We start from the raw sequence: 288358 nt of genomic DNA, 5'->3' as shown, positions 1-288358 counted from the left end.
CGCGCTACGAGCTTGTAGATCTGCTATTTTTCAATAGCTAAATTATAACAATGCTTAAAACACCAAAAGGGGTTCCCGCCCAAAATGGGTTAAGGTTATTGTAGCATTTATATTGGGGGTCGGAAGGGTGCGGGGCGGGGGTCCCGAGACATTGCCAAAGCATTTCCGGGGGTCCCCGGCCAAAAACGTTGAGAACCCCTGGTATAGAGCACATTGGTTGGCTATTAAAAAAATAGCAGATCTACAAGCTCATAACGCGCCACAAGTTGTCCACTATGAGCTTGTAGATCTGTTATTTTAGGAAAATCGTGAAACCATGTGTAACTCTTTGAATACCATATTACTGTATATATTTTTTAAAGAAAAACTAAAAACTTTGCTTCTGGGGTCCCTGGCACAAAATATATTGTAATGGCGGTTCATTTACTGTATATTTATAGGGAATTGACAGATTATAGTTATTATTGTGATGTTATTGTCCTTTAAATTATTTCATTATTCCATATTTCAGGTTATATGTTATTTGTATATCAGTAATGTTTTGGTCTGGTTATTGTCATTATTCTGAACATGATTATGTTTTGTCTCTATGAAATATGAACGGGAATGTGAACTAGACTGTGAGTATTACAACTATTCTACTTCATGTCCTCCAATGTGTTCAGATTGATCAATGTATTCAGATTTACCAAGGTCTCACACGTCAAAGTGAATTATTACATTGCGATTGAGTTTACTTCTGTATTGCATTGCATTCTAACAACAAATCTCACCTTTTCTGCTAAATTTGTGAAGTAAACAACTAACTTTGAGTTAATCTGAAGATGAACTCAAAGTATTCACTGATCATACTGTATACAATGTAAATGGTAATCTAATTTGTGTTTTCTGGTATTGAGTCAAACATACAGCAATCATGTGTTTTCTAAATATGTTTATGTTTTCTCTTTTCATGAATTGTCAAATTTGTCCATGTGTACGCCAACTAGCCAGTAAGTAATATCAAATATATTCTACTTCATGGCATCCAATATGTTTTCCAAATTTACATTCAAGTTCTTGCAAGAGAAAAACACAAACTTAATGGAAATTCAAACACAAACTGAATGGAAATTCACAGTGAATGTATTGTCTTTTTGTCTGTAAGAATCGGTGTTCTAAACATTTCTCTTTTTTATGAATTAAAGGTGAACCTAAACAGTAGTTTAAGGTCTTCATCAGGGTGAAACGTTTTCGCCCAGATGAAGACCTTCTGAGGTCGAAACAGTTGCCGGTTGCCTTTTTAATAAATAAAAGCTTTTGCACTTGTTTTGATCCCGTTTGATCCGTGAACACCATTGACACGTTTTACTAGATATTTTTCTCCTTTGAGCACCTGGTTTAAGTAGCTTCACATATCTTAAAAAACTGTAAAACTAGGTGTTTTACATTTACAGAAATTAGTCAAACTGAATCTTACGCCCAGCTATTTTAATGTATTTGATAATTGCCTTATTCAATCCATATTATTTAATACATTATTTCTAAATGATCAATCATATTTCTGCCTCCAACAACCCATATGTATTGATTATTCAACTTTATGCTGAGGGAATAAGGTACTAATAGGCTATTAGTGTATTATTACTGTTATACTGTTGAGTTAACGTCAGATGTATTGTCCCGTCAGTATAACAATCATTTTGAAGGGTTGTTATTCAAACTCTCTTTATGTGGTTATAGCTGCAGGATGTGTAAACAAAGAGCAAGGATACTTCAGCACGGAGCAGGAGCAGAATAAGGGAATGTTGAAATCAGTTAGCCAGCCTGGTATGTATGATTGAGGCTTACAAATAGACAAAATGATACAATATTAAACTGTCTTTATTTATCAACGAAACAGTCGGAAAAGGTGTCACGCAGCAAACATAGCATGATCTATAAGCTAACAACGCGCCACGGTGCAACAGATTGTGAGCTTGTAGATCTGTAATTTCTTTAAATGTTTGCCTACAATGATGTGCCCGCATTGAAATTTTTTCTCCCTCTCCGCCACAGGCAACAAGGTGACTCTGACCGCCCCTCCTGGTTTCACTGCAGTTTCTACAAAAACCTTTTTCACCGGAATAAAAGTTGTTCGTCTATCCGCGTCACCTTCGCAGCTGCCGCAATTAAGTTTGTGTGTGTCGGGAAAAATGGTTCGGTTTCTGGTAGACACGGGAGCAACCATTTCATGTTTACGGCAAAAAGACCTGAAATGCACTTTGAGTAAGCACTTCGTCCGACATGACGGCATCAGCGGAGTCCGACAAGTTGAGCCACTGTCACTCCCGTTAGTAATTGATATGGACGGGATAACGATCGAGCATACGTTCATTGTGAGCCCCACAGTTCCAATGTCCATGCTTGGACGAGATTTGTTGAATACTTTCAATGCAACTGTTTGAGGCAAGTGTTAATGTTGTCCAACCAAAACCATGATGAAAAATGTTCTTCGACTACCTCTTTTCACTGACGAAAATAAAATAAAAACAGAATAAAAACAAAGCTACGGTGGCTAAAACTATGACAAAATATATATACAATTTTGTCAACAAATAAAAACTACCAAAAAAAAGTAGTGCAGAAGAGATCCAGTAGAACTAAGACGAGTCATTTTATGCTTTGCTGCACTTGTGGGTGTCAAGCTCCGAAAATAGCTGATCTACAAGCAAGCTTGTAGGTCGACTATTTTCGTCACACATTTATGTATAAATCAGGCGCCTGCCAAAATACATTTTAGTTGACTAAATGAAAAGTCGATTTTGTTGACCAAAATCTTATAATATTTAGTCAACTAAATCATTTCAGATGACTCATTATGACTAAAACAAAATGGCATTGTGGCTATTAAAAAAAACTAAATCAAAATTTGCTGTAAAAGTAAGACAGGTGTTGCTCAACTGATTTTCATTCTGATGTCTATTATTCAGGGTACGATTTGTTTAAAAAAGAAAAACGGGGAACTGGAGGTTTCTTAACCACAAATGTACTTGAACTTTGTTGTATGATAAACAATGCAAAATTAGACGATCTACAAGCTCATGTAGCATATCATGTGACATGTATATCTGCTATTTTCTAAAACATTGAATTGAGTGTATGGGGACACATGCTGGCATATTTTGTCAATATGCCCAAATATTTTTTTATTAAATGTGACCAAATCTAATTTGTTATTTGAAACGCACCAGTTTTGTAAATACGGGTTATAGAATCATGTGTTGTGGAAAATGTCATTCTGTGTAAACAAAAACTTCTCACACTCAAGACCACACTTCGGTCATTCAGTGATTTTGTAGTTCAAATAATTATTTTCACCAAATGCAAAAAATTATAACAATAGTAGTAATAATAGGGGGCACGGTGGCACAGTCGGTAGTGCTGTCGCCTCACAGCTAGAAGATCCTGGGTTCGATTCCCGATGGGGACGCTGGGGGTGTGTTCTCTCCTCCGCGTCATCAGTGCCCATATCACGAAGACTGTATGTTAATTCCAGGCTCGTATGTTGAAGCAGTTTGTGCCCTTCAAAATTATACACTATATTGTTGCTACAAGCTGTACAATTTCCTTCTTTTAACGTCAAATGATCTGCAACGGACAGAATCAAGAAGCTGGCTCCTTGCCTGGCAGGCTAGGCAGCAAATACATGAAACCTGTGTGGATTTATCATATTCAGTTAACTGATTTAGGAGAAAATGTATGCCGTCTCTCAATGTTGCACTGTATTACAACATGGATTTGCGCTTTTATGAAGAAAATAATTTGGATTATTGCCTTTTGTGAGAACTGATTTTTATGAATATTGAGGCATGGTAGTCATGTTATATCTCAATGAAGAATAGCACAACGTGTAAAATATGTGTTGTCACTTTTTTAATTAAAGGTTTACAAAATTGCACCATGTTTGCCTATTATGTCCAGAATAGGGACACCAAGGGTTCATGTGGTTAAAATGATTTCTGCTTCATACATTTTTAAATTGTCCATACTTAACGAGATACTTTGCATATTTGAATATTTATTAACAGTTTAAAACCATAATGAGCACACATTGCACACGATATAAACTTTTATTTATACACAACTGTTCCAAACAGAGGATAGACTAGAAAAAGTGCCCCTCGGGACACAGGTCTCCACCAGGATATGATCGAAAGAAAGGGTTACCGACTATAATTACTGGATTTATTCCAACATTTAGTCCAAACTATGAGTAGGCCTATATGACCTAGCTCTGGTCCATAACTCTGGTCCGATCTCTTTCTTTCTTTCTTTCTTTCTTTTAATAAGACAACATGTAGTTCCTACTGTTACTGTATCCATTAAATTAATACCATTTTGCATGGACATTTGTATTTGTGTGCATAAACTTAATAGGCCTTTTTATTTGGCTACATTATTATTATTATTTCTTTTTTTACCCACACTGCGTCACCCCGGGCTATGGGATGTGCGCCACCTCCTCCACACCAGAGCCATAGAGTAAGACATTGAGGGGGCAGAAAACAGCCTGGTTCGTGTAGCCTTGCGAGCCCATAGACTCCAATGCATTCCGTAAACTTCCGGTTGTCCCCATTCAATAGAAGTCTATGTAGAAGAGCCTGGCCCCATGAAGTGAACGGAGTTGTCGTAACTCTGTCTTACTCTATGGCTCTCCACACCAGAGCCATAGAGTAAGACAGAGTTACGACAACTCTGTTCACTTCATGGGGCCAGTCCAATGGCGGCTCTTCTACATAGACTATTGGTGTTGAAGGTTTCCCAAAACAAACTGGTCAGGTTACTACTTGACCTCACTCCCCGAACCCACCTCACCCCTGCCCATTTTGACAAAACAATACTACAACATGACAATGATGACGTAACGATATCATCCGTTCCAGACTGGTTCACACGGCACTTTTGGAACAGAGACCAGGCTTTCCTCCGAGGTGGAAAGCCTGGTGAGGCGAGGTTAGGCCCCACTCACCCTTTTTCCCCTCACGTTTTTGAGTGGTGCAACCACTCCCTTACGGAGCTATGTGTGTGTGTGGGTGGCTGGCTGGCTGGCTGGCTGGCTGGGTATGAGCACGAAAACAACATGGTTGTTTTTCACCACCTGTGCGCAACCTAACACACACACAAACACACACGCACATGTTAACTGTATATATGATGCTTTCGGGTGTGCCAGTACAGTACAGTGACAGTACAGTGAGTACAGTACAGTAGAGGGTACAGTAGAGGGACTGCCGCACGGTAACTCATTTCTCAACCATTTCGGACGTGGGGCGGCACGCCGGAACTGGCCCGCCCCCCTGGGCGTGTTCCTGGGGGTCTGGAACTCCCCCCCCCCTCCCACACCCCTGGGGACCCCCACATGGTAAATTTCTCTACCGTTTCGGACGCGGGCGCCTCGCTGGAACCGGGCCGGCACCCTGGGTGCGGTGATTTTTTTTAAAAATGATTCCCTGTTTATGGCTATATAGAAGTGTTTATATTTGTACTTCTCTAAATGTTATGATGAATTGAACACAGTTAATAGTTTTTTATTGAGTTGTGCTTGAAATGTACTGTAATTCTCCAATACATTCTTCAATCAATCAATCAATCAATTAAAATGGTGACAACCGGAAGTTACGGAATGCATTGGAGTCTATGGGCTCGCGCGAATACATGAACCACGTGACCTGGCTGTTTTCTGCCCCCTCAATGTCGTAACTCTGTCTTACTCTGGCTCTGCTCCTCGCCGTGACGACGTCACTCTCAGCAGCGCCAGCGTGCCGTCGGGGGGAACAGGCAGCTAGGCAGGCAGGCAGCCCCACCGTCCCCACGCAGGCAGACAGTCGCTCCTCTTTTCTCCACTCTCTCCAGAACAAAACACCGGGCCGAGGAGCGCCCCCGTCCCCCTCGCCGCTTGCTTGCAGCTAGCTGTCGTCTCGTCCGCCGGGGCGTTTTTGGACTTCGTTCACCAACGACACCCCCGAAATCATGGCCTCCGACGGCATGGACGAGCGGTCCCCGCTGTTGTCGGCACCCAACTCGGGGAACGTCACCCCGACCACCGCGGCCCCGCCGCCGTCCTACCTGCAGGACCCCAGCAGCCCCCGAGGTAAACACACACACACTAAAGACCACCTCAGCTCCTTCATGCACTGCAAGGCATGCTGAATCACGGAGCTATGCTTTATCATGTCAATGGGAAACGGGCGTCGGTATTGGATCGATGACGAGAACTAGAGCCCTATTTCACAAAAAGTGCAAATTGTTTATCTGTATTTATATCCCTCCCCTATAATGGCATGCCCAGATATCGACCATATAAAGTGGTTAAAGGAGAAAGGCCTCCTAGTCCTACAGTTAAAATCCTGTAACAGCTCTGCTGCATGTGTGTTTTTGCAGCATAAATGCTTGCATCACAGTATTATGCAGTCGCTGGTTCTCCTCAACCAGAATGTGATGGTGTTGTTGCCAGTCAGATGTTGCAAATAAGTGATTGATGTGATGGGGAGGAGGCTGGAACAGAAATATCCATGGCCATTGCATTATGTTACTGTAGCCACAGTTGTGTCCAGCTGCTGCAAACTAGGGAATCTACATATCTACAGGCTTAAAGAATCATATTGTATCATTGTTTTTGCAATGCCATTATTAAGATGGTTATTATCGTTATTTTGCCATTTCCCTTATCAAGGGGGGTGGGGCCATATCACTGGATTGATGATAGCCCAAGCACCAAAGTCGACCTGGTCTCGTTTTTAGAGGACAATGTTTTGCCTGGCTGCATGTTCTAGTGTGATTTCAAACATTCTTATAATCCAACCGTGAGACAGGCTGCGATGCTGCATGAACAATTGTTTCTAGAATATCACAGTCTCAAACAAAACATCTCAAATGTAGGCTACTGTGCCAATGCTTATAGATCATGAGTGACCTCAGCACATCTTCAGCTCTCCCACCCAGTCAGTCAGTGGGAGGATGTATGTCTTTGTCACGAGCGAGCAAGGCCTTTTCCACTGAGTTACTCTCATCAGATTCTCTGGCTGCGTAGCAGAACAATAAATGCTGGCCGAGGCTGTAAGCTGCCCGAGGGATAAATACATCATGTGCATAACCCTGTATGCTATGCTGGGCTCAGAAAGCAAGCTAAGAGAACAAGGAGGGTGGAATAATTTTAACTTAGTGGGAATTTGAGATGGATAAGCTTGGTGGTGCAGGCTGCCCTAAAAAGCTTTCATAACCACTAAACCTTATATCGTTGTTGTCAGCTGTGGCGTTTATGAAGTCTACTACTAGCAAATTAATGGATTCATTGACCATATAATACTCTTAAAGGTATATTCCAGGACAAACGGCTAAATGGCAACGAAAAAGAACATTCTCAACAATTCATATTTCACCCCCGGAGTACTGTAATACTCAAGACTTAAAACACTGACTGTACGAACTTGTTATGTGACCACTTCTGTTCTAACTGGTGGTGGCACTGAATAAAAACGCAAATGAATGCTGATATTTCTTGACCTAGTTTCCCTTTCCCCCTCAAAACCCGATGACTAATTCTCTGTGTCTGTCTTGGGTGTGTTGAAATCCAGTCAGTTCTCTATCAAACAATGAGTAAACAGGTTTATTGGCAATCAAAGAGAGCAAAACAGCAGAGCTGTTTTCTCTATCAAGTCATGGAAGTAACAGTTGTTGCGTGATGTATTTATTTACTGTGCAGAATGTGATGTCATCACAAATATCGACTCCATTTGCCAAGTGGACAGGACACTTTGTGAGCGGAGAAGTACAGTATATTTTAATAGAGTAGACTTGATAATTAGATATCATTCCTGTAAGTAGTTTCAGGCTACAAGAATTAATATTTAAGTAGTACTAATAGTTTCAGGCTACTGGAATTTATAATCAAGTACTGAGCATGTCCCTGCCATTGATTTTATTTATTTTTTATTTTGAAGGACTCCATGGACCCCCATTTTAAGATAATAAGATATATGATTTGTAATCTCTGGGACGCCAATCTAACAACCTTTTTGTTGTTCGACAGTTGGTCTACTGGCTGTGTTACATAAAATACTTTACTGTAAGTACTGAGGTCACAGTGAAACTCTGATCAAAAGAGACATACTTGTACAATCTGTAGTTGTATTTACTTATTTACTATCAGTCACTCATACATGTATAGCTGGGTACCCACTGGAATCTCCTCAATGTCCCAGGGCGTCCCCAGGTCCCACATTGAGAGCCACTTCTCTACATAGTGTCAAGATTCACTCAGAACTAATTTGCAATGGGCTAATGCAATGATGGACTCGGAGTGCCTTTCGTTCTTGAAGGGAGCCATTGATGACAACACGATGACTGTCACCAGTAACCATTACTCAAGAATCATTAACACAGATTAACTACCAAGAACAAAATACACTGTTTCAGTTCATCCCTGAAGTGAGCAGGGCTGTTGCCATCCATCAACTTATGTCTGGTGGTATAGGTCCTGCACAATTAGGTAATGCAAAATACTAGTAGTGCTTTTTTTCTCCCCACAAACAAATATGTGAAACTTGGCAATTCATTCAAACATCTTATTTGGTCAGCTGTTGCACCTTGGCCTCGTCTCGTCATGTTACACAAGTGTTGATAACCAGAACAATGTGCAACCCATGTAGACAACACAGGGAGAGGAATAAAATCCCAACTCTTGTGTGAAAATGAAAAAGCCCTTATTGTGCTGGCAAATGCATGGCAAAGAAAGTAAATAAAGGTGCTGCACACTGCCTTCCTCGGGGACATAAGACATAATTGGCATCAATAAAGGTTTTGCTTTTAAAAATTTCCCACAAGGGGGCCTTTGTTGCTTGTCATTTTTGTTCATTGTGCAAACCTATCTCCACAACATTACATGCAATTTGACCAAAGATATGATATATCAGTAATTCAGTGACTCAGTGATCAGTGACTGTCAGCATTCTGATAAGGCTGCATTCATCATAACAATATTTCATAGACTGTTGCATTATCATCGTCATTAATAGCCAGTATTCCGCAGCCCACTGACACAGACAAAGAAAGGGAAGTCTTTTATTGAACTAATTTATATCTTAAAGCAGCAGATTAAGGTCATTCTAGGCGTATGGGCATGTCCATGTCAAGGTTTCAGTAACAAGGACCCACAGTCATCCCACAGTTCACTTCAAGGAGGTATAAGAGATATGTTTTTGTTAAAATAAATGTTGGATAGCTCTATATTCCCAATTCCCATAGTAATTATTTGTATAGCCTAGAGTGTTTGTTCTGTAACAGGGGTCGCCCTTGTCTCTCCAGCTTTAGTAAACGGAAAATAAATGTTCAGTGTGGGAAAGATAATTCATACAGGACAAAGAATAAATAAATGCTTTGGAAGTGATGAAACAAAGAAATTGTATCTCCCTGTTTGACAGGGAGACCCCTCTTACTAAACAAGCACGCTATGGCAACTATTGTTATAGAATTATTATCGGAATATAGAGATTGAATTTTAAACAAATATATCACTTACACAACCTTTAATTAAGCCCTATTTTACACTTTGGCATACGTTGTGTGATGGACATAGCTGATCTACAAGCTCACTGCGATGTGCGGTGAGCTTGTAGATCTTTTTGTAGATGTTTGCCTATATACAGTATGAGGACATAGCCAAAATAGGGATGCCAATGTGGTAGTGAAAGACACATGGTGTAAAATGAGGAAACATGAACAGCTAGCTACTGTACTAGCTAGTCTGATATTCAGCAGCCTGCTGGGTGGCTAATCTGGCACCAAGTGAACCAGTGCAGTAGTCAGCCAGCCACCAGGTTGTGATAATGGTTGTTGTGGTCTTGTTGATGGTAGTAAAGCTCCTTCTCATCTTACCCTACCCGGCGCAGAGTGCTTCCAGTGAAACCATATAGGTCCTATATACTATTTCACCAGTGCATTAGGACGCTGGCAAGCCACAGAGGAGGAAAACAAGAAGGGAAAGTAGACTGCTGTGCTGAAAGTGGCTGTTGGTAGATGGTGCAGAATTTGTATTCATGTTCTTGAGCGTTATGTTATAGTGGTATATATCATGTTTAAACTTGAATAGAATGCAGTAGAATAGAAAAAGGAAAACCTACCACCCAACTTATAAGGAACTTGATATCAAATAGATGGAACGTCACATACAATATAATACACACTATAATGATATGGCAAGTCATAACAAATAATTCTGCATTGAGTGCGGCCTCAATAATTCATCATCGTACCATAATAACAGAAGCTGGCTGAGTTGACCATGCAGCTCAATAAAAGAGCACAGAGAAAGAGGGCCCAGTCTTTAGACATGGCAATATTGTATTTCTAATGTGCTAGCACAGGTCACCCACCCATCTGTCCCTGTGTTTGATTGTCACCCAACCTCAGTGACAAGGCCACTTACTGTACGTGATCTCAATCTAAGTATTGTCACTGTCAAGAAGTCCTTAAAAGGAAAGAAAGGATATAGGAAGGAATAACATGGTTTCACTTTAACTTAATCGGAATCCGTTTTTATTGTCACTTCTACAATATACACTAGACACACGGGGGCAAAATACCGTTCTCCACAACTCATGGTGCTTCACATTTAAAAACAATAGACACATTAAAAAAGAGGCAAAGCCTTTTAAAAACATTAAAATGTAAATAGAGCAGACATTGGCAGAGTGCTGATGCATTAAAAGTGCAATAAAGTGCTATTCATCTGGATGTTGGCCTTGGGGGTAGTATATGGCGAGCATTCAGTGCTCTGATGGTGTGAGGGAAGAAACTGTTTGAAGACCTGCTCGTGCTTCCCCCTAAGCTCTTGAACCTCCTACCAGATGGAAGGAGTTGAAAGAGAGGGTGGGAAGGGGTCAGTCATTATGCTCATGGCCTTCCTGACACATCGGTCTGTGCATATGGGGCGGAGGGTGACACCTGTGATTTTCTCCGCTGCTCTCACTATCCTCTGTAGGGACTTGTGGTCGGCATCTGTACAGTTCCCATACCAGACAGTGATGCAGTATGCTATCTGTACAGTTCCCATACCAGACAGTGATGCAGTATGCTATCTGTACAGTTCCCATACCAGACAGTGATGCAGTATGCTATCTGTACAGTTCCCATACCAGACAGTGATGCAGTATGCTGGCCAGTGTGCTCTCAATGGTTCCTCTGTAGAATGATGATGTCATAACTCATAATAGAGGAAGGGGAGTTCACCTTTTTCAGTCTCTGCAGGAAGTATACGCGTTTCTGGGCTTCCTTGGTGAGAGCTGAGGTGTTACTGGACCACTTGAGGTCATCAGCAATATGCGCCACCTGGAACTTAGTGCTTTGAACTACTCTTTCTATAGCAGCGTCGTTGATGGTAAGTGGGGTGTGCACTGCACACTAGGGCCTCTAAAGACCATCTCCTTGGTTATATCCACATTTTAGGATAAGTTGTTGTTATTGCACCATATGGTCAGTTTCTAAGGTGAAATTGTGTCATTCCTACAGTTTCATGTACAGTTGCTTATGTTTGAGAAAAATATAATTTAATAAAAAGCTATGACGATGTGAGAGGATGATATTATTGGAAGTATTATTTGTTTTTAAATTAGGAACTTGTTTGTTTTTCATCAGGAAGTCAAGGGATAAAACCGATACACCAGTTTGTATCATTGTTGTAAATCTTCTAGAATTTGGAGATATTAGTTTCAGTTTGTGTCTGATTTACCCTGCCTAGACTACAGGAACAACAGATGATATGAATACGTAAATGGAGTGGCGTCCTCATTTGTAATCACTTTCCACCTTGGAGTCCCTATTTTGGGCATGTCATAAAATTCATTCCTAACTCTTCACAAATTCGCAAAAATAGCCAGTTTACAAGCTAACAACAACACGTCACAATGTTTGTTGTGAGCTTGCAGATCGGCTATTTTCGTACGTTAAAGTAATATGAAATGGTTAAGATGGCGAAGTCTGGGAGTTGGCTCTGCAGGCAGCCTGGCACAAACTCAGACACACATCAGGAAGACCAGTTTCAGGTTTCTTTGAGGAGACACGCTGGTCAGTGATGTTGACAGCATTTGACTCGTTTGTGGGGAAGAGAAAGTTGGCTTCTCTGCTGGAAATGTTTGACGATTACACATCAATCTTTGAGCAGTTACCATTAACTGTGTGCTGTGTCTGAGACATGTCCATAGTTCCCTTGAGAGTTAAAACTACACATTACTTTTTGCAATATATACACAACTATAGAAACGGTTATGAATTATTATTTCATTTATTATACCAGTTGTTTACACTTATTTCCCAATAGGGTGGCAAATTCTATACCTTTTTGTTTTTACTTAAAATACATTTTCAAAACTAACAGCCTGTATTTTCACTAGTATGAATACAGGTAAGGGGATTTGGACTTAGCTACTGTACACTTCTAGCCGTTCACTGGCCCAAACTGACATGATGTGTGTGTTTCATTCGTATGAAATTAGAGGCACTTTGTCTTTTCAGTATGTTTTGTATTGAACGGTTTTGTTTTTTGTGGCTTGGTACCTATGTAGGCTAGGAGCTGAGCTGTATTGAAGAAGATTGAGTGTGTGTACGTACTTGTTTCAGAGAGAGTGAGAGACTTGAGTCATGATTGAAGTATTAATAGTATGATAGTATCCAGTGCATCTGCATCATCAAGTGACGATTGCAACCGCACCCCACAAAATCAAGTGGTCTAACTCCACAATTCAGTAAAATGAGGAGACCCCTGTTACTGGACATGTATAATGTTTTTAGAAACCAATCATAGAATTTCCTTTACAAAGCCCTCTTGTTAATCTTTGGGGTGGAAAAAGAAGACTGTTGGCCTACAATGACATTGCCGAAAATTGTGGAAGTGGTTGTACACTTTCAGTGAATGAAGTGAAAGCCTGAGTGAGGTGACGTAGTAAAGGACTGGTCGAGTTAAAAGAGAGCAGACTTGAGTCCCATTGAGAACATGTAAGGAAATAGTAGTAGTACTAGTAGAGTCTAGTAGTGACTGGTGCAGACGTATGGATTAAGCTGATTAGAAAACAGAAACCTGGAGGAATGCGTACTCTAATGACACAAGGATAATATGGGATTAAAGGGACATAGTACATACTGTAGCCACCACGGTAGTCGTTTCATACATTTACTGTTCTTCCAAAAGATTTTTAAAGGGCAGGATTTTTTAAAGGTCAGTTTGGGCCTAAAACAACATTTACGTTCATTAGAGACAGCCCATTATTTCATCCATGCATCCAAGTTCCTTATACACCACACACAATTTGACACAAATGACAGATTTGTTTTTATTTGTATTGTTTTTATACAGTTATAACACAAGAGGTATGATTTACTGTATATGATGGTGATTCAGTGCTATCAAAGCACATTCAGACTCTGAGAATACCAGGTGTCTGTACTCCTACTAAAGGAATGAATATCATAGTAAAATCATGTTTTTGATCTTGTCTCAAACCACCCCTTAATTATTGACGGTTATCCTGAAGGCAGGGTGCAGGCCACTTGGGAATGGGATGGTTCCCGTTTCAATCCCTGGCTGCCCCTGGGTTAGTGTTGAAGTGTCCTTGAGCAAGACACTTGGCTCAACGCCTAACTGCTCCGGGGGAGAAGGTTGGTGCCTTGCATGGTATGCCCCGCCGTATGTGAATGAGCAATGGGTGTGTCTCATTACCAGAGAAGGAGATGCAGTCTACTGTCTGCACACTGTTTTGTAGCTCCCACAGGAATTTTATTTAGAAGGATGACAGCGTTTCGACCCCCTATGGGTCTACGTCAGGTATTGACGTCGGGTTGATACCTGACGAAGACCCATAGGCGGTCGAACGTTTTGAAACGTTGTCATCCTTCTAAATAAAATTCCTGTGGGAGCTACAAAACAGTGTGCAGACTACATCTCCTTCTCCTGTACGTATCTTTTTGTTCAGTACCTGAAAGTTTTTTTTAGATTCTTTTGGATTCTGTGTCTCATTACTCTCATATCATGACTCTGATATCATGAGACTCTCATATCATGACTCTCATATCATGACTCTCATATCATGACTCTCATATCATGACTCTCATATGACTCTCATATCATGACTCTCATATCATGAGACTCTCATATCATGACTCTCATATCATGACTCTCATATCATGACTCTCATATCATGACTCTCATATGACTCTCATATCATGACTCTCATATCATGACTCTCATATCATGACTCTCATATGACTCTCATATCATGACTCTCATATCATGACTCTCATATCATGACTCTCATATGACTCTCATATCATGACTCTCATATCATGAGACTCTCATATCATGAGACTCTCATATCATGACTCTCATATCATGAGACTCTCATATCATGAGACTTTCTTTTGGATTCTGTGTCTCATTACTCTCATATCATGAGCCCGTTTAAAGTTATAATCAGTAGCTATTTGGCTCATTTTCTAAAAATGTAAAATACAAAAATTAAAACTGTGTAAATAGCATATCGACAAGACAAGTGTAAAAAGAATGTGCTTTTTGATGATTTGATTAATCGAAAAAAGTAATCAATAGAATATTTGCAAAGAAAATAATCAATAATTGCAGCCGTACTTAAAACTACACTATATAATCTCTGCACGTCTGAATGACGGCAAAGGCAGAGAAGCGTCGTGTTGTGTTCATAATGACATATCCTGCTCTCCCACAGAACTGGAAACAGTATTCATAGACCGCATGTGACGTGGAATGAATATATTATTTACCGAAGTGATGAAATTAGACACCAGAATAGCACAGCATTATGTAAATATTGTGACGTGACGGTAGGCTGACAGTAACGTATACAATGCTAGAGGGTGTGACCGTGACGTGACCAGACAGCCTGCTCAACATCAGTAGCAGAAGAAAATTGTACTGTACAGCAGTGGTTCTCATACATCCTGAAGGCAGGGTGCAGGCCACTTGGGAATGGGATGGTTCCCGTTTCAATCCCTGGCTGCCCCTGGGTTAGTGTTGAAGTGTCCTTGAGCAAGACACTTGGCTCAACGCCTAACTGCTCCGGGGGAGAAGGTTGGTGCCTTGCATGGTATGCCCCGCCGTATGTGAATGAGCAATGGGTGTGTCTCATTACCAGAGAAGGAGATGCAGTCTACTGTCTGCACACTGTTTTGTAGCTCCCACAGGAATTTTATTTAGAAGGATGACAGCGTTTCGACCCCCTATGGGTCTACGTCAGGTATTGACGTCGGGTTGATACCTGACGAAGACCCATAGGCGGTCGAACGTTTTGAAACGTTGTCATCCTTCTAAATAAAATTCCTGTGGGAGCTACAAAACAGTGTGCAGACTACATCTCCTTCTCCTGTACGTATCTTTTTGTTCAGTACCTGAAAGTTTTTTTTAGATTCTTTTGGATTCTGTGTCTCATTACTCTCATATCATGACTCTGATATCATGAGACTCTCATATCATGACTCTCATATCATGACTCTCATATCATGACTCTCATATCATGACTCTCATATGACTCTCATATCATGACTCTCATATCATGAGACTCTCATATCATGACTCTCATATCATGACTCTCATATCATGACTCTCATATCATGACTCTCATATGACTCTCATATCATGACTCTCATATCATGACTCTCATATCATGACTCTCATATGACTCTCATATCATGACTCTCATATCATGACTCTCATATCATGACTCTCATATGACTCTCATATCATGACTCTCATATCATGAGACTCTCATATCATGAGACTCTCATATCATGACTCTCATATCATGAGACTCTCATATCATGAGACTTTCTTTTGGATTCTGTGTCTCATTACTCTCATATCATGAGCCCGTTTAAAGTTATAATCAGTAGCTATTTGGCTCATTTTCTAAAAATGTAAAATACAAAAATTAAAACTGTGTAAATAGCATATCGACAAGACAAGTGTAAAAAGAATGTGCTTTTTGATGATTTGATTAATCGAAAAAAGTAATCAATAGAATATTTGCAAAGAAAATAATCAATAATTGCAGCCGTACTTAAAACTACACTATATAATCTCTGCACGTCTGAATGACGGCAAAGGCAGAGAAGCGTCGTGTTGTGTTCATAATGACATATCCTGCTCTCCCACAGAACTGGAAACAGTATTCATAGACCGCATGTGACGTGGAATGAATATATTATTTACCGAAGTGATGAAATTAGACACCAGAATAGCACAGCATTATGTAAATATTGTGACGTGACGGTAGGCTGACAGTAACGTATACAATGCTAGAGGGTGTGACCGTGACGTGACCAGACAGCCTGCTCAACATCAGTAGCAGAAGAAAATTGTACTGTACAGCAGTGGTTCTCATACATGTTTCAGCTTCAGTATCCTCTATCCTCGTTTTTTCCTCCTTTCTTTCTTTCTTTTTTGTGCTTTACCCGACTACAATAATTTACTTAGAAAACGGCAAAGGAAACTCATCGCTAGCATTAAGTTGCTGTCTTATCTCCATATTTAAATAGTTTTTTTTTGTAAATTAACGCCCTGGTTGATCATAGTACAGCGTCACACAAACCATCAAAAGTAGCAGATTCACAAGCTGGAAGCGCGGCGCTAAGCTACTTTTTCTGTTTTGTTTTTGTTTTTAATCCTGAAAAGCAACAGTTTTGGACACATGAGGTTTCCACCCAACAGAGACGATATGATGGTATGAATAAATGGAGTGAACAAAATAGATCTTGTAGATCCTCTCAGCGTATCACTAGTACTGTATTGTGGCGTGTTATGAGCTTGTAGATCTGGGATGTCAGGGTGAAAGGGGATACAACTCTTATAGGGCAAATGGCCCTGCAGCACACCCTTCCTTTAAATTCCAGGAGACCCATCCTTTAAAATGAAATATATATAGTTGCCATTGCCAAGTGTAACAATAGCAGCATGTTTAATTTATCAGCGAGCGATGTTATTACTTGTAGAGGGACCGGTATTGAGGAACAAGGCGATAAATACTTAAAACAATGTTTGTTTACAAAAACATATCCAAGTACAAGTTGCATTGCCAAAGTAAGCTTATCAGCAAAGCAATGTGCCAATCAGGCCACATAAAAAAGAAGGGGGTTGTAATAGACCTATTATATTTCTCCGCCATCGCTAGTATGCAGTGTTCACTGTTCATTATATATTTTTTTTTGTTCATTAGCCGAAAATGAGCTCTATTTTGGGCCCTATTTTGGGCCTGTATTCTTGATCTTTCTTTGTTCCAACCTCCAACCAATTTAAAATTTCTCTTAAATGAAAATGGCAAGGCAATTAGAGGTGTACATTTGAGCAGCTTCAGCACCCTCTCATTGATGTACAGTAAACAGGTTTGCAATGTAATGGGTCCCAGAACCCAGGGGTGGTCTTTTAGATGGGTCCCAGGACCCAGGGGTGGTCTTTTAGATGGGTCCCAGAACCCAGGGGTGGTCTTTTAGATGGGTCCCAGGACCCAGGGGTGGTCTTTTAGATGGGTCCCAGGACCCAGGGGTGGTATTTTAGATGGGTCCCAGGACCCAGGGGTGGTCTTTTAGATGGGTCCCAGGACCCAGAGGTGGTCTTTTAGATGGGTCCCAGGACCCAGGGGTGGTCTTTTAGATGGGTCCCAGGACCCAGGGGTGGTCTTTTAGATGGGTCCCAGGACCCAGGGGTGGTCTTTTAGATGGGTCCCAGGACCCAGGGGTGGTCTTTTAGATGGGTCCCAGGGACATTTTATGATTCCTTACTTCAACGACGTTAGAGTACAGTATTGCATCCCAGGACCCCCGGAGGGTGACATGATTGCGTCGTTTCTCAATTTCGTGAGTCTTAAGGATGCAGGATGCAGGCTATTTGCACCACTGCCCTCTGGGGGACAGATTACTGCACAGACCTGACAGATCAGCTGTTTTCGGTGCACGGTATCGCGGTTCAGCTAATATAGGCTAATTGCTTCCTTCTCAGTTAATTTTATTTACTTAATTGACTTTGGCAGTTTCATTCCAACATACAAATTCAGCATATACATACCCCATTAACGCCAGGCAATGAATATATATTGAAATTGTATTTCTTTAGAGGATAGCCCCTTGAGTTGTATCAACTCGTTTTAGAGGGGGTCCTCGGGCACAACACAATGAATACAGTACATACAGGTAGACAAAACAATACATTAAACATGTCGACACAGCACAATACACTTACAACAAAACATAGATGCTCACCAAACCACTCACACACTACATCAAGACCAGAAACAACTGCACTGAAACACCTAACAAAATACTAATAATAGTGATACTAATAATGAAATAATAAATAAAATAAAATAATAAAATAATCTTACTGGACTCATGGATTCATGTCTGTTCTGTTAAAAAGGACCCATTGTTCCTTAATGCACACGTACAGACGGATCAACAGTATATAGCTAACCCTACACACGGAAAAGAGTCACATGTTCAGTATTCACAGAAGGTCATGGGTTTGTGGATGTTTTCTAGCCAGGAGGCTAGCTTCCAGTGTTGCCATGTCCCGCTTATTAGAAGCGACTTTGGGCTTTTCCCCCCTGTAAAGTCGCTTGTAAATAAACTATTGGTGGTCGCGGGTTGCGTTTTTTTTGGGCTTGTTTTTAAAGTGTAGTTGCTTACCGGTATTTGGGCTTGCTTATTATTTAAACTAGTATAAAAATGTAATTTCCGCTGACTCTAATCTTGAACATGTTTTGTGCTAGGGAGCCCCGTACCAGTTTTGTTTTCCCAAATATTCCACTTTTTTTTTTAAATAGCCGATCTACAAGTTCACAACACATTGCGATGCGACGCATTGTGTGAGCTTGTAGATCATTTATTCATAGCATTATTCAAGAGCTCATGTGGCTTATAGTCGCTTCTTTTGAACTTTTTTCATAGACCTTTTTGCTTATTTCTCTCGCAAAATATGGCAAAACTGCTAGCTTCAGATCAGTAACTGAGAGCTCACGTATTGAGCATTATATCCAGTGAGGTGATTCAAGACAATTCTTAAATTGGCTCTGTTGTTTTCACATGTAATGTATGAATGACTAGTTTGATGTGTTATTATGTGTATAATTTCACATATCTTTTGTCAAGCTTTTGATAATCTGCACATTTTCCGAGAGAGTTCTTAATTAATTAGCAAATCAAATCAAGTCTCTGTGCGAGGCTTGATATTATGAAAGTACTTTTATCTTGTCAGAGGCAATTATACTCAAGGAGCAATGTAAGAGATTGTTGATTTATTCTGTAATCACAGATTATCAACAACAATGCACTTTTTGTGTGCATGCACACAAGCGGCCTGCCGGTGGCAGAGCAACATGGAAAGCATAAATTACTCAAAACTAAAGCGTTCTTACTTCTGTAATAATTGTGCTAGCGGCCGAAACATATATCTTTCATATCCTCATAAAAGAGCAGAATGGATTTGAACTTAAAAGCTTGAGTCAGTGAACCAGGTGTGTGAAGCCAAACACGGAGAGAGATGGCATTGGCATGTTGTCTGCATGTGTTTTATTTTAACAGCTCGCTGTGTGCTGTCCCCCCCCTCCCTCTTCCTGTACCCTAAAAGCGGAACTACCTCCCCCTTACACAGCCATCGCCAGTCCGGATGCGGGCGGTGTGCCCGTCATCAATTGCCGTGTGTGCCAGTCGCTCATCACCTTGGACGGCAAGCTGCACCAACACGTGGTCAAGTGCACCGTCTGCAACGAGGCTACGGTAAGGGAGTGCAAAACACACCTTTTTCCTCTCCTTTTTTGTTTTCTTTCTCTTATCCATATTTTAACAATATTTTAGTTTTTTCGTAAATTAACGGCCTACTTGATCAATGATCATACTACAGAGCGTCACACAAACCATCAAAAGTAGCAGATCCACAAGCTCCAAACGCGGTGTGGAGCAACGCACTTTGATCTGCTACGTTGGCTGTTTTTGAATTTGAATCCTGAAAAGCAAAGTTTTGGACATATGAGGTTTCCACCCGACAGAGAGCTATGAATAATAAGGGAGTGAACGTTGCTTGTATATATCGGTGCTCACAGATTCTGCCAATATGTAGCATTACAAATCCTGACATAGCTGCGGTAGATTACATTTTTATAAAAGTTCCTTTCACAGTTTCACAATTATGAACACTGTCAGGATTGGATCCGTGGATATGGCTCCCGATTCCAGTTAGTAAAATAGGAAGTTTACATTGTAATTTTGCTGTGTCGATTTTTGTAACACGCATATTGTCAGAACCTGCTTTGTTCACGTTTGATTATGTTCTAAAGGACATTGAGAGCTGAGAGCACAGTAATACCATGGTCAGTACACGGTTACTAGTAGTTTTGGCACTGTGGGCAGGTGCCAAATCGAGCTGGAAAGGAAAATTAGCATCTCCATGAAGCTTGTCAACAACAACATACTGAAGCACAATGTTTCAACACAAGATGGCTGTGTTGAAACCATTGTTAATTCCGCCAGCATTAATTAATCCCTCGATAGCGTATTGCCAAGGTTTTATCGCGCGTAACACTTACTTTGAAGAGCCAAATATCCTAACCGCATGTTACAATGACAAAATGCTGTGTTGTGGTGTCTTGACCGGTTGTTGTTGTCTCGGTTGGTAGTGAAAAATCCAGACCGCGAGTATCACAGCACCTGCTACAGGCCGTTGAAAAACCTTGTCTTGCCCCAGAAACGGCACAATGAATGTCGTTTCTGACATAGAGGGCTTTGAATGCAGCTCATAGAATGCAAGTGGATGCGCGCGCATCTTCAAAATGGCCGTGGCCACTGTCCCACTTTGAGTGTTATGCTAACGAACGGTAGCTAACGATTCAATCGGATAAAAACATGGATTAAAGAATATAAACCCTGGAAAACGTAGGTTCCGGGTCTGGCAGGCTAGGGTACTAATTTAACCCTGCGGTTTCGCCGGGTTTGGCGGACTCCATGTTAAGTTTTCACTGTCAGTGGATCAACAGTTCAACACCACCAGATAACATGGCCAAAATCATCACTTTGTTTTCTCAAGTCCAGAGTCTCAACATGAATTAGAATATTGTGTAAAATTATGATATTTTACAGCACTGTGTGCCTCCGTACATTGACGAGCTTTATGTTGATGCTGATCTTCCTTTTCAGGCAGCACTTGGCACCTGCCCACAGAGCCAAAACTACTAGTAATTGGTGTACTGACCATGGTATTACTGTGCTTAACTGACCAGCCAACTGGCCTGACCTGAACCCCACAGAGAATCTAGGTTGTATTGTCAAGAGGAAGGTGTGAGTCATGAGACTCAACAATACAAATGTGTTTACGGCTGTTATCAAACAAAACTGGGCTTCCATAACACCTCAACAGTGCCATATCACCTCCATGCCACGCCACATTGATGAGATAATTTGTTCAAAAGTAGCCCAGACCATGTATTGACTGCATACATTAATGTACTTTTCAGATGGTCGACATTTAAAAAAACATTATTTTTAGTGGTCTCGTAAAATATTCTAATTTGTTGAGATAGGATTTTTAGATTTTCATGAGCTGTACGCCATAATCATCAAGATTAAAACAAAAAAAAGTTTTAAATACTTCACTTTATGTACAATGAATTTAGAATATATGAAAGTTTCACTTTTTGAATTATATTACGGAAGAAAATTGAACTTTTACACAATATTCTAATTCATTGAGATGGACCTGTAGAACCAATAGGATAGGCACTGGAAATGTCACGTTCTAGGTACTGGAAATGTCACGTTCTAGGCACTGGAAATGTCACGTTCTAGGCACTGGAAATGTCACGTTCTAGGCACTGGAAATGTCACGTTCTAGGCACTGGAAATGTCACGTTCTAGGCACTGCAAATGTCACGTTCTAGGCACTGGGAGGCAAAAAAGTTTGATAGAATCAAGTCAGTGAGAGCTGGACAAGCTTATCAATGAACAATAACGTACTCTTAGTCATATTGGTTCAGGAAGATAAAGGCATTTCTGACGAACGGTAGTCCTGTAATTAGGGATTATGGTTAATTTGACAGACACATACTGTTATGGGTTTAGCTTGCTTCCCATGACAGCTTCCATCGGTTCTATTGAGTTCACAGATAACTGACAGTCATGGACAGCTGTCTGTATGTGTCTGATCTGAAACAGCTGTATATTAAGCCTGAGCAGCGGACACGTTCATAGTTAAGGTCATGCATCAGTATATCCACTAGGTCAGCTTAATGTATATATATATACAGTATATCTCGTCACTGTCGGACAGAAACCTCCTATCTCCATATATTAGCTTTTGTGTTTTTCCGTAAATTAATGCCCTGCTACTACTTGATCATACCACAGCATCACACACAAGTGGCAGATTTACGTGGTGTTTTGAGCTTGTAGATCTGCTACTTTTGCTCTTTTAGTATTCTTTTTTTGTAATCCTGAAAGGTAACAGTTCGACAATTGTGTGTGTGTGTGTGTGTGTGTGTGTGTGTGTGTGTGTGTGTGTGTGTGTGTGTGTGTGTGTATGCGTGTGCGAGAACGGGGACAGTGATCAGAGAAGAAGGACAGAACTGAACTCGGGTGACAAGTTAAGATGCTTCTAAGACCCCATGGCAAACAGGTGTCCTCAAGGATGCCAGTGTCTATTTATGGCCGGTTGAGCTTGTGACTTGAGTAATATGTCGCGGCAGGGAACTGAATTCCATAAAAACTCTTGCTTTTGCATATTGTGATTTATGATCATCACATTGTTGGTCAATGGTCGTCATCCGTGAATGGTAAGCACTTTGGGTCAGCTCATGTTGTGATGTGCAACATACATAAAGATGATCCACATTTTACGGTAGTTTTCACTTGCTGCATGGTTGGCCACATGCCACCATCGTGTTCTTCTGTGCAGCTTGTGACGAATGAGCCCCATACAACCACAACCCTTCTCCACCCCATCAAACCAGTTCCTAAGCAGCCACAGTCGGGTGTGTTGACAGAACCAGTACTGACATGGCCTGACAGACAACCACGGCTGTATGTAACAAGCATTACTTTAACTGCATAGATGTGATGATGACAGAGCCTTGTTTACCTGTCACTCTTCATCAAATTGAAGATAATGCACCCCCGTCTAGACTCCGTGCATGTTAGACCTATTGCTCATCTAGTCCGATATACCCACACAAAGTGGACAGTTTGATCAAAAAGGTGGGTCCTTCTGGGGAGTTCCGTATAGATCTGTATAGCCTTCGAACAGGCATGAGCGGCATCAGTCCAAGACAAGAGGGACCGCAGGAAACTTCACCTCCTCCATCTGTGGAAGCCTGTGTGCCCCAGGGATAGGGCTACGCTCCCACACGAGGAGCCACGCTAAGAGATAACTGCGTGTCTGTCTACTCATCCGACGGGAGACTCCACCGTTTAGATCTGTGATCATTATTTTATGATGGTGTTGATTTTGACAAAAAAAATTGCAAAATGTTTGTCGACTACCTTTTTATTCACTGACGAAAACTAAATAAAAACTAAGCTATGACAACTAATACTAGAACTAGACTAAACTGCTAGGGAGGGACTAGTGGAGATTCAGTAGAACTAAAACTAGTCATTTTATGTTTCGTTACGCTCAGGTGTTGTGCTCTGAAAATTGCAGATCTTGAGCTTGTAGATCGGCTATTTTCAGCATGCAACAAAGTGTAAAATCAGTAGACTAAAACATTTCAGATGACTAAAATATGACCAATCCTACATTAAATTGTATTCACAAAAGACTTTGACTAAACTAAATCAAAATTTGCTCTCAAATTAACACTGTTTTATGATTAGCTGCATTGTCATCAGACATTGTCAGTAAAAGTTCTGATCTTGTGTGTTCCAGCCCATCAAGAACCCCCCGACAGGGAAGAAGTACGTGAGGTGTCCCTGCAACTGCCTGCTGATCTGTAAAGACACATCCAGGAGGATAGGATGTCCTCGACCCAACTGGTACTACAGCGCCATCACACAAAGACAACATTGTCATTGTGTCTGAATGTTGAATCATAAATAAATATTGGAACCACCTGAGAAAACATTTCACTTGAATATAATTTGAACCACACTTATCCTGGCATCCGCGTGTGTGTGTGTGTGTGTTAATCGCAATTATTTAATCGTCAACTTAAATGTTGTAAATGTGACAGCCTCTAAACATGCCTCGCTTCTTTCAAAGTGCATCATCAGAATGTGCCCCCAAAAGGCCTGTTCATACTCCAGTTTTCGGTGATGAAAAAGCCTTGCCTGTCTCTGCCCCTCCCACAGCAGACGCATCATCAACCTGAGCCCGGTGATGGTGATCCCAGAGGAGCAGCCGGCCCAGCCAGCGCTGCCCGTCCAGCCAGAGGGCATGAGGGTCGTCTGTGGACACTGTGGAAACACCTTCCTAGTACGTTCATCCCATCTAGTCTGTCTGGCCAATCACCTACTTACTTGATCCTGTATTGATTATTGTTCTTTTCTTTGAGGGGCACTATGCCCAGCTTTCCGGGTTTGTGTGAACACAAACATTGGCTTGTGATTGGCTGATCACCCCATAACGATGATTTGATTGGCTGCGCAAAGTAATTAGTTAAGATAAAAGTGAGGGCAGAAAAGTGAAGACGACAAAAAGTGATTGGCCGGAATGACTTTTGTGATGATTTGATTGGCTGAGCACGGAATGTGATGTATGATGACAAGAGCGCCCCTCACTTCACACGAGTGTGATTATTTTATTACACAGATCCCCATTAGCTGCTGCCTTAACGTGGGGTCAAGACATTAATTTACATTAATCACAAAATAAAACATCTCACATAAATCAAGTATCGCATACAAAATACATACATTTAAAAATGATAAAGACAAACTAATGTGAATTAATCAGATTCAAAATGGCACAGTCAATCCACTATGTAAGTTGTGCAATTGACCTGTCCTATACAATTACAGCCCTCTTCATTGAATTGGGTGAAGTTATCAATCCACCACTTGCCTGTAGAATGGAGTTGTGTTTATAGTGGGTATATGCATCATGCAATATACATCCTATCCTCTGTCACATGACTGTAGGAGCTTTATTGCAGAGTCATAGTGCATAGTAGTAGTTCTGGTTAACAGAGCTTGTCATGTTTGCACAAGGCTGTTGATGGAAAGATGATAGCGGTTTGGATGGGTGGGTGGCTGGGTGAGTGATGGATGGAGACAGACAGACAGACAGATGAATGTTTGTTGGTAACACTGACTGAGATTGGATGGGGGAAAAAAGGCAACATTAGGTATAGATCAAACAACAAACTGAGGGATTGAGACCCTGATGGAGTAGGATGACAACTGGTAGAATAGGGACTTGGTCCCTGTTGGGACTAGCGCAATCTGAGAACCCATCGTCAAAAAATAAAGGAAAAACAGCGCCCTCTTTTCTTTGACGTTAGTCAACAGTCTGTCTAGAGAGAGACAGAGAGACTAGGACTATAGCAAGAAACAAGAAATATATAAAGAAGGGCAAGGTCCCCACCCAAATTGTTAGAAATCATCTTTTCTCTGCAAGTCTCTACTCTTGAGAGTCTGAGGTAACAACATGGGATGGGACCCGTCCCGAGCTGTGGTTATAGAACCCTGGTCTTTCGACGTGTGGGGTTGGGAACCACGTCTCTTAACAACACTGTGCTCGTTGTTGCTTGTGGCGTCCGTAGGGCAGCGAGGATGCCCGCTCATCCCAGCCCCTTACCGAGCTGCCCACTGACGGCTCTCCCCCAGCACAGCAACAGGTTGAGAAAGCTGGCCTTTCTGCTCGCTTGGGGGGCTCCGATGGGTGGACATTAACTATAGCCTAACCCAGATCCAAATCTCTGTCTTTATTTACACTGGTGCAAAAGTGGCTTTTTTCCTATTTAGTTTTAAAGAGAGTTTTAGCCAATGGGATATCAAACTACAGCCTACAGTTTTACTGCCCTTTTTAAAGGAGTAGTTCACTGAAGAAATGACTTATATTCTATCAATTACACACCCCATGAAGCCTTGAATTCATGGTCATCAAATTATTGTTTTAGTATTGTGACAAAAAAACTCCATTAATTACATTCATTGGGGTGTGTTATTGGTAGAAAACAAGTCATTGTAATTTCATGCGGTGTGTAATTGGTAGAAAACTTTTTTTTCTTTTTTCCCCTGTGAACTACTCCTTTTATGTGGTTAAATAATGGTTAGTTAACTTCTAGCAGTGCTCCAACTTCTCTTGTCTGGGACTTTTTTCATTTCTACCTTGACAGCCAGATCTGGCCAGCTTGTTCTGCAGTAATCCCTCTTTTCAGAGAGAACCATCTTTAGAGACGGGTGTATGAAAGCCACATTTTCACTCGTGTGAAAAGGACCTGTTTGATTAAGGTCACCCATGGTAGGGGAAAAAATATATACTTTCATTAACCCTACTTTAACAACAGACGACTTCATAGAATAAACAATGACACCGCCAGCTAACATCTTTTTAAATAGTTTTAGGTGCTAAATAAACTCTTGAACTGTCCTCACTTCTTTCCTTGACACGGGAGATTCCAATGTTACCACGACTAGTTATTTCAAATCAATACCAATGAGGCTATTGTTGATTCTCCTCACGCCTACACTAGAGTAGACTGTGTGTGTGTGTGTGTGTGTGTGTGTGTGTGTGTGTGTGTGTGTGTGTGTGTGTGTGTGTGTGTGTGTGTGTGTGTGTGTGTGTGTGTGTGTGTGTGTGTGTGTGTGTGTGTGTGTGTGTGTGTGCGTGTGCGAACAGAGGGATCTACATGAAGAGTTAATTAACATGACTTTTCATTGTGTGTTCTCTTGCAGTGGATGGAGTTACGGTTTAACACGCTAGCCAAGTGTCCACACTGCAAAAAAATGTGAGTCCACCCCGACTTCCACTGAACATACACTCAACACAATCGACTGGATTGCTATTTTCACCACACACTTTTACTTTACCCTGAACCAGACCTCTCTTTCCCTGTAGACAACCAGCCCAGACAAGCGATAAGAGGGGTGAATTATACTTAGTCAATCTGGGGAACCCAGTCGGGGAAAAATTTACAAATTGGAGGATCTGTCCTCAGAGATTAATACTCAGTTGCCTGCCACTGGCATGTACCAAAGGTTGCAGACAAGGCAAGCTCATAGAATGTTGCTATGTAATGCTTGGTGAGCTTGTCAATCCGCATTTCTTTTGTCTTCGGTAAGGTTGCTTCGGGAAGGCGCGCAACCAAGTAAAAGATCTGGTATAATAACACCTGGATGCGCCCTATACAAATTCCTATGCTCCTGTGCTTATATTCATGCTGCTGGCTGGCTCTTTTTAAAAATTGTGTAGGAATTTGTACTGGGCGTGTCTCACGTAGATTCACGTCATGCCAGATTAAAGATGCTACAATTCTACAATAATTCTACGACTTATTGCCTCATTATGATTGGTATTGTATTATCCAGTTGATGGTCTGACTGATTTATCTATTGCAAGATTCAAAATTGTTATTGTTACATTTATAGTCAAATACATATAAGACTAAAAATAAATCTACAGAATAATCTAGGTTTAGGAAATCACTCTTTTCTGGTTCAGTGGATCAATACAATGTGGACAAAGGTACAGTAGTGGGAATGTGGACATGTGATAATATGTGTAGGAGGTGCTGCCAGAGGTACAGTAGTGGGAATGTGGACATGTGATACTGTATGTGTAGGAGGTGCTGCCAGAGGCTAATCTCAACATGTGACAGGCATTAGTGCTCCTGGATGCGGAATTGGACCAAGCACTCGACACAGGGATGGTGATGGCAAAGGTGTCTGTATGTCAGAGCACTGCGGGATAGTGGGAGATACATCATGCTACAAGCTGCAGTACAGCTAGCACTTATTGTATTGATTTACTTCTATCTCCCATTCACCTCTCTCTGTGTCTTTGTCTATCATTTTCTCTCTTTATCTAGAGTATGTAGTTGTACTGTATGTATCTGGCTGTCTTATCTCTTAAGGCAGACAGCAGATTAGATTTGGAGAGAGAGTAGAGGGAACGGACGGGGCTCAAAAGTAGGGGCAACACCTTTTTATTTTTTAAATGTATGTTTTTTTCAATTTCTAATTAGAAAAACAGGATACTTAAAGATTATGCTCTGTAAGAAAGTTAGGGCAAGATTACATTTTGTGAGGGAAGGCGGTGGCGAGCTATGATTGAATAATCACTTATATTGACTTATTGAGCTATTAATGGGCTATTACATGTTTGGCGGCTCAGAAGTCATTAATATCTTTGTAGAATTAGTTTGAACTCTGGACACAATTTATTTATGACACAAATCAAAAGCCACACTTGGATTTATCTGCCCAAGTGGCAAATCTGAGTAATCTTGACAAATGCAGCATTATATATAATTATAAATGACTGAATATTCATTGTATTGTAAGGTGCTTTGGGTAAAAAAATACATACTGTATTCATATTTGTGCTGATGGGCTGACAAAATAGTGTGCCATAGATCAGTTTACCCCCTGCTAATCCTTAAAGGAAAGAAAAGCCTAATGATGATGATGCCCAAAAATATGCATGCCAGGTTGAAGGTGGTCCAGTGTGTCTGTGTTTATGACTATTCACCCCATGAAAAGTATACAAAAAAAGCTTTTGACTAAATAATAACTATATCACATCCATTGGAACACAGGTTCCTGAAATGTAAATGTAAGGGATTTGGACATTAGACACTGTGACCCGACAGTGACAGTGTGAGAGATACACTCAGATGGAGGCTTGGGTCTGACGCAGCAACACTCAAGAGAGAACCATAAAATAGGAAGCGAAACACAGAGGACGTGAGGGAGAAAACTTAGTAAAGATTAGTCAGAAGAACCCTTAAGCCATCTGAAAAAAATCCCAACGCTTCCTGAAGAATGCTTTAGCACAGTCACATGTAAAGCATGTGAGAGAGAGTGGACTCAGTGGAGTGCGCCCACCCTCTCCCTTCCTCCCGAAAAATACTGATCTCAAGTCAGTTAGGCGCATTTCAAGCTAACTCTTTATGACGGCCTCTGTGGAGTAAAATAAAATATTAAATTCAGGACTACAGGATCAGGGCATGTAGCCCAAAAGTTGGTGCTTTTCATCTGTGATTGGGAAAAGTCACCGCGGGAGGCTGATGCCTCACGGCAATGGAAGGACATCATTGGCATAGTGTAAACAAATGTTAAATACACTAATTTTAAATAAAGTGTTTTGTGAATGAATGTGAGTGTTTTGTGAATGCAAGTCAAGGCAACCGACTACCCTGGTGGCTTTTCGTACATGTTTTGTTTTTGTTTTTTTGTAAATTAACGCACTACTACAGTTGTGTCACACAGAAGCATCAATAGCAGCAGATCTACAAGCTTGTCAATCTGCTACTTTTGCTATTTTTGAATTTGAATCCTGAAAAATAACTGTTTTGGACAGAGGTTTATGATGGAGCTTATGAGGTTTCCACACGACAGTATGGAAACCTGTATATATTTATCTCATTTGGTCACTTCTCATAGACTGACCTGTTGTTTTCCTCTTCTTTTCGCTGTCCGTCACCCATCCAAAGATCATCTGTTGGCAGTGCGCTGCCTAGGAGGCGATGTTGTGCTTACATCACTGTAGGAATGATCTGCATCTTTATCGGCGTGGGCTTAACGGTAAGTCCTGTGTTCCTCTGTAGACGTTAAGTCTCTCTGTGTATACTGTATATTATATTACTCTGTCTTCAAAATCTGTCCACCAGAGGGCGCTGACAACATGACAGCACACACCTGTTTTTATGTATTCCATGCATTTGCTGGTTGAGTAAGTAAGTAAGTGTGACAGAGAGGTGTCATGAGAATATTGAATTGATACCCAATCTCTTCTGCTCTTGCACATTTCTAAACCGCTGTATAAAGATATATCGTACACCTGTCTTAAGACGTTTATCATATGCCGTTCTACATTTACTTCAACTTTATTTATTATCTTACATATAATTTACTTCATAAAAAAGTGTGTTGTAATGATGTATGTCCCACCAACATTTCACTGCTTGTAAGTTGTAGATGTAGGAGTTAAGTGACAAACGAATCCCTCTTGGGGTGACACGTGTTTTCCTCTCTCTCTCTCTCTCTCTCTCTCTCTCTCTGTGTGTTGACAGGTGGGAACCCGGGATTTCGCCAGTCGCTACAACGCCACCTATGTGTCGTGGGCGTTGGCCTACCTGCTGGGGCTCATCTGTCTGATACGGGCCTGTTACTGGGGCGCCATCAAAGTCAGCTACCCTGAAAACAGCTTCGCCTAGAACGGGACATCACAACGCCACTCTGACCCAGTCTGGCAGCAACATCCCACTTAGTTTATTTTTCTTTTTTTTTATTACATTTTTTTGTTGTGATTTGGTTGCTCGAGCGGAGTGGATCATAAAAAGGCCTGGACAGGAACCATGCACCGAAGACTGGGTTCTCTGTTTTGGCATGTCTCCAGTCCAGAGTTCTGATTCGCTGAGCAAACCCCTTTTCGTGTCGGTAAACGGTCTCTGATGGGTCCAGAAGGAATGAAATCCAAAAGCCCTGTGTGGGGTTGAGTACTTAAACCACTTGAACACTAGCGTACCTGTGCTGGGGGGGGGGGTTAGTGAAAATAGTGGATATCCAAGCTCACAAACATGTTGCAACCCAACACATTTTGAGCTTGTAGATCAGCTATTTTCAGTAAAGGTATTTTGTGGCTAGAGAAAACGGGAGGCGGCTTAGTATAGGGTTTAAGTGGTTGAAATGATTTTTATTCTGAATCTATAACACGTGCATATTAATATAATAATTATATATTAATGAATTGGTTTGCTAAATGATTAAATGTGATTTTATTTCTCTCTCTCAAAGGAAAACGAATGCCATAAAATCCTAAAATGGATTAGTTATTCCAAGTGGATAGATTTGGATCATTTGGGACTACTTTTAGTTTTTCAGCAGCCTGGTGGATATACTGATGATGGTACCGCTTGTTATCGACCAGACAGAAGCCAGACAAACTCCTACGAACAATGCACCCATTGCACTGCAATTTATGCAATTGTACGTGTTTTTTTGCTGCTAGTTTGAAGCCAGTTACAGAAAGCTGCATATTCATACTGTATTGTAACCATTTACCTTGCCTGTGTGTACACTGACAACATAGTATTAACTCTATGATTTTTAAGTCTTGAAATGATCGACTTAAAAAGTTAGAATTATTTAAAAAAAAGAGCGATAGAGAATAAAAGCAAAATTAGTCTTTGGTTAAGGTTTGGGTTTTGTAGTTACTTTACCAGGATGATATCGAATAGTTGCTTAGTTTATTACAAATTGGTATAAAAAAGAATGATTGACATACATTGCACAGTGAAAGAGATTATTGTCACTAGCGCATAAACGAATGTAAAGCAGTCTGCCGAAACTTAAGACAACACATTTTTTTCTTTTCTTCTTCTTTTTTTACTTCATGTTGATTTTCATATATGACAATCCAGATTATTCAGTCTGGATCTTCTTCCTTATTTAAATAGTAAAATCTACAAGATGTTGCCATTTTTATAAAAAAAATATACGTATTATTAATACAAATTCTGTGTGGATTTAGCAGAATCCGTTTTGTTTGCGAGTTTGAGTGCCGCTTAGCTGTGTCAAAGAGGAGACTAATATTGTGAAATAGAGAGCAACTATTGAACATACCATACCCAAACCTCTACTGAAGTGTGATTTTGCAAAAAAATAAGAAAATCTGTTCGTGCAATGTCACAGCCCAGTATTAACGCTTAATTTAAGCTCCATCGCAGGTTGATGTTGCTCGCCAAAAAGAACAGATTGACGTTTTATTATTTTGTTGCCAATCGACACCATCGTGATACAGAGTATACATTTGAGCTTCAGTCAGAGAGAGCGTCCAGTCAGGAGGAGCTCTTGTGAAAGCTGTTGGACTGTGTGCCATGCTGCTTTTCGTTTTTAATCCAGCAATAACCTTTGTGTTCGTCAGACCTTCTAACCATCTCTGCTTTAATTCCTTCCATGCCCTAGAGCAGTGGTTCTCAAAGTGGGGGCACTGCCAGGGTCCAATTGGAAGAGAGAGGATTTTTGTCTTTCTTTTTTAAATTCAAATTCCACTCATGAGATTGTTGGCGCTCATGTTTTTGGGGTGTCATTATTGACAAGTTCTAAAATCTTTTAAAAAAGCAGAAATAGCTGACCTACAAGCTCACAACGCTTCACATTGCAAGTGCGCCGTGAGCATATACCGCAGATCAGCTATTCTTTCTTTTAGTTTTAAGGCATTTTGCAATAGGGGCCCCAGCCAGAGGCAATGTCTATTTAGGGGTCCCTGACTCCCTGGCAAGGCAGAGTTTGGGGACCCCTGCCTTGGAGCAGTGATTTTAATTTTCAACCCAATTTTTAAGGACCCCCAGTTTGATATACCTAATGCATATCAAACTGGGGTTCACAGACTGGTACCCAATCTACTCCTCAGTGTTAATCTCACTCTTGAGAGTTTACAAAACTGCACCATTTTTACACTCCATTTAGTTCCTAACTATCAAACATTTACAGTATCTAGAGACCCCCTGGAATCACCCCAAGGGCCCCTGGGGGTCCCTAGATCCCACATTAAGAACAGGTGCCCTAGACTCGCTTTGCGTTCCTCATTGCCTTTAAGTTGCCTTCCTGCAAGGTAGTATAGTACGAGCCATCGCAAAACATGGATCTCCGCACATGTTTGCATGGAAGCCAAATCTTCCTTAACCCAGGTGTGTCCGTCCCCTTTTCTGTTACAGAAACGATAGTCAAAGCTTAAATAGTTCTCCTTCCCACCTGTGCTTTAGAATGTATCTCCCTCGCTTGCCGCCCATTTTGGAACTTCCTGTGAACTCTGTGCTAGCTAGAGTAGCAACGCTATAGGCTAACTCTGCATCCCTCTCTTGACCAATGGGCACAGTTCGAACCTCTTAATATTTGTTCTGAATGTGATGATGATGAAACAGAAAATGATATTAATAAAAAATAAAAAACTCTTTGTACAGTTAAATCATTAGGTGGAAAACGGTAGTGGCAGTTGGAAGGAAAAAGATGGCTCTTAGGTCTTTTTAAAGATGATAATTTATCAATAAAATGGACAAAACCTCTCCTGGTATAGCGTTGTCATTGATTCTTGGTTTGGCATGTCGAATGTGCAATTGTGCATTGAACAGGATTCTGCTGCTTGCGGATGACTTAACCACAGAAACGCATCCGCTATAATCTTCATCTCGTTTTTTTCCATATGCATACTCCAGTACTCCAGGACTATAGCAATGATTATCAGAAAATAGAGCTATATTAACACTTTTTAAAAAATCACTTGTTTTTTATCTCATGTCCTTTTCTTTTTTGTATCTGTACCCAACACTAGATATCCCAATATATCAGGATAACATTCAATCTGTCACTCCTGACACCTACTGTGTCCTTGATGTGCACACTAACAGCAGTGAAGGACAACATCCTTCCCTGGGGCTGTTGATGGGTGTCCAACCAAGAGGGTTGTTTCAACTGCCGATGTCACCTGGGCAGAGAAATCTACCTTAATATTGATCCTGTGTGGAGATTACTTGTGTGTGACAGACAGAGGGTTTGGCATGCCTGGCAGGAGGTGATATGGGTAATATTGTTTGATCATACATGGCTATGAAGAGACTAACCCTTGCCACAGAACTATACATTGAAAGATGTTTTATCGAAGTGATTTTCAAAGAAATCTTGTCAAGGAATTGTTTTAGGAAAGAGGCACTCAACATTTCTCAGCCTGCTGTATTGGCGGTAGTACCCATCTATGTCCATGAGGGGGAGACATTTGCAATGTTTTGAACAAAGACAACACTTGGAGAGGCAACATACATAAGGCTTTGTGATCGGGCTGATATGACTTCAAATCAAAATCATGATTATTTTTCAACTATTGCCTAGCAACGAGGTGACACAGGAACTTGGCCTACAACGGCTATTTTCACAATTTATACTCCACGTAAGTGATTAACAAGACTAATCCATGTAGTTGATTTTTTTATTACTAATATAGGCTTATATATATATATATATATATATATATATATAAAATCTGCAACTCAATTATTAACTACATCTCTTTTATTATCCTGCATGAGCAAGATTAAATCGGTTTATTCGTTCTAAATGTGGACTTATTTCCGCACAAGAGTGGGAGGAAATAAATTAATAAACACACACGCACAGTATGTGGAATTTCTCCAAAAATACATCTGACTTATTTCACTGCTAGAGATAAACAGCATCTATTTCCCCATGACCATATACGCATGAAATACAACAACAATATTATATTTATTTATCGACTGTGATTGAAACAGCGAATAGATTTACACACATTACAGACACATTGAATATGAAAATGATAGAATACCGGTATAGTGAACACTCAAGAAGAGCTCTCTCCTCTTCCATTGTCTCTCTCACACCCTTTCAAACACACGCACGTTTAAATTACCTGTTAAGGAAATGTTATGCCATTTTACCATTTCACTGCTGCCGGGCAAAAACCACTCCATATTTTCCCTTTTTTATGTTTTTTGTAAATTAACGATCATACTGATCATACTACAGTGTCACACAAAAGCATCAAAAGTTGATGCTTTTGAATTTGAATCCTGAAAAGTAACGGTTTAGGACATCGGCTATGAGGTTTCCACCCGACAGAGACGATTTGCTCATTGTCATTTTTAACCCTAAACCCTGAAGCCAAAATTGACGATCTGCAAGCTCACAATGCATCGCAGCGTGACATGTTGTGGTGCTTGTAGATCTGCTATTTTTGGTGCACACCTCTGAGGCAAGTAAGTATAAATCAAACATAACTTCAACCCTAGCCCCTAAATCAATATAACCTCTAAATCAGTGGTTTTTCAACCCTTTTCATATCAAGAGCCATTAATCATGCAGAATCTGAGCCGCATGGACCACCCTTTGATGACATTTAAGCCTCTCAGATCCAAAGAGAAGGTTTTGTTGACGTTGGATACGATTTTGTCCACAATTCCATGCTGTATTGATGTTGGTACCATTAGGAGAGAGAACAGGCAAACGTTGATCCAAATAACAATTCTTCTTCTACATTCTCTAATTGTGTAGACTTCTTTAAATTTAACAATAATTTAACTCTTGAGAGTGTAAAATGAAACCAAATGGACCCATATAGTTTCATGCTGGTTTTACGCTCTCAAGAGTTAAAGATCTCAACTCTCCATCATTTAGCTGGGCACCACCTGGAGTCCCAACTCTCCATCATTTAGCTGGGCACCACCAGCTAAATGACCACCACCTGGAGACAAGGACCACTGGTTGAAAACCACTGCTCTAAATGTCTAATCATAACCCCAACCTTCTCCTAATTGTAAAGCAAATCTTATTTTTGTAACCATAAAACAACCAGGTGTACGTGTGGGCAGTGGTGGAAACTGGAAAGTAACTAAGTGCATTTACGTGAGTACTGTACTTAAAGGACCACTTCATCACTTTTCAACCTATCTTCATATAATAGGTCCTCACTAATAATCATGAAAAATCTACTCGGTCCGTGTCTCATAGGAGGGCTGTGGGCAGTTCAGAAACCGTCTTCCAGTGACATCATCGATGGTGAATACAAGCTAATAAAAACTGCAGGCTTTCTAGTCCTGAAAAGTTGCAATGCGAAAATGGAAGCCATCGTTCTCACGATAATGAAAATCTAAACATTTTTGTAATGCCTAATGCCTAATGATGATGTCACTGGAAGACGGTTTCTAAACTGCCCACAGCCCTCCTATGAGACAAAAATCGTGCCATTTTATCATGATTATTAGTGAGGACCAATTATATGAAGATAGGTTGAAAAGTGGTGAAGTGGTCCTTTAAGTAAAATTTTGAGGTATATAGACTTTATTTTAGTATTTCCAATTTCCAGTACTTTCACTTCTACTCCACTACATCTCAGAGGCAAATATTTTACTCCACTACATTTATTTGAAAACTTTAGTTACTTTGTACATTTTGATTATTATTACAAAACAAACAGCCATTTGAAAATAGCCCATCTTGTGAGCTTGTAGATCGGCTATTTTCAAAATATGTGTATACATTTGAAAACGTGAAATGAGACGACATACAGTAACACTATAGAAACACAGTGACGCTGTCACCGTCTGATCATCGCATTGGAAACAGCAACTTGTACGAGTGTAAACTAAACAGACACACGTTAGCAGCACAACTACCACCCAATACATAACGGAGAACAGAGCTCATTAAAATGTGTGTGTGGGTGTGTGTGTGTGCATGTGTGTGTGTGTGTGTGTGTGTGTGTGCGCTGTTGTCCTGTACATCCTGACGTCATAACTGGACCCGTTTTCTCTGTGACCACGCTGTGCTGATGGAGGAGGTGATGATCCAGGGCGCGGGGGGTCCGTCCGCGCTCAGTTGTTGTTGAGCACCCACCACGAGGCTGTGTGGGAGACAGGAGACAAGCGGGGATGGACCACCTAGAATGTTGTCTCCGACTCCTATTGCCTCATCGATGGGCTATATGCACACAGAATAACGCTTACTATTTGCGGGCCGCTTCCATACTTCCTTCACAGGTGTTACCGATGATACTAATTAAGGCTCTGTTCCATTTAGTGTAGTGTAGTGTAGTGTAGTGTAGTGTAGTGTACAGTGGTTTTCAAACTTTTTTAATTTCAAGTACCCCCATAACTCTGAGATTGTACAAATGGAACCCAATGAACCCATAAGCGTCCATTGGGTTCAATTTGTACACTCACAGACTTTCAGACACGTGCAGGGCCATTTGGAACCCATTCAAGGACTCATTGAGACCCACTGGTGTAGCAGAGTGTGAGCAAATTATGCACAATAGCAGCACCCTGACTCTGTTTGACCAGAATGGAACATAGCCTTCATTAGTATCATCGGTAACACCTGTGAGGGAAGTAGGGAAGGGGCCCCAAGTTCTTTCCAAAATGGCGTGTGTGCATGGAGCTCATTACTGATTGATCCAGATTACGACAAACCCTCACCCTAACCCTTACATAAACCTAACATAAACTGCAATCTTGCCATATCCCACATCCCATGAGAGGACTAAAGGCCTATTCATAGTCCAGTTTTCGGTGAAGAGGTGACCAAAACAGAGAGATGTGTTGTGTGAGCGGTGACCACTGCGGCCTGACGTCATGTTGTAATTTTCGGTGGTCACCTCTTCACCGAAAACTGGACTATGAATATGCCTTTACCCACACATGTACAGTAGGCCGACCATGCAGGAAGGCGAGAATAAAGGTGTGACTGTCCTGGTTTGAGTAAGCATTTCGATCACATTTCAGGAGAAACGTCCTACCAGGAAGCAACATGGTGACGATGATCTCCGGGGTCTCCAGGAAGTCCACATTCCCCCTCTGGAAGGTCTTGCTGTAGTTGCTCTGCAGGTGACTGCACGCACGGGGCACACACACACAAACAGCTTTATTCAACCACACTCTGCAGGTGACTGCACGCACAAGGCACACACACACAAACAGCTTTATTCAACCACACTCTGCAGGTGACTGCACGCACAGGACACACACACAAACAGCTTTATTCAACCACACTCTGCAGGTGACTGCACGCACGGGGCACACACACACAAACAGCTTTATTCAACCACACTCTGCAGGTGACTGCACGCACGGGGCACACACACACAAACAGCTTTATTCAACCACACTCTGCAGGTGACTGCACGCACAGGGCACACACACACACAGCTTTATTGAACCACACAAATACATTGTCGCTGTCTGGCTGTAACTCCCTACTTGATCATATGCGTCACACAAAAGCATCAAAAGTAGCAGATCCACAAGCTCGAGACGCATGTAGATCTGCTACTTTTGTTGTTTTCTAAAATGGAATCCTGAAAAGTAACAGTTTTGGACATGAGCACTGTATGAGCACCCCCCCCCCCCCCCCCCCCCCTGTAGTTTAATTGAAAGAGCGTGCAAAGGCTGTGGCTAATAGGCCTACAGAAGCTAATGTGGTTGGGTCGCACAGACGCAGTGCAGACGAGACCCTAGTAACCGTGCCTAGCAACCGGAGCAAAAGTGGAAAATAGCGAGGCATTCTTATATCGATCTTAAGACGAGTATACTTGTCTAGAGCACCTCACGTATTCATTTAATTGGACGAGTATACCCGTCCTTAGCATCAAATGTGTTAAAACTATGAATAAAAACCACGTCATAACCTAAACACATCACCATCATCATCATCATCATCATCATCATCATCATCATGGCAGCCTAGAAAACGAAAATCTGTTCTCCTCATCCATGTGCAAATGTCAGATGCTGTGACACTTTGTGGTACTTGTATAAATGTTTCATACCATATGTCGTAATAATTCTGACCTTTAGTGCATTTATTTTTAGTCTTGTCCATTTTTGGTAACATTTTTGATAGATTTTCAGCCATTTTGGGCCAAGCTGCCCTGCTTTTCTTTTCTATCTTTCATTACACAGTAGGTTGTGACATTTTCTAAGTATGAAACATAAGCTTTTGGCTACATTTTCTATGTGTATGTTTCATTGTGCTAGGTGCCAATCACTTTAGTTGCTTTAGTTTGCTACATTTCATGATCTAAATGCACATAGTAAACTAAGGCACCAATACTTGTTGCAGATGTTAGGTATATGTATTTATGAGATTTGAGAAAGATTTTGTGTTGCCAAAATCAATATAACACATTTTACAAGCAAAAACAGCAGCACAAGATTTTCGTTTTTTGGTTATACAATTTTATATACATTTCTGGCTTGTGACAAAATACTGCAGGATGTAATGCGGAGAACTTTTAACCCAAACGAAACGGCACCTCGCAGCACGGCCTATCATTGGTCTCATTAGTCACGGAGTACAACGGTTCATTCCAGCAAGGTCTGAACTTGGCGAGGCCGAGCTGTGATGATGTATGTACGTGAGCTACAGTATAGGAGCTGTACTGTGTAGATATACTTACTTCTTCCACACGTTGTTGTGCTGCCAGAACTCATAGAGAATGAAGTGTGATTCATTTGGCAGCCGCTGAACTGCAATACTGCCAGGAATGAAATATGAATGACAGATAGACAGACAGACAGAGAGAAAGAGCACAAGTGAAGCCGTTAGGGCAAATATATCACGTTGCAGTCACTGACAATTTTATTTGAGTTGTTTTCCATCCAGTGCTAATTGTACATTTTGTGAAGCACAGGTGATAACTATAGCTATAGCTAACTGCTGCAGCGTATATTTTACACATTTAATAAACAAAAGCAAAAGTAGTTTTGTCATGGTGTTTCACTCTGAGCATTTAAATGAACGCAAATAAACAAACTACTAGTTGTTTTTGAGAACTGGTCTCTGTGGAGATGCTTCTTTAGAGAAATGATCACATGACAGAATGTTTGGTTCTCGATGTTCATTTGAGCTTTGTGCTAATTGCTCATCTGCAGTGCAGCTTCGAGGCTGATAATTATGGCAGCTGACAAAATAGGACAAACTAATCACCCTCTCTCTGTGTTTTTATCACCCCATTACCCCTGGAAGCCTACATCATTGATGTACTGAATACCGAGCGACTTCATGTGCACGTTGCTTACATACACTGTGATGTAAGATACACAGCTTTAGCTAATCAGGTGTGTCAGTGCAATACTGGTGACGATTGTCTGTGTTTGCACATTGCCATGGCACAGCAATAGACCATAATTCACATGGTGGCCATGTTGGCATTTTGCAATCGAAAAAGCGGGGTGGAATTTCATTAACTTAACGTCAAGATGCCCGCCGTGTGAATATGGTGAATGCTGCTGGACACACCTAATTCATTTGATTAGATGCAGCTGTGTTGCCGACTAGCCTACCATGTTTTTAATCTGCTGTGGTTTATAATTTGAACCAGAAAAAACAAACTACAAAATCAGTTTGTCATGCTCCTTTATTATTACAAAGACACTATGTCACCTATTTTATTGAATATATATATGGTTAAATAAGGCCTACTACTAAACATTATGCAAAAACGACGCAATACAAAACACAACACGGAGTGAGAGGAGGTGAAGGTGAACTGACTGTAAGCAGCCGGTCTGGGTGCAGGCACTCTCTATGTACTGTCTGAGAGCCGAGCGGAACTCCTCCAGCTCATCCTCCAGCACCGACAGCTGCCGCTGCACTAGCAGGATGTGCTGGAGAACGCACGCACGCACGCACGCACGCACGCACGCACGCACGCACGCACGCACGCACGCACGCACACACACACACACACACACACACACACAGTCATTTGGCTATCGAAGCATGTGATGGCACCGGAAATGGGCCATCTACAGTACAACACGTCGCTCGGTCATTGGTTATTTTAAGACATTTGAAGTGGTCAAACTAGCGATAGGCCTATAATACATGTACTGCCATTCTCACTCCTCTCCTAAAAAAAAACCCTAAACCCGGACATACTTTGAAACTAAACTAAACCGTTTCCTCTCCAAAATATTGGAAAAAGTAGTGGCCACACAGCTCCAATAACCTCTGTGAAAACTTTCAATCTGGCTATCGCTGCGCCCACAGCACGGAAACCGCCCTGGTTAGGGTCTGCATTTGACCTTCACCTTTTCCGGACATGACCTCCCCCTCTCACCAACCTGGGAGTAAAAATTTACCCTCACCTCAATTTTGAGCCCCACATCAGATATCTTTGCAAAACTTTCCACCTCAGAAACATCTCGAAACTCCGCCCAACACTCACGCTAGCTGATTCAGAGAAACTTGTCCATGCTGTCCACACAGTGCTAGTGTGTTTGTGTGTCTACATTTTTCAGTCGTGAGGTTTCATTTTGCTTTAATCCATGCACACGCACACACAATATAAAATCAGGATTTTCTGTCGAAAAGGAAACAGAGCCAGGGATAGTCAAGGGGGTTTCCAAAAGCCTTCTGGGGACGTTCACTTGGACATTTAAGCCTAATTAAATAAGGCTTAATGGGCTTTAGATAGGTAATTAAAATGTGTCCATCATAAAACGGCACGACGCGCATCGACACTCTGCAGGAGTGGCCGTCAATAAGAGGGTTGCCAGGTTGGTCTGTGTGATCATCAGCACCACATGTCTTGTGCACACTGCCAGTATTCCACAGATGAACCTCCACTCATTTTATTTTATTTTATAAAGCCTAGAAACATAGCGGTTAGTTCTGTGTCTTGTTTGGTCCCCTCATAAACGCATAGAGCTCGCCACATTATGTGCCCTGAGGCCATCTCTCCAGGTCATCCGTCCTTTAATTAAATGTGTGTAATTGTGCCTGTGAAACGCTACAGGTGACAAAGTGCCAACATCCCCGTGAGAAAAATGAGTTTAATATAGGTGACAACAAAATGCCAACGTCGGGAAAAGTAATGGCGATAATGATGTACATAGCAGTAACACTTCCTGAGAGGAGGCAGAGGATGATGGGTACAAGTCAATGCTCCGTGATGCTCGGGGGACATTCGGTTGGCCAATCAGACAGGCAATGTAAATGTTTGTTTTGTAGGCCATCTAGGGCGTTAATTTAAGGACGCCTACTGTATCCGGTAATTTGCACACACACATACGCGCGCGCAAAGACAGTTTCTGTATCCGTTGAGGACCGAATCTGCAATCTACAGTCCAGTGGAGTGTAGTAGTAGAATACATGCAGCGATGGCAAAGTGCGGACATTGACGTCAGCAGCCGCAAGTGTTGACTTGGACACATGTGTGGAGTAATTGAACATTATGTTTACACAAACATATTGGGACGATGTAGAAGCTAGCACTGTATGCGTTTGCTCTGACTGCGTAGCAAGTGAAGAAATAAGGTAAAATGAGAAAAAGGAGTTTGCTGCTGCTGTTGCTGCAGGGCGAGATGGGCGAAATCTGTTGGCAGTGTGTGTGCGATGGCCAAAGGAAGTGTTGTTTTGCATGGTGCCATCGTTGCTGTGTGCGCGGTGTGGAAATTGTCTGTTGATTGTCTTCCAAGAAAAGGCGATGTGAAAGTCTGTGTCGTTGTGGAGGTGATTGTGGTGGACACAGCTTGTGGTGTGCGCTGTGTGAAGTTGTTACCGCAGAGGTGTAGTGAGTGTCTTCAGAGCACAGCAGAGCACAGAAGTAGACGGCAGTTCCGCATACTGCGCATAGGTCACGGTCTATGACTTGGCGACGCGATCGTGAACAGAGAAGACAGGCGGAGAGCGCAGAGGTGAAGTGAGTGACGTCAGAGCAGAGGCACAGGAGTAAATGGCACTTCTGCATGCTGCGCATACATGACAGACTCTGACTTAGTGGATTGTGGAAAGTGGAGTGTGGAAAGTGGCAGAATCCTCAAATGTATATAGGCTATAGATATACACCCTGATATGTTACAGTACGACTCAGTATGTAAAGCTACAATTCACTCACACACGCATGCACACATTTCAGAACAGCAAATTTATGAATGCCACTTTTTAACCATAACACTCAAGCTGAAAATAGCTCACAACAACACAGATGTGTTGAGCATGTAGATCTGCTATTTGTCGGTATCCAACGAGGTGTGCAAGTATGAAACAGACATAACAGTAAGCATAACCTCAAAACGTCTAATCCTAAAACACTGACCCCAAACCGAATCTTTTCCTAATTGTAAGCATAATCAATCAGAGCCTAAGATGAATAACTCTACTAACCAGCAAACATCATTTCTCTTGTGAGGACCAGAGAAATTGTCATCAGTCTATTTACAGTATGTAAATACCAAAGTTATTTACAGTATTTAAATAGACAAACAATTTATCTGTGGAGACATTTTCGTATAGTATACTGACACGCACGCACGCACGCACGCACGCGCACACGCACACACACACACACACACACACACACACACACACACACACACACACACACACACACAAGCACATACAGATGCACGCACGCACACACCCGCCATGCGCACAATGCACCCACACACAGTGTATGCTTTTGCACACTTCATTCAGATTGTCAGGTTATTGTTGTATTATTCAAGACGGTTCTAATAAGGATCTAGGATGTAGTCTATCTGATCATTGTCGTTGAGGAACTGCTCTTTCCATCGACATACAGTTCAAGAGGTCCCTGCATGGAAGCCAGCACTCAGTTTCACAGAGAGAACAGCTGGTGTAACGTTAACCTGTAGCTGTCTAATTTGTGTGATTGGTGCCTGAAGATCTGATGGAGGTGTGCCTGTTAATCCTGTTAGCTGATTGATGAGAACATGGGGAGCATCTTTGGGTGGATTGCTATTCTACTGTGGTTGGTTGATTGGAAATGGAAGGGTGGAGTCTGCAGAGTATAAGAGAAACAGCTCAGTAGGCCTATAAAGTAAGCTGCCATGGGGAGAGGTTGTCACTCTGCCTCTCCTCTCCATTATTGTGTTTTTGGTTTTTGATTTGTATTTTTGCAGTTGTACATTTTGGTATTTCTTGTTGTCTAGTGGGCTGGATCAAAGTTTCCCCTGCAAGCTCGCCTCCTGTTCCAATGTTTTTTTTACTGACTTTGTGCCCAGTCACACACCCACTTAGTGACACTCGATATGCTGTAGAACCCTGCAATGACCCCTCTGAAACACCAAAACACAAGGAAAAAAGCCCCCCACACATTTCCAGTCATCACTAATCTGCATAGACACACTGTCGTCCAGTGTCATGTGGCACGTCCGAACAGGGGGGTTATAGGGGCCTCGGGGAAGAAGATTCAGAGATGGCACGCTGTGCAGGCGGACGGTGATGGGTCTGTGCCATCGACCACGACATAGCGGCTCAGCAAAGACGTGGTCTTGTGCATGCGAGAGGCAGCCGAGGTCTTGTGCATGCGAGAGGCAGCTGAGGTCTGTGCATGCGAGAGGCAGCCGAGGTCTGTGCATGCGAGAGGCAGCCGAGGTCTTGTGCATGCGAGAGGCAGCCGAGGTCTGTGCATGCGAGAGGCAGCCGAGGTCTGTGCATGCGAGAGGCAGCCGAGGTCTGTGCATGCGAGAGGCAGCCGAGGTCTGTACACCTCTCCTCCCTGGCTCTGTCAGTGTAAAGAGGCAGTGTAAAGAGGCAGCCGAGGTCTGTACACCTCTCCTCCCTGGCTCTGTCAGTGTAAAGAAAGGGCTGTGATGGGAGAGAAAGATGGCAGCCTCTAATCTTCTCAGCTGAGTCGAGAACACGCCGCAGCCTCGCAGCTACAGGGGGGGGCAGAGGAAGCCATGCCGCTATATGAACGTGTGTCGAATTATTCAGCTTCCATCAGTGGAAGAACACTGTGTTCTCAGCTCTGTTTGTATAGTTTCCATGTACATACTATGATACTATTATGTACATTTGACATTATAATACTTGATGATGAGACTTTCTTGGTTTACCTATAATCCTGATTATGAGGCACTACACTGTCTATGCCTTTCATGTATTACCTTGTGTTTACATTGCTTCTACTGTAAATCACTCTAGATTAAGTGCATTTTATGTATTGCCTTGTGTTTAGCGCACATACATTATGTATATGCTACAGTGTATATGTGTCACTGTGTACCTTATTGTCATGTATTGTAATGTATTGTATTGTATGTTTGCTGCAGTGCAGGTCTTTGTGTCCAAGACAAATTTCTCCCCTGGCAAACAAAATAAAGTAAAGCCCCACAAGTCTCTTCTTTTTTGTCTTCTCTGTCTCCTGGTTCGTTCCCCAGGCAGTTCAGTCAAGTCCAACAGAAAGGCTTTGAGAGCATACAAATGGAAGCAAATGGACCAGTAAAGGTCAATTTGGTTCCATTTGTACAAGTTACAGTAAGGGTCCGACTCCACTTATATCAATAATTTATACTCCTGGAACCCTCTCAAGGACCCTTGGGTATCTCTGGACTCTGCGTTGAGAACCAGTGAGACGAGAGGGAACGCATATCTCCGCCAGAGAATCCCTGATGTCATGTGGATCATTATGACGTATTGAGAAGATAAGAGTGATATATTTAACACACAAAATATTCATGACAGACATACAGACAGACAGACAGACAGACTGACTGACTGACTGACTGACTGACTGACTGACTAGCCTACACACAGGGGCGAGAACAGAATCTCCCTCCCTGCCTTGGGCCTGGTGGTGATGATAAGGGAATAATGTGAAAATAAATTCACAAATTGTTTCAACCCATGCGCTGTTGCTGTGACAACGGGTGAACAGTAAGAACCTAAGAGGGGAGGAAGGAGCAGAGACAGAAGGTATGAGCGGAGGAAGGAGCAGAGACAGAAGGTATGAGGGGAGGAGAAGAACAAACCGGTTTGATGTTGCTCTCCAAGACCTCGTCTTCAAAGGGCTCCAGACGAATGTCCTGTGGGACCCACAGAGTCTGTTACAACACTACACACACACACACACACACACACACACACACACACACACACACACACACACACACACACACACACACACACACCACAAACCTATACATGTATAGGGCTATATTCACATCATGAAAAAGAGAATGTTTGTGTAATTTCTCACCCTATCACACGTTTTACACCATTTGCCAACTTTACCAACGTAAACAAACCCGTTACAGCATACGGTAGATATAAAAAAAATAGATGCCTCATTGGCCGCTGCAGTTCGTTGGAGCGATGTGTGTTGAAGGAGGGGCGGAAGAATTTACACTGGGAGAGGAAGTATGCCGGAAGTGTGGAAGGCACGTTACGTCACGCTGCCACTCAAGTGATTACTGGCCAATCACAGCGCATCTTTTCTGGGACTTACAGACCCGAACATGTGCTCTGTGACGTACGCTCATGCTTCCGCGGGGCTTCGCACGGAATCTCCGGAAAATGTTGCCCTCCCTTGAGCACATACGCTCCGCCCCGCCACCCCTCTTTCTTCAGGTCAATCAGGACACAATTGCCGTCCATGTGTGAGAGCATACATCTCTTCTTAGGTCTTATTAATCTCTTCACAATAAGCAACCATGTACAGAACTTGGAACCAGTAAGCTACGATCAGTGTTTTGGAGTCACCTTCTTTTCCAGTCGGTCTATGAGCTTCTGCAGTCTGTTGACCTGGACCATCCACTGGCTGTCCTCATCATACACACCTACAGACAGCAAGACACAGAGAGAGAGACCACCTTTACACGAGAACTGTTTTGCCTGTTTACATGGAGATGGGAAGAAACTGCGTTTTCAAAGATTTTCACTCTGGAAGGTGTTTTCACTTTGTTGCGTTTTCACCAAAACGCTGTTCTCGTCTAAAGGGACTTCAGGAAACGATGCTTTATTTTACCATTTTCTATGAACACCGTTCTTGTCTAAAAGTGGCCGGGGGCTGCCCTAAGGTTCAACCTTAGTTCGACCTGATTAAGGTTGGTGAGGGATGCGTTAAAACGTCCGGATTAAGGTTGGTGAGGGATGCGTTAAAACGACCGGATTAAGGTTGGTGAGGGATGCGTTAAAACGACCGGATTAAGGTTGGTGAGGGATGCGCTAAAGCGACCGGATTAAGGTTGGTGAGGGATGCGTTGCTCCCGTGCTTGTGGTTATGTTTTGTCCTCATCACACACACCTACAGACAGCAAGACATAGAGAGGGAGACGCTATATGATGTCACATGGAAAGCACATTTTTGATCACTTCGAACAACAGTGGCTTAGAACACTATTTTCCAAACAGTGTGTTGGGACCCAACTTTGGGTCGCGAACCAATTTTTATGGGTAAATATCATTTTTTTCTGTTTTCTACATCTAAGAAAACACAATATTATTGTGAAAGTATTTAATAAATGAATGAAAAGATCTAAAAGCTCAGTACTGTAGGTGGCACGATACGATGTAGATCAAAACAAGGGGAAAAACACAGAAACCAAGACAAAAACAAGTGATAATAAATTAATGACCAAGATACAATTAGTTCAGAGAAAGTTACTTTTGAAAAGTGATGACAAACATTGGTACGACACATTTTCAGTTACATCACCTTTAGAGGCTCAACCTCTTGCATCATATTGTTGTCACAATTATTTATTATTTTCTCTCCTGAAACTGCAGCTCGCTCTAACACTCCACCATACTTTCGCCTAAGATGAGTTAATTAGCAAATTGTATTGACTGTCGCAACGACGCCAGTAAACGTTTTAATGACTTTGGGAGAAATTCTATGAAAAATAAAGGCATTCATTGGGGGAAAGGGTCTTGTTCAGGCACGATATGGACAAAGCTGTAGGTAAACAATGACAGGTATTGATGGCGCTGAGTCCTTTCTAAGGCTTTGATGTGATGGCACGTGCATTGATGACAGTGGGAGCTTCTCCGGCCTGCTGGGGTCTGATCAAAGACTAGTGTTGGATCGGCACCGCTTTCATGTGAGAGCTTTAATGGGAAGCTTTTCAAGTTGGCTTGGTGTGTGGCTACTGTGATGAAGACATTAGGCCTACAGAACATGCACATGGGCATGGTGCCCAGAACGCGTAGCTGACTAATGAGAGATAAAAACGATCTATTATTAATCCACACATTAACAATCTTTCTGCACTCTCCCCTCTCTCTCTTTCTTACACACACACACACACACACACACACACACACACACACACACACACAGATGAAAGTGCGCGGATGAAAGTGCGCAATGAAAGTACACGATGAAAGTGCATGATGAAAGTGCACGGATGAAAGTGCGCGATGAAAGTACACAATGAAAGTACGCGATGAGAGTATGCGATGTAAAAATTGCAAAATACGCAATGAAAAAATACGCAATGAAAAAATACACAATGAAAAAGTATGCGATGAAAAAGCACGCGCTGACAGTACGCGATGAAAGTATGCAATGAAAGTATGCAATGAAAGTACGCGATGAAAGAAAAAATACGCAATGAAAGTACGCAATGAAAAAATACGCGATGAAAGTACGCGTGCGATGAAAAAATACGCGGATGAAAGTACGCGTGCGATGAAAAAATACGCGGATGAAAGTACGCGCGCGATGAAAGTACGCGTACGATGAAAGTACATGCGTGATGAAAAAGTACATGCGTGATGGAATTCATGGAAATCCATGGAAAATGGAATTGGTAGGGGTTTTTTACATTGTGGGTTTGAGCTGACGGGCCCCTTTTGAAGTCAATCAATCAAATCACCTTAATTCAAGTGGCAAATGCCAAAAATAGTTATATTTAAATTACATATTTTTGTAGGCCATGTCATGTGGTCTACCTTAGTGATCTACTGGTAGATCGCCATCTACCTTTTGGGCACCCCTGCCCTAAACCTAACCTTTAAATGGCGTAATCCTCACATTGTCTATTTCTCAAATTATACTACCTTGGCTGTGGGGACATTTGGCCCTCACAAGTATAGTAATACAAGCATGCACACACACACTTGCGCAAACTCATAAACACACGTCGCACACCGAAGATTAGGGACTCCATGCGATGCCTGCTCTCCGCCCTGGAGACAGAGCGTGGGAGACATCACAAATTAGCATCACGTACGACACAAGACAACGCAGCACACTGCAGCAGCACAAAGTACTGTACGCACAATACAGTACAGTAGCAATAGCACAACATCACTACACAAACAGACAAAATGGTATTTAAAGAATTACCTTTTTTATGGTCTCTGTCAGGTGGAAACCTCATACTGTATGTCCAAAACAGCAAAATGTAGCAGATCTACATGTTCGAAACGTGTTTCTTGTGGATCTGCTGCTTTTTATACTTTTGTGTGATGATGTATAGTATGATCATTTATTTACAAAAAAACCCACACAAAGTTAGAACATGGTTTCTGACTGGTCATCAACTGTCATAATAATCACTGATTATGTTTTACAACCGAAAAGCTGCCATTTTCTTCAATAAAGTAAAAACCATAACATCACAATGTCCTTATAAGGGGGCTTAACGACTTCTATACTTAGCAAACTTGATCTGATTTGGCTCTGTACTGGTCAGCTCTTTTGTTCCCTCTAGGCGCAAATAGCCGATCTACAATCTCCCACATTGTCGCATTGTGATGTGTTGTGCGCTTGCAGATCAGCATTTTTATGTGAATGTCCACCTCATATGGCAAAAACTGTTTACTTTTCACGATTCAAATTCAAAAATAACTTAAAGGATAACTTTTTTATGTTTTAGGTTATTAGAGATTGTAAAACATCAGTGTTAATTTTTTTGGTCCCGTGAAAATCACTAAAACTAAAGAAAGCAATAAAAAAAAGATATAAATAAATGTGCCTAAATAAATAAAGTCTTCATTTGGACATAAGAGGTTTCTGCCCGACAGCAACTATGCAATACACAACAAACAGGCACGACAAGACACGACGTGAGTCACACAGCACGACACTTCACGACACAGCGAGGCACGAGGCACGACATGCTGATCACAGCACGCCAACATGTGGAGGCTTTGCCCCGCCCACCTGCGTTGAGGAAGTTGAGGAGAGGGTTGTTGGGAGACAGGCTGCTGTTCCTCTGGAGTCTGCGGTTGGAGCGATGACCCGACGACCACTTGATGGACAACGCCTCCGGCTTCACCGGACCCTGTCTGTAAACACACACACATGCACGGCGAATGCACGCACGCACGCACGCACGCGCACACGCACACACGCGCACACACACGCACACACACACACACACACACACACACACACACACACACACACACACACACACACACACACACACACACACACACACACACACACACACACACACACATTGTTGCTGTTGGGTGGAAACCAAACAAAACCTTTTTTATTATTAAAACAGAAAACTATTTAAAATAGTTAAGATAGCAGATCTACAAGCGCACAACGCCTCGCAATGTGAGCTTGCACGCCACACACAGACACACGCCCACATCTGCACACAAACACACACACACACACACACACACACACGCACACACACACAGATAGAACACTTAGGGCCCTATTATGCGTGTCTTAAGTACCAGGTCTTATGACTTAACTTAAGACCTGGAGGCGTGGTCAATGCTGTTTGGCCACTCAGAATAGCCAAATGGCATTGATCACGCCTCCAGGTCTTAAGTTAAGTAATAAGACCTGGTACTTAAGACATGCATAATAGGGCCCTTACTGTCTGAAGTGCCTGTGTTCTATTCTGAGTAGCAGCCATTATCTGTGTGACTGTGTCGTGCGTGCCGTGCACGTCAGTGATTTAGAAAGTACGTGTGATAATAATGCTGAGGAAATAGAGTAGTTCATATATATTTCATCAATGTTATTCAGTGATCATAGCTTTTACATTAGACCCTGCTTTGTATTTAATTGTATGTTTAGTCATATAAGTTGAGTTTGTCTGGAGCTAAACCAATGGGACCAGGTGTGTTTATGTGGAGTAAACCAGTTACATCCTTGTGAGAGGGAGGATGACTGAGTTAAGCAGTCACACCTGTCCTGAGTCAAACTAGAACTGGACTCAGAGCTGGGTGTGGCTGCGCACCTGTTGTGCATGGACTTGATCAAGGCACAACAGGATAAATCAGTCATCTCCACAAACACTCAAGAAAGAGCTTCTGTCCGGACAGTGGGGAGCTATCTGCTTTCCTGTGTAAAGTGTCATATGTTGTGTTATTCCTTGCACATGGAGGAATAAAAAGGTCAACTTAAGGAAGCTGCCCTGTGTTGTGTCCTTCCTTGCCCTGGGTAGTGACTAGTCGGTCACAATCCTATAATATGCGCCTGAGCAATAGAGCAAGAGGCAGCACTGGCTCCTGAGCAATAGAGCAAGAGGCAGCACTGGCTCCTGCTGCCAACTATTGCTTGAGAACTATACTGATCTAGAAGGCATTTGTAGCCTTAATTATTATTATTTTTTTTAATGTGGGTTTTTCCGGCTTTCGCCTTTATTTTATATTTTTTTTATAGAGGGACAGACAGTAGGCTGACAGGAAATGGGGGACAGAGATGGGGGAGTGACATGCAGTAAAGGCCGTCGGGATCGGGAGTCGAGCCCGCGGCACACTGCCAGGCTCTTGGGCTACCGGCCAGGGTGCCTGGACCGCTGAGCCACGGCCCAGGCCCCGGTCTTAATTCTTCAAAACTATGCATACCGACTGCATAACCCCAAGGTTTGCATAGCCATAGGCCTATGGTTTGCCTGCGCACAATACATCGGCAGGACTAGTTAGCATTCATTTATGAAAAAAACACCAAAACAGATGCAATATGGAGACATGCTGCCCAACAGAGGCGGTACGTTATCAGTGGAACACAGAGGACTGGATGGTGTCAATGCTTCTGTTACAGCCCAGCTCATTTATTCCTTGTGGAACAGACGGCCATGAATAAACCATGCCACCCTGTCACCATCAGCACGCTTCCTGTTCCTCACCGCCAGGCCGTACGTCTACTGTAGGGCGAGATACAGTAGATAGATAGGCCACATGAGCATTGGCTGTTTACATCGTTATCGTCCTATACATCTGCTATTGTAAAATAGCAGATCTACACGTTCACAAACCTTTTGCGATGCAACACGCTGTGAGCTTGTACTGTTAGATCTGCTATTTTCAAAAAGATGTTAAATGTTAAAGTTGTGGAGCACAAATATTGTATGGGGGTGTAACAGACGTACTTGTAACCCTGATTGATTTAATTGCACAGCATATTGGACAGTCATAATTGTATCGTTGTTTCCAAGTTTAGCTGAGTTCCACCTGAGGAGACAAAAATGTTTGGGGTGCGGTAATCATGATGGCTGTGCAATGTGGGTGATAGGTGCAATAATATGTTTGAGAAATGAAATAATGTGATGTTTAACTGTTGAGTTTTCAGGGCCGGTTCTGGGGGGTGTCAGGGGTGGGCAGAGCCCACCCAAACGTGCGTCCTGCTGCCCACCCAATCAAAAGTTAAGGGAATATTTATTTTTAGCACGAGCGCGAGCGCGTTTTTCTGATCCATCGGTTTTCCGAAAAACGCGTCCAGTGTGCAACCACCTTTACTGTTGGTCAAAGAAGATCGATAGATGAATAGATAAACTGATATGATGATAGTTTTAGAAAAACGAATCCAATGAATCCATCCATTTGTGACTGCGTTTATCTTGCCAGCGCCAACTAGGAGCTAACAAAGAACATTCTTTCTTCTCCGTCAGTGCAATTACCTAGGCTGTGTCTAATGAGAGAAAGAGACTGTTAATGGTAATGGATTCACACATGGGAAAGTGGGACTAATTTAATGACTTGGACAACTTGGCAAAAATATTGCAGATCTAAAAGCTCTAAGGTACCTTCTTTGTCCTTTATTTCGGGTTGACTGGTCTCAAAAACAAAGAAAACTAGAAAAAGTGCCCTTCTGGGCACAGGTCTCCACCAGGAGGATGTTTTGTGTGTGTGTGTGTGTGTGTGTGTGTGTGTGTGTGTGTGTGTGTGTGTGTGTGTGTGTGTGTGTGTGTGTGTGTGTGTGTGTGTGTGTGTGTGTGTGTGTGTGTGCATGACGCGAGTTGGCTTGTTGTAGCGCCACCATGAGGCTGATTTGAAAACTGTCAAGTGGCATTTCTTCCTCAGCCTAGTGGGAATATGCGTGCACAGTTTCACCGCAATCGAATGCTGCGTTAAGGAGTTGTGGCGATTTGTACAAAACGGGCTACTCCTGAAAACTGTAGGAGCCAATTGTGGCCAATCAGGATGGAATATGAGAAATCAAACAAATCTGTCTTGATCACATGACTATGGAGATCATGTGTACCGATTTGCGTGAAATTTGGATAAAATCTGAAGGAGTAATATTCAAAAATGTCTTTTACACATGTCGGCCTCCTGGTGGCGCTATAAAGAGCAGATGTGAAAATGTCCATGCAAAGGTTTTTCCTTGGCCTCTAAGGAGTGTGCATACAAGGTTTTACACAGATCGGTGCAGTTATAGGTAAAAACACTAATTGGCCAGTTATAGCGCCACCATGAGGCTGAGTTGAAAATTTTCAAGTGGCATTTCTTCCTCGGCCTAGTGGGAATGTGCATGCAAAATTTCACGGAACTCACACAATGTGTTCATGATTTGCTCCATTTTGTTTGAAACGGAGCACTCCTGCAAACTTTGGAAGCCAATCTTAGCCAATCAGGATGGAGTCTAAAAAATCTGAAAGACCCTTTTCGTTGAATGGCTCTAGAGAGACTGTGTACCAATTTGCGTGATGTTTGGACTAAATCTGTAGGTGTACTGTCAAAAGATTTGTTTTGCACAAAGCGGCCTCCTGGTGGCGCTATAACAGGTCAATGTGCAAACTTTGGGGCAGAGGTTCAGCTCTGGCATTCAGGGAGTGTGTGTGCAGAGTGTGGCTGGGATCAAGCCAACGGTGCCAGAGATTAGCTGTTCACAGACGGACACACGGACACACGGACGGACGGACGGACACACGGACGGACGGACGGAGTGCAAAACATACTCTCTCCCCATGCCTTCGGCCTGGTGGAGACAAACATCCAGAAAAAGACTTGCTCGCTGCATAAATAGTTAAGGAAGACTCCTTAGGCAGGGACTTAAACTTAAAGGACCGTCCCTTCACCACTTGTCAACCTATCTTCATATAATTGGTCCTTACTAATTTCATGATAAAATGCCACTCTTTTATCATGTGTCTCACAGTCCTCCCATGTGTCTCATGGGAGGACTGTGGGCAGTAATGCAGAACCATGTGTTTCTGTGCTGGGTTTGACAGAACAGAACATGTATGTCGATTCGAAGCAAGTATGCCCTGAGCACAACAAGGAAATGGGTTCACTGATGCATGCATGCACAGCGATTGTCTGTCAGTTAGTCAACGACACTATTTTGTTTTCTTATACTGTCTGTAAAATGTTAATTTCATATCCCCCTGAAATCTTGATATTATGCTGAAATAAATATTATACTTTACACAAATAATGTGAATGACAGTTGCTCTCTCTCTTGCAAAGCACGCACGTACACGTACGGTACATGTACACGTACACACACACACACACACACACACACACACACACACACACACACACACACACACACACACACACACACACACACACACACACAGACACAGACACACTGAGGCTAGGCACATGGTGACTTGATTGAACCCTTGCTGCCTACACACACAGGTCTTCAGACAAAGCAGTAATAGGTGAGTCCAGCCCACAGGTGCGTGTTGCTGCCGGCTGTCACATGTGTTAGCATCATCATGCTAATGTGTCAGACTGTGACTCTAGTGCTGTAGGGCGCGAGGAGGATAATGAGGCCGGTGCAGCGAAGCAGCCAGTGACATTTGGGAGCTCCTTCCTGGGGGTATGCTGTACGCTTTGATGTGCATGACAACCCCGTCATGTGGAAACTTTGCCTTACGCGCCACTTTTGGCTCACTGCACACTCCATGACCTCTTTCAACCTGGCCATCCTATTTCGGACATGTCATTATTCCCCCTCCAATGTTTTTAAGCATTTAAAAGAAACTGTGATTTATTTATTTTTCCTATGCCCAGATTTCCGGGTTTGTGTAAACCCAAACATTGAAGACAAAAGTGAGGACACCGATAGCAGAGGAAACCATGCAAGGCACCAACCTGCACATCAGGATCAATTAGGGGTTCAGTGTCTTGCCCAAGGACACTTCGACACTAACTCTGGGGGAGCCCAGGATCGGGGAACCTTGCGGTTCTACCTACCGTACCTACCAGCTAAGTCAAAATTGAAATGGAGCACACCATTGCTGTTGACAACATCATCACCTAGCAACCCAATGTAAGTAGCATTATGACTTGATCGATCATATAAAAAATAAAATAATATTTACTTGTGACCCATACAAATCAGTCCGCCACAGTGACCCACAAATGAGTCCCGACCCACTGTTTGGGAAACAGTGTTCGACTGTAACACACCAGGATGCATATGCTTGTCAACTCCATTCTCCCTCTATATATTTAGATACATACACATATGAAAGCATTTATCGTAGTCCATTAGTCAGAACAGGGAATGGACAATAATTCATTTAACCGTCAACTTGGAATTGTAATTTTCCATGTACACATATCGTTGTACAGTACAACTGTAGCCTATGTACAGTATAGGCAGTATAAGTACCGTGCATAGACTACTGTACCTCCTCCAATGCTGTGCAATTGTCAAGATAATTATGCCATTTCATTCCAAGTCAAAGTTATTTTGACAGCTCAGCTATGCCTTAATAGTCAGGGTGAACCGTTAACCCTTGTTAAGCCAGGATCAATCCTATCCGATTAAGGCAGTTTAGCTGTTGAAACAATTGTCTTTCTTTTCTTAAAGTTGTAGTTCGCCTCAATTTCCTGAGACAATCATTTGATGACTGGGTCATCAGTTAATGAGACTCCGCCAGTCATCAAATTACCGGTTTAGGAATGCGACAAAAAAAGAACACAAAAAAACAAAAAACAAAAACAAAACAAACAACACAGATTTGCCGTTTGCCTTTTGTGTATAGAGCGTCGCAGTCCCGCCCCCTACCATGGACCAGGAAATGATTCTCTGTTCATTTTCCTCATAGACATTTCAGAAAGTATTTATTTAAAGATGTTTACGCCGCGGACAAAGCCAACTCAAGTCGTGACAAATCATGACAACAAACACAATTTATTGGGCCGAACAAATAATTAGAAAGAAGAAAAAAACGGCAGGTTACAACACTTTTTTTGTTGTTTTTCTTCTTTGTAATTCTTTGTTTGGTCCAAAATATTGTTTGTGTTGTCATGAGTTGTCACGACTCGAGTTGGCTTTGTCCGCGGCGTAACCGTCTTTAAATAAATACTTTTCTAAATGTCTATGGGAAAAATGCATTGGGATTAATTTCCTGGTCCATGGTAGGGGGCGGGACTGCGACGCTCTATATAGGCAGTCATCTTTGTTGTCAGTGTTTTAAATTGCTTGGCACACTGTTGATCTTAAGTGCATTTTAATCATAATCTTTACTCACAGAAAGACAAAGGAGGAAGACTATCCAAGAACATTACAGCTAGTAGCAGCCAGAAACATGTTCCTCACGCTATAGAGACTTCCGCTCTCACCATGGCAAGACGTGTTTTTTCTAGCTCCTGCGCGTCTGACTCAAAGTCACGGTTATTTCCACATTTTTTCTTTCTCCTCCTATGGTGTACGGATTCCTATCTTAATATACCAAGGGGATTACATCGAGGTGAAATGGAGAAAAACAAAACCGTAAAAGAGGATTTTAAACCGGATTCTCACAGCGACTTTTACCTGGTCAATGACGAAGTCAACGGGATCATTGGAAAGCGGCCTGGATACGGTTTAGCAGCTATTCAATCCCTACTAGCACAAAGAGACAAACTCCAGATTAACAAAGGGAAGAGATCTTTCTTTCTCATTATTTTGTTACTGTCTGGCGACATCGAGAGTAACCCTGGTCCCGTGAACACACGACAAATGGCAAGACGGCTCCGGAGTGGACAAGTAACCGGAGAGAACAAAGGAATCGACACAACAACACCAATGCCGACCAGCCAGGCGACGACCAACAACAACAACACCGCTGGCATCCTTCATCACCACCAGCCAACCTGCACACCCATGCTGGATATACACGCTGATGTCCCGGCTGTGGATGCTACATTCGCAAGAGCCGAGCGCGTCCCAGACAACAGCAGGCGGAGTGATCTTACATCGACGGCAGTCGAGGCAAAAGACACGGACAACACCACCATCTACAGGCATGAAGAGTCTCCACATCCAACCAAGGGGGACAACGCGGCTGGAGACAGACACCGTGATACTTTACCTGCTATTTCTGCTGTTTCTCCGGTCGACACCATGGCTCAATCGGCCCCACCAGAGCCCTCAACAAACCTGGACGAGGGACCCCATCCCCCACTCCCGCCACCCCACGACGACCCCCACGCACCCCCCACCCTCCCCCCACGGCAACCCGCGGCTTCCACAGACATCAACAATGGCCCTCCGCTTCCCTACTTCACCACGGAGGAAATAAGCACCATAGTCAGAGCCAACGGACTTCATATCTTTCACCTGAACGTCAACAGCCTTGGACCCAAAATGGCTGAAATCAGGCATATGTTTCAATGCGGTAAGGCGAACATCATTAGCTTCTCTGAAACCAAACTTGATGAGTCAACCAAAGACCCAGAAGTTGAAATAGAGAACTATTCTTTGATCAGAAACGACAGAAACAGGCATGGTGGCGGCGTGTGTATGTATATTCACAAAGACACTGAATATGTTACTCGTACTGACTTACAGCATGATGAAATTGAAACTGTGTGGGTTGAATTAATTTTCAAAAAGGCTAAATCAGTATTAGTGGGCACCGTCTACAGACCGCCTGACCAACATGGGTTCTATGATATACTTGAGGGGTGCTTAGCTGAGGAGGAATGTGTAGAGAAAATCCTGATTGGCGACTACAATACAGACATGCAACGTAAGGAAGCACCTGTGTTTAAGTCATTCAGTAAGTTCTGTGATCTACATAGTGTCAGTCAGCTAATTACCCAACCCACTAGAGTGTGTGATTCTACTCAAACTGTCATTGATCTCATTCTGTCCTCGGACAAATCCAGAATCTCCAAGAAAGGGGTTATTGTATGTGGGCTTAGTGATCATTTTATGATATTCTGTACCCGCAAAATACAAAAACTTAAGACCGGCTGCCACAAAACAGTCATATCAAGGGACCTCAAAACTCTAGTGAGGTCTTTAACCAAGTATTGGAGAGTCTGGATTGGTCCGATGAGCTTAAAAGCACACTTGTCGAAGAAGCTTGGCTTGGCTTCAAAACCAAATTTACATCAGTACTGAACAACATGGCTCCTTTGAGAACCACCAGGGGCAAAACCCGCTCGGAACCATGGATGAATTCGGACATACTGGCTGCAATGAAAGCCAGAGACAAAAAATGCTCTGAAGTTCTAAAATGCAAGTCAAAGCTAGCCAAGCGCTTCGACAGTGTTCGCCAAGCTCGTTTGAACAACCTAAATACACAACGAATCAAACTACGAAACAGTGTAACTGCCATGACCAAATCAGCTAAAAGTAACTTCATTAATGATAAAGCTCAGGAAAACAAAAACAATCCTCATGAGCTCTGGAAGCTACTAAACAATCAACTAAGCTATGGTCAGAAACTAAAAACCAGATTTTCGAACATAAACATCAAATCTGACAACACTCTCATCACTGACAACCTTGATGTGGCCAACTACTTGAATATCTTCTTTACAAACATAGCAACAACTCTGGTTAACAAACTGCCCTCCCACTCTGGGCTCTTTGGTGTAGAGCACATTACAACCTTCTACAAAAACCTAGGTGTTTGTAAAGACGATTTTAAACTAGTTATGGTAACAACTGATGAGATAATTAAGAAACTGAGTGCCCTCCAACCCCACAAGGCCACAGGCCATGACAACATTCCCTCCAAATTTCTCAGAGACTCAGCCATCTCTATAGCTCCAATCATCACCCACATAGTAAACCTCTCCATCAAACAGGGACAGGTCCCCCAAGATTTCAAACTGGCCAAAGTAACCCCCTTGCACAAGAAAGGGAGTAAATTAGACCCCGGCAACTACCGCCCTATTTCTATTCTTAGTTCCATCTCGAAAGTGATGGAAAAAATAGTCTATGAACAGGTTGAAAAGTATCTTGCCACTAATAAATTATTGTACGAGTTCCAATCTGGCTTCAGAACATCCCACTCCACTGACACATGCCTTCTCTATTTGAGCGACCACATCAAACAAGAGGTGGACGCTGGCAAATACTGCGGCATGGTCATGCTGGACCTCCAAAAGGCTTTTGACACCGTGAACCACTCCATACTGGTTAACAAGCTAAAAGCAATTGGTTTCGATAGCACATCAGTGAGCTGGATGCAATCCTACCTGGAGGGGAGAGAACAGATGGTGGAAGTGAACGGAACACTGTCCCCCCCCCTCCCAGTGAGCTGTGGCGTTCCACAAGGAAGCATACTAGGGCCTCTACTGTTCCTAATATATGTAAACGACATGACTTCAGCCTGTGACTGCAACTTGTTCCTGTTCGCAGATGACTCAGCACTGCTGGTCTCGGACAGGGACAAACTGCAGGTTGAAAATGCCCTCAGCTCTGAACTCGGTAGAATCTGCACCTGGCTCGCTGATAACAAACTATCTTTACACCTGGGAAAAACTGAATCCATTCTCTTTGGCTCTATTAGTAATCTCAGCAAGGCAAATGGCTTCTTGGTTAGAGTGGGTGACAATGTTATCACACGTAAAGATGAAATTACCTACCTAGGTTCTATCCTGGAGGCTAATCTTTCCGGTGATAAAATGGCCACCAACGTAATCAAAAAAGTCAACCATAGAACAAGATTCCTCTACAGGATCTCCTCACTGGTCAACAAAAACACCTTGAAGACCTTAACAGGAGCCCTTGTACAGGGTTTCTTTGACTATGCATGCACCTCCTGGTACCACAGCACCTCAAAGGCCCTTAAAACCAGGCTCCAGACTTCCCAAAACAAACTGGTCAGGCTCCTACTTGATCTAGCCCCCCGAACCCACCTCACCCCTGCCCACTTCGACAGGCTGGAATGGCTTAGGGTCGACGACAGAGTACAGCAACTTGCAATGGGTCTGGTCCACAAGATTCGATACACCACCAAGATACCCATGTACCTGTCTAGATACTTCCTTAATGTTAACGAAGTCCACACCCACAACACCAGAGGGAGTGCAACGAACCATGTACAACCCAGATTCGGCACAAACAAGGGACTAAATTATTTTCGCTCCTATGCCACCAAAATGTGGAACGCCCTACCAACTGTCATTAAGACATGCGAATCCCTTGACTCCTTCAAAACCGCTCTCAAAGGGCACCTACGGATGGCTGCAATTCGAAACTGGCCCCCGTAAAATCTGAATCCCCCCCCCCGCCCCCCCCTTTTTTCCCCTCACTGTATATATTTCTTTTCCCTTTTTACCTCCTTTTTGATGAATTCCTGTTCTGTCTATAGAAGTGTCTATTTGTACGTCTCTAAATGTTTTGATGATTTGAACATGGTGGACCCTGTTGGAAACAAGTGTAATGCTTAATTGGGTCGTCCACTCACAGTTAACAGCCTTTGTATTGAGTTTGTGCTTGAAATGTACTGTAATTCTGCAAACTGTTAATAAATTCTTCAATCAATCAATCAATCAATCTGTAGTCGCATGTTAGAGCTGCTGTATTCAGTTATATAGGAGCTATCTCAATGGCTTTGATGTAGACAGCTGTCGGTGATGAAGGAGCGATTTGGGGCCTTAGGGACTTATCACACTCGTAAATCACTTCAACACAGAGGAGAGGAGAATCATCTAAGCTCATCATTGGGTCTCTGTGGACCTCTGGTTACAATATAGGCTTAAGAATAAGTGGAGACATGAAACACTTTCTCACGGCCGGCCGGGCCGGGACAGACACCCGCATTTCTCAACGTCACATTGTCAACGCCACTTTGTCAACGCCACTTTGTCAACGCCACTTTGTTCCACTGTATGCATTAGTAGCTAAACTGTAATTGATGCAAACTTTGCACTTTGTGCGAACTGTGAACTTGAAGCAGGGAGTTCTGGGAGGGCACGTGCACCCACCGTGCATTATGCATTAGTAGCTAAACTGTAATTGATGCAAACTTTGCACTTTGTGCGAACTGTGAACTTGAAGCAGGGAGTTCTGGGAGGGCGCGTGCACCCACCGTGCATGACGGAAATAACCTTTTATTACCTATTTGAAACGTATACCTACACCTGTGAATGTGTAAAATAAAAAATAAAAAATTGAAAATAAATTAATAAAATGTAATTCAAATGTATTATTATTTCTATAAATTAGATCCCTACCTCTCTTGGCGAGTCTGTTCAGCTGTGGTTTCCATGGCGCACTCCAAGGAACCTTGGAGGGAATGGAGCTGATTGGTCGTCTCCTTCAACAGGAAGCGTGTGACAAACTGCTCCAGGTGAGAGGAATCTTGGTATTCCTGTCAATCAGAGGAGAGGAGAGGATTTTTTCCCCCCACATTATTTGTTTTGAAAAGTTACATTCTGAAAAGTATAATGAAAAGTGAATGTCAGAAAGTCAGTTTGGGCTGAAGCCTTCCCTAATATGGAGTCATAATTACATCATACGTCATAGATGGATGACTGACTTCCTAAGTGGCCACGTGTAGTGAGCTCCACATGAGATACACTCTGTTTAGATCCTTTTATCATTAGACCATATCCATGTAAAACTAGGAAATCATATGGATCTCAGGATCACATGGAAATAGCAAGGCTCTGACTTTGAGTTCCCGGTTCGATCCTAGGCTCTCCCAGAGGTAGTGTCGAAGTGTCCTTGAGCAAGACGCTGAGAAGCTTGGTGCCTTGCATGGTTTCCCCTGCCATCGGTGTATGAGTATGAATGTGTGTGTGAATGGGTGGTTGTAATGCACATCTATGTAAAGCGCTTTGGATGCGCTATATAAATTTACCGCTTATATGGTCTTTTTCACCAGCCTATGATATCAGTTGTCATACTGTGGATACATGTTTGACGATATGATACATAATTATGGACGATATTGGTTCATTCATGGTGGTACGATACGATTCAGTTATTTAAAATCGATACAGTAACTATTTAGCAATAAATTAAATATGTGTGAAAGGTGTGGATAGTGCAGGTTTTTTAAGGGAAATATCAATAAGAACACATAGGCCTACAGACAAACCCGCACCTTGACATGAACACAGAGAATACACACATTTATCGAAAGACCAAGTGTAGCTATACGGAATGGAAAAGTGATTAAACCCCTCTTTTTATTTTTTCTTCTTAAAAAAGACATACAAGTACTTATATCATCATGCGTATTGATACAATTAATTATTTGCATAGCAAAATTATTCGATGGTGATTATTTCCATTGCAAAACGATACGATATTATATGTTGCTGTTTACTGTTGAAATTCAAATTAATATTTCAATGCAGTTACTACATTGTTACACCCTATTGCCTAGTTGTCTATGACATATGACTCCATATTTGGGTATGGTTTTGGCACAATCACTGCCCCATTGACTCCCATTATAAAAAGGTGAATTGAAATATTTAAAAAATAATTAAACATACGTGGGGGAAAGTGGGAAACAGAATGGTACTGCTATGGCCTACTGGCATCGTGCATACAATGTTTAGTGCTGATTGGTCCAGTTGGTGAGATTTGTTGTTGTTACATAACCAACAACAGCCAATTAGCTAGTTACTACAAACGTTATGCAAAGCCCGGCCAATCACAGCGGAAATTAGATTACTCCGGAATAGCCAATTAGCTACTACAAACGTTATGCAAAGCTCGGCCAATCACAGCGGAAGTTAGATTACTCCGGAATATTTGGTTACATAACCAACAACAGCCAATTAGCTGCTACAAACGTTATGCAAAGCTCGGCCAATCACAACGGAAGTTCGATTCGATTACTCGATTTGATTATTCGATTACTCCGGAGGAAAAAGAAAGTGTCACAATAACAATAGTGTGTTTGCCCTTTGGGCAACCACACTAATAATAACTAGAACTGCACTCTGTTGAGTGCCTACTTGCTTGTTGCACACAAGTACTAGTGGTACATATCTTCATCACGTCATGGGACATATGCTTAGTAGCATGACAAAAACACACCTGCACGGTCAGCTTGGGGCCAGCATATGACGTCATAACATGTGCTGGCCCCAAACACGCGCATCGTAGCACCTGACTGGAAACATGACTTGCACGCTCTGCTTGCGCAAGTAATAACAAAACTTTATTTGTATAGTACCTTGACATGACATGAAATGCAGCTCAAAGTGCTTTACAGAGCAATAAAGAAAAAAGAAAAGGCATAAAACAACATTAAAATAACAATGACAATACAGTGAGGACATGAATAAACAACACAGAACAAATCAACTAAAAGCAAGTGTGACGAAATAGGTATTGAGCTGTGCTTTAAAGCTATCTACAGAGGCTGCCTGTCTTAGGTGTAATGGGAGTTTATTCGAATTCCAAGCCATCGGGCCGTAGAAGCAGAATGCTGCTTCACCGTGTTTTTTATAAGCTATTGTAGGCACATCGAGGGGGGGGGGGGGGGCACTACTCTTATAGTTAGTAGGACAGTAGAGGACAAATTTTACTGTACAGTGACAGAAATACCCCAACACACACATGATACATATTGACTATATATGGTTACCTATTGTCTATATATGGTTATGTCTATCATCTAAATCTATTTCTATTTATATGATGAGCTTAGCTGGGAACAGATAAACACGTACATACAGGAACAAATATATAGAGGGGTGAGAACATAATCTCCCCATGGCGGAGATAACAAGGTGATGCCACTAATTCAGCCACCCCTCTGAAAGAAAAACACCATGGCTGTCTCAAGACTTGACCGTCTGTTCATCCTGCTCGACACCGGAACCACTCCGGTAACTCGGAAGGCCGCAGCCCAGCAGCTTGGAGATGTGGTCAGACTCCACCCACATGAGCTCAACAATCTTCTAACCAAGGTCTTGACCTATCTAAGGAGTCCCAACTGGGACACGCGCATTGCAGCGGGCCAGGCTGTAGAGGCCATTGTGAAGAATATCCCTGCGTGGGACCCGTCCCCAAAACCTAAAGAAGAGTCTTGCACGGACTCTTCACCCGAGGGCTCCTCGTGCAGCCGGTTGAGCTTCGACCACTTTGACGTTACCCGCCTGCTCAAGCACGGGGCTTCCCTGCTGGGATCTACAGGGGCCGAGTTTGAGCTGCAGGATGACACGTCTAGGGAGGTGGATCCTAGGGAGCGCCTGGCCCGCCAGAAGATGCTCCTTCAGAGGCAGTTGGGCCTGGACATGGGTGCTGCTATTGGCATGGACACAGAGGAACTGTTCAACGATGACGACCTGGATTACAGCTGCCAAGCCAGCAGGCCTAGATCCCAGGGAGGAAAGATCACAGCCGCTTCCGGTTCCCACAACCATGTGCCCATGCAGGCTGCCGAGTTGATAGATTCTGAATTCCGGCCAGGTATGAGCAATCGGCAGAGGAATAAGGCAAAGAGGATGTCCAAGCTTGTGGCAAAGCAACGAGCCAGAGACATGGATCATAATGAGAAAAACAATGGTAGTCTTGAGGGAGAGCCCGAGGAGAAACGTAGGAAAACCGCCAATGTCGTCATTGAACAACCAGCGGCAGAGTCTAAGGTCTTAATCGAAAATGTTCCAGACGGCTCCGGCCACTTGGAGGAGACAAACGAATGGCCTCTGGAGACCTTCTGTGAAGAGCTCTGCAACGACCTTTTCAACCCTTCGTGGGAGGTCCGTCACGGCGCAGGCACGGGTCTCAGGGAAATCCTCAAATCTCATCTCAGAGCTGGTGGAGGGAAGCTGCCGGGAAGCACGGGCGAACAGATGTCGCGGCAGCATCAGGAGTGGCTCGAAGACCTGGTCATCAGACTGCTCTGCGTCTTTGCCCTTGACCGCTTTGGAGACTTTGTATCGGATGAGGTGGTGGCCCCCGTAAGGGAGACCTGTGCCCAGACACTGGGCGTGGCCCTTTGCCACATGCCTGACAGTGGTATTTCCATGACGGTGGACGTCCTCCTGAAGCTGCTGACGGAGGACCAGTGGGAGGTTCGTCACGGAGGTTTGTTAGGGATCAAGTACGCCCTGGCTGTCCGACAGGACCTCATCTCGGTGTTGCTCCCTCTGGTGCTCCCGGCCATCACGGAAGGTCTGCAGGACCTCGATGACGACGTGCGAGCGGTGGCAGCCGCGGCTCTCATCCCAGTGGTCCAAGGCTTGGTTCAGCTACTGCCCAGCAAGGTTCCCTTCATAGTGAACACGCTGTGGGACGCTCTGCTGGAGTTGGACGACCTCACAGCCTCCACCAACAGCATCATGACTCTGCTGTCCTCGCTGCTCACCTACCCTCAGGTCCGACAGTGCAGCATGCAGCAGTCATTGACAGTGCTTGTTCCCCGCGTTTGGCCGTTCTTACGACACACCATATCGTCTGTCAGACGGGCAGCGCTGGAGACCCTCATCACGTTGCTGTCGAAGGCTGACCAGAGCTGTGCTCTGTGGCTCAACCCCATCCTCCAGGACATGCTCCGGCACATTTTCCAGTCCTGCATACTGGAGAGCAACCAGGAAATACTGGACCTCATCCAAAAGGTGTGGATGGAGCTGCTTTGTCGGGTACCCCACCAGTACGTGGTAGCAGCCAGCTGTCCGTGGATGGGCACCTGGCTGTGTCTCATGATGCAGGCCTCCAACATTCCCATAGACCGCAACATGCTGTTAGAAGTCAAGGCTAAAGCAGGTGCAAGACCCCGCCAAGGGTCCGGTCAGGTGGAAGAGACTGTGCAGGAGTATATAGCAGGAGCAGAGACGGTGATGGACGACCCTATGACGAGGGACTATGTGGTGGTACGGGCTCGCCTCATGGCTGCCAAGTTGCTAGGGGCTCTGTGTAGGTGCATCTGTGACCCCCAGCTCAACACCGTGTCCCAGGGGGTCCGGCCGGCCGAGTCTCTGAGTCGGCTGCTGCTGTTCCACCTCAACTCCAAATCTGCCTTGAAGCGCATCGCAGTGTCCCTTGTGCTGTGTGAGTGGGCTGCGCTGCAGAAGGAGTGTCAGGTGGTGCCCTCCATGGTTCAGCCCCGTCTTTTGGCCATCCTCTCAGAGCAGCTGTACTATGATGAGATCGCGATTCCTTTCACGCGCATGCAGAACGAGTGTAAGCAGCTCATCTCCCTTCTGGCCGATGCTGAAATAAATCTCAGTGACCGCCTCAACTGTAGCATCTTCCCCATTGACCAAGCCAATAATTTGGTAACCACCATCTTCACAGAATCCACGGCGGGTCTAAATATGAGGTCGAGGCAGTGGCAGCTGTTGGACAGCAAGCGGCAGCAGGTCCAGGCGACAGTAGCGGAGACTGATGCAGAGTGGCAGAAGCTTCATATGCGGGTCCACATGTTCACGGCCTGTGCCTTGATCAACCTGCAGGTTCTGCCTGACAAGCTCAACCCGCTGGTGAGGCCTCTAATGGAGTCTGTAAGGCGGGAAGAGAACACCTTAATCCAGGGCTATGCTGCATCTTTCATTGCCAAGCTTCTGCAGCAGTGTAGCACCCGCACACCCTGCCCCAACCCCAAGATTGTCAAAAACCTCTGTGCTTCGATATGCATAGACCCCACGCTCGAAACTGTTAAAGATGGCGGTTTGGAGAAAGACTGCACGCAGCACATGGTCAACAAAACCCAAGGTATCATCACCCTGTACCGCCACCAGAGGGCTGCCTTTGCCATCACCAGCAAGAGGGGTCCTGTCGCCAAAACCCCCAAGACCTCCACCACAGAACTGCCCCCTGGCAGCACCATCAACATAGAACACGATGAGAGTAAGAAGTCGTGTCTTGTTCAGAGACGCGGCGCAGAGTTCTCATTGACAACCATCGCCAGGCACTTTGGTCGAGAGCTCACCAGCTCTCTGCCGTACCTGTGGGAGAATATGGTTGGGCCGCTGGCGACTGTGATCAACGATAACCTAACGATCGATGTGCATGCCCAACTAGAGAGGGGCGACACCGGCACTCAGGAACTGGTCAACTCTCTACAAATCATCGAGGTCATGGCAGGGGCCATGGCTCCAGAACTCAAACATTTGCTGCTGCAGCACCTGCCCCACCTTTGCGCCTGCCTCCAGCACCCGTACACGGCCGTACGTCACATGGCAGCACGCTGCCTGGGAGTGCTCAGCAAGATCGCCACGCTGGAGACTATGAATCACCTCCTGGAGCATGTGCTGCCCTGGCTGGCTGCAATCGACGACTGCACCAAGCAGGAGGGTGCCATCGAGGCCATGGCCTGTGTTATGGAACAGTTGGACATAGCCATCGTACCCTACATTGTGCTGCTGGTGGTCCCAGTGCTGGGTCGCATGAGTGACCCCAGTGATAGCATTCGCTTTATGGCCACACAGTGCTTTGCTACACTCATCCGCCTGATACCCCTGGAGGCAGGCATACCAGACCCGCCGGCCATGTCTGCTGAGCTGATTCACCAGAAGGCCAGAGAACGCCACTTTCTGGAGCAACTGCTTGATGGCAGGAAGTTGGAAAACTACATAATCCCTGTTCCCATTAAGGCTGAACTCAGGAAGTACCAGCAGGATGGAGTCAACTGGCTGTCCTTCCTAAACAAGTACAAACTGCATGGGATCCTGTGTGATGACATGGGTCTGGGCAAGACCCTGCAAACCATCTGCATCCTGGCAGGGGACCACTTCCTCAGAGACCAGGAGTATGCCAGGACCAATGCAGCAGACTGTAGCCCCCTGCCTTCCCTCGTAGTGTGCCCTCCCACACTGACAGGCCACTGGGTGGACGAGGTGGGTAAGTTCTGCACTACAGAGTACCTCAACCCTTTGCACTACACTGGGCCACCTACGGACAGAGTGAGGTTACAACAACAAGTGAAAAAGCACAATCTTGTAGTTGCCTCTTATGATGTTGTAAGAAACGACATTGACTTTTTCCGAAATGTTAAATTCAATTACTGTATCCTCGACGAGGGCCACGTCATCAAAAACGGGAAGACCAAACTCTCCAAGGCCATCAAGCAGTTAGCTGCCAACTTCAGAGTAATTTTGTCAGGAACGCCCATCCAGAATAACGTTCTGGAGCTGTGGTCCCTGTTCGATTTCCTGATGCCTGGCTTCCTGGGCACGGAGCGCCAGTTCGCCGCTCGCTACGGCAAACCCATCCTGGCCAGCCGGGACGCCAAGAGCTCCTCGCGGGAGCAGGAGGCAGGCGTCCTGGCCATGGAGGCCCTCCATCGGCAGGTGTTACCCTTCCTCCTGAGGAGGATGAAGGAAGACGTTCTGCAGGACCTCCCTCCCAAAATCATTCAGGACTACTACTGCACCCTGAGCACCCTACAGGTCCAACTGTACGAGGACTTCGCCAAGTCACAAGCCAAGGTCACCGTGGAGGACACAATCTCTACCGCCTCCGCGCAAGAAGAGAAGCCCAAATTGAAGGCAACAGGCCACATGTTCCAGGCTCTACAGTACCTGAGGAAGCTCTGTAACCACCCAGGCCTGGTCCTGACACCCCAGCACCCGGAGTACAAGCGCCTAACGGAGCAGCTGGCAATGCAGAACTCCAGCCTGCAAGACCTCGAACATGCACCCAAACTCTCTGCACTCAGACAGTTGCTGTTGGACTGCGGCCTGGGAGGTGGCGGTGCGTTGGAGGGGGGCACTGAGGCCGTGGTGGCCCAGCATCGCGTTCTCATCTTCTGTCAGCTCAAGAGCATGTTGGACATAGTGGAGCACGACCTGCTGAAGTCCAAACTGCCCAGCATCACCTACCTGAGGCTGGACGGCAGCGTTCCAGCCAGCCAGCGCCATTCCATAGTCTCCAGGTTTAATAATGACCCTTCCATCGACGTGCTGCTGCTGACCACCCATGTGGGCGGTCTGGGTCTCAATCTGACGGGCGCAGATACGGTGGTGTTCGTCGAGCATGACTGGAACCCAATGAGGGACTTGCAGGCCATGGATCGCGCACATAGGATAGGACAGAAACGGGTGGTCAACGTATACAGGCTGATCACGCGAGGCACACTGGAGGAGAAGATCATGGGAATTCAGAAGTTCAAGATCAACATCGCCAACACGGTCATCAGCGAAGACAACTCTAGCCTGCAACGCATGGGCACCAATCAGCTTCTCGACCTCTTCTCTTTGGATAAGGACGCTCAGAAGAGTGATGAGAAGAGCGATCCCTCGCCGCCGACCTCAGGGAAGGCCTCCATGAAGTCTTTGTTGGAGAACCTGGGAGAGCTGTGGGACCCGCAGCAGTACGACACAGAGTACGACCTGGACAGCTTCATGCACTCCCTTCCCGCTGAAGACACCCTCCACCAACACACCATCGCTCCGGCTGCCTGCTCAAGCAGCAGCTAGCATAACTCTATAAGCTGCTGAACGCTCACTCCACATAATACAAATCCAATGTAAAGCGTTAACCATGTGAACCCTAGCATAGGCCTACATCTTCTGGTCGTACTAGGTGAGCATTTGGCAAAAAATGGATGAACATTTGACGAGTATTACGCAAAAAATGCTACAAACTAACATCAGCATCACATTGCAAAATAACCCACAGTTGCAGCCATAGTCCCTTTCTACAAAGGGGCCAGAAAATACAAATAAATCTGGTGGTCTTCGAGACTGAATTGCAACACTTATAGTTTAGATTGCGTGTGAAAAGGTATTGTGTACATTTATTAATTAAATGGAGTAAGAGAGCCATTGTCTATGATACATAAATATGCCCAGGGTCTTACATCAAAATGACACTTTGGTAGAGGTTTGGGTTGCGTTTAACTTGCCATAATGTAACTCTAAATATTGGTGAGACACCTTCAATTGTTGCTCTGTTGATTAGAAATTGATATTCTGAAATAGTCTTGCACATTGCAGTAAAACAGCCCTCATAGTCACTCTTAGGACGAGTAGATATAAAGAATAATGAAACCGGACAAGGCTTTTTTTTAACAGGGTCTAATGACAGCGTGGCTTCCATGTGGATCTCAGACATCATGTCTTTGATGTCAATACTATCTATCTATCATAATGTCATCTACACATCTGGGCAAAGTTCCAGCCTCCATAGATTTTCAGTATAAAATTAGCGTTCTAATAATGTTCTTAAACAAAGACTGTTTTTCTTCCTCAGAACCTGACAATTATGGAGGTAGGCCTACTTCTTTTTATTTTTTATCTTTTCCCCCTAAAAAAAAAGAATAGAAAAAACAGCTTATATAGTCCAGAATCCTGCTTGACCACTTAAACCCCAGACAATGTGGCCATTTTCAGCAAAGATATTTAATATAGAGCGAAAATACAAGTCACTATAGAGCCCTGAGGTGGCCCCTGGACTGACAGACTAGCACTATCGTACGCATGATGAATTGTGCAGTCAGACCAAAGCGGAGATGACCTAACTTCACTACTAGGATATTATTAAAATAGGGTATATGCAAATATGCCATTTTGGAAAGAGTTTCTTCCTACTTCCGGGCCTCTTCCACACTTCACAGGTGGTACTGATGATACTAATTAAGGCTCTGTTCCACCATTCTGGTCAAACAGAGTCAGGTTGCTGCTATTGTGCATGTTGGCTCACTGGAAACACTACATCAGTGGGTCTCAAAGTGTCATTGAGTGGGTTCCAAAAGGCCCTGTACTGTTGGCTCACTGGAAACACTAACACCTCATCTAACACCACGTGTGTGTGTGTGACTGTGTGCTGGGCTGTACTCATAGTGGAGCGAGCGAGCGAGAGCGCTCGGCACGCCAGGGACGAGCATACAACACCTGCTCTCCCATCTATTCCTCAGTGAGAGAGCCAAGAGGCTTTGTACGCTCCAATAGCATACCACTAACGGCACGCCATATGTATTTGAATGGGTTCCAAATGGGTCTGTAAACATGAGTGTACAAATGCAAAAATGCAAAAGTTGTATGTGGGGGTCCTTGAAATTAAAAGGTTAGAGAACTGCTTTAACCTACTATGACATAGAAGTAAATGCTACACATACCTTTTTGGTCTTGTCCATGGCCTTCAGTATGGACATATTCAAGTCCTCCAAGGCAGCGAGGACATTCTCATATTCACCAAGATGCTGGGAGAAGTATTCTTCAAAATACATCAATGAATATATAAAACATATTCAGTCACTCCCAAGACAACAGGTGATGACCATAACATCTATTTTAAAACACACGCCTCTCTGTGTACATCATATATTCCATATGTAGTAAGTTCCTGACTGTTAACTGTTAAAATATCACCATACATACATCGGTTTACTTACCACATAATTCATCAGTGTCCACGTTACTGAAAATGAAATGAAAAGGAACAATTCAGAGAAATAAATGCGTCAATGAACAAATTATGAAAATCATTGAAAAATGTTAAATGTTAAAATCAGGACAACTCTGCGTGCGTGTGTGCGTGTGTGTGTGTGTGTGTGTGTGTGTGTTTGTGTGTGTGTTGCATGCGTGCGTGCGTGTGTGCGTGCACGTGGAGGGGTGGTGAATAATATGTACTCTATATGTAAAGTTGAAAAGCAGAGTGCCTGTTGCAATGAACCTTGCAAACCTGTGATGTTTTTGGAGCTATTTGGAAGTGAGTAAATCTCATGGAACAGAACTTGAGAGTAGATAAATAAACATAGAAAAGTGAACTCCGGTGAATTTATGTCCCAGCCAGACTGGGTTGCCTACCCAGGGCTGCATCCTGTTTATAGCACCACCATGAGGCCGATTTGAAACATTTTGGAGTCTAAGATCTTCCTTGGGCTACTGGCAGGTGTGCATGCAAAGTTTCATGCCAATTGGACAACACAGCGCATTTTATGCCTCTCCCGCAAACTTTGAAAGCCAATTGTAGTCAATGGGAATGGAGAGCGTCACGTTTTAAGTTTGTCAACCTGCTACTTTTGATGCTTTTGTGTGATGCTGTAGTATGATCAAGTAGTAGGGAGTTACCTTAACACAAAAACACAAATATGAAAATTCGTTTTATGCATATGTCTCATCATGTTGCACAACAACAAATCTAGAATAGATAATTTCCCTCTGGAGTGACACTGCGTTCAACACTAGCATAATTATAGATCTATGGAAGTGGGCACCCTGTCACTTTATCAACTGACCAGTGAGGTTAGTCTATGATGAATCATCACAAACTAACCTTATTATTGTTCTCAACAAAAGCAAGAAAACCAACATCTTGGTGATGGAAAATTGTACTATATGTCGTAATGCAGTGATTCCCAACCTGTGGGCCGGGGCCCACTAGTGGGCCGTGAGGATATTGCAAGTGGGCCCCCGAATTTGAATGATAATGATAAAAAGTATGTAAAAATATATAAATATAATATCATTGTGATACTCTCAAAATGTGCAAAGTGTGTGTGTGTGTGTGTGTGTGTGTGTGTGTGTGTGTGTGTGTGTGTGTGTGTGTGTGTGTGTGTGTGCGTGCGTGCGTGCGTGCGTGCGTGCGTGCGTGCGTGCGTGCGTGCGTGCGTGCGTGCGTGCGTGCGTGCGTGCGTGCGTGCGTGCGTGCGTGCGTGCGTGCGTGCGTGCGTGCGTGCGTGCGTCTGAGTCTCTATGTCTGTCTCTCTCTCTCTTCGTCTCTAATTCTCTCTCTCTCTAACTCTCTCTCTCTTTCTCTCTAGCTATCTCTCTTTCTTCGTCTCTATAAAGCCCTAACCACAACAAAGGGTCACCATGCAACTCCTTGGGTCCAAACGGTTGCAAGGAGTTAATGCTAAAACCGTCTCGACCCTTTGGTGTGGTTTGGGCCATTGAATTCCATGCGTTGAATCACTAGGGTCAACGTGGGTCAACTTCCATTTTCACATTTTAAAAGAAATCAATCATCAATCACAATCGAGGCAAAAGCATTGAAATAATCGTGACGCTGACTTGAGGTCATATCTGCTGTCAGGAACACGTCTTGAGCAGAGTTCAGAAGATGACGTGAAACCCTCCAAATCAAAAAGGACTCTGCTGCTGCTATGGAAACGGCCGTGAGTGGCATGCGTGAATGAAAGTGCTCAGGGAGCGAAGTGCAGTTGGAGGCAGGAGTAAATGTGCGGGCGTGTGTGTTTTGTGCTGTGTGGTCACAGACTGACAGAGAGATGGAGATCAGTTTGATGTGGATCTGCACAGAACCATGTTACCCAAAGGGATCTTATCCTCACACCGAGGTTTACTTCCCGTATCTGTGTGAAGGAGGTGGCCGAAAACACATTGGAGTCTAATATTTCCAATGGAAGAGCTACGTGAACAGCTGTGTTCACGTAGCTCTTCCATTGGAAATAATAGAATCTGAACCATTGATGGCCTCATGGTCATCATCACAACTTAAGCCACACAATCTTCCCAAGATTTTCATTCTAAAATGAGGAGAAAATCGACTTTATTATCTACCTTTCCCTGGCCCATGCAGCAACACACTTTCGCCCCCCAGCTTTGAGAATCCCTGACTTACTCTGTGTTGTGGGTGTCGATGGTGTGGAAGAGCTCCTTCAGATCGTCGGCTGTCAGGACCCCGTCAGAGAAGTAGGATCTGAACTCGTCAAAGGACAGCTTCCCATCGTCTGCATGGGGACAGAGCACAGAATGCACACCGTCAGCAGTGTTCTGGTGAATTTGGGGAGTTTGATACCAAGTCCACGAGAAATTACAGCTAAGAGAGACAGCATTGGAGAGACAGACAGAAGGAAAGCCGAGAGGGAGACAGTTTATAGGAGAGACAGACAGAAGGGAAGCTGAGAGGGAGACAGTTTATAGGAGAGACAGACAGAAGGGAAGCTGAGAGACAGACAGAAGGAAAGCTGAGAGGGAGACAGTTTATAGGAGAGACAGACAGAAGGAAAGCCGAGAGGGAGACAGTTTATAGGAGAGACAGACAGAAGGAAAGCTGAGAGGGAGACAGTTTATAGGAGAGACAGACAGAAGGAAAGCTGAGAGGGAGACAGTTTATAGGAGAGATAGACAGTGTAAGAGGGTTGGATGCACTCAGTCCAGGTTGAACATGTGCCTGCAAGGTCAGAGACTAATGGGCACAATGTTTCTCTTCACTTCTGCAGGTGATGCCCTGCTTATATAGCTTTCACATTACAGTATGTCAGGAGTGAAAGACACACGCAGGCACACTCACACACACTCACACCCACACAACGCATGTATTTGTTATACTTGTGAGGACATTGCTGAAATATAGCAAAAGAATTGCCTGATATACAGTAGTAAGCCTGATAACTCCCCAAATCATTTTGAACCATAAAACCATTTCTCTTGTTTAGGAACGGGAAAATAAATTGTCCTCACAATATCTACTCAAAATCTACTATACTTGTGGGGACATTAGGCCCTCGCAAGTATAGTAACAAGCACAATACACACGCACGCACACACACTAGCATGTGAGATCGTGCCCTCAATTCCACCAAGCCGTGGCGTCAGGCAAGGACTATGACTCATATTCATATAGTACATAGCTGTACTTAAAAATAGTCTTGGAGCAGTGGTGGAACAAAGACACCATGCTTCACACTACATCATACTGAGACGCTGGAGGGATTTGATCCTTCTTTTTCACACGTCAGTTTGGTCACACGTCATTCAGTTTGGTCACACGTCACTCGGCTTGGTCACACGTCACTCAGCTTGGTCACACGTCACTCGGCTTGGTCACACGTCACTCAGCTTGGTCACACGTCACTCGGCTTGGTCACACGTCACTCAGTTCGGTCACAGAACTGAAGAGGAGTGACACGCGACACGAATATACTGCAGGCAGTTATTTTTTTTCCCCTGGTAAAATACATGATTCTATTTTATTACACGGCTTCGTTGAATGCTTCATTCTGATTGGTCAATCACTGAATTCAGCTGTGTGTTATTTATGGATAATGACCGCTGGGCTCAATAACAGACCGCTGTACAATCAAAGCCTCAGAGCTCCTGTTCATATCAATCTGCGCTGCTTAATATTGTGCCGTAATGCCGTATCCAATCCAACATGACAGTCAAATGTAAACAAACGCATCATGTCATTTACAACTAAACATTGCTCTCACGGATGTTTTTGTTACTCCTACACATTTTGTCCAAACATCCCAAACGTTCCTGACCTGGTGGAGACCGGCGCTCGTCCTGAGGAGCACTTTTTCTAGTTATTTCTCTTACACAAAGTTATTTCTTATCTTTTTAATAATTTATTTTGTACAATACTGTGTCCTCTCTTATCTTCTTTTCAATACAGTAGCAAACTTTATATAGTATTTTATCCTGTATTCCTGTGTTTTGGCAATATCTTGCATCGCAATACATTTTTTATTAAATCATTACATACCAAATCCCCGTCATTCCATTTGATCACAGAACTGATGCCGAGTGACAAGTGACACATTGGTGACTGACAAATATACTGCAGGCAGTTTTTCTTCCAGAGAAATACACGGTAAAAAAGCAGCAAAATCTGGCTTGACTGCCGTATTTGCAGAAAATGTTTGATAATGTAATAGTTCGTCTCGCTGCATAATGAATGACATGTCGGAGTGATATATTCCAGAGTTAAGGAATTACGTGTATTTTCCTCGTACTAAATGTGGGAACAAAGACAGTGGTCTTGTATGCTCTTCAGCAGATCAGCAAAATCTGCATATTGTGTATTATATATTTGACATTTAACTATTCGTTTGGTGATACCTCATTCATAGTTATACAGGTTGATGCTTTTATTCACAGTGAAAAGATCGACCTCGTTTTGTGACAGAAACAGCAGTTACTTAATGCAGGCCTTACTTAATTCAGGCCTTACTTAATTCAGGCCTTACTTAATTGTCTCCCCCAGGCCGAAGGCATGGGGAGAGAGTATGTTTTGCACTCCGTCCGTCCGTCCGTCCGTGTGTGTGTCCGTCCGTCCGTCCGTCCGTCTGTGATCAGCTAATCTCCGGCACCGTTAACCCGGTCGATGCCAAATTTTGCACACACACTCCCTGGATGCCAACGATGAACCTCTGCCCCAAGATTTCCAGAACGGCCTGTTATAGCGCCACCAGGAGGCCGCTTTGTGCAAAACAAGTTTTTGGACAGTACACCTACAGATTTTGTCCAAACATCACGCAAATTGGTACACAGTCTCTCTAGAGCCATTCAACGAAACGGGTCTTTCAGATTTCTCAGACTCCATCCTGATTGGCTAAAATTGGCTTCCAAAGCAAGCAGGAGTGCTCAGTTTCAAACAAAATGCTGCAAATCATGAACACATTGTGTGATTTCCGTGAAATTGTGCACGCACATTCCCACTAGGCCGAGGAAGAAATGCCACATGAACATTTTCAACTCAGCCTCATGGTGGCGCTATAACTGGCAGAAAAGTGTTTTTACCTCTAACTGCACGGAACTGTGGATAACTTTGTATGCCAACTCCCTAGAGGCCAAGGAAAAACCTTTGCCTGGAATTTTTCACATCTGCTCTTTATAGCGCCACCAGGAGGCCGACATATGTAAAACACATTTTCTAATATTACTCCTTCAGATTTTATCCAAATTTCACGCAAATCGGTACACATGCTCTCCATAGTCATGTGATCAAGACGGGTTTGTTTGATTTCTCATAATCCACCCTCATTGGCTACGATTGGCTTCTAAACTTTTCAGGAGTAGCCCGCTTTGTACAAATCGCCACAATTACTCAACGCAGCGTCCGATTGTGGTGAAACTGTGCATGCATATTCCCACTAGGCTTTGGAAGAAATGCCACTTGAAAGTTTTCAGCCTCATGGTGGCGCTACAACAGGCCAAGCCACGTCACACACACGCACGCATGTACGCACGCGCACACACACGTTTATATTGCTCCTAAACATTTTGCCAAACATCACACTCACACTCCTATCCTCCTGGTGGAGACCTGTTCCCAGAAGGGCACTTTTTCTAGTTCATATATACTCTCCTGCTGAGGAGAATTGCTGATGAACAAGCTGAAATGCTTTTGTGTGACACTGTAGTATGATCAAGTAGGGCGTTTACCAAAAAAACACAAAAGTAAAATGATAGAGATTTCTGGAGGTTTCTGCACGATAGCAACATTTTGCTTTCTAAGTCTCGAAAAATCAATTTTCCGTTCCATAGCCTGGGTGCAGACATCCTTTAGAATATAGATGTGACGTGTTTATTTTTTGATCGTTTTGCTAATGCTGAGATGTTTGAGTCGAGCCAAGCCGGGGCATGGTCCGTGCTCAGTTTCCATGGAAACTAAAACACTATCAGAGAGCCTTGATCCAAATTTCCATTCAAAAAAAGGACACGCTTGTGTGCGTGCGTGCGTGCGTGCGTGCGTGCGTGCGTGCGTGCGTGCGTGCGTGCGTGCATGTGTGTGTGCATGTGTGTGTTTCTTACCGTTTTTATCAGCCCTCCGTAAGATCTGAAACGAGAAAAACATCATTACATGATAAACAAGTGTGTGTGGGTGTGTGGGTGTGTGGGTGTGTGGGTGTGTGGGTGCGTGCGTGGGTGCGTGGGTGTGTGGGTGTGTGGGTAGGTGGGTATGTGGGTGTGTGGGTGTGTGCGTGTGTGGGTGTGGGTGTGTGCGTGCGTTGAGATGTTCAACAGTGTTCATTCTTCTACACCAGTGGTTCTCAAAGTGGGGTCCGGGAACCCTGAGGGATCCTTGGGGGGTTCCAGGGGGTCCCCAGCTAAATGAGGAACTTTAATTTCAGTATTGTTTCACCAGCTTGAAGTTACTGTAACTCAGTAAGAGAATGTATAAGAATGACTAGTATTCAGATCATAGGTTTCACTCTCTCCACCTAGAGTATCCATGTGTAGAATGATGTACTCAATCAGTATCCAGTTGTAGAATGATGTACTCAATCAGTATCCAGTTGTAGAATGATGTACTCAATCTAATCTAACAACTAAAATCGTCCCTTATAGGCATCCCTGGACCCTGGCACAATATACGATTTCAGATGGGGGTCCTTAATTGGCTTGAACTGAAAATGTCAGAGAACTACTCTGCCCTACAAAGCCAAAGTGCATGTATGTCGGTGTGCGTATGTCGGTGTTGTCCGTCGGCCAATGGGGGACCACCATTCTTGATGATGTAACTAAGATACGTGGGTAAAAATGGTGGTCCCTTATTGGCTGTTGATGGTGATGTAACTAAGGTACATTTCAGGGTTGGTATAAGGTCAATAACGGGTCTAAAGGATTTATAACAGCAGTTGTAATAGATATTAGTTAGTAGCAGTACTTGCGTGCTCTGCTTGCGCACACGTAGGCCATGTATCCAAATTTTGTGCAAGGCACAAGTTAGCACCTCGACAGATTGCATTTCTAGTACATATGTTGAGAATGGATGCCGCCTGGATTCACATGAAAACCCTTGAATGCTCAGCAGCGCGACCCTGAAGAGATGGTGTGGGTGAAAGGTCTGGATAGTTTGTGTGGTTCAGTATTTGTACTTTACTTGAGTTGTTCCAATTTACAATACTTTTACTTCTATCCACTACATCTCAGATCCACATATTTTATTCCACTACGTTTACGTCTAGTTACTAGTTTTTAGATCTGCTATTACATCTGCTATTAGATCTGCTATTAACCACTTAAGCCCTATACATTTCAGCCATTTGAAAATAGCAGATCTAAAGGCCTACGTTGGACAGAACACATGCACCAATTTTGCACAATGAGTACTTTTACTTTTTGTACTTAAGGTACATACTTTTGGACTTTTACTCAAGTACATTTTGAATTCCGGACCTTTACTTGTAACAGAGTATTTCTACAATGCAGTATTGATACTTTTACGTATGTAAATAATGGGAGTGTTGTTCCACCACCGCAAGTGGATAGATGTCTGGGATACTACTTGATGAGAAAGATATTAAAGTGTGCATGCCTATGTGCTAGTGTGTACGTGCATGATTGAGTGTGTGCGCGTATGCGCGTGGCCGCGTGCATGCCTGATCTATCAAAAACCATTGGGCCTATAAATTATTGATAGAACCGTGCCACAGTCCAGAGGAGATGAAAAGCAGAGTGGCGATGATGGCTGGTGTGTGTGCGTATATGTGTGCATGCGTGTGTGTCATCCTCTGCTATCGCCTGCCTTCACTGGGAATTACTGTCATCCCTCTTCTGCTATCAACCTCAAAGTCAAAAGGCCTCTTTGTCTCTCTCTCTTTTTAGAGCTTGATTTGATATGTAAAACATTAAATAAAAACTAAACAGATGGTGCTATATTTTCTTGTGTGTCTGTGTCAGTACGGTGCTAGGGTGGATGCCACTGTAGTATAAAATGTTCAGTGTCTGTCTGTGTCTCTCATCATAGACCATATACCAAGGGGCCAGTGAGGCACTCCAACGTTGAAGCACTGGGCCCTAGTGGTAAGAGGAGGGACTACAGGCGGACCCGTGGATTCATGACCGGGAAACCCCGTGCAGCTGGGCTTTAACATTGAGCGCTCGGTTGCACTTCCGCATTGGACCACCAAAATGTGGTGGTCCAAGTAGACGTTTTGAGACGGTCCTTCCGGGTGCTTCAAAACGCCACTGAGCAACTTCCACTGACATGAATAGCCGAGGGGGCGGAGCTTCGTGCCAGATCAGTCTCTATCCTTCTTTATACTCTATGCCAGGGGTGCCCATTACGTCGATCGCGGTCGACCAGTCGATCGCAAGCGCTGCGCAGGTAGACCGCTTGGCCTTGCCATGAAAAAAGAAAAACAATCCTCGCCTCGGGCAGGCGGCGGCGCGCCGGTGGCTTTGAAGGAGAACGTCGGTCTGTTCTGTTGTTAAACAAACAAATTAAAAGGATATCTATCCATCATTGTTCATATAGCAAGATGCGCGCGGCAAAGAAGCCTAAAACATATCACTTCCATGGAGAGTGGGAAGATGATTATTAATGCTGGGCCGTTATATCGCCGTTAATCTATTCTCAAAGTTGGGTATGGGAGCTGGGTCTCTAACTGCGAGTGTAGCCTTAGCCTGCTTCAAATGGAACCAAAGGACCCTTTTCTAAAAAATAAATGGACTAGACTCCTCCGCGGGGACCCCCATTATCCGCGGACCCCCACACAGACTACCGCGGAGGCGCGGACCACCGCGGAGGTCGGCACGGACCCCCGCGGAGGTCGACGCGGACCCCCACGGAGGTCGGCGCGGACCCCCGCGGAGGTCCGCGATAGTCTGCGTGGGGGTCCGCGATAGTCTGCGTGGGGGTCCGCGCCTCCACGGTAGTCTCTGTGTGGTCTGTGCGGTAGCATCATGATGCCATCATCCATGCATCACAACCAAAACAAACTAGGACTAGCTTTGACGGTTGCCACATTTCGTGACTGAGAGAGAAACAAGCAACCAGGTCTATGAAAATGTTAACAGGCCAGATCAAGTCAGAAAATCCGAAAAAGTCAGAAATGAAGTCTCTTCTTTGCAATGCGGGGAAACTGAAAAGATAAATAAATAGAATTGATTTTGAAACCTAGATTTTGAAAGTCCTAATGCCTTAATGTTATTTATTTATTCGCCATATAGGTACATCTTTTGAGTATTTTAAGCAAAGGGATAATTATCTTTTGGTTGGTAGATCACCTTGAGCTGGCAATTTTAAAAGTAGACCTCAAGTCAAAAAAGTGTGGGCACCCCTGCTCTATGCCATATACACACGGTGTCGGTGGCCATCTTGCCATTAAGTTAACTAGAGTGGTGCCTGTTGGGCTCTGGCCTACTTGTAACGATGCAATTGGAAATGTATGCCCCACCCAGTTATTATGTCTGTGTCCCTTTCATGCCCATATATGGAGTTCTTTGTCAGGCATGCCCAAATATGTATAGTCTATGCAGATGTCAAAACATATTTTTGATATCATAACAGGCCAGCTCCATATATGGAGCTTGGGCCCTGTCCAGAGCCCGGGCAGAAGCCTTTTGTGGTAGTTCTGGACAACCGTGGGTCCGACGGTAAAGAAAGAAAAGGAATTCCTTGCAGGTGTTGTACTTTGGAAGCACTATAAAGCAACCTCCTGCATTATGTGCAAATTCAAAACAGGTGGTACGCAGGCTCCAACGAGCACTCCCAAACGCTGACAAAAAAAAATAAAGATGCGCTGTGATTGGCCAGTAATCACTTGTATGGGGTGAATTTAATGCCATTATTAACTGCGTAGTTTTACAACCTGCGTCGTAATTACACTTCACCATAGAATCTCATACGTACGTACTTTTACAGAAACGTACGTCTTTAGAAGGACCTACGTGTTATTTGTCCCATTGTAATCCAATTCACACGTAATTTACAGTTCCTAAAATTACGAATAAAAAATCACGACTAATGAATTCATAAGTACGTAGGTACGTTTCATCCATTACGCCCATCCATTTCTTACTACTAGGTACGTTTCATCCATTACGCCCATCCATTTCTGATATTACGCCCATCATTAAAGTCACGTATCACTCATTACGACCATCTCAATATAGGAGTCATTTTGGCAGTAATCTACCATGGGAAGAAGACGTACGTAAATGGACCAATCAGGGAATGGGGGCGGAGCCTCCGGTTGTTAAGGGAACCGGCACCCCATCTCTGAGGAGGACACCCGCCCTGGTCCCCGGCCCTATCTCGGCCGTCCCTGGTCCGTTTCGGACGGGGGGAATCTCGTTGGAACCGGGCCGCCGTCCCGGACGCGCTCCCGTCGGTCTCGTGCCCAGGTGGGGGTCCGCGGGGGGTCCGCGGGGCATCTCGGCCGTCCCTGGGCCGTTTCGCACGGGGGGAATCTCGTTCGAACCGGGCCGCCGTCCCGGACGCGCTCCCGGGGGTCTCGCGGTGCCCAGGTGGGGGTCCGCGGGGGTCCGCGGCGGAAAGGGGCCTACGCGAGGCCCCGTAGATCTGCTGTTTTCTGGGGTTGGAAAACTCTCAACCAGGGCCTGGGAACCAGGCACCTGCTCTCCGCCGGTCCCCTGGGGTCCCCTCGTATGGCGCCGCACGGTGGCCACGGCGGGTACTGCGACGGAGGGGGGGTCTGAGCCCTGGGTGCTCACAGGCCCAGGCACAGACACCATCTGGGGGGAACTTCTGACCGAGGCCTCGGCCTGGTCGTGGAGACTGCTCTCCAGGGGTCCCTTGGGGTCCCCTCGTATGGCGACACCCGGTGTCCACGGCGGGTACTGCGACGGAGGGGGGTCTGAGCCCTGGGTGTTCACAGGCCCAGGCACAGACACCATCTGGGGGGAACTGCTGACCGAGGCCTCGGCCTGGTCGTGGAGCCGTGGAGCCCTCGTATGGCGACGCCCGGTGGCCACGAGGGGGTACTGCACACTGGGTGTTTGATCCCAGGCACAGACACTCGTATGGGGTGAATTTAATACCATTATTATCTGCGTCCCAGGGGCGGGCGGTCCCTCTGACCGCGGGACCCCACCTCTTAAGGCCCAGGAGGGGTGCTTAAAGGTGGGTACTCGGGGACGGGCGGAGCGCCTGGTTCCCCGGGCCTGTCTGCTAAATCGCACTAAGTATAGAGGAGTCCCAGGGGCGGGCGGTTCTTTCGGCCGCGGGACCCCACCACTTAAGGCCCAGGAGGGGTGCTTAAAGGTGGGTACTCGGGGACCCACGGAGCGCGGGTCCCCCTGGAAGTGCTCCCCGGAGTTCGTTGGTAGTGCATGGCCGGGTGTGGGCGCCCTCCCCCGGGCAGAGGTCCCCAGGGTGTAGCCCCTGGTCCCTGTGTTGGGTGTTGGGTGCCTGTGCCTGAGTGGTGGTGTGGCTCCAGGCGTGGGAACAGGGGCCAGGTCCAGCCTCGAGTGTCTGTGCCTGGGATCAAACACCCAGTGTGCAGTACCCCCCCGTGGCCACCGGGCGTCGCCATACGAGGGCTCCACGGCTCCACGACCAGGCCGAGGCCTCGGTCAGCAGTTCCCCCCAGATGGTGTCTGTGCCTGGGCCTGTGAACACCCAGGGCTCAGACCCCCCTCCGTCGCAGTACCCGCCGTGGCCACCGGGCGTCGCCATACGAGGGGACCCCAAGGGACCCCTGGAGAGCAGTCTCCACGACCAGGCCGAGGCCTCGGTCAGAAGTTCCCCCCAGATGGTGTCTGTGCCTGGGCCTGTGAGCACCCAGGGCTCAGACCCCCCCTCCGTCGCAGTACCCGCCGTGGCCACCGTGCGGCGCCATACGAGGGGACCCCAGGGGACCGGCGGAGAGCAGGTGCCTGGTTCCCAGGCCCTGGTTGAGAGTTTTCCAACCCCAGAAAACAGCAGATCTACGGGGCCTCGCATAGGCCCCTTTCCGCCGCGGACCCCCGCGGACCCCCACCTGGGCACGAGACCGACGGGAGCGCGTCCGGGACGGCGGCCCGGTTCCAACGAGATTCCCCCTGTCCGAAACGGACCAGGGACGGCCGAGATAGGGCCGGGGACCAGGGCGGGTGTCCTCCTCAGAGATGGGGTGCCGGTTCCCTTAACAACCGGAGGCTCCGCCCCCATTCCCTGATTGGTCCATTTACGTACATCTTCTTCCCATGGTAGATTACTGCCAAAATGACTCCTATATTGAGATGGTCGTAATGAGTGATACGTGACTTTAATGATGGGCGTAATATCAGAAATGGATGGGCGTAATGGATGAAACGTACCTAGTAGTAAGAAATGGATGGGCGTAATGGATGAAACGTACCTACGTACTTATGAATTCATTAGTCGTGATTTTTTATTCGTAATTTTAGGAACTGTAAATTACGTGTGAATTGGATTACAATGGGACAAATAACACGTAGGTCCTTCTAAAGACGTACGTTTCTGTAAAAGTACGTACGTATGAGATTCTATGGTGAAGTGTAATTACGACGCAGGTTGTAAAACTACGCAGATAATAATGGCATTAAATTCACCCCATACACTTGAGTGACAGCATGACGTAACGTGTCTTCCACACTTCCGGCGTACTTCCTTCCCCATTGTAAATTCTTCCGCCCCTCCTTCAACACACATCGGCCAAACAGCGGCCAATGTGGCATTGAGATCTCACCTACCCATTGCTAACTTGAGTGCACCTGTGTCATGTTCAGTGCCAGCCAATCGTGTTTGATTGTAGTTTTGTTGCACCTGTGTCTAGTTAGTCTGTGTCTATTTAAGCCTCCCTGTGTTCAGTCACAGCGTTCCCTTGCCAGATTATAGTCAGTGTTACAGTGAATTCCTGATGTCTGCGTATATGTCCTGCTACACTGCATTGTGAGTTTTGTGTTAATGAATAGTCATTGGATTTCATCCGTTTGCCTGCTTGGTTCTGCTTCTGGGTCTTCACCTGACACACCGTGGGTTATACAAACATTTGCTGAAAGTACCGGCGGTAGGCGATTTACAAGCAACATTGTGAGCTTGTAAATCGCCTATTTTCGGCAAATATATTTGGTGTAGTAGTAGAGGGACAAAGGGAGGGGACCACGTACAGAGTAGACCCCCCAGTCGACAAAGTATATTCTGTTTAAGCGGTTGAATTGTGCAATTATGTGATCAGTCTATTAAAAAACATGCATTTGTCATAATACAATTATGACTAATGCCGTGGTGGCCTTTCAACAAGGGCCCCTGTTGTCATAAATTGATGACAGGCTTGCTATTATCAAATCAAGTGCTGGTGCAAGCGGCTCATCTTCATGTTGCATAAAACGTCTCATGTATCATAATAGATTATTATTGGATGTGAGGGATGACATTCTGCTACTATTTTTAGCATTGTGGGTGTTGCAATGTGAGCTTGTATAACTATAGACCCCTGAGGGACTCCTGTCTACAAAGTACATTTATATTGTCTCTGTTGGATGGAAACCTCATATGTCCAATTGACGATATTCAGACCGCGGCCATCTTGCCAGCAAGGTGCTATAGGTGCAACTTCCCATTGACAGCCTATTCATCCAAACAGAAAAGTCCTCTTTATTGTAAACGTCAAACTCGCCAACATTGCAGCTGAGCTGTACGAAAAGCTTAAATTATCCTCTTTCTATCTTTCTAAGTGTTTGTTCCATAAAAATCCACTGTTGTTATCATTGTTATGAGCTCCTTTCTGTCAAGAAATTCCTTGCAGGTGATTTTTTTCTGGAGTTTGGAAATGCTCGTTGACTATCACTCAACAGCCCATGCGTACCACCTGTTTTGAATTTGCACATAATGCAGGAGGCAGCAGGAGGTTACTTTACTGATAACGAGTGCTTCCAAACTCGACACTTAATCATAATCAATGATTAATATTTTATTAAATTATCTATTGTTTTATAAATCGATTTGTTTGATTAACTGTAGCCATACAGGGCAGGCAAAAATGAACACACCGGAGTGACTCGTCCATGAAGGCATTCATGAACAGCTGTGTATAGGAGAGGAGTCGGAGGAGGGCTGAGGAAGGTATATGATTATAGAGAGCAATGAGCGCAGAGGGTGTATGGCGCTCTCCTGAAGGAACGCACAATCTATAGGAAGACAAGCCTTTCAAGAACCTCATTACTGCACCTCTTCTGTTGAAGGAGGAACAGCCCAAGGTGACATGCACTGAAAAATCACACTTTGAAGTGAGGGGCGGCCACGTGGCGTCTTATGTTGTCATTTGGTGCCCTAAAGAAACATTACGTTCTATAGACTTGGCTGGCAATTTGTAATATCCTCAAAGTCCGTAAACTTGTGCTCTAATCCCGATTTGGCTGCCATATGACATAATCAAAAGCCATTTATTGGAGGGGTTGGTACCCCTCAAAAATACTGTGTTCATTTGACTCTGAGGCTGTACAAATCCTTATACAGCCTCAAGAGTTTCATTACAACTCAAGATTAGCTCAGGTGGCGCAGTGGCAAAGTGTCTGGCCACCACCACGGTTGTGGGTTCGAATCCAACGCGGTGTCGAGCGACTATACAATTGGCCTGCGTTGGGGGAGGGAAGCCGGGCGGGGAGGCTCACATCACTGCACGTAAGCCCATAGATATTTAGTCGTTGCACTTTCGTCGGAGAGACCTGTCTCCAATGGGGGGAGGAAGTCGAGCGGAATCTCGGAAGGCAAGTGCTGCTGGGAAAGAGGGAGTCACGCCTCTGATTGGCCAACCGAACGTCCCCTTCCGTTCTTCCGTTTTGCTTCCGCTATGCTTCGCAAGGAATCTCGGGAAAGATTGCCAATGCAATCACGCATCGCCATCGCCTCCCGTTGCCTCCATGCCTTCTGTTGAGAGACGCCCCAGAGCCGGAAGAGGCGTCTATACCTTCATATGTCTATGCATAAGCGGGCGGCACCTATCAGCAAGGAGTGTTGGGTGGGAGGAATAGGAGTCTGTGTAGGACGAATCGAAGGCTCTATACGTCATTCCTCACTGGCAGGTGAGTCAGTAGGAGCAGATGTGTGTGGGGACGAATTCATTTAAACTAAATTGGGGAGAAATGGGGGTAAAACGCAAAAATATATATAGTACCCTCAACTATGTGTTCAATAAGAAGATATAGGCAGCTAAATGCTTTGAGGTGTATTTCCCATTTTTTATATTTTATGCTTACTCCACTAAATCTCAGAGGCAAATATTGTGTTTTTACTGCACTACAATTATTTGACAGCTTTAGTTTTTTGTTCCTTTGTCGATTTAGTTTATTAATAAAAGAAAAACATTAATTAAGTGATAATGTGATGATGTATTAATCTACTCAGCAGCAAATTAATTTAAATCAGCCCAACCTTTAAACAGCTGCAGCGATGTATGAACACATTAATGCATAATTACAGTCCAATAATATGATGAAATGGACCCTTCTGCACATGTGGGTAATTTAAATTTTGGTATACTGTGAGTATTATTTTGATGGAAAAGGCCCATTTTTACTCAATTAACACTTTGAATACAGACTTTTACAGACTATTCCAACATTGTGTTATATACTTTTACCTGAAATGTTCTTTTCATTGATGGTTTGATTTCAAAACAGTAGCCTATATTTATAATGTTACGATCGATACAACAATAAATTAATTAATTAATGAAAAATCATCATGCCATCATGGCAAATATAATTATTTATGGAGGCTTTATTCTTGTAAGCTTGAGGGAGAATTATGTTGGCTGGCCATTGAAATCATTAACCACACTTGGTGTCCCGGCCTGTTTAAGGCAAATCAAAATTATGTTTTAAAATGTAGGCAATCAACATTGATTATTATTGTGTTCATTCAAGAATAGTGAAAATAGCTGATCTGCAGGCTCACAAGAGCCTGTATGTCTGTCTGTTTATTGCAAACAAAGCATAACAAAGTTATAGATATTGGTAGCTATTGTGGCATTGCACTCCATTTAGTAAAAGAAAAGACTGCTAGCTTTCTGCTGCGCGCTGCTTTACTATAGGCTGCACTAACTAACGACACCAAAAGCAACATGTTTGTAGTCTGACTGTAGTAAATACATCACACTCACATCAATGAAGATGGACATGCCCTTCTTCAGCTCCAGTGGAGCGATGCTGCAGGTCTCTTCAGAGACGACCTGGAGCTCCTCAGAACAACAATCCATGATGATCTTCACCTCAGTCAGTGTTTGGCTGGAGAACAGATGTTTTCACCTCAGTGTAGCCTAGTGGTCCTTCCCGTGTCAGATTTTTCTAGGATTGTTGTTTAATATAACCTAAGTGGTCAAATATGTTTTACTTCATGTGTCAGTCGGATTGGGTCCGGTCCGCTATGAGCGCTTCTCAAAAACAGAGCGACTGACTCTCTCTCTCTCTCTCTCTCTCTCTCTCTCTCTCTCGTCTTTTATGCTTCGTGCTTGTGCTTCATCGTACGACGGCGTCACGCCCCAAACATTTCACAGCGCGCGTTGTTGTGTGCTTGTATGTTGTGTAGCTCTTATCATCTTGCTAAAATGTTCGTTACGGAAGGCATGGGTTCTAGCGCGGACGGACGGACGGCGCAGTGATTTATTGGCTAATTTGATTTTGTTGTCACTTGTCAAGTTGTCAGGGTACCGGGAGACAGACATCTGTCTACAAAAAAATCACACCCGTGTGAAGTGAGGGCCAATCAGAATTTTTGTCCTCACCTTTCGTCTTCGTCTGTGTTATGAAATGTTCGTGTTTACACAAACACTCAAAATTGTCCATTCATTGTCAATGGCATTAATAGTTTTATGAAAATGATGCAGAGTCAGATGTTCATGAAACTACAGTATGGTAGAGGATCATGCCAAATAGCTCTGAAACCAGTTTTACTTCAATTGGCCAAAGAGGGGCAATATAGCAATCGTTTGAAAATAAAAACTTTGAACAGGCGTAACTCGTCTGCCAAAAGCCATGGATCTTGTTTATTGAACTATGGGAGTTCCATAATATTCTGCACTTGTATTGTAAATAAGATAAGAGAAACCCTACGTCTGTTCTGTTTGTAAATAAGCTAAGACATAGACCCAACGAATGTTTTTTTTGTGAATAAGCTAAGAGACCCAACAAGTGTTCTGTTTGTAAATAAGCTAGAGAAACCCAACGAATGTTCTGTTTGTGAATAAGCTAAGAGAAACCCAACAAATGTTCTTTTGGTGAATAAGCTTGCTAAGAGAAACCCAACGAGTGTTGTGAAAAAAGCCTGTACTTTTTTGTGGAAAAAGTGCTCAAACTTTCTTCTTTCCTGCCTTGATCTCCTTAACCCCCCCCCCCCCCCCCCCCCAACACACACACACACACACACACACACACACACACACACACACACACACACACACACACACACACACAATCTCTTCTTCACACACTTTTACTTGCAAAACTGTGGTGTGACAATAAAGCCAATTCTGATTCTGAACATGCCCCCAAAAATCTGGGCACCCCTCACTTCACACGAGTGTGATTTTTACGAATCAATGTACGGTTGTAAAAACAAAACATTGCTTTGATTTGACTTTACAAAAAAAATACTCGATCTAGTGGATTTATTGTTGCTGTATGCCTTTATTTGTACTCAAATGAACAGAGGGAGCGGAATAGACAATAATAGGATTGTATGTGTGCATCAGAAGTTGTCGTTCTCAGCTCCACTGGTTTATTATTGATTCAACGTTTCGATCACTAGGATCTTCTTCAGGAATACTACAACATGAAATGGGTGTGTACCTTTATAAAGGATGTGTACAACTGTGATTGGTTAGAAAGGTGCAGTGACTGATGCCGCCTGAGCTCAAACCAATCCTACAATGTTTTCCAATATCACAAGGTAATAATAAACACGATAAGTGTATACAAGAATATCAAATGATAAGATAGAAGGTACACATTAAATAAACACAAACATCTACATAAAACGAATCCAGTACAGCAGGGGTTCCCAAACGTTTTTGGTCCAGGTACGCCTTGGGGGAAGGTTTTTTTCCAGGTACCTCCTCATCCTCGCAACACAGATAAGCATATTTGCAACCTTACATTTAGATGCCATTTGAATTAAATTGGATTAAAACTTTTCAATCAAAGTCACAACACATGAATAGATGTAGACCTATTTGACAGTGCAGAAACATAATCGCCTTCCTTGATGCATCAATTAAGCGTCAACGACCATCAGCTGGTCACAGTCAGCCTCTGCAGCACTCTAACTGAAAGTGACTGCATGGAGTCCGTTTCATTTCTATCCAAAGGCCCTTCAATTATGGAATATTACTAAGGATTACTGTGATTATGGTAAGCTCACATATACTTCACTAGCAAAAAAGGACCCCACTTTGGGAACCACTGCAGTACAGGACACAAATAGATAACAGTCATAGATAGCAGTTAATCACATTTCAATTCCAGATGACTCATTTCATATTTTTTTGTATTTTGTTTGGTGTTGAAAATAAATAGTAGGCCTACATAAGTCCCAAAGCTCCTGGTAAGGAAGCTGAGACCATATCCTTTACACCAGATTGTGTCCTATGCTGTGAACATACTGTGCCATGGCTGGATGGGGCATTGGTAGTTTTCAGGAGTACTCCATCACCAGTAAGAAGCCTGAGGGCGAGAAGCGACCTCGCCCTATAAGGGAGAGGTCGCACACATGCATCTGCCTCCTTGACAGCAGACTGCTGGGCGAGCGCTGGCGTTTTGGCATGCAGGGGTCAGATCAACATGGAATGAATTCTGTACTGGCCATATAAGGAGCATGTCTTGAGTGTACAGGGTTTGATGAGGTCAGATCAACATATGGAATGTCAGAACAGGTCAGCTCCATACAGTATATGGAGATCTAAGGGTGGTAGCGGGGACATTCTCTTGAGTGTACAGGATTTGATGAGGGCCCAGGTAGGGCAGGGCCTTAATTCTTGGGCCTGTTGAGAACTCTAACTGACGGGAAATGCTCGATTCCATAGTTAACTGCGACCTTTGGTCAGAGTCCTTAATCATCCATTAACCTACAGAGACCATAGAAAATAATGTTACAAAGAGGTGCCGATCACCTCTGCTCTCTCCACTCCGTTGACACCCTTTCCCCCTTCCGCCTCCCCACCCTTCTCCCCCGAGACACCCATAGGTACCAGGAAGGAGCCATCCTCCTCCCCCGAGGCCCCCAGGACGTCCCAGGAAGGCGGCAGCACGTGGCGGGCGAACAGGAGGCGGGCCAGCACGGAGACCGAGGGAATGACAAGCAACGTCAGCAGCATTATCAAAGTCCTGAAGGGAAAATACTGGACAATCTCTCCAGTGGACTCATCCTCCCTCCAGCCAGGGAACAGCAGCACGGGGGGCAAGTCGATCATTGGCTCCCCGCTCAGCAGTCTCAGCAAGGTCCCGAGGAAGAGGCCGGCTGCCGCGCCATACCCGTTGGCGCACCTACAGTGCAGCACGCACAAGATCTGGGGGAAGATCATGCAGTACAGCAGGTCCCCGCCCAGCAGCCACAGAGCACTGATGCTGTCTGCAACGAAGGCCACGCCTGTGCCGGCCACGCCCGCCATCAGCACGTTGACGCGGATCACAATTCCACATTCCCTGTCTGACGCCTGGAGAGAGAGAGAGAGAGAGAGAGAGAGAGAGAGGAAGGAAAGACAAGTTATTTATTTCACCGCTGGAAGAGACTGCATGCTTTTACTCAATGTTACCGGTAATAGTATTTGTAGTAGACTAGAATTTCGCGGGCCTTTGGCCCGCTCATCCTAGCGCCATGCGATACGCAAATGGGAAGAAGGCAATGGCAACCCATGATGTTTTCATTTATGCATTTGCTTGGAAATGTATGTATATTAGATAACAGTAGCACAATTTGAAATTTGCACCCTATGGCCAGAAAAATAATGAAGTCTGTGTGTTTACTAGGGTTTAACTGGAAGTGAGACATGCACATTTTCACGACAAAGTTTGGCGTCATTACTAAAATATCTAAAAACACATATTACACACATAAAAACCCCAGGAAAGTGTTTCTACATTATTAAAACCTGCGGCCCATCTTCTAAAATCCTAACAGTTTTCTGAAAAAACTGTTAGAAAAGTTTGCTGCTCAAACCTTTTCATGCAAGGACTCCCAAAATTATATGTATTTGGCCGCTGACCCCCATATCAAAATATTTTGTTCTAGGGACCCCCCCGGGAAGTTTGAGAACCACTCATTTGGAACCATAAAATGGTTCCAATTGTGATGGAACCAATTCTGGTTGAGTTTTTTGCATGCTTTTTGACCCTTTTTCTCCCCAAATGTAGCCGTTATGCCAACCTGTTTCCTGATGAAGTTCTTGTAGATATTCTGAGTGAACATGGATGCAAAAGAAAGCAGGATAGAGTCCATGGAAGACATGACGGCTGCAGTTAATCCTCCAATGCCCAACACTGACACCCAGTATGGAGTGAGGTTTTGCAGGGCCAGCGGCAGCACATTAGCTGCCTCCCCGCGCTCAAATGGAGATGGAAGACCATACTTGGTCTGGTTCCAGTCTGAGAATGGGAACCGAAACAGGTATACCAAATAAGTGATGAGAAGAAGTCAATAGTTGACTCAAACTTAAAGCGGCACAATGTCATTTTTTAAACAAATAAAATTTAATTTTCTCTAATGAGTTAATACAAGATAACTTAAATACAATTGTACAAAAGTATTTTGTCTCATTGCTCTTCTATTGAAACATTTAGATTGTATTATGACCTAGGCACAAGATCTGACACAGATTTTTACCTGAAAATCAACATTCAATTTATCCCCTGAGCAAGCAGGCAGGCTCTATTAGCTCAATGATATAAACTTGCAGTTGCGCAGAAAACTGGGTTCAAGTTACATATAGTACAGGCTTTAACTGAAATAAAAATAAAAACAAGGCTTTCCAATCAAACGATAACAAACTTTAGGTTACAAAACTAACTAAAACTAACTAAAATCTTCTTAGTTTAGTAGCTAAGTTAGTAGGCTTATCCAATAGTTTTCTTTAAAAATAGCAAACATAAAAATAAAAAAAGAATCTGCTATGGCTAATCAGTTGACCAAAATGTAATAATACAGCACTACGGTGTGTGTTTCTCACATGCCTGCAGTAGCAGCCACTGCTCCTGTGATGACTGCCGGGATTCCTATGATGAAAACCATGATGGCGGCAACAAAGCAGGTGATTTGAGCCTGAACAGGTGATGCAGCAGAAAGCACCCGCTGGTAGAACACCTGGTACGAGAGACTTCCCAGGCCCTTCAGAGCATGCACACAGACACACATGCATGCACGCACGCACGCACGCGCGCACGCACGCACGCGCGCACGCGCACACTCGCACACACACACACACACACACACACACACACACACACACACACACACACACACACACACACATTTATAACATTCACTCACATTCATAAGACACAGTGATGTGATTTAGAACATTGGCTCTCAAAGTGTGGTCCGGGGACCCCCATGGGCTACTTGAGGGGGGTCCAGGGGGGTCCCTGACAAAATGTGTTAATATAGCATCAAAATCATTTGAACCGCTTTAACCCTATATATTGTACATCAGCTTTTTGAAAATCTACAAGCTCACAATGCTTCGCAATACGACATGCTTGTAGATCTGTTTTTTCTCTTGACAACACAATCTTGCATGGGTGTCCTTGACACTAAATACTTTCAGATGGAGGTCTGCGACCAAATACATACTTGACATGCAAAGGTTTGAGAAGCAGCTGGCTTACGTAGGCCATATACGATAAAATAAAAACTAACCAATAAGAGAAATTCATCCATCCATTTCCCAGCATCCTGCAGCTTCAGCTCCCCAATCCAGAGCTGCGACTGTAAAGGTGTGAGTGTCATATTAGATTAGTGCTTCTCAACGTGGGGTCTTCTGAGGACCCCCAGGGGTCCTTGAGGAGGTTCCAAGGGGACCCCAGATAAACGACCGATAGTTAATAATGAATTGCATTTTTATAGCGCTTTTCCAAGTGCTCAAAGCGCTTTACAATGGTTAATTCATTCATACATTGGGAGGTGAAGCGGCGAACAGTCGACGCCAGCGTCCTCACTTCCCACATTCACACACCAATGGTGGCGAGCTCACACCGACCGACTCATTGGAGGCAGTGTAGGGTTCAGTGTCTTGCCCAAGGACACTTCGACATGTGGACAGGAGGAGCCGGGATTCGAACCGCTGACCCAGGGATCATTGGACGACCTGCTCTACCTCCTGAGCCACAGCCGCCCAGTTAGGAACTATAGGCTAATCAAATGGATCCTTAATGGGTCTGTATAACTCAGAGAGAGTGAGAGTGTACAAATGGAACCCAGTGGTTTTACGGTGCATGTTGGAGCCTGCGGCGCAGACATTAAACAACGGTTTCAAATGGGAGTCTATGGTCTAATCTAATGTATCTCACACTGGGGGTCCTTGAAATGAAAAAAGGTTGAGAATCACTGTATTATATGACGATGGCGATGACGACGACAACGATGACAACAATGATGATGCTGGGTTGAGAAGCAGGAAGGGAACACAGAGCCACTGGGAAGAGAACAAAGAAAGAAATCAAACAACACTGAATGATTATACATCACAGAACAGACATATCTTTGCTGTCGGGCAACACCAATAAGGCCAACTAGTGGCTTCAACACTTGTATCACTTGTAGATAGTTGGCTTTACTGGCAGAGCAACATGAATCAAGCTTATTATCTGCAGGGGTCATTGCTATGTTGGCTTGTGGTGGACATTTTTGTCAAAATTCAATTTTTGCAGCAAGAGTGTCTGTCCTGTTGTCTTTGTTTTGTTTGTCTGTTCACATTTGTCACTGTTTAACTGTTTTTTCTTGTTTATCACATTTATATACCTTTTTTATTATGTATTGTATTTGGAACATTTACACTACCTGTCACTATTATTTTTTTCCTTTTATATCACTTCATTACTCATTATCATTGTCAAAGATATTCTGTAGTTATGTTATATACAAAATGCCTAATAAAAACAGTATTAAAAAAGAAAAATCTATTTTTGCCAAAGACATGAGTATGACCAGAAACACGTAAAGAGCTAGCCCTGAATGACCATAACAGGTCTGTAACTCTGAGAGTACAAATTGACACTCTCAGAGTTAAGGGTGTCCTTGCAAATAAAACGTTTGAAAAACACTAGTAGTACTAGTTGGACTATATGGAATATGTCATAGTAAAACATGTGTCGTATCATATTCTGAAGAAAACTCTTGACATTCAGTAATTGGTTCTCGTGATCAAAAGAAAAACATCATAATGGTGTAAAACATGAGAAAATCTCAAAGCTACCACGGACAAGGCCAATACGTCTTTGCCACGGACACATCTGTCTGTGTACGGACATGTTGATTGATGGGCGCTAGCTGCTCACCAGGCAGACGACCATGATTATGAGCTGGATGATGTCGGTGTAGGCCACAGAGTACAGGCCTCCCATCAGGGTGTAGGTGATAGCCACGGCTGCAGACAGGACGATGGACCAGGACGGAGGGAGGTCCAGGATCACACTGAATGTCACCCCTGAGAACACAAAAAAGAAGGGACTCCCACACACAGTCTTTTTCAGTACGTCGGGCACTCGGCTGTCCTTCTCCTACGCACCTGTCGCCTGTAGGTGTACTTTTTTACTTAAGTATCAATACTGCAACTATAGTATATAGGAGGGGCTAGCGCCCCTCAAAAAAGAAGACAAAACGACCTACCGACCGACCATATATGGCGGGACCGCGATTGGATCTCGCTGTCTCTCCAGAATGTTATCCTTGGGGTTAACCTTTTTTATCCTCCAGGAACTTCTTTTTTTTTTTTACAGTATGACTGACCTAACCCTGCCAGGATGACGGCCACACACAGCACTGACCTAACCCTGCCAGGATGACGGCCACACACAGCAGGTCACACATCAGGATGGGAAGCAGCAGGGCGGTGGTGACGGCGTTGCCGTAGCGATGCTGAAACGGATCCATCATAGTCACATAACACTTGACCCTCATTGGCTTAGTAAAGAACAAGCCTCCTGTTGGGACAGAGCATATAGTAGTTGTACGTAGTTTCTGTGTGGGAACTGGGAAGTGAATGTGATATTGTTTATATACGTGTATGTTTTTGGTGTCTTATGAGTTATAATCCTGTAAGGGATGGGTCTTTACGTCAAAACATGAAAATACATTCATTTATTCATAGAGGCCAAGGGAAAAACCTGCCCTGCATTTTTCACATCTGCCTTTTATAGTGAAACCAGCACTATTTTTTATATTACTCATTCAGTTCAATTTTACACACATCGGTACCCATAATGTCTATAGTCATGTGATCAAGATGGATCTGTTAGATTTTTCATATTCCATTCTGATTGTCTAAAATAGTTTGCAGGTGTGGTCCGTTTCGAACAAAATCAATACATAACTAAATCTTAGCCTTTCCATTAGCCTCCAAAGTCGTCAAGGCAAGGGCAAGCAAGTTTTCATTGAATTTGGAATGGATGCCACGTTTCTTACCTACAATGAAAGTCATTACGTAGGCCAGGGGTGCTACAGCCCAGATGAGACCACGTGAGGGAGTGTAAACCGTCTCAGCAGTTCCCATGATGTAGCCCGCTGAAACCCAGGTGGCTGGTGGTGACAGATACACGAAGAAATCAAAACGGTTATTATTATACTCAAACATGACGATACAAACAAACAACCACAACACCAGGGATTGAAGAAGTACTCACATTCTTTACTTAAGAAAAAGTATCAATACCACAATATAGAAACATTAGTAAAAGTCCTGTATCCACAATTTACATAAGTAAAAGTACAAAAATCTAAATGTACTTAAAGTACCAAAAGTAAAAGTAGTCATTAATGTAGACCCATTTCACAAGTTGTCAAATGTATAAAATGTATATTTTTTTAATCTACAAAATCTACAACATGCGATGCGCACTTGTGACAACTTGTGAGCTTAGTAGATCGGCTATTTTCAAATAGGCAATGTACAGTATATATAGGGCTGAAGTTCTTGTTTTTTTTTGTAAACCTACAAAGTAACTATAGTAGTAACTAAAGTTTTCAATAATTACAGTGGGGTAAAAAGTACAATATTGGCCGTTGAGATGTAGTGGTGTAGAAGTACAAATATAGACCTCTCTCGACAATTGGAAATACTCAGTACCTCAACATTGTACTTAAGTACAGTATTTGAGTAAATGTACAATAGTTACTTTTCACCGCTGCACAACACTGATGTCCTGACACTATAATGCACTGGTTCTCAAACACTGGGTTGGGACCATAGAGTATATATATAATAGAGACTGAACTAGCGCGAAGCTCCGCCCCCCCAGCTATTCATGTCAGTGGAAGTTGCTCAGTGGCGTTTTGAAGCACCCGGAAGACTGCCGGAAGTCCCTCCCAGGACCTCAACTTTGAGGTCCTGAGTGACGTAGGGCAACCGAGCGCTCAACGTTAAAGCCCAGCTGCACGGGGTTTCCCGGTCATGAATCCACGGGTCCGCCTGTAGTCCCTCCTCCTACCACTAGGACCCAGAGCTTCAACGTTGGAAAGTCTGCCTGCCCCCTTGGTTGGGACCCATTTGTGGGTCGTGGACACATTTGTATGGGTTCCTTTATTTTTTTGTTTCCTACATTTTGTTTTTAATTATTATTATTTCAAAAAACACAATTCATTGACTTTGTTGTCTCCACCAGGCCGAAGGAATGGGGAGAGAGTATGTTTTGCACTCCGTCCGTGTGTGTGTGTGTGTGTGTGTGTGTGTCCGTCCGTCCGTCCTTCCGTCCGTCCGTTACCAGCTAATCTCCGGCACCGTTAACCCGGTCGATGCCAAACTTTGCACACACACTCCCTGGATGCCAACGATGAACCTCTGCCCCACATTTTCCAGAACGGCCTGTTATAGCGCCACCATGAGGCAGCTTTTCACATTTTTTACCTAAAACTGCACCGATCTGCGTGAAACGTTGCATTCACACTCCCTAGAGGCCAAGGACAAACCTTTGACCTGCATTTTCCGCATCTGCCTTTTATAGCGCCACCAGGAGGCCGACTTTTGGAAAACACATTTTTTGATATTACTCCTCCAGATTCTGTCCAAAAATCTCACAAATCCTTACACAGTATCTCTATGGTCATGTGCTCAAGTTGGATCCGTCCCATATTTCATATTCCATCCTAATTGGCTATAATTGGCTTTCACAGTTTGCAAGATTTCCCCGTTTTGAACAAAAGCCTCAAATCATGAACGCAGCATGCAATTTACGTGAAATCTTTCACACATTTTCTTACTAGGCTGAGGAATATATCCCACCCTTTTCACATTGGCCTGTTATAGCGCCACCAACAGGTTGATTTTTGCAAAACACATTTTTGGAACAAAATGCCTCAAATCATCCAATTGCCATCTAAGGCGTATGAAGAAATGGCAATCGGTACACATGATCTCTGTAGTCATGTGATCAAGACGAGTCTGTTGGATTTCTCAGATTGTACACTGATTGGCTAAGATTGCCTTCCAAAGTTTTCAGGAGTGGCCCGTTTTGTACAAAATGCTGCACATGTCCTGCTCATCCAGAATTCTATCCTCAGAGATGCTATGAGTGATCTGGCTCTGCATTTCCTCAACAAAATGAAGAAAATTGTTGCAAAAACAAAACAAAAAAAACATCCTCCTAAACATTTTGCCAAACATCACACACACTCCTATCCTCCTGGTGGAGACATGTGCCCGGAAGAGCACTTTTTCTAGTTTTCAGTAATTTTGTTAAGAAATAAAAGAAAAATCTAATCAATTACATAAATTAGAAAACAAATTGTAGATCTGCTATCTTCACTAGTTGGTCCAGGGCAAACTAATTTCTTTTTTGGGTCTTGAGCTACAAAGTTTGGGAACCACTAGCTATAATGTCCTGTGCCATGCAATGCACTGGCTGATTGATTGATTGATTGAAAATTGTATTAACAGTTTGCAGAATTACAGTACATTTCAAGCACAAACTCAATACAAAGGCTGTTAACTGTGAGTGGACGACCCAATTAAGCATTACACTTGTTTACAACAGGGTCCACCATGTTCAATTCATCGAAACATTTAGAGACGTACAAATAGACACTTCTATATAGACAAAGAACAGTACAGGAATTCATCATAATGGAGGTAAAAAGGGAAAAGAAACATATACAGTGAGGGGAAAAGGGGGGGGGGGGGGGCGGTGGGGGGGATTCAGATTTTACGGGGGCCAGCACACAGATGCTAATGGGATGCTGCTCACCTGTCATTGTGAAGATTCCAATCCAAACGTTGATGTCGCGTCCCCCTATGATGGTGACCTCACTCCTGGGACCCACACACTTCTTCTCCTCCTCTCTGGACTTCTTAGATGCCCAGATGCCCATTGCCAGGATCAAGACATAGAAGACCAACAGCCCCACCAACTAGGGCCATTGTCAAACTGTAATTCACAAACACATAAAACATCATAGATCACATGTGTGCACCCACACACACATGCACATGCACATGCACACGTGCGCGCGCGCACACACACACACACACACACACACACACACACACACACACACACACACACACACACACACACACACACACACACACACTCCCTCTCTCTCTCTCTTACGGGTGTGTGCAGTCCTGCTGCAAAGTGAGGAATGGTCTGTCATGGGAGTAACCTAACTGTGTAGTGAAGCTATACCAGTGTAGGCAAACAACCTCAAATGAGGTTCATGAAGTTAATTTTACAAGGTCTTGCTATGCTATGCACCAAGGTTCAACTTTGCATTTACGACCGGTCGGACCTCTCTCAAAGCTTATCTTTTTTCATTCAGTTCAAATCATACGTACAATCAACATATGTGACCCAAGGCCGAATAAGTCACATAGAAGCTTTACCATTAACTGAACCAACTCTTGAGAAACACAACAATATACTGTATAATTGCACAAGGAGAAGAACCAGGGATGGATTAACACCTCTGAGGGCCCCTGGAAGGGTCCCCCCTGCACATACATTTTGGGTGGTTTTATGCCGTTATATTGGCCTATTCCCGGCTGCCTACTCCGCCCCAGAGTGATAGTAGGGCAGTAACAAACACATTATTTTTTATTGGTACTCACATAGTAAGCAATTGGGTGAGTGAATCCGCCAGTGCCAGACAGTGTATTTCAGTGTTTTTACCTGTTTTTGTCGAGCCACCTGACACTATGCATGCAGAATGAAAACAAAGCATTGCTGGATGGCGGACTCACGTCTTTTATTCCACCAGAATCACCTCTCCACCTGACCTTGAACAACAGCCAATCACCTGACCTCACACAGCCCAGTGGGCCCACCCACCTTGAACAGCCAATTTAGCGCATTGTTGCTGCTTTACACACAATTGCACTTTTCAGCCGCATTCTCACCAACCATAAAACCCGATTTCTTTTGGGGCACGTGCCCAAAGTGCCCATATGGTAGATCCGGCCCTGAGAAGAACTGAAATCCTACTAAAATCCTAAATAAACTAAGCTAAATCCTAAAAATAATCCACTTAACAAACAAAAAATATCAATAACTCTTTAAAATATGGTTACTTCTCAAAGTGCAATACTAACAAACATGGGAATAGCTCAAGGTAGCATTGGTAAAGTGCTGAGACGTTCAGGGGGATAGCAGACTGGGACTTCCGGGTAGTGGGTACTCCTCTACTTCTTACATCACATCTGTAATTATATGCTTTATATATTTTATGCTAAAGATGGCCATTACACCTCATGTAATGAAAAAAAAATACATTGCATGGATGCACCTGGGACGTATATCCTCAGTGATGTATCCCAAGGTCATCAGGGTTTCGGGTCTCCCAACATCATACCCCTCACTCAGGTGACCCAGCCGGGGTGATCAAGTCCCGACTTACGTCCCAGTATAGCTACCCTCGATCATACATATAGGGAAAAACCATGGCCACACAATCCGTTCCTCCTGAACTACTCTGCCGGGACTGGGAGGTACTCATCGACCGCGGTCGAGATCATGGATTCCACAATGCTACGCCAGACTTCCCGGTCCTTCATTGCCACCCCCAGTTCCTGCCTACTGAAGCGTGTGTCCCTATAGCGATGACATCAGGGAACGACAGCTTTCTACCTCTGGTCCGCCCTGAGGCAGGACTCCAGAGAAGAAGGGAAGATATAACCTCATTGTCAGCTCTGTAGCAGTGGCCGGCAAACTGCGCTCTTCTGGATCGGACCAGTGAAGAAACACGGGGAAGGTTGCCGTATATTAGATTAGTCGGTGGGTGGCTCTTCCAAGACAGATTTTGCGCTCTCATTAGAAGGCGGGTGTAAGTGCCATCCAACCGATTCTCTTGTTTCTTTGAAAGTGTCCATGTCTGGCGCGTAAGGACTAGGCTCTGTGGGTTGACTCCTATCCGGGCCCCACCTACGTCTCACCAGGTCCACTCCTGCTCTCACCAGGTCCAGCCCCTGTGCGTTGCACCAGACTCCCAGCACCAGGCACCTCATTCAGGAATGGCGGATTCTCGAGCCGCAATGGATCATATATAATATGGTAGCACATTGTGAACACAGAGTAAGATTAATATATTTATCAACCATATTGTCTGAATTATTAAAACGTAATTTCATCTATATTTAATCGTAACAGAGGGGGGGGGGGGGGGGGTTATCACATCAGTAATGCAACCTAAAACATTGAGAAAACTGGCAAATTAAACAGTGATATTATACCTCTTCTGGTGTAGGGTCTTCTTCTGGCGTACCTTCTGAAATCATGTGGCTAGAGAAACAGTCAGAGGACATTTACAGGTCGATTTGCATCAGCGTAACGGGGGACAGTAAAGTCAGGGACAAACATTGATTACAAGATTTTAAGCATTAAAAATACATTCATTACAATTAATAACATTTGGCGAGAAGCATTAGAACTATAATAATAATTTTGTTATTATTTTTTAAATTTGATTACATATATATGCGTAGGAGAGGGTAAGGTGCCCGACAATGAAAAAGAACAAACACCCGCACACTGTCTTCAACTTCATCAGGCTATCTCATAAAGATAACCTGGTGACCAGGCCATGTGAGGTCATGTGGTGATCTTTGGTCCGCCACACAACACAGAGACGATAGTCTGGCTGGTTGGCAGGGCTGGGAGAAACGGACTGCAAGCGCATGCAATTCTATACAACACAAAAATTCATCTGTTTAAGCCAGTAAAAGATTTTCTTCAGGCAGGCAAAAACGTCTGCTTCAGAAAAGCCCTGTATGGTCAAATTGAAGAGAACACTTGAGCCAGGGCATCTCTGCTGTACATTTTGCCACAAGTCATGTGCATGTGATGCATCAGGTGTTTGTGCAGAGCCTCTGCCCAGTTATGAGCTGCCAAAACCGATTTGTGTACCTACAAAGTCGAGGTAGGTAAGCCGTAAGCACAAAGCCTTAATCAAGCAGATGTTGGTGAAGTACAAGAATAGTTTGACTGCCGAGGTCGGCCCATACCTCTACACTACCCCGGAATGGTGTCATTTGTTTAGCAATCAGCTGATTGCAGCTGTTTTGGCAAAGTGTAAACACATCTTTGACATTTGCATTTTACATTAATGCAAACGTTCCTGTCTTCAGACGCGAACATGCATGGCACATATTACAAACGATCAATGATGTCTTTCATGACATCGAAGATATGCCGCCTGCCCCTCCCCCGAAACCTACATTTGTTTTAGATATGAATTTCACTGGTTATTATGACGCGCCAGATTCAGAGTCAGACTGACCCTTTTTTTTGAGTCACACTTTTGTAGTGAATGCACACTTTGATTTAGCCCTGGTCCAGTGCTTACAGCGAGTAGAGCGAGTCTCTCTCTGTAAGCACTGGACCAGGGCTAACTTTGATTCACACTTTGTGTACTGAATGCAACTGAATAAAGATTTCATTGTTGAATACTCGATTATATTGTCAATTGAGACTGCCATTAACTGCATTAATAGTGCTAGACAAACATAATCTAGGGGGTCTAGGTTGTTGTAAATCTCCCCAGGTTTTGGTGCAGACCATAGTCTAATACTAAAGCACTCTTTAGCACTTAAAAAAAAATCCCACGATTTTGTAACCCATTTTTCACCCCTGTGTCAATTATCTAATGATCCTGGGCTCTACACACCCTCCGCCAACCTAGTCCCCATATATGGGGGACATGGGGAGAGCAACGGACTTGAACTCATGCTTGCTTCATGCCTGAGTGTCCAAGTTGCTCCTTTACACCTGACAGGGGAGTTTCCCTGGTTGAACTTAGCGAGTGGAAGGAACACGTTATTCCAACCAGTTCCTTTCCCCTCCATCAGGCGCCCCGGCTGGCCAGGGGGAGGCAGTTTAGAGACCAGGATTACTGCATGTTTTTTGTGAGGGTACCTACCCTAGGGGACACGGGGAGAAAATGCAAACTCCCCGTGCTTTCTACCTCTGGTCCGCCCTGAGGCAGGACTCCAGAGAAGAAGGGAAGATATAACCTCATTGTCAGCTCTGTAGAATACGAGACGGCTCGCCCCTTTTCCAACTCGCCCAAAGCGGCGAAGATCGGTCGCCTCAACGGGAAGAGCGGTCGCCTCAACGGGAAGAGCGGTCGCCCCAACGGGAAGAGCGGTCGCCCCCAAAAGTCCGGAGAAGTCGCACCCAAAAGTCCGGAGAAGTCGCCCCAACAAAGAGAGAGAGAGATTTTGACATGTAGCTGTTATGTCTCACTGACAGCTGTTTGATTGTGCTGCGCTCTTGCATATTCCTGTGTTGTTTGTGATGATTGGGGGGATTATCTGGGATCGACTACTTCAGTCTTGACATACAACATGATGTGTGATGATGTTGCTTTGCCTTATTATTGACTCTGAGTTTTGAAAGTAAAGAAGAGTTGTGTTTAAGCTGTCATGGTCCACTGATTCACAATAGTAGCCTACTTTTAAACAGAGAGAGAGAGAGATTTTTACCTGTACTATATTTGTACATGTACTTTGAGATTTTTCCTGTACTTTTAAACAGAGAGAGAGAGGGGGGGGGGGTATGTGTCCAAGTTTAACATAATGGTAGTACAACAACAACTAATTTCAGTAATGGAGGAATGGAACACCTTTCCAGAATGGAATTTCAAGTACTGTACTTGGAATGGAATTTCCAGAACAATGGAGGGGAGTAAGCCATTCATTATCCATGCATAATTTTCATTTGACCAACAACACACTGGTTCTAAACAATGTTCTAATATGAGAAATAAGGTAAAATAAACATGAAATAAACACGGGTGAGATATCCATGCGTTGGGGCGAGATATCCACGCTGTGGGGCGAGCTGTCCACACTTTGGGGGCGGGCTATCCACGGCTCGGGGCGAGCCGTCATCACTTTTCGAAATTCTGTGGCGAGCCGTCTTCACTTTTCGAAATTCTGTGGCGAGCCGTCTTCACTTTTCGTGGGGGCGAGTTGGAAAAGGGGCGAGACGACCTGGTACCGCTCTGTAGCAGTGGCCGGCAAACTGCGCTCTTCTGGATCGGACCAGTGAAGAAACACGGGGAAGGTTGCCGTGGCTCTTCCAAGACAGATTTTGCGCTCTCATTAGAAGGCAGGTGTAAGTGCCATCCAACCGATTCTCTTGTTTCTTTGAAAGTGTCCATGTCTGGCGCGTAAGGACTAGGCTCTGTGGGTTGACTCCTATCCGGGCCCCACCTACGTCTCACCAGGTCCACTCCTGCTCTCACCAGGTCCAGCCCCTGTGCGTTGCACCAGACTCCCAGCACCAGGCACCTCATTCAGGAATGGCGGATTCTCGAGCCGCATTGGTTCATATATAATATGGTAGCACATTGTGAACACAGAGTAAGATTAATATATTTATCAACCATATTTTCTGAATTATTAAAACGTAATTTCATCTATATTTAATCGTAACAGGGGGGGGTTATCACATCAGTAATGCAACCTAAAACATTGAGAAAACTGGCAAATTAAACAGTGATATTATACCTCTTCTGGTGTAGGGTCTTCTTCTGGCGTACCTTCTGAAGTCATGTGGATAGAGAAACAGTCAGAGGACATTTACAGGTCGATTTGCATCAGCGTAACGGGGGACAGTAAAGTCAGGGACAAACATTGATTACAAGATTGTAAAAATACATTCATTACAATTAATAACATTTGGCGAGAAGCATTAGAACTATAATAAGAATTTTGTTATTATTTTTTAAATTTGATTACATATATTTGTAACTATAAAAAGCAAAGCTTTTGCTCACCTACAGGCGACAGGTGCGTAGGAGAGGGTAAGGTGCCCGACAATGAAAAAGAACAAACACCCGCAAACTGTCTTCAACTTTAGTAGGAAACAGCAACGTTTCGGCCGATGCGCCCTTCATCAGGCTATCTCATAAAGATGAATACGAGACGGCTCGCCCCTTTTCCAACTCGCCCAAAGCGGCAAAGATCGGTCTCCTCAACCGGAAGAACGGTCGCCCCAACGGGAAGAGCGGTCGCCCCTTCAGTCTTGACATACATACAACATGATGTGTGATGATGTTGCTTTGCCTTATTATTGACTCTGAGTTTTGAAAGTAAAGAAGAGTTGTGTTTAAGCTGTCATGGTCCACTGATTCACAATAGTAGCCGAAAGATTCCACGTAAATTGCACGCTGCCTTCATGATTTGAGTCATTTTCAAAAATCCACCTGTCTCCACGGCTCGGGGCGAGCCGTCATCACTTTTCGAAATTCTGTGACGAGCCGTCTTCACTTTTCGCGGGGGCGAGTTGGAAAAGGGGCGAGACGACCTGGTACCATAAAGATAGCCTGGTGACCAATATTGGTCATGTGGTGATCTTTGATCCGCCACACAACACAGAGACGATAGTCTGGCTGGTTGGCAGGGCTGGGAGAAACGGACTGCAAGCACATGCAATTCTATACAACACAAAAATTAATCTGTTTAAGCCAGTAAAAAATGTTCTTCAGGCAGGCAAAAACGTCTGCTTCAGAAAAGCCCTGTATGGTCAATTTGAAGAGAACACTCAAAGTCTTGAGCCAGGGCATCTCTGCTGTACATTTTGCCACAAGTCATGTGCATGTGATGCATCAGGTGTTTGTGCAGAGCCTCTGCCCAGTTATGAGCTGCCAAAACCGATTTGTGTACCTACAAAGTCGAGGCAGGTAAGCCGTAAGCACAAAGCCTTAATCAAGCAGATGTTGGTGAAGTACAAGAATAGTTTGACTGCCGAGGTCGGCCCACACCTCTACACTACCCCGGAATGGTGTCATTTGTTTAGCGATCAGCTGTTTTGGCAAAGTGTAAACACATCTTTGACATAGGTTACATTAATGCAAACGTTCCTGTCTTCAGACACGAACATGCATGGCACATATTACAAACGATCAATGATGTCTTTCATGACATCGAAGATATGCCGCCTGCCCCTCCCCCGAAACCTACATTTGTTTTAGATATGAATTTCACTGGTTATTATGACGCGCCAGATTCAGAGTCAGACTGACCCTTTTTTTTTTGTCACACTTTTGTAGTGAATGCACACTTTGATTTAGCCCTGGTCCAGTGCTTACAGCGAGTAGAGCGAGTCTCTCTCTGTAAGCACTGGACCAGGGCTAACTTTGATTCACACTTTGTGTACTGAATGCAACTGAATAAAGATTTCATTGTTGAATACTCGATTATATTGTCAATTGAGACTGCCATTAACTGCATTAATAGTGCTAGACAAACATAATCTAGGGGGTCTAGGTTGTTGTCAATCTCCCCAGGTTTTGGTGCAGACCATAGTCTAATACTAAAGCACTCTTTAGGACTTGAACTCATGCTTGCTTCATGCCTGAGTGTCCAAGTTGCTCCTTTACACCTGACGGGGGAGTTTCCCTGGTTGGACTTAACGCGTGGAAGGAACACGTTATTCCAACCAGTTCCTTTCCCCTCCATCAGGCGCCTCGGCTGGCCAGGGGGAGGCAGTTTAGAGACCAGGATTACTGCATGTTTTTTGTGAGGGTACCTACCCTAGGGGACACGGGGAGAAAATGAAAACTCCACACAGAAAGGCCCTTTCGCCAACCCCGTCTCGGGTATGGGCACTGATGACGCGGAGGAGGAAACACACCGTCAGCACCCACCTTCTAGCTGTGAGGCGACAGCACTACCAACTGTGCCACCGTGCCCAGCACTCTCATTTAAGCACTCTCATCTTCAATTAGTGGTCTTGAAATAGACAGACCAAGTCGGTTTGTATATTAAAACAAAACTATCCATTCCTCATCAATTTCATAATTTCAACGATATATATATATATATATATTTTTCTAAATCTAAACTAACTATAAAACTACAACCAAATGGCAAATCACAGCGCAGGCTGCATCCCTCCGAGTCTGGACGATGGGATGGCATCCCTCCCAAGCCTTCCAAGGTGCCACATAAGCAGCATCACACGCCAATGAGCGATACACATAAAGTGGATAAAGTGGTTGTGAGCTTGTAGATCTGCTATTTTCACCAGTTTGGGTTTGGGTCTTGAGCTAAAAGGTTTGGAAACCACTGCAGCCACTGCTCAGGCCAATTTTCCACCGGTTGGTTCCCAATGGGAACCGGTTCAGTTATTTTTGGTTTTTAGTCCATGAGCCAGCTCCAAAATTGAAACGTTAATTATGAATTGAGTGGGCAAAACCATACCTATATTAGATTGTTATCACCATTAAACTTCCCCAATTGAGTACTTACACGAAGAAATTACACATTTTTAAATATGCAAATGAGGCATTATGTAGGAAAATATGCAAAATAATCGAAAATATGAAAAAGCTACTACTGTGGAAGGGTTATCATGTATTAATTTACTTGTATTGATCCTATAAACAATTTAATATATAGGGTATAGTTTGCCCACCAATTTTGGAGCTCTGGCTCATGGACTAAAAACCAAAGAACTGAACCGGTTCCCAACCGGTGGAAAAAGGGTCTGAGTAGTGTGGGTGGTGTTTTACCTGCAGAAACACACTTCCCTCTTGCTGTATTTGAGTGTTTTTGCTGGACTTCTGATTTCATAGATCTCATGTCACAGATGATTGAAGGTACATGGTGGTGGAAGAAGTACTCAGATGTTTTACTTAAGTAAAAGTAGCAATACCAGATACCACACTGACTGCAGACATACTCTGTTACTGTTGAAGAATACATCTTGTGTGCTCTATGGCAAACGTCCACTAGATGGAGCTGTTGCACTGGTTTATGGCTCTGCTCTGGACTCTGGAGTCGGACACTTGAATCAAAGGGCATGCAGGCCCTTTAATGTACAAGTGGGTTTTGATTGATTGATTGAATACTGTATTAACAGTTTACATGGACAAGCACAGGGAAGTTACAGTACAATAGTACAGTACAGGCCTGCTTAAATGATTTTTGTTTCCATTGGGGCTATATTTTATACTGAAATCATTGAAACATTAAATGATAGACAATTATATACAATACTATGCAAAAACATCATACATAGAAAATGGGTCCCGGGTCCCGACCCACTGGTTGAGAACCACAGGCTTATAAGGAAAACGGAAAGAGTAAGACACTATACAAGCTGCATGTGATGCGAGCTTATAGCATTTTTGCATTTTAGAAAAATGTTGACATTGTTTGAAAAAATAAATGGTGAGACCCGCACACCAAAAATACATCTTTATTTAACAGGAATAGGATCCTGTTCAGGTTAAAGACAAACTTCTTCAGTCCTTACATAAGTAGGCCTACTTGTCACCCACTGTGTGCCACTCAGACATTTTTTAATGTAAACGCACCACGTCTCGTACATGTGTACATCTGTAATCCACATAACTCGAGAACCATTCGCCCCACCGACTTCAAAGTTGACACACGTTCCACACCACCACACGGGGATGAGGTGACCACCGAAAGTGAAAGGGTGGTCACCAACTTGCATCCTTCCCAAGTAGGCCAGTGCCCGATGGACACATGGTCCATCCATCCATCTTGAACCGCTTATCCGCAGTCGGGTTTGTGGGGGCAACAGCTCCAGCAGAGTTCCAGACTTCCCTCTCCCGAGCAACATTGGTAATGTCCTCCTAGGGGATCCCGAGGCCTGGGCGTCCCCAGCGGGAATCGAACCCAGGACCTTCTAGCTGTGAGGCGACAGCACTACCGACTGTGCCACCATGCCCCCAGTTTATTGTTTCTAGTGTAACTTTTGACGCCATGTGGGTCGGTTTTCCATTATTAGGCTATGTCATCATGCTGAAGCCATAATAATCTATGGGGTCTATGAGGTTTTCGATTATTCCATTATTATGATGTATGATATGACATAAGCAAGGGGTTAAATTAATTTCGCTCCTACACACAAAAATGTGGAACGCCCTACCAAGTCATAAAGGAATGTGAATCCCTACCCTCCTTCAAAGAAAACGTATGTGTGGCTGCAATAGGTGCAATTTGAAACTGGCCCCAGTACAAAAGTCAAAAGTAAATAATCGAATCTCATCAGTAAGTGCTTCCCATGCAAAAGGGCCTCATTAATAGCCACAAAGGTTATGGCTTTTCAAAGGATAGTGTTACTTGAAGACACAAGGAGATCAAATCAACTTACTACCTAGTTTCCATTGAGGTGATCAGGTATTCTCTGTTGCCAATGGTTGGGACAACAAGGACGCATGAGAGACAAAAAAGAGATATAGTAGGGCCTCGTAGGCATGCATGATGAGTGATTAATGAAGGGCATTCCAGAATTTGAATTGAATCCAGTGTCACAATAGTTTAATGTGAAGGCAACGAACTGTGATCAGAGGTGACTCGTGAGCTAACTTTTAGGTTGGAGAATGAGTGTTATTATTATTGTGGTTGCCTATAGGCAAGCAGACTATGACTATATATCAATCAATCAATCAATCAGTAGGCCTACATGTGGTTTCTACTTTACTGCTGAGTGCTCAGATCCGGTCTAGAGCCCGCCTACTGTATAAGGTCATCTATAAACACGTTGCACCCAAAATGCACCCACATAGATTGTTTCCGTATTCGCTCTAGACTGGATCTGCAGTACATTGATAACGGACAGCACCCTATGGACAGGCAGGCGGGCGTTACCGTTACCATGTCTAGAGACGGACGTAGTTTAGAATCATGCTATGGACAGCACTACCTTCGGCGGAGACGTGTAGCGGTCGGTAGCGGAACTTTGCTCTGCCTCTGATCGGCCAGTCGGACATTTCCGAGTGCGAGACAAGGGAGCTTCCTTGGTGCGAGATTCCTCGGGGCTCTCGCGATGGTCGTCGGGGGGACGTGATTGGCTGCTGGTCACGTGGCGGTGTGGGGTTCCTTGGCATTGTGGGACACAAACAGACAGTGGCTGGTGTGTGTGTACTGTGTAACCACACAGCAACAACACTGACACACACATTAATACAAAATACACACACAGCTGCTGGAATCGGATCACAACAACACAAACGGGCTTCTATATCCGATCCGATCGCGTCTCTCTGTGTGAGTGCGTCTGTGTGGACGGCGGGTTAACGGTGGCGGTGCGTCCGGGGGACAGAGACCGCTGCAGAGGACGCCTGGCTCGGCTTGACTGTAGGCTGTAGCCCCGCTGGCTGCTGCTGTTGCGATGGGACCGGGGGGGGACAGGAGGACTTTGTCCCCGCAGGCAGTGACGGCAGTAGCCGCTGCATTGATTGATGCTAACTGTCGGTTAGCTGGAGCTCCGGGAAACAAGGAGCACTAAACCAAGTCAACCAGAGACAGCCAACCTAGAGCCGCCGAGCCAAGGAAAAGTTTTTGCACCGATTCACTTGAAACCGGGGTTGAAACGGTTCGTGTTATTTTTCCTTCCACGACCCCCTTCTCTTCTCCTCTCCCCTCCTGTCAGTTGAGTCCACGTTTTAAAGAAGCACAGAATGGCGTGTGTTCCGGACAGACTGCATGCTGACCGTCTATGTAAGCGTGTGTGTGTGAGTGTCTGTGAACTGACATGTACAGTACAACTAGTAGTTGTAGGGCTGTCAGCTATATCGATTATGTTCTTCTGCTGTTGTTCTATTGATTGCTTTTTTGATTAAGTGAATAATCAAGAAGTGCCTTTTTATATTCATAATGTGAGAACAATTCTATAATAGATTTTCTTATTATATGTCATGAAAACAAGCTCACTTGTGATAGATCTGCTATTTTGTAAAACTAATTATTTGTAATTATTATCTGTTGCACCACTTCAAATTCAGTTAACTGTTGCACCAACTAAACTAGTGTACCCAAGATAGTGCTTATATCACTATAAGACTCTAAATTTGGGGTTAATGTCTACTCTACAGCCTCAGGTTGCCAACTTGCCAGCCACTTATAATATCTGCTTATATAATATATATATATATATATATATATATATATATATATGTATGTATATATGTTATTCTCTGTGTTTGAAATTCTAGTTCTCTCCACAGAAATGTCTCCCCAGCGAGCTCTGAAGCAGAAGAGGGAAGGTTAAAGACGGTTGGCCTGAACTCCGGCCGGCCCCTCAGGACTTTCTCGACGGGGGGCCCGCCACCATCACCACCACCCCTCAGATCGCTCTCGACGGGGGGCCCGCCACCATCACCACCACCCCTCAGATCGCTCTCAACGGGGGTCCCGCCGCCATCACCACCACCATGTGGACATCGGGGTCCGGCACAAGCCTGCAGCTCTTCTCCAAGCTCCTGAAGCACGCAGCGGGCAAGGCGCAGATCCAGCTCAACCGCTGGCTCCAGAGGACCGCCGCCGACGAGTCGTGCGACAAGATCGACATCCTCATCTGCAGCGCTTTCGACGAGAGGGGCGTCGTCGGGGTCAAGTCCGACGCCAACCCCGAAAGCCCCGGCAGTGAGGCCGGCACCGCAGGGGCCTCGTTCGCCTCCGGCAGCGGGGAGTTCCGACACCCGTGCTGCATCACCACGTGCTGCTTCAAGAGCGCCTTGCTGGCGTGCATCCTCACCGCCGTGTGCTTCTCCTCCGTGGCGCTCGTGCGCCAGTACCTCAAGGACCTCCTCCTCTGGGTGGAGAGCCTGGACAGCCTGGTGGGCGCCATGCTCTTCATTGTGGGCCTTATCGCCGTGTCGTTCCCGTGCGGCTGGGGTTACATCCTGCTGAACGTGGCGGCGGGCTACCTCTACGGCTTTGTGCTGGGCATGGGACTGGTCATGGTGGGCGTGCTCATCGGGACCTTCGTGGCGCATCTGGCGTGCAAGCGGCTACTGACGGACTGGGTGCTGAACAAGGTGGGCAACAGCGAGCAGCTCAGCGCCGTCATACGGGTGGTGGAGGGCGGGAGCGGACTCAAAGTCGTGGCCTTAGCAAGACTCACGCCCATCCCCTTTGGGCTCCAAAATGCAGTTTTCTCGGTGAGTATATGTGATGTCTGTGCTGTGGTTTAATGTGCGTTTGTGATGTCTGTGTCAGCCCTTCGTTAGAGGGGTAAAAGACTACCGGTATTTTGTTCTGCTTCTGCAGCTCAATAAGAACAAGATGATCATCATAAGAAGCTTATTTGTTCAGTTTGGCAGTTCTTGTACCTCCAAGAGTTTCTAGCTAGGAGAACAACTCCGCTAGCTTAACATTGTGTGATACGATCAGACACTCAATGTGCTCATGTCGTGATTTGTATGGTTTTCTGCTGCAAGCAACGTACTATGGGCGGTTTTGAAGTAAAGGTTGATTGTGGCGGTTTAGGATACAAACCTCTATAATCCCTCTCTCTGGGAAACTACCACAAGCACAACCAGATTGCAATTTATGAATGGAGAGAGTTTGATGTAAACAAACGGTGACGATCTGTGGTAATCACTGTTCCAGTAGTGTATAGATTGAGTGGGTAGAACGTTGTCAACACAGAGCGTAGCCACAGCGAGTATGAAACTCTCTCGCCAAACCTTCGTCGGTTTGGGAATGCCGTAAAAAATAGTTTGGCATCGGTTGTATCGAGTATGCTGCAGTTCAGGTTTTTTGAGAGTTCATGGCAACCGTTAAAGACCACTCCGAAATCGCAGGTACCGAAATCTCATTGGCTGATTGGCCTGTGCGAGGGCCACTTAATCACAATCACTGTTTTATATGTGGCCGTAGTTCAGTGCCACTTGAAAATGCAGATCTGCAAGCTCATAACGTGCCACGTCATTGTTGTGCTATTTCAATGGCATGTTGTTTGCACAGATGCTAAGTAACAGTTTATTGTGTACCCGGTATCCTAGTTTCTGTGAGGCACTGCATTGTTCTCTGTGAGGCACAGCATTGTTCTCTCTCAACTATGTGATTATTTACCTTTTTATTGACATTAAGAAAAACCATGCTTACTCTTGCTTATTCTGATCTCAGACTTGTACTGTATTACATCGCTCTGGATAAGAGCTTCTGCTAAATGCCTACGTTATAAATTACTAAATTGTAGATCTGCTATTTTTGGACAATAGGGACACCGGGTTGAACAGGGAGGAATGCTTGACATTAGGACCAAAGTAACCCTTCTCAGCTACAGTAAAGTCAGGTTGCAATTATGCCACCAAACCTACACCAAGAAGACAAGTGTTTTAGACGAGAGCATGGGCCTTCATCAGGGGTACGGGACCCCTAGGCCGGGGTCCTTAGAGTTACTGTAGGGAGGCCAAATATGGGTGGGCTTGTAGATTGGCTATTTTCGGTGAAGACATTTGGTGTGTCATGCAGAGGGACAAGCAGACCATGTACAGAGCCAATAACGTTTACTAGTTATTGAGGGCTCTTCAAGTGGTTAAATGTGTGAAAATTCACATTAACATGACTCCAACTATTAACAGAAAAGATAATGTGAAAACAAACAAACGAGCTGTCAAACTAGTCGGTGAAGCTATCTATGAAATCTATGAAAAAGTTTAATCAGTGACACACACTTTTATGTCCCTGCTTCACCATTCACATCTCTGTACCATAAAGCGCCAGAAACAAGGGAGTCCACAGCCAGAGTTGGGTGTTAAATCATGTTAGTGGAGTAATGCTGTCCATGCATGGCTTCCATTACCTGGAATGACCTGCTTCCAGTACAGTAGCTCTGCTCCTGATACTGTAAAACAAACCAGTGCTTCTCAAAGTGTGGCCCAGGGACCCAAAAGCTCAACAGTTTAAACACGCAAGCCATATTTTATACAATATTTCAGGCTATTCAAAATATTATATATATTTCCCCACTCTGTCCTGTGGAAAGCCTGTATGACTTAAAACATATTAAAAACGCGATTAAACAATGAAAACATAACTCGCGAACGGGAGGGAAAGTGTTCTACAGTCAACTTGTGTAACTCGTATTCAGGAGTCAAAGTGTTAAGTTTGCCTGGTGGATAGTGATGGATGGGGATCCACCTGAACTGAAGCCGCACCCACAGCTGTTGTATGATAAAGGGGGAGGGGTTAGGGCAGAGCAGTCAGAGCAGTGGTTCTCAAATTGAGGTCGGGGTTCCCCTAGGGGTCCTTGAGGGGGTTCCAGAGGGTCTGTAGCAAAATGCATTAATATAGCATCACAATCACTTGAAACACACCATATTATACATAGTATACATCTTATATATATATACAGTAAAAAAGAATAATAATTAAAAAAAAAGAAAAGAAAAGAAATATATATATATATATATATATATATATATATATATATATATATATATAAACAAATCTCCCTGGCACAAAATACTTTCAGGTGGGTGTCTGTGGTGGCTAAATACAATATTAATTATTTGGCTGGACTCGTCCTTGACATGTAAATAATAAACACTAGAAATCTAGTGTCTGTTGGAGTTGTTCTTTATTCAGGACACTTCTTCTGAACTCCCAAAATAACTGGGTTAGGTTGTGCAGCTCACTGTAGCGCTTGAGGTGTCATATCTATTACACAACCTTTAAGTGCTGTTCCATTTCTTCTCTCGGCACACTTTTTACAATCTTTTGAAAGTAGGCTCCACGTCAGCTGAAAGGTAAACTGAGTGAGTACATTAAACTCAAGTACGAAGTGTGAAGTACTTTTATTTTATTTGAGTAGTTCAAATTTTCAATGCTTTATACTTCTACTCCGCAGCAACTTTTGACTCCGCCCACCACAATTATTTGAAAACTTTACTTTAGTTGCTGGTTACTGTGCAGATTTAGATTTAGATATTTTTACATACACATACATTCGAGGAGTAGTTCAGCCAAAAAAAAAAAAAGTTCTATCAATTACACACCGTATGGATTTTTGTATTATTATTTTGTCGCATTCATGAGCCAATAATTTGACGATCGGGTTATCACTTATCAATCAGTAGAAAACTCCGCCGAAGATTCCGCCGGTCATCAAATTACTGTTTAGGAATGCGACAAAAACCACGGAGTGAAGTGAACTACTCCTTTAACTACTTAAGCCCTGTGTTCTACTTTGGTTACAAGTAGAATAGCCGATCTACAATGACAATCTCACAACATTGTGAGCTTGAAGATTGTCTATATTTGAAATATTTTTAAAGAATTTGTGAATTGGAACATTTGTCATAATGAGTGATTTTACTATCTACACTGGTATTGCTATTTTTACTTAAGTACAAGTACTTCCACTGCTGTTCCACATGATGCTGAGGTCCACTGCAGTGGGTTGAACACCTAATCAGCTCCATTCATATCTAGGAGTTACGCAGGTCCCAGCAACGTTATGATTGGTGGGTGGGGAGGGTACGTTGATCCTCTTGAACCGTACTGTCCCAATTCTGCAGGCGAACATTTGGAGTGAATAGCAGACAAGTTGTTAGGGTTGGTTTCCGGGAACGGAGGAACAGGATCCAACATTGAGGAACTGCAATCGGTTCCATCACATTTGGAACCGTTTCCGGAACCGTTTTAATGACACTATCAAAGCTGGTATGTGGACTTCACAGGCCCTATTTTCGCCAGCACCTTTCCCCTAAACTTCTTTGTGGGTTTATGCTATTTTGAATTGAAAACATTTTAAAATTGTTCAACTAGCCGATCTACATCGACACGTTGTGAGCATGTAGATTGACTATTTGAACAATTCATAAATCTTTTTCAAAATAGTAAAAAAAAGTGAAAGAAGTTTAGGGATAAAGGGTAAGGCACTGGCGAAAATCGGGCCCCACGTCTGCTAATACAGTTACAATAGCGGTGGTTTTCAAACTGCTTAATGTCAAGGATCATCATAACTCTGAGAGTGTACAAATGGAACCAAATGGATCTTGGATCAACACATTTTGTGCCCAAGACGTCCACAGACCTAGGCATGTAGTGCCCAAGATGTCTGTGGACGCCATTTTGAAAGAATGAAAGGGCACATAATGTGTTAAGCAGCGGTGGCTTAGGGGTAGAGTGGCCGGATGGAAACCGCAAGGTTGCCAGTTCGAACCCGGGCTCCCCCAGAGTTAGGGTCGAAGTGTCCTTGAGCACTGAACCCCTAATAAAATTGCTCCTGATGTGAATGTAATGTAATGCACAATCTATGTAAAGCGCCTTGGATAAAGGCGCTATATAAATGCACTATTTACCAAATGCACCATTTATGTTTATTTTAATTATCAATCAATTGATTGTGCTCCAACTTGCAATATCCCCGCGACCCACAGGTTGAGAACCACTGGTTTAAAAAGCCCATAGGCAAGCAGTCAGTTCATGTGATCTAGTCTCCATCCGTCTGTCTCCCTGTTGAAACACAGTATTTCAGCAAGGTCACCACACTGCGCTCCTACAGTTGAACCTGACGCACATGACCTTCACTCAAGGCATGAATAATTTAGACTGGCTCATTACCCTGCTCAATTAGCAGCCGACCCATGACGCAGTTCTGGGTCCGATTTTAGGGAGTCGTTAGACCATCAATGTTTTGACCCATGTATTGTAAAATGAAAATTAAATATATATTTGGGAACTTTTACCAGTTATTATAAGCAAACAAACAATTATATAAATAAATAAATATTTAATATATATAAGGTAACTATATTGAACTTCAATAAGAATGTTGAAATTATACAATGAGCATACATTTTATGTTGTTTTATTTAACCCCTTCAGTCTGTATTAAAAAAAAGGAAATCTACAAGCTCATAACGATGTTAGAGCTTGTAGATTGGTTATTTTGGGGGGAAGAGTTTTAAAAATGTTTGAAAGTGGTTAAAGATCAGGACCCAACAGCTGCACATGTATAATGTCATCAAACAAGTCAAATTATGTCCTAATATAGGGGCGATTATGGGACTTCTCAGAGACACTCGGATCAGCTAACACAGGGAAGCTGTCTGAACCTTCCCTAAAGCATCTGGGACAATGCTCCACACGTCCCAAAGTAACTCTTCTCCCTTCTGGCTCCCAAAGTGTTGGAAAGAACTCTCCAATTATCCGCCGGAATCTGAAGACTCACCGTAGTCCTGGGCCATAGAGCACTATCTGAAGACTCACCGTAGTCCTGGAATCTGAAGACTCACCGTAGTCCTGGGCCATAGAGCACCGTAGTCCTGGGCCATAGAGCACTATCTGAAGACTCACCGTAGTCCTGGGCCATAGAGCACTATCTGAAGACTCACCGTAGTCCTGGGCCATAGAGCACTTGAATCTGAAGACTCACCGTAGTCCTGGGCCATAGAGCACTTGAATCTGAAGACTCACCGTAGTCCTGGGCCATAGAGCACTTGAATCTGAAGACTCACCGTAGTCCTGGGCCATAGAGCACTATCTGAAGACTCACTGTAGTCCTGGGCCATAGAGCACTATCTGAAGACTCACCGTAGTCCTGGGCCATAGAATCTGAAGACTCACCGTAGTCCTGGGCCATAGAATCTGAAGACTCACCGTAGTCCTGGGCCATAGAGCACTTGAATCTGAAGACTCACCGTAGTCCTGGGCCATAGAATCTGAAGACTCACCGTAGTCCTGGGCCATAGAGCACTTGAATCTGAAGACTCACCGTAGTCCTGGGCCATAGAATCTGAAGACTCACCGTAGTCCTGGGCCATAGAGCACTATCTGAAGACTCACCGTAGTCCTGGGCCATAGAATCTGAAGACTCACCGTAGTCCTGGGCCATAGAATCTGAAGACTCACCGTAGTCCTGGGCCATAGAGCACTTGAATCTGAAGACTCACCGTAGTCCTGGGCCATAGAATCTGAAGACTCACCGTAGTCCTGGGCCATAGAGCACTATCTGAAGACTCACTGTAGTCCTGGGCCATAGAGCACTATCTGAAGACTCACCGTAGTCCTGGGCCATAGAATCTGAAGACTCACCGTAGTCCTGGGCCATAGAATCTGAAGACTCACCGTAGTCCTGGGCCATAGAGCACTTGAATCTGAAGACTCACCGTAGTCCTGGGCCATAGAATCTGAAGACTCACCGTAGTCCTGGGCCATAGAGCACTTGCACTAGCCTTGACGACCATGTAGTCTTATGCAAAGGTTACATTGTAATTTAGATAGCATGTTATTTAGACAGATGCCAGGTTCGTTTGTTGACCTGGCATCCTATAGTTTGTATAGTTTCAATGTACAGATTATTCGATATTATACTATTAGACTGATACTAGGTTCTTGGTTTACCTATGATCCTAGATTAATGAGGTGGGGTGCATACGTTGGTTAGACATATTACCTACAGTCATTAGTCAGACAAACCTGTGTTGCGGGTTAAAAATCACCCGTGCTGTGGGTTGAAAATCACGGCACGACACTGTTTATACATTTGGTGTTGTGTTTGCCTAATTGCCTTGCTTACTAAGTCCTTCTGGATAAATGCCAAAATTGTAAATTGTACTGCTAACTAAGTAGCTTATGGCAGGGGGTGGGTGTACTGTAGCCGGCCAGCTAGAAGGTCAGGCAACAGGACAAGAGAAGCGTATGGCAGGTCAAATGTATGATTAATGAAGTTGGCCATCCTCCATTCCTAGGTGGAACTTCATTACGTAGCTGCTCTGGCTAGTATCAACCTTTTAACAGTAAAACACCACATAATAAAAAAACGGCACTGTTTTCCAATAACTGCATTGAAAAGAGGGTTTTAATTGAAAAGCAAAGGAGGGAGATTTTAAAAGTAGGGGTGCTGCGACAAGGAATTTAGTAGCCAATACCAGTCATTGATTATCTTCCTATATTCTTTTGGTTCTTTTATTGTGTTGAGGTCTCCTCTATCTGCTGTCATGGAGTAGGCTAGGCTAAGATAATGAAACCACACAGCTGACTGTGCTTAATGGTTGATAAGAGTGGATGACGATGAGACGGGGGAAGCGTTTCTTTTGACCCTCTTTGTTCATACGCTTATGTGACGCTGAAAAATATATGACTACACAGTTCATTTGTAAACAAAGAGAGAAATGTAGTCTATATTTATTTTGTTGTTTTGAACATACCATAATTAAACTACAGATGTGTTGGATCAAAAATCACGGCGAATTAACACGTGGATCTCTCTCTCTCTCTTGAAAGAAAGAAATTGAATGATCTTGCTAGTGTTGAAAAGCCGTCCGATAGGCTACTTTTAGTTTTTGCTGGTTGCGGGACGGGTCGTTGATTCATATATTTGTTTGCGGGGCGGGTTAGGTTCCCAACCGTGGCATGTTAAAAATAAATAAATGACCCGTGCATCACTAGTTACTTCAGCATCTGTACTGGCTTTCACTTCTTAGAATGGTCCTCCCCATATTATTGTACCCATATGATGACACTGTCTTTACACAGACGTGTGGTCAATTCAATTATTTACAGTGGTTCTCAAAGTGGAGTCCGGCGGGGACCCCCAGGGGTCCCTGAGGGGATCCACAGCAAAATGTGGAACAATCACTTGTTATAGCCACAAAGAATAGCCGATCTACAAGCTCACAGAGATTCCGGACGTGACACTTTGCAAGCTTGTAGATCTGCTATTTTTGTTATGTTCGTACACGTACATTTTGAGGGGTCCCTGACATTGAAAAGTTTGAGAACCATTGTTGTAGAATATGCCTGTAGTGTATATCTGTAAAACAAACGGCAGACAGGAGAGGAGAGGGCCATCTATCATAGCCAAAGATGGCTACATATAGCTACGCGTTGTTGCCTGTTGACTGAAAATACCCAGCAATACATTAAGTCAGCAAGATGCTTGATATTTCTATAGCTGTGTGCCTCGGGGGAAGAATAGTCACCCACTCTTCATCCCTTAAATGCAGAGCGGAAAGCTGGAATCGGCACAGGAGAAGAGAACCAGTTTAGCAGGACACATCGCTCTCTTATTTCTCAGCCCCAGTGGCCGTGATTAGGCCTCTCATATTAAGTTTGGCACACTGGTGTCTGGTTAAATCCAGGCCGGAAAATGTGATCAACAAGCTCACAACGCGTTGCAGCACGACACTTTGTGAGCTTGTAGATCGGCTATTTCCGCCGCACGTTGACATACAGTATGGGCAGTTCAACATTGTACCCACTGACTACCACCGATTTTATGCATATTTGGAATGAGACTTCTGAATGAAGGCAATCTGGGAACCCATTCAAGTAATAAAAAAAAAAATAATAATATTGCCTCTAGGGGCACAACCTCCTTTTTGTGTTAAACAGGAACTCTGATTTGGCTCCTCCCCTATTCAGTCCACTACCTTCCGGGCGCTTGCTCTATGTTTCCTTCTTTCTAACAACAAAACAACAACAACATTACATGTTTAAGGCAGACGGCGCTAAGAAATTCTGCCCCTAGCAGAATCTGTCTTGAGAGATTAGAATGAATCTAGCTCACATAGAGGAGAGAGATGACTGAGTGAATTATCTTCCTTTAGACTGTTGAAAGATACAACCGTCTAACTGAGTGGGTAGATAGGCTGTCTGGGAACCAGAAGGTCGCCGATTTCGACCCTTGACCTGCCCCGGCCTAAGTGCCACTGATCTATTGACTTGACCCCTAACAGCCCCCCCTGTATGCTCATCAAAGCCATCTGACTAGCCATCACCTGGGGCAAGCTGTAAAAGCAATTTTATTTCCCTTCCCCCTTGGAACAGAAACGACTGAAAATCGTAATTTAATATATCATACATCAAAATTAGGGGTTTAGTAGTTAATCAAACTAATTATTATTATCAATTATGAAAAACAATCAATTTGAACAAAATAGTCAATGTTAAACGAATACATATTTTCTCAATGTCTGTGATCATGCTATTGTATGACACGTATAAATACATAGGGCTTAATTGGCTCAGACTAATTGATTTAGTTGATTAAAAAAACAAATGTTCTTCTTTTCATGCCAATTAATATAAAATTAAAAACTATTTCTTGATTAATTGAAAACGTAAAGTAAGTATAATCACTAAGAAATGTATTGATAGTTGCAGCTCTAGTCGAAATCAATCAGTTGAAAATGTTATAAATATATCCTAGCCTTGCAGGGGTGCATTAGCCTTGTGCAGCCATACTAATATCACTGCGTAGATATTAGTCTCGTCCCTCTCACTGTTAGATTTATTTTCTCGCAATGTCCCGCCCAATATTTGAATACTGGGCCCTGGTTGGTTGGTTCTAGCCTGGTTCCAGATGAATCTGGTTGGCCGTCACCATTTCGGCTGTGAAGTCCTCCCACAATTGAGAGGGGCCAGACCTAATCTTCCGGGGGCCAGCCTCCATATGCATCGCAAAGGCAGATGAAGGCTGGCTGCACGAGGCTAGGGGTGCATAATGTATACATGATGGACATACTGTACATTCAGAACCATTTAGCATGTTCTTCAAAATGAAATGTCTGTGTAAATTACAAATTATAGCTTTCATGGTTTAGCACACAGGGCTACTCTTCCATAATCCCATGTAGGTCTACGTTATGCTAATGAATACAGATAATATGGTTATGAATCTGATCATCAGGGACCTAACTGGTGTACGGTATGTCAAATACCAAGGTCATTATTTGATATTATTACAAATGACCTTGGAATGCAGAGTATTGATTAAATCGAGGCGGGTTCCTTTTTAAATTGTCATCAAATGATGTGTTAATACCATAATAACACAGTGCAGTGTTTACTTCTTAAATTCACCCAGAAATTCAGTACGAGTTTTGAAAATCCTAGCTTTGCCTAACGAGGTCCAGCCCTGACATCTGGGGATCCTCCCATAGCTGGAATATTTTGGAGCGTGACCTTCTCGGAGGTCAGAGGGGAGCTGACAAAGCCTGCGGTCTGAGCAACAATAGGTGAAAACAGGCGAGGGAATTCACAGCGAGCATGTCCTCCTATCTGAGACCTTCACTGTCATTTCTCTGTGTGGAAATGCCAGCGTCACCAAAGACAGGCCAGTGCTGATGCCCGAGTTAGGCCTGTCACCATATACATAATAGTCGTCTAATTTGAGATAATCGCAATTATTTTTGCATAATTGTCAATCATTTCCATGTTGTGAATCACTTACACTTACATTTTCAAACATTTTTCAAAAATAGCATTAATAGCAGATCTACAAGCTTCATACAATGTAAGCTTGTAGAATTTTCATTATTAAATGCGCCAGTGATTTCTTTGTATATTTAAGTTATTTGTCATATCTGCCCTGTGTAATTTGTGATGATTACATGATTTACATGTAAATCATCAATCGCAATTATTTGTGACAATTAATCGTCAACTTAAATTTGTAATTGTGACAGCCCTAGCCTCAGTTTGACTTTGCTGCAGGCCCGGTGTCGCACGTTGAAAATCTACTGTATAAGCTCACAGCGTACATGTATCTGCTATTCTCATACCCCCTTCTTTAAAGTGGGAATAAAACCGGGTGCGTGGCATTAATCCAACCTCCCAATAATCCGACACTAACCCTAAACATAACCACAAGCGCACCTGGAAGCCACGTACACCACGGGGTGAGTCTTAACCGACCACTTAGAGGAAGCCACGTACACCACGGGGTGAGTCTTAACCGACCACGTAGACGTAGAAGAAGCCACGGGGTGAGTCTTAACCAGCCACATAGAGGAATCCACGGGTGAGTCTTAACCAGCCACATAGAGGAAGCCACGGGGTGAGTCTTAACCGACCACATAGAGGAAGCCACGGGGTGAGTCTTAACCGACCACATATAGGAAGCCACGGGGTGAGTCTTAACCGGCCACGTAGAAGTAGAGGAAGCCACGGGGTGAGTCTTAACCAGCCACATAGAGGAAGCCACGGGGTGAGTCTTAACCGACCACATAGAGGAAGCCACGGGGTGAGTCTTAACCGACCACAAATAGGAAGCCACGGGGTGAGTCTTAACCGGCCACGTAGAAGTAGAGGAAGCCACGGGGTGAGTCTTAACCAGCCACATGGAGGAAGCCACGGGGTGAGTCTTAACCGACCACATAGAGGAAGCCACGGGGTGAGTCTTAACCGACCACATATAGGAAGCCACGGGGTGAGTCTTAACCGACCACATAGAGGAAGCCACGGGGTGAGTCTTAACCAGCCACATAGAGGAAGCCACGGGGTGAGTCTTAACCGACCACATAGAGGAAGCCACGGGGTGAGTCTTAACCAGCCACATAGATGAAGCCACGGGGTGAGTCTTAACCGACTAACGGAATGTCAGACTAATGCACGTCGGACCAACGAGTGCCCCTAGGCTGATTTAGTAGTTTGATTGTGTTTTCCAGTTTGTTTAAAAAAAATAAAAAACTACAACAGGGTTAAAAACATGGCGGGCTGCATAAGGCTACTTACTGTCTGACGTATGTTTCAAGCGCTCGGGTGGCACAGTGGTAAGTGCTTGCCGACAACCGCGGAGGTTGTGGGTTCGAATCCACCGCGGTGCACCGACCCGGCTTTGTCCAGGGTCTATTCTATTGTATACTATACGAACACACTTGGCCCGTGTTCGGGGGAGGGAAGCCGGGTGGGATTGAGACAGATGTGTTGGCTGAAGATGTGTTGGCCAACAGATGTGTTGGCTGAAGCACATGTGTGACTTTAACCTAGGACTGACCTTAACGGGGCTGTCAGGCAGAAAGCTCCTATCACCACATATTTACTTTGTGTTTTTTCGTAAATTATGAATGCCCTAGACTTGATCGTACTACAGCGTCACACACATTTGTTTGAGAGTTTGTAGATGTAGTGCTACTTTTGCTTTGACTCCTGAGTCCTGACAAGGAACAGTTTGAGACATATGAGCTATGAGGTTTCCTCCCAACAGAGACGTGTTGTAGTACCTCGTCCCTCACTCTGGGACACAGCTGCAGCTTGTCAGATTGAGGGTGTGTTAGATATAGGTGTGTCAGTGTGCACATAGAGAAAGAAAGAGGCTTCTGCTGACTGTTTGAAAAGTGCATTATATACAATATTTTATATTAAAAATAATATACGTTTGAAATGGATCCACAAAATTTGCAAATCCACGTGGTGTTAAAACATAATATTTGAAAGTAATTTTAGCCAATTCTGGCAGCTCTGTGCACAGTGCTCATGCAGTATCAATTTGACACAAGACCGGCATAAAACCGGAATGTATGACAGTGACCGGCTGGTCACCGATACGGCCGGTTTGATATAAAACTGGCAATTTTGATTGGCGGCCGATCAATCGCTGCATCATTAGCTTGCACATTAATAATAATAATAACTAGAAATGCACTCTGACGAGCTGCCAACTTGCGCTTCGCACACAAGTTGGCCATGAATGGCCTACTTGTGCGAGCAGAGCGCGCAACTTAACTCAGATGTTTCAATAACTTGGTTGAGGTATGTCTATATAAATCCCGTTCCAGATATCCACTACAACGGGTTCTAAATGTTTTAAGTGTCTATATAATATAAGTTTGAAACTCAAATTGGTTATGTCATCCACATATGTATACATACTAGAATTTCGCGGGCCTTCGGCCCGCTCATCCCAGAGTTGCGTTGCCCCGCGTTGCGATACAGAAGTCCACAGATACAGAAGTCCACAGTGACACGCGTTGTATGCAGCTGTTTTGTGTTGCAGCGCGTGCGCGCGCGCGCGTGTAGTGTTGTTGTTCTTATCCATAACAATAAATGGATCAAATATGCTCTATATTAGTTATGTATAGATTTAAAGCAGTGGCTGTCAAAGGTGTGATCCAGGGACCCTCATGGTTCCTTGAGGGGGTTCCAAATGGACCCATTATAGGTCTGTAACTCTGAGAGTGTACAAATGGAACCAAGTGGACCCTACAGGTCTGTAACTCTGAGAGTGTACAAATGGAACCAAATGGACTCTGTTATAACGTTTAACTGTGATACTGTACAAATGGAATCAAATGGGACTCTTATGGGTCCATTTGGTTTTACTCTCAGAGTTATGGGGGTCCTTGAAATTTCAAAGGGTTGAGAAGCTGTATGCAATGGCTTATGTCTTGTAAAAAGAGAGACCAGCCTATTCTCCAAAGCATGATATCTTATGCTTTGCTAGGTTGTACAAATTAATATTGGGTCAATATAATTTGCAGGACTCACGTGTGTGCTCTCTGTCTCTCTCGCTCTCTTCTCTCTCCTCCGTCTCTGGGGTGTGTGGGGGGGGGGGGGGATTAGTGGCGCTGCCTGCGACAGTGCTATACTTCTCCAGCAGCGGTGCAGAACCGAGAGAGTGACACATTCTTGTGGATGTAAACTGCGCAAGTTGTAGCTTTAAAGTTCGGATTGTGTAGTCGCACCGGTGGTACAAAGTGAATGTTACAACGCGCACGGTGATGTTGTAAGGCGCAAATGCGAGTACCTAGTCGCACTGTCGAGCCCTGTGTAGTGTAGTGGCATTTTCGCTGCATCGCGAGGCGATCCAAATTCCCCCCCGCGCACGCACGCACGCACACACACACACACACACACACTGGACGTAGCTGTGTGTTGTTGCAGCGCGCGCGTGTGCGTGTAGTGTTGTTGTTGTTGTTCGTGTCGATATTTGCGCGTCGGTTTGTCCCGCTTGTACCACGCCAGGTTTGCACAGTGCGCTCAGTGCGATATTTCCGAACGTGGGCGTTGTGTGTGTGTGTGTGGGTGGGTGTGTGTGTGTGTGGCTGGCTGTGTTTTGTTGCGTGGGGATCGCCATGTGAGGGGGCTAGCCAATAAGGGCCCTGTGTTGCATGTGGAGAATTGTGTAGGTGAGTGTGTGTGGTGTAGCCGAACGGGGTGGTGAGGACATGAGGGGGATGTAGCACAGCAATCGGTGACCCCTACATTAAGCTGTGTTGCTCCCAAGATGCAGTGCAAATGCGTGTTGTAGCAACCGTAGCCAATGGGAAAACAGGATGCAGTGTTGCCAGGTCCGCGAATTGTAAGCGAGTTGTAAGTAGCGTGTTGAATGGCATTTTTTCTGGGCTTGTTTTCATAGACCTGGCAACAAATTAGGCGGGGGTGTCGGTGCTTGTGGCGTGTTTGTGTTTATTATTGATATTGATGTTGTTTGTGAGTGTGGACGGGAGGCGGCTGTAGTGGCAGTGCAATGACAGTTTTTACGCGGGTGTTGTTGACTGTGGGCGTGCGGCGCGACATGAGGAGATAGCCGTGGATCGACGCGGAGGGTAAGACTGTGTCGTGTTAGTGTGTTGTTGCAGTGTGTTGCAGCGTGTTGCAGCGTGTCAGTGACGTAGTAGCTGGTGCCTTTTGTTCCTGTGCGTGCTTTTGGGGACATGTTTTCAATTGTATATAAGGATAGTATTTTTGGTGGCCCATTGGCCACACTACTCGCGCAAGTAATAATAATAACCAACCAGTTGAGAAGCAGGAGTTAAACTATTAATCTGGTGTCAGTGAGGACAGATGTAGAGTTGCCCCATATATGCAGATCTAGGTATGTCAAACCATGTATGGCCATCCAGGGTTTGATCATGAGATCAGTGTCGTGATCTTCATATATGGAGATGGCCATATATGGAGCGTGTCACGACTCGAGCGTGATGTCACGAGGCGTGTACTGACAATCATATATGGAGGCGTGACATGACTGACGGACGGGTTTTGCAGGTTTTCATAGTAATTTTAGGATTAATAATGACCACTTAATTGCCGCCCTAAAATGTCCTCACAAGTATAGTAATACTGTGTGAGTGTGTGTGTGTGTTTGAGTATTTGCAGCTGTCTTGGATGTGACCGGGCCAGAGCCAGGGTAGGGGCCAGCCACGGGTACGTTTATAAATGTCTTGATATTTCCACATGAACCGCGCTCTCACTTTTACTGGATGCTTCAAGTTTTGTCTCGCTGAATCTTATTGAGTGTTTTGTCTGTGTCGTGCATGCAGAAACCTTTTATCTCCATTATTTAAGCTTTGTCTTTTCATAAATGAAGGCCCTATATTATACTTAAAGGAGAATTCCATGCTAGAAGGCTTTCTTACCTTTATTTGTAGTTGTTACGTCCCCACCAAAGAGGTCCAGGTGTTATTTTGTGCAAAAGCGCATTATTGGCTATTTCCACTACCATAAGCCCTCAATGAATTGCATTGAATTGAATGGGGCTATGGGGTGTTCGCTTATTTCCATCGCTCAAAAATCAATATTTTTTATATCCTCTCTTCATAATGTAAATAGTATCCCAAGCGGCACACTTTACTACTTATTTCGATGGAAATAAGCGAATTAGCACAACAACCCACCCCCATTGAGGGCTTATATTAGGGGAAATAGCCAATAATGCACGTTTGCACAACATAACACCTGGACCTCTTTGGTGGGGACGTAACAACTACAAATAAAGGTAAGAAAGCCTTCTAGCATGGAATTCTCCTTTAATCGTGTCATGCATACGGGGCGGCGGTGGCTCAGGGGTAGTAGGAGTGGCCGGATGGGAACCGTAAGGTTGCCAGTTGGTGTCGAAGTGTCCTTGAGCAAGACACTGAACTGAACAACCTAATTGCTCCAGATGTGCAGGTTGGTGCCTTGCATGGTTTCCTCTGTTGAAAGTGTGAAGTGTGTCCCACTGTCCCTGGGTTTCATAAATATTAAACCAACGAAACGTATTAGAGCTTGTGACTAAATTATAACTACAGTACATTGGATCCATTGGTTATTTTATTTTCTCCTGCCATTTCCTGAAAAGTAATGGTTTTGGACATGCAAGGTTTTCCCACTGGACAGCCAAGATTTGCAACGGTTGCAGTGTACTTGAACTATAGCCCAGACCTGACCTTGATTTATTGAGGACAGCAATGCATTCTGGGTTACACTAGTAAACGACAGAGAAGGTCTAAGAGATGAAGGCAACCATGATCGTGCAATATTAATCATATAAATTACATAACATTCCTGGTAGTTCACATTTTCTCTTGGAAGCCATTAAGCCAAGGTGGTGTGAGTGTTTTGAAGGGCGAACCACAAGTCATATTTCAAGGCAGCGCCAAACAGCTGGTCCTATGGTTATAGGGCTGTCACCCGCATTACATTGGTGCTGTTACAATTGACAGTCACAGTGGCATTGAACAATGGAACATGGAAAATAAAAACATGCCATTTGGGAAATTAGAACTGCACAGGGCAAAAAAAGAAAAGTAAATATACAAAGAAATGACTGACAGAAATTACATTAATCAAAATAAATATTATACTATGTGGCCAAAACAGGCCATACAAGGCATACATATTATAATAATAAAAGGTTCACAGCGAAAACGCCAATCTACACAGTCACGACACATAGCGACACGCTTTGAGAAAATATTGTAAATTTTTTTGCAAGATTTTTGCAAAAATTGCCCTACAATGACATTCCCTAAAACAGGGCCACCGTGTTCGAAAGTACATAACGGTTGCCGGTGTAAGTATTAGTTATGCGGATGTTTGCCCTTGGCGAGCGCCTTTTCTGCGCACAAGGCTACATTTCAGTGTGCGCCCCCCTTCCTCCTCGTCCCTTGCATGTTTCCGCTGAAGTGCACGCCGTTGCATTATGGCTGGGGGAGGTAACCTGAAACCACGACCAAGACTGCAACCGTTAGCAAAACAACGGGCCCGGCTGTGGTGAAAAAATAATAATAATCTTTTGTGGCCTTTTGGAGGATGAGTTGGACATATTCAGGTCCCCCCACTGTATCTTGTTACAGGTATTTATCTGCCTCCCATCCATTACCCTACATAATGAGGTGCTGAAGAGATGCTGAATTCATCAGGAGAGCAGGGGTGGAAAGTAACTAAGTATACATTTACTCAAATACTGTACTTAAGTACACATTTTATACTTTTACTTTTTACGGCACTAAAATTATTTTAAAAACGAGTTAGTTTGTAGATTTAGATTATTGTTTCAAAATATGCATCAGCCAATTAAGCTGCCACGAAATATTTTCAGATGGGGGTACGGTGGTAGGCGGCCGGGCACATTAACCTCTTAGACCCCAGCATCCATATTCTGGTGGCAACATCAACCAAACATAGCCGATCTACACGCTCACAATGTGTCTCATTTGCAATGCATTGTGAGCTTGTAGATCGGCTATTGTAGGCAAAGAGCTTTGGTTGTAAATGGGAAAAAGTGTAAAAGAAAAAAAATAAATCTAAGAACAGTTATAACTCAAGTCCAGTTCTCTTAAGACTACAGGGGTTTAACTTGGGCTAATTTGTGGGTCCGTGATATGAAAGACGTTTTGACAACCAACCACTGGCCTTAAGAGAGGTCGAGAGGAGAGTGTGGGAGAGTTGGAAAGGAGGAGAGGACAGAGGAGGGTGGGTGGGTGGGTGGGGGGAGACGCAGCCTATTAGCCTGCTTCTGGCAGCGCCTGCCCGGCTCTCTTACTGGTCCCTGGGTGAAGACTCTCCCCGCTCTGACATTCCCTTCAACGGCTGGAACAAAAGAGCTCCACTGCGCTGAGCTTTATGTGCGAGGAGCCGTGGCCTAATTCAAGGCTGCAGTGTCTGTAGGGCGTGATGACAAGTCCACGCCGCCGCCCGCCCGTCGGCCTTCCAGCGCTCGTCGGAGGGAAGGGGGAGTAGAGAGACACTGTAGAGCCAGTAATTATCAACCATGTTCGTGCTAAGGACCCCCAAATTGACATATTTGGCAGTGGACCCCCAAAATCTGAAAATATGTTGTGCCTCCACCCACCCCCCCAGAAGAGGAGAGAGATTTTTCAATTTTGTTAAAAAAAATCACACCTGTGTGAAGTGAGGGGTGCTCTTATCATCACACATCATCTCATTCTCAACCAATGGCACAATTACCACCCAATCACGTTGGCCAATCACAATTTGCGTCCTCACTTTTGTACACTTTTGTCTTCAATGTTTGTGTTTACACAAACACTCAACGCTGGGTATATGAGGGGCTAGCGCCCCTCAAAGATTTACAAGCTCGCCCGTGTATATAATATAATTATGGAAATACTAAAGTACAGTACTCAAGTAACTGTACTTAAGGTACTATCACCCATTCACTGGATAGAGGGGGGGGGGGAACTATATTATTACTGAAGTAGAACTATTTTCAACAAATCTCTATTTCATAACGTTTTATCTGTTAAGCCTGTGTAAAGTCATTTAAAACCTGTCATGTTGATTAAGGTGTGGAGGACCCTGAATAAAATGTTCCTGACACGGGGAGGGGGAGGAGGGGGAGCAGGAACGTGAGAGGTTTGCCCTTTGGACCGTGACGCTCTGCTTTCACCATACTACCAACCAAGAAGGTCAAGTGCAGCCGTCAGACACCAGCGATAGCTTCACCACCCGGGAACGACTAGCCCGTATCCCACTGATTCTCAAGGTGCAGGAGTCCTGGAACGACTAGCCCGTATCCCACTGATTCTCAAGGTGCAGGGCAGGGGTACTGGAACGACTAGCACTGATTCTCAAGGTGCAGGGGTCCTGGAACGACTAGCATGTATCCCACTGATTCTCAAGGTGCAGGCCAGGGGTCCTGGAACGACTAGCATGTATCCCACTGATTCTCAAGGTGCAGGGGTCCTGGAACGACTAGCCCGTATCCCACTGATTCTCAAGGTGCAGGGGTCCTGGAACGACTAGCCCGTATCCCACTGATTCTCAAGGTGCAGGCCAGGGGTCCTGGAACGACTAGCCCGTATCCCACTGATTCTCAAGGTGCAGGGGTCCTGGAACGACTAGCATGTATCCCACTGATTCTCAAGGTGCAGGGGTCCTGGAACGACTAGCCCGTATCCCACTGATTCTCAAGGTGCAGGCCAGGGGTCCAGGAACGACCAGCCCGTATCCCACTGATTCTCAAGGTGCAGGCCAGGGGTCCGGGAACGACTAGCCCGTATCCCACTGATTCTCAAGGTGCAGGCCAGGGGTCCGGGAACGACTAGCCCGTATCCCACTGATTTTCAAGGTGCAGGGGTCCTGGAGCGACTAGCCCGTATCCCACTGATTCTCAAGGTGCAGGGGTCCTGGAGCGACTAGCCCGTATCCCACTGATTCTCAAGGTGCAGGGGTCCTGGAGCGACTAGCCCGTATCCCACTGATTCTCAAGGTGCAGGCCAGGGGTCCTGGAACGACTAGCCCGTATCCCACTGATTCTCAAGGTTATGGTGGGGGTTATGGCAGTGGTTCTCAACTGCCATAACTCCCAACCACATGCTTTTTGGGGGTCCCCACTAGACAGTGAAGTGACAATTTAAGGATTTTAAGACCCTTTTAATCCATAACAAAAAAAAATCAGTCCCAGGAGAGTCCCCGGGGAGGTCCCCGGAACATCCAGACTCGTGACAGAGTTACCGTGTGGGGGTCCCTCTACTGTACCCTCTACTGTACTGGCACACCCGAAATCATCATATATACAGTTAATATGTGCGTGTGTTTGTGTGTGTATTAGGTTGCGCACATGTGGTGAAAAACAACCATGCTATTTTCGTGCTCAGACCCAGGCACCCAGGCACACACATAGCTCCGTAAGGGAGTGGTTGCACCACTCAAAAAAAGAAAGAAAGGAGGACAGAAAAAGACCTCATTACTGCATCAAAAGTACCGTATATTTGATATCCCAAATAGTAGTCCAGGCGTTTAATACGCAAAATCGATTTGGACCCTGCCCTGGCGTTTAAAAGGAACCAGGCGGCTATTTGCAGCAGACTTTAATTTTATTTTGGTTACAGGCCCGATAAAGGGTCCACCTGGGACCCCGGTTGGTCCCCGGACCGGTCATTGAGACCCAGATGCTCTATCCTATCCTGTACTGACTGGGTTGCTTCTAACCTTTTGACGCACAGAGAGACAGTGCTCTGTCAAAGTTCCGCCCTTTTTTCCACCGTGCTAAAAGGAAGGTCGTTTAATCCAGTCATGCAGGATGAAACCATCTGTTTGGCTTAAGCATTAGAAAGAAAAAAGATACTGACAGTAAAACAGATGACTGAGTTCACAAGAGCCTAATCTCGGGAATAAATAAGCTATTATATAAACAGTAGTGGAATTGTGAGGATCACAGGCCTGTGTAACTAGTGAATTAATGACTTTTGATTAATAAGAGTTGAATTGAATGGGGACAAGAGGTAAAGAAATATTGTCTCTGTCAGGTTGAAACCTCATATACCGTAAGTCATAGTTTCGATAACCTGGCAGCGTGTCGCTTAGCACCGCGTTTCGAGCTTGCGGATGTGCTTTTGTGTGACGCTGTAGTTTGATCAAGTAGTGCGTTCATTTATTTAAACACAAAGAGATGAGAGGTTTTCAGCAATGATAATGATATATATCATCAATGTTGTGCAGAATGCGTGAATCTGCATATTTCATTTTTTTATGTTTTCATTTTCATAAATGAATGTACTTTGTACGTTTGGACGTTTTGTACTTTGACGTCAAAGATTTCCACTCTGGATCCATTGGAACACGTGTTCCAATGTCTGGGTCTTAATCTACAATCAATCTATCTGACAACTAGCCACATACACATAATAAGATAAATAAATTATAATTCAATTTCTGCCAATGTTCTGGTAAATCTGTCACAATGATGATTGTGCCAGTGAACAATACAATGCTACTTTAATCATGAAGGTAAAAAAGTAAGATTGCATGAACCCAAAATGTAACCATTATTTTATACTTATGCTATTCACTTTGTGCTGTGCAATGAGCTTGTAGATCTGCAGTTTCTGAAAAATCATCTTTAAAGCGACATTTTTTCCTACTCAAATACGCTTCTGGGGGGGCCCCCTGGCACAAATATCTTTTTAGATGGTGGGAGGGGGCGGTCCATGGTGGGAATATTTGGGGAGCCCTTGGAATAGGTGGTGGGTTTAGTTCTAGCTTGTTTACACATGATGTGGACATATTGGTGATAATTTGTCAAGGAGAAACATTGAGATCTAGGCCTGTTTGTCCCAAGAGTGACATCAGCCTGAGCCTGATGATCTAGGAGGCTTTCATAAGGACATGAGGGTGCAATAAAAGTGTGACCGAACCCAGCCTAACAGCAGGTGGGTTAGGATTTATCATGGATGGAAAGACATTCATGCCGGATCTACAGTACATGTTAAGCATGAGTGTTGACTTAACCTAGATAACATCTTGGTGCACTGCACACACACACACACACGTCACACACACACACACACACACTCTGTCTCGCTGCAACAAGCCATGACAACCCCTCCCCACACACACACACACACACACGCACACCCCAAACACAGCACTATCAGCAACACTGGAGTCACAGTGTACCGAATACGAAGGTCGCATCTTCACACACACACACGCGCTTATGTCATCACTCATTGGTGTTCAAGGGTGACAGACAGACACACACACACACACACACCCCCACACACACACCCACACACACACCGACAGACAGACACACGTTTATATTTAGACACCGGCACAGAGACGTTGAGTGACATTACACATAACCTGCGCTCCACACGGACACTTTAAAATTCCATACTTGATAACAGAACAAAGTAGGTAGACGTGTAGGTATGACTGTGCACCATCTGCACATGGATGTGAACAAGACATGAGGGACTGAGGGTCCACGGCCAAATACAGATAATTCTGAAAAAGGTTGAGCACCACTGACATAGAAACAGAGGTTTTTCTGAAAACTGTCATGATTTAGAAGACATTTGTAGAATCGGGTCTTAACTGGATTAAATCAGTGTCACATATTTGATTTGTTGCAGATCACAGATGTGTCCTTGCCAAACTACCTGGTGGCCTCGTCGGTGGGCCTGCTGCCCACCCAGCTCCTCAACTCCTACCTGGGCACCACGCTACGCACCATGGAGGACGTCATCGCCGAGCAGAGCCTCAGCGGATACTTCGTCTTCAGCCTGCAGGTCAGTGGACAGGGAGCCGCCATGACGCCAACACCACATAACACCCGATAAAACTGTGTCTCTGTAGGTTGCCGGGATGAACCCTCCTAGCGTCCATTTGTCATTAAAAATTAAACAAAAACACAATACACATTAGTTCAAACTCTTTCTTAAATGTGATGTACTTGATGACATTATTTAACAATCAGGAAAGCATCTGTCATTTTAGATTTTAGCTATATATACAGTATATAGCAGATCATCATAGCACGGCACTAAGTGGCTAATAATAATTTTGTGCAAATAATTTGTGCAAATCTTTGCATGTGGGGTTCCCTGGTACAAGATATTTCTAGATGGGGGTCTGCGGCCAAGTGTGTGTGTGTGTGTGTGTGTGTGTGTGTGTGTGTGTGTGTGTGTGTGTGTGTGTGTGTGTGTGTGTGTGTGTGTGTGTGTGTGTGTGTGTGTGTGTGTGTGTGTGTGTGTGTGTGTGTGTGTGTGTGTGTGTGTGTACACACACTCACCACCTGCAATATGCCATGGACCCTTTGTGGTCTGTGGACCACAGTTTGATGAACCGTGCATAGCCATGAATCACTCCTGGGCACTAGCCAAGCGCCAATGGAATTGCAACAGGTGTAAGCAATGTGGTGACAGTTTCAAATGACCTGCGGGTCAGACACATAGAGCGGTGGCACATTTCTCCCTCACACACGCGCGCGCATGCACAGTTTGCATGCGCACACACACACACACACACACACACACACACACAGTAACTGCCCCCTGGTGATTCACACTCTTCTTGAAACACAAGTCACTTCATCTGTTCACATGGGGCTCATAGAACTGCTCACCAAAACATTAGTACTACAGTATGTGCGCACTCATTTCCCAATAACAGAGGGAGCTTATATATACACACATACACACATATATACATACCATAAAAATAATAGATGTGTTTTAACCACTTTCAACCTTGGTCCCTATTTTAGGCCATGTCATTAAACTTATTATAGGCGAGAATTTGTATTATTGTTTGTTTATTTATTTTTCAATTGTGTGATTCATTAAAAATGTAATCGATAGAATAATGGCTGAGACAAACGATCGTTGCAGCCCTATAATAAATCAAATTTCCTTTAATCTAGGCTTATATTTTAAAGTTCTAGGGTGTTTCATGTTTTATGCTATTGCTTCATGTTCTTAGCAGTTTAAATTCTGTCTAACATGGGACAGAGGTTTAAGATTTATTTTGGGCTTTTTATGCGTTTATTGATTGGACAGTAGACTGACAGGAAATGAAGAGAGAGATGGGGAGTGACACCCAGCAGAGGTTGTCGGGATCGGGGTTCGAACCCACAGCACGCTGTCAGGCTGGCATTGCAGCCTAGGGTGCTCGGACCACCACGCTGGCACTGGCAGCCTGGGCCTAACATCGTATTCTTAAATGTACCTGACTGTATCCTAGATTCTTTGAGGTACCCCACTGTTCTCTCCACACTCTATTTAGTGACTTATTTCCCTTGTATATTATCGACTAGAGTTCATTCTTACTCTTGCTTATTCCAATCGTGCACTTTGTAAGTCGCTCTGGGTAAGAGCGTTTGCTAAATGCCTGCATTGTTAATTGTACAGGAAACGACAGTGTAGAATCGGCCAGCTAGCACAACCAGTTAAATGTCTGTGCCTCTGGATGCGGTGTTTAAAAAGCCCACATGAACAGGACAGATGATGCATTCATTGCATGCTGACCTCTTTAACAGGGTGTGTTACTGTCTTATGGCATACCTACCTATCTATTATGAATGTGTCCTAATCCTCCCATTTAAGGTCCATTCAAACTGGTTTCACTTCACTCAGCAATACTTCGTAGTGGAATGTTTTCGAGACGGGTATCAAGCAGGTGTGCCATCTGGAACGTTGACCTAGTGAAGTTGTAGTTTGTCATACTGTATATGGGTCTGTGTGATGACTCAGAGTTATGATTGAAAAAGTTGATCTTTGCTCGAAGATCTGCTATTTCTGCTATTATTTCTGCTATCTTTGAAACATGGAAACGATTGACGTTCATGCAAAAATAATTGTGATTATATCAATCAGTAACTAAGTACAAAGTAACTAAGTACATTTACTCAATTTTTGAGATATTTTTTTTTACTTTACTGGAATATTTCCAATTTTAGGTACTTTTACTTACACTCCACTACATCTCAGAGGCAAATATTATACATTTACTCCACTACAATTATTTGAAAACTTACTTTGTAGATTTTGATTATTATCAAAAAACACACACCACTTCAGCCCTATATTCCGGGCATTTGAAAATAGCCAATGTACAAGCTCACAATGCGTGGTAATAATTGTGACAATCCTAGCAGCAATGGCAGCTATAGGTCTATCTACTGGCGACATTGCAAAGCAATTTGATGTGTGCCTTTTTATGCTCCCCAAAGGATGAACCTTACTGATATTTTATCTTTATCTTCCATATCCTTGGGGCCATCTATCTACGGACATAGTTCCACAGCATGCAATCTGGGCAGGTACATTCTGTTCCCAACTGCATTTCATCCAGCTTTGAGATCTTGTACGGGGCCGTTGTAACATTTTGACATTGTGGGATTCTTTTTGTTCCCTCTCGTATTCTATTTTGGTTTTGCTGAGACTTGCATACCTGCTTGTTGGATCTTCCTACTCCACAGCTCTTCCTGTAGTTCTTTTTTTTGTACAGGTTTGCACATTTGATGCACATTCAAGACTTTAAAGATTATTTTTACCCCCAGCATCTCACAAAGCTCACTCTAACTTTAGCCATCACTAACTAGGCCTGGGTTACCTGGGTGTCCCCAGCGAAATAGTTTAATATAGAGTCACAATAATTTTAACCACTTTAACCATATTTTATATTCAAACATACTGAACGTTAAGTGCATGATATCGTGTGTGGAGTCACACAAAAAATAGCTGATCTACAAGCTCACAGCGACCATCAGGCTTTAAGATCATTTGTGTTTGTGTTAGTGTATTTATTTTGTGAGGGGCGCTAGCCCCTCCTATATACAGGTTTATTGTTTGTGTTTAGTTCATTTTTTGTTTTTTTTGCCATTGACAATGAAGAGAAAATGTACGTCATCTTGTCCCTAACACAAACATTAAAGATAATTTAATGTTTGTTTTGACACTGTTTGTTTTACATCATCATTACATCATCTAATCATAGCAACATGAGTTAGACTTTAATATATTAGAGTTAGATTAATAGAGGTTGCATGTAAAACATACCTGTATAAGTTTGAGTCGTTGTATTGTCAGGAAAACAATATATACCATAATGTGCCCTTATTGGCTATTGATGATATCTTTGGTGAGTAAAAGGTACTGTGATCGGTGCAATGCGCACGAGTCTGTTGGGTATGTATGTCAGGGTAAAAATAGTGGTCTCTTATTGGCTCCTCGATGTTGTAAGATGATAAGAGCGCCCCTCACTTCACACGGGTGTGATTTTTTTTAATATGTGGAGCAGTGGTTAGCACTGTTGTCTCACAGCGAGAAGGTTCCGGGTTCGATTCCCTGCTGTTTTGGCCTTTCTGTGTGGGGTTTGCATGGTTCTTGCCCTTGAGCAAGGTACAGGAATAACACTTGGAGTTGGTCTCCCGTCCCGCCGCTGCCCTGTGGCTGCTCAATGCTCCTAATAAGTAGTTAACTTGGGACGGTGTGGGTCAAATAAATGCAGAGGACACATTTCCCCAGGGGGGATAAATAAAGTACATGTTACCTTTAATATGTACCATATATCCTTGTTGTGATAAGGATGGTCCTTGAGGTTTATTTTAAATGTGTTTGTGGTCCGGATTTCAAGAAAAAAGTTACCTGTACCTGACTTGTGGTACTGAACAAACACTACATTGAATTGATAACTATCAGAATATTGAACTTTACCTTTTAACAAAAAATAAATAAATAAAAAAGTTTAGTTTAGTTTCCTGCCTTTATTAAGCTTCGCTCCAAGCTGTTAAGAGTTACTGTTCTGAACGGACTGATTGGCACACTGCAGAAGAAGCCTTTTAGGCTAATTCATTCTCCTGTTAGTGCTTTGTGCTTAGAGTGCCACTGACTGGCTCTTAAAGGTTCTGATAAAACACTTTTTGAACTTACACAGTCAAATCCTGAATGTTAATTGAACTCTCTGAGAGTACAGTTCAATGTACTGTATGTAGGAAGGGGGCATGTGTGATCAAATTAATATCTAAATATTGAATCAAGCTACTTAAAAAAACTGTCTGGGCTACACACTAAGCTGAAAGTGTTTTAAAGTGCCTGCTGCCCACTGAGAAGGCCACCAGGTAGCTTGCCAAGGACATGTCTGTGACCTGCACAAATCCATACATGCACTGATTACACACTGCTTTTATGTCCGTTTCAGAAAGATCGAAGTGTGGGTTGATGCCGATACTGATGTTAAAGTTGCACACTCTCAGCACTCAACTCAGTATTTCTCATGAGTATCGTATGCTGTATTTATTATTATTTATTTTTACCTTTTCATTTAAGTGGGCAGAACAATTAAGAACCACATTCTTATTTGCAATTGCGGCCTGACAAAAGGCAAATCCTTTTATTTATTTTATTTTTTTGGGGGGGGGCGATGTGGCTAGAATAAATCAATCTGATTAAAGACGAAATTAACACAAAGCACAGTAAAAGCAAGAGCATAATCAATAGGTAAACACAATATTAAAACAAATTGTAAACAACATTACTGCAGAGTGTAAGAGCCTTCTGTTTGGCCAGCAGTGTGAGGGAGGACAGGACATAGCTAGTTAACCCATCAATGGGTTTAGTTCTGTACTGAGCTAGTTAACCCGCGTAAAACCCTCTCTTCAGCGAAAGCTTGTAACAATCGCCCTTTGTGCATTAAGGCAAATCATTAACTAAGGAAAAATTAAGCGGAAACGTAGGGTTATATTTGTAGTATTTATATAGAGTTGTCAAGAAATGAGATTGTCAAACAACGGTGTTCAGTTGAACCAGTGCACTTGGCACAGTGCGTCTGTCCCTGTCTCTCTCCCTACTAAATACAAGAAACAAACAGGCAAACGAACTTCATCAACAAACCATAATACACTTTCAAAACCCCTCACGCCCCAAACAAATCCCGACGCTCTCTGCAACGCTTTGCGTCACGACGTCAACTACAGACAATGAACAATAACCCCCCCAAAGTCAACTATGCAAAACCGCGCTCAATGTTAAATAAATAATAAAGTCCGCGTCCGTCCTCTTCTCCAATTAAGCTCCGCGCACGCACAAGTCTATAGCAGTTCCAAAGAAACGCAGCGCTGCGCTCCTCCGCTCAAAACGGTTAAATGAAAATAAGAATGGGGTACCCCGAAATGTTTATAATCCACAAGAACAGTTCAGGATCGACCTCACCGGTACGTAGCCTCCAAGCAGCAAACACCGACAGTTTTAGATCCCAACACTGATCGCTCCGACGGCAGCGACAATTAAGCAGTTGCTTAATTCCCCCGTTGGACCCGACAGTTTGACAGTTCTTCACAATGGCTGCAGACACACCGATTAAACTTTAACTTAAATCGGACGTGATCTGGCGCCTGGAGCTCCTCTTCCCCTCTGTGTAGGCCTACACTCTGTTTACAATTGTCCCCCCTGTTCCCTGTGTGTCACTTCCTCTACATATAACCTTGGATGGGTGGCGACATCAATCTCTGTCACCCGTCAATCATCCCAGGTACAAGGCCCATTACCTTACTCGTGAATGGAGATAATAATAATAATATTCAAACTCAGCACCACACGTTACATTTCATTTCAAAATAAATAACATGCACAGGATAAACAAAGCAGAATAACATAACAATGTGCTACTGTCACAGTCCCCCCCCCCCCCCCAAGCTGGAAGCTGTTTTCCAAGTCCTACCAAAGTAGGGTTGGAGGTTGACCACATTTGTGTGTCTACTTTATTGTTCTCTCTCCATTTCACACGGTAATTTACCGGACCTGTCTGACTCGTCGCTAAGGCTGAACCTGACCAAATAGGGGGCACAAGCCTCGACAAGTATATCTCAGATGCTTTTGAAGGAGGGTATACTCTCGCCCAGTCCAAACCGTCTGTCCGGAACAGGCCTATTCCGCCAGGCACTATACCATTTGGCTTTTCTAGACTGAGAGTCTCCCGTCCTTCGTGGAATTTCTTTTATCATAGCCCACTGGCTGTTGTAGTCCAGGGTGACCAGCAGCACGGTGTTCCCTCTTGTACTCCTCGAGCCCGACCCTGTCGGGCCGTGCCCGAGGGGATCTCCTGCTTGGACTACCTGGGCGGGCGGTAACCTGTGGGGCGGCTTACAATCGACTGGCTTGCGTTGCTGGCAGCCACGGCATCCCTCAATGTAGTCCCACACATCCCTGCGGACTGTTGACCACCAGGATACTTCGAGGATTCGAAGGAGTGTCTTCAGCCTACCAGGGTGACCACCGTTGTGGAAATGTTCCAGGAAACAGTGGACCAAGCTGTCAGGCACCACCACCTGATATTTCCATCCAGAGGACTTGGTCGGCTGTCTCCGATACAGGATCCCCCGAACTTCCTCGAAGCCTGGGCGGCCCGGTCGCTGGTCAGTCTGGTCCAGATGTTCGAGTAGACCTCTGACCTTGGGATCTGCACCCTGAGCCCTGCCTAGACCAGCCAGAGTTACCTCCGGTGGCCACCTCTTGGACGGGCATTTCACCTCCGGTGGGGCACCTCGGCTTCGGGGTCCTGGAGTGACACCATCACCGCCTCTCGGTGGTGGTAATTCCCCCATCACCTGCTGCACGAGGTTGACATCCGCGCGTGCCACCTGAGCTCCACCCAGTGTCGCCCTCTTGGGTCCTCCGTCTACGCATGGTCGTTGAGCCTTCTTCGTGCCGACGGGCAGGCCACGGGAGGCCAGATGGTGGGAAGTACTGGTGGGACACCCTTGAGGGTTATGGGGAGTATGGGAGCTTGGGCGAGATGTTTTGGCTCGTTTTATTTTCGACCCCTCACTGGCCCCTTTCTCATCAATCCTCCTAAAACACTCGACCAGTCTCTTCTGTAATTGCTCAACTGAGGATTTGATTAGAGTTCCCATCTCCACCAACTGGCGATCTATGTAATCCCTCCGGGACATTTCCCTATTTATAGTGCTCTCCATAGCTTCCTCAAATTGGCGCTGCACACACTGAACTTGGTTACCGAAAGCTTGCAACCTGTTCTCAATGCAGGCCAGTTCTTGCTGTACTTTAAAAGTAGTGCCTCCACTCTGCTCCATTGTGTTTTGTATGTCCTTTTTCGTTTTTTTGAGTAAAAGTTAAGAATTAGTTTTTACAGTGTACTTTTTGAGTAAAAGTCAGAATTATTTTTTACAGTGTACTTCTCAACTTCACCGTTGTAAAACAACCACAAAAACAAGCTATCTCTATTAAATGTATATCCCTAGTTCCCCGTATGGGCCACCACCTGTAACAATCGCCCTTTGTGCATTAAGGCAAATCATTAACTAAGGAAAAATTAAGCGGAAACGTAGGGTTATATTTGTAGTATTTATATAGAGTTGTCAAGAAATGAGATTGTCAAACAACGGTGTTCAGTTGAACCAGTGCACTTGGCACAGTGCGTCTGTCCCTGTCTCTCTCCCTACTAAATACAAGAAACAAACAGGCAAACGAACTTCATCAACAAACCATAATACACTTTCAAAACCCCTCACGCCCCAAACAAATCCCGACGCTCTCTGCAACGCTTTGCGTCACGACGTCAACTACAGACAATGAACAATAACCCCCCCAAAGTCAACTATGCAAAACCGCGCTCAATGTTAAATAAATAATAAAGTCCGCGTCCGTCCTCTTCTCCAATTAAGCTCCGCGCACGCACAAGTCTATAGCAGTTCCAAAGAAACGCAGCGCTGCGCTCCTCCGCTCAAAACGGTTAAATGAAAATAAGAATGGGGTACCCCGAAATGTTTATAATCCACAAGAACAGTTCAGGATCGACCTCACCGGTACGTAGCCTCCAAGCAGCAAACACCGACAGTTTTAGATCCCAACACTGATCGCTCCGACGGCAGCGACAATTAAGCAGTTGCTTAATTCCCCCGTTGGACCCGACAGTTTGACAGTTCTTCACAATGGCTGCAGACACACCGATTAAACTTTAACTTAAATCGGACGTGATCTGGCGCCTGGAGCTCCTCTTCCCCTCTGTGTAGGCCTACACTCTGTTTACAATTGTCCCCCCTGTTCCCTGTGTGTCACTTCCTCTACATATAACCTTGGATGGGTGGCGACATCAATCTCTGTCACCCGTCAATCATCCCAGGTACAAGGCCCATTACCTTACTCGTGAATGGAGATAATAATAATAATATTCAAACTCAGCACCACACGTTACATTTCATTTCAAAATAAATAACATGCACAGGATAAACAAAGCAGAATAACATAACAATGTGCTACTGTCACAAGCTTTCCTCACAATAACAGAAAATTCACTAGTATACAGCCCTGAGGGTCTCCGGGCATCCATTTTCACTCACTCGGCGCCGACATCATCTTTTCACGCCTCCAACTTCAGCTGTGGAGCTCTGAAACTGTCTTGAGAGAGAGTTCATGTGTACCGATTTTGTGTGAGTTTGAGTAGTAGCAAAAACAGTGTTATAGCCCCACCATGAAGCCAATTAGAAAGGTGTGGGGGCGAAGGTACTTCCTTGGCCTCCCAGGAATGTGTGTGCAAAGATTCTAACGGACTGGGGCGAAAACATTGTCTTTGGCCTTCGGCCGTCCGGCCTTGCAGAGATGACATAGTATTGCACTGCAAAGTATACATACATAAAACTTAAACTCATGTCTTTATTTATGTTTTTGTCCACTCCTCCAGATCATCATCAGCATCGGCCTGATGTTCTACGTGGTCCACCGGGCGCAGGTGGAACTCAACGCGGCCATCACTGCCTGTCAGATGGAACTCAAGACGTCCCACATGAACGGCTCCTCGGCCAGTCACGGCGGCTTCACCTACTGCAACAAGAGGGCGATGGCAGGGGGAGGGAACTGCGTTAACGTGGTCTGACCCCCCGAGAGACTGTCCGGACCTGATCGAAGCCCCAGGGAGGTAACTTCCTATGGGTAGCGCCTGTGAAAATGCTGAAGGGATACCCGCACAGCAAAAGAGGATTTCCGGGGTCTTCAGGCGTGTTGGCCGGCACGGCGGCACAGAATGTTGGTTTGTCAACATTGTGCCGCTCCAGAAACAAAGCACCTGGGAGAAAACAAACACAGCTTACGTCTTTATGCAGACGATGTGGATGTGCTGTTCAGTCGGTACGATTTGTACAAGCGTGGGACCATGCACCGTTTGTCGAACTCGCTTAACGGAGCTGAAAGAAATGTTTTTTTGTGGTACGTCATCACAAGGCAATTTTCTTTTTCTTTTTCAAATGTTAAACAAATGATAGCACTTCATATCAAATTAGTCTGGCTCTGTTACAAGAGTTGTGGAGGATGGCACCGGGAGAGGCAGTAAGTGAGTGAGTAAATCACAACAAAGATGGGTGTACAATGCCCGCCAATACAATGAATGTGCAACCTAGAAATCTCTTGGTAACCTGTTGATACCATATCATCATCATCTTTTCATTGCCAACCTATGCACCTCTCACCAGTACAACGTATTTTAATTTCAGACGATTTCCCCCATGTCCCTGTTCATCTCGAGCATTTGATGCTTTTCTTGTTTGTTTTTTTACAGTATGATCAATAAGGGCATTATTCATTTTCTGATGACTTTGACTCTTTTCAACCACATAAAGCCTATATACAGTAATTAGTCGACCGTGGTCCCACCAGGGAACTATACTAGGTCTGCTTATTATTTATTTATTTTCACCAAACACCAAATCTCTTCCCCCAAAAATGTCCGATCTGCAGGCTGTAGCCCGGCTATTTTTGCCCAATGTTTGCTCCAGAATAGGAATACTAGGGTTCAAGTGGTTGAGTCAAATTCTTAATTTTCTTTTTAAGTGTCTTATTGTTAACTGTGTATGTGTGCGTGCGTGCGTGCGTGTGTGTGCGCGCATGGGGGATCATCTCAGTAAGCATTTACCAGCCTATCTCTGAGTGTGTTGCAAGGTTTGCTGGCTAAGAAGCACACCGGCACGTCTAGCTAGCCCTGGGATCATTTTAGTGCTTGTGCAGCTTTGATAGGAACAGATGGATTAGGGGAGCAGGCTTGGCACAGCGGGGAACCTCTGCTGTGTTCTGCCAGGGAAGCTGTGGTGTCAGCAGGGAGCAACACACACCTAGTAGCTAATAAGCCAGTGATTCTAAACCTGTGGGGACCGGGGACCACTGGTGCGCTGCGAGGGTATTTCAAGTAGGCCACCCAAAAACAATCGGAACCATTTCAGTCATTGTGATAAACCGATACATTCCAGCTTGTGATCCAAGCCAGAAAAACAATCGATTGATTACAATTGACATGCTCTGAAAATGGACGCGGCCCACCCATCTGACCACTTAACACGGCAGCAGAACATTTAAAACCTTGAAATTCACGCCGGATGAACCGGAAGTAAAAATCGCCCAAACTAATCTGCCGGATCGTTACGTTAACTTTCATCCAAAGCGTTAATATTGTAACCGCAAGGTAGCGCCGATTTCTTTTAATGAGCTCCTAACATCGACGTTACAAGCTTCAATTACGAGAAAAGGCCTGCTAAAGGTCGCACTTATAATGGAAGTGGATGGCGGGGAAACATTTCATTGACGGACCACAACGGAAGCGAGCGTTGCCTAGCGACGGGGAGGCTACTTGAGGCTATTCTGAATCAATAAAAAAAGAAAAAAAAGACGTCTTCGTTAGCGAGCGCCTTTGAAAAAAAAGACGTGATCGTCAGTAAATGAGTTAAGTGGTGAGATGGGTGGGCCGCAAACATGGGCCCTGATCCGTAAAAGGTTGAGAACCACTGTAATCTAGCTACAGAAATGTCCCCATACGAACCTGCGAATGAAACCTCTACGTTGTTGTTTATTTTAAAGCCTTTATACTACTTACTTTATTTTGGGAAAGTGTGTAGATATACCTTAGTTGCGAGGCCGGTAGTTTTGTCTTTGACTTTTTTTCTGTGCAATACAACGGTCAGCAAAGCAGCACACAGCATGAATGTCTCATTTCAGTGCTGAAACCAAACTTAATAAGAAATTCTACTGCATTTTTTATTTTTTTTAAAGTCTTTTTTTTACGGTTCTGTTATTATTTTTATTTTGACTGAAAGCCGATGCACACCTTAAGTATCTTAGCGACAGGCGCATAGGAGAATCCAAATGTTTAAAGTAGAGTGATCCCGCACACTTGTCTTGAACTTGCAATTATTATATGACTTAATAAGGAACGCCTTAGACCTTCATCAGGACCAGTGTTGATTTTGTCAACTAAAACTATGACTAAAATTGTTTGACGACTACCAAAAAAAGTAGTCGACAAACAATTATTTAGTTTTCATCAGTGAAAAAACACTGATGAAAACTAAATAAATACGAAGCTACGATGACTAAATATATTGACAATTTCGTCAACAAATACAAAACTAGACTATAATGTTAGGGAGGGATTAGTGGAGAAGAGATCCTCTAAAAGACAAGTCATTTTATGCGTACAACTTTACAAGTGTAAAATCAGCCATTTCGAGTCCGACGCCATCAAGGCCTAGCAAAATAAATTTTAGTCAACTAAATCAACTGTACATTTAGTCGACTAAAATCTTATGCTATTTAGTCAACTCAAACTAGACGAAAACTAAAACTTTTCAGATGACTAAAACATGACTCAAACTAAATTGAATTTTATTCAGAAAACTATGACTTAACACTAAATCAGAATTTGCTGTCAAAATCGACACTAATCCACATACAGTACTTACGTTTACCGAGGTCTGCACTGCCCTCTTTTTTCCCTCTACATCTTTCCAATCTACAAGCTTGTAGATCAGCTATTTTCTGTCTGTTCCCCCAGAAGGGATGCTAGAGTTCAGTTATGACAGCGTGGGGGATCACGTCTCATTTTGTATGCGTTATTATTTTGTCACTGACATTCTACATGCATTTAACCGATGACAGAAGAGATGACAAGGCTGTTATTGTTCTACGTGCCATAATGAACCGATGCCGCATGGAGGGTTTTCAGTACACGTGACTTTGTTTATTTTATTCCATAAAGTACTATTGTAGGCAATATCAGCTGTTATTAAAAACAGCTGTTTGTTTTTCTTTTCTTAGCTATCAACAAAACAAGCATAAAGTTATAGTTTATTTTGCACAGTCCGTTAGAATAGATATTTTCATACGGTTTAAACGTGAAGTCAAGAGAGGAGTTTGTTTTCCAGATGATTGAAGCTCAAAAACAATGTGTCTCAAAATCGACAATCAAACACAAACATGGACTCTAATCGATGAATGTGATCATACCTTTCTTTTTGTGTGTGTTTTTTTTAATTATTATTACTACATGACATCTGTTTTCATGATGCTGCTCCTCAGACAACGTCTGATTGAGTAATATAAATAAGGGCTCCTATATGAGATCTGTTTTTATGTTACGGTTTTTTTGTGTGTTTAATTTTTTTTTCACACAAGCCCGTCTCTGATGTATTCACAAAAGTAGTTATTTTGTGAAGTTTTAGGCGGTGGATGTGAAATTAGTCTCTCGAGGCGGACATGTTGGCTCCCACAATTTTCAAATGCTTCTGCCTAATGCTTAATGGATGCTCAATGGTACGATAACGTCGCTCATCAAAAATAGGTGATACATAAGTATGAGCTTATAGACATCCACGCAGGCTGCCCTGGGTCAGCTGGACTACATGGCACGGCTCCACAGGTGCGTCTATAGATGGCCTCACACTGTCCTACAACGTGCATGAATTGTGCTTTACAGTCTGTACTTTGGAATCTCTGAAAATGGGTAGAAAATAACTTAATTTCCCCACGTTCGTTTTGCCTTTGTGCATGTTGGCTCACTGGAAAATTGGGGTCCAGGGATCGTTCCTTGACGGGGCTCCAAATGGCCCCTTACGGGTGTGTACAAATATTAGTATCATTGGTAACACCTGTGAAGGAAGAAAGAGGCCCAATTTCCAATATGGCCGCTGTGTCTATTACAGACTGGCAGTGTACATGTAGCTTTTGAAGATTGTGGAAGAAGGTGTTTGGCTTACGAGAGACTCATGTGAACCAAACACATTCCAATGCCGTTAAGACAGTTTGATAAAGCTGTAGAATTATTCAAACGCTCAATGTCTTCACATTCTCTACTGGTTGATCGGGGGCCCCTTCCTGTGTGATGATTTAGCAATAATAATCAGATTTTAAAGCAAAAAATATATATAAATATATATATATAAACACAGTATATATACAGTAGGATATATACGTTATGTGTGCTATCAGTTGTAGTTGTACCAATGAGAACCAATGTTGGAGTCAGCCGACGTGTTGGAAATTGCCCATCACTTACAGTGTTAGGAAGGAAAAAATGTGAATATATTTTGTATTTGTGGAGTGTAGTAAACTAGAAGTTTACAGCAGTAGGACTGTAGGACATGAATTAGATATGAGTTGGAATGCGGCCCGTGTTACAATTACAAGCCTCTGTAACGAACCAGACATTGCCAGGCTTGTGCTCCGATACGTTGTTCAGCCTCCCTACTTTCTCCCACAACTTTATCTGTGAAATGTCCATGCTGCCTGGCTGTGATGTGATAGAAAGATTTAATGAGAAAAGAACAACAACCAATACCAGTATCTAATAGAACAACAAGGCAACCACACCCACCCAAACACCAGTGTCTAATACACCTTTCAGCGTCGTAGCACTTGAATTGGAGAGTCTGCAGACGATTTCTGGACGTTTAACGTCTCAATACGTTGCCCTTTTGGCATGTGAAAACATTAAAGCCTGATTAATACAGAATTGTGCGCTAGTGTCACACATTGAAAATTGCATATACACAAGCTCACAACATGTTGTGGTGCCACACTTTGTGAGCTTATAGACAGGCTATTTTCAGTTGTTCACAACAGATTGCACAACCAAATTAGGCATTTGACCAACCAAATTAGGCATTTGTCAGAGTTTGAGGTTTTGACATTTTTGTACTTGAATTGATGATTTACACTGTTGTCCGGATTGGTTGTGACATGAGGACGTGTGTTTTCAAATGGTCAGATAAGTTCTTATTTTTCAACATTGTTTTTTGTATTATTATTATTCATGAGAAACCCATTTTGAAGGTCCAAGGCCTTCTGGAAATGGCGGTCAGCAGCGATTTCTTCATCACGTTATTGTCTTTATTGTCAAAGCCATTAGCTTTTGCTGCAGACTAACTGACTAGCCGCAATCGGCTGGCTTGATGACGGCCATCGCTAGTTTTTACTTGTACGGACGGTCCTCTCCAAACGAAGGGTGATTGTCATACTACAAGTTCTTTGACAGAACAGAGTGGGGAACCATGGAGGTTCTTCCAAGTTTAATGCAAAAAAATGAATGAAAAATATCTTTCAACAACCGCAAACTTAGGTTCACAATCGGTCACTGCGGTCATGCTTTGCATTGTTTTAGACTCCCAAATTTAGATGTGATATTGAGGAGCGTAAATAGAACTAGAGGAAGTACGGTAGGCCCGTTTTTACTTAAAGGAATAGTTCAGCCAAAAGTGAAAACGCTGTTTTATCTCCTCACCCTCATGTCAGTTGAGACATGGATGCCATGTCTTTAGCCACACAAGAATACACGGCAGTTCTCTGTAAAACAATTCAAGTCAATGGTGATCTGTTAGAGTTATTCACAGGCAAGAGTATTGTCTTGCGTCTTCAAATTCAAATACAATGTTTAACCTATTAAAACCCTTATGTGTTGACTGGAGTCCCCCAGGGGCCTAGTAGGGTTGGGATCCAGAGTCTGAGGAACCGGATCCACCATTGAGGAACCAGGAATCTGTTCGATCGGTTTTTCATCCCTCTGTCAGAGAGGGCGTGTGGTGGACTTCACGTCTGCTATACAATTACAATACCAGTGATTCATGAATGTTTTAATTTCAAGGATCACCATATTTCTGAGAGTTACAGACCGGTAAGGGTCTATTTGGAACCCCCCTATAGGAATCCTTAAAGAGAATCGTTAAGGAACCGGAATCGTTTCAAATATATATACTAGACCTCCTCGAAATGTCTTCGTTTGCCTCTGCACGACATTTCTTTGTTGAAAATGGCGATCAACAAGATCACAACGTGCAGCCCCCAGAATAGAACAGTGTGCGGGGGTGTTGCTTCAGCATCGATCTGGTCCTCAGGTCTTCTCTGACGCACCCCGTCTGGTTCTGTAGGCGGTTAGAGTTCACTTTCTTAAGAGTTCTGTGAAAAATGATTTTGCACGCCTACAAAAGCAACACATGCGTAGGCAGAAGACAGTCTTTAACTGCAAAATATATCTGTAATGGGATTTCGTTCTTAGACCTTTTGATGAAGTATTTCCATGAAAGTATTATATTTGCATTTGAAAATAGTGTACGGGAGTTACCCCCCAACCCCCCATTCTATCTTAAGAGTTATAAAAAACCATGACATGACTCGATGCAGTCTTCTAAAGCCAAGCGCTGCTCAGCAAGAACACAAAGTCTCCCCCGCATGTTTACACCCCTGCCTCGGAGGTTGACTTCACAGAGCTCTGCAAGCCCCGGGTGTACGGCAAGCATGAGCGCTTTGGAAAACAATAGCTATAGTGAATATATCTGCATGTGTGTGATCATTTAGCTTCCGAAGGCTTGGACCATGCTGCGCAATGTGTCATTTAGTGTCATTATCTGGCCTTTTCTGAACTCTTAATTAGCGCCTGACCATAGTGACTAAAATGGTATGATTTTTTGTCAACTAAAACTATAATAAAACTAAAACATTTCAGATGACTAAAATATGACTGAACCTAAATTGAATTGTATTCAAAAGTCTAGGACTAAAACTAAACAAATAATTGCTGTCAAAATTAACACTGCCATTGACTTGAGTTGTTTATCGTAGTGTTTGTGGAAAACTGCGTATATGCTGTGTGAAAGAACTTAAGAAGACACGTCCTCCATCTTTCAACCGGCATGAAAGTGAGTAGATCATTTGGCATAATTTTCATTTTTGGCGAGGGTGATCTCATTAATTTGAGGCTTTGTTTTTGTTTTTCCTTAGGTGGGCTCTGAACTTAACTTTAGATCTAGTTATGCAACAACCAATTCCCAAGGGAAGTGAATCTTTCATAGGCACCCACACAGACCCAAGTCTGGGAGGTTAGAACTGCACATTTCTTCACTGTTGGTACGTGAGTAGGCCTACACGGGTACACTACAGTAACATATTAACTTAAGGGTCGGCTATTGAGGTACTATGAAATACTTCCCCACCTGTATCAAGTGCATTACACATAATACTGTATTTTGTAATACAGAGAATTTTACAGACGGTGTATGAATATTGATATTTATCGCTGTATGAAGCTTGTTCAGTGTTATTTATGAGAGAGAGAGAGAAATAAAAACTGTCAAGGCTTTCTTAATTATTCTCGTTTGTGTGTGTTCTTTTTTATTTGTCCGTGCCGAATGGGGTATGTGTATAACGGCTTAAACACTTGCGTGTTTGTGCCCTATATATATACGACAATAGCCGATCTACAAGCTAACAAGGTGTTGCAATGTGATGCGCTAGTGTTAGCTTGTATATCAGCTATTTTTGCTATTTAAAAAACTGCTACATTTATTTCTGCTAAATTGGGAAATTAAATCTATAACTTTTGCTCAAAACAGGGATGCCAGGGTTAATTTTTATTTTATTTTTTGTAATCAAACATGCATAATTATATTGAAAGTAAATGCATGTATTTGATATACAGACTCCATCGGTGGTGATAAATGGATGAGCAGAGGGGGAATATCAAAAGCAGAAGCATTGGTTATTTCCCAGACGTCTATAGTCTCTGTTGGGTGGAAACCTCATTATATCCAGAACTGTTACTTTCTAGTATTCAAATTCAAACATAGCAACAGTAGCAGATCTACAAGCTCAAAACACAGCTTGTAGAGCTACTTTTGATGAGTTTGTGTGACACTGTGCAGTATGATCAAGTAGGCCGCTTAGTTACAAATAAAAACAAAACACAAAAAGTTAGAATATTGAGATAGGAGGTTTCTGCCCGACTGCAACGATATGCTTGTTGAGGGCTGTGTTTTATCATGTCCTCCCTCTTTACCTGGGTTAATAATCTGCTGACTTTAGCCGGTGTTATGTAAAGGCACATGTCCTAATCCTAAACGTGTTGTATCTATGAGATTGAGGTGCTATCAATGTCTGGAGTTTGCCCAGATGCTGTTAAGACCATTTAGGTCGGAAAGCACCTAAAGCCAGCGTTCTTATCAGATCTGGGGAAACCTTATATCACCACCTTATATATTGAGAGCTTGGAGGCCAAAGGGCAAGTGACATGTTCAGGATTTCACAGGAGAGCTTTTCATTGATTGTAATCGTTTAATTATAAACAAGATGTTTAAGCGATCTATACTTTTATACTGGAAAAGGTTTGGAATTCATCAGGAGTCCTGAAAAATATTTGACTATGCATTGTAATTGTTTTTGGCTATTTCTGTTGTTAATAAGTAGTTTTTCGCCAAACGGACTGTGTGATTGCAGCCTATTGTGTAACGGACGTGACAAAAAGAACAGATCTACAAGCTCACAACATGCTGCAGTGTGATCCTATGACCTAGGATAGACGGTGTAGCAAAGATTTGGCATGACATTTGGACTGGAATTATACCATTCTGTCTCAGTCTTTGGGCATTGCACATATAGGAGTAAGAGACTCATTATTGCACCGAATGAATCAATGTTTTGGAAATTCATTGAAATGTGTGGGAACCCTGTACAGACAATTAATGCGTCAATTAATGTGTTTTAGAATATACATTTTTTTAATGCACTTTTTAATTCAATAATTACAAACATTGAAGCTCTCCAGTAAAATTCTGAAATATACTTTTTTCTCCACTGATGAATTGACAAAGAGCTGCGCCATAGTCTATCAATCAGAATGAGAATAGACTGGGGCTCCTCAAGCACCTCATTAGCTCCATCTGTTAGCAAGAGCTACCGGTTTGTCTGCTGCTTTCTCTCCGGACTCTCGGGTCACATTTGTGTCCGATCCATCATTACCCGCAAGGACAAGACCTTAACACTGAGACCCCCCCCCCCAACGTGTGTGTGTGTGTGTGTGTGTGTGTGTGTGTGTGTGTGTGTGTGTGTGTGTGTGTGTGTGTGTGTGTGTGTGTGTGTGTGTGTGTGTGTGTGTGTGTGTGTGTGTGTGTGTGTGTGTGTGTGTGTGTGTGTGTGTGTGTGTGTGTGTGTGTGTGTGTCCAGACGCGCGCGCATGCGTGCGTGCGTGCAGACTTTGGAGCCTAGGTGCCCGTACCGGTCCGGGCAAAGTGTCACATTTCCAATAGGAATTCATTGGCTTACTGACTACATTGGAGGAAAAGTGCTAATAAAGTAATTGGGTACTCTAAATGATTTATTTTATTTCTATGTTTTTTAGATTTGTGTTCCTTTTCTGCAGGAAAGGTAAACTAATTTCATATTTGCCTGTGACCCCAAAAAACAGGCCCCCAAAATACTCTATGTTTGGTAAACACTTATATGGAGGAGTGAAAGAAATTAATCAAAATATGGGGAAATGAGGTAAATGATCTTGGAACACATCCACTTGACCACCACTGTAGGAAAGGAAAGCTACATTTATGCTAAACCACTTAAACCCCAGCGTACATATTGTGGGGAAAGCTTTCATTGAAAATATCAGATCGACAATCGGCTATTTTCAATTAGGCCTAAAGCTTTTCTCCATTATACTCTGTCCGTAATGTACCGCTGAGTTACAATTCAGCCTCCACAGTACTATGGTGTGTGGATTTGTGGAGGGAAAGGTTGACGGGTCTTTGGTTGAAGGGTTCTTACTCGAGGCAAATGGATAAACCACGTGACCTGTAGTCTCTTGGTCCGGACATCTGTTGCCTCCATCCGTAGCATCCGTAGCCTACTTTTATATGGATGAGAATAACCTACTGAAATAATAACACGTGAATCCGTTTTAATATTTGTCGAGTGAAACGGTCATGCGTGACGAAGAATGAATTAGCCGTACAAAAAGGAGGAAAAAACCCTGTTGTCACCTCTTGACACGGTGACACAGATGTCCTGTAAAGTGGGACAAAGCAGGACACCCACCCCTGGCAGACCTTTGCTGTACATGATGAATGAAGATGAATGAATCCTGGCTATGCACACGCAATCTGGTAACATTCAGGGGTATACATAGGCAACCTTAGGCACGGGTGCCAACATTGGAAAAGGGGAGGGTGACCACTGGCATCAAGTGTGAGAGAGAGGATTATTATAATAATATATATATATATATATTTAATATATATATATATTTAAAAGATTTAATTCTACATTCATTCACACTCTGAACTCTTGGGAGGTAGACATAGGTGGGTTATTGAGTCTAATGAATCATTACATCCTGATGCTTAGCCTATTGGAAAAGAGAACTTGTTTTAAAATAATTCTGTTAATTTGATTATTGTGCCAAATCTGTCGAAACATTTTCAAACAATCACAAACACGGAAATAGCAGATCTACACGCTCACAATGTACGCTGTGGGTGTGTGTGTCACGGGGTAGCCCGTGCCCTGCCCTATACACATACACGCATCAAAGACGTGTACTGGTATGTACATCTGACATTTTAAAGTAAACTCACAAGGATTGAAACACGTATATATGTTTAATTATTATCATTATCATTTGTGAAGTTACATTATTACCCTGTCTCTTCTCTGCAGTGCTGGCAATCTAATCATGTTGATTGGAAGGGGCCAAGCACGGTAGAGGAGGAGGAGTGTTTGTTCCTGTCATGTTTTCACCTGAAATATTTATTGAATTGTATTTATTGAAAATAAGTTTGAAAAGCAGTATGTAATTCTAGATCAGCTAAGGGGCCTTGGTTTGCCTGCTGTTTGAGTTATTGATACTGTGATTATGCTTGGTTTGCTGCCATCAGTAATACATGCATAAGAACTGTCTCCCCAAATGCATATGGTCCTGGCTATGGTGGTCCTGGTATTATGTGTTTAATTATGTCCACCTGTGTCTGTTGTTTTTCTGTTTGTCCAGTAGTTTTATTTGTGTGTCACATTATGCTGCTGTAACGCCTCAATTTTCCCTTCATGGATTAATAAAGTATATCTCAGTCATCATCTCATCAGCTGCAGGTGAGGAGATGTTCAGTTTGTCTTGAGTCTAGCCAGGAACAGCATCAGGGGAGGGCTGCCAGGGCCTCATGGACGGCACAGCCTGTTAGCAGTATTCTTATGGTAAGTTCCTGTTTGTTGTTTTTCTGTTTCCTATTTTGGAACGTCGTTTTGTCCAGTGTTATTTATTTTTTGTATTTGTTCCCGGCTTGCACTGGCTAATGAACTTTTGGAGGTAAATAAAAAATTGAATGTGAATGTAAAATGTAAATCTACTTTGTGGAGCCTCATGCCGTCGGTCAGCCTTTCCACAGTGTGGATCTGCTATTTTTGCTTCTTGTCTGTTTTTCAAGGTATTTCACAATTTTCCAGAAAGGTACAGTAGCTGTAGGCTATTTGGGCGTTATCTCTGCATAGTGAGGTTTGGCAACCCCTATTACAAGTTCTCCTTCAGTGCTCTCCATAACGATTTAATTGAACTGTATAATCTCTGTTTGACAGTTAATAGGAGGCAGGTGCCTTGTTATCACGTCAGTACAGCAAAGAGATACAATCAATGTACATAACTGAGTCATGATGGTTTAATCACTTGTCTGGTTGAGCTGCATGCCGCATGTGTCAAGTACATTTACTCAAGTACTGTTATGTACTTTTACTTTATTTGGTTATTTCTATTTTCACTACTTATACTGCACTACATCTATGAGGCAAATACTGTATATTTACTCCAATAGCCTACATGAAATTATTTGAAAACTTTACATTACAGATTTAGATTATTTATCAATTCCATCGAAACGAGTGCAAGCAGGTTGGGATGGGTGGAGAAACGTGCCGTGATGTGTGATAGGAAGGTATCAGCAAGAATGAAAGGGAAGGTGTACAAGACGGTGGTGAGACCAGCTATGTTGTATGGTTTAGAGACCGTCACACTGAGGAAAAGACAGGAAGCAGAGCTGGAGGTAGCAGACTAGAATGTTGAGGTTCTCTCTTGGAGTAACAAGGATAGATACGCTCAGGAACGAGTACATCAGAGGGACAGGACAGCGCATGTCAGATGTTTTGGAGATAAAGCCAGTCGCCAGAGAGGCCAGACTGAGATGGTTGGACATGTACAGAGAAGGGATAGTAGTATATCGGTAGAAGGATGTTGAGGCTGGAACTGCCAGGCAAGAGGCTTAGAGGAAGACCAAAGAGAAGATTTATGGATGTAGTGGAAGAGAAAATGAAGTTAGTTGGTGTGAGAGAAGAGGAAGGCAGAGGACAGGGTGAGATGGAGGCAGGTGATTTGCTGTGGTAACCCCTGGGCCCTGAAGGGAAAAGCCGAAAGGAAAAGAAGAAGATGCATCGGCTATGTGACTTTGCCCTGTGTTTAGAACACAAATATTTGTGTACCCATACTTCCCTCTATACCAGCAGCCATCAGACACTGGAGTAGTATTGGTGTTTACCTGCAGAAACACACTCCCTCTCAGTGTATTTTGGTGTTTTCACTGTTTGTTTTGGTAGACGGTGATGTTTTTGGGCTACCAAATCAAACAGTGAACACAAAAATAGTGAGAAAGTGAGAGGGCAGTGTGTTTCTGAAGTAAACACATTGCTATTTTCGGCCAATGTTCCCCTCAGAATAGCGATTCTAGGGTTGAAGTGGCTAATATCACACAAGATTTGGCGGCCCCCCTGTAGTAATTCTGAGGACCACCTGTCGAAGACCCCTGCTCTATATCAACACGTGTATCAGCTTTAGCAAGGAGTTTGTGACGATACACTGCCAGATAGATTAGATTTTAGCACATCCCTAGTCACACGATTGTGTGACTCATTGCCACATTGCTCTCATTGTCCCCATGCCACAGACAGTCAGTCAGTCGCACCACTCCCAGGGTGTGTTATATGTTGTTATATCCCCATCAGAAGGGATTATGTTGCCAGTGCCAGGGCTGTTTTTAGGAACCCAACCCAGGTGTGACAGCACCGCCATGGAGGACTATACTAGCTCAACAAAGGCTGCCTTTACTTGAGTTCCACACGTGCTTATTTAATCGAGTACATGCACACATGGACTTTGAATTGCAAAATAATATTCTTAAAGGAGTAGTTCACCCAAAAAATTACTTATTTTCTCCATGATGTCATGGACACTGGGCTCACTTCCTTCCTGGACTACAATTCCCATAATGCTGTGGTGCACTGCTCACTACAACATGTAGTCCAAGGAAGCTTTGAGATGTAGTCCAGGAAGTAAGTGAACCCAGTGTCCATGACATCATGGAGTCCATGGACACTTTGAAAACCTTAAATATAACACATATTACCCACATAAAAACCCCAGGAAAGTGTTTCTTGTCTCCCAAACATCATTAAAATAAGATCTGGTTGCAAAAGGGGTGAAGTGTCCCTTTAAGGTCATCCAAATAACATATTAAAAATGTTTTTTTTTCTCAATACAACACTTTTTAATGTTATTTGGATGACCCTAGGATCATAATAAACCTTTAATGATTATACTATTGCAAATTATTTTGGGTCACGCCCCTTTTTAGTTTAGATTGACTGGCCTACAGCATAGAGCCCTGAGGGACTCTTATAACACCTCAACAGTGTATGGGGGGGCGAATCAGGAGGACTGAGGTGTGTTCTGATGGTGACATGACATGGTGCGCTCCATGGCAGACATCTGTGTCCTCTGCTAAGGTCAGCGCATCTGTATACGTGTGTAGCTGTGGCTGCTGGAAATACAGCCCCGTACAGCCCGTTATAGGCGGTTGCCACATCCGCTTATTTTAAGGGGGATTGTTTTTCCTGTGAAGTCACTTGTAAAATAATGGTAGTTCCCTCTACAAGATTTGTGTTTTTAAAATGTTTAAGAAACATTCCACATGTTCACGTTGTGAGCTTTTTATGTGTTATAGGTTTAAAAGGGCTCGTGTAGCATATAGTCGCTTCTTTTGGGCTTTGTTTTCAAAGACCCAGACCCGGACTGGCAAAACCTGGTAACAGTGCCATACAGCATCTATATGCCACTGAGCTAATGCCCACAACCTCTCCCCCTGTCACTCATCTATATGCCACTGAGCACTCCAAGCAGTGGAGGACATTTTGGTTTTACTCCACTATTTAATAGTTACTTTATAGTATTATTACAAACCTTTATTGTTAATAAATTGAAAATTAATGATTTAGGCCTATTAATATAGGCTAATCTGCAGCAGCACGTAAAGTAATTATCTGCAATGTTAAAGCGATGAACACAATAATGCATAATGTTTTTCAATTTTAAAGTAGGCCTATAGACTATTTTAATTTTAGATGTCGTACTTGTACTCAAATAAAAAATTGAACACTGGACTTTTACTTGTAAATGAGTTTTTCTACATCGTTCTATTTCTACTAGTACTTTTACTAGTACTACTAGTACTCTACTAGTAAACTATCTGAGTAGCCTATACTTCTTCCACCCCCCTCCTCTCCCACATGTCTCTCCGTCGCAGCTGGTTGGCTGGCTGGCTGGTTGGTTGGTTGGCTAGCCAGCGGGGATGGATGGCAAAGAGATGACTATAGACAGGGTTTGGGGGCAGATTGACGTTATGCAACCAAGGTCTAGGAGGACAACTCCTCCGGTAAGAGTAGTTATTATCGACCTTTTTTTTCTCCTCCATTTCAAGACCCCCTGTTTGATATACATTTGGCCGCGTACCCCCTTCTGACACTATGTTGTGTTGTTAATATAACTCTGAGTGTATAGACCCATATAAGGCTCCATTTAGACTCCCGGTGGTCCCCAGATCCTGACGTTTGAGAGACAGTGGGCTAGACATGGCGTAACTGGGGGGGGGGGGGTGGATTGGCGTTACGCAACCAAGCTCCAGGAGGACAGCTGCAGTTTGGAACATCCAAGACTCCGGGTCCCGTCTGACCAATGTACAGTCTACAGTACACTCAGAGGCCTTTATGTAACAACTGTCGAGCAATTCCGGTCAAATATAGTCCAACGCACCAAAGAAAAGTCCCTGTTCAATGAGGTATTTGGACAATGGACATATTATCTCACTATTTCCTCTCACGTTTCTCTCACTGTTTCACAGTGAGAAAACAGTCATTGACAGTCAATGACAAATAAAAGGCTGCCGTTGTTTAAGTGTTCAGATGCATCGCAAACGCTTTCGAGATTTTCAAGTGGGCCCTGATTCAGAAAATGTTGCATGGGAACCGCTGGTGTAAAGGGTAAAAAGGGAAGGGGACCAAGCGTAGAGCCCTGAAGCACCCCGGCCAGTGAAGTATATCGGGTTGAGACGTAGAGCCCTGAAGCACCCCGGCCAGTGAAGTATATCGGGTTGAGACGTAGAGCCCTGAAGCACCCCGGCCAGTGAAGTATATCAGGTTGAGGTGGTTAAGCATGAGTCTGTTTGCTTCACTGGTGATGTCAGGAAAAGAACCGCCATCAAACTCACTGACAAAATGCGTCCTGACAGCTTGCAAGGAATCTACCTCAGCCACGGAGGTCATGTTCTCACCCCCGTATGTCTGTCTGTCTGTCTGTCTGTCTGTCAGGAAAGGTATATGGTTTATTTATAGGCGCCTTTCAAAGGTGTTACAAGGTGCTAGACAGAATAAAGTGATAAAAACAAAGCAACAGTAATATAGGAAGTTAAAAATCACACCCGTGTGAAGTGAGGGGTGCTCTTATCATCATACATCATCACATCACTCACTTTTCTGTCATTCTGGCCAATCACAATTGGCGTCTTCAATTGTCTGCCCTCACATTTATCCTCACGTACTTTGCTTAGCCAATCAAATCATCGCTATAGGGTGATCAGCCAATCAAATCATCCCTAAAATTCACACGGACACACAAAGCTGGCCATAGGAGGGGCTAGCTCAAGGAGGTTCAGGCGGCTCACCGGTACCTAATTAGTCTGGCTAATAAGCCAGACTCATAACGGCAGATTCGTGTCTGGCGTATTAGCTGGGCTAGTACCTATATGCCCACCAGTGATGGAAGAAGTACTCCTCATATGTTTTACTTAACAAATAACAATACTAGAATGTAGATATACTCTGTTACAAGGTGTACGTCCCATTTTCAAAATGTACTTGAGTAAAAGTACAAAGGTATCCGGATCAAAATAGACTTTAAGTACCAAAAGTAAAAGTACTCGCTGCAGAATGTCCCATTCAAAAATATTTTGAAAATGATCGGCTATTTTCAAATGGCTGAAATATATAGTTTAGGGCTGAAGTGGTTAGTGTGTTTTGTAATAATAAAATCTACAAAACAACTAGTAACTAAATACGTTTTAATATTTTTGTAGTGGAATATTTTCCTCTGAGATGTAGTGGGGTAGAAGTAAAAACATTGAACATAAAGTAAGAATGCCTAAATTGTACAGTACCGGAGTACTTAGTTACTTTACACCACTGCTGTTCAGGGGAGGGTGCATTATTTGTCATTGCAATTTGCAAATAACTCCTACGGGCTGGGATGGCACCTGTCAGCAGGGTGTCATCCCGAAGCCTATACGGCTTGTGCAAGGACACGATGTGATTGGCCAGTAGCCAGTTGGGGCAAACGCTCTCGCCAAATCATGATTTACGATCCTGGTCCTATCGGTACATATGTTGGACGGCGCTGAGTCGGCTCAAGCAAACTTCGCAACGTTCGGCACGGCGAAACGCTCGCTTTAGCTCGCTCGTCTGTGGCTCAAGTTAGCTTGAGATGGTACGCCTCCGTCACGGTCCAAAACTGTCGGCCACAAAAATTGTCTGCAGTTGTTCTAGGTGAGAGGCAACTCAGTTCCACTTCCGCGTTGGTCGCAGAAGCTGGGCGTGGTTATAAGCACAAGTGGTTTAGGCTTTGGTATGTCGCCTCATACTCCCTATACTGGGAGGAGTGTACGGAGGTGGTACTTCCTCTCTGTAAGTGAACCAGTGGCAAGCAGTGGGAGGAATTAATTGGCACAAGCAGCAGATCTACAAGTTCAAAACTAGTCGCTTCGCACAGTGTTTCGAGCTTGCGGATCTGCTACTTTTGATGCTTTTGCATGACACTATCAAGACATTTCTGCCCAACAGCAACGATATGCACACAACTGTGTGGAAAGGTTGGTCCAAGGTCTGACGTGATGGACATCGTGATGGTCATAAATGTCCTGAAGGGAGACAAAGTAACCCCCTCCCCACACACACACACACACACACACACACACACACACACACACACACACACACCATAATCCCCTTCAGTCGTGACCAATTATATTGTGACCTACCCAATAATTACTATGACCAACATGGTAACAACGCTTATTGTACTGTCCTCTTTGTACCTGGTATTTATCTGTAGGGAAGCAAGAGGTGAAAGCACTAAGCACCCATTACGTATTGCTTTGCTCCTCTTATAGTACCCGATAAGTACACCCATGATTACAACATAATTGCCAGACTGCAATGTAAAGCCCTATTCTGTAAGCTTCTGTAGGTTGCATCTTTTTTGCTTCTATTGTAGTTTAACTTAGTTCTCATTGCTGCAACAAGCCAATTTCCACCCAGGGATTAATTAATACAGTTATTATTACTATTGTTAGGCGTATTAACTAGAAACAGATGTCATTTTCCAACTCCAAACAAATATATTTTTGAATAGAACCAAATGTTATTCTAAATATCCAACTGTCACCACACACTGCCAAGTGCCAATCACTTCAGACAATACCTTAACTCTGTAGTGCTCTCAAGTGGTCATGTTGCAGTACTACTACATTTCATTTCGCAAAGGCAGACATTTATTTGTATATTCCTTGTGTAAAACCTTAGCCAGCTCACTATTAAATATAAAAAACAAGACCATTTCTGTGGCATCACCAAAAAACTGAAAGAACACAAACCAAACAAATCACAACTACCAGCCAACCTAGCTGATCTGTTCTCTCGCTAACTAGTGGTGAACTGAGTGTATATCCCCCAGTGATCACTAGTGAAGCGGTCACAGTCCAGCCTCTCCCGGCCAATCAGAGCCATGTTGAAGGGGGCTATGCGCGGGACCCCGCCCCCGGTAGCGGGTCGGAGGTATACACGGTCGAAGCGGAGCAGGCTGGTGTACATTGCGTCCTTGTTGTCGTTGGCCTTGGTGTCCCAGGTGTAGCGGCAGTGCTCCCGACTGCCCAGCTTCTCCCATATGTCACACACGCCGGGTGGCAGCCCCACCGTGGCCATCTGGGATGGAAACATAACGTGGGTATTATTAGAGGTGACCTATGAATGGCCCGAAGAACTCTGTGTGCAAGGTTTAATTAATGACTCCATGTAAGTGATCAAGATGCACGCCACAGCATTTATTATGCTTTGACGGCTTCATTATTGTTGCAGTGAAACTTGACATGTACAATCCTAAAAACTCAAACTGTGAAAGAAGGCCCAGTAACGTTAAAAATGATCTGTGTGTGTGATGATAATAATTTGCTGACATAGAGGTTTTGCCAGGCACCATAGGGCAGAGGCTGAGCCCATGGGGTTCAATTACTGGCAACAGTGCCATGCGTTCACACTGTCAGCTACAAAAAACACAAAGTGACACAGCATATCTGTCACTGTGTCGTGATCAACACGCTCATTGACGTCAAGCGTGTGTCCGACGAGCGAGAAGAATATATAAAGAAAATTGGGAACTAGCTGACAGAAATATTTATTTTCCCATATTACAAGCAGATATTGTGTGAAGAGAGAAGGTGAGTGGAAATGATTAAATAACACTTACAATCCAAGCCAGCTTGGATTGTAGCTTTGTAGATTTTGTATGTATTCTGCATGTCATTGGCTTCCAATGTGAATGGTGCCTCAAGCTTTGCCGGGCCCTTCAATTAACAGGATGGTCAGTATTGTTCACTGATTGGGAGGCATGGGATGATGTCCTCGTTGCATTGGCAACCCCTGCTGGTTGATCTGACAGGAGCAGAGAGAGGATATGGGGACCTGCGTTTATTTCACCCCTACTACTGTGACTAGATCAAGGCCTGCCCTGACCTCCTTGTCTCTGAGGTTGGTGTCCCCTCCAAACAGCACTGTGACGTCATCGGGTGCCTCGGTCATTCTCTGCAGAACCAGTCGGAGCTGGTTCTTTCTCTCTGCTGCGCTGGGCTTGCAGCTCTCAAAGTGGGATGTCATCAGACACAGATCCAGGTCTCTGAATTTCACCTTTGGTTACCAGAAAAAGCAAAGCACCAATACAACATAACTGTATTCAGTTTGTTTATGTGACTTTGTATCTGTCCTTGATTCATTAAAAATGTTTTCCCAGAGAAAGTCTGGTAGTCTGGTACTCTACTCTACTCTAATTTGTTGTTTTCAATTAGGGTGACCAGCCCAATACATGTATGACTGCACAGCATCTTCATCTCTTGTCAGTCCCATTCAGTCAGTCACCACTCACCACTGACTGAAGGGCAATTTTCTAAAATCTGTCCAGTGACAGTGAAGGAATTAGTCATCATCGCAGGGCACATGTTATCAGTAGAAATGAATTGTGACAATATGTCAATACCATGCGTTTAAGTTAAAGGAAAACTTCACCCATTTTCAACCTATCTTCTTCATATAATTGGCCATCACTAACATTCATTATAATGTGGTAAAATCTTTGTCTACTCGTTCTGTGTCTCATAGGAGGGCTGACACTTCAGAAACCTGCCTGTCAGCAACATCATCGTTAGGCAGGAGTTCTTATGTTGAGATGTTTATGAAGTCGAGAACATTGGCTTCCATTATAGCATGCTAACTTTTCAGGAACAGAAAGCCTACTCAGGTTCTATTAGCTTGGATTCCCCATTGATGATGTCACTGGTAGGCAGGTTTCTGAACTTCCAAAGCCGTACCTCTGAGACACAGACCGTGTAGACAGAAATGGTACCATGATATAATGACCAATTATATGAAGATAGGTTGAAAATGGGTGACGTCGTCCTTGACCTTTAACATTCTATAACAAAGCTGTATCTTCTGACATAAGGTGATTATTGAGCCAATTATTACAAAAGTATTTTTGTTTACTTTCATAGGCAGTCATAACTGCATAATCACCTGAGCTACCAGCAGGTTCCTCATCATCTTGGTATTAGGGTACGGGACAATGTTGCTCTCCAGCAGCTTGACGCTGGATTTCTTCAACAACATCCCAGTGAAGTAGCCCTCCTCACCACCTGACAGATAGCCAGGTCATGTTAGTACTAGAGTAGCTGTGACAAAGCAGCCTCTAACAGATTAATTGAATGTTCAGCAATACACATTCATTGTATTTATGTTGTATTGTATGCTAACTTCTTGGGTAGATTGATACTGCACTGGCGTTGGTTGATTTGATAGCCAGTGTCCACCACTGGCTATGTCTGTAGTGTAGAAGACTATAATAAGGCTGATAAGGGGAACAGCTCAGTTGAGTATGGGCTGCTGTGGAGAGAGGCTGACACCTTACTTCTCTGTTTGAGTTGCCTTTTTCTTTAGTTGCCAAATGTTTGCAATGATGTTATCCAGGCATGGATTCAATTAAAAACTTTACTTTCCTGCTAGGTCCATTCCTGACACTTTTGGGGTTTTTGGTGACTAAAGTCTATCTAGATCTACAACCTTGTCAGCTGTTATTTTCAGCATGCAACCAAGTGTAAAATCAGTCATGACACCATCAAATCCTACCAAAATACAACTAGATTTAGTCGACTAAAAACTAGACTAAAACTGAAACATATACATATGACAAACTAAATTAAATGTTAGTCAAACTAAATTGCTGTCAAAATCAACACTAGTCCAAATGGACACGTAACTTGAGAGTATAAATGGAACCGCCCATTTGTACTCTCAATTTTACAGTGTAGATCGCGGTCCCAGAGATTAAAAAATCATAATATTTGAGGGTGGCTTGATGCATAGCGAACTAGGAGTCCTTGGCCCCATCGGGAAGGTATTATTCTTCCGGTTTGAAGGAAAGGAAGTTCCAGATTGAGGGTTCCGGCCTGATGACTACAAAACAATGACTACAACATGATCGATATCATCTGCTCCTGACCGGATCATAAACCAGAAAAGGAATGCTTCCGAGGCTGATATACCATACGGATTGGAAAAATGTCATTGTATTCATTAAAAAAGTGATATAGTGCTGCTTTAAACACTTTCACTATCACTTTCATGTTTTAATACAGCGGATCTACAAGCTCACAACACAAACACGTTGCAACACAAGGCGTTTCTCAATACTGTAGATCAGTTATTTTCACTATTTTGCGTTACTCTTGTACGACAAAGTAGAGCAATCATTTACTATTTATTCATACTATATATTTTATAATAATAAAAGTAAAAGTTGAAATATGGAGATACACGTTTTCTGCCCAACTTCGACAATATTACAACACAATGTGGAAGTTAGGGTCGCCGTCAGAACGTCTGGCGACTCGATTGCGAATCCCGACCCGCTGTTTGAGAAACGGTGACTGTGTCTTCTGTTACCTTGGATGAGCAGGTAGTTGACAGCTTTTTTGTTCAGGAACTTGACATAGGGTGGAATCAGCTCCTGGAGGAACACCACGTCAGGACAATATCTGCAGAGAAACCACATCACATATTATATATTCGTTTCCAAATGTTGTTTTTTACTGCTGCGCAAAGACTTCAATAAACTAACATTAATAATCAACATATTCTTTGTAATTACCCGCAGAGGGAAGTTTCTATTATCTTGTAGAAATCATGTGGGCTTTTGGAACCGTTTTGTTTTGTTGGTCTTTTTGTTTTCTGTTTAAATGTGGGCCTGTAAAGCCATTTGACACACTGCTGTAACTGATCGAGGGCCATGTAAATAACATTGTCATGAGTTGATAGTAGAAATTATTTCTGTGTGAAAATCTTTTAGATGGCAGCCCTGACTTGGCTAAATTAAATTACCACTTGAGGGCACTAGAGAGTTAAGGTGTTGTATGAAGTAATGGACAGTGTGGTGACTGCTGGATATTAAAACCTTGGAACTTGAAGAGTTCAAAGTCAAGACTTACTCAGCTAGGTAGGAATGGAAGCCTTTGGCACGCTCCACCAGGCATTCCAAGTCAAGTCCATCTAAATTCCAGGAGATCAGAGACAGTTTGTCATCTTCTTTCTCTGAACTCTTCGGTTTGGCTTCTGTTTTGTTGGTTCCACTGGAACAGGCTGGTTCCTCCTCTGTTAGATCAATGCTGGACAATCAAGCGTATCAAAGTAAATCAGTGCCTCTACGGCCTCATTCACACGTACCAAACACCAATCAAGCAATGTTTGGTCGTTTTTTTGTTTTTTTGGGCCACCACAATGCTTTTCCAATGGGAGTCACATGGTTTGATCAAACATTTGTGTTTGATCGCTGATTAATGATTGCTCCCCCCTCATCAAACAAAAATGTTTGGTCAAACCATGTGACTCCCATTGAAAATGAATTGGAGCAGCAATCAAAAAGCAATCAGGCATCACACACGGACCAAACATTTGTTGTGTAGGTGTGAACTAGGCCTCAGACATTTCAATTTCAAGTTTGGTGCCATGGTGTATTGTGAGCTTGTACATCTGATATTGAGATAAAAAAATAAAAAGCACACCTGTGTGAAGTGAGGGGCGCTCTTATCATTATACATCATCATACATCATCTCATGAACAACTGAGTTTATTTATGGTGTGCAACAGGACAAACGCCTTAACTTTCCTATGTTTAAACTATCAGACAATAGTCTTGAGGTCTGGAATAAGATTAAATATCTTGGCCATTTTATTACGGATCAAATGACTGATGATGATGATATATACAGACAATGTCATAAGTTGTATGCTCAAGCAAACACTATTGCCCGAAAGTTCAGTCATTGTTCCACTAAAGTGAAAGTGTCCTTGTTCAAGACATATTACACACCGCTTTATACTGCACACCTGTGGTCATGTTATAACAAATCTAGCATGCACAGGTTGCAAGTTGCATATAATGATGCCATGAGAATACTCCTTAAAGGGGCATTCCACTCATTTTCAACATTTTATTATGTCATTAATATACCTTAGAGCTGTTGTGTGGAAATAATAAAAAAGTTCCCCCATTCTGTGTTTCCTAGAACTAGAGGTCTGAAAAAAATCATTAACATGGTGAAACACATCTTGATGATGTCATCAAGATGTGTTTCACCATGTTAATGATTTTTTTCATAATTACAGTTCTAGGAAACACAGAATGGGGGAACTTTTTTATTATTTCCACACAACATCTCTAAGGTATATTAATGACATAGTAAAATGTTGAAAATGGGTGGTTTTCCCCTTTAAACAACCCAGAGGGGGCAGTGCTAGCCAGATGTTTGTCACTGCTGGAGTGAGGACTTTTAAAGCACTTCTAAGAAATCTAATGTTTAAGTTTATGAAAAGGCTGGATGTGTCGACAAACAGTATCATTGTAGCGCTCTCTGTTCACGTTATACATAAGGGTAAACTGGCTAAAATGCCTGTATGTTCTGCCTGTGGGTTAAGTTATGTAAGTTATGTATTTGTTTTACATTCTTTCATGATTTTTATTGCCTGTTGTATCTCTTGTATGTTAACCCCGTGACGGGGTTAACATACAAGAGATACAACAGGCAATACAAATCATAAACGTGTATTTATGGACCTGAGTCTGCTAATAAAAGTTGACTGGCTGTTAACTGGCTCCAGGAAATTCGACCATATCACCCCCGTTTTAGCGTCCCTGCACTGGCTCCCAATCTCCTTCAGAATCGATTTCAAACTCCTTCTCCCCCGCCCTTGGCCTCTCTCCCCTCTTTATACTTCTACTCCCTCATCACCATCGCCACCCCACCAGGTGGGACTGACTGTGACCTCTGACCAGGTGAAGACCGAACTGAGGAGGCTACACCAGGGCAAGTCCGCTGGGCCCGATGGCATCAGTCCAAGGGTGCTGAGGATGCTGAGCGGTGCTTGAGCACCTCTTCAACCCTCTCACTGAGACTTGGGAGGGTGCCTGTGAGATGGAAAACATCCTGCACCATTCCTGCACCATTCCGGTGCCAATTACAATTTTGTAATTACAATTTTACAATTTTGTAATGCAAATTTGAAAGGTGCTATATAAATAAAGTTTTATTATTATTATACATTTTCCCTTCATTGTCAATGGCATTTAATGTTTGTGTTGGGGCTGTTGCCACAAATTTACGTCATATTTGAGGCACATATGACCTAATTTCTGCTTTCATTGTCAATGGCAAATATCAGACGTGAGGGGACAAAAGCTGTATATATTTGTTTTACATCACCATTACATCACCCAATCAACATGAGTTTTAATATATTAGCGCCCCTCACTTCAAACAGGTGTGATTTTTTTCTTTCAATAATGTGTTTGAAAATGGAAAGTGTAGCTCAATAAATATTTGTAATTGAGCTATTTCTGTTTAATGTCTTATGACTGAGCATAGGCTATGCATCTTCCAAATTGCCACAAGAGGGCAGTTGGGGACAGTAAATAGTGCTGTCCTCCCTCCACTGCCCCTCTCCTCGCTGTTGAGAGCAGCAGCTTCTGAGTTTCGTTTCTCCATAAGCCAGACTGATTACAAAAAAAGTTATACTTTTCCATACTGTACACGTTTCCCCTCCCCTTAACTGTATAGCCTATATATATATATTTATTTTATTTTTTTGCATCGAAGTGTACAAATGGAGGATCCTGATGTAAACAAGTAAAGTCTTACTGTCTTAGTGCTTTTTCTGGTTTTATCCTGAGGTCCCATATGGGGATAAAATATATCATTCTCTACATATTGTGAATACAATTTTCAATTAATCAATCAATCACACCAGGCTCCACCACCTCGGTCCTGAGCCTCATATGGGGGAAAAACAGCATTTACATTTATTTTAACACTGTTGGGTTTATTTACCGTTTCACCTCCTTGTTTTCCTGAGATGTGTCCCTCTTGCTTTGATGGCTGGTGGTGCCTCTCTCGATTTCTTTCTCCATGTTAGCCTTGCAAAATGACTTCACTGTTGGAGGATTATTAGGATAATTCTGATTTATAACAGGCTAATAAACTGTCTTATCTGTCAGACTGTCACTGTCGCACGTCGCTGCATGCAGGCTGCGCACTGACAGTTGAAAACGCTGATCAGCCTTGTTGGTGTTCCACAGCTTGGTCCCATGACCCATAGACATGCCAATGTAGTAGTGGGTTGAGTTTCACCAGTTGCCCCTAGCAACGCAACGCAGCGCAGCGCAACGCCCTCATAATCAGGTTAATTAAGGAGCCGTGCGCAGCTGGCATGTAGCTGGCATTGTTTGTCTGTCTGTGCCAAGGGGCCAGTGAGGCGCTCCAACGTTGACGCTCTGGGCCCTAGTGGTAAGAGGAAGGACTGCAGGCGGACCCGTGCACGGACACGTAGGACCATCACTCCCTACGTCACCCATACGTCACCCCGGACCTCAAATTTGAGGTCCGGAGGAGGTACTTCCGGTAGTCTTCCGGGTGCTTCAAAACGCCACTGAGCAACTTCATCGAAATGAATAGCTTGGGGGCGGGGCTAGTGCTCCAGTTCGGTCTCTATCCTTAATATACTCTATGGTCTGTGCAGGGGTTGCATGCGGGAGCGTCTCGTGATTAAGGTACCGTACCTGCGCTTAGGTGTGCAATGTTTATTGCTGCTTAGCGCCCTTTAAACTACTACTTTAAATATACTATTACCCTAACTCTGCAGGTGCTCTCCGCAAACCCCCGCTTACCTGTTTGCCGTGCCGTGGGCACGTCTGCCCTATGTGTTTGTACTGTTTGACTGAGAGGTAAGGCAGTTGTACTGCTATATTATAGTTTTGATTTACGCTTGGCCAGTTAATCATTATTTTCTTTTTGCAGACGCATTCAGAGCTATGTGGTCCACGCCGGGTGTCATCTGCCTAACCTATATGCGTGTGTAACCTTCGATAGAGGTAAGGCAGTTGCACTGCTATATTAATGGGTTTGCTTTGAGTGTCAAGTTATTAATTATATATTTTTGTCTTGTTAGGCGAAGCCCTGGTTTGCCTTGCTGCTGTTTTTGTCCTCTTTATTTTGGTTATGATTTCGTTTTGTTTTGTTTTGTTCTCTTGTGCAAACCTAGCTCCTCATGGATTGATGCCATAAGGCTTGAGTTTATAGTAGTGCCAGTAGCTAAGGGTGCTGTAGTTGTAGTCCCGACAGGTGGTGGGTCACGTGGTCCTGTAGGCTGTCTTGGGGTTTTAGCTATAGTGCATGATATTTGTTTAATGTGAAGCCAGTTATGTGTGTATAATTGTATTCTCTTTTCTTGCAGTGCTTGATGTGAAGTGTGCGCTCTTTTGGTGGCGGTGACCCTTCCCCTCACTCCCTCACTCCCTGCCTTCCTCCTGTCAGTAAGGACACCTTGGCACCCCCCTGGCTACTGGTAGTTTTACGATTGTAGGCTATTGCCTTTTTAGCCCCTTTTGATATTGACCTGTGGTAATAAAGTCACTTTTAAATAGCCTTTTGTATTAAACATAATTAAATAAATACATTGTCTAAACCCTATCCTATACAGTCAATTCAAGTCGTTCCTCATTTCAGTCTGCCATAAAGTATCAATAAACCATATATATTACTTTAAACTGGAACTGCACGTCTCTGCTCCCATTCTTATATCTGCCCAGTGGGCTTGAAATCTGTATTGTGTATTATATTCTCTGGGTGAAATTCCCATTGTGGCGTAGTCTGGCTCTGTTTCCGGGCCTTAGTGCCCAGGTTACACCAAGACTTAACTGAGTCATAAAATTCAAGCTATAACACAATAATACACCTATATAGACCACAACTTCATATTCAGTATTTGAAGAACACACACACACACACACACACACACACACACATATGGCAGCGGTGGCCGAACGGTTTGCGGAGCGGTCTTGTTATCGGAAGGTCGCCAGTTCGAATCCCCGGACCGGCACGTTAAAATTGCCACCGCTGAAGTGCCCTTGAGCAAGGCATTGAACCCCTACCATGAAATGTTCTATGAGCAGGGTCTGGCTGTAAACAAGCATCTCGACCTTAGTCCATTCACCCTAGGTAAACAAAGAACTTTGCTTTGCTTTGCTTTACACCGCAGAGAATACTGTAGTTGTTTATGCCCATCCGTATGCTATGAAGTACTAGCCAGACTAATGAAGTACCGGGATTTTGTCCCAAGTAACGCCCAAAGGGGGACATGATCGAAGGACTGGTGGGGAGGGATCAACATATGGAATGTCAGAACCGGTCAGCTCCATATATGGAGATCTAAGGGTTTGAGGTAGAGTTGCTGGCCGGCTCCATGCAGATCTGATGATCCAGTCTTCTCCATGTATGGCTATCCACAGGGTTTGATGAGGTCAGTTTTTCATGGAGATGGCCAGAGCCACTCTGGAGATGGCCAGATATGGAGTGTAGGCTGTGTAGCCTATCACGAGGCGTGACGGACTGACGACCCTATAGGCCTATGGTGTTTCACTGACCGCCAGGTTTTCATAGTAATCTGCGACCTCACAATAATTGTGTGAAATGAAATTAAATGAAATCTATATTTACCCAGGGTATCTGGGCTAAGCTCAAGAACTTGTTTCCAGCCAGGCCCTGCTCATAGAACACATTTCATCGTAGTGGTTCAATGCCTTGTTCAAGGGCACTTCAGCGGTGGTAATTTTAACGTGTCGGACGGCTGATTCGAACGGTATCAAGACCGCGCCGCTATCCGTTCGGCCACCGCTGCTCACTTGTGACTCGGATTCAGTTGTATGAATGATGATTCATGACTGACTACTGGCATTCTGTGAGGGTATTGACAGAATTATATATTTTCTAAGAACTTGAAATTTACACACTATAAAATATTTCCGTATCCGCTACAGACCGGATATGCGACATGCAAAGCGATAAGCGTTGGGTTGTGGGCTTGTAGGTCTGCTATTTTCATGTTGTTTTTCCTTCTCGTGGTCACATGGTGCGCGTGTTGTCATATCTTTTGTAGCTGTGCTGTTGTGTGTCGTCGCGGCCATTTTGGGGCAGGTTTGTTCGTTCAGCCGTCGAGCAGCTCGCTCTCTCCTTCCTACAATTTTACCCACCGTAAAATAGCGACGAAAACAAACGACGCAAAACAACGAAACGAAGAACAAATACAGATACATAAGAGCAGAGCCGCGAAGATGGGTCCGCCGGGAGACAGAACTCAGCGCTTGTTTGATGAAAGAACGGAGGACTGCGGCTGGATGCTCACTTTATCTTGACATGGCGAGTACGACGTTGTGACGACGGAAGAAAAAGAAGGAAAAAAACGACGAAGAGGAAAAACAACGACGACGAAAAAACAGCAAAAACAACGCAGTCATTGTGTTGACCGTTCAAAGCCCCTGTTCCCCCCGTCGTCGTGCAGTTATAAAGCCAACACTGGACCCCGAGTATACCGTCGCTGAGTGAGTGGGGGGACTTCGGTTCTTCCATGTGTCCGAAGGAGAATTGTGTCAAAATGCTGACGCCGAAGTGGAAACAGTCGACCGATTAATCGTGTAACGGGTCCGACCAACCGTGTAGTGGTCCCCTGTTGCCCCCCACACACACACGTACGGCCCCGCAGACCCAGAGGCCAGCACGGAACCAGAACCAGCCTTAAACGATGTGAAAACGAAACAAGAAAAAGGCGTCTTTTCAAAGATGACTACACGTTAAGCTAGGCCCTGCAGTGCAGTTACTGTCAAACCGACACAGAGATAAGATGTAGCGAGGTCGATTCGGTTTGCTCACTAACTAGCTAGTGTTGTTGGAGATGTGTTGCGTAGATTAGCTTGGGGGGAGGGGGTGTTAGCTAGTCTGCTAAGAATAAACTGTTTGACACGATGACAAACGACGACAACCGCAGGCCCCTTGAATGGAGCTGAGCAGAAACAAAATACCAGAAATGTCAAGTTATTTTGATGTTGCCCGATGCCAACCTCTCCTGGCATCTGCGTTTATCGGCTGCCATGTTTGTCTCTTAACCCTCAATCCGTCTGTAATAATACTTATAAAATCACTTTAAATAGCCACAAAACCACAGCCATGGATCAGAGACTCTGAGATGACCACCCCAACAACTATAGGAGATTTGTCTGCTTGCTAGATTTTGTAGTCTTCAATTTCACTAGCAACATATGGTGTTGGTATGGGTTTTGGTAGTATCAACCCTTTTGCTGTTAACCAAGAATAAGTGCATTTAATTTGATTTGCCCCTTTTAATTTAAAATTTAATGTTCTAAAATCTAGCGATTGTCGAATAAGAAGTGAATTTGGCCCTCATTGAAAAGTCATGTCTTAAACATGCATCCTTGAGTTCTCAATAAGGAAATGTAGTCTTATGCTGATAAGCATCCGCCCCTCCCAATATAGTCCCTTTACAAATCTGAAAATGACTTAGATTGATTTTGTATTTCTTTCCTTTTTCACTTGGTAGTTAGCAGGTATTTTGAAGAGCTAGTGTAGAGTTGTTTGACGTATAATTTCTGCAAAGGGTAGCTAACTACACCTCTTTGAGAGAGTGAGTGTATAGCCAAAATATTCTGTATAAGCGAGGGCACTAGTACCATCAAAATCTAACCATGGGGGACCCAACCTCACGAAGAAACCACACAAGGAATCGCCTTCGTGCTCAGCTTCGGAAGAAAAGGGAATCTTTGGCTGACCAGTTTGACTTCAAGATCTATATAGCCTTCGTATTCAAAGAAAAGGTTAGCATTCATAATACTGGGATTTTATCCATGTTACAATTTAACCTGAGGGTGTCGGCCTTGATTTTGTCTCTTGCATCTTCTCGTGACATACTTGCTGTGTAATATCACACTTATAGCAGTGTCACTCAATGACCGGAATGGTTTGTCTTTGTTGTTTGTCCTCACAGAAAAAGAAGTCTGCACTGTTTGAGGTAGCTGAAGTGGTGCCAGTGATGACAAACAACTATGAAGAAAACATCCTCAGAGGTGTACGGGATTCCAGCTACTCCCTTGAGAGTTCCATAGAACTCCTGCAAAAAGATGTGGTGCAATTGCATGCCCCCAGATACCAGTCAATGCGCAGGGTAAGTCAGTGACCCATGTGTTTATGTGTTATGATTTCTAGTCCCCAATGTCTCCTGCATAGAGAATATTTGCTCTCCGCCATCATAAGGCAGCAATTAAATTCAAAGGGCTCTATTGGCATGAGAAAACATAAGTTTACGTTTATAATTGCCAAAGCAAAAAGTTACACACTTAGTCTTTTACATATTGTTGCTGTTGGGCAGAAATCTCTTATCTTCAATTCTCCATATTGTAACTTTTGTGTCTTTTCCTAAATTAATGCCCTACTTGATCATGCTACAGTGTCACACAAAAGCACCAAAATAGCAGATATACAGTACAAGCTCTAAACACAGCACAAAGTGGTGTGTTTTGAGCTTGACGAGCCACTACTTATGCTGTTTTTAAATTTGAATCCTGAGAAGTAACAGTTTGACATGAGGTTTCCACAAGACAAACAATATCCCTATAGTTAGGGAAATGAAAGTTTGTGACAAATCTGCAAAATAAATGCTACATTTCTTCACAAATGTGTTCATAAAGGTGTCTACTATCACCTCTCAATTTGTTCCAACCCAACTCCCTTGGGAAACTTTGACAGCTCCTGAAAGTTGGGGTACCATTAACAACCTATATGCAGACAAAATTTACACTTTATGTGACAGGTCAAACTAGGGGTTTCTGAATCCATTGCAAGCATTTGTTTTGCATGTAAGACACTCCTTGCGCCTAAAAACATTGGTTTCACATTGGTGACACACATCGTATGACTCTAGGTTTAGTGATTTCCGGTGATGTGATTTGTTGTCATTCCAGAAAAGAATTTGTCGCCTAATTTGACGAATTGAACTAACTACAACAATTAATAACACTTATTTATGGATGATTCCGCTGTGCAGAGTATGGTACTTTTGATACTGCAGGCTACATTTAAAATGAGGGCATGTCCCTCAATTATAGAGTTATTGCTCTGTTGTTTCAGCGTGACCTCGCCCTTAGGCGTCTTACTGGTATGATGAGAGAATGCAGAATGCATACATATTTGTCTAGTTTTACGGTATAGTTGTGTGCAGAAATATCTACAAGATCATGAAATGTGAGCTTGTAGTGAGCTTTTAGATGAGCTATTTTAGGTGCACAATGCAAAATGTGTGTAACATTGTACCGGTATAACTCAGACCTGAGACACCCTTTAGAACGGAAAGCAGCAAAGATTGAGAAGCTGTAGCCGTTAAACTTGCCCAAATTGTGCGATTTAGGAAGTTGTGGAAGGCCTTACTTAAGTTCCTGCCATCATGTTGTGTCCGTCAGGATGTGATCGGTTGCACACAGGAGATGGACTTCATTCTTTGGCCACGCAATGACATCGAGAAGATCGTCTGTCTCCTGTTCTCCAGATGGAAAGGGGCCGACGACGAACCCTTCAGGCCTGTTCAGGTTGGAATGTTATACCAATGCTAGATTACTATTATTAACACTGAATGCAACAGCAGATAGAAAGTGATACATTTGGGACGTATAGGTATCGCAGCAGTAACGGTACTCACCCACCACTGGACCATGGGATGAATCTTGACCGTCAGAAAAAAGGTCATGTTTCACCTATACAGTATACACAGGATCTAAGTGTCTCAATAGAAGAGCAGGGAGACAATATACAACCAAGTACCGGTATTAAGATACTCTTTACCATACAGATTGGACAAAATTACATTTTATTCATAAAATAAAGTTACATAGTGCTGCTTAAAGTTGGGGGATGTCCAAGTTTGTTGATGTGTTAGTTGATGTGTTTATTTTCCTCCTTGCTGCTAATTATAAATATACTGTACTTTTATTGTCCTTGTGGGGAAATGTGCTTTAGACTGTCCATCCTGCAGTTATAAGATTAAAAAAAATCATCTTACACTGACCTACAATACTGTCATACACATGCCACGTTTAAAATATACACATGACACCTTCTGACTATGATGACATTGCACTACCCTCATGGCACAGATATTGTGCAAGTCTTATGCATTCAGTATGAGGATGTTGTGCATCCTCTAGTCTAACACCTGTAGCAAATTAAACTTCCTATGCATTTACAGGCCAAGTTTGAATTTCATCATGGAGATTATGAAAAGCAGTTCATGCACGCTGTCGGCCGCAAGGACAAGGCTGGACTGGTGCTGAACAACCCCGCCCAGTCTGTATTCCTCTTCATGAATAGACAGCAGTTACAGGTGAGTCTGACCAGCAAAATGGATGGACAACTGAGGTCAGGTTCTCAAACGTTTTCGTGGACCCCCAAATTGAAATGTATTTGGCTGCAGACCCCCATCTGAAAATGTTTTGTGCCAGGGACTAGAGATGCTCCGATAATCGGCCACCGATCGGTGATCGGCCATATCGGACAATATTCACTAATACCTGATCGGAGCATCCCTACCACCGGACCCCCAAAAGAGAAGATTTATGTATAAAAGAGAGAATTAGTCAACATTTTCCCAACATTTGTCAAAAATCTTGACCCAAGCATGACCCAAAGTGATGCGCTGTGAGCTTGTAGATCTGCTGTTTTTGAATAGCCAACGTATATATGGACGAAGTGGTTAAAAGGATTGTGATGCTACATTTTGCTACACTTAAACTTAATCCAGGGGTCTATAATTGGTCCACTCCTTTCCCTCTACACCAAATCTCTTTTCAGAATACAGCCAATCTACAAGCTCACAATGCTCGTTGAGCTTGTAGATCTGCTACATGCTGAATGTTTGCCTAGAATGTTCTCACATAGACATGCCCATAATAGGGAGGGACGCTAGGGTTTATGTGGTTAAAGTACACCTCCAGTATTGGTCAGCCTCTATTTAGTGATCCCTGGGGAATCATAGACTACTGTTGACAAAATTAGTACATTTGAGCACAACATTCACAGTCTAAGTTTTTGGCTAAATATGACAAATGATTCATCCTAGTGACACGCCTATGTTTCGGAACTACAGACTTAATTATTTGTATACACACATTGATACTTTGCACATGCACACAAGTTGCATTCATTTCATTAATTTGGCCTCTTGCGTCAATGAGGTCCCCCTGCAAGTCAAAGCCAATAACAGCTATTGGGAGAGGGGTTTCGAGATCGGCTGGTTTCACACATGAAGGAAACCAAGGAGTACAGTATATTAACTCATTTTATGCCTCGGCTAGGGCGACATTGGACAACCTTTTTATAAAAGTCCTAGATCGCCTTGGACTACATCGTTTATAATGCATCCAGCATCGCTAGAATCTACCGATTCTTGGTGTCTCCGTCGCTTGGCAGCGGTTTGCTTCCGCGTCTGTGACGTCATTGATTATTTTCCCTCTGTCCACATTATCTTTAGCGACGATCTTTAACAGTGTTTATTTTGGAATTGAGGTGATCACTGATCATACAAAACATTGATGTTTTAGGAGCTCAATAAAAAAATCCTGTGACCTCGCGGTGGCTGATTCGGTCTGGCTTATTAGCCAGGCTACTGTATCAGCGCTTGTGATGAAAACAAAAGTATCTAGTGAGTGCCCCGGAAATGATTGCTTGTTACTTCCGGTTCATCAAAGAAACTGGTGGCTCTTCAAAAGAAGGAGTTAACATATTGGCTGCCAGACTTGACTCTCGCCAGATGGCGCTCCCTGCCACGGCTGCAGCCGGATGTTTTACTCTGAAGACTCCCAAATTCACACCACAGTGAACCGGAAGCAAAATAGCCTAAGATATTTTTTTTGGATGGCGTCATTTTTAAAGTCATCCGAAGCGTTAAAATTGTAACCGTAGCGACGTTTCAGCAATGAGCCGCTAACATCCCGGTTTTGATCAAATACCTCAATATGAGTCTTATAAGGCGTATATTTCTCTGTGCTCTGTTCCACCTGGCTCCTGCTGACTTGAGAGCAGGCCTGGTGTCTTGACCAGGCAAAAGCCAGAAAACCTTCCCTCAACTGAATGTTGTGCCCCTATCATTTACAATGCGGCATACAATAAATCTCATTTATTGTGCAATTTTGTTTGCTTTTTATTTTCTGCCAATACACGTTGCTGTGGCAAATTGGTCGAATGAGAACTGACACTGTGACTGCTGGTGTATGGCTGGTACCATCACCTGGAAGAGAGGAGTCGGATGAGAGTAACGTTTCACCTGGTTGCCATAGCATCGTTCAGGCAGAAATGGAACATAAAATTGGCTTTAGGGGAGCTTAAGCTTGTTTTGTTTTTCATCGTACCACACTGTCAATTAAATATTTTGTTTCATGGCTTTCAGACTCCTAAAACCAAGGCAACCGTGTTCAAGTTGTGCAGCCTCTGCCTGTACTTGCCCCAGGACCAGCTGACCTGCTGGGGTGTGGGAGACATCGACGACCACCTCCGCCCATACATGCCTGACTAGGACACCCACTCTGAACCCTCCTCTGTCCCCATGTATACCTAAAACTACTGAATCAACCTGATCTAGTTCTCACCGACCCCATTTTTCCATCCAATAGTATTGAACTTGTGCTTGGATCTGTCCTATTTGTCACCCACTCCTTTCTTTTTTTCCCCCTCTCCGACCTGAAGCCGATTCAGTTCCTTTTGTTTTTGCCGTCATCACCCCGCTGTACATCCCATCCTGTGGTTTGGTCGCCCCCTCCTCCCCCCTTTTTAGTTCAACCCTCAACGCTCACCCCTGTTCAACCCCACCTTTCTCGCTCATCCACTTTTTATTTGAACCTGCACGTTGGTTTTTGAGTGGTTGTTTGTTCTCTTGGGAGCCATACTGTCAACAACACCTGTCACCGAAGGAACTCTTATGTTGTCACAAAACAGGAACAAAAAAAACAACACAAAACACAGGTCTTCACGGAGGTCCTCAGTCGGACATGTGTAATAATCCTTGCTGTCAATACAAAAGGATTGAAAAAGCTTGTTTGTGATGTAAAGATACCTGGGGGGATTTCTAGAACAACCTTTACACAATCTTTTGACCAAGGACAGGCACAAATGGGTGTTTAAAACTCCTGTATAGACAAAGATAACAAGATGAACAATATTTGTCAAAAGTCATTTGGTGTAGGCATTGCGTCTCTTTTTGAACCTGTTAGGATTTTGTTTTGTTTTTGGCTGGACAGATTGTTTAACTTTCAGGTGTCATTTGCTTTTTCTCTAAACACATGCAGTAGAGCCTGACTGATGCCAGATTTCTGGGTACGATCCTGATTTTGGACAGTGCTAGACCACTGTAATTTTCAAATCAATTTGAATAACTAATTTGATTAAATGTTCTATTTCAGAACATTTAACTTCTAAACCAGAATAAATAAATAACAGCTATTTTAACAAACTAAACTATATTTAATTGAACCACTTGACTATACTTTGTTTTAATAGCCTATCTTCCAAGTTCGCAATGCATTGTGAGCTTGTCGATCAGCTGTTTTTGAAAACCTTTAGCCGATAACTATTGCCACACATAGCATAGTCACTGAAAGTCAAATAATGGCCGATATATCAGTCGGGCTCTACAGGCAGACCTTTGGTCAAATCAGAATTAGGTGTGACAGATACAAACAGTTGAAAGATGTTGGTTTAGTTGCTCATGGTTATTGTCACGTGCAAGCCATTCATGCACTATTGATTTAAGCTACTGAAAGTGATGTTTTATGTTTTTGGGGAGTGTGGGTTATTGGTTAACTAAGTGCTGAGGAACTAATGTTTAAATATAATGTACCTAACAGGAACGTTTAACTAATTTTTAATTTGACTTACTAAAAAAAATAATTTGCTGCAGTACATATGAAAATTTAAATTCTTCTTTGCAAGCTTGCTTTTCAAAGAATCCGAAGCACAGAGTACATATAATTTAGCTCCATGTTGATTCATTATGTTACATGAAAGGGGCTAGGGTGGGTCATTTGTTTTTGCTTTATTCTGCAATGATTCTCAAATCAACACTGCTGAACATATCCCAATACAATGCAAAATTTGAAAGCATAACTATTGTCTTTTTTATTGCATATTATGTTCTGAGCTTGAATCCAGTAGCATGTTGCTGATTATTCAAAGAATGAATTTATTGGTCAAATGTAAATATATCGGAACAATTTAGAACGGCCTTGATTGCCACAGTGAGATGATTAAATGACGATTAAAAGGTCAGTGACGGGCTGATTTTACAGACAAAATAATACATAAGTAGATACAAATGCTCCAGAGGTAATACACTGCACGGCAGCCATATCGGTAAGAAAGAGACCCAATTTATATGATGTAATGAAGGCTCTCTTCCATTTATTGTAGTGCAGTGGTATTCAAACTTTAAATTCAAGGACCCCCAAAACTGAGTGTACAAATGGAACCAAAATGTTCCATTTGTACACCTGTAAGGGCCATTTGGAAGCCCTCCAAGGAGCGGTGTTTCTAGTGAGCCAATATCAGCACCTTGACTGTTTGACCAGAATGGAACAGAGCCTTAACTAGTATATGTGCGTGGTAGGACCTGTGAAGGAACTAAGGACGACGACATATTTCTTTCCAATATAGCTGCTGTGCTGTGCATAGAGCCTATTGTGAGTAACGCCCTTAACAGTTTCCGTTACTGGTGATTAAAGAATCGTGTTCCAGAGCTACCTGCCGAGTTTACACTAAGCCGACTTGATCCTTGCTTGTCATGAAAATCCACTTTAAAACGGTGTAATCGCTTGTCATAGTGTTAAAGTATTCCAAAGTGATGATCACAACAGAGCGGAGAAGGAACGCGCGCGATGCGCAGCACCGCCGCCATTGTAATGCATTGGGCCTCGATGTCCCATCCCTTTGCATGCCTGGTGCGACGGATGTTTTTGCAATGTCATCAAAACATGTCACCTATCCCACTCTGTCCGGTGGAATCCCTGTATGACTTAAACGCAGATTAAACAATGAAAACATAACTCGTGAACCGGAGGGAAGCTATTCTACAGTCAATTAACTCGTGTAACTCGTGTTCAGGAGTCAAAGTGTTAATTTAAACCCTGGTCTCCTGTTTAGAGAAACCAAAGTACCTCTCAAGAGGAGAATCAGCCCTTGAGCTTCTTCAGGCAGTACTGTCTGTCAACCAGTAGGAGTAGGTGTCATCCAAGTTGTAAATTTCTATAGTAAAGTCAGGAGACCACATCCCAACCATTGCTGATTAACTAGTTGCAGTACAATGTATTAACATACTCTACCATACAGATTGGTTCAAATAACCTTTTATTTATTTAAATAAGTTTTGTTTTGCAGCTTTAATACCGGTAGTCATGGAGTAGTGGATGACTGTTGCACAAACATAGATCACCAACCACTGACAGTTCGAGCCTTGAAGTGATTTACAGTGGACTTAACAGGCACACCATTACGTTGCTGTTGAGAAGAAACCTTGTATCTCCATATTACACACACAAAATAATGCCCCTCCTACATCAGGAGTGTTGCAAAAAAGTTGTGAAAATAGACTATTTACAAGACAAGTATACATTGACTCATTACATAGGATCTTTAGTTGAGGAGCTTAGGGATATATTTTTTTTTTTACATTTGCTGAAAAGTAATAGTTTGACATACAAGGTTTCCACCCGACAGTGACGACTGACGAGTTAACATGTTGACTCAGTACATTTAACAGCAGCAATCACACCATGTGATGGTCATAAAGGTCCAGATGACATTTAGCCGCTTCCAAGGTGCTTTGTGTGTCTCCCCTGTGCAAGGAGTTTTCCTGTGGCCTTGTTGGTGAGGTCTACAGTGGCGAACGCCAAGGTCCGGCCCTGCTTCAGAACCTGTGCGGTAATAAGTACATCTTCTCCTATTGTGGCGGCGTTCATGTACCTGGAAAGACAAACAAGAACATGTACCACTTTCTGTTAACCAGTCAGTGAGGTTGCACTTCAATCTTGACCAGAGTGAGGTATTGTAGTTCAAAGCACTAAAGCAGGAGGGGTGAGCCACCATTTTGGGCACATGGTCACTTAGCTCAGGGGTCTTCAACATATACTGTATACAGCTTAGAGATTGGTTGTTTAAAACAAATCATTGCAAATCTTTGAATGTATATATTTAAAGTGACATTTTTGACTCAATTCGCTTCTTCTGGGGGTCCCTGGAACAACACATTTTGAGATGGGTGGGTGGTGGTTAGCGCCCAAATACATGTTTTCCATTCAAAGGCTGGTGTTCTCACTCATATCAGTGCCCGACAGTGAAAACCACCACCCTGGGTTTCCAGAAGGTCACATTACCATCTTGTTTTGCTTCAGTTTCCCATAGACTCATTCGATTGGCTCGGCTGCCTCTGCATCAGATTTCAATATTATAATACCTACCTAACAAAGAATGAGTCAATAATAATAAAGATTATGACTATCTGGGAAGGAAAAATTATGTATGCACAATTGCACATCCAACAAAAATGGTTGTTTTCTGATCACGCGATCAACAGCCCGATCCGATTACCTGGTGGATCAAAACGAGATGGTTGCCCTCCCCTGCCCTGCACTAGGGAACATATTTGAGTGAAATTAAAATAGACACAACGTCATACTCACGTGATGTTCATGTCCACGCTGACCCCCGGAGCCCCCCTCTCGCTGTACATGATGGCGGCAGTGGAGATCACATCCACCAGAGTGGCCGTCAGGCCTCCGTGCAGCGTCCCTCCTCGGTTGGTGTGTTCCTCCTGAACCGTCATCTGACACACCACCTTACCGGGACTGGCTGCTACCACGACCACCTGGGAGGGTGACACGCATGGATCCAACGCTTTCAACCTTGATGTCACTATTTTTGGGCTTATCATTATTTCTTCCCAAAATAGAAAAACAAAAAAAACAGCATAACGTTGCTGTCAGGCAGGCACCTCTTATCTCCATATCTTAACTTTTTGAGGGTTTTTTGAGGGGCACTGGCCCCTCCTATGCCCAGCTTTGATGGTTAGTGTAAACACAAACACTGGTGATTGGCTGATCACCCCATAGCGATGATTTGATTGGCTGAGCAAAATACATATTGAAGATAAGAGTGAGGGCAGAAAAGTGAAGACGCCAAAAGTGTTGGCCGGAATGCCATTTGGGATGATTTGATTGGCTGAGCACAGAATGTGATGTAGAGCGCCCCTCACTTCACACAAGTGTGATTTTACATAAATGAATGGCTACTTGATCGTGGCTACTTGAACGTGGCGCTTGTTTCGAGCTTGTAGATTTGCTACTTTTGCCATTTTTAAGGGGCGATAGCCCCTTCTATAAACAGCTTTTGTCCCCACACCCACATGTCTCAAGATTTGCCATTGACAATGAAAGGGGAATTCCGGTCAAAAACTTGTCCCCGCCCGTCTCAATATTTGCCATTGACAATGAACGGAGGAATTATGTCAGAATTCCGCTAAATATGACGTAAATTAAACATACTGTATGTAAACGAGCAAATCAGCCAACCAATCACAGGCAACAGGCATTCTGATTGGCCAGAATGAGATGATGCATGATGATGAATGATGATAAGAGCTGATAATTCCGCTAAATATGACATAAATTAAACATCAAAATATTAAACGCCATTGACATTGAAAGGAAAATTTACGTCATATGTAAACAAGCAAATCGGCTAACCATTCACATGTTGGTGTGGAGCGCTTGGCCAATAAATAAGGGACCACCTTATGTAGCAATGTCAAATGTCCGCTAACATAAATTGATGTACGATGACAAGAGCGCACCTCATTTCACACGGGTGTGATTTTTTAAATCTGAATTCTGAAAAGTAACCGTTTTGGACATGACGTTTCCACCCGACAGAGACGATATATTTGCTGGGCTATATTTGCTGTGCCAAACCATCACACAACAAAGCATACAACATTAACCACATGAACCGAGTTAGGTCCCCATTCTGGATATGGCATAAAAGCCAACAATCGGCTTATAGATAGCCTATATTTTTGGTGATATGGTGTACTGTAGAGGGAAAAAAATCACACCCGTGTGAAGAGAGTGGTGCAACTCTGTGTGGGGGGGGTCTCCGGAACTTCCAGACCCACAGGAACGAGCCCAGGGTGCCGGCCCGGTTCCGGCGAGCCGCCCCGTGTCCGAAATGGTCGAGAAATGACAGTTACCATGTGGGAACATCCAGACCACCAGGAACGTGTGTGTGTGTGTGGTTAGGCTGCACAACAGTGACACTTGGTGATGAAAACCAACCAAACGCTATCTTCGTGCTCGGACCCAGGGACACAGCCAGGGACACAGCCAAAAAGTATAGACCCCTGCGGAGGATCCCCAATGTGTCCCCTGCGGAGGATCTATACTTTTTAAACTGTTTAAACAATACATTATTTTAATGTTGATTATAAAGACAAAGTCAATTTAGTTTTCCTAATGCCAGGTGCTTAAATACAAAGACCACATTGAGAAAAGAATAAAACACAAACTCTAATGTGATAGAAAACAATGTAATGTATTGCATATGCATGAGTGTATTAGGTGACCTAATACCATTTGTCAGACCTAATTTAGGTTTGACAAATGGTGGGTCTTCTCTTCTGTTAGAATATGCTCCACCCTCAATATCATTGAGCATACCAGCTGTATATTTGTGTGCATATATAAGGCTAAACATGGGGGTAGTCGTTTCATTGAAGGGGGAATATATCCTGACTGACAGACATACGTTCATTACATTGGAGGGGGGAAACACACTATTCGATGAATTGAGTACAGGAAACAAGCCAATAGGCTTTCTTGCATTCATCCTTTAAGCTAGCCCCTCTCGGGACCCCAGTTGAGCTCTTTTCATCATTCACCCGTAAGGTCCCTTGCCATCGGTCCCAAGCTATATGGTATACAGACGGACTTGCCGTCGGAAACGTCCTGTCTGCGCTGTTTGAGAACTTGTGATATGTTTCAAAAGAAGCATATAGGAGCTATAGGAGACAACGGAAACCTCAACGAATTTTCCTTTGGTGTTTAAGTTTAAGTTATTGACATCCCATTGTACCGCCTCCAGCGCCAGGTTGGCTAGCTGCGCGTCCCTACGTTCCTGCCTCTGATCTGCTCTGTCGCAGCTAGCCAGTTCCGGCGCTGGAGGCGGTACAATGGGATGTCAATAAGGAAGTCAAGGAAGGAAGGAAGAGAGAATTTCAGAGCTGCCAAAACGGTCAAGCAAAGATTAAAAATACTTAACGGCTTCTGCGCCAAAGGAAAATTCGTTGAGGTTTCCGTTGTCTCCTATAGCTCCTAGCTTCTTTTGAAACATATCACGAGTTCTCAAACAGCGCAGACAGGACGTTTCCGACGGCAAGTCCGTCTGTATACCATATAGCTTGGGACCGATGGCAAGGGACCCTACGGGTGAATGATGAAAAGAGCTCAACCGGGGGTCCCGAGAGGGGCTACCTTTAAGCAGACTATAGTACTGAGACTGCACTGTAGTCTGTAGGCTACTCATTGTACCCATTTTTAGCAGACCATTGTACTGTAATTCCCTCCCTGTGCTTGTCCATGAAAATTGTTAATAAAGTATTCAATCCAAATCAACGAATCAAAATTATGATTGGGATTTTATGATTTATCGATTCTGACATGTCAGAATTGATAAATCATAAGATACATAGAGAGTCTAAATCTTAGGCTACGTACCTACATAACACACTGTATGGATACTGTCTAACCTGTTAATCAACAAAGTACCTAGTTGATTAACAGAGTCGTTAGACAGTAGACACTTTCTGTAGTATCCATACAGTCACTGCCTGTTAAACAAATCATATTCCATTCAGGTTTGTGTGTTTATCAATGCCAAAAACTATGTAATTTAAACCCAAATACCAACAATGAATGAAAGGAATACATTTCCTCAAGGTTCAAATGATATGATATCAATTAAGCAAAGTTATTGCTATGCTAGTATATGATTTTAATGTAAGTGGTGGTATTATTGGGTGTACGTGTTACCTTACTGAGGACTCTGTCGAACCCTGGGCTGTCCACCATGGCCCTCATGACTTGTTTTATAGCGTTTAATGACATGGACACCATTATAGCTGATCAGTGTGCTTCAATGTCAAACCTGGCTGGCTGCACTGCTGCGCGTTGTTTACGTTCACACCGGAAGCTGTTGCGTTTGCTAAGAGGTCCGGTCACAACATGTACCGAGTAGGCACACAAGTTACATCGCCACCTCTGACGTGCCATCATCATAATGTGTGACCTGACGCAGAGCCTGACCTGACGATACACGGCACACAACCATAAACAGCGAACCAAAAATGTACATGTGACCTGTCACCTGTCATTCTCACATTTGGACATTTGGGAATAAATAGTAGTAGACAGTCCAGTTTGATATATACGGCCCGGTACTTCGGGTACATATTAGTGATTCCACCCGGAGGTATTTCTCGGATACACCTAAAACGTGTGCATCTGTTCAATCTGTTGTAAACTTGGGTGAAGAAGAGAGCAGAGCTACAATGAGCAACCCGCCTGAAACTCATAAACGACCTCATTCTGATCTAGAACAGAGCAGGACTAAGCTCTGCGAAGAGTTTTCCCAAATCACAGGATCTGACAGTGGAGTGGCTCAATGCCACCTGGCTGAAAATGAATGGGAGATGGAGGTACAGTCCCTTAAAAGCTGAGGTCTTCACATCAATAATACTTGCATGTATTCTGCCTGCAATGGATTTAATATCACCCATTCTAGGGCCATAACTAGCAATGCATATGTGTTTTGCCAATTTGTCCCTTTCAGTTAAAAAAAACGTTTAAACTTTGTTTGAACAAACTAACAATATGGTACATTCATTACTTTTGGGTTGGTCCCAAATGTTGTGATAATATATTAATTTAAGTCATATCTGCAACCTTAACCTGAACTGTAATCCAGGATCCAGCTCTATTCCTACAAGGCGAAGGCTTGGTATAAATAAAGTCTATTTTAGTTTGTAGCCCCTTTTGGAACCCTCTGTTACCTTTTCTGTATTTTGAACGGCGGTACAGAAAAGGTAACCGAAGGTCCCGAAAGGGGCTAGTGTCTATGTTCCCTCTGCCCCATATGTTATCCCAATCCCTGAGCCTAAAATTTACCTCAACCCTAACCCTGAGGCCTGCCCTGGGGAACAATGCTAGGTTCTTGGTTTACGTTTACGTGGAGGATCCTATAGTTTCACTATCTCTCTGCATTCTATGTATGTGAGTGATTACCCTTATCTGGATAAGAGTGTCTAAATGCTATTGGTAAATTGGAAGACGGAGCTGAGAGAACATTGGGCTGAGGGAACACTCACCCCTCCAGTGCAGCAACTTCCCAAATAAAACTGAGTGGCTTTTCGTTGTACTAAATGATCCTGCAGAGAGCACTGAACTCGTTCTTTGAGGCTGACCTGGAGGCAGTGTTCGAAGTGGACGATTCCCCAGAGAGAGACACCAGCAGCCACCAAAGCAAGAAGAAGAAAACGGATAATGATGCAAAGGGGAAGTGGTAAACGCAAACCCCACAGGGACACACTTGTAATAGACCAAGTCAGAATGTTTGTAAAAATTGTAGGGTATAGATTAGCTTGTATACGTAGCATCCGGCTTGTTTACCTGCAGTGGTAAACAACTTGAACAAAACCTAGACAATAACGCAAACATCGTGTCGTTTGTGGCTTTAAAGCCAAATGCTATGTATGTTGTAATTAATTAGGAATAGGCTTTTTCAGCGTACCATATCTGCTTTGAAGTCCATTGTAATCGTGTGCGCATGCGCACACACACACACACACACACACACACACACACACACACACAAATGAGATGTTTGTACGTTCCCAGATGGTTCAGGTAATCTTGATATAACAATAACATGAAATGACACAGGATAATATTGCCCCATGATGATTTGGTCTATAGAGCTTTGCTTTGTAGAAAAACAATTGCAACATGCTTCAGGGGAACCTAATTAAAGATCCAAGGCACATTGTTTGGTTGAAAAATACTAATAGTAATAAATAGCCTTTATTACAGCATGGCTTGGCAAAGAAAACATGACTGGACCAAGCTCAATCAGGGCCCATTGATTATAACACACACAAGCTGTAAAGCTCCATCAATAACAGATCTCAATAGATCAATGTGACATTAAAACAGGGGTGTACACACTATAAAAACAACAAGATGTGCCGTATTATTACAAAGTACATCTCAGAAAAGACATGTGACACATGAACAAAGATACAATTGGGTAGGCAATACATGTTATAAGCCAATACCAATGAAATGGCCGTGTCTTCTGTTAAAACACTGGATGATTACTGATTGTTATCTACTTTGATTGTCCAGCATTGATCTAACAGAGGAGGAACCAGCCGGTTCCAGTGGAACCAGCAAAACAGAAGCCAAGCAGAAGTCTCCAGAGAAAGAAGATGACAAACTGTCTCTGATCTCCTGGAATGTGGATGGACTTGACACGACTAACCTACAAGAGCGTGCCAGAGGCTTGTGTTCATATTTAGCCTTGTAAGTCTTCACATGATTGAACTCTCATCTTTGGTTGGAATTCCATGATCCTACATTATTGTTGGTCAATTATCTTTGAGGGGCAACCATAGCTGAATGGGTAGAGAGATCGTCTGATCAATTTTGTCTTATCACGTCTTTGTGGCATTACTTATAATTGAACTTGTTTGTCACTTGTAGGAGTTCTCTCTCATGATAGGATAAAATAGGTATACCGACCTGAAAATGTATATTATGTTTACTAAAGAGCTAGATAGATGGGGAGACCTCTGTTACTGACCAAACTCTCTGTAGCAATGATTACCAGAATATTAACTTTATCAGAATTTAGAGCTACTTACCACTTTTTCTATATAGCATTTCCAAAAAACTCTTGGAATTTAGAACAGTGGTTTAGAAAAGTGGTTCGAACATTGGTTCTCAAAAATACCTTGTACATCTGCCTTTTCTGATTTTTTTTGGAAAAATCTTGTATAATTTAGATTTTTTTTATTAACACATCTTCTCGTCTGGGGGTCCCTGGCACAAATCATTTTCAGGTAGGTGTCTGCGGCCAAATACATATAATTTCGGGGGTCATTGGCCCCCGAAATGATACTGAGGCATTTGTTTAATCGCCCCAATGGGCCAAGTTTCTGAATGAAATGTCTTCTACGGTTTAACTACAGTATACTATAGAATAACTCATCTGAAGGTCCATGTTTATTGCGTGTACAACAGATATACTCCTGACGTGGTGTTCCTTCAGGAGCTCATTCCACCCTACGTCATGTACCTGAAGAAACGAGCCGTCAGCTACCTGCTCCTTGAAGGTAACAATAGAAACGAGCCGTCAGCTACCTGCTCCTTGAACGTAACAATAGAAACGAGCCGTCAGCTACCTGCTCCTTGAAGGTAACAATAGAAACGAGCCGTCAGCTACCTGCTCCTTGAACGTAACAATAGAAACGAGCCGTCAGCTACCTGCTCCTTGAAGGTAACAATAGAAATGAGCCGTCAGCTACCTGCTCCTTGAACGTAACAATAGAAACGAGCCGTCAGCTACCTGCTCCTTGAAGGTAACAATAGAAACGAGCCGTCAGCTACCTGCTCCTTGAACGTAACAATAGAAACGAGCCGTCAGCTACCTGCTCCTTGAAGGTAACAATAGAAACGAGCCGTCAGCTAACTGCTCCTTGAAGGTAACAATAGAAACGAGCCGTCAGCTAACTGCTCCTTGAAGGTAACAATAGAAACGAGCCGTCAGCTAACTGCTCCTTGAACGTAACAATAGAAACGAGCCGTCAGCTACCTGCTCCTTGAAGGTAACAATAGAAACGAGCCGTCAGCTACCTGCTCCTTGAAGGTAACAATAGAAACGAGCCGTCAGCTACCTGCTCCTTGAACGTAACAATAGAAACGAGCCGTCAGCTAACTGCTCCTTGAAGGTAACAATAGAAACGAGCCGTCAGCTACCTGCTCCTTGAAGGTAACAATAGAAACGAGCCGTCAGCTACCTGCTCCTTGAAGGTAACCATAGAAACGAGCCGTCAGCTACCTGCTCCTTGAACGTAACAATAGAAACGAGCCGTCAGCTACCTGCTCCTTGAAGGTAACAATAGAAACGAGCCGTCAGCTACCTGCTCCTTGAAGGTAACAATAGAAACGAGCCGTCAGCTACCTGCTCCTTGAAGGTAACAATAGAAACGAGCCGTCAGCTACCTGCTCCTTGAAGGTAACAATAGAAACGAGCCGTCAGCTACCTGCTCCTTGAACGTAACAATAGAAACGAGCCGTCAGCTACCTGCTCCTTGAAGGTAACAATAGAGCAGAGTTTCTCAGACTGCAGGTCGGGACCCTCAATTGAGTCTCCAGATGTTCACAACAAGAACCACTTTCCATTGAGGAACATTGTGTTGTTTAACCATTAACAGAGTAGTTGACCCCCCAAAAATAACTATTTAATTTTCTATGTGTTTTATTGTCGCATTCCGAAGCCAATCATTTGATGACCGGCAGACTCAGTCTCCTACCGAGTCTCCCACTGACCGAGTGACCAATGACCCGATCATCATTATTGGCTCAGGAATTTGACAAAAACTAAACCATCTCCATTAATTTAAGAGTTCATGGGGTGTGTAATTGATAGAAAATAAGTCGTTTTTTGGGTGAACTACTTTAAGCCCAAAGACTGTTTGTGCAGTGAAATGCCAATGTAGCAGACTCTGTCATAAATAGTAAATAAAGTGTACTACAAGAAAGGTACTAAATACAATATTGTATAAGGTATAGAAATTGTAAGTAACCTTGCATGCAAAAACAGTATCAATATACACAGACACTGGTGTTTTGAGAATGGCCATAGACTAGTATATTGTCACTGTTGGCCAGAAATGTACATCTACATAAATGATATCCCTGTAAATGAATGCCCAACTTAGTCATATGACAGGGTTGTGCAAAGGTAGCAAAAATAGCAGATCTATTTGCTCACATAATGCATTTATCTACTCACTGCCTGTCATACACTGCCCCCCACTGGACTTGTTGTGTCATAACTACTAGTAGCAGGAATGGTAACGCACCACACCAAGGGTTCAGTGTGATGCTGACTTTCGCGACCATGTCATACTCTACTAACATGACCTCTCTGTCAGGTGGTGAGGAGGGCTACTTCACTGGGATGATGTTGAAGAAATCCCGTGTCAAGCTGCTGGAGAGCAACATTGTCCCGTACCCTACCACTCAGATGACGAGGAACCTGCTGATTGCTCAGGTATTTATTTAATTATGCAGTCATATGGTGTCTGTGAGGCACTACAACAGTGGTTCCCAAACCTTTTAGCTCAAGACCCAAAAGCGAAACCAGATGTTTGCCCAGAACCCAAACTACTGAAAATAGCAGATCTCACAACGTGTTGCTATTTTCACTACTTCTTAGGACAACTTTAGTTTTTTTCAACCAAGGTTCATGTTTTAGGTTGTTATTAGAGTGGGGGCATCCTAAATATGTATTTTCTTACAAATTTTATTTTTGTATTATTTACTATAGTCCTACTAGACCGTAAGAAATTACATCTGGCCACAAAAGATCACGAGATCTACTGAATGACACACAGTGTGGCTGTCCCCCCAGTAGGCCTCCTTCACATTCAGTAGATCCTGTGATCTTCTCTGGCCAGATGTAATTTCCTGGGGTATATTAGGACTATAGTAAATAATAAAAAAATAAATCACCATGATATTTTGTAAAAACAAAAATACATATTTAGCCCCATGCTCGAATGCCCCCGCCCCCCTGTCAAAAAACACTAAAATCCCTAAAACAAAAGAAAGCAGCAAAAGAATTAATCATCTTTTACTTTCTCTAATAACAACCTAAAACATGAACCTTGGTTGGAAAAAAACTAAAGTTGTCCTTTAACCCTTAGAAGGTGAAAGACGCCAATTGGCGTCTTTCACCTTCTAAGGGTTAAACATTTGTTTTCTAATTAGGGAATTTATTTATTCATGAAATTCTTTAGTTAGGCCTCAGGAACAAGGTGATTTATTCTATACCTGGATTGCCGTGTCCAATTCAGCATCTTAATATTCCATTTATAGGTTGTCATATAAGCAACATATCCAGAGTCTCTTTACTGAAAGTTAAGGCACTCTGGACTAATGAACAAAGAAGCCAGGAAAAGATAAATAAGCTTGGGAAAATGCTAACCCCACACAGACATACATTATAAATAGATGTTTATAACCTAGGAGTAAGAACCTGCTCAGTGCATGCACTTTCAAGCACGTTAAGCACTAGGACCAACAATCGAACTGACATTTTTCTCAATACTGCTGCTATCCTTATTATTCCATTTTATTTTATTGTGTATACAGTATGTTTATATATCTATTATTATTCCTATGACAATATCTGAGGAACTAGAAAGACATACTTTTTATGTACCTGCACACAATATGTAACAATAAAGAAACCTTGAATAGCAGAATACGTTTCATTATATTCTATATTTCAACAGCAGTGAAAGCAAACCTAATGCATGTGACTGTGAGGGAAGGGAAAGGTGGCACTTGTCTGCTTGTTTAATCACCTTTCATCTCATGAAATTCAACTGTGTGTGCGTGCGTGCGTGCGTGCGTGCGTGCGTGCGCGTGCGTTTTCTCTGGTGACCTCAGGTGAAGTTCAGAGGATTGGATTTCTGTCTGATGACGTCCCACTTTGAGAGCTGCAAGGGCCACGCGGACGAGAGGATGAAACAGCTGAGGCTGGTGCTGCAGAAGATGAATGAGGCACCCGATAATGTCACAGTGCTGTTTGGAGGGGACACCAACCTCAGAGACACAGAGGTTAGGCTTCCGTCTTGTCTTCTGTATCGAAGAACAGAATCAGAATCAAACTTTATGGTCCACATCACAAGTAGGTTGTTTTTGTGCATAGTTCCCATCGTGTCATTTTTTCAAAGAAATACAAGAAAGGGAAGAAGTGAGGGGAGGGGGGGGTAAGCAGATCAAGGCAGGAAAGAAGAACGTTTGAGCGCTTTTACCACAAAAAGTACAAGTAAATGGTTTCAGATCATTTAGAAGCTTGTATCACAAACAGCACAGCTGTTGGGTTTCTCTTATCTTATTTACAGGCTTACAGCCGTACAACCAAAGGGTCTCTTTTCAAATACATTTACACATAATACCTGAGATAATATACAGTATACGTGTGTGTGTGTGTGTGTGTGTGTGTGTGTGTGTGTGTGTGTGTGTGTGTGTGTGTGTGTGTGTGTGTGTGTGTGTGTGTGTGTGTGTGTGTGTGTGTGTGTGTGTGTGTGTGTGTGTGTGTGTGTGTGTGTGTGTGTGTGTGTGTGTGTGTGTGTGTGCGCGCGCGCACGTGCAAGCGTGTATATTTGACAGTTATTACCACAAAAAAAAACATTCCCTCCGGATGTCCTGACCGGTAAAATAACGACAATAATTATCATCGCAAATCAGACACATTTCAAATCCCTTGCTCCACCCACCGATTACTTCCTGGCCAATTAATATGACTGTAAAGTTACCTATTTGGCCATGATTACAGACTTTTCTTACACCTGTCAGATTTTCCTTATGTCCTAAATATTGTGACAAATACATTCGTACCTGTAACATTGTCCATAGAGATGAGAGATGAGATGAGATGTACTTTATTATCGCCGCAGGGAAATTGATACGTTACAGCAGCATAATAAAAAATAAACAACAGACAGACAGAAAAAACACATTGGACACAAATGGACATAATCACAACAAGACCAAAGACCTCAGACACAGGACCATAAGGGAGAAAGTTCTTATGTGTTGTAGAGTCGTCATTTCCTAACTCGCCCTTTAACACGGTCTCAGGTTTCCAAGGTGGGGCTGCCGCGCAGCGTGTGTGACATCTGGGAGCATCTGGGCAGGCAGGAGCACTGCCGCTACACCTGGGACACCAAGATCAACACCAACAAGGCCGCGCCGTACGTCAGCCGCTGCCGCTTCGACCGCATATACCTACGACCGGCTCCCGGGGGCGGAGTCCCCCGCCCGGCCCCTGTCAACATGGCCCTGATTGGCCTGGAGAAGCTGGACTATGGCCGTTACACTAGCGATCACTGGGGCATATACGCTCAGTTCACCACGAGCTAGCGAGACACAGGTCGGCTTGCAATAGACAGGTTGAAACTAGGGGTTGCGATCCAGAACCGGAGGAACCGGATCCAACATTGAGGAACAGGAATCGGTTCCATTTCAGATTTTGGAACCGTTTCCAGAACCAACCCTTGTTGAAACATGATTCAGGGGCACTGCTGACGGGAGGGTTTTATGAGCCCTGACAAACAAAGGCTTAACAGTTATTATGGTTTAAAGCAGGGGTTCGCAAACGTTTTAATTTCAAGGATACTTTAGGGCAACGAACCCCCATTTCATATGTTTTTTTGTTTTTAATCTTGGGGATCCCAATGTCCACTTTAAGATCTTCAGTGTTTAATTTAACTCTGAGTTACAGACGAATAAGGGTCCATTTTGGACCCCTGGTGCTGGTGGTCCACAGGTTTATAAGCAAAGCATGTAGTGGGAAAGGTCTAGAGTTATGAGTGAGACCAGTCCAGATCATTATGGTTGCTGTTGGGCAGAAACTTCTTATCTCCACATTCTAACCTTTTGATGCATTGTTGTAAATCTGCTACTTTTGATGCTTTTGAATTTGAATCCTGAAAAGTAACAGTTTTGGACACACTGAGGTTTTCACCCGACAGAGACCATATACAACATAACTGCCTTTTTTCCAGAAAACCTCCCAAAATGTATGCAGTCAGTGGTTAAAAATAGTATTTTCAATATAGCATATTGTTTATGCATGGCATAAATTGACACTTTGCTGTCTTCAAACAGAGAGAGGGGTATTTGATCTCTTCAGAGAGTGAGGTGTTTTGTAATGTTTCTGACATCTTAATCATTATGTTAATGTTACCATGCAGTCCTGTCTAGTGCTGTACATAGACCACTGCATTCATATGCTTTCTTACTGATATGGTTTGTGCTCTGTCTCTAGATGGACATGCGTTTCCATCCAAATGTTTTTTACTGCTGTACAAAGACTTCAATAAACAAAATTAATAACGGGAATCTACATTCTGGGAGTTTTCTATTACATTCGCAGTTTGTTGAGACTGCTGTAACTGATCGAGGGCCATGAAAATAACATTGTCTTGAGTTGGCAGTACTATATGCAAATGCCTAATAGATAAGTAGTAAAACCCTGATGGAGTAGCCGTGTTTAAGGTAGGTAGATAGGTGCTAGAAGCTGCTGCTAGAAGCTGCTGCTAGAAGCTGCTGCCAGGCCGTTTTGTGGCCGGGCATCAAGTCTGCCTGAGAGTTCCCAGATGGGAGCAGGAGGGGGGTACCCAGTGTACTCTCTGCTGCCCCATCTGGCGGAGTCAGGTTAGTGCAACAGTGACTTGTTTGTGAAAACCAACCAAACGCTATTTTCATGCTCGACACAGCCAGGGACACGGCCACCCAGAGACACACAGCTCCGTATAGGAGTGGTTGCACCACTTACATTTTTTAAGTATACACGATGTGAACATGCACGGTCATCATTATCAGCCATTCAGCCTTAATTTTATCCTTCAACCTCTTGATTATGTCCCAAAATTAGGGGATATACAGGTTTGTAGCAATTCGCAGCAATTGTAGAAATATTAAACCTTATTGTCGAATGTTTAAGCATGTTCCAATCATCCATACTGTAGGAGCCGATCTACAATAGGCCATCACATCATGTATGTATGCCATGTCTAACATTCCTGTTAGTGTGCTTTGTCAGTCTACAGACATGGCAGAGACTAGAGGACATAAATACCTGGCCATCAGAGGGCCAGGTGTAGTTGATTGGAGGTTCACAGCTTTTTTACGTCTGGTTTTTGTTGCCCTACACCTCCTTCTATTCTAAGTTACAGTTTATATGCTAAAGGTATTTTTATTTTGATGGAATAAACCTTTTGAGTTCAACTTTAACTTTTCGTCTGGACATTCCTCATTCCCCTTTTTTGGTCACGTTTGCTGCACAAAGCCAGTCAGTTAGAAAAAGGTACTCTCAATCAACCACCACAAGAACAAAAGGTCTCTACAATTGTAAAAAGCTACCTTTTTGGAGTACAGGACTAAATGGACAACATGGATTCATGGAGTTTGGATGGATTGATTTCTGGATTGGAGGAGAGTGTGACTCAGTTTGGAGTGACATATGGACCACAGCAGTGAAAATGTTTGAACAGGCAGCAGAGCATCACAGCCATTGGTGAGAAAAGTCCTATTATCAGTTTTACACCAGCAAGTGCTCGATGATGAAGGCCTGTTTACCATCCTGTGTGAGGTAGAAGCGATTCTCAACAGTCGGCCCATCACCACCATGTCATCTGACCCACACGATCTGGAGGCACTGACACCCAGCCACATCCTGACCTTGAGATCTAACCCCATTCTACCACCGGGGGTCTTTCAAAAGTCTGACATGTACCTCAAGCGCCGATGGAGACAAGCTCAGTACATGGCTGACTTGTTTTGGAAAAGGTGGACCCAAGAATACTTGCCATTGTTGCAAGAGCGACAAAAATGGTCAAGTAAGAAGAAAGATATTCAGACAGGTGACGTTATGATTGTCGACTCGACAGCCCCCCGAGGGTCATGGATTCTGGGAAGAGTGATGGAAACCATGCCAGATGCCAAAGGCCTAGTTCGTTCTGTGAAGATAAAGACCCAAACCAGTGTTCTTGAACGACCCATCACAAAAGTATGTCTGCTGCTTGAAGACGACTCCTGTCCCCAGTAGACATTTTTAAGAAGAATGTGTTGAATATAACTAATCGGCTCCATTCATTATTTTGTATTGATAATTGTATTTAGTTATACACGCCATACAATTGGGGCCGGTGTGTAGGAGCCGATCTACAATAGGCCATCACATCATGTATGTATGCCATGTCTAACATTCCTGTTAGTGTGCTTTGTCACCCTCTACAGACATGGCAGAGACTAGAGGACATAAATACCTGGCCATCAGAGGGCCAGGTGTAGTTGATTGGAGGTTCACAGCTTTTTTACGTCTGGTTTTTGTTGCCCTACACCTCCTTCTATTCTAAGTTAGTTTATATGCTAAAAGTATTTTTATTTTGTTTTCAACTTGGATGGAATAAACCTTTTGAGTTCAACTTTAACTTTTCGTCTGGACATTCCTCATTCCCCTTTTTTGGTCACGTTTGCTGCACAAAGCCAGTCAGTTAGAAAAAGGTACTCTCAATCAACCACAAGAACAAAAGGTCTCTACACATACTTTACTTAAAAATACATGTTCCAAATATATATTTAACAATTTGCCCACTCTACCTCACCTATCCTGTTACTAGGGGTGACGATATTTGTGATGAATATCGTCCAGACGTCCGACGATATGTTACAATGTCTCCACGATATGCCTGGCATTCTCTGAGTATTAGTTCAAACGATCAATTCATAAACTCCCAAGACAAATGTAAAATGTTTTTGTTTATTTCAGACTGTACAAAATTATGCATGCAAGTAAACCATCCCATCCCCGTTCCCCCATTCTGTACGCACATCATATTTCCAATGAGAAAATAATAAGTATTAAACAAAATTAAATTAAAATGGTTTCAGGCATCTCAGTCCTTTGGTCCGTTCAGGTTTTGTTGGAGGTTCTGGCAACTGGCAAGCCTTTTGGGCAGTGTTGCCATATTTTGCGAGAGAAAAAAAACTGAATCTTGGGGAAAAGATGTGGAATGTTTTCCACGAACATACACAACATTGAACATACACAAACAGTACACAAATCTTGTATTGGGGTCCTTGGCAGCTGGGGGTTGATGGACAAATATTAATTTGGGGGTCCTTGACAAGAAAACGTTTGAGAACTACTGGTTTAAAGTAAACATTAAACAGCAAGACCAACTAAGCAGTTAAGAAACAAGCTCAAAAACAAAAAGCCGTTTACAATAATAGTAAGAGAAATCTATGAAAATCTGGGAACTAAATCGTTACCAAGAAATTTCTTCACCAATGTGTTTCTAAAGGTGTCTAATAACATGTACTAAAAGTTTGAAATTCAACTCCCGTGGGAAATTTGAGTTTTTAGCATAATATGTGACCATACCCTTAACATCCTATATAAGGCAAAAAAGTCCAAATGTCATCATTCTTTAAGTAACATGTGACATATGAAACTAGGGTGTTTGCATGATTCTGAATTAATTCCAAGCATTAGTTTTGCACAAAAAACACTCCTTGGGAGGAAAACGGCCACACAAACGTGATGAGGTCAGCACATTTGGTCAAGTGGATATGGCCTAATTTAGCCCAAGGGGTGTTTTTTGTGCAAAACTAATGCTTGGAATGGATTCAGAATCATGAAATCACCCTAGTTGCATATGTCACATGCTACTTAAAGAATGATGCAATTTGGACTTTTTTGCCTTATATAGGATGTTATGGGTATGGTCACATATTATGCTAATAACTCAAATTTCCCACGGGAGTTGAATTTCAAACTTTTAGTACATGTTATTAGACACCTTTAGAAACACATTGGTGAAGAAATTTCTTGGTAACGATTTAGTTCCCAGATTGGTCAAATACCTGATAAAATGCCCTTACAAAATGCCCTGTTAAAATGCCCTGTTAAAATGCCCAATTAGCTGACATGGCATTGATGGCAACGCTATACTTTGGGGATCTTGACTGTCATATAAAGAGGCCTTTTCGGAGTGTCAACGCCTTTTTCCCTGCAGACGTCAAAGAGGAAGATGGATTCCTCACATCCAATAATCGGATGTGAACTACGTTCTCTGATAGCTGGTACTGCACCTGTGAATTTCAAGCCTCGATGTGCAGGTGGAGAGCAGATATCAGAACCCTTCCCATAAGTGCAGTAGTTCCCAATCCCAAGTCCATAACGTAGAAGTAGGCTGGGACTTGAACGCCATTCCTGTGAACAGTGGCTTGCATGCAGCCCTGCTCCATCATGGGGCCCTGTGAACATATCATCTGCACTGAAGTGGAGTAATGGAGAGGAACGTCTTTAAAATGCTCCTCGTAGACGCATCGGGGTAGGACGGAGACCGCGCTACCAGGATCCACAGTCAGCTCCACTGTCTTCAGTGGCTTTTCTGCTGCCTGAATGTCCACTGGTATTGTGTACAACTGTGTCTTAACAGGAGCAACACAGAGTGTGTATTTGGGTGCTTCATCCTCCGTCTCTGAACTGAGTGTGTGCTCTGTGTCATCCTCCATCTCCTCTGAACGGAGTGTGTCCTCCACTTGAATCTTCTGTGCTTCTTGAGCAAAGGGGTTCTCCTCTCTCATTTGTAAAAGATCTAAAAATACATTTAGTTTTGGCACGAGCTGAGCATCGTGCGTTAATGTGATTGCACATTGACTGTGATTGCTCAACAGGAGGATGCTCATTTGACTGGAATTTGCTTTAGGTTTAGACTGTAGTCTTCTTCTCCTGCTGCCTGCTGTCTTCTCAGTCCGCATGGCATCATGTACAGAGTCATCACCTCGGCCCGCCATTGTATAGATGATGGTTTAGCCTACTTCACCGGCTGAGCAGGATACAATCTGTGTGTCACAAGCAGTGGTTGTACAAGTAAAGTAGATACGAACAGCCAAATCTTAAAATAAGACTATAATGTATACGGTATCCTATTAATCGAAATAACTAGTAACAACAAATAATTATAGGAGTATGGTACATTATTTGCCTGACACTGTACAACTGTGCGGAGTACAAGTATAACATATCAAAACGTAAATACTCAAGTAAAGTAGCTCCCCTTTTTTAACTTTATTGAACTGTAGCCTATATGATGATTTTCTTTTCTGCATAGAAGTGTATATTTGTACGTCTTTAAATGTTCTGATGTAGCCATGGTTCACATGACGCTCGTACTTCAATCATGACAGTCATGTTTCAGGGCTAGTTCTGATGAAGTGGAAATGGAGGCATCTGATGTAAACAAGTCTTTTTCTGGTTTTATCCTCGTAGCAGTTTTTGTATTGACCTGTACTTTCGTTTGAACTGTGCCCATTCTACAAACTCTAAAAGTTTCAATCAAGGAATTTCAATACCTCAAACTTGTCCTCAAGTACCACTTGGTCACACGTTGTCAAGGGAGATTGAAGCAAAAAGCAGGTAACAAGCTGAAAAGGCTAGTTTAATGAAGATGAATGGCAAGTGCAGGTGGTCAATCTGAATATTTAACACGTAGCCTCAGCCTGGGTAACCATTTATCCAATCACAGCGCGGCTGACCGCCCAGACGATGGAATCTAGTCTAAAGGTGCCGTGGGGGAGTCAGTGTAAAAGTATGTGCTCGTTTTGTTACCAGCGGGCCTGCCGTTTGGCCGGGGGGCGGAGTCAATGCTTTTCCCAATGGAAACAAACCGCCACGCGGTCATACGATGGAATGAAACGAGCGCTCTCTCTGTGTCGGTGAGCCACGTGACCCGAGGGGCCGTACTTAAATCGCTGTTGGCGCGAGTTCTGTACTAGCAGAAAAAGAACACAACAGGAATACAAGCAGACGCGTCTTGAAAGCAAACAAAACACTGAAAACAGTAAGTTAATATTTACTATTTATTGGTTTGCCCCATAGTGCTTGTTTTACGCGAATATGTAACTCTTGTTTAACGTGGATGGGATGGACGCACACACAGCTGGAACTAAAACTATCACAAACAAGCTTGTTTCGTGTGTTCACCGCCCTCTCTCGTTTTGTTATTCCCTGTTTGATTTCATTATAGTTCTATATGGACCCGAGTCCGTTAAAGATTTAATGAATGAATTGATCAATGGTGACGATGAGTTTGATCACTGTACGTAACGTCAAAGGCTCAGTTTAGTTATACGAACGGTATCAATACTTTGATTGCACGTTACATTTGCTTAGAACGGCGGCCGGCGGGTGAATGCCTTGCTTTGGATCAAGACTATCATAGATTCAGACTTTTACCTTCGTATCTGACAATCCATCTATGAGCTTGATCCACAGGCTAGTGAATACTCAACATCGCGGACACCCATTTTGAATTTAGCTCTTGAGACTAGAGTGCACAGATCTTCCTTTTGTATGCTCTCGGAGTCTTAGACCCATAACACGACCCGACGTTGAAAACAGTGGCTTTTGTATTAGAACTGAAGTTTATCTGATGTTCTAACTGATGTTTACCTATTCTTCAAAACTACTCTAAATGTTGTCTTTTTTCCTACTTTAGGCTACTACTGAAAAAATGAGTTCCAACAAAACGATGAAACAAGGGGTCAGGTCCTCAGAGAATATCAAGGTAATATAGTCTCCTCTCTTCCCCCAACAAGTGGGTGCTGGGTGGCATTAACCCTGGCTGGCACCCCTGTTTTGTGAAACATTTTCAAGACTTGTCAAATTGTTCAAAGAAGATGGATCTACAAGCTAACAAATGTCACATTGCAATGTTGTGAGCTTGTAGATTAGCTGTTTTCAAATGACTGGACTGAAGTGTAAAATCTGATCACTCCTCTTGGTGTTTTCAGTTACTATGAGGTAATCACCACCCTTGGTTAGTTGTGAATAGTGGTTCCCAAACCTTTCAGGTCAAGACTCCAGACACAAACTAGTAAAAATAGCAGATCTATAGATCGACAGTTAGAATCATGAGTGAGTTAAACTGCCCCCCTGAAATCACATTTGAGTGTTCAGGGTCCAGCACTTATTTCATGGTCTATGGTACAACAAATCACGCACTACCACTTTGCAATAGAGCAGACATGTATCAGCAATTTTGCAGCCAGTCCCATCATTCTAGGTGAAATGTTTCAAAGACCCAAGATACTTTTGAATAGTGGTAAAATGTTCAGTTAAGCCTTTAATCAAAACAAATTGAAACATTTCAGAACTTGGGTCAGGATTTAGAAGGCATTTTTAGAATCTGCCTTGGGTCTAAATGGGTTCCTCCGTTTCATTCCATGTGGCATTAACGTCTAAAATGTTACTTTCTGGTACATGCAGACAGCGGCCGGTTGTTAATTTTATGTGACTCCTGTGCTCGCAAAGGGGCTACATCAAGCGTCAACATTTACTTAGAATTTCTTTAGGCCTGGTTCTTCAAGTGGCCTTCAGATGGAGCCACAGGTCTGTAATGATCACCAAATGTGACACCGCCAGTGTTCATTTAAACTTCCATAAATGCACACATTGTGTTTTGACCGCTGCCAAACATTAACTAACCTAACTTGACTGTTGCCTGTAATGGGCTGTGGGGGAGAACACTTTCCCACGATCATTACCAACGTGCACGCGGGGTAGGTGAAGGTGCAAGGGCCTGACGCGGCCGCGCACCGTGGGAATCAACACAGCCTTCTGATGCATTCAGCCCAGCCCCTTTCCCTCCTGTCAACAGAGCCACCCCCATTGTACTTTATTTGTGTGGCAGTGTCTTACACTGAAAATGGGCAATCTGCAAGCTTGCATCATGTCTCATTGCAATACCATTGTGAGCTTGTAGATTACCTATTTTCAGTGAGCGACACTGGCGTACAGCAAAGTACAAATCAGGCTTTACTCTTCCCAGGAGTGACAGTGTAACTAGAGTAAGGGCTGTAAAGTGGTACTAAGCCGCGGTGAATGAGCTGTGAAGGCGCGCTGCTGATTGTCCTGTGCCCTTTTCCCACGGGACTGAACTGTAATAGCTTCTCAAGACCCAGACGGGGGGGGGTTGGGGGGGGGGGCAGGGGCGAGGGTCACCCACTGCTTGTGTTTTTGCAACCTTTTGTTTCCAGTTAACACTGGGAGGAACCAAATATAGTTCCTCTTTACAACTGACCTGTGGTGGCAATTGAATTAAAGTTGCGATGTGCAGTAGCACACACTTTAAATAGAGCATTTTTGTGTTTTCCAGAGCTTTTTCTCACCATCTAACCAGGCGATGGGAGCCGTGAGGAAAACCTTGCAGGTCCTGCAGCCCTCAGCCTCCGGCACAAATGTGGGCAAGTCGCACCAGGTACAGTCTGCTCAAGAGGCCATGGCTTTGCTGTTAAGCGTTCTAAATGTCTATCTGGTGTTTTAAGTTAACATGGCTCTATTCGGATGGGAAATCGAAGTTTGTTAAGCGGGGGGTGGGGGGGTTAAGTAAACACAATGGTCTGAGCAAACCAGTATTTTTGTCCCACATAATCATTGTCCCATTGACTATGATTGGAGAATTTACGTGTCTGAGCAAATCGGCTAAAGTTTGATAAATGGGGTTTCTTTCCTAATGGGACAACATTGGTAACCTCACTGGGGGGGGGGGGGGGGGGGGGGAGGGGGGAGAGAGATCTGTTAAGGGCTGAAGATTTAAACCATTGCACAGAACGGTTTGTAGCAATGATGTCTATCCAAATATAGAGCTTTAACCTTAACACAACTCAATGGAGCACACAGTACATCAAATGTATCTGCAATGTTGTACGTTCTCGCTCCTCAGAATGGCAAAGCCATCCCCAAAAGGAAGCAGTGGGGTTGTGACCCGGTGACTGGCTCCAAACGGACGAAGGCGGAAGTGAAATCCACCCAGACGGAGAGCGATTGTCTGCCAGATGGCGTCTCAGCCGATGCTTACATGCTCATGGTCCAAGGTGGGTGTTCAGTTTCTGTTCTGTTCTGCTAGCCACTAAGTCCCTGGTAATGATCACATCAGCTCCCAGTCAAAAGCTATTGTGACTTTTCTTATCTTCCCTTAAAGGGATAGTTCAGATTTTTTGAACTTAAGTTGTATGAAATACTTGCCATTAATATAGTGGTTGCAACTGTATTAATTGATTGCCCGAGTCCCATGGTGGGAGTTCTGCTCTGGTTTTGGTCAATATTAAGTAGTTCCGGTCATTTTGTGGGGGGCACTGGGGCCACGCAGTAAAAGTAAATGAATCCACAAAACAAACGTAATTTGTATTGACCTATTTCTAAAATATTAGCGTGACTTTCGTTCAACTTTGACCCCTCTATCACATGGAACTATTTTTTTGGGCGTAGTGATATGGACACAAAAAACATAGTTTTGTGTGATAGAGGGGTAAAAAAAGAATGGAAGTTGCACTAATATTTTAGAAATGGGTCAACAATACAAATGACGTTAGTTTTGTGGATTCATTTACTTTTACTGCGTGGCCCCCAGTGCCCCCCACAAAATGACCTGAACAACTTGATATTTCACCAAAACCAGAGCAGAACTCCCACCACAGGACTCGGGCAATCAATTAATACAGTTGCAACCACTATATTAATGGCAAGTATTTCATACAACTTAAGTTCAAAAAATCTGAACTATCCCTTTAACCATTGAACCCAAGCATCACTGTTCTTGAGCGAACATTCAGTAAAAATGGCAGATCTGCTCATGCGTCGCAACGTGATGCATTGGGAGCTTTTTTTCCTATCTATTTCAGGCTAGAGATTTGGATGGAAGGGAGACAAAGTATAGAACCCCTGAGGACCCTGGTCAAAATATGTATCATTTAGATTAGTCATATTATGCACTATTTCAATCTGCAATGATCCTGCACAACTAAGAATTTCTTTCACCTTAATTCTGACAAAGTTTGCTTTTGATGTAAGTTATAAGTTGAACTCCTTTTGTTCATTGAGTGACTGCTTGTCTCCCACTCTTTCAGAGACTCCTCCCTCCGCTTACTGGAAAGAGGTAGCCGAGGAGAGACGCAAGGCCCTGTACAACGTCCTGCAGGAGAACGAGAAGGTGGGTTAATCTTCGAGAGATCTGAACTAATGTTTAGCCGTCAGTCCAGCCTGTTCCCACGCTGACTGAAATCATCCATTTAGTGCTTTTAGGCTTCTGTCCCAGTAGTCTCACTCTCAATGAGACCTAACTGTTGCATATAATCAAGCAGACAAACAAATTGTATATTCAAATTGATATATGTCGGCTATTCTAGGTGCATGGTACCTTTGCATGGTGAAATGTCTCGCTAGTTCTCACACAAGAGGTTTAATGAATTGAAAAACACTCAAACAGGTTTGGGAATTCATTACATGAAACGGTCACCTGTGCGTCCAGTCTTCAAGGGACATTTCACCGCTGGAAGAAACTGCCATCACTCGATGTTAATAGTATTTGTAGTAGATAACGGTAGCACAATTTGTAGTTTGTACCCTATGGCCAGAAAAATAATGAAGTCTGTGTTTGACTGGATTGCTGAATTCCTATAATGCTTTAGTGCACTTCCCCTCATTGTGGAGAGTGGGGAGGCTGCATGGATGTGTCTTTGTAGTCCCGGAAGGAAGTGAGACCACATTTTCATGAGGTTTTTGGTCATGAACATGGCGTCATGACTAAAATATAAAAAAAACATATTGCGCACACAAACCCCAGGAAAGTGTAGCGCTGGATGCAAAAGGGGTGAAGAGGCCCTTTAATGTTTGTAAACAATTTGATCTTGAAAGCCTGAAATGATAGCCAGAGAATCCCTTTTCGTTCACTTTATTATTTGGTCCAGTAGCATGTTAAACGGGGGGGGGGGGGGGGGGACACAGAAGTATAGGATATCGCATCCCCACATTTTCTTTATAGGATATCACATTTTTATGGATACAGATTAAATACAAATGTAATTTATGAACTGTGCAGACTCTAATCCCGCACACCATGTTTTTCAGTACGTGCATTTTGTGTTTGTCCATCGGTCACATTAGTCACCACCATGCTTGTCCTTGTCACCGCTACAGTTTCACAAAGACATCGAGGCCAAGGATGAGCAAATCGCTGAGCTGAAGAGCGAAAATGAGGAGCTTCAGGAACTGGCCCAGCATGTCCAGTACATGTCTGATATGATTGAGGTATAAAGTCATGTTACTGACTGCTTGTAGGTTACTAAAACATTTTTGAAAAGGTGTGAATTAGTTTATAGAACAATGTGGCTAGTGCTGTAAATGTCTGTCGCGTGTAAACATATGTCAAACGGTTAAAATTACTATTGTGGCCTGTGCCGTGGCGCAGCGGTCCAGGCACCTTGGCTGCTAAGCCAGCTTTACAGCATGTTGTGGGTTTGAGTCCCGATCCAGACAAACTTTGGTGTGTCCTCCCCATCTCTCTCCCCCTTTCCTGTCAAAGGCAAAAAAGCCCCAAAACATATCTTTAAAAAAATAAATACTTGGGTGTGAACCCTTGATGTGCTGTAAACTCCATCTGAGGCGTTTTGCTTGAGTTATACTTGGTCGTGCGATACCACTCACCGAAAATGGCGTTATACAGGCTCTCAACTCAAGTGGCTATTTTTGGTGGCTATCACGCTTTATAGATTCTGTGCTTGCTAACATGTGATGTCTTTTCAGAGGCTCACTGGGTCAAGTCCAGAAAATCTGGAGCAGCTGAGAGACATGGCCCTGGAAATAGGGGATGAAGATGACGAGGCTGAATGTAGTCTCGGTGACGAGGATGACGAGGCTGAAGGTAGTCTCAGTGACGAGGATGAAGGTGACGAGGATGAAGATGACGAGGATGAAGATGACGAGGCTGAATGTAGTCTTGGTGACGAAGGCGAGGATGACGCAGACTGTAGCCTTGATGGGGATGATGGTGCCGAATGTAGCCTTGATGAAGATGAGACTGAATGTGGGGCCAGTGATGATGATGAAGAAGAGGCCTCAGACCAGGACCCAGATGAACCGTCGGGACAGTAAAAACCACACTGCTGCGAGTGCTGCCGGTCATTTGTTTTGTGATACGTAATGCCGTTTTTAGATCCCGGCTGCAAGTTCTCTAGTTTTATTTTTATTTTTTAAATTACAGTCAAGTTTGTGCAATGGCACTTTAGGTTTGATTGTGTAGCTGCCTTGCCACGATGTAATGTGGTGCGACGTCTTCATTATTCAACATTGTTGAGCTGATTGGAAACTCATAATCCAAAATGGCCTAATTGACATTGCACAGTGAAACAGCTCTCAAAATGTAAATTTTAGCGTAAACAAATATGTTGCTGCCAATATAATGTCACAAATCGATGGCTTTTATTCTTAAAGAAATGTCAACTCCTAGTTTGACCTTTTAATTATACATTTATATATAAATGGGTGTAGGTATTGTGATGTTATATTGGCAGAATCTGCTTTGTGTTGAAAGTGTCTTTGAGAGCTCTTTCACCATGCAGTCAAGTCAACGAGGAGACTTATTTTTTTTGGGGGGGGGGGTTTAGGCTCTTCTGTGGTCTCCATCACTGCCTTGCACATAGCCTTGTTTCTGCTTCCTAAAACAAGTCTGTACTGATTTAGTCTCCTGTAATTTCCCCAGCTCTAATCAACCAGCTATTGAAATGTTTAACCATGGCAAGTAAACTTCACTACACCAAACGTCATTGTGCTTTTTAAAGGGGCAGTTCTAGAATGAAGTACTATGTGTTTGAAGAGCAGTTCACTCTCATCTCCATGACTGGCCCCATGTTCTCTCTAAACCTCCTTGGTGGCATGCTGTATTTCATATTCCTCCTAGCCAGAGACAATTGAACCTGTCGCTGAAGTTGCTCATTCAGTTTCCAAACCAAGGCTTCAGAGACCTGATTTTCTAGCCTGTGTCTTCATATGTGGACCGTTAATCATTCAGGTCCTAAATCTGTTGTGTCTCAAATATGGTGTTCTCTAGCCTGGACAGGGAGAGCTCTACATCATCTGCCAGCACATGGTCCTGAATCTATCTGCCTGCCTGCTCTTCAAACTGGTTGCTGTTGTACGATGGAGCATAACTTGGGTTTAAGATTGTACACCTTGTTGCCATGTGGTGTTTTAATAGATCTACTACAGTGCAGTTTTATTGCACTCTTATGTACATATGATTTGATAAGTTCTGTGCAATAAACATTTTAAAACTTTCATGGGCTGTGCCTCTTGTGTTGAATCACTTTTCTCAGATTCACAATCTCAACTTTTGTAAAATATCTAAACTAGCAATGCATTATTAAAAAGTAAAGTGGGTGAAAATTTCATCTTCTAGATCACAACGTGTGTGTGTGTATATATATATATATATATATATACACACATGCATAAAGGCAGGTACTTTAGTACAAATTTGACTGCAACTAATAATTGCTGGTAACCAGAGTATTTATAGCCAGCAGCTGCTGGGATTGAGTAATTTGTCCACCACTGGGCCCATGAGTATGTAGCAAGGTTGCACTGACTAGTGAATCTTGGTAGATGTCTGGAAAGTAGCCCTGTAGACTTGTGTAGTGACAATTTGCTAATGACATTCCGTCTTCATCCAGTAGAGTGTGCCAGTGAGCCAATTATACAATGCAGCCAGACACTTGCAGGTCCATATTTGGTTCCATTTGTACACTTGAGTTAAATAAGCAGACAATTTTGGGGTGGAGGTTCCAGTGCATAGTTAAGTGATTCTCAACCCTTTGAATTTCCAGAGCCCCCAGTGTGATGTACATTAGGCCTTGGACCCCCATTTGAGACCATGTTTTTTCTCTTGACTGATTCCATCTACACTGTACAATCGTCTGTTAAACTCAAGAGTGTACAAATGGACCCTCTCTGAGTTACCAACGAGTAAGGGACCATTTGCACCCCTGTTGGTACATAATGGACCATACATTGAGAATCAGTGCTAAAAAATGTCAGTTTGGGTCTCACAAAAGTACTTGATAAAACCCTCTACTCTCAACCTGGTATTCCTACATAATACCAGGTTGACATAACCTCAAACTATGCCTATAGTATAAACCTAACCATATTCCTAAGCGTAACCTCAGTAAAACTGTGCCGAATCCTAAACTTAATGGATCCAAATTAAAATATTAGCTTCTCTAATACAGAACAGCTCGGCATGTAACACTACTGTATAACAATGGGAGAGTATCCAAATGTAACCAAATAGTACACTATAGAGAGTTACATTACAGGGCTGTACGTGCCCATGGTGTGCTACACTGCCTTTAGAGTGGATGGGAGTGATAGGCAAATTGAGTTAGACAGATACCAGGTCTGTTTCTACTGTTGAGCCACAAATATACTTCTTCATAGTTCCATAAAGATGCCTCTGAAAGTTCAAGAGAACATAAACAATACAATTCACAATTTAAGCATTTAGCTGATGTTCTTGTTTCCAGAGCAACTATGCAGCAAACACGGTGAATTGTCACATGTATGTAAACTGTTCCCACAGTTGGTCAAAACAACATGCTATATAAAGACAAGACTTCACATGAAATAAATGTTTACCAACAGCAACTGCTTTTTGTGTGTGTTCTGTCTTAATCTAGGAAATATTGTACAATATTGTACCTTACAAATGGAAATACTTTTTACAGGGTGATCCGATACACAGAAGATCTGTGCCAATATACACAGAGGGAAATGGAATTAGTTATTTGCTTTGTTTCAGTATTGAGACGTTACAGTCCATCTTTAGGTCTGTACTCTGCAGCCTACTCTATTATACTGCATGTTACAGTTACACTCTGACTTATTGCACTAAAAGTAATATTCGTCTTGGCCTTATTAGTGAAATTGTAAGGAGGGCACGTATGTTTATATCAAAAGATGATTATTATATTTCAAGTAGTCTGTGAATTATGTTGAATTATGCCGGTAGGCCTATATTGTTTTACTTATGACCCGGTTTCCCTAGACCATGGGGTCTTCAATGCTTTTCAGACCAAGAACCCCAGAACCCCAGCTGAGGGAGAGATGGAGCAGGTACCCCCACGTCATATCGGATTCATGTTAAATGTGTGTTTTTTTTCAGGACGGGAATCCCGAACCCCCTTTCGGATTTTTACCCCTCAAGACGGGAACCCATTTTTGGGTTATTGTCGCTACCTTCAGTATATAGCAGCATAACATTTATTTTTCTATTTTTGAGTGGTGTAAACCACTCCTACAACTGGCTTTTGTGTGCAGAAAAAAATGAGCATGGTTGCTATGTTCAAAATAATTTCTGACGTAATTAAATCACACCCGGGTGAACTGGATGACCGTAGCAACCATGGTCATTTTCTCTGCACAAAAAAAGCCAGTTGTGAAATCACATCCGGGTGTGATTTCATTACGTCAGACATTACGTCAGACCACAGCTGATCATGCTATATAAAACCTTACACCACTCAGTTCACACGGGTGTGATTTTTTAATAAATATTTGAAGTTTTACAGAAAACTTAGGCCTAGTTCAGGATTTAGAAGGCGATTTTAGAATCGGCCTCAGTCCCAAGAGTTAAACCCTCAATAGGACTATTTTGTAAACTTGACCTTTGGCTCGGTTCTTAATCTTTTTTCCCTCTGCATCAAACATCTTTGCCAAAAATAGACGATCTACAAGATCAAAAGGTCTCTCAGTAGATCTGCTATGTTTGAGGGGCGCTAGCCCCTCCTATAGGCTTCAATGTTTGTTTTGTAAACGCCATTGACAATGAAGGGAAAATTTACGTCATAATGTGCCTCATTACGTCATATCGTCTCTTTATTGTTAATGGCGTTTAATGTTTGTTTGTTTTGTTGTTTGTTTTACATCACCATTACATCACCTAATCAACATGAGTTAGACTTTAATATATTAGCACCCCTCACTTCACACGGGTGTGATTTTTGGTTATAATGTTCCCCCAGAATTGGGATGCGAGTTCCTGTCACACAAGGGGGTCCTACAGTATCTCTGAGGACCCCTTAGGGGTTCCGAACCCCCTGTTAAAGACCCCTGCTTTAGACAGTATAGAAGGAAAATTCTGTAGGCCTACATCCCCTGGACCCCTGGTCTACAGTGCCTTTAGAATTGTACTCTTCTTTATTTGTACACAGAGACACACTTGAAACATTTGCAGTGCATTCACAGTAGCCTAGTATATGCATTGCATATCAACCACACCCAGGCTGCTATGTTGTATTGGCACCCATGGGTCTAGGCCTAATTAGAAGGTTTGTGTATGGATTGAATCATTCAATACACGACATAGCCTATTTTATGGACCCTATAAGGTAGGACCCTTCTACCTTCTAGAACTGCATTACAAGAATCCCATTACCTATTCTCCAATCTGGCCCTGGGTACCCTATCTGACTACAACGGCTATAGGCTACACAATAGGCCTATTTCAACTTATAAGTATTAAGTAAGCAATGAGCAAGGCTATCTTCAAATCATTGATTGATTGATTGAAAAAAATTATTAACAGTTTGCAGAATTACAGTACATTTCAAGCACAAACTCAATACAAAGGCTGTTAACTGTGAGTGGACGACCCAATTAAGCATTACACTTGTTTCCAATAGGGTCCACAATGTTCAATTCATCAAAAACATTTAGAGACGCTCTGATCAATGAGGTTTCAGAGGTCAAATGAGTGAAAAATGAAAATACAATAGCTCATATGGCAGCCCATATTACAGATCTGTCTTTCTCTCTTTGAAAATGGCAAGAATGGCTGGGTGAATTGCAGCCAGGGAGGGCTTCTATCTAAAGATTGACTGATTGAATACTTGATTGTTGATTATTAATGCCCCCAAAATGTGCATTGTAATTTTGTCAGACATCCCCCCAGCACAGCCACACCCACCACGTGCCTGCGGCACTCCCATGTGCCATGCCCCTCCCTTCCCTCTCAACGCGAACGCGCAGAGCTCAGCTGACAAACATACTAGACGGAGCAGCACCATGAGCAGTACACACAGTCACACATCTCCTCTCCCGGCCTTTCCATAGTGCCCTGGTGACGACCAACCAGCCAGGTAACAGAAAACTACACCAACAACTAGTGTATTATTGTCTGTCACTTTGTCCCCCCCATATGTCAGATACAAACTATAACTTTAGTAGTTCACTTGCAAACATTTCGTCTCGAAACTCATCTAGCGCAAAACAGCTGAGCGTAAATTAGCGAGTAGGCTACCCACCTGCTTAACAAACTATCATTTAACGTTTAGATGACCAACACTGTAACACACGTCCACTGTCGGTAGAATGTGTTGTTGGTAGTTGAGCGTGTGAAGCTATCCGTATAATTTTGCTGATTTGTACTACGTAGTAACTTTATAGTTTTACATAATCTGACAAATCTAGGCAATTCCAAATTGCCTGCAGAAAAAGTAGAAAAACCTGGCTTTGTAATGTTCAGTCCAACCAAGCACAAGTAGTAGCCTTAACCATGCTGTCTATTTATGGGAGATTAGCCCCTAATTATCAATCATGCACAGCAGAACATTGATTTGGCTCATTTACCACTTGCAGCATAATGTCAAGATAATACAAAATAAATTGTAGACACTAAAGCCGAAAGCGTGCACAAACGTTCGAGGAGGTCGCTCCTTAATGAGAAGAATGATGCTAGCTCAAGCTAGTATTTGAGCTACAGTCCACAGGTGGACCCTGTTAAACAATTAAGTACACGCCGCGTAATGCTTTATCAGTGTGTCGTCCACAGTAGCCCTTGTACAGGGTTTCTTTGACTATGCATGCACCTCCTGGTACCACAGCACCTCAAAGGCCCTTAAAACCAGGCTCCAGACTTCCCAAAACAAACTGGTCAGGCTCCTACTTGACCTCGCCCCCCGAACCCACCTCACCCCTGCCCACTTCGACAGGCTGGAATGGCTTAGGGTCGACGACAGAGTACAGCATCTTGCAATGGGTCTGGTCCACAAGATTCGATACAACACCAAGATACCCATGTACCTGTCTAGATACTTCCTTTAGTGTTAAAGTCCACACCCACAACACCAGAGGGAGTGCAACGAACCATGTACAACCCAGATTCGGCACAAACAAGGGACTAAATTCTTTTCGCTCCTATGCCACCAAAATGTGGAACGCCCTACCAACAGTCATTAAGACATGCAAATCCCTTGACTCCTTCAAAACCGCTCTCAAAGGGCACCTACGGACGGCTGCAATTCGAAACTGGCCCCTGTAAAATCGGAACCCCTCAAACATGGACGCAAGGACAAGAGAGACGGTCGCGGCCACACAGCCAACTCAAGGTATGGCCACTGAGCCGACTTGGGGTCCCAACGCAAGGACTACACAAGAGACGGTCACGGTCACACAGCCAACTCAAGGTACGGCCACTAAGCCGACTTGGGGACCCAACACAAGGACGACACAAGAGATGGTCACGGCCACACAGCCAACTCAAGGTACGGCCACGGAGCCGACTTGGGGACCCAACGCAGCTCCTCCAAGGAAAACAAACAAATGAACGGAGCTGAACGTGAATCCCCCCCACCGCCCACCCCTTTTTTCCCTGACTGTATATGTTTCTTTTCCCTTTTTACCTCCTTTATGATGAATTCCTGTTCTGTCCTTTGTCTATATAGAAGTGTCTATTTGTACGTCTCTAAATGTTTTTGATGAATTGAACATTGTGGACCCTATTGGAAACAAGTGTAATGCTTAATTGGGTCGTCCACTCACAGTTAACAGCCTTTGTATTGAGTTTGTGCTTGAAATGTAATGTACTGTAATTCTGCAAACGTAATAAATATTTCAATCAATCAATCAATGGGACTTCTACTTTCTGCCCCACAGCGACAATATATCCAAATTCGGGCTGAATATTTGACCTGAGAAGGCTCTTTTTTTTTTCTTTTTTTCCAATTAAAACAGATTTGGAAAAATACGAAAGGAGGAAATACATAAATCCAACTTGCCGAAGAATAAGTATAATATTCTGAGAAGATCAACTGAGAATGGCGACAGCCGCACTGACACAGGGTCTGGAGCGAATCCCTGGCCAGCTGGGATACCTGGTGATGAGTGAGGATGGCGTGTTGGCGTCTGCAGGGGAGCTGGAGAATGACGAGCATACAGCGGGGGTCATAATGCAGATGGTCCGGACGGCCTGCCGCTTCCGCTTAGATGGTTCTGCAGAGCCTTTTTTCAAACGCATGTCGGTCATTCTAGCAGACTTTGTCTACGTAGTGACGGTGTCTGGTCAGAAAGTATTTGTGGTAAAGCGTCCGAACAACCAGCAAGAGCCCGTGGTTGTCTAGCTAAGCTGCCAGAGTCACCCGTTTCACTCTAATCCCCTCCCAGAGTGGGAGATGCTGAAAGGAACTGCTCATTGACCATGACCTCATACAGTCCTGTATGAGGTCATGGTTAATTTGCTGCTTTCATCAAGAGTTGTAATCTGTTGAACTAGTATCATTGCTAGTGTACTGAGATTTTGTTTAAATTAATATTTTGTGCATTTACGGGCGAAATAATTTGTTTTAAAATTCAAAATAAAACAGATTTTGGTATACGAGTGAATCAATGAGTGACTTTCTTTTAAAATATAAATTTCCTATCAACTGGGCCATGCTGATCGGCTTCTTCTCCAATTGCATGCACCAGTTGTCCCGTGAGAGGTTCTGTGGTGCAACCAATGCTACTAAAATGCATTATTTTTTTCATAGCGTCATTGTTTCTGTAATTGAAATTAATCAGTTAAAGTCCCAGCCCTAATCCAAATAATAAACGTGAACAAGTAATAATTGAGTAAATGTAGAGCTTTCCATCACTGCTGAATTGGCAGATCACTTTACGTTGATATTTCAAAATCTGGCTGTGGGTAACACAGAGAAAGACTTTCTCTAAAGCTCTGTTCCATTCAGTATCACAATGGTTCTCAAACGTTTTAATTTCAAGAACCCCCATGAAGTGATGGTCGTCTTACATAAAATCTGTGGGGCGAAATTAGGAGCAGAGGAGGAGAGAGATTGCACGTTTTGTCCGTCAAATTTTCTCTTGGAGTGTACAAATGGGACCAGAATGTCCTGCTCCAGCTGCATCAGGACGTCACACACCTCCCCAGCGCCTGCCTGCCGGAAAGAAAACGTTTTCACCTTGTTGACTGAGAGGCCCGAACCATATCGCCCGGATTCCCAACAGTAATTATTTTGAAAAAAGGTGAATTCGTAGGATATTCGGAATGTCCTGAGATTGTGTTTTTTGTTGTTTGAACACTGGAACATACAGTAAGTATATGAATATAAATTACATTTCTGCTTGGCTTTTAAGGCTTTGAAGTTGCACAGGACAGATATGACAAATAACCTAAGTATACAAAGCAGTGATGGACTGTCACAGACATATTTTATAACTTTATACGTAAAAAGAAAACAACGCGTCACAAGCTTGTAGATTCTTCTCGTATTTGAAAATATATGACAATTTTTCCACATGGAAATGAGTGGCGATTATGCAAAATAATTGATTACGGTATCTCAAATAGTAACGATTGTGGACAATAGCCGAGTACGATAATGTATCCACTGATACAATCATCAGTTCACTGCAGGCTGATTTTTCCATTTGTGCATTGACTGAATAGGAATATTAATTAGAAAATGCACGCACAATGCTGTGATTCCTGCTGAATTTGTACACATTTTGTGAATGGAAGAATATACAACAGATCTGTTATAACAAAATCGGAGGAAAATCATAGATTACAGAATGCGATGTGTAACCTTCCCAAATAGATGGACCACCACCAGCACCACCATGTGTTGAGAACTATGAGGCTGGGACTTTCTGCTATGATGGACTCCCTCATGGAAGTGGAACCGATACCTGTCCTGTGAGTGTGTTACATACAAGAATTAATACTACTAGTCCTTAGCCGTTCGAATATATGAACACGAAATTATTTACAGTGTGGGTAATGCGATTTAATAGATCATATTTTTGAGTATTTTGGGGTCTACTCGGTCTGGCTGGGCGAGGGAGTTGTTAAGGGATGAGCTTGGGAAGTTGGGATGGGCACACAATTAATATTATTTGCAGGTGGTCCGTGAAGCATTCCCTGGGGGGGTCTGTGTATTCCTGTGAGACACACACACACACACACCAGATCATTGAGAGAAAGAGAGACTCGCCTTGTTCTCAAGAGATCGTGCATTAGTAATCAATAGCTAACACACACACGCACGCACATGGTCAATGCCTGTGTGCAAATGCAGATCAGATACTTTCAAAAACAGGGAAAATAGCCACCTACAAGCTTGTACTATTTCATAAATAGAGTTTAAGTGGTGACTCTTTTGCTCACCTCTAGTTTTGCTTTCCGAAATGACACCTCTGTTACAGGTTGAATAATACTGTATATAGACCAGTGGTTCTCAGACTCTTTCATGTCAAGGACCCCCAAATTGATCCAGTATGTATTTGGCCACGGACCTCCATCTGTAAATGTGTTGTGCCAGGGACCTCTCTGTCTCTCTGTCTCTCTCTCTCTCTCTGTCTCTCTCGCTCTCTCTCTCTCTCTCTCTCTCTGTCTCGAAGTATAACTAATGGTTTAAGTGGTTCAAATGGTTTGCGTGAGCCTCACTTTTGTGAACCACTGCTTTAGACTTCAACATACATGGAGTTTGTTCTTTTTGAAAGAACCATTGTGATTTTTGAAATGTAATTCATATTCATATGTTCCAGTGTCTATTGGATTTTCTCTTCTCTTTTGTTCCCTCTCTTTTCACTCGCTTTTATTTCCCCCTCTCTCTCTCTGTGTCTGTTGTCGACCACGCAGGGCGATTCTGGCGGAGGAGTGGAGTACAACAGCCTACTCCACGGTGTGCACATCGCCAGCCGGAGGATGTGGTGTGAAGCACCGGCTATAGCCAAGGATGTCTCAAGGTTTAAGGTTGTACTTTATTGTTACATCTTGTGTACAGGTACATAAGAGTAAAACTTATTTTTGTTTTGGCTTTCTTACAGACAATGCAGCAGCATAGATATCATAACATTCAAAACAACAAAACCACAGCAAGCACAGCAAACAAGAATAAAGAGTGCAAGAAAGAGCAATCAAAGTGTAAAAATAATAGTAAGATATGTATGTACATGTGCGAGTTTTCCCTGTAGTAGCAAAGTTAGGTAAACTTTGTGTGAACAGCTTCACAGTAGGTTATGTTCCATATATATGTAGCAGAGTGGCAACTGGCTGCGCACCACTGACCGCTAGGGGCGCTGTTGCGCATTTACAATCAAGGAAAATCCAAGATGAATGCCAATCATGCCAGATTCCGAGACAGAGTGGATCAAAACACCTTTTTTATTTAAAACTACGGGTTGTGATTGCTTGCCGTACGTTACGTAAGTTAAAACACATAGTGTGCCCACACAACACTTTCAAAATAGTGACCCAGGGTGCCCACTTTTTACATTCATTTTTTCATTTTCTTTTTTTGAGTGGTGTAAACCACTCCAACAACTGGCTTTGTACCCGTGTACCCGTGTTCGTACCAAAAAAATGAGCATGGTTACTATGGTCACTGACATTACGTCAGACCACAGCTGATCAGGCTATATAAGACCTTGCACCACTCAGTTCACACGGGTGTGATTTTTTATAAATTAACGCAAAGGGGGACATTTTTCCTCGTGTGACCCATATAATTGGGTCCTCTACATTCCCTCTGAAGTAACATTGTTTACATGAAGATGTTGCTGTTTGGCAGAAACCTTTTATCTCCAGATTCTACACATTCTACATTTTTGTGTCTCCCACCCGTAAACGATCACACACAAAAGCATCAAAAATAGCCGATCCGCAAGCTCGAAACGTGGTGCTGAGCGACACATTTCAACAACTTGTAGATCTGCTACTTTTGCTGTTTTTATAAAATTTGAATCCTGAATAGTATAACAGTTTTGTTTGGACATATGAGGTTTCCACCCGACGGAGACGAAGAGTAAAATGGGTCACCTCGTTTCCACATTAAATAATGGACCTATTTTTGCATCACACCGACCCCGGCTCCGAGGTTATACTTAAAACAAAGTGATACCCCCCACCCCCTCCTTGTAGAGTAATAGTTTCCAGATGATGGCCTATGAGCAGCCTTAATATTCTGTGATTAAGTCATAAAAAGTACGGAATGACTGTAATCCATGCTGGCCCCACACACGCACACACGCATTCACAAATTTCACACACACACACACACACACACACACTCCCTCTCTCTTTCTCCCTCTGTCTGTCGGTCGGTCGTTCTGTCTGTCTCAATTAAAATGAGATCATGGTGGCTCAAGTGTTTCGTACAGCTACTGGGATGCCGGACGCGCGCGTGCGTGCGTGCGTGTGTATAGTCCTATCTTCCACTTATGTAAGGAGAGGGATTTGTGGCTGTGTAAACAGTGAACGCATACAGGGTCCATGTTTAACTGAACCAAAGGGAGTTTTAACCACTTGAACCTCAGGCAGCATGAGGTCTTGGGGGCGGGGGGGGGGGGGGCATTCGCCACTAAATAGCAGATCTACGTGAGCTTGTAGATCTGCTACTTCGTGAGTAGAGAATTTCTGTTTAGACGGAAGAAAGCCGGTCAAAGTACAGTAGTAAATAAAGTCTGGTTCTCTAAGACTTCTTAGAGGGTTTATGTGGTTCAACAATGAAAGCCTAAATATCGCCTATATGCTGATCTGAACTGCAGATCTGCATGCATACAGTAGAATCTACTTGTGTCTTAAACTCCATTACGTTGTTGTTGAGCGGAGTCCCTCAAGACTCTATGCTAGTGTCTCTTTTGATTTCACTCTGCACATCTTCGCTGCAGATAGCCCTTGCCCTTCTACAAGCTGCCACAAAGGAACTCACAGGTTGGAGGAGGACAGGACTGCCAGAAGACAGCAACAGAGACACACCCATGACTGCCAGTACCACTACCGTCAAAGTCGTACGATTAGTCACACACGTTACCGCAGTGAAATTTGTTCTCCGCATTTGACCCATCTCTTGGATCGGTCAGGGAGCCAAGGAGCAGCCAAGGAGCAGTGAGCTGCAGCCGTGCCGCGCTCGGGAATAATATGATTAGTTGATTTTTAACCCCCAATCCAACCCATTGATGCTGAATGTCAAGCAGGGAGGCATTGGGTCCCATTTTTACAGTCTTTGGTATGACCCGGCTGGGGATCGAACCCCGACCTCCCAGTTTCAGGGCGGACACTCTAACCACAAGGCCACTGAGCTGACCACTACAACCTACACATGCCACCTACAAACGCACCGTTAAGGACATAAGTGGACTTCATCATCGGATTCGATGGACAACCATGAAGTAAGCAAGTGTGTGAGGGCTGCCGCTATATGGCTTTGTAGTGGCGGAAGAAGCACTTTGATTATTGCAAAAGTAGCAATACCACCATGTATGCATTCATAACAGAGGAAATATACTTCATGGAAAAACATTCATAACATTAATTCTTAGACTACAAGAGGACAAGTGGGATCTATTCCTCCAGCCCATTGCTAATGTATGAGAATTACAAACATTGTTTTTATTGTGCATTATAATATATCATAGATGCAGCCCCTTGTGTGTTTTTAAGTGAAAAAAAGTGTTTTAAATTATTTTAATGCAACATCAACACATTTTGCTGGAGACCCCCTGGAAGTTTTGGCACCCCGGCCCTCCAGGACCCCTGGTGGTCCCCAGACCCCACTTTGAGAACCAGTGTTGTAAAGAACAAAGACTTTCAGCTGGCCAATAGGATTGCAGTGTCTCAGTCCCCATGTGTATAAACAAAACCCTGGGGCGCATGTTAAGCTCACTGCAGTGCTGGTCTCTGCTCAGAGAGAGAGAGAGAGAGAGAGAGAGGCAGTGCTGGTCTCTGATCGGAGAGAGAGAGAGAGAGAGGCAGCACAGGAGAGGCAGTGGGAGAACATAGGAACAGAGAGGAGAGGCAGTTACGCACAGATCTTGGTTGAGCTGAGCCTGAACACGCAGTATCCAGACTTCAACGGATGGAACGTGCAAAGAAGCGGTGACAACCCTGACATCTTATTTTTTGGCTATTGTTATGGCGTGTTAATAAATTGTGGAATCATGAACGACATCAAACTTGCGGTTCTTGGAAGCGAAGGAGTGGGCAAATCTGGTATAGTAAAACGTTCCAGCTAGACTTTTAAGCCCTGTCTTAAACCCGATTGTGCCTGAGTTGGCTGAGGCTCTGCACAAGCTCACACCGCTTGCCTTGTAGATCGGCTATATTGGCTAATGTTTCCCCCAGAATATGGATGCTGAGGTCAGAGGTTCATGTGGTTAAGATGATGCTATATGCCCATATTGCTGCTATAGAAATTATATAGCAGCAATTTGAACCAATCAGGAGAGAGAATCTCCAAGGATACAGCAGGCTAAACAGGTGGAAATTTGAATTGGGAGTGATGACAGTCATGACACAAATGAACAGACACAGTTGGAATGGGAACACTATTCAATTGAAACTCTGATTTGGCAACCCATCTGCAAATGTTTTTTCTGTTTACTAAAGAGATGGAGAGATTATGATCCTACTTATATTTATTTTGAATTTATTGTTATTGTTAATGTGTGGAACACTATGTGGATCCTGACATACTTTAATATGTGTAGCCTACCTGTAAGAGCAGTGACTAACTTCAGATGCATTTCTTTTTTGCAAGTTGGAGAGCTTTTGTTTTCATGTATAACTGACAATGCTAAATACACCTCTTATTGTGTTCACAGCCCTCATTGTCCGCTTCCTAACCAAGAGATTCATCGGCGAGTATGCGTCTTCCACAGGTATACAAAGCAAAATGTGTTATTCATTTGTCAGAATCGGAATTAGGTTTTGTTCAAGCTCAAGCTCCATCGTTTTTGTAATATGAGCCTTTTCAGTAACAATCGGGAGCAAAGAAATGACACTTGTGTGAAGTGTATTTATATTTATATCGGATTATAACAAACATTGTAACATCCTCAAAGTCCATAGACTTGGCTGGCAAATGATTTACATCATAAGTGTTATAAACCTCTTCAAATGCCATGCATTGTAGGGGCTAGCGCCCCTCAACAATCAGAATCAGTTAAAAAAACATTCCAAAGAGGCAAAATATCTACATAGCACATAAACCAGCAGGTACAGTAGATGGTAGCAGTGTGGAAGATGTTCAGAAACCTGGACAGCCTCTCACCTGGCTAACATCAGACTCTTGAACAAGGCATATAATTTAACCATTAAGACTTGAGGCCAATTCTAAAAATGTTTTCTAAATCCTGACAGTTTTCTGCAAGAACCTATATATCAGTGGTGCTCAAACATTGAATGAGTTAATGCCCTGACAGATGCCCTTAGCCTTATGGGTTCATTTAGTTCCACTGGAGTTAAACAGAAAAAGGTTTTGTTAAAAAGTTAAAGCTCCATATTCTCCCCATCTCTCAAGCTCTTTAATAAACAGAGAATACATTTTCAGGTGCGATACCAATGCCATTCTGCCTCAATTTTACAGTGTTCCAATCCCAATTCCATCCGCTCACATTTTTGTTTATTAACAACTTTCAATTTCACCGGTTTACCCTGTGTACTGTATCAGTTCTAACCCCTGAATGGATGACATTAGTATCCCGTCCTGAAAATGTATTCCCTGTTTACCTGAGAGACAGGGAGACCCCTGTTACTGAACAAACACTGTATAGGCTATATAGGCTATAATTTAACAATTATAGTTATCTTCACGAAAAGCAATATTACTTACGCCACCTTTAACTGTGGGAGGATACAAATGGAACCCTCTCAGAGTTATTAGCCTTTTTGTAGAATGACTCAAAATGACTCAGTTTGTCATTGAAGGCGCCTCAACAATAGTGCACTTTGTTTTTATCTCAATATAATCCGGTTTCACCTGAAACTGGTCCGCTCTCTGTTTGTTTGTTAATGTCTGGCATCTGACCAGCATGACTCACTCAGACCTGCATAGTCGATGCCAGGCACCCTGCGGTGATGATGGACGCTTCAGCAGCTGAGATTAAAGGAGCACCTATTTATTTTCAAGCTTATCTCGATGGCACACTCTGCGTCTCATTGGTGGGCTGTGGACAGTTCAGAGGCTTGCCTACCAATGACATCATCGATGGGGATTGCAGGTTCTAATAGAAACAGCAACTTCTCTCTTCCTGGAAAGTTAGTATGCTCGAATAGAAGCCATTGTTCTTACATTAATAATCAAAATAAGAACAAAACATTGAAATCTTGTTTGAAACTATCAAACCTGCCTACCTATGATGTCACTGGTAGGACAGGTTTCTGAACTGTCCACAGCCCACCTCTGAGACACAGACACTCGTCCCTATCGGGTGGAAACTTCATTATGTCCAAAGCTGTTACTTTCCCGTATTCAAAATAGCAGATCGACAAGCTCAAAATGCGTCGCTTCGACCCGCGTTTCGAGCTTGTAGATCTTACTTTTGATGCTTTTTTGTGATGCTGTTAGTATGATTAAGTAGGGCGTTCATTTTCGAAAAAACTCAAAAGGTTAGAAGGAGATGAGAGGTTTCTGCCAGACATTGACAACATAATGAGCATTAGTGAGGAGGACTAATTGTATGAAGATAAATAATGTATGTTGAAAATGGGTGAAGTGGTCCTTTAACAGATGTATAATGGATGTTTCATGACTGTTCCTTCCCCTTCCAGAATGTATTTACAGAAAGCGTCTTTCGATGGACGGAAGACAACTCAACCTAGAGCTGTATGACCCATGCTCACAGGTGAGTCCAATTAAACTGTAATTAACGCCATTATCATGATGATAGCATGCTAAATGTGTACATTTACTCAAGTACTGTACTTACGGAACTTTTACTGGACTGTGTTCCCACTGGTTGATTATTTATACTTACTCCACTCCATAGGCAAATATTGTACTTTTTACTCCATTACAATTACTTGACAGTTTTACTATTTAATTAGCATAATATTAGTAATAGAAAACATACACTAGACTAAGTGATAAGCGATGGTGTATTCGTGTGTAGGTTAATCTACCCAGCAGCACACATCATTCAAATCAGCCGCACCTTTACTAGCTGCAAAGATATGAACACATTAATGCATTACTTAAGTTATTACAACCGAATGATATGATTGTGAAATGGGTTATTTATTTATAGCAACATACGTTGTTTCTGAAAACGAACTGTCTGTCTGTCTGTCTGTCTGTCTGTCTGTCTGTCTGTCTTTCAGGCGTGCGAGGGTAAGTCCACGCTAAACGATCAGATCCACTGGGCGGATGGCTTCATGGTGATCTATGACATCAGCGATCGCTCCTCCTTCCTGACCGCCAAAGCCATCATCCACCTGATCAGAGACATCCACCCGGGGGGAAACAAAAGGTCATTCTGCACACTGTGCCTTGTACAGCATGTGGGTCTGTAGATGTGTAGTGTTTGTTTAGAGCCCTCATGACGTAAATCGTTTGCCAGCCAAGTCTATGGATTTTAATGTTTATTTAGGGTACTAAATGACAACGTAAGACGTCGTGTGGCTGATGCAGAACCTTATGAATACGAAACCGTATAAGTTTGCCTTCAGTTTCAACCTGTGCTCGTTTTTTGCAGGGTGGGGAAGAATTAAAGTGGTCTTTGTGAATTTAATAACTGACTAAATAATAAGCACATTAACTCCATTGGAATACAGGTTCTTTTGGTTTTGGACATAAAGTACATATACAATGTTTCCCAACTGATGTTATGTGATTCTCATCTGTTATTTTAAATGCAAAGGTAAATAAACGCTGCGATACAGTGTACAGCAGTAATACTAAACTGTTCACTCAAGCGAAACGGCAAAACATTTCTTACGTAACCTCGTTGAGTGTTCTCCCACGGTGGCCATGCTACACCGTCCGTAGCTTATGTAATTGACTGTGCCCACGCAAAACTAATGTAGGCATACTGAAGTACAGTACTACTAATGCAATGTAATAGTTAACTGTGCACCAGTGTTGCCACAATTTACGAGAGAAGCAAGCAACCAGGTCTATGAAAACAAGCCCAAAAGAAGCGATTCTAGCGATGAATGGGTCCTCAATCCACATGAGCATCGGCTATTTACATCGTACATATACGGTTCATTATATATCAGCTATTTTATAATAACAGATGAAATGAAATGAAATGAAATGAAATGAAATGAAATCTATATTTACCCAGGGTATCTGGGCTAAGCTCAAGAACTTGTTTCCAGCCAGGCCCTGCTCATAGAACACATTTCATCGTAGTGGTTGATGCCTTGTTCAAGGGCATTTCAGCGGTGGTAATTTTAACGTGTCGGACGGCTGATTCGAACTGGGAACCTTCCGGTATCTATACCGCGCCGCTATCCGTTCGGCCACCGCTGCCACAAGCTCCCATGCGTTGTGAGCTTGTAGATATTTTTGAAACATTTTTACAAAACACCTTGTATGGGGGTCCATGCCACAATATATTTTCAGATATGGGTACGTACAGTCAAAATACATTGACCCAGATTTGACCCCCATTTGGGCTGACATGAAAACTAATTTACATCAAGCAAGCCCAAATAATCAACAGTTACAAACCTGTATTCCGAAGCCTGCTATTCCAAGTTAACGCACCCCCATTCCGACTCGCCGCATTACTAACCCTAACCCTGTCCCTGACCCTAGCCGCACGCGGAAGCCACTTAGTCAGAATGGTGGTGCTCGGAATGCCACTCTGTCCCAATAAGCAACTACACTTAAGCAGATATGGCAACACCGCTGGTCAAAGTCAAATATTATTGTAGTTATACATATAAGTATATATAAGTATTTCAAGATTATTACAGTACAAGCTTGTTATGGCTGCCTCTTTTGGACTTGTTTTCAACGACCTGGTTGCTTATTTCTATCACAAAATCTGACAACACTGACACTCGGTTCTTTCCTCCGGCTTGTGTCTCGACAGGGATGTGGACCCGGTGCTGTTTCTGGTGGGGAACAAGCAGGACCTGTGTCACATGAGGGAGGTGCGACGCGAGGAGGGCCAGCGCCTGTCCTCTGACACACGCTGCCACTTCTATGAGCTGTCAGCCGCCGAGCACTACCAGGTGAGGTCTGATTTCTTGGTCACAATGTAGGCTTGCAGAATGTAATTTAGATTTAGCATGGTATTCAGACAGATGCTAGCATTGCTAGGTTCATTGTTTACCGGGTATATATTCTATAATTTCAGTGTACAGATTGTCATTTAGATGTTTGTTGAGGGAAAGAGGCTAGGTTCATTGTTTACCTGGTATACAGTATATACTGTGACCAATGGTAACAGGGCCTTTGCCATCAGTGCTCCTAGACTCTGGAACAGCCTCCCATTGGACCCCAGGTTTGCTAGCGCCATAACCATTTTTAAATTAAGCAATATTACACAAGAGGGTGTTCTAAGAGGGTGTTCTTTAACGTCATTAATGCGTGCCTGCTGTGCCTTAGGAACTCGCCCACAGGGTGAGTTCAGAAAGGTATCGCAGAAGTGCATTAATGACGTTAAAGAACACCCTCTCGTGTAATATTGCAATTATACAACAGTTTTCAATGACAGATGTAGTCACTACGACCACAAATGTCCCAAGAAACTAGCTAGCCTAGCCACCGAGTCTGCTGAGCTCTGAGAGAAAAGCACGGCTGAATTATTTGTTTTGATTAGCCGTTGAAATAACCACGTTATTTCAACGGCTAATCAAAACAAATAATTCAGCCGTGCTTTTCTGTTTCAACCAATCTGATTGCTTCCTCAAAACGACCCGTTGTATAATGTTTGTTATTTTGTTAAGCAACCGTTGCCTCAACAACGCAGGCCATATAAGGGCTGCGTAGCGGCCCCTCTAGTAGTTTAAAATGCACAGAATGTTATTTAGAATAGATTGCATGCTGTTTAGACAGACACTGAGATACTGCATTCTTTGTGTGATTACATTGCTCCCTGTAAGTCGCTCCGGATCTGCCGGAACTGCCAAATGCCTAAAGCCTGATTCATACACACTGCTGTTGCATGCTGTAAATAGCAGATCTACAAGCTCACAACATGTCACATTCGTAACACGTTGTGAGCTTGTAGATCTGATATATGTATCAAACAACGACAATTACAAATTGCTCCCAGGAGGTGGCGCTGATGTTCTCCAAGATGGTGCACAACGCCAGCATGGCAGGCAAGGCCAAGGAGCGGCGGCGACGCCCCAGCGGATCCAAGTCCATGGCCAAGCTCATCAACAACGTCTTCGGCAAGCGGAGGAAATCGGTCTGAAGCTCCACGGTTCGAGTCCCCACAGTGTGTGTTTTCACTGTTTTGTGAGCATCGTTGGATTTACTCAAACCGCTGTACCAGAGTCAAGGTATCGATACTCCTGGTCAGAATTTTTACTCCCAACTAAGTGGAAGTTGCTCAGTCAAATGTGTATGTGAGTCATAGTACTAGAGTACTTGCTTTTAGGAATACTTAAAGATGCACTATATGTAACTTTCCTCTTCTACCCTGGATTTGAACCCGGTTTCCTGCGCAAGTGCTGCATTCTTTTTTATACCATTGAGCTAATGAATGGAACCTGCCTGCTTGCTCAGGGGATGAATTGAATCTTGACCTTCAGGGTCAAGGTCATGTCTAGGTGAGACATGATCTTTGACACAATCTAAATGTCTCAATAGAAGAGCAGAGAGACAAAATGCAACCACCCCGATTGTATAAGTCACATTGTATTAACGCTCAAAGTTACACAGTAGCGCTTTAAGTGCATGCTTTTAAAAAAATACATTGAGTATTCAAAGGTGCAAATTGCATATTCTTTTTAATATCATGTATGTACTGAAATTTGGAAAGTTTAACTAAAAATATTAAAAAATAGGCCTTAAATTCACAGATGTTTTTTTTTGTCACATTTCTGGATGAATAATTTGCTGACCAATGTCAGAGAGTCTCCTACTGACCTATTACCCGTTCATCAAATGATTGGCTCAAGAATGCAACAAAATCAAAACAATCTCTATGAATTCAAGGCTTCGAGTGTGTAATTGATCAGAACAAAGTCACGTTTTGGGTGAACTACTCCTTTAAGTACAATACTTGATGTATTGTCCACCACGGTTTGTAAGCAGGAATGTGGTGGAGTTGAGTCAGAGATTTATTATTTCAGTAATATCATCACATTATTGCGCTTTCTGAAACAATTTAAACACCCAAAGTTGGTTGATCGGAGTCTCTCAGGGCTCTATACTGGTGTATTTTCAGTTTTCACTCTACATTAAATATATTTGCCGAAAATAGTCGAGCTTGAAAATGTGCTATTTTTGTGTTTTTTCCCCTCAGAATTAAAATATGGTTCTCACATAGGTAGTCCCTCAAGGTAGCCATGGGGGTCCCCAGACCCCACTTTGAGAACCAGAACCACTGCTCTTATAATAATAACAAAACAGGCCCCAAGACATGTTCATTTGACAGCACCCATGTTGTCGTTGTACTACTCCTCTACTACCGTATGTTGGAAATTGTATGAATGTGTTTGTAGCAATTTTATTTGTCTGTATTTCTCTGCTACCCTCCCCCTTCCCCTCCCAAATACACATGGCCAAGAAACAAAAATGGAAATAAACTCTCAAACTTTTTTTTGTCTTTGTCTTGTCTTTTTGTACAAACATTATGAGCATGTATATGCATTTTTCAATAAAACTATGTTTTGACTAGTAATGTTTTTTCTGTATGATCGACCCCGCAAACACACAATGTCCAGCTGCAGTGATCAAAAAGCTCCAACGGTCCGTTTCAAAGGGTAAAAGTTAAAAAAGGCAAAGCGTGTAATGACAGCAGACATATGGAAGTCATTCTATGTGGCGGCGAGCGTCATTACCTGTACTTATATATACTTATTTATTCTACAGAACACAGGTGACCTAAACGGACAAAAATGTCAAATTGGAGCCTACAGTCGGGACCAAACGCAGGAACTGAAAGGAGCGCTTCACCCATTTTCAACAAGTAAAAGTAGCCTACAAAAGTATTGGTATCCAAATTGTTTCAAAAGTAAAGAATTGTGACACCTCCACATGTGTGAAGAAATGTATTTCTTGTCCTGGTATGAGTATTGGAAGAAAAATAAACATAACATACTGGGTGATAACACTGGAATATATTGGTCAAAATATGGTTGAATATTTAACCCCAAAATGTAGTGTATGTAGTGTAATATGTTTTGTTTTGTGTAGTTAAACCATGGTAATTTATTTTCTGTTGACAAGGTTTGATCATAGGGGGAGCTGTGGGGAAAAAGCATGTTGGCAATAGTTCCAGGAAGCGAGGTACCAGGAACATCTATAAAAGTAGTCTACAGGAAGCGAGTTTTTTATTCCTATGATGGGAGGGAATTTGGAGCGCTGTGATTGGTTGTCAGTGGAGTAGGAAGCGCTGGGCTGTGTTTTGGACCGCACACAAGTGTTTATGCCTACTAGTACTCTATGACTAGTACTAACCCTATCTCTAACTCTAACCTAAACATAACCGCAAGCAGGGGAGCAACGCACCCCTCACCAACCTTAATCCAAAAACTATTAACGTACCCCTCACCAACCTTAATCCAAAAACTATAAAAAAAAATCCGCGGTAGTAAAAGAGTGGTAAAACGAGCGCTCCTAAACCTGAGCTATCCTAGGAATAAAAAACTAGCCTACAGGAAGTGAGACAGCCGGGGGTTCCATTTTAGGTATCGAAAAGAGAGACTTGTTAAACCACTGACTAGTTTGGCCGAAGAACTTTGTGAAGGGGAAGACTTAAGTTTGGTCAAACATTTCAATTCAGAGCTAACAAAGGAACCGGCTGTGGCTTCCTGACTTGAAGGTTGGGTGAAGATTATACTTTGTTCCCTTTTTTTGAGCAATGCCTTTTTATTTGACGACTTTATGGGCTATCTATCCCTTCAATAAAATGTGTGAAAATACCCCTATATCGTGCAGGGTAGCTCTACACCCAGCAGACCAGAGAAAACGCTGACTGATCCATGATAAGTTCAGGAGTTCTCTGCCTGCTACACACAGCCTTGGAATCTGTTTGATGTAGCGGTGGCAGTGCACGCACGGCCACTGTGTGTGCGTGCGCAGCTGCACGTATTTGTGTGTGAACAGTGAACTTGTATAACTTACAAACGTACTAGTTTTACAATTTTACAAAATGGACATTGTAAGGAATATTTTCTTGGTCATAAAAAGAGAGACTATAGTTAAAACTGATATAGAGTTAGACTTTCATTTGATTGCAATAATCCTAGCCCCCAGATTGGGGGCTAGGATTATTGCTTGGGGTTGGAGTTATGCTAGATCTGTTCCATAGCGTTAGAAGGAGTTCTCCTTAATGCTATTATGTGACTTTTTAGCCATACTATAAAACAATCCAATTATCGTTTGATGACCAAGAGTTCCATACAATGTCTATAGAGTTATATCCCTGCGTTTTGTTGCCATTGTGATGGCCCCCTACCTGGGGCCTTTGCCAGGACTGTGTGCCTAACCAAAGATTATTGTCGCTGAAGGGTATGTTGCTGCCTGGGGCAGACGCAGAAAAAGGTTGATGCAAAGTTTAATTTCTCCTCATTTGTCTCTTTGAAAAAAGCAATGTTTGGGGAAAACGTGTGGCTTGTGGTGATTGGGTCCAATATTTAGTTTGGTGACCATATGGGGCTAAAGAATGGTTCAGAAGCTGTGTTCACGTTCACGTTCCATTGGAACGTGACTCAGGGGTAGAGTGGCCGGATGGTAACCGCAAGGTTGCTAGTTCGAATCCGGGCTCCCCCAGAGTTAGTGTCGAGTGTCCTTGAGCAAGACACTAAACCCCAAATTGCTCCTGATGTGCTGGTTGGTGCCTTGCATGGTTTCCGCTGCCATCGGTGTGTGAATGGGTGAATGTAATGCACAATCTAGCCTAAAAAGGCGTGCACCGGCACCTACATCAAGCAGATACGGAAAGTAAACCGGAGATGACAGGTCTTTTTCTGTGCTGATTGGAGAGGAGAGGTAATGAGGGGAAGGGGAGACACCTGGCCACTGTCTCCCCACTGAGTGTACAAGACCTGCTCTGCCGTTTCATTCTCTCCATGCATGGAAGAGAACAGGAATGGTCCACTTGTGTTTGGTTGTATTTCATAGTCTTGGTTAATTGTCTCCACCAGGCCGAAGGCATGGGGAGAGAGACAGTATGTTTTGCACTCCGTCCGTGTGTCCGACTGTCCGTCCGTGTGTTGCAGGATTGGCCCGTTTTGAACAAAAAGCCTCAAATCATGAACGCAGTGTGCAATTTACGTGAAATCTTTCACAGACTTTCCTACTAGGCTGAGGAATATATCCCACCCTTTTCACATTGGCCTGTTATAGCACCACCAAAAGGTGGATTTTTGCTAAACACATTTTTGGAACAAAATGCCTCAAATCATCCAACTGCCATCCAAGGCGTAAGAAGAAATGGCACCCTTTTCACATTGCACCACCGCAGGAGGCCACAACCTGACCTGCCCTGGTGGAGACCTGTGCCCAGAGGGGCACTTTAAAATGGAAAACGCTTGTAAAAGAACAAATGGCATTCGTAAAATCCCCAACTTAAAATGCTGATGTAAAGTATACTGTAGCAATTCAAACATGTGTGCCATGCATGCATGCGTGCGTGCATGTGTGGCCTCCATATGGGCTTGATTAGGTCTCGTCAACGCAGCCTGAGCCCTGCATGTTATGACAGCCAACACACGCGCACGTACGCACGCACGCACGCACGCACGCACGCACGCACGCACGCACGCACGCACACAGGGACTGCGATGACATCTTAATCTTTTCCATGCAGGATCAATCTTCCAACGTTACTCATAAGTCCAGTGTGACTGACGGTTTGAACTGAAAACACCTTGTTTTATTGTATCCATTTTTCTGGTTCTGGAAACCGTTTGAATTATCTTGCAGCACTTTATAAATATTGTTTCTCATCAGCAGAAACCCTGAGTGAACATGGCCCATAATTCAAGCAGTATTCTGCTATTTTCTGAACGTTTGCTCCGCACTCGTGTATGGCCCAATATGGCAATGATTTACGGAGAAAAAATACATATAAACAGTTGAAATATGGAGATACCTCAACCTGTGTGAGGTCATAGATTTATAAACCTGGCAGAATTGTTGCTGGAATGTAGGACCTGGTGTGAAGTCTGTGGATTAGGGTGATGTCATGCACGTAAGCATGCATGCTCGCACGCTGTTTTGAGGCTCTTCAACCAAGATGGAGTCTTGTTTTGCTCCAACACTGTGGACAACTTATGACATGTGTGTTGATGGCATGCAGGACACACACACACTTTACGTGTTGAGCGTGTAGCGTGTGTCACAGCGGACCAACACACACACACGCACATCCAGTGCCATGATGAACATCGGTCTGTGATCTTCACAGAGGTGACCCGGTGACCCTGCCAGAATTCCTTCAGAGTGACGTCCTGGCCATGTTTTTCTTTTTGCTCCACATTCTGCTGTTGGTCTTCATTAACGAGGAGTCCTGCACGCCATGCCAGTGACAGGGCAGGCCACTCCGAGACACGCACTGCTTGTCACGCTGCTCACTGCGTTGTGGCATAAACACGCAGTTTCAAGTGCTTAAAAAAATAGTTTCTCGTAAATGATCGCCTTGCTTACAGTGTAGATCTGCCACTTTTGATAGTAGGAATGGTCTGACTGAATTAATATCAAATACCGGTATCTAAATATTGAATCAAGCAGACTGCCTGGGGTGTACACCAAAGTAAAGTGAAGTTGCTGTGTAGGCCTACTAATTCTATAAGGTCAGTCTTATGCAGCCTGCCATGTTTTTAGCTTAGGGTTCAATGTCATACAATATGTGTGTTGTGGAAGTGCGTTGTGGCGCGTTATGACTCTATGAGCTTGTAGATTGGCTATTTTAAGATAGTTTTAGACCATTTTTGAAAAGTTAGTCAACGTAACTCAAGTAAAATATTGAATAGGCTGCTAGACCTATTTTGTGGTGATCACAATTTTATTTCACTACTTCCACCACTGCATCTGACACTGTTGACAGTTATTATATTACTTTCCACCACTGCTTATCACCAGTAGCTAGCCTTTTCTATGAAGCTTGGGCTTCAAAAAGTGGCCTTTGTGAGGCAGGATATGGCTGGCTGGTTTATTTCTGGGGACAGAGGGATTATGTAAGCATTCTGCCTGTGGAACCGAGATAAACATGGCATGTATACAGTAGCTCACTCTCTCTCTCTCCACTGTTTTCTATTGAAGTTGAAATTGCAACCCCTAGCTTTATTATGGAACGTTTGGGTGGAGAGCGGAGGGGAGGAGGGTTTGAATTGCGTTTTCATTGTTACTAATTTAAAAAAAAAAAAGCATGTCCCCGCTTCTGGTTTTTGATTGATCGAATGCTTTATTATTAGCAAGATTGCAAACATTTTACCTCTTTATCCATGTATATGTTTTGGCTCTTCAGCTCTACAAGCTCACTTTGTGACACAAATCTTCTCTTCGGCCTCAGGTCTTAATGGGTTGCATGCATGTGTCTACCATAGTTGACTTCGGGATTGAAATTCGTATAGGAAGGGGGTGTGTCTGATTAAATGGATATCAAAAAGGCTACCTAAATATTGAATCATTATAACAGTGGTTCTCAAACTTTTTAGCTTGAGATCCAAAAGAGAAATGTGATGTCTCCCACCCGGGACCCAAACTAGTGAAAATAGCCACATTGTGCGCTTGTAAATCTGCTACGTTCACTACTTCTTAAAGGTATATTCAGTGATTTGACTTAATTCAAATATCACTTATTTTTTCTTTTTTTCTGGATAATTCTCCCTACTATAGAGTGTGCTGACCATATAAGGAGTTCCTCCCTGTCCCCAGTGAGCCCCTGGGGTCAAAAAACCCTAGTTAAAGTTTGGGCTTTGGGTGGCAAAGCCTTCATCCAATCAGGATGAGAGGGGCCTTCCTCCAATCATGATCGAGTGGGGGCGGGCCTTGGTGCACATGCTGTTGGCCTGTTGCACTTCCCCCCACTGTAGAGCGTGCATGTGCACATTTTGTTACCGGGGCGGACTGGGTGGTTTTCCAAATCACCCAAATCACTGAATGCTCCTTTAAACAGTTTTTTCCGTTTTGACTTATTATGAAGTTCCCTTTTAAAACGTTTGAATTTGTTTTTAACATTTATTTATTTATTTCATGAACAATCCACCACACGGGGGGTTTGGTGGAGTGTTTAGTGTGTTTAGTTTAAAGGCTAAGGTGCGCTAAGTGGTTTCGTGTGTGTTACTTAGCATGATGAATGTACGTACAGCTGTGGAGGAAGTCTTTGAAAAGATGGCAGAGGATGATATATGACCCAACATAGGCCTACATGTTAAGTAATCGTAAGGCCCCAATTCTGCATTATTATATTATTATTCATTATTATATTATTATTATATATCACTGGGTGGAAACCTTGTACGTTTATTTTCAGAAAATGGGAACAAAAGGAACCCACAATGCAGTTATGATGTAGTTGATGTAGCTTGGTAAAACTCTCGGTAGCAGATCTACAAGCTCAAAACACTTTGCACCACGTTTCAAGCTTGTGGATCTGCTACTTTACTAGTATATTGTGTGACTGATCTGATGCTAGGTTTACCTGTGATCCTATAGTTTACTGATCGAGGCACTGCACTGTCTCTCTGTATTCTATGTATGTGATTACTTTGCTTATTGTAAGTCACTCTAAGAGCGATAAGATTTATGTGTTATGTCTGCTAAATTGTAAATTGTCACTTGGGCTGGCGTCACTGTCGTGTTGTAAAAGCACTAAAGTGCTCCGCTGGCCGGAGCTGTGACACTTCAACAACAGAGTGACACATGGCAGGTCACTCTTCAACCCGTCCATTTAGTCTAACATGACCCACTCTTTGTTTACAGTATAGACACTTATACAGTAATCTGAGTTTATACAGTGACAGTGTTGTTTTGATTTTGTAAACCATTGGTCCCCAACCCAACCTTTTTTGCTCAAGGCCCAAAAGACCCAAACTAGGGAAAATATCCCTGTGACAGGGCTGTGACATGATACTGTCATGATACTGATCATGATACTGTCATGATACTGATCATGATACTGTCATGATACTGATCATGATACAATTTACAATTGAGCAATTTAGGCATTTAGCATTTAGCTTTATCCAGAACAATTTACAGTTACTTACAGTAAATGATACTGACAAGATACTGACATGATACTGGCATGATACTTACTGACCCATAATGACAAGATACTGACATGATACTGGCATGATACTTACTGACCATGATACTGACATGATACTGACATGATACTGGCATGATACTGGCATGATACTGGCATGATACTGACATGATACTGCCATGATACTGGCATGATACTGGCATGATACTGCCATGATACTGACATGATACTGACATGATACTGCCATGATACTGACCATGATACTGACATGATACTGGCATGATACTGGCATGATACTTACTGACCATGATACTGACATGATACTGACATGATACTGGCATGATACTGGCATGATACTGCCATGATACTGGCATGATACTGGCATGATACTGCCATGATACTGGCATGATACTGACATGATACTGCCATGATACTGACCATGATACTGACATGATACTGACATGATACTGGCATGATACTGGCATGATACTGCCATGATACTGGCATGATACTGGCATGATACTGACATGATACTGGCATGACACTGTCATGATACTGACATGATACTGACATGATACTGACATGATACTGGCATGATACTGACATGATACTGGCATGATACTGGCATGATACTGACATAATACTGACCACGACACTGACCACACTGATAAGTTATGGAATTATTTTGGAAAATCTTTTATTTTCCTTCTTCTTCAAATTCGATTTGGTTTGTTTTTATTCCCTCTCTTCATATAGTCAATGTCTGTGTAAGTTCAGATCCATTGGTCAACACACTGAGAAAAAGGATTCAGACAGACAGACAGACAGACAGACAGACAGACTGACTGACTGACTGACTGACTGACTGACTTGACTCCAGTACTTGACTAAAATCCCACCTTTGAAGCGGTTGCTCTCAGTGCATTGAACTTGAACATAATCAAATTATCTCTAATTGCAGGAAAATAAATTAACCATATTTTTCCAGCGTTTTGACGTATATGCGGGAGGGAACTAATCTCAAGGTATGCGGCGTCGGCTATAGTGTGTGTGTGTGTGTGTGTGTGTGTGTGTGTGTGTGTGTGTGTGTGTGTGTGTGTGTGTGTGTGTGTGTGTGTGTGTGTGTGTGTGTGTGTGTGTGTGTGTGTGTGTGTGTGTGTGTGTGTGTGTGTGTGTGTGTGTGTGTGTGTGTGTGTGTGTGTGTGTGTGTGTGTCCTCAGGATAGAGGCACAATGAGAGCACTGTTTGCTCTCCTCGTGTGACCTCGGCTGCAATAAGGTCATGATTGACAGGCTCGTTGGTTCAGATTTCTGGATGAAGGGTTTAGACTAGGAATGCTCCCATTGGATGGAGGGTTTAAAATAGGAATGCTCTCATTGGAAGGGGAATTTAATGTAGGAATGATCTCATGGGTGGAGAGTTTAATGCTCTTATTGGTTAGACTGTGGGATGCTCGTATTGGTTGGAGAGTGCAAGGTAGGAATGCTCTCATTGGATGGAAGGTAGGAATGCTCTCATTGAATGGAGGGTGTAAAGGATCGATGCTCTCATGGGCGCAGGCTAGGGTTGTCCCGATCCGATCACGTGATCGGAAATTGGGGCCGATCACGTCATTTTCAAATGATCGGAATCGGATTGGGAGCAAAAGAACGTGACATCCCTATTAGTATCAATATTATATCCATATCATGACATTAGAATGGATATTGTCTGTGATTTTGGATAATGTACCTACTATTGTTGTATGGCATAAGTGTTTTACAAAAAATATAACAATCGGATTGGGAAAAATTGGATCAAAATCAAAATAAAAAAAACGTAATCCCTAGCGCAGGCACATCTTTACATCAGAAAACACCTAGAGCAGGCGTCTCTTCTGGGTTGTTAAACAGTTGGTTGGAAATGACGCTCGCTCGTGGCTTCAACTTGTAGCATCAGAAAAAAGAACGGAAACGTGTTGCCGACGAAGCCGTGCGTGAGTGTCGTTTGTCTGTTTGTCTGTCTACAGTACAATTATACCTCAAGGAAAGGAATAAATCAAAGATATCATATATACACCAGTGGTGTACAGTAACTAAGTACTGTACTTTTCAGTAAATTTTTTTTTGTTTTACCACTACATCTCAGAGGCAAATATAGTACTTTTACTCCAACAAAATTATTTGAAAACATTTAATGTCTGAGTGTGAAGCAGGGTCCTCCTCAAAAAGAGAATATGTTCTCGACCAACCACCTTTCAGGTAAAAGAAAAAATACAGGTAAAAACCCAGCTTTTAGTAGTCGTCACAGGTCATGACTCATGAGACTGAGGCAATGTGCTGCTCCACTAGAGCACGGCGTCACACATGCAGGGATTAGACCTTCACCACCATAGGGGCCCTCATACCAGACCCCCCCCCATTGCACATACTGTAATGTACAGTACATATCAAACCTGGATCATGAAGCACCCCCGTGTGTGTGTTGTGTGTGTGTGTGTGTGTGTGTGTGTGTGTGTGTGTGTGTGTGTGTGTGTGTGTGTGTGTGTGTGTGTGTGTGTGTGTGTGTGTGTGTGTGTGTGTGTGTGTGTGTGTGTGTGTGTGTGTGTGTGTGCGTGCGCACGCGCATGCTTGCACATATGCTTGTATTACTATACTTGTGTGGACCAAAAAGTATGGTACAATTCAAGAAGGATGTGAGGATCATTTCCTGAACCTCAGCTCCTCACAAGCTAAATGGTTGTTTTATGTTTTGTTTTGTTTTTTAAAAAGGAAAATATTCAGCTTGTGCTTGGGGTTGGGATTAGACTTTTCTCCATTTTACATATTTTAGGGATGGCCATATAGGTGAATGGTTAGAGAGCCTGCCAGGGAAGTCAAAGGTCCCAGGTTCAATTCCAGCTCTCAGCAATGTGTCTAAATGTCAACTTAGCAAGGCACTTTTATCCCTATAACTGCTCCCTCAGCACTTCACACCATCCTTGGCTGCTCACTGCTCCTATAGAATGGATAAAATAAAAAGGACAAGTTTCATGAATGTGCAAATATATGGTACCAAGGACTGGGGACCAAGTTATAATTCCCTATTTCAATGCCGTCTTAAAATGTTGTAAAGCAGTGCATGTCGTTGAGGGCTGTACCCTCACTGAACACAGGTGTCCCACCCCCTGCCACACATGGACACTGTGTGTGTGTGTGTGTGTGTGTGTGTGTGTGTGTGTGTGTGTGTGGGGTGGGGGGGGGGAGCAGCCACCATACAGACTGATACAGATGAGTGTGACAGGAATGCGTTGCTATGCCGACGACAGACCGGAGATGACAGGTGATAAAGTGCCTGCCAGCCACCATGCTGGGATCAAAAGTGTGTGTGTGCGGGGTGTGTGTGTGTGTGTGTGTGTGTGTGTGTGTGTGTGTGTGGGGGGGTGTGTGGGTGTGTGGGTGGGTGGGGGATGGCTGATCTACAAGCTCGCTGTGTGTGAGCATTCATGTGGGCGTTTTCACCCGCGTGGAGATTGATGCAATGCAGCTGTCAGGACCAGGTGCGTTTGATGTGGGAAATGATCATGATTAAAGGAATCGGAGCAAGAAGGGCTTTTCATTCCAGTGCAGTTGACACGTGTGCAAGTCGATTATAACACCTGGAATTTTACGAGTTGAGGCATTACATGTTGCATGACTCGACGGTTCCACAGATAAATATTGTGACAATAGCCGATCTACAATGCAACGCGATGTGAGCTCAGACTTCCTCGTCTAAGGAAGGGTCGCCTCAATCATTCAACCAAAATAGCTGATCAGCAAGCTTTCATGCAGGGCATGAAGTGACACGCTCCAAGCTTCATTTAGATTTAAAAATAAATAAATAATACATATTCTCTTCAGATGGGGGTCCGCGGGATGCTTTTTCTTTTTTTTCTTTTTTTTTTTAGAACTAATGGTCTAAACTGAGACGGTTCCACAAACACAGCATGGGTCAGGAGGAGGAAGGGGTACAGATGTGGGTCAACCATGATGGAGCGCAGAGCTTCAGCTCCTACGCCATATCATAACAGAATAGACTCATGCAGCTATTCAAGGAAGGCCCCACAGCTTCCTTCTGAAAACACAAAGAATCATCTTTCCATAGGAGTAAATAACGTAAAATAAGCACTGAGATAGGGTTGGTGTGGGGGAGCCCGGAATAGACTCAGCTTTCAGACATCTGAATACAAAGTTAGTGAGATGTTGAACAGGACAGGAGCAAAAGCTAAACTGATCTTAACTGCTTGAAGCCTCTAGAGTAGACCACTGGTTCTCAAACCCTTTCATGTCAAGGAACCGCAAATGTACACATATTAGCCCACAGCTGTTAATTGAGACCGTAGGTCTCCGTTTAGAAATCAACAAAAAATCAAGAGTTGAAACGTGGAGATATGAGGTTTCCACCTGACAGACTTCTGCATGCTTTTAAATATTCAGAAATGACCACTAGTGATGGAAAGAGGTGGAAAAGTACACAAAAACTGCTTGTGACGGAACGTTCCGCTGTTGGGATAAAGTAGACCTTTTAAGCATTTAGCATTACTTCTAAGAGTGTGCACCCTAGCTGTGCTCAAGCAAGGTCACAGAGCGACAGAAAGATTTCTATATAGTGTCTGAAAAAGTAGAGACACGTCAGAATTCTCCAGGATAGACGAGCCTTCTGTCCTGCTTCCAGGGGCGCCCCGATCAACGGACTGATATGAGCAAATCTGATTTGTGATGTAACAGGTCATATTTGCTATCATCTATGCCTTTGCTGTTCATATGCATATCACATGACCATTCATTTTGGGATAAATATCCTGGGCAATCATTAATTATATGATTCCATGACTTATGTTTACAGCCTGTTTATTGGACAATCTGATAACTCTCGAACCATATTAACGCATTACCGGCAATTAGAATCCAACTGGCAACTGCCCCTGGCGGAACGCTCCGTCATATAAGCTTTTAGCTTTATTATTGATATCAAACGGGATCGCTGATTCCTTTTTTTTTTTTTTTTCCTTTCGTTTCGTTTCGTTTCGTTTCCTTCTTCAGCGATCCTAGACCGGTTTTGCGCATGCGCATTGCCGTTCACTTCTTGTATACAGGCTGACTAAAAAGCTGAATAACTCTACATCTACAGAGCTCTCCATGGTTTTGACAAAACGCGTGATGTTCGGAGGTCTTTTCTGATTATCCGGTGATCCCGATTGGAACATTGGCATTTTCTAGAGCAAGGATGGCCTCATTTTAGCTAGCTAAAATTGACACTAATATTTTAGCATCTAAAATGGAAGCCCAAACCGGACGTGCATCACACTAAAACCCATAGAGTAATAAAAGGATAGAGACCGAACCGGAGTGCTAGCCCTGCCCCCAAGCTATTAATTTCAATGGAAGTTGCTCAGTGGCGTTTTGAAGCCCCCTGGAAGACTGCCATTGTGGTTCATAAACATTCGAACGTCTAGAGATAAACAACAGCAAAAGAAACAATAGACAAATATCCTGTTATTTTATTTTTTGTATTTTATTTTTGTATCAATGTTGTACTCAAAGGGAACAGCAGACTGTGTTGTGGCAGGTAGCAAGTAGATCAGTGAGTTAGCACACTGGCTGCATGATCAAATCTTTACTTGCCAAAATATGCCATTGACCCCCATTCTGAATTCTGAATTTCAAAGATTCCTTTTCAGGCAAACATGTCCACCGTAAGATGAACCTAAATAGGTTTGAATGGGGATTCTAGGTGTAAGTATGTAGGACTAGTAGCATGCCAAAGTTATAATTTTTTTCGGACGGCATACTATAGCATGTCGTTTTTCGTGATTTTGGACTATTTGAAAAAAAGATGAAAATCATGAAAAAACGACATACTATAGTTCATGGCTTCGAACGGCATACTATAGCATGTCGTTTTTCATGGTTTGGGCATAATATATTTTGTCCTATTTTCATGATTTTGTGATACTATGTCAGAGCCAGGACTTGAACCTGCAGCCTCCTGATTCCCAGGCACTGTACCCAGTGAGCCACTGTGCATGCTGTTCTTAAAAGGCCGAATAGATAATGAGAGCCAGAGACTTGTTTCCATTGTGGTTCATAAACATTTGAACGTCTAGAGATAAACAACAGCAAAAGAAACAGAAGACAAATCTCCTGTTATTTTATTTTTTGTATTTTATTTTTGTATCAAAGGGAACAGCAGACTGTGTTGTGGCAGGTAGCAAGTAGACCAGTGACTTAGCACACTGGCTGCATGATCTGGAGATTGTGGGTTCAAACCCGACTCAAATCTTTACTTGCCAAAATCTGCCATTGACCCCCATTCTGAATTTCTCAAATTTAAAAGCACTATATTTCTAAAACGATGAAACATTTCAAAGATTCCTTTTCAGGCAAACATGTACACCGTAAGATGAACCTAAATAGATTTGAATGGGGTTTCTAGGTGTAAGTATGTAGGACTAGTAGCATGCCAAAGTTTGTGCTATTGCCATTGGGAATGCATTGGGCGTTTAACTTAAATAACTCAGAAACTACAAAACATTTCAAAGTAAAAAGTTCCAGCATGTGTCTCCACAGAAAGCTGAATTATAAAAAGTGTGAATGGAGTTTCTAGGTGAATGATTTTTTGACGTGCCACTATCTGCCATTATAAATTTCTCAAATTGAAAGCACTATATTTCTAAAACTATGAAACATTTCAAAGATTCCTTTTCAGGCAAACATGTCCACCGTAAGAGGAACCTAAATAGGTTTGAATGGGGATTCTAGGTGTAAGTATGTAGGACTAGTAGCATGCCAAAGTTTTAATTTTTTTCGGACGGCATACTATAGCATGTCGTTTTTCGTGATTTTGGACTATTTGAAAAAAAGATGAAAATCATGAAAAAACAACATACTATAGTTCATGGCTTGGGACGGCATACTATAGCATGTCGTTTTTCATGATTTTGGAGGATTTGAAAAAAATATGAAAATCATGAAAAAACGACATACTATATATAGTCCATGGTTTGGGACGGCATAATATATTTTGTCATATTTTCATGATTTTGGGACACTATGTCAGAGCCAGTGAGCCACTGTGCATGCTGTTCTTAAAAGGCCGAATAGATAATGACAGAAGAGCCAGAGACTTGTTTCCATTGTGGTTCATAAACATTCGAACGTCTAGAGATAAACAACAGCAAAATAAACAATAGACAAATCTCCTGTTATTTTATTTTTGTATCAAAGGGAACAGCAGACTGTGTTGTGGCATTTAGCAAGTAGATCAGTGACTTAGCACACTGGCTGCATGATCTGGAGATTGTGGGTTCAAACCCCACTCAAAGCTTTACTTGGCAAAATCTGCCATTGACCCCCATTCTGAAATTCATACTATAGCATGTCGTTTTTCGTGATTTTGGACTATTTGAAAAAAAGATGAAAATCATGAAAAAACGACATACTATAGTTCATGGCTTCGGACGGCATACTATAGCATGTCGTTTTTCATGATTTTGGAGGATTTGAAAAAAAGACGAAAATCACTCCGAGACCATGGGCTATAGCCCATCGTCTCGGAGTCATTTTCGTCTTTTTTTCAAATCCTCGTTTTTCATCATTTATGACCATGGGCTATAGCCCATATCGGACGGCATACTATAGCATGCTGTTTTTCATCATTTTTGAGGATTTGAAAAAAAGACGAAAATCACTCCGAGACGATGGGCTATAGCCCATGGTCTCGAACGGCATACTATAGCATGCCGTTTTCCATCATTTTTGAGGATTTGAAAAAAAGACGAAAATCACTCCGAGACCATGGGCTATAGCCCATCGTCTCGGAGTCATTTTCGTCTTTTTTCAAAACCTCGTTTTTCATCATTTATGACCATGGGCTATAGCCCATATCGGACGGCATACTATAGCATGCCGTTTTTCATCATTTTTGAGGATTTGAAAAAAAGACGAAAATCACTCCGAGACCATGGGCCCGGAGTGATTTTTGTCTTTGGGCTGAACTTGAACCCACGACCTGTGGCTCACATAGACAGCAGCTTATCACAGAGTGCCACCATGCTCTCTGAGAATCTCCTCAGCTTTTCATCTCTTTCCAGTTCTCATCTGGATGTTATTCTCCAAAACATGCTGCAGAGTAAAAGTAGGAGGAACTTAGCTGGATTTGAACTCACAACCTCTGGCTCACATGGACGTCATCTTAACAAGGGTGCCACTGAGCTCTCAGTGATTATTAGGTTGTAAGTTGTTCTTCTTGGTGTCACTTTTCAAATGGGGCCTTGGGATCATGTACAGAGCATTTGAATGGTGCTGTGCATCAAAGGTGTCTTTAGTGCTTTTAAGTGTTATCGTGGATGTTAATCAGATAATACAGAGGAGAAACCATGACAGGACACAGACAGCCTCCCCATTGGTGGATGTGATCCTGGCAGCCAACCCAGGTGTGTTCTGGTCCTGTTGATTGAGCTGAGAAGGACCTATAAACCTTCAAGGTTTATATTCACTGATCAATTTACAATTTACAATTTAGGCATTTAGCAGACGCTCTTAATCCAGAGCGACTTACATTAGGCAGGAACAAAAGTATGGGAATACATCACATATATAAAATGCATTTATCAAGAAACATGCGTAAGCTAAGAACGTAACTAGAACATATCTATATAATGACACTATACATATTAACTATACATATATACTATACTATGCTATACATATGTATACATATGATCTACTTGCTACCTGCCACAACACAGTCTGCTGTTCCCTTTGAGTACAACATTGATACAAAAATAAAATACAAAAAATAAAATAACAGGAGATTTGTCTATTGTTTCTTTTGCTGTTGTTTATCTCTAGACGTTCGAATGTTTATGAACCACAATGGAAACAAGTCTCTGGCTCTTCTGTCATTATCTATTCGGCCTTTAAAGAACAGCATGCACAGTGGATCACTGGGTACAGAGCCTGCCTGGGAATCAGGAGGCTGCAGGTTCAAGTCCTGGTTCTGATATAGTGTCCCAAAATCATGAAAATATGACAAAATATATTATGCCGTCCCAAACCATGGACTATAGTATGTGGTTTTTCATGATTTTCATCTTTTTTTCAAATAGTCCAAAATCATGAAAAACGACATGCTATAGTATGCCGTCCGAAAAAAATTATAACTTTGGCATGCTACTAGTCCTACATACTTACACCTAGAATCCCCATTCAAACCTATTTAGGTTCATCTTACGGTGGACATGTTTGACTGAAAAGGAATCTTTGAAATGTTTCATAGTTTTAGAAATATAGTGCTTTCAATTTGAGAAATTTATAATGGCAGATAGTGGCACGTAAAAAATTCATTCACCTAGAAACTCCATTCACACTTTTTATAATTCAGCTTTCTGTGGAGACGCATGCTGGAACTTTTTACTTTGAAATGTTTTGTAGTTTCTGAGTTATTTAACTTAAACGCCCAATGCATTCTCAATGGCAATAGCACAACATTTGGCATGCTACTAGTCCTACATACTTAGACCTAGAAACCCCATTCAAACGTATTTAGGTTCATCTTACGGTGGACATGTTTGCCTGAAAAGGAATCTTTGAAATGTTTCATATTTTTAGCATGCCGTTTTTCATCATTTTTGAGGATTTGAAAAAAGAGACGAAAACGAGGATTTGAAAAAAAGACGACAATCACTCCGAGACCATGGGCTATAACCCATCGTCTCGGAGTCATTTTCGTCTTTTTTCAAATCCTCGTTTTTCATCATTTATGACCATGGGCTATAGCCCATATCGGACGGCATACTATAGCATGCCGTTTTACATAATTTTTGAGGATTTAAAAAAAAGACGAAAATCACTCCGAGACGATGGGCTATAGCCCATGGTCTCGAACGGCATACTATAGCATGCCGTTTCCATCATTTTTGAGGATTTGAAAAAAAGACGAAAATCACTCCGAGACGATGGGCTATAGCCCATGGTCTCGAACGGCATACTATAGCATGCCGTTTTCCATCATTTTTGATGATTTGAAAAAAAGACGAAAATCACTCCGAGACCATGGGCTATAGCCCATCATCTCGGAGTCATTTTCGTCTTTTTTCAAAACCTCGTTTTTCATCATTTATGACCATTGGCTATAGCCCATATCGGACGGCATACTATAGCATGCCGTTTTTCATCATTTTTGAGGATTTGAAAAAAAGATGAAAATCACTCCGAGACGATGGGCTATAGCCCATGGTCTCGAACGGCATACTATAGCATGCCGTTTTCCATCATTTTTGAGGATTTGAAAAAAGACGAAAATCACTCCGAGACCATGGGGTATAGCCCATGGTCTCGGAGTCATTTTCGTCTTTTTTCAAAACCTCGTTTTTCATCATTTATGACCATGGGCTATAGCCCATATCGGACGGCATACTATAGCATGCCGTTTTTCATCATTTTTGAGGATTTGAAAAAAAGACGAAAATCACTCCGAGACGATGGGCTATAGCCCATGGTCTCGAACGGCATACTATAGCATGCCGTTTTGCATCATTTTTGAGGATTTGAAAAAAAGACGAAAATCACTCCGAGACCATGGGGTATAGCCCATGGTCTCGGAGTCATTTTCGTCTTTTTTCAAAACCTCGTTTTTCATCATTTATGACCATGGGCTATAGCCCATATCGGACGGCATACTATAGCATGCCGTTTTTCATCATTTTTGAGGATTTGAAAAAAAGACGAAAATCACTCCGAGACGATGGGCTATAGCCCATGGTCTCGAACGGCATACTATAGCATGCCGTTTTGCATCATTTTTGAGGATTTGAAAAAAAGACGAAAATCACTCCGAGACCATGGGCTATAGCCCATGGTCTCGGAGTGATTTTCGTCTTTTTTCAAAACCTTGTTTTTTTTATCATTTATGACCATGGGCTATAGCCCATATCGGACGGCATACTATAGCATGCCGTTTTTCATCATTTTTGAGGATTTGAAAAAAAGACGAAAATCACTCCGAGACGATGGGCTATAGCCCATGGTCTCGGAGTGATTTTTGTCTTTTTTTCAAATCCTCAAAAATGATGAAAAATGGCATGCTATAGTATGCCGTCTGAGGCCATGGGCTGAACTTGAACCCATGACCTGTGGCTCACATAGACAGCAGCTTATCACAGAGTGCCACCATGCTCTCTGAGAATCTCCTCAGCTTTTCATCTCTTTCCAGTTCTCTTCTGGATGTTATTCTCCAAAACATGCTGCAGAGTAAAAGTAGGAGGAACTTAGCTGGATTTGAACTCACGACCTCTGGCTCACATGGACGTCATCTTAACAAGGGTGCCACTGAGCTCTCAGTGATTATTAGGTTGTAAGTTGTTCTTCTTGGTGTCACTTTTCAAATGGGGCCTTGGGATCATGTACAGAGCATTTGAATGGTGCTGTGCATCAACGGTATCTTTAGTGCTTTTAAGTGTTATCGACATCGTGGATGTTAATCAGATAATACAGAGGAGAAACCATGACAGGACACAGACAGCCTCCCCATTGGTGGATGTGATCCTGGCAGCCAACCCAGGTGTGTTCTGGTCCTGTTGATTGAGCTGAGAAGGACCTATAAACCTTCAAGGTTTATATTCACTGATCAATTTACAATTTACAATTTAGGCATTTAGCAGACGCTCTTAATCCAGAGCGACTTACATTAGGCAGGAACAAAAGTATGGGAATACATCACATATATAAAATGCATTTATCAAGAAACATGCGTAAGCTAAGAACGTAACTAGAACATATCTATATAATGACACTATACATATTAACTATACATATATACTATACTATGCTATACATATGTATACATATGATCTACTTGCTACCTGCCACAACACAGTCTGCTGTTCCCTTTGAGTACAACATTGATACAAAAATAAAATACAAAAAATAAAATAACAGGAGATTTGTCTATTGTTTCTTTTGCTGTTGTTTATCTCTAGACGTTCGAATGTTTATGAACCACAATGGAAACAAGTCTCTGGCTCTTCTGTCATTATCTATTCGGCCTTTTAAGAACAGCATGCACAGTGGATCACTGGGTACAGAGCCTGCCTGGGAATCAGGAGGCTGCAGGTTCAAGTCCTGGTTCTGATATAGTGTCCCAAAATCATGAAAATATGACAAAATATATTATGCCGTCCCAAACCATGGACTATAGTATGTGGTTTTTCATGATTTTCATCTTTTTTTCAAATAGTCCAAAATCATGAAAAACGACATGCTATAGTATGCCGTCCGAAAAAAATTGGCATGCTACTAGTCCTACATACTTACACCTAGAATCCCCATTCAAACCTATTTAGGTTCATCTTACGGTGGACATGTTTGCCTGAAAAGGAATCTTTGAAATGTTTCATAGTTTTAGAAATATAGTGCTTTCAATTTGAGAAATGTATAATGGCAGATAGTGGCACGTAAAAAATTAATTCACCTAGAAACTCCATTCACACTTTTTATAATTCAGCTTTCTGTGGAGACGCATGCTGGAACTTTTTACTTTGAAATGTTTTGTAGTTTCTGAGTTATTTAACTTAAACGCCCAATGCATTCTCAATGGCAATAGCACAACATTTGGCATGCTACTAGTCCTACATACTTAGACCTAGAAACCCCATTCAAACGTATTTAGGTTCATCTTACGGTGGACATGTTTGCCTGAAAAGGAATCTTTGAAATGTTTCATATTTTTAGCATGCCGTTTTTCATCATTTTTGAGGATTTGAAAAAAGAGACGAAAACGAGGATTTGAAAAAAAGACGAAAATCACTCCGAGACCATGGGCTATAACCCATCGTCTCGGAGTCATTTTCGTCTTTTTTCAAATCCTCGTTTTTCATCATTTATGACCATGGGCTATAGCCCATATCGGACGGCATACTATAGCATGCCGTTTTTCATAATTTTTGAGGATTTAAAAAAAAGACGAAAATCACTCCGAGACGATGGGCTATAGCCCATGGTCTCGAACGGCATACTATAGCATGCCGTTTTCCATCATTTTTGAGGATTTGAAAAAAAGACGAAAATCACTCCGAGACGATGGGCTATAGCCCATGGTCTCGAACGGCATACTATAGCATGCCGTTTTCCATCATTTTTGATGATTTGAAAAAAAGACGAAAATCACTCCGAGACGATTTTTGTCTTTTTTTCAAATCCTCAAAAATGATGAAAAATGGCATGCTATAGTATGCCGTCTGAGGCCATGGGCTGAACTTGAACCCATGACCTGTGGCTCACATAGCAGCTTATCACAGAGTGCCACCATGCTCTCTGAGAATCTCCTCAGCTTTTCATCTCTTTCCAGTTCTCTTCTGGATGTTATTCTCCAAAACATGCTGCAGAGTGAAAGTAGGAGGAACTCAGCTGGATTTGAACTCACAACCTCTGGCTCACATGGACGTCATCTTAACAAGGGTGCCACTGAGCTCTCAGTGACTATTAGGTTGTAAGTTGTTCTTCTTGGTGTCACTTTTCAAATGGGGCCTTGGGATCATGTACAGAGCATTTGAATGGTGCTGTGCATCAACGGTATCTTTAGTGCTTTTAAGTGTTATCATGGATGTTAATCAGATAATACAGAGGGGAAACCATGACAGGACACAGACAGCCTCCCCATTGGTGGATGTGATCCTGGCAGCCAACCCAGGTGTGTTCTGGTCCTGTTGATTGAGCTGAGATGGACCTATAAACCTTCAAGGTTTATATTCACTGATCTACTTGCTACCTGCCACAACACAGTCTGCTGTTCCCTTTGAGTACAACATTGATACAAAAATAAAATACAAAAAATAAAATAACAGGAGATTTGTCTATTGTTTCTTTTGCTGTTGTTTATCTCTAGACGTTCGAATGTTTATGAACCACAATGGAAACAAGTCTCTGACTCTTTTAAGAACAGCATGCACAGTGGCTCACTGGGTACAGAGCCTGCCTGGGAATCAGGAGGCTGCAGGTTCAAGTCCTGGCTCTGACATAGTGTCCCAAAATCATGAAAATATGACAAAATATATTATGCCGTCCCAAACCATGGACTATAGTATGTCGTTTTTTCATGATTTTCATATTTTTTTCAAATAGTCCAAAATCACGAAAAACGACATGATATAGTATGCCGTCCGAAAGAAATTATAACTTTGGCATGCTACTAGTCCTACATACTTACACCTAGAATCCCCATTCAAACCTATTTAGGTTCATCTTACGGTGGACATGTTTGCCTGAAAAGGAATCTTTGAAATGTTTCATAGTTTTAGAAATATAGTGCTTTCAATTTGAGAAATGTATAATGGCAGATAGTGGCACCTAGAAAATCCATTCACACTTTTTATAATTCAGCTTTCTGTGGAGACACATGCTTGAACTTTTTACTTTGAAATGTTTTGTCGTTTCTGAGTTATTTAACTTAAACGCCCAATGCATTCTAAATGGCAATAGCACAAAATTTGGCATGCTACTAGTCCTACATACTTAGACCTAGAAACCCCATTCAAACGTATTTAGGTTCATCTTACGGTGGACATGTTTGCCTGAAATGGAATCTTTGAAATGTTTCATAGTTTTAGCATGCCGTTTTTCATCATTTTTGAGGATTTGAAAAAAAGACGAAAGCGAGGATTTGAAAAAAAGACGAAAATCACTCCGAGACCATGGGCTATAGCCCATGGTCTCGAACGGCATACTATAGCATGCCGTTTTCCATCATTTTTGAGGATTTGAAAAAAATACGAAAATCCCTCCGAGACCATGGGCTATAGCCCATCGTCTCGGAGTCATTTTCGTCTTTTTTTCAAATCCTCGTTTTTCATCATTTATGATGAAAATAGCCCATATCGGACGGCATACTATAGCATGCCGTTTTCCATCATTTTTGAGGATTTGAAAAAAGACGAAAATCACTCCGAGACCATGGGCTATAGCCCATGGTCTCGGCGTCATTTTCGTCTTTTTTTCAAATCCTCGTTTTTCATCATTTATGACCATGGGCTATAGCCCATATCGGACGGCATACTATAGCATGCCGTTTTCCATCATTTTTGAGGATTTAAAAAAAAGACGAAAATCACTCCGAGACCATGGGCTATAGCCCATCGTCTCTGAGTCATTTTCGTCTTTTTTTCAAATCCTCGTTTTTCATCATTTATGACCATGGGCTATAGCCCATATCGGACGGCATACTATAGCATGCCGTTTTTCATAATTTTTGAGGATTTGAAAAAAAGACGAAAATCACTCCGAGACGATGGGCTATAGCCCATGGTCTCGAACGGCATACTATAGCATGCCGTTTTCCATCATTTTTGAGGATTTGAAAAAAAGACGAAAATCACTCCGAGACCATGGGCTATAGCCCATCGTCTCGGAGTCATTTTTGTCTTTTTTCAAAACCTCGTTTTTCATCATTTATGACCATTGGCTATAGCCCATATCGGACGGCATACTATAGCATGCCGTTTTTCATCATTTTTGAGGATTTGAAAAAAAGACGAAAATCACTCCTAGACGATGGGCTATAGCCCATGGTCTCGAACGGCATACTATAGCATGCCTTTTTCCATCATTTTTGAGGATTTGAAAAAAGACGAAAATCACTCCGAGACCATGGGCTATAGCCCATCGTCTCGGAGTCATTTTCGTCTTTTTTCAAAACCTCGTTTTTCATCATTTATGACCATCGGCTATAGCCCATATCGGACGGCATACTATAGCATGCAGTTTTTCATCATTTTTGAGGATTTGAAAAAAGACGAAAATCACTCCGAGACCATGGGCTATAGCCCATGGTCTCGGAGTCATTTTCGTATTTTTTTCAAATCCTCGTTTTTCATCATTTATGACCATGGGCTATAGCCCATATCGGACGGCATACTATAGCATGCCGTTTTCCATCATTTTTGAGTTTTTGAAAAAAAGACGAAAATCACTCCGAGACCATGGGCTATAGCCCATCGTCTCGGAGTCATTTTCGTCTTTTTTTCAAATCCTCGTTTTTCATCATTTATGACGATGGGCTATAGCCCATGGTCTCGAACGGCATACTATAGCATGCCGTTTTTCATCATTTTTGAGGATTTGAAAAAAAGACGAAAATCACTCCTAGACGATGGGCTATAGCCCATGGTCTCGAACGGCATACTATAGCATGCCTTTTTCCATCATTTTTGAGGATTTGAAAAAAGACGAAAATCACTCCGAGACCATGGGCTATAGCCCATGGTCTCGGAGTCATTTTCGTCTTTTTTCAAAACCTCGTTTTTCATCATTTATGACCATTGGCTATAGCCCATATCGGACGGCATACTATAGCATGCAGTTTTTCATCATTTTTGAGGATTTGAAAAAAAGACGAAAATCACTCCGAGACGATGGGCTATAGCCCATGGTCTCGAACGGCATACTATAGCATGCCGTTTTCCATCATTTTTGAGGATTTGAAAAAAGACGAAAATCACTCCGAGACGATGGGCTATAGCCCATCGTCTCGGAGTCATTTTCGTCTTTTTTTCAAATCCTCGTTTTTCATCATTTTTGACCATGGGCTATAGCGCTATAGACCATGGTCTCGGACGGCATACTATAGCATGCCGTTTTCCATAATTTTTGAGGATTTGAAAATAGACGAAAATCACTCCCAAACGCAGAAATTAAATAAAAATAATAAACCATGTAAGTGTAAATACAACAAAATGAGCAGGGCACTTCAGGGAATTGAACCCTGTCCCGGTAAACCAAGGGTGCCAACACCAGTGCCTTCGTTTTAGTTTTCTTGTCATTTACAGGCCCAGTGCCTCCCCAGTGCCTCCCCAGTGTCCCCCCAGACCGGAGTGACGAAAAAGCGTGACGAAAAAGCGTGACGACATACTATAGTAGCATGCCAAAGTTTGTGCTATTGCCATTGAGAATGCATTGGGCGTTAAAGTTAAATAACTCAGAAACTACAAAACATTTCAAAGTAAAAAGTTCCAGCATGTGTCTCCACAGTAAGCTGAATTATAACAAGTGTGAATGGAGTTTCTAGGTGAAAGTGCTTTTTTGACGTGCCAATATCTGCCATTGAGCCCCATTGTAAAATTCTCAAATTTGAAAGCACTATATTTCTAAAACTATGAAACATTTCAAAGATTCCTTTTCAGGCAAACATGCCCACCGTAAGATGAACCTAAGTAGGCTTGAATGGGGTTTCTAGGTGTAAGTATGTAGGACTAGTGGCATGCCAAAGTTTATACTATTGCCATTGAGAATGCATTGGGCGTTAAAGTTAAATAACTCAGAAACTACAAAACATTTCAAATTAAAAAGTTCCAGCATGTGTCTCCACAGTAAGCTGACTTATAAAAAGTGTGAATGGAGTTTCTAGGTGAAAGTGCTTTTTTGACGTGCCAATATCTGCCATTGAGCCCCATTGTAAAATTCTCAAATTTGAAAGCACTATATTTCTAAAACTATGAAACATTTCAAAGATTCCTTTTCAGGCAAACATGTCCACCATAAGATGAACCTAAGTAGGCTTGAATGGGGTTTCTAGGTGTAAGTATGTAGGACTAGTAGCATGCCAAAGTTTGTGCTATTGCCATTGAGAATGCATTGGGCGTTAAAGTTAAATAACTCAGAAACTACTAAACATTTCAAATTAAAAAGTTCCAGCATGTGTCTCCACAGTAAGCTGACTTATACAAAGTGTGAATGGAGTTTCTAGGTGAAAGTGCTTTTTTGACGTGCCAATATCTGCCATTGAGCCCCATTGTAAAATTCTCAAATTTGAAAGCACTATATTTCTAAAACTATGAAACATTTCAAAGATTCCTTTTCAGGCAAACATGTCCACCGTAAGATGAACCTAAGTAGGCTTGAATGGGGTTTCTAGGTGTAAGTATGTAGGACTAGTAGCATGCCAAAGTTTGTGCTATTGCCATTGAGAATGCATTGGGCGTTAAAGTTAAATAACTCAGAAACTACAAAACATTTCAAAGTAAAAAGTTCCAGCATGTGTCTCCACAGTAAGCTGAATTATAACAAGTGTGAATGGAGTTTCTAGGTGAAAGTGGTTTTTGACGTGCCAATATCTGCCATTGAGCCCCATTGTAAAATTCTCAAATTTGAAAGCACTATATTTCTAAAACTATGAAACATTTCAAATATTCCTTTTCAGGCAAACATGTCCACCGTAAGATGAACCTAAGTAGGCTTGAATGGGGTTTCTAGGTGTAAGTATGTAGGACTAGTGGCATGCCAAAGTTTATACTATTGCCATTGAGAATGCATTGGGCGTTAAAGTTAAATAACTCAGAAACTACAAAACATTTCAAATTAAAAAGTTCCAGCATGTGTCTCCACAGTAAGCTGACTTATAAAAAGTGTGAATGGAGTTTCTAGGTGAAAGTGCTTTTTTGACGTGCCAATATCTGCCATTGAGCCCCATTGTAAAATTCTCAAATTTGAAAGCACTATATTTCTAAAACTATGAAACATTTCAAAGATTCCTTTTCAGGCAAACATGTCCACCGTAAGATGAACCTAAGTAGGCTTGAATGGGGTTTCTAGGTGTAAGTATGTAGGACTAGTAGCATGCCAAAGTTTGTGCTATTGCCATTGAGAATGCATTGGGCGTTAAAGTTAAATAACTCAGAAACTACAAAACATTTAAAAGTAAAAAGTTCCAGCATGTGTCTCCACAGTAAGCTGAATTATAACAAGTGTGAATGGAGTTTCTAGGTGAAAGTGCTTTTTTGACGTGCCAATATCTGCCATTGAGCCCCATTGTAAAATTCTCAAATTTGAAAGCACTATATTTCTAAAACTATGAAACATTTCAAATATTCCTTTTCAGGCAAACATGTCCACCGTAAGATGAACCTAAATAGGCTTGAATGGGGTTTCTAGGTGTAAGTATGTAGGACTGTCTAGTTACTATAGCATGCCGTTTTCCATCATTTTTGAGGATTTGAAAAAAAGACGAAAATCACTCCGAGACCATGGGCTATAGCCCATCGTCTCGGAGTCATTTTCGTCTTTTTTTCAAATCCTCGTTTTTCATCATTTATGACCATGGGCAATAGCCCATATCGGACGGCATACTATAGCATGCCGTTTTCCATCATTTTTGAGGATTTGAAAAAAAGACGAAAATCACTCCGAGACCATGGGCTATAGCCCATCGTCTCGGAGTCATTTTCGTCTTTTTTCAAAACCTCGTTTTTCATCATTTATGACCATTGGCTATAGCCCATATCGGACGGCATACTATAGCATGCCGTTTTTCATCATTTTTGAGGATTTGAAAAAAAGACGAAAATCACTCCGAGACGATGGGCTATAGCCCATGGTCTCGAACGGCATACTATAGCATGCCGTTTTCCATCATTTTTGAGGATTTGAAAAAAGACGAAAATCACTCCGAGACAATGGGCTATAGCCCATCGTCTCGGAGTAATTTTTGTCTTTTTTTCAAATCCTCGTTTTTCATCATTTATGACCATGGGCTATAGCCCATATCGGACGGCATACTATAGCATGCCGTTTTTCATCATTTTTGAGGATTTAAAAAAAAGACGAAAATCACTCCGAGACGATGGGCTATAGCCCATGGTCTCGAACGGCATACTATAGCATGCCGTTTTCCATCATTTTTGAGGATTTGAAAAAAAGACGAAAATCACTCCGAGACCATGGGCTATAGCCCATCGTCTCGGAGTCATTTTCGTCTTTTTTCAAAACCTCGTTTTTCATCATTTATGACCATGGGCTATAGCCCATATCGGACGGCATACTATAGCATGCCGTTTTTCATCATTTTTGAGGATTTGAAAAAAAGACGAAAATCACTCCGAGACGATGGGCTATAGCCCATGGTCTCGAACGGCATACTATAGCATGCCGTTTTGCATCATTTTTGAGGATTTGAAAAAAAGACGAAAATCACTCCGAGACGATGGGGTATAGCCCATGGTCTCGGAGTGATTTTTGTCTTTTTTTCAAAACCTCGTTTTTCATCATTTATGACCATGGGCTATAGCCCATATCGGACGGCCTACTATAGCATGCCGTTTTTCATCATTTTTGAGGATTTGAAAAAAAGACGAAAATCACTCCGAGACGATGGGCTATAGCCCATGGTCTCGGAGTGATTTTTGTCTTTTTTTCAAATCCTCAAAAATGATGAAAAATGGCATGCTATAGTATGCCGTCTGAGGCCATGGGCTGAACTTGAACCCATGACCTGTGGCTCACATAGACAGCAGCTTTTCACAGAGTGCCACCATGCTCTCTGAGAATCTCCTCAGCTTTTCATCTCTTTCCAGTTCTCTTCTGGATGTTATTCTCCAAAACATGCTGCAGAGTGAAAGTAGGAGGAACTCAGCTGGATTTGAACTCACAACCTCTGGCTCACATGGACGTCATCTTAACAAGGGTGCCACTGAGCTCTCAGTGACTATTAGGTTGTAAGTTGTTCTTCTTGGTGTCACTTTTCAAATGGGGCCTTGGGATCATGTACAGAGCATTTGAATGGTGCTGTGCATCAACGGTATCTTTAGTGCTTTTAAGTGTTATCATGGATGTTAATCAGATAATACAGAGGGGAAACCATGACAGGACACAGACAGCCTCCCCATTGGTGGATGTGATCCTGGCAGCCAACCCAGGTGTGTTCTGGTCCTGTTGATTGAGCTGAGAAGGACCTATAAACCTTCAAGGTTTATATTCACTGATCTACTTGCTACCTGCCACAACACAGTCTGCTGTTCCCTTTGAGTACAACATTGATACAAAAATAAAATACAAAAAATAAAATAACAGGAGATTTGTCTATTGTTTCTTTTGCTGTTGTTTATCTCTAGACGTTCGAATGTTTATGAACCACAATGGAAACAAGTCTCTGGCTCTTCTGTCATTATCTATTCGGCCTTTTAAGAACAGCATGCACAGTGGCTCACTGGGTACAGAGCCTGCCTGGGAATCAGGAGGCTGCAGGTTCAAGTCCTGGCTCTGACATAGTGTCCCAAAATCATGAAAATATGACAAAATATATTATGCCATCCCAAACCATGGACTATAGTATGTCGTTTTTTCATGATTTTCATCTTTTTTTTTAAATCCTCCAAAATCATGAAAAACGACATGCTATAGTATGCCGTCCGAAGCCATGAACTATAGTATGTCGTTTTTTCATGATTTTCATCTTTTTTTCAAATAGTCCAAAATCACGAAAAACGACATGCTATAGTATGCCGTCCGAAAAAAATTATAACTTTGGCATGCTACTAGTCCTACATACTTACACCTAGAATCCCCATTCAAACCTATTTAGGTTCATCTTACGGTGGACATGTTTGCCTGAAAAGGAATCTTTGAAATGTTTCATAGTTTTAGAAATATAGTGCTTTCAATTTGAGAAATGTATAATGGCAGGTAGTGGCACGTCAAAAATTCATTCACGTAGAAACTCCATTCACACTTTTTATAATTCAGCTTTCTGTGGAGACACATGCTGGAACTTTTTACTTTGAAATGTTTTGTAGTTTCTGAGTTATTTAACTTAAACGCCCAATGCATTCTCAATGGCAATAGCACAAAATTTGGCATGCTACTAGTCCTACATACTTAGACCTAGAAACCCCATTCAAACGTATTTAGGTTCATCTTACGGTGGACATGTTTGCCTGAAAAGGAATCTTTGAAATGTTTCATAGTTTTAGCATGCCGTTTTTCATCATTTTTGAGGATTTGAAAAAAAGACGAAAACGAGAATTTGAAAAAAAAGACGAAAACGAGGATTTGAAAAAAAGACGAAAAACACTCCGAGACGATGGGCTATAGCCCATGGTCTCGAACGGCATACTATAGCATGCCGTTTTGCATCATTTTTGAGGATTTGAAAAAAAGACGAAAATCACTCCGAGACCATGGGCTATAGCCCATAGTCTCGGAGTCATTTTTGTCTTTTTTCAAAACCTCGTTTTTCATCATTTATGACCATTGGCTATAGCCCATATCGGACGGCATACTATAGCATGCCGTTTTTCATCATTTTTGAGGATTTGAAAAAAAGACGAAAATCACTCCGAGACGATGGGCTATAGCCCACGGTCTCGAACGGCATACTATAGCATGCCGTTTTCCATCATTTTTGAGGATTTTAAAAAAGACGAAAATCACTCCGAGACCATGGGCTATAGCCCATGGTCTCGGAGTCATTTTCGTCTTTTTTTCAAATCCTCGTTTTTCATCATTTATGACCATGGGCTATAGCCCATATCGGACGGCATACTATAGCATGCCGTTTTCCATAATTTTTGAGGATTTGAAAAAAAGACGAAAACCACTCCGAGACGATGGGCTATAGCCCATGGTCTCGAACGGCATACTATAGCATACCGTTTTCCATCATTTTTGAGGATTTGAAAAAAAGACGAAAATCACTCCGAGACCATGGGCTATAGCCCATCGTCTCGGAGTCATTTTCGTCTTTTTTCAAAACCTCGTTTTTCATCATTTATGACCATTAGCTATAGCCCATATCGTACGGCATACTATAGCATGCAGTTTTTCATCATTTTTGAGGATTTGAAAAAAAGACGAAAATCACTCCGAGACGATGGGCTATAGCCCATGGTCTCGAACGGCATACTATAGCATGCCGTTTTCCATCATTTTTGAGGATTTGAAAAAAGACGAAAATCACTCCGAGACCATGGGCCTCCCCAGTGTCCCCCCAGACCGGAGTGACGAAAAAGCGTGACGAAAAAGCGTGACGACATACTATAGTAGCATGCCAAAGTTTGTGCTATTGCCATTGAGAATGCATTGGGCGTTAAAGTTAAATAACTCAGAAACTACAAAACATTTCAAAGTAAAAAGTTCCAGCATGTGTCTCCACAGTAAGCTGAATTATAACAAGTGTGAATGGAGTTTCTAGGTGAAAGTGCTTTTTTGACGTGCCAATATCTGCCATTGAGCCCCATTGTAAAATTCTCAAAGTTGAAAGCACTATATTTCTAAAACTATGAAACATTTCAAAGATTCCTTTTCAGGCAAACATGCCCACCGTAAGATGAACCTAAGTAGGCTTGAATGGGCTTTCTAGGTGTAAGTATGTAGGACTGGTGGCATGCCAAAGTTTATACTATTGCCATTGAGAATGCATTGGGCGTTAAAGTTAAATAACTCAGAAACTACAAAACATTTCAAATTAAAAAGTTCCAGCATGTGTCTCCACAGTAAGCTGACTTATAAAAAGTGTGAATGGAGTTTCTAGGTGAAAGTGCTTTTTTGACGTGCCAATATCTGCCATTGAGCCCCATTGTAAAATTCTCAAATTTGAAAGCACTATATTTCTAAAACTATGAAACATTTCAAAGATTCCTTTTCAGGCAAACATGTCCACCGTAAGATGAACCTAAGTAGGCTTGAATGGGGTTTCTAGGTGTAAGTATGTAGGACTAGTAGCATGCCAAAGTTTGTGCTATTGCCATTGAGAATGCATTGGGCGTTAAAGTTAAATAACTCAGAAACTACAAAACATTTAAAAGTAAAAAGTTCCAGCATGTGTCTCCACAGTAAGCTGAATTATAACAAGTGTGAATGGAGTTTCTAGGTGAAAGTGCTTTTTTGACGTGCCAATATCTGCCATTGAGCCCCATTGTAAAATTCTCAAATTTGAAAGCACTATGGGCCCTATTTTGCGTGTCTTAAGTACCAGGTCTTATGACTTAACTTAAGACCTGGAGGCGTGGTCAATGCTGTTTGGCCACTCAGAATAGCCAAATGGCATTGATCACGCCTCCAGGTCTTAAGTTAAGTAATAAGACCTGGTACTTAAGACATGCATAATAGGGCCCTATATTTCTAAAACTATGAAACATTTCAAATATTCCTTTTCAGGCAAACATGTCCACCGTAAGATGAACCTAAATAGGCTTGAATGGGGTTTCTAGGTGTAAGTATGTAGGACTGTCTAGTTACTATAGCATGCCGTTTTCCATCATTTTTGAGGATTTGAAAAAAAGATGAAAATCACTCCGAGACCATGGGCTATAGCCCATCGTCTCGGAGTCATTTTCGTCTTTTTTTCAAATCCTCGTTTTTCATCATTTATGACCATGGGCTATAGCCCATATCGGACGGCATACTATAGCATGCCGTTTTCCATAATTTTTGAGGATTTAAAAAAAAGACGAAAATCAATCCGAGACCATGGGCTATAGCCCATCGTCTCGGAGTCATTTTCGTCTTTTTTCAAAACCTCGTTTTTCATCATTTATGACCATTGGCTATAGCCCATATCGGACGGCATACTATAGCATGCCGTTTTTCATCATTTTTGAGGATTTGAAAAAAAGACGAAAATCACTCCGAGACAATGGGCTATAGCCCATGGTCTCGAACGGCATACTATAGCATGCCGTTTTCCATCATTTTTGAGGATTTGAAAAAAAGACGAAAATCACTCCGAGACCATGGGCTATAGCCCATCGTCTCGGAGTCATTTTCGTCTTTTTTCAAAACCTCGTTTTTCATCATTTATGACCATTGGCTATAGCCCATATCGGACGGCATACTATAGCATGCCGTTTTTCATCATTTTTGAGGATTTGAAAAAAAGACGAAAATCACTCCGAGACGATGGGCTATAGCCCATGGTCTCGGACGGCATACTATAGCATGCCGTTTTTCATCATTTTTGAGGATTTGAAAAAAGACGAAAATCACTCCGAGACCATGGGCTATAGCCCATCGTCTCGGAGTCATTTTCGTCTTTTTTTCAAATCCTCGTTTTTCATCATTTATGACCATGGGCTATAGCCCATATCGGACGGCATACTATAGCATGCCATTTTTCATCATTTTTGAGGATTTGAAAAAAAGACGAAAATCACTCCGAGACAATGGGCTATAGCCCATCGTCTAGGAGTCATTTTCATCTTTTTTTCAAATCCTCGTTTTTCATTATTTATGACCATGGGCTATAGCCCATATCGGACGGCATACTATAGCATGCCGTTTTTCATCATTTTTGAGGATTTGAAAAAAAGACGAAAATCACTCCGAGACAATGGGCTATAGCCCATGGTCTCGAACGGCATACTATAGCATGCCGTTTTCCATCATTTTTGAGGATTTGAAAAAAAGACGAAAATCACTCCGAGACCATGGGCTATAGCCCATCGTCTCGGAGTCATTTTCGTCTTTTTTTCAAATCCTCGTTTTTCATCATTTATGACCATGGGCTATAGCCCATATCGGACGGCATACTATAGCATGCCGTTTTCCATAATTTTTGAGGATTTGAAAAAAAGACGAAAATCAATCCGAGACCATGGGCTATAGCCCATCGTCTCGGAGTCATTTTCGTCTTTTTTTCAAATCCTCGTTTTTCATCATTTATGACCATGGGCTATAGCCCATATCGGACGGCATACTATAGCATGCCGTTTTCCATAATTTTTGAGGATTTGAAAAAAAGACGAAAATCAATCCGAGACCATGGGCTATAGCCCATCGTCTCGGAGTCATTTTCGTCTTTTTTTCAAATCCTCGTTTTTCATCATTTATGACCATTGGCTATAGCCCATATCGGACGGCATACTATAGCATGCCGTTTTTCATCATTTTTGAGGATTTGAAAAAAAGACGAAAATCACTCCGAGACGATGGGCTATAGCCCATGGTCTCGAACGGCATACTATAGCATGCCGTTTTCCATCATTTTTGAGGATTTGAAAAAAAGACGAAAATCACTCCGAGACCATGGGCTATAGCCCATGGTCTCGGAGTCATTTTCGTCTTTTTTCAAAACCTCGTTTTTCATCATTTATGACCATGGGCTATAGCCCATATCGGACGGCATACTATAGCATGCCGTTTTTCATCATTTTTGAGGATTTGAAAAAAATACGAAAATCACTCCGAGACAATGGGCTATAGCCCATGGTCTCGAACGGCATACTATAGCATGCCGTTTTCCATCATTTTTGAGGATTTGAAAAAAAGACGAAAATCACTCCGAGACCATGGGCTATAGCCCATCGTCTCGGAGTCATTTTCGTCTTTTTTCAAAACCTCGTTTTTCATCATTTATGACCATTGGCTATAGCCAATATCGGACGGCATACTATAGCATGCCGTTTTTCATCATTTTTGAGGATTTGAAAAAAAGACGAAAATCACTCCGAGACGATGGGCTATAGCCCATGGTCTCGGACGGCATACTATAGCATGCCGTTTTTCATCATTTTTGAGGATTTGAAAAAAAGACGAAAATCACTCCGAGACGATGGGCTATAGCCCATGGTCTCGGACGGCATACTATAGCATGCCGTTTTTCATCATTTTTGAGGATTTGAAAAAAGACGAAAATCACTCCGAGACCATGGGCTATAGCCCATCGTCTCGAACGGCATACTATAGCATACCGTTTTCCATAATTTTTGAGGATTTAAAAAAAAGACGAAAATCAATCCGAGACCATGGGCTATAGCCCATCGTCTCGGAGTCATTTTCGTCTTTTTTCAAAACCTCGTTTTTCATCATTTATGACCATTGGCTATAGCCCATATCGGACGGCATACTATAGCATGCCGTTTTTCATCATTTTTGAGGATTTGAAAAAAAGACGAAAATCACTCCGAGACAATGGGCTATAGCCCATGGTCTCGAACGGCATACTATAGCATGCCGTTTTCCATCATTTTTGAGGATTTGAAAAAAAGACGAAAATCACTCCGAGACCATGGGCTATAGCCCATCGTCTCGGAGTCATTTTCGTCTTTTTTCAAAACCTCGTTTTTCATCATTTATGACCATTGGCTATAGCCCATATCGGACGGCATACTATAGCATGCCGTTTTTCATCATTTTTGAGGATTTGAAAAAAAGACGAAAATCACTCCGAGACGATGGGCTATAGCCCATGGTCTCGGACGGCATACTATAGCATGCCGTTTTTCATCATTTTTGAGGATTTGAAAAAAGACGAAAATCACTCCGAGACCATGGGCTATAGCCCATCGTCTCGGAGTCATTTTCGTCTTTTTTTCAAATCCTCGTTTTTCATCATTTATGACCATGGGCTATAGCCCATATCGGACGGCATACTATAGCATGCCATTTTTCATCATTTTTGAGGATTTGAAAAAAAGACGAAAATCACTCCGAGACAATGGGCTATAGCCCATCGTCTAGGAGTCATTTTCATCTTTTTTTCAAATCCTCGTTTTTCATTATTTATGACCATGGGCTATAGCCCATATCGGACGGCATACTATAGCATGCCGTTTTTCATCATTTTTGAGGATTTGAAAAAAAGACGAAAATCACTCCGAGACGATGGGCTATAGCCCATGGTCTCGGACGGCATACTATAGCATGCCGTTTTTCATCATTTTTGAGGATTTGAAAAAAGACGAAAATCACTCCGAGACCATGGGCTATAGCCCATCGTCTCGGAGTCATTTTCGTCTTTTTTTCAAATCCTCGTTTTTCATCATTTATGACCATGGGCTATAGCCCATATCGGACGGCATACTATAGCATGCCATTTTTCATCATTTTTGAGGATTTGAAAAAAAGACGAAAATCACTCCGAGACAATGGGCTATAGCCCATCGTCTAGGAGTCATTTTCATCTTTTTTTCAAATCCTCGTTTTTCATTATTTATGACCATGGGCTATAGCCCATATCGGACGGCATACTATAGCATGCCGTTTTCCATCATTTTTGAGGATTTGAAAAAAAGACGAAAATCACTCCGAGACCATGGGCTATAGCCCATCGTCTCGGAGTCATTTTCGTCTTTTTTTCAAATCCTCGTTTTTCATCATTTATGACCATGGGCTATAGCCCATATCGGACGGCATACTATAGCATGCCGTTTTCCATAATTTTTGAGGATTTGAAAAAAAGACGAAAATCAATCCGAGACCATGGGCTATAGCCCATCGTCTCGGAGTCATTTTCGTCTTTTTTTCAAATCCTCGTTTTTCATCATTTATGACCATGGGCTATAGCCCATATCGGACGGCATACTATAGCATGCCGTTTTCCATAATTTTTGAGGATTTGAAAAAAAGACGAAAATCAATCCGAGACCATGGGCTATAGCCCATCGTCTCGGAGTCATTTTCGTCTTTTTTTCAAATCCTCGTTTTTCATCATTTATGACCATTGGCTATAGCCCATATCGGACGGCATACTATAGCATGCCGTTTTTCATCATTTTTGAGGATTTGAAAAAAAGACGAAAATCACTCCGAGACGATGGGCTATAGCCCATGGTCTCGAACGGCATACTATAGCATGCCGTTTTCCATCATTTTTGAGGATTTGAAAAAAAGACGAAAATCACTCCGAGACCATGGGCTATAGCCCATGGTCTCGGAGTCATTTTCGTCTTTTTTCAAAACCTCGTTTTTCATCATTTATGACCATGGGCTATAGCCCATATCGGACGGCATACTATAGCATGCCGTTTTTCATCATTTTTGAGGATTTGAAAAAAATACGAAAATCACTCCGAGACAATGGGCTATAGCCCATGGTCTCGAACGGCATACTATAGCATGCCGTTTTCCATCATTTTTGAGGATTTGAAAAAAAGACGAAAATCACTCCGAGACCATGGGCTATAGCCCATCGTCTCGGAGTCATTTTCGTCTTTTTTCAAAACCTCGTTTTTCATCATTTATGACCATTGGCTATAGCCAATATCGGACGGCATACTATAGCATGCCGTTTTTCATCATTTTTGAGGATTTGAAAAAAAGACGAAAATCACTCCGAGACGATGGGCTATAGCCCATGGTCTCGGACGGCATACTATAGCATGCCGTTTTTCATCATTTTTGAGGATTTGAAAAAAGACGAAAATCACTCCGAGACCATGGGCTATAGCCCATCGTCTCGGAGTCATTTTCGTCTTTTTTTCAAATCCTCGTTTTTCATCATTTATGACCATGGGCTATAGCCCATATCGGACGGCATACTATAGCATGCCGTTTTCCATAATTTTTGAGGATTTGAAAAAAAGACGAAAACCACTCCGAGACGATGGGCTATAGCCCATGGTCTCGAACGGCATACTATAGCATACCGTTTTCCATCATTTTTGAGGATTTGAAAAAAAGACGAAAATCACTCCGAGACCATGGGCTATAGCCCATCGTCTCGGAGTCATTTTCGTCTTTTTTCAAAACCTCGTTTTTCATCATTTATGACCATTGGCTATAGCCCATATCGTACGGCATACTATAGCATGCAGTTTTTCATCATTTTTGAGGATTTGAAAAAAAGACGAAAATCACTCCGAGACGATGGGCTATAGCCCATGGTCTCGAACGGCATACTATAGCATGCCGTTTTCCATCATTTTTGAGGATTTGAAAAAAGACGAAAATCACTCCGAGACCATGGGCCTCCCCAGTGTCCCCCCAGACCGGAGTGACGAAAAAGCGTGACGAAAAAGCGTGACGACATACTATAGTAGCATGCCAAAGTTTGTGCTATTGCCATTGAGAATGCATTGGGCGTTAAAGTTAAATAACTCAGAAACTACAAAACATTTCAAAGTAAAAAGTTCCAGCATGTGTCTCCACAGTAAGCTGAATTATAACAAGTGTGAATGGAGTTTCTAGGTGAAAGTGCTTTTTTGACGTGCCAATATCTGCCATTGAGCCCCATTGTAAAATTCTCAAAGTTGAAAGCACTATATTTCTAAAACTATGAAACATTTCAAAGATTCCTTTTCAGGCAAACATGCCCACCGTAAGATGAACCTAAGTAGGCTTGAATGGGCTTTCTAGGTGTAAGTATGTAGGACTGGTGGCATGCCAAAGTTTATACTATTGCCATTGAGAATGCATTGGGCGTTAAAGTTAAATAACTCAGAAACTACAAAACATTTCAAATTAAAAAGTTCCAGCATGTGTCTCCACAGTAAGCTGACTTATAAAAAGTGTGAATGGAGTTTCTAGGTGAAAGTGCTTTTTTGACGTGCCAATATCTGCCATTGAGCCCCATTGTAAAATTCTCAAATTTGAAAGCACTATATTTCTAAAACTATGAAACATTTCAAAGATTCCTTTTCAGGCAAACATGTCCACCGTAAGATGAACCTAAGTAGGCTTGAATGGGGTTTCTAGGTGTAAGTATGTAGGACTAGTAGCATGCCAAAGTTTGTGCTATTGCCATTGAGAATGCATTGGGCGTTAAAGTTAAATAACTCAGAAACTACAAAACATTTAAAAGTAAAAAGTTCCAGCATGTGTCTCCACAGTAAGCTGAATTATAACAAGTGTGAATGGAGTTTCTAGGTGAAAGTGCTTTTTTGACGTGCCAATATCTGCCATTGAGCCCCATTGTAAAATTCTCAAATTTGAAAGCACTATGGGCCCTATTTTGCGTGTCTTAAGTACCAGGTCTTATGACTTAACTTAAGACCTGGAGGCGTGGTCAATGCTGTTTGGCCACTCAGAATAGCCAAATGGCATTGATCACGCCTCCAGGTCTTAAGTTAAGTAATAAGACCTGGTACTTAAGACATGCATAATAGGGCCCTATATTTCTAAAACTATGAAACATTTCAAATATTCCTTTTCAGGCAAACATGTCCACCGTAAGATGAACCTAAATAGGCTTGAATGGGGTTTCTAGGTGTAAGTATGTAGGACTGTCTAGTTACTATAGCATGCCGTTTTCCATCATTTTTGAGGATTTGAAAAAAAGATGAAAATCACTCCGAGACCATGGGCTATAGCCCATCGTCTCGGAGTCATTTTCGTCTTTTTTTCAAATCCTCGTTTTTCATCATTTATGACCATGGGCTATAGCCCATATCGGACGGCATACTATAGCATGCCGTTTTCCATAATTTTTGAGGATTTAAAAAAAAGACGAAAATCAATCCGAGACCATGGGCTATAGCCCATCGTCTCGGAGTCATTTTCGTCTTTTTTCAAAACCTCGTTTTTCATCATTTATGACCATTGGCTATAGCCCATATCGGACGGCATACTATAGCATGCCGTTTTTCATCATTTTTGAGGATTTGAAAAAAAGACGAAAATCACTCCGAGACAATGGGCTATAGCCCATGGTCTCGAACGGCATACTATAGCATGCCGTTTTCCATCATTTTTGAGGATTTGAAAAAAAGACGAAAATCACTCCGAGACCATGGGCTATAGCCCATCGTCTCGGAGTCATTTTCGTCTTTTTTCAAAACCTCGTTTTTCATCATTTATGACCATTGGCTATAGCCCATATCGGACGGCATACTATAGCATGCCGTTTTTCATCATTTTTGAGGATTTGAAAAAAGACGAAAATCACTCCGAGACCATGGGCTATAGCCCATCGTCTCGGAGTCATTTTCGTCTTTTTTTCAAATCCTCGTTTTTCATCATTTATGACCATGGGCTATAGCCCATATCGGACGGCATACTATAGCATGCCATTTTTCATCATTTTTGAGGATTTGAAAAAAAGACGAAAATCACTCCGAGACAATGGGCTATAGCCCATCGTCTAGGAGTCATTTTCATCTTTTTTTCAAATCCTCGTTTTTCATTATTTATGACCATGGGCTATAGCCCATATCGGACGGCATACTATAGCATGCCGTTTTTCATCATTTTTGAGGATTTGAAAAAAAGACGAAAATCACTCCGAGACAATGGGTTATAGCCCATGGTCTCGAACGGCATACTATAGCATGCCGTTTTCCATCATTTTTGAGGATTTGAAAAAAAGACGAAAATCACTCCGAGACCATGGGCTATAGCCCATCGTCTCGGAGTCATTTTCGTCTTTTTTTCAAATCCTCGTTTTTCATCATTTATGACCATGGGCTATAGCCCATATCGGACGGCATACTATAGCATGCCGTTTTCCATAATTTTTGAGGATTTGAAAAAAAGACGAAAATCAATCCGAGACCATGGGCTATAGCCCATCGTCTCGGAGTCATTTTCGTCTTTTTTTCAAATCCTCGTTTTTCATCATTTATGACCATGGGCTATAGCCCATATCGGACGGCATACTATAGCATGCCGTTTTCCATAATTTTTGAGGATTTGAAAAAAAGACGAAAATCAATCCGAGACCATGGGCTATAGCCCATCGTCTCGGAGTCATTTTCGTCTTTTTTTCAAATCCTCGTTTTTCATCATTTATGACCATTGGCTATAGCCCATATCGGACGGCATACTATAGCATGCCGTTTTTCATCATTTTTGAGGATTTGAAAAAAAGACGAAAATCACTCCGAGACGATGGGCTATAGCCCATGGTCTCGAACGGCATACTATAGCATGCCGTTTTCCATCATTTTTGAGGATTTGAAAAAAAGACGAAAATCACTCCGAGACCATGGGCTATAGCCCATGGTCTCGGAGTCATTTTCGTCTTTTTTCAAAACCTCGTTTTTCATCATTTATGACCATGGGCTATAGCCCATATCGGACGGCATACTATAGCATGCCGTTTTTCATCATTTTTGAGGATTTGAAAAAAATACGAAAATCACTCCGAGACAATGGGCTATAGCCCATGGTCTCGAACGGCATACTATAGCATGCCGTTTTCCATAATTTTTGAGGATTTGAAAAAAAGACGAAAATCACTCCGAGACCATGGGCTATAGCCCATCGTCTCGGAGTCATTTTCGTCTTTTTTCAAAACCTCGTTTTTCATCATTTATGACCATTGGCTATAGCCAATATCGGACGGCATACTATAGCATGCCGTTTTTCATCATTTTTGAGGATTTGAAAAAAAGACGAAAATCACTCCGAGACGATGGGCTATAGCCCATGGTCTCGGACGGCATACTATAGCATGCCGTTTTTCATCATTTTTGAGGATTTGAAAAAAGACGAAAATCACTCCGAGACCATGGGCTATAGCCCATCGTCTCGGAGTCATTTTCGTCTTTTTTTCAAATCCTCGTTTTTCATCATTTATGACCATGGGCTATAGCCCATATCGGACGGCATACTATAGCATGCCGTTTTTCATCATTTTTGAGGATTTGAAAAAAAGACGAAAATAGCTCCGAGACAATGGGCTATAGCCCATCGTCTCGGAGTCATTTTCATCTTTTTTTCAAATCCTCGTTTTTCATTATTTATGACCATGGGCTATAGCCCATATCGGACGGCATACTATAGCATGCCGTTTTTCATCATTTTTGAGGATTTGAAAAAAAGACGAAAATCACTCCGAGACAATGGGCTATAGCCCATGGTCTCGAACGGCATACTATAGCATGCCGTTTTCCATCATTTTTGAGGATTTGAAAAAAAGACGAAAATCACTCCGAGACCATGGGCTATAGCCCATCGTCTCGGAGTCATTTTCGTCTTTTTTTCAAATCCTCGTTTTTCATCATTTATGACCATTGGCTATAGCCCATATCGGACGGCATACTATAGCATGCCGTTTTTCATCATTTTTGAGGATTTGAAAAAAAGACGAAAATCACTCCGAGACAATGGGCTATAGCCCATGGTCTCGAACGGCATACTATAGCATGCCGTTTTCCATCATTTTTGAGGATTTGAAAAAAAGACGAAAATCACTCCGAGACCATGGGCTATAGCCCATCGTCTCGGAGTCATTTTCGTCTTTTTTCAAAACCTCGTTTTTCATCATTTATGACCATTGGCTATAGCCCATATCGGACGGCATACTATAGCATGCCGTTTTTCATCATTTTTGAGGATTTGAAAAAAAGACGAAAATCACTCCGAGACGATGGGCTATAGCCCATGGTCTCGGACGGCATACTATAGCATGCCGTTTTTCATCATTTTTGAGGATTTGAAAAAAGACGAAAATCACTCCGAGACCATGGGCTATGCCCATCGTCTCGGAGTCATTTTCGTCTTTTTTTCAAATCCTCGTTTTTCATCATTTATGACCATGGGCTATAGCCCATATCGGACGGCATACTATAGCATGCCATTTTTCATCATTTTTGAGGATTTGAAAAAAAGACGAAAATCACTCCGAGACAATGGGCTATAGCCCATCGTCTAGGAGTCATTTTCATCTTTTTTTCAAATCCTCGTTTTTCATTATTTATGACCATGGGCTATAGCCCATATCGGACGGCATACTATAGCATGCCGTTTTTCATCATTTTTGAGGATTTGAAAAAAAGACGAAAATCACTCCGAGACAATGGGCTATAGCCCATGGTCTCGAACGGCATACTATAGCATGCCGTTTTCCATCATTTTTGAGGATTTGAAAAAAAGACGAAAATCACTCCGAGACCATGGGCTATAGCCCATCGTCTCGGAGTCATTTTCGTCTTTTTTTCAAATCCTCGTTTTTCATCATTTATGACCATGGGCTATAGCCCATATCGGACGGCATACTATAGCATGCCGTTTTCCATAATTTTTGAGGATTTGAAAAAAAGACGAAAATCAATCCGAGACCATGGGCTATAGCCCATCGTCTCGGAGTCATTTTCGTCTTTTTTTCAAATCCTCGTTTTTCATCATTTATGACCATGGGCTATAGCCCATATCGGACGGCATACTATAGCATGCCGTTTTCCATAATTTTTGAGGATTTGAAAAAAAGACGAAAATCAATCCGAGACCATGGGCTATAGCCCATCGTCTCGGAGTCATTTTCGTCTTTTTTCAAAACCTCGTTTTTCATCATTTATGACCATTGGCTATAGCCCATATCGGACGGCATACTATAGCATGCCGTTTTTCATCATTTTTGAGGATTTGAAAAAAAGACGAAAATCACTCCGAGACGATGGGCTATAGCCCATGGTCTCGAACGGCATACTATAGCATGCCGTTTTCCATCATTTTTGAGGATTTGAAAAAAAGACGAAAATCACTCCGAGACCATGGGCTATAGCCCATGGTCTCGGAGTCATTTTCGTCTTTTTTCAAAACCTCGTTTTTCATCATTTATGACCATGGGCTATAGCCCATATCGGACGGCATACTATAGCATGCCGTTTTTCATCATTTTTGAGGATTTGAAAAAAATACGAAAATCACTCCGAGACAATGGGCTATAGCCCATGGTCTCGAACGGCATACTATAGCATGCCGTTTTCCATCATTTTTGAGGATTTGAAAAAAAGACGAAAATCACTCCGAGACCATGGGCTATAGCCCATCGTCTCGGAGTCATTTTCGTCTTTTTTCAAAACCTCGTTTTTCATCATTTATGACCATTGGCTATAGCCAATATCGGACGGCATACTATAGCATGCCGTTTTTCATCATTTTTGAGGATTTGAAAAAAAGACGAAAATCACTCCGAGACGATGGGCTATAGCCCATGGTCTCGGACGGCATACTATAGCATGCCGTTTTTCATCATTTTTGAGGATTTGAAAAAAGACGAAAATCACTCCGAGACCATGGGCTATAGCCCATGGTCTCGGAGTGATTTTTGTCTTTTTTTCAAATCCTCAAAAATGATGAAAAATGGCATGCTATAGTATGCCGTCTGAGGCCATGGGCTGAACTTGAACCCATGACCTGTGGCTCACATAGACAGCAGCTTATCACATGTGCCACCATGCTCTCTGAGAATCTCCTCAGCTTTTCATCTCTTTCCAGTTCTCTTCTGGATGTTATTCTCCAAAACATGCTGCAGAGTGAAAGTAGGAGGAACTCAGCTGGATTTGAACTCACAACCTCTGGCTCACATGGACGTCATCTTAACAAGGGTGCCAATGAGCTCTCAGTGATTATTAGGTTGTAAGTTGTTCTTGGTGTCACTTTTCAAATGGGGCCTTGGGATCATGTACAGAGCATTTGAATGGTGCTGTGCATCAACGGTGTCTTTAGTGCTTTTAAGTGTTATCGTGGATGTTAATCAGATAATACAGAGGGGAAACCATGACAGGACACAGACAGCCTCCCCATTGGTGGATGTGATCCTGGCAGCCAACCCAGGTGTGTTCTGGTCCTGTTGATTGAGCTGAGAAGGACCTATAAACCTTCAAGGTTTATATTCACTGATCTACTTGCTACCTGCCACAACACAGTCTGCTGTTCCCTTTGAGTACAACATTGATACAAAAATAGAATACAAAAAATAAAATAACAGGAGATTTGTCTATTGTTTCTTTTGCTGTTGTTTATCTCTAGACGTTCGAATGTTTATGAACCACAATGGAAATAAGTCTCTGGCTCTTCTGTCATTATCTATTCGGCCTTTTAAGAACAGCATGCACAGTGGCTCACTGGGTACAGAGCTTGCCTGGGAATCAGGAGGCTGCAGGTTCAAGTCCTGGCTCTGACATAGTGTCCCAAAATCATGAAAATATGACAAAATATATTATGCCGTCCCAAACCATGGACTATAGTATGTCGTTTTTTCATGATTTTCATCTTTTTTTCAAATCATCCAAAATCATGAAAAACGACATGCTATAGTATGCCGTCCGAAAAAAATTATAACTTTGGCATGCTACTAGTCCTACATACTTACACCTAGAATCCCCATTCAAACCTATTTAGGTTCATCTTACGGTGGACATGTTTGCCTGAAAAGGAATCTTTGAAATGTTTCATAGTTTTAGAAATATAGTGCTTTCAATTTGAGAAATGTATAATGGCAGATAGTGGCATCATGTCAAAAATTCATTCACCTAGAAACTCCATTCACACTTTTTATAATTCAGCTTTCTGTGGAGACACATGCTGGAACTTTTTACTTTGAAATGTTTTGTAGTTTCTGAGTTATTTAACTTAAACGCCCAATGCATTCTCAATGGCAATAGCACAAAATTTGGCATGCTACTAGTCCTACATACTTAGACCTAGAAACCCCATTCAAACGTATTTAGGTTCATCTTACGGTGGACATGTTTGCCTGAAAAGGAATCTTTGAAATGTTTCATAGTTTTAGCATGCCGTTTTTCATCATTTTTGAGGATTTGAAAAAAAGACGGAAATCACTCCGAGACCATGGGCTATAGCCCATGGTCTCGAACGGCATACTATAGCATGCCGTTTTCCATCATTTTTGAGGATTTGAAAAAAGACGAAAATCACTCCGAGACCATGGGCCTCCCCAGTGTCCCCCCAGACCGGAGTGACGAAAAAGCGTGACGAAAAAGCGTGACGACATACTATGGTAGCATGCCAAAGTTTGTGCTATTGCCATTGAGAATGCATTGGGCGTTAAAGTTAAATAACTCAGAAACTACAAAACATTTCAAAGTAAAAAGTTCCAGCATGTGTCTCCACAGTAAGCTGAATTATAACAAGTGTGAATGGAGTTTCTAGGTGAAAGTGCTTTTTTGACGTGCCAATATCTGCCATTGAGCCCCATTGTAAAATTCTCAAAGTTGAAAGCACTATATTTCTAAAACTATGAAACATTTCAAAGATTCCTTTTCAGGCAAACATGCCCACCGTAAGATGAACCTAAGTAGGCTTGAATGGGGTTTCTAGGTGTAAGTATGTAGGACTGGTGGCATGCCAAAGTTTATACTATTGCCATTGAGAATGCATTGGGCGTTAAAGTTAAATAACTCAGAAACTACAAAACATTTCAAATTAAAAAGTTCCAGCATGTGTCTCCACAGTAAGCTGACTTATAAAAAGTGTGAATGGAGTTTCTAGGTGAAAGTGCTTTTTTGACGTGCCAATATCTGCCATTGAGCCCCATTGTAAAATTCTCAAATTTGAAAGCACTATATTTCTAAAACTATGAAACATTTCAAAGATTCCTTTTCAGGCAAACATGTCCACCGTAAGATGAACCTAAGTAGGCTTGAATGGGGTTTCTAGGTGTAAGTATGTAGGACTAGTAGCATGCCAAAGTTTGTGCTATTGCCATTGAGAATGCATTGGGCGTTAAAGTTAAATAACTCAGAAACTACAAAACATTTAAAAGTAAAAAGTTCCAGCATGTGTCTCCACAGTAAGCTGAATTATAACAAGTGTGAATGGAGTTTCTAGGTGAAAGTGCTTTTTTGACGTGCCAATATCTGCCATTGAGCCCCATTGTAAAATTCTCAAATTTGAAAGCACTATGGGCCCTATTTTGCGTGTCTTAAGTACCAGGTCTTATGACTTAACTTAAGACCTGGAGGCGTGGTCAATGCTGTTTGGCCACTCAGAATAGCCAAATGGCATTGATCACGCCTCCAGGTCTTAAGTTAAGTAATAAGACCTGGTACTTAAGACATGCATAATAGGGCCCTATATTTCTAAAACTATGAAACATTTCAAATATTCCTTTTCAGGCAAACATGTCCACCGTAAGATGAACCTAAATAGGCTTGAATGGGGTTTCTAGGTGTAAGTATGTAGGACTGTCTAGTTACTATAGCATGCCGTTTTCCATCATTTTTGAGGATTTGAAAAAAAGATGAAAATCACTCCGAGACCATGGGCTATAGCCCATCGTCTCGGAGTCATTTTCGTCTTTTTTTCAAATCCTCGTTTTTCATCATTTATGACCATGGGCTATAGCCCATATCGGACGGCATACTATAGCATGCCGTTTTCCATAATTTTTGAGGATTTAAAAAAAAGACGAAAATCAATCCGAGACCATGGGCTATAGCCCATCGTCTCGGAGTCATTTTCGTCTTTTTTCAAAACCTCGTTTTTCATCATTTATGACCATTGGCTATAGCCCATATCGGACGGCATACTATAGCATGCCGTTTTTCATCATTTTTGAGGATTTGAAAAAAAGACGAAAATCACTCCGAGACAATGGGCTATAGCCCATGGTCTCGAACGGCATACTATAGCATGCCGTTTTCCATCATTTTTGAGGATTTGAAAAAAAGACGAAAATCACTCCGAGACCATGGGCTATAGCCCATCGTCTCGGAGTCATTTTCGTCTTTTTTCAAAACCTCGTTTTTCATCATTTATGACCATTGGCTATAGCCCATATCGGACGGCATACTATAGCATGCCGTTTTTCATCATTTTTGAGGATTTGAAAAAAAGACGAAAATCACTCCGAGACGATGGGCTATAGCCCATGGTCTCGGACGGCATACTATAGCATGCCGTTTTTCATCATTTTTGAGGATTTGAAAAAAGACGAAAATCACTCCGAGACCATGGGCTATAGCCCATCGTCTCGGAGTCATTTTCGTCTTTTTTTCAAATCCTCGTTTTTCATCATTTATGACCATGGGCTATAGCCCATATCGGACGGCATACTATAGCATGCCATTTTTCATCATTTTTGAGGATTTGAAAAAAAGACGAAAATCACTCCGAGACAATGGGCTATAGCCCATCGTCTAGGAGTCATTTTCATCTTTTTTTCAAATCCTCGTTTTTCATTATTTATGACCATGGGCTATAGCCCATATCGGACGGCATACTATAGCATGCCGTTTTTCATCATTTTTGAGGATTTGAAAAAAAGACGAAAATCACTCCGAGACAATGGGCTATAGCCCATGGTCTCGAACGGCATACTATAGCATGCCGTTTTCCATCATTTTTGAGGATTTGAAAAAAAGACGAAAATCACTCCGAGACCATGGGCTATAGCCCATCGTCTCGGAGTCATTTTCGTCTTTTTTTCAAATCCTCGTTTTTCATCATTTATGACCATGGGCTATAGCCCATATCGGACGGCATACTATAGCATGCCGTTTTCCATAATTTTTGAGGATTTGAAAAAAAGACGAAAATCAATCCGAGACCATGGGCTATAGCCCATCGTCTCGGAGTCATTTTCGTCTTTTTTTCAAATCCTCGTTTTTCATCATTTATGACCATGGGCTATAGCCCATATCGGACGGCATACTATAGCATGCCGTTTTCCATAATTTTTGAGGATTTGAAAAAAAGACGAAAATCAATCCGAGACCATGGGCTATAGCCCATCGTCTCGGAGTCATTTTCGTCTTTTTTCAAAACCTCGTTTTTCATCATTTATGACCATTGGCTATAGCCCATATCGGACGGCATACTATAGCATGCCGTTTTTCATCATTTTTGAGGATTTGAAAAAAAGACGAAAATCACTCCGAGACGATGGGCTATAGCCCATGGTCTCGAACGGCATACTATAGCATGCCGTTTTCCATCATTTTTGAGGATTTGAAAAAAAGACGAAAATCACTCCGAGACCATGGGCTATAGCCCATGGTCTCGGAGTCATTTTCGTCTTTTTTCAAAACCTCGTTTTTCATCATTTATGACCATGGGCTATAGCCCATATCGGACGGCATACTATAGCATGCCGTTTTTCATCATTTTTGAGGATTTGAAAAAAATACGAAAATCACTCCGAGACGATGGGCTATAGCCCATGGTCTCGAACGGCATACTATAGCATACCGTTTTCCATCATTTTTGAGGATTTGAAAAAAAGACGAAAATCACTCCGAGACCATGGGCTATAGCCCATCGTCTCGGAGTCATTTTCGTCTTTTTTCAAAACCTCGTTTTTCATCATTTATGACCATTGGCTATAGCCCATATCGGACGGCATACTATAGCATGCAGTTTTTCATCATTTTTGAGGATTTGAAAAAAAGACGAAAATCACTCCGAGACGATGGGCTATAGCCCATGGTCTCGAACGGCATACTATAGCATGCCGTTTTCCATCATTTTTGAGGATTTGAAAAAAGACGAAAATCACTCCGAGACCATGGGCTATAGCCCATGGTCTCGAACGGCATACTATAGCATACCGTTTTCCATCATTTTTGAGGATTTGAAAAAAAGACGAAAATCACTCCGAGACCATGGGCTATAGCCCATCGTCTCGGAGTCATTTTCGTCTTTTTTCAAAACCTCGTTTTTCATCATTTATGACCATTGGCTATAGCCCATATCGGACGGCATACTATAGCATGCAGTTTTTCATCATTTTTGAGGATTTGAAAAAAAGACGAAAATCACTCCGAGACGATGGGCTATAGCCCATGGTCTCGAACGGCATACTATAGCATGCCGTTTTCCATCATTTTTGAGGATTTGAAAAAAGACGAAAATCACTCCGAGACCATGGGCTATAGCCCATCGTCTCGGAGTCATTTTCGTCTTTTTTTCAAATCCTCGTTTTTCATCATTTTTGACCATGGGCTATAGCGCTATAGACCATGGTCTCGGACGGCATACTATAGCATGCCGTTTTCCATAATTTTTGAGGATTTGAAAATAGACGAAAATCACTCCCAAACGCAGAAATTAAATAAAAATAATAAACCATGTAAGTGTAAATACAACAAAATGAGCAGGGCACTTCAGGGAATTGAACCCTGTCCCGGTAAACCAAGGGTGCCAACACCAGTGCCTTCGTTTTAGTTTTGTTGTCATTTACAGGCCCAGTGCCTCCCCAGTGCCTCCCCAGTGTCCCCCCAGACCGGAGTGACGAAAAAGCGTGACGAAAAAGCGTGACGACATACTATAGTAGCATGCCAAAGTTTGTGCTATTGCCATTGAGAATGCATTGGGCGTTAAAGTTAAATAACTCAGAAACTACAAAACATTTAAAAGTAAAAAGTTCCAGCATGTGTCTCCACAGTAAGCTGAATTATAACAAGTGTGAATGGAGTTTCTAGGTGAAAGTGCTTTTTTGACGTGCCAATATCTGCCATTGAGCCCCATTGTAAAATTCTCAAATTTGAAAGCACTATATTTCTAAAACTATGAAACATTTCAAATATTCCTTTTCAGGCAAACATGTCCACCGTAAGATGAACCTAAATAGGCTTGAATGGGGTTTCTAGGTGTAAGTATGTAGGACTGTCTAGTTACTATAGCATGCCGTTTTCCATCATTTTTGAGGATTTGAAAAAAAGACGAAAATCACTCCGAGACCATGGGCTATAGCCCATCGTCTCGGAGTCATTTTCGACTTTTTTTCAAATCCTCGTTTTTCATCATTTATGACCATGGGCTATAGCCCATATCGGACGGCATACTATAGCATGCCGTTTTTCTTCATTTTTGAGGATTTGAAAAAAAGACGAAAATCACTCCGAGACGATAGGCTATAGCCCATGGTCTCGAACGGCATACTATAGCATGCCGTTTTCCATCATTTTTGAGGATTTGAAAAAAAGACGAAAATCACTCCGAGACCATGGGCTATAGCCCATGGTCTCGGAGTCATTTTCGTCTTTTTTCAAAACCTCGTTTTTCATCATTTATGACCATGGGCTATAGCCCATATGGGACGGGATACTATAGCATGCCGTTTTTCATCATTTTTGAGGATTTGAAAAAAAGACGAAAATCACTCCGAGACGATGGGCTATAGCCCGAAAATCACGAAAATCACTCCGAGACGATGGGCTATAGCCCATGGTCTCGAACGGCATAGTATGCCGTCTGAGGCCATGGGCTGAACTTGAACCCATGACCTGTGGCTCACATAGACAGCAGCTTATCACAGAGTGCCACCATGCTCTCTGAGAATCTCCTCAGCTTTTCATCTCTTTCCAGTTCTCTTCTGGATGTTATTCTCCAAAACATGCTGCAGAGTGAAAGTAGGAGGAACTCAGCTGGATTTGAACTCACAACCTCTGGCTCACATGGACGTCATCTTAACAAGGGTGCCACTGAGCTCTCAGTGACTATTAGGTTGTAAGTTGTTCTTCTTGGTGTCACTTTTCAAATGGGGCCTTGGGATCATGTACAGAGCATTTGAATGGTGCTGTGCATCAACGGTATCTTTAGTGCTTTTAAGTGTTATCATGGATGTTAATCAGATAATACAGAGGGGAAACCATGACAGGACACAGACAGCCTCCCCATTGGTGGATGTGATCCTGGCAGCCAACCCAGGTGTGTTCTGGTCCTGTTGATTGAGCTGAGAAGGACCTATAAACCTTCAAGGTTTATATTCACTGATCTACTTGCTACCAGTACCTGCCACAACACAGTCTGCTGTTCCCTTTGAGTACAACATTGATACAAAAAAAAAAAATAAATAAAAAAATAACAGGAGATTTGTCTATTGTTTCTTTTGCTGTTGTTTATCTCTAGACGTTCGAATGTTTATGAACCACAATGGAAACAAGTCTCTGGCTCTTTTAAGAACAGCATGCACAGTGGCTCACTGGGTACAGAGCCTGCCTGGGAATCAGGAGGCTGCAGGTTCAAGTCCTGGCTCTGACATAGTGTCCCAAAATCATGAAAATATGACAAAATATATTATGCCGTCCCAAACCATGGACTATAGTATGTCGTTTTTTCATGATTTTCATCTTTTTTTTTAAATCCTCCAAAATCATGAAAAACGACATGCTATAGTATGCCGTCCGAAGCCATGAACTATAGTATGTCGTTTTTTCATGATTTTCATCTTTTTTTCAAATAGTCCAAAATCACGAAAAACGACATGCTATAGTATGCCGTCCGAAAAAAATTATAACTTTGGCATGCTACTAGTCCTACATACTTACACCTAGAATCCCCATTCAAACCTATTTAGGTTCATCTTACGGTGGACATGTTTGCCTGAAAAGGAATCTTTGAAATGTTTCATAGTTTTAGAAATATAGTGCTTTCAATTTGAGAAATGTATAATGGCAGATAGTGGCACCTAGAAAATCCATTCACACTTTTTATAATTCAGCTTTCTGTGGAGACACATGCTTGAACTTTTTACTTTGAAATGTTTTGTAGTTTCTGAGTTATTTAACTTAAACGCCCAATGCATTCTAAATGGCAATAGCACAACATTTGGCATGCTACTAGTCCTACATACTTAGACCTAGAAACCCCATTCAAACGTATTTAGGTTCATCTTACGGTGGACATGTTTGCCTGAAAAGGAATCTTTGAAATGTTTCATAGTTTTAGCATGCCGTTTTTCATCATTTTTGAGGATTTGAAAAAAAGACGAAAACGAGGATTTGAAAAAAAGACGAAAATCACTCCGAGACCATGGGCTATAGCCCATGGTCTCGAACGGCATACATACATACAACGGCATGCCGTTTTCCATCATTTTTGAGGATACATACATATGGATATGCATACATACATACAACGGCATGCCGTTTTCCATAATTTTTGAGGATTTGAAAAAAAGACGAAAATCCCTTCAAGACCATGGGCTATAGCCCATCGTCTCGGAGTCATTTTCGTCTTTTTTTCAAATCCTCGTTTTTCATAATTTATGATGAAAATAGCCCATATCGGACGGCATACTATAGCATGCCGTTTTTCAAAAAAGACGAAAATCACTCCGAGACCATGGGCTATAGCCCATCGTCTCGGAGTCATTTTCGTCTTTTTTTCAAATCCTCGTTTTTCATCATTTATGACCATGGGATATAGCCCATTTCGGACGGCATACTATAGCATGCCGTTTTTCATCATTTTTGAGGATTTGAAAAAAAGACGAAAATCACTCCGAGACGATGGGCTATAGCCCATGGTCTCGAACGCCGAACGGCATACTATAGCATGCCGTTTTGCATCATTTTTGAGGATTTGAAAAAAAGACGAAAATCACTCCGAGACGATGGGCTATAGACCATGGTCTCGGAGTGATTTTTGTCTTTTTTTCAAATCCTCAAAAATGATAAAAAAATGGCATGCTATAGTATGCCGTCTGAGGCCATGGGCTGAACTTGAACCCACGACCTGTGGCTCACATAGACAGCAGCTTATCACAGAGTGCCACCATGCTCTCTGAGAATCAGCTTTTCATCTCTTTCCAGTTCTCTTCTGGATGTTATTCTCCAAAACATGCTGCAGAGTGAAAGTAGGAGGAACTCAGCTGGATTTGAACTCACAACCTCTGGCTCACATGGACGTCATCTTAACAAGGGTGCCACTGAGCTCTCAGTGATTATTAGGTTGTAAGTTGTTCTTCTTGGTGTCACTTTTCAAATCCTTGGGATCATGTACAGAGCATTTGAATGGTGCTGTGCATCAACGGTGTCTTTAGTGCTTTTAAGTGTTATCGTGGATGTTAATCAGATAATACAGAGGGGAAACCATGACAGGACACAGACAGCCTCCCCATTGGTGGATGTGATCCTGGCAGCCAACCCAGGTGTGTTCTGGTCCTGTTGATTGAGCTGAGAAGGACCTATAAACCTTCAAGGTTTATATTCACTGATCTACTTGCTACCTGCCACAACACAGTCTGCTGTTCCCTTTGAGTACAACATTGATACAAAAATAGAATACAAAAAATAAAATAACAGGAGATTTGTCTATTGTTTCTTTTGCTGTTGTTTATCTCTAGACGTTCGAATGTTTATGAACCACAATGGAAACAAGTCTCTGGCTCTTTTAAGAACAGCATGCACAGTGGCTCACTGGGTACAGAGCCTGCCTGGGAATCAGGAGGCTGCAGGTTCAAGTCCTGGCTCTGACATAGTGTCCCAAAATCATGAAAATATGACAAAATATATTATGCCGTCCCAAACCATGGACTATAGTATGTCGTTTTTTCATGATTTTCATCTTTTTTTCAAATCCTCCAAAATCATGAAAAACGACATGCTATAGTATGCCGTCCGAAGCCATGAACTATAGTATGTCGTTTTTTCATGATTTTCATCTTTTTTTCAAATAGTCCAAAATCACGAAAAACGACATGCTATAGTATGCCGTCCGAAAAAAATTATAACTTTGGCATGCTACTAGTCCTACATACTTACACCTAGAATCCCCATTCAAACCTATTTAGGTTCATCTTACGGTGGACATGTTTGCCTGAAAAGGAATCTTTGAAATGTTACATAGTTTTAGAAATATAGTGCTTTCAATTTGAGAAATGTATAATGGCAGATAGTGGCATGTCAAAAATTCATTCACCTAGAAACTCCATTCACACTTTTTATAATTCAGCTTTCTGTGGAGACACATGCTGGAACTTTTTACTTTGAAATGTTTTGTAGTTTCTGAGTTATTTAACTTAAACGCCCAATGCATTCTCAATGGCAATAGCACAAAATTTGGCATGCTACTAGTCCTACATACTTAGACCTAGAAACCCCATTCAAACGTATTTAGGTTCATCTTACGGTGGACATGTTTGCCTGAAAAGGAATCTTTGAAATGTTTCATAGTTTTAGCATGCCGTTTTTCATCATTTTTGAGGATTTGAAAAAAAGACGAAAATCACTCCGAGACCATGGGCTATAGCCCATGGTCTCGAACGGCATACTATAGCATGCCGTTTTCCATCATTTTTGAGGATTTGAAAAAAAGACGAAAATCACTCCGAGACCATGGGCTATAGCCCATCGTCTCGGAGTCGTTTTCGTCTTTTTTTCAAATCCTCGTTTTTCATCATTTATGACCATGGGCTATAGCCCATATCGGACGGCATACTATAGCATGCCGTTTTTCATCATTTTTGAGGATTTGAAAAAAAGACGAAAATCATTCCGAGACGATGGGCTATAGCCCATGGTCTCGAACGGCATACTATAGCATGCCGTTTTCCATCATTTTTGAGGATTTGAAAAAAGACGAAAATCACTCCGAGACCATGGGCTATAGCCCATCGTCTCGGAGTCATTTTCGTCTTTTTTTTCAAATCCTCTTTTTTCATCATTTATGACCATGGGCTATAGCCCATATCGGACGGCATACTATAGCATGCCGTTTTTCATCATTTTTGAGGATTTGAAAAAAAGACGAAAATCACTCCGAGACCATGGGCTATAGCCCATCGTCTCGGAGTCATTTTCGTCTTTTTTTCAAATCCTCGTTTTTCATCATTTATGACCATGGGCTATAGCCCATATCGGACGGCATACTATAGCATGCCGTTTTTCATAATTTTTGAGGATTTGAAAAAAAGACGAAAATCACTCCGAGACGATGGGCTATAGCCCATGGTCTCGAACGGCATACTTTAGCATGCCGTTTTCCATCATTTTTGAGGATTTGAAAAAAGACGAAAATCACTCCGAGACCATGGGCTATAGCCCATGGTCTCGGAGTCATTTTCGTCTTTTTTTCAAATCCTCGTTTTTCATCATTTATGACCATTGGCTATAGCCCATATCGGACGGCATACTATAGCATGCAGTTTTTCATCATTTTTGAGGATTTGAAAAAAAGACGAAAATCACTCCGAGACGATGGGCTATAGCCCATGGTCTCGAACGGCATACTATAGCATGCCGTTTTCCATCATTTTTGAGGATTTGAAAAAAGACGAAAATCACTCCGAGACCATGGGCTATAGCCCATCGTCTCGGAGTCATTTTCGTCTTTTTTTTCAAATCCTCTTTTTTCATCATTTATGACCATGGGCTATAGCCCATATCGGACGGCATACTATAGCATGCCGTTTTTCATAATTTTTGAGGATTTGAAAAAAAGACGAAAATCACTCCGAGACGATGGGCTATAGCCCATGGTCTCGAACGGCATACTTTAGCATGCCGTTTTCCATCATTTTTGAGGATTTGAAAAAAGACGAAAATCACTCCGAGACCATGGGCTATAGCCCATGGTCTCGGAGTCATTTTCGTCTTTTTTTCAAATCCTCGTTTTTCATCATTTATGACCATTGGCTATAGCCCATATCGGACGGCATACTATAGCATGCAGTTTTTCATCATTTTTGAGGATTTGAAAAAAAGACGAAAATCACTCCGAGACGATGGGCTATAGCCCATGGTCTCGAACGGCATACTATAGCATGCCGTTTTCCATCATTTTTGAGGATTTGAAAAAAGACGAAAATCACTCCGAGACCATGGGCTATAGCCCATCGTCTCGGAGTCATTTTCGTCTTTTTTTTCAAATCCTCTTTTTTCATCATTTATGACCATGGGCTATAGCCCATATCGGACGGCATACTATAGCATGCCGTTTTTCATCATTTTTGAGGATTTGAAAAAAAGACGAAAATCACTCCGAGACCATGGGCTATAGCCCATCGTCTCGGAGTCATTTTCGTCTTTTTTTCAAATCCTCGTTTTTCATCATTTATGACCATGGGCTATAGCCCATATCGGACGGCATACTATAGCATGCCGTTTTTCATAATTTTTGAGGATTTGAAAAAAAGACGAAAATCACTCCGAGACGATGGGCTATAGCCCATGGTCTCGGAGTGATTTTTGTCTTTTTTTCAAATCCTCAAAAATGATGAAAAATGGCATGCTATAGTATCCTGTCTGAGGCCATGGGCTGAACTTGAACCCATGACCTGTGGCTCACATAGACAGCAGCTTATCACAGAGTGCCACCATGCTCTCTGAGAATCTCCTCAGCTTTTCATCTCTTTCCAGTTCTCTTCTGGATGTTATTCTCCAAAACATGCTGCAGAGTGAAAGTAGGAGGAACTCAGCTGGATTTGAACTCACAACCTCTGGCTCACATGGACGTCATCTTAACAAGGGTGCCACTGAGCTCTCAGTGACTATTAGGTTGTAAGTTGTTCTTCTTGGTGTCACTTTTCAAATGGGGCCTTGGGATCATGTACAGAGCATTTGAATGGTGCTGTGCATCAACGGTATCTTTAGTGCTTTTAAGTGTTATCATGGATGTTAATCAGATAATACAGAGGGGAAACCATGACAGGACACAGACAGCCTCCCCATTGGTGGATGTGATCCTGGCAGCCAACCCAGGTGTGTTCTGGTCCTGTTGATTGAGCTGAGAAGGACCTATAAACCTTCAAGGTTTATATTCACTGATCTACTTGCTACCAGTACCTGCCACAACACAGTCTGCTGTTCCCTTTGAGTACAACATTGATACAAAAATAAAATACAAAAAATAAAATAACAGGAGATTTGTCTATTGTTTCTTTTGCTGTTGTTTATCTCTAGACGTTCGAATGTTTATGAACCACAATGGAAACAAGTCTCTGGCTCTTTTAAGAACAGCATGCACAGTGGCTCACTGGGTACAGAGCCTGCCTGGGAATCAGGAGGCTGCAGGTTCAAGTCCTGGCTCTGACATAGTGTCCCAAAATCATGAAAATATGACAAAATATATTATGCCGTCCCAAACCATGGACTATAGTATGTCGTTTTTTCATGATTTTCATCTTTTTTTTAAAAATCCTCCAAAATCATGAAAAACGACATGCTATAGTATGCCGTCCGAAGCCATGAACTATAGTATGTCGTTTTTTCATGATTTTCATCTTTTCTTCAAATAGTCCAAAATCACGAAAAACGACATGCTATAGTATGCCGTCCGAAAAAAATTATAACTTTGGCATGCTACTAGTCCTACATACTTAGACACCTAGAATCCCCATTCAAACCTATTTAGGTTCATCTTACGGTGGACATGTTTGCCTGAAAAGGAATCTTTGAAATGTTTCATAGTTTTAGAAATATAGTGCTTTCAATTTGAGAAATGTATAATGGCAGATAGTGGCACCTAGAAAATCCATTCACACTTTTTATAATTCAGCTTTCTGTGGAGACACATGCTTGAACTTTTTACTTTGAAATGTTTTGTAGTTTCTGAGTTATTTAACTTAAACGCCCAATGCATTCTAAATGGCAATAGCACAAAATTTGGCATGCTACTAGTCCTACATACTTAGACCTAGAAACCCCATTCAAACGTATTTAGGTTCATCTTACGGTGGACATGTTTGCCTGAAAAGGAATCTTTGAAATGTTTCATAGTTTTAGCATGCCGTTTTTCATCATTTTTGAGGATTTGAAAAAAAGACGAAAACGAGGATTTGAAAAAAAGACGAAAATCACTCCGAGACCATGGGCTATAGCCCATGGTCTCGAACGGCATACATACATACAACGGCATGCCGTTTTCCATCATTTTTGAGGATACATACATATGGATATGCATACATACATACAACGGCATGCCGTTTTCCATCATTTTTGAGGATTTGAAAAAAAGACGAAAATCCCTCCGAGACCATGGGCTATAGCCCATCGTCTCGGAGTCATTTTCGTCTTTTTTTCAAATCCTCGTTTTTCATCATTTATGATGAAAATAGCCCATATCGGACGGCATACTATAGCATGCCGTTTTCCATCATTTTTGAGGATTTGAAAAAAGACGAAAATCACTCCGAGACCATGGGCTATAGCCCATGGTCTCGGAGTCATTTTCGTCTTTTTTTCAAATCCTCGTTTTTCATAATTTATGACCATGGGCTATAGCCCATATCGGACGGCATACTATAGCATGCCGTTTTCCATCATTTTTGAGGATTTGAAAAAAAGACGAAAATCACTCCGAGACCATGGGCTATAGCCCATCGTCTCGGAGTCATTTTCGTCTTTTTTTCAAATCCTCGTTTTTCATAATTTATGACCATGGGATATAGCCCATTTCGGACGGCATACTATAGCATGCCGTTTTTCATCATTTTTGAGGATTTGAAAAAAAGACGAAAATCACTCCGAGACGATGGGCTATAGCCCATGGTCTCGAACGCCGAACGGCATACTATAGCATGCCGTTTTGCATCATTTTTGAGGATTTGAAAAAAAGACGAAAATCACTCCGAGACGATGGGCTATAGACCATGGTCTCGGAGTGATTTTTGTCTTTTTTTCAAATCCTCAAAAATGATGAAAAATGGCATGCTATAGTATGCCGTCTGAGGCCATGGGCTGAACTTGAACCCACGACCTGTGGCTCACATAGACAGCAGCTTATCACAGAGTGCCACCATGCTCTCTGAGAATCTCCTCAGCTTTTCATCTCTTTCCAGTTCTCTTCTGGATGTTATTCTCCAAAACTTGCTGCAGAGTGAAAGTAGGAGGAACTCAGCTGGATTTGAACTCACAACCTCTGGCTCACATGGACGTCATCTTAACAAGGGTGCCACTGAGCTCTCAGTGATTATTAGGTTGTAAGTTGTTCTTCTTGGTGTCACTTTTCAAATCCTTGGGATCATGTACAGAGCATTTGAATGGTGCTGTGCATCAAAGGTGTCTTTAGTGCTTTTAAGTGTTATCGTGGATGTTAATCAGATAATACAGAGGGGAAACCATGACAGGACACAGACAGCCTCCCCATTGGTGGATGTGATCCTGGCAGCCAACCCAGGTGTGTTCTGGTCCTGTTGATTGAGCTGAGAAGGACCTATAAACCTTCAAGGTTTATATTCACTGATCTACTTGCTACCTGCCACAACACAGTCTGCTGTTCCCTTTGAGTACAACATTGATACAAAAATAAAATACAAAAAATAAAATAACAGGAGATTTGTCTATTGTTTCTTTTGCTGTTGTTTATCTCTAGACGTTCGAATGTTTATGAACCACAATGGAAACAAGTCTCTGGCTCTTCTGTCATTATCTATTCGGCCTTTTAAGAACAGCATGCACAGTGGCTCACTGGGTACAGAGCCTGCCTGGGAATCAGGAGGCTGCAGGTTCAAGTCCTGGCTCTGACATAGTGTCCCAAAATCATGAAAGTATGGCAAAATATATTATGCCGTCCCAAACCATGGACTAGTATGTCGTTTTTTCATGATTTTCATCTTTTTTTCAAATCCTCCAAAATCATGAAAAACGACATGCTATAGTATGCCGTCCGAAGCCATGAACTATAGTATGTCGTTTTTTCATGATTTTCATCTTTTTTTCAAATAGTCCAAAATCACGAAAAACGACATGCTATAGTATGCCGTCCGAAAAAAATTATAACTTTGGCATGCTACTAGTCCTACATACTTACACCTAGAATCCCCATTCAAACCTATTTAGGTTCATCTTACGGTGGACATGTTTGCCTGAAAAGGAATCTTTGAAATGTTTCATAGTTTTAGAAATATAGTGCTTTCAATTTGAGAAATTTATAATGGCAGATAGTGGCACGTCAAAAATTCATTCACCTAGAAACTCCATTCACACTTTTTATAATTCAGCTTTCTGTGGAGACACATGCTGGAACTTTTTACTTTGAAATGTTTTGTAGTTTCTGAGTTATTTAAGTTAAACGCCCAATGCATTCCCAATGGCAATAGCACAAACTTTGGCATGCTACTAGTCCTACATACTTATACCTAGAAACCCCATTCAAACCTATTTAGGTTCATCTTACGGTGGACATGTTTGCCTGAAAAGGAATCTTTGAAATGTTTCATTGTTTTAGAAATATAGTGCTTTTAAATTTGAGAAATTCAGAATGGGGGTCAATGGCAGATTTTGGCAAGTAAAGATTTGAGTGGGGTTTGAAGTTTTTGAACCCACAATCTCTAGATCAAGTAGCCAGTGCGCTAAGTCACTGATCTACTTGCTACCTGCCACAACACAGTCTGCTGTTCCCTTTGAGTACAACATTGATACAAAAATAAAATACAAAAAATAAAATAACAGGAGTTTTGTCTATTGTTTCTTTTGCTGTTGTTTATCTCTAGACGTTCGAATGTTTATGAACCACAATGGAAACAAGTCTCTGGCTCGGCCTTTTAAGAACAGCATGCACAGTGGCTCACTGGGTACAGAGCCTGCCTGGGAATCAGGAGGCTGCAGGTTCAAGTCCTGGCTCTGACATAGTGTCCCAAAATCATGAAAGTATGGCAAAATATATTATGCCGTCCCAAACCATGGACTAGTATGTCGTTTTTTCATGATTTTCATCTTTTTTTCAAATCCTCCAAAATCATGAAAAACGACATGCTATAGTATGCCGTCCGAAGCCATGAACTATAGTATGTCGTTTTTTCATGATTTTCATCTTTTTTTCAAATAGTCCAAAATCACGAAAAACGACATGCTATAGTATGCCGTCCGAAAAAAATTATAACTTTGGCATGCTACTAGTCCTACATACTTACACCTAGAATCCCCATTCAAACCTATTTAGGTTCATCTTACGGTGGACATGTTTGCCTGAAAAGGAATCTTTGAAATGTTTCATAGTTTTAGAAATATAGTGCTTTCAATTTGAGAAATTTATAATGGCAGATAGTGGCACGTCAAAAATTCATTCACCTAGAAACTCCATTCACACTTTTTATAATTCAGCTTTCTGTGGAGACACATGCTGGAACTTTTTACTTTGAAATGTTTTGTAGTTTCTGAGTTATTTAAGTTAAACGCCCAATGCATTCCCAATGGCAATAGCACAAACTTTGGCATGCTACTAGTCCTACATACTTATACCTAGAAACCCCATTCAAACCTATTTAGGTTCATCTTACGGTGGACATGTTTGCCTGAAAAGGAATCTTTGAAATGTTTCATTGTTTTAGAAATATAGTGCTTTTAAATTTGAGAAATTCAGAATGGGGGTCAATGGCAGATTTTGGCAAGTAAAGATTTGAGTGGGGTTTGAAGTTTTTGAACCCACAATCTCTAGATCAAGTAGCCAGTGCGCTAAGTCACTGATCTACTTGCTACCTGCCACAACACAGTCTGCTGTTCCCTTTGAGTACAACATTGATACAAAAATAAAATACAAAAAATAAAATAACAGGAGTTTTGTCTATTGTTTCTTTTGCTGTTGTTTATCTCTAGACGTTCGAATGTTTATGAACCACAATGGAAACAAGTCTCTGGCTCGGCCTTTTAAGAACAGCATGCACAGTGGCTCACTGGGTACAGAGCCTGCCTGGGAATCAGGAGGCTGCAGGTTCAAGTCCTGGCTCTGACATAGTGTCCCAAAATCATGAAAATATGACAAAATATATTATGCCGTCCCAAACCATGGACTATAGTATGTCGTTTTTTCATGATTTTCATCTTTTTTTCAAATCCTCCAAAATCATGAAAAACAACATGCTATAGTTTGCCGTCCGAAGCCATGAACTATAGTATGTCGTTTTTTCATGATTTTCATCTTTTTTTCAAATAGTCCAAAATCACGAAAAACGACATGCTATAGTATGCCGTCTGAAAAAAAGTATAACTTTGGCAATGTTTTGTAGTTTCTGAGTTAAACGCCCAATGCATTCTCAATGGCAATAGCACACAATTTGGCATGCTACTAGTCCTACATACTTACACCTAGAAACCCCATTTAAACCTATTTAGGTTCATCTTACGGGGGACATGTTTGCCTGAAAAGGAATCTTTGAAATGTTTCATAGTTTTAGAAATATAGTGCTTTCAAATTTGCGAAATTTAGAATGGGGCTCAATGGCAGCTCTATGGCATGTCAAAAAGTCACTTTCACCTAGAAACTCCATTCACACTTTATATAATTCAGCTTACTGTGGAGACACATGCTGGAACTTTTTACTTTGAAATGTTTTATAGTTTCTGAGTTATTTAACTTAAACGCCCAATGCATTCTCAATGGCAATAGCACAAACTTTGGCATGCTACTAGCCTACTAGTCCTACATACTTACACCTAGAAACCCCATACAAACCTATTTATAGGTTCATCTTACGGTGGACATGTTTGCCTGAAAAGGAATCTTTGAAATGTTTCATAGTTTTAGAAATATAGTGCTTTCAAATTTGAGAAATTCAGAATAGGGCTCAATGGCAGACCTATGGCACGTCAAAAAACACCTAGAAACTCCATTCACACTTTTTATAATTCAGCTTACTGTGGAGACACATGCTGGAACTTTTTACTTTGAAATGTTTTATAGTTTGAGTTATTTAACTTAAACGCCCAATGCATTCTCAATGGCAATAGCACAAACTTTGACATGCTACTAGTCCTACCTGTACATACTTACACCTAGAAACCCCATTCAAACTTGAATAGGTTCATCTTAAGGTGGACATATTTGCCTGAAAAGGAATCTTTGAAATGTTTCATAGTTTTAGAAATATAGTGCTTACAAATTTGAGAAATTTATAATGGGGGTCAAATGGCAGATTTTGGCACGTCAAAACAATCTATTAGCTGCCACTATAGACACCTAGCCATCGTGTGTAACCAGTGTGCTAACTCACTGAGTCTTCCTTTTCCTTTGAGTAACAACATTGGTACAAAAAACAAATTAAAATTAAATTGTCTATTGTCTGTTCTGCTGTTGTTTATCTAGACGTTCGAATGTTTATGAACCATAATGGAAACAAGCCTCTGGCTGGCTCTTATATCATTATTTATTTGGCTTTTTGTACACAGCTGCTCACTGTGTAAAGAGCCTGCCTGGGAATCAGGAGGCCACAGGTTCAAGTCCTGGCTCTGACACTGTCCCTTGTGATTGTTATAAGTCAAATGGCTTCAATAGAGTATTGCTGAGAAAATGAATACTACAGTGAACCTAATTTTATCTACAAAGATAATCATTAGTAATATATATTATGTATATATTTTTTATCGTTGATGTCATGATTTTCATTTTCCATGTTTCATCTCATCAAAACAATGAAAAATAACATATACTACTATAGTACGTCATTTTTCATTATTTATCATCA

The 288358-nt window shown here is 42.7% G+C and overlaps 13 protein-coding genes and 1 long non-coding RNA gene across 18 annotated transcripts in view; 9 read left to right on the top strand and 5 right to left on the bottom strand.

The window, feature by feature from the left end:
- LOC306938307 (uncharacterized protein) overlaps window positions 1-3706 on the top strand; it is an 8666-nt gene extending 4960 nt beyond the window's left edge. For both annotated transcript variants that reach the window (XM_079522425.1, XM_079522424.1), the window contains exons 4-5: window positions 1729-1809; window positions 2038-3706. In XM_079522425.1, coding sequence (XP_079378551.1) covers window positions 1729-1809; window positions 2038-2426 — 470 coding nt within the window. In that variant the 3' untranslated portion in view covers window positions 2427-3706. The remainder of the gene's footprint in view (window positions 1-1728; window positions 1810-2037) is intronic.
- A 2016-nt stretch (window positions 3707-5722) lies between these two features.
- pip4p2 (phosphatidylinositol-4,5-bisphosphate 4-phosphatase 2) lies at window positions 5723-33242 on the top strand. 2 transcript variants are annotated; one of them, XM_079521892.1, is made up of 7 exons: window positions 5723-6112; window positions 19682-19806; window positions 23942-24048; window positions 24364-24487; window positions 26911-26963; window positions 29670-29760; window positions 30249-33242. In XM_079521892.1, exons 1-7 carry the CDS (start codon window positions 5992-5994, stop codon window positions 30390-30392), a joined length of 765 nt encoding a protein of 254 aa, XP_079378018.1. In that variant the 5' UTR covers window positions 5723-5991; the 3' UTR covers window positions 30393-33242. The 2 variants fall into 2 exon arrangements, with proteins under 2 accessions (XP_079378018.1, XP_079378017.1); XM_079521891.1 differs by having other exon boundaries at window positions 19658-19806.
- Window positions 33243-36466: 3224 nt separating this feature from the next.
- On the bottom strand, window positions 36467-87395 carry necab1 (N-terminal EF-hand calcium binding protein 1; the record flags this gene model as incomplete). The annotated part of the gene is made up of 13 exons (XM_079522584.1): window positions 36467-36607; window positions 37502-37593; window positions 39161-39238; window positions 40258-40370; window positions 45486-45539; window positions 46216-46292; window positions 49625-49749; window positions 61081-61217; window positions 70872-70969; window positions 71148-71173; window positions 73337-73445; window positions 77257-77281; window positions 87300-87395. 13 exons carry the CDS (start codon window positions 87393-87395, stop codon window positions 36579-36581), a joined length of 1059 nt encoding a protein of 352 aa, XP_079378710.1. The 3' UTR covers window positions 36467-36578.
- LOC306938632 (TATA-binding protein-associated factor 172-like) lies at window positions 63643-69231 on the top strand (the record flags this gene model as incomplete). Its single annotated transcript, XM_079522894.1, has 1 exon — window positions 63643-69231. The coding sequence occupies one exon, from the start codon at window positions 63643-63645 to the stop codon at window positions 69229-69231; it is 5589 nt and encodes a 1862-aa protein (XP_079379020.1).
- Window positions 87396-90281: 2886 nt separating the features above from the next.
- LOC306938631 (high-affinity choline transporter 1-like) lies at window positions 90282-98704 on the bottom strand (the record flags this gene model as incomplete). Its single annotated transcript, XM_079522893.1, has 6 exons — window positions 90282-90845; window positions 91556-91773; window positions 92359-92446; window positions 94681-94829; window positions 95170-95325; window positions 98581-98704. 6 exons carry the CDS (start codon window positions 98702-98704, stop codon window positions 90282-90284), a joined length of 1299 nt encoding a protein of 432 aa, XP_079379019.1.
- An 11019-nt stretch (window positions 98705-109723) lies between these two features.
- tmem64 (transmembrane protein 64) lies at window positions 109724-143377 on the top strand. 2 transcript variants are annotated; one of them, XM_079522873.1, is made up of 4 exons: window positions 109724-110184; window positions 110816-111751; window positions 133415-133570; window positions 142479-143377. In XM_079522873.1, the coding sequence occupies exons 2-4, from the start codon at window positions 111023-111025 to the stop codon at window positions 142668-142670; spliced, it is 1077 nt and encodes a 358-aa protein (XP_079378999.1). In that variant the 5' UTR covers window positions 109724-110184; window positions 110816-111022; the 3' UTR covers window positions 142671-143377. The 2 variants fall into 2 exon arrangements, with proteins under 2 accessions (XP_079378999.1, XP_079378998.1); XM_079522872.1 differs by having other exon boundaries at window positions 109724-110309.
- A 17079-nt stretch (window positions 143378-160456) lies between these two features.
- LOC306938546 (tyrosyl-DNA phosphodiesterase 2-like) lies at window positions 160457-168035 on the bottom strand. Its single transcript, XM_079522769.1, has 6 exons — window positions 167876-168035; window positions 164980-165156; window positions 164438-164529; window positions 163013-163131; window positions 161960-162130; window positions 160457-161152 (listed from the first exon to the last, which is right to left on the bottom strand). The coding sequence occupies exons 1-6, from the start codon at window positions 167953-167955 to the stop codon at window positions 160871-160873; spliced, it is 921 nt and encodes a 306-aa protein (XP_079378895.1). The 5' UTR covers window positions 167956-168035; the 3' UTR covers window positions 160457-160870.
- Window positions 168036-170989: 2954 nt separating this feature from the next.
- cUnh6orf62 (chromosome Un C6orf62 homolog) lies at window positions 170990-179038 on the top strand. The gene is made up of 5 exons (XM_079523352.1): window positions 170990-172710; window positions 172881-173057; window positions 174349-174474; window positions 175131-175265; window positions 177327-179038. The coding sequence occupies exons 1-5, from the start codon at window positions 172582-172584 to the stop codon at window positions 177450-177452; spliced, it is 693 nt and encodes a 230-aa protein (XP_079379478.1). The 5' UTR covers window positions 170990-172581; the 3' UTR covers window positions 177453-179038.
- A 1281-nt stretch (window positions 179039-180319) lies between these two features.
- acot13 (acyl-CoA thioesterase 13) lies at window positions 180320-185195 on the bottom strand. The gene is made up of 3 exons (XM_079523353.1): window positions 185008-185195; window positions 181606-181790; window positions 180320-180889 (listed from the first exon to the last, which is right to left on the bottom strand). The coding sequence occupies exons 1-3, from the start codon at window positions 185089-185091 to the stop codon at window positions 180730-180732; spliced, it is 429 nt and encodes a 142-aa protein (XP_079379479.1). The 5' UTR covers window positions 185092-185195; the 3' UTR covers window positions 180320-180729.
- Window positions 185196-185458: 263 nt separating this feature from the next.
- tdp2b (tyrosyl-DNA phosphodiesterase 2b) lies at window positions 185459-194191 on the top strand. The gene is made up of 7 exons (XM_079522268.1): window positions 185459-185672; window positions 186408-186535; window positions 187378-187554; window positions 188275-188366; window positions 190191-190309; window positions 191713-191883; window positions 192910-194191. Exons 1-7 carry the CDS (start codon window positions 185526-185528, stop codon window positions 193189-193191), a joined length of 1116 nt encoding a protein of 371 aa, XP_079378394.1. The 5' UTR covers window positions 185459-185525; the 3' UTR covers window positions 193192-194191.
- A 2389-nt stretch (window positions 194192-196580) lies between these two features.
- On the bottom strand, window positions 196581-199375 carry LOC306938334. Its single transcript, XR_013791710.1, has 2 exons — window positions 199195-199375; window positions 196581-198684 (listed from the first exon to the last, which is right to left on the bottom strand). It is a non-coding gene; the product is annotated as an uncharacterized lncRNA (long non-coding RNA).
- Window positions 199376-199594: 219 nt separating this feature from the next.
- Window positions 199595-206953, top strand: gmnn (geminin DNA replication inhibitor). 2 transcript variants are annotated; one of them, XM_079522477.1, is made up of 8 exons: window positions 199595-199682; window positions 200340-200408; window positions 201999-202100; window positions 202566-202716; window positions 203749-203831; window positions 204818-204928; window positions 205424-205565; window positions 205596-206953. In XM_079522477.1, the coding sequence occupies exons 2-8, from the start codon at window positions 200355-200357 to the stop codon at window positions 205769-205771; spliced, it is 819 nt and encodes a 272-aa protein (XP_079378603.1). In that variant the 5' UTR covers window positions 199595-199682; window positions 200340-200354; the 3' UTR covers window positions 205772-206953. The 2 variants fall into 2 exon arrangements, with proteins under 2 accessions (XP_079378603.1, XP_079378602.1); XM_079522476.1 differs by having other exon boundaries at window positions 205424-206953.
- A 3679-nt stretch (window positions 206954-210632) lies between these two features.
- On the top strand, window positions 210633-213329 carry LOC306938562 (ragulator complex protein LAMTOR4-like). Its single transcript, XM_079522788.1, has 2 exons — window positions 210633-210813; window positions 212687-213329. The coding sequence occupies exon 2, from the start codon at window positions 212770-212772 to the stop codon at window positions 213070-213072; it is 303 nt and encodes a 100-aa protein (XP_079378914.1). The 5' UTR covers window positions 210633-210813; window positions 212687-212769; the 3' UTR covers window positions 213073-213329.
- Window positions 213330-218890: 5561 nt separating this feature from the next.
- Window positions 218891-226404, top strand: rergla (RERG/RAS-like a; the record flags this gene model as incomplete). The annotated part of the gene is made up of 6 exons (XM_079522413.1): window positions 218891-218942; window positions 219554-219610; window positions 221502-221575; window positions 222051-222199; window positions 223775-223916; window positions 224963-226404. 6 exons carry the CDS (start codon window positions 218891-218893, stop codon window positions 225104-225106), a joined length of 618 nt encoding a protein of 205 aa, XP_079378539.1. The 3' UTR covers window positions 225107-226404.
- Window positions 226405-288358: the final 61954 nt, after the last annotated feature.

Source organism: Electrona antarctica, assembly GCF_951216825.1.
Source record: "Electrona antarctica genome assembly, chromosome: 15".
NCBI classification, from domain to species: domain Eukaryota; kingdom Metazoa; phylum Chordata; class Actinopteri; order Myctophiformes; family Myctophidae; genus Electrona; species Electrona antarctica.
The sequence above is the reverse complement of the archived record's forward strand: the minus strand, read 5'-3'. Positions and strand labels throughout refer to the sequence as shown.

Excerpts from the sequence above, each read along its gene's own strand:
- pip4p2 (XM_079521891.1), top strand. The coding sequence starts at position 5,992 with ATGGCCTCCGACGGCATGGACGAGCGGTCCCCGCTGTTGTCGGCACCC. Across the intron at positions 24,049-24,363 it reads GGATGTCCTCGACCCAACTG|CAGACGCATCATCAACCTGA; the intron begins GTACTACAGCGC and ends CCCCTCCCACAG. Across the intron at positions 29,761-30,248 it reads TTATCGGCGTGGGCTTAACG|GTGGGAACCCGGGATTTCGC; the intron begins GTAAGTCCTGTG and ends GTGTGTTGACAG.
- tmem64 (XM_079522873.1), top strand. The coding sequence starts at position 111,023 with ATGTGGACATCGGGGTCCGGCACAAGCCTGCAGCTCTTCTCCAAGCTC. Across the intron at positions 111,752-133,414 it reads TCCAAAATGCAGTTTTCTCG|ATCACAGATGTGTCCTTGCC; the intron begins GTGAGTATATGT and ends GATTTGTTGCAG. Across the intron at positions 133,571-142,478 it reads ACTTCGTCTTCAGCCTGCAG|ATCATCATCAGCATCGGCCT; the intron begins GTCAGTGGACAG and ends CCACTCCTCCAG.
- LOC306938546 (XM_079522769.1), bottom strand. The coding sequence starts at position 167,955 with ATGGAGAAAGAAATCGAGAGAGGCACCACCAGCCATCAAAGCAAGAGG. Across the intron at positions 163,132-164,437 it reads CAACTACCTGCTCATCCAAG|GTGGTGAGGAGGGCTACTTC; the intron begins GTAACAGAAGAC and ends GCTATCTGTCAG. Across the intron at positions 161,153-161,959 it reads CCAACCTCAGAGACAAGGAG|ATGGCCACGGTGGGGCTGCC; the intron begins GTCAGGGCAGGC and ends TTTCCATCCCAG.
- cUnh6orf62 (XM_079523352.1), top strand. The coding sequence starts at position 172,582 with ATGGGGGACCCAACCTCACGAAGAAACCACACAAGGAATCGCCTTCGT. Across the intron at positions 172,711-172,880 it reads CCTTCGTATTCAAAGAAAAG|AAAAAGAAGTCTGCACTGTT; the intron begins GTTAGCATTCAT and ends TTGTCCTCACAG. Across the intron at positions 175,266-177,326 it reads TGAATAGACAGCAGTTACAG|ACTCCTAAAACCAAGGCAAC; the intron begins GTGAGTCTGACC and ends CATGGCTTTCAG.
- acot13 (XM_079523353.1), bottom strand. The coding sequence starts at position 185,091 with ATGGTGTCCATGTCATTAAACGCTATAAAACAAGTCATGAGGGCCATG. Across the intron at positions 181,791-185,007 it reads TCGACAGAGTCCTCAGTAAG|GTGGTCGTGGTAGCAGCCAG; the intron begins GTAACACGTACA and ends TCACCCTCCCAG. Across the intron at positions 180,890-181,605 it reads AGCGTGGACATGAACATCAC|GTACATGAACGCCGCCACAA; the intron begins GTGAGTATGACG and ends TTGTCTTTCCAG.
- tdp2b (XM_079522268.1), top strand. The coding sequence starts at position 185,526 with ATGAGCAACCCGCCTGAAACTCATAAACGACCTCATTCTGATCTAGAA. Across the intron at positions 185,673-186,407 it reads AAAATGAATGGGAGATGGAG|AGAGCACTGAACTCGTTCTT; the intron begins GTACAGTCCCTT and ends ATGATCCTGCAG. Across the intron at positions 186,536-187,377 it reads AATGATGCAAAGGGGAAGTG|CATTGATCTAACAGAGGAGG; the intron begins GTAAACGCAAAC and ends TTGATTGTCCAG.
- gmnn (XM_079522476.1), top strand. The coding sequence starts at position 200,355 with ATGAGTTCCAACAAAACGATGAAACAAGGGGTCAGGTCCTCAGAGAAT. Across the intron at positions 202,717-203,748 it reads TTACATGCTCATGGTCCAAG|AGACTCCTCCCTCCGCTTAC; the intron begins GTGGGTGTTCAG and ends CCACTCTTTCAG. Across the intron at positions 204,929-205,423 it reads ACATGTCTGATATGATTGAG|AGGCTCACTGGGTCAAGTCC; the intron begins GTATAAAGTCAT and ends ATGTCTTTTCAG.
- LOC306938562 (XM_079522788.1), top strand. The coding sequence starts at position 212,770 with ATGGCGACAGCCGCACTGACACAGGGTCTGGAGCGAATCCCTGGCCAG.